Source organism: Melitaea cinxia, chromosome 5 (assembly GCF_905220565.1).
Source record: "Melitaea cinxia chromosome 5, ilMelCinx1.1, whole genome shotgun sequence".
NCBI lineage: Eukaryota > Metazoa > Arthropoda > Insecta > Lepidoptera > Nymphalidae > Melitaea > Melitaea cinxia.
In genome coordinates this window covers 3,196,258-3,484,615 of record NC_059398.1, presented here as the reverse complement: position 1 = coordinate 3,484,615, position 288,358 = coordinate 3,196,258, and the positions used below count along the sequence as shown (strand labels likewise).

Sequence of the window (288,358 nt, the reverse complement as noted above, 5' to 3'; positions counted from 1 at the left end):
CAGCCACACCAGTGACCCTTCCTTGAAGCCGCTCGTGTTCGATTTCCGGTCGTATCTGGTTTTCATGTTCTCGCTTGAATGTAACCCATTTTCCCGAACCAAGGCGTGTATATAGCGCATTTTTTCCCTTAAATCGCTGACATAGTCTTGTACGGTATTTGGTCCCTCCGGTGCCCCTCCAGTCAATAGGTCTACTGGTATTCGTAATTCTCTACCGTAATTGACATACGCCGGGGTAGCTTTTATGCTCTCATGCTCGGCGGTTCGGTACGACAGAAGGAAGAGTGGTATATACTTGTCCCAATCTTTTTGTTTGTCGTCTCGTTAATAGTCCCCTGAATCGCAAGACTATTCCCGCTGCATGCCTGGGAGATAACAGTTATTGGGGCTTCCTCCGCGTCAGCCAGCACTCGCCCTTCATTCGTTTCCCTGCTCCCGTCCAAGGGACGAAGCCCCTTGTTTCTTCAGCTCCTCTATTTGTTCCTCGATCCTTTTCATCCTTGCTATCTGGGTTTCCTTCTGCGGGCAGTTGAGCTGAAGATGACCCCTTTCGCCGCACTTGTAGCACATAACTCCAGAACTTTTCTTCGTAGGAGCCTTAACCTCCTTGACTTCCTCAGAGACCTCACGGATCTTATGGGTCTGCCGTATGTCATGGCGAACAGCCTCAACCTCCAAAGCATGCGCCAATGCTTCCTTTAACGATGTATGGTGACGAAGCCTCACTGCAGCTCTGACCTCCAGGTCTTTGTTTCCGTCGACAAATGCTTGAACAATATTCGTGTCTACCATCTTGGTGTCTGCTCCTGGGTGTGCTTTCCTGACGAGTTTCTCAATTTCCAACGCCCATTGTTGTAGTCCTTCTCCTGAGCGTTGGACTCTGTCACGCAGTTGGGCACGGAACACGTATTCCAGGTGTCGCTCTCCGTATCGGGATTCAAGTGCCTCCATCAAGCCGTGGAACCCGTTTCCTGTCTGTGGCAGTGCTTCCAGAACCGACAAAGCTTGCCCTCTGAGCGCAACAGTGAGAGCGGTCAGGCATTGCTCTTCCGTCCATCCGTTGGCAGTAGCAACCGTCTGGAATTGTTGACGATAAGCGTTCCACGGAGTAGTACCGTCGTATGGAGGCACTTTCACTCTTGGTCCTTGCGCCACTCCGGTACTTCCACTAGACATCGCGGCTCCCGTGGTTTCAAGACGCACTACTTTCTTCTGTAATTCAGTGAGGCCGGTTTTCACATTTTCAACATCCAATCCTAACCCGGTAACTCGTTCTTCCACCACGTCGACATCTTTTCGAAGCTTAGTCACCGCGTCACTAACATCTTTTACAGCCCAAAGCGTTTTTTCTTGGAGCTCTTTTTGTTGCTCTTGTAATTCTTGCAAAGCACCACGAATTTCAGCCTTTTGTTGCTCTTGTGATTCTTGCAATTTGAAACTTGTTTGCTCTTGTGATTCTTGCAAAGCACGAATTTCAGCCCTTTGCAGCTCCATTAATTTAATTAAACTTCCTAATTGAAGAGCCACTTGAGAGTCTGTAGAAGTTACGGTATCACTGGTGGGCGCGGTAAGGTGGACGGGTCCGGTGGGCGGGGCCTGATACAAAGTGGGCGGGGCCTGTGTCCGAGTGGGCGGGGCCTGAGCCTGAGTGGGCGGGGTCTGAGCCTGAGTGGGCGGGGCCTGAGCCTGAGTGGGCGGGGCCTGAGCCTGAGTGGGCGGGGCCTGAGCCTGAGTGGGCGGGGCCTGAGCCCGAGTGGGCGGGGCCTGAGTCCGGGTGGGCGGGGCCTGGTGGGCGTGGTCAGTGGGCGGGGCATGATAGGCGGGGTCAGTGGGCGGGGCTTGGTCCACGGTGGGCGGAGCGTGGTCCCCAGTAGGTGTGGCCTCCGCAGCTCGTTGCGCCCTTGTCCTGACGCCCTTGACGTCCTTAAAGTCTTCTCTCGGAGTCAATGGCATCTCCAAATCCCACTTCTGACACCAGTTGTTACGTGTTAGGGTTCGAAGGATTTGGAGAGAAAGACCTGCTGACTCTTTTCAAGACTTTATTCACTAGCACTAGGTCCAACACAAAGCACTAGGTTTAAACACTAAGCACTCACGATGTCCTCAGTCGTAGCCAATGTCGTAGGTTTCGCTGGTACCACTCTTGATCACTAGTTTTCACTCTTGAAGTCGCCTCGAAGATCGCTCAAACTGAACTGTACTCGCTCGCCTACCTGCGGCTATTTATATCGGCCGACGCGAGGCCCAGACCATTCTGGAAAGTTCGCGCATGTACCCGGTTTTCGAGACTATACTTCTATATAGTTCCACAGTAGTACCTCTAACGCCATCTAGTATTGAGTAGAGAGTTTCATGCGGTCTCTGTATTTGCGTGGTTTCAATGGTTGCCGCTAGATGGCGCTAGTTTCTTTGTGTGTCCTTAACAATATATTATGTAGCCTTTTTCAACACACAGTATGCTTAAGCCGCAATCATTTTTTACATCACTCTAAGTCCCCAGATGATACAAACAAAAAAATCCGTAAATAGCTATGTAGATATAAATTAAATCAAGATGTCACTTTACCTTCACAATTTCGTTTTATATTTACGGCGTGGGAACAATTTCCTTAACGCGTGGCTCTGAGAATTATTAGGAGTCGCTTAATTGTCGAATGGTTCGGATTTCAAGCCGTCTACAATACCAATTACTCGTACATATCCTTAGCAGTACGATACGGAACAGATATTATTAATTATCTATAATATTTTTAACCTAAAACATATAATTATACAAATATTTTACTAAATTCAGTTTGTATACAATAAAAAATATTGTACATACGTATAGTTTTTTTGTTATATTTAACAGATAAATTACATTAAATTAAAAAAAACTCCTTAAGTATATTATATATACATAATATAATAACTAAAAAATATTATTAAAAGGAGTTCCTTTAGGCAAGGTTCCGAAGATACTGGCAGCGTTCCCCCTTTGAATAGCTAGACTAATTCTTTGTCCGAAGTAGCTGCCAGCTCTTCGGTCTCCTGTGACGTCGACTAACCTTTTTGCTATTTCCTTAAATAGTGTTATAGCACTAGGACCCCACGGACCAAGGGTCTCGACACCGAATGGGACAAAATCATATTCGGAGCCTAGACCCCTGTATTTGTCTGCTTTTGTTTTTTCAGCCGCTTCACAAGCCGCACCAGCTCTGTTGTTTGTTCCATGTAGATGGGAAGGGGCTAACGTGTCTGAACAGGTTGCATCCCATACCAGCACCCGGCCCATCTTCCATGGAATCAAACTCATACCGTCCGGTCTCTTGCCATCGTCTCTTGCAATACCAGTCGGCTCAAGTAGACTTGGCACGTTGACGGTGGCAAGGGACCGGCGTATGATATCGTTAAGTGCGGCATGTCTCGAGAAGCGGCCTGCACTTTTTAGGCATGACAGACTGTGATGTCCTAGCTTATCGACATCACTGCCACAGGGACATTTATGAGGAGCGCAGACCGGAACCCCAAACCGTAGACAGGTTGCGATTCGGAGCGTGTCAGGCTCAAGAAATGTTCCTGTATTTGTTGAAGGGTACGCGTGAAGCCAGTAGCCGGCCTCGTGCGTACCCACGGCCAAAAGCCTAGCACGCGCCGAGCCTGTACTACAGCTTAAAAGATTGTCATAAGTCAATTTGCAATTTATGTCGTCCCAGCTCCTCTATGAATTTGGAGAAACTGGAAAATTTTGACCTGGGCATGCAATTAAGAAAGCGTTTCTAGCTTCTTCCAAACCAGCAATCTCAAAGTTTGAAGGGGATGCCTTTAAAATTTTACTTATGAGATTTGCTGAACTATGGACAGAAGATAGGAAGGCTGGTAAAGCGACACTGGAAATTTTGCGAATCCCTTAACCACCATAACGGATAGGTGGGGATGCTTGGGTCCAAGATTGCTCGTTCAGTTGCATATTAAGAATCGATTCCAAGCTAATTTTGATTAAGTCGTCTATTTGTGTTAAAAGATCTGGGTGATTCCAAAAGGAGCAGCAACGGAGCGCATACGTAAATTTAGGGACAAAAAGACAATATTTTAAGATGCAAAGTGCATAATGTGGACTAATTTCAAGGAGACTGTCAACTGAATTTTTAAATTTAGTGATTGAATTATTAATATATTCAGAAATAGATTCATCAAAAATTGGAGAACCTAAAAGGTAAAGGGAATCACTGTTAATTATTTTAATATTTGGAGCCAAAATATTAAATTTTTGTTTTACGTCATTTAAATTTAAGTCGCAGTTATTTATAAAAAGTTCGCATTTGCTAAAATTAAGTTCCAAACCAATGGCTTCAAATTTATTTTTGATTAAAAAAAGGTCCGATAACACAGTATCCACATCACCTCCTAGGGTTCCGTCGTCCAAATACCAGACGTTGAATTTAGAATTTAGATTTTTAATTATCGGATTTATAGCTAAACTAAAAATTGCAGGCCCAAGGGGATCACCCTGTTAACAACCTACTTCCGAGGACAGTTCATTAGAACGATATAATAATTTTGTTGGGTCAGCGTAACTGAGAAGAAGATAATTGTATACTTCTGGTATATGTTGTTTTATTTCTGTCAGCAGGGTATCCTTACTTACCGAATTGAAAGCATTTTTGACGTCAATTTTGAGCAACACGTCAGGCTGGCCGTAAGTTAGGAAAGAGCGTAGGGCATGGACGGCTGCCTCACAGCCTCCTTTTACACCGAAGCCTAACTGTACGGGTTCAAATTCCGAATTTAATTTTGGTAAAATATGCCGAACAGCAATTTTGGAGGCCAGACGTCGAAGTGTTGATCCAACAGCAATTGGTCTCACCCCTCCGTCCTTTTTGGTGAGGGCGATGTTTTTTTGTTTATGACTTAATAGTCAATAAGCAATGATAATTTTTAATGGGCCTGAAAAGCGATCTATCTGTTATATGAAAATAAGTCCATCAGTTACTTTCAACTTTGAGAAAAATAGTAATAGATAAGGATAATAACCAGGTTGACATTTTGTATAAACTTATAAACATCTAACACATAATTGCGCCTAGTATGAGACACAGTCTAACGGTACCGAATTCGAAATTCCAAGAACCGATATCCATATTCCAACAAACACCTAGGTGTGACACAAAATTGCCCAACAAAATTACCGACTTCTATTCTATCAGTATATTTTCTAAGCCCTAAGAAAATCTAAGTATTCCGTTTCTAAGAAAAGTGACGCACGTATTGTCATTAGGACATGACATTTATTCATTTTTTTTTTTTAGTTGTATTTGTATTATAAGAACTAAAGAAAGTCAAATTGTTTTATGGGTCAAATTGTTACCTGAAATAAAGAATTATTATTATTATTATTATAGCATTTGATACAATCCTCATAAAATATTCGTTCCAGAGAAGTCCAGTAACAATTAAACCCAGTTCTTTATCAAGTTTAATACAACATAAATGTTTTAAAACGACCGACTTAAGGATAGCTAATCGCATCAGATCCAAAAACAAACAAAATTTTTATCACTCTCCTCATACGATTTTTGTATACGATAAAATTATCGTATCGTTCACGTCAATGTAAAACTAGTTTATCCGTAGGGAGATTATGTCACGCCCTCGTGTCGAATCGGTATGTACAAATTGCTGTTTAATAATTGTTATACACTAAGTTGAAATTCTACGAATATGATTTCCACTTCAGTGTAAACGTTTGTTAAATTTGTATTTTACGATGTAAATTATGAAGACAAATAATTAATTATCAATTGTCGTTAAGGTGTCTTGAGAGTTTTGTTGTAGATATCGAAGTAGCACTTGTATAATATATATATATATATATATATATATATATATATATATATATATATAATTCGTAAAATGACGATTCAAAAATGTTTGAAGCCTACTTGAATAAAGCAATTTTTGGTTGATTGACTGGTTGATACACTAATATTATGAAGATACAAGGTTTGATTTTTGAAGTTATAGTTCTTTCGGCGCGTTTGGGAGAAATGATAAGACTAAATTTTATGATGCGTGCGCACACCGTCACAAGAAACTGACACCCTGAAGTTAGCTTGTCAACGAAAAAGAAGTTAGCAACGTGAAGTTAGCTAGCCAATGAAGTATAACTTCTTACTTACGTGGATAAGTACACACACTTTTTTTTTGCTTGCTAGTAATGAATAAGCTCAAAAACAAGATGAACGATTCGAAAACCTTTTTCACAAATAGTTTACGTTATTACTGAGTGAAAACAAAACTGAAAAAACGTAAATCCATGCGAGCAAAGCCGCGTGTAGAGAATAAGTTTTGAATACAGAGAACTTTAATTTTAAATCATCATCATCATCATCATTACAGCCTACACAGTCCACTGCTGGACATAGGCCTCCACAAGTTCACGCCAAAAATAACGTGAACTCATGTGTTTTGCCCATAGTCACCACGCTGGGCAGGCGGGTTGGTGACCGCAGTACGGGCTTTGTCGCACCGAAGACGCTGCTGCCCGTCTTCGGCCTGTGTATTTCAAAGCCAGCAGTTGGATGGTTATCCCGCCATCGGTCGGCTTCTTAAGTTCCAAGGTAGTTGTGGAACCTTGTTATCCCTTAGTCGCCTCTTACGACACCCACGGGAAGAGAGAGGGTGGCTAAATTCTTTAGTGCCGTAGCCACACAGCAATTAGTGTAAGTAAAGTAATTTTAAATGGTGAAGGAATTTTGAATAATGTAGTATTTTCTATTCGATGCATTAAAGGTTATAAAAATTATGTTCCATCATAGATTTAGAGTCAATTATAGTTATTTTGGTTTCAGTGCCACATCTTCGTTGCATAAGGTTATGCTTAAACTTAACCTTTCTTAAATTTCTCTATCTGTCTATAAAAAAAAAGAACTGAATCTTAAAATTGAAAAAATTACAGAAATCATTAAATATTCACTGGACACTCTTCCACATAATATTAAATCAGTTTTATAACTGAAAATAATGCTCTAACTGTAATTTAAAAAACAAGTGCTAGATATCTATCTATATTATAATAATTTTTAAATTTTACTCGCCTGGCCTCTCTTGCGTTTGTATAGCGCCTATAATTTGTATGTTATTATAATATGTAAAACTACAACCGCAATCCTTACAGTTGCATTATCATGTTTAGAACCTTTATTATCAATATTGGGCCAAACCCAAGTATCCTGGGATCGAGTTTAAATTCCCTGGATTTTAGGAAAAAGAAATCTTTGATTATTCGGGTAACTGGAAGTTTTCCTGATCCCGAAATTCTTTATTAAAACGGGGTCGAGTCCATAAAAACGCAATATTACAAAACTTGTGTAACATTTTAACATTAAAATTAAATATTCCATTTGACGGAGCAACAATTAGATTGATAAATTAGTTAAATCACTTTAGCATTTATTGCAATACTCGGTAATCGCGCTGATCAAAATAACCGCAGTGTATTAATTAATACGTCAATATTGTACTATTGTTTTATTAAAAGTTGAACTTCAATTACGCTCAATCATCATTTATATTTAATTACAATTCTACTAAAATTATAAATTTTCTCTCTTGATTCTACTTGATTTACTACGATTGTTATTTGATACTCCCGATGTATCGACGACAATATTTTTGTTATACTGGGTATTAAGAAACATGACTTTCGTGCCATGTTGTGACTTCAGTGTGCCAAATTATGAACTGTATAGTTATTTATTGATCCGAATGAATCATCTTATACCTGATAATTCAACCAAAACTTGGAGAATGTAGATATATTTATAAAGACCAGCATAAACCAATCTCATCGCTCAAAGACAAAGCTTGATTCAATTTGACCCGCGTTTGATGTCTGTCTTTGTGGTGAGATCCTTACCTTGTAAGTTATCTTGCATGGAAATCTTAACAAACTAGTGAATTATTCATTAACATAGAACAGTACATAAGACAGAGAAAATAAATTTAAGTAATCAAAGCATCTTACGTGTATTGAGATATTGTGACCATTTTTTGTTATTGGCAAAGTGAAATTTATATCGAAAAAGTGGCGTAAGTTGAACATGTTGCTTAGAAATCTTCGTTTACAATATACTGATGCTATAAGCGCAAAGATCTTATAAATGTTTGCTGGAATTAGAATCATTTATTTAACTACACAAGTGTAATTACCTAATACATAAAACTCTCATATTAGCAGTCTGAAAATTTTGTTCAATGGTGTCTTTTTCACTATAAACATTTACAAAAGAGGTATAATAATTACCATTAACCATACCTTTTATTCGTATGATTCTAACTACAATTATATACAAATTCTAATAACAACAACATTTACGTAGCAAATTTAAAAGTTAATAGACGTGATAATAATTAGAAATTATTAATAATGTACGTATATGTATATCTTCGATTACGGTTACTGTACGGTTATCAGATATTTGTAATCTGATAATAATCATAATCTGAATCTGTGCTTTTGTTTTATATTTTATATATATATTAATATTTTATTTTGTAAATAAATATTTACTTTTAACAGATCAAAATTAAGATTTGCTAAACGTGGTCAACTGCAGTAGCCTTAAATTAAACAAAAATAAAATATATTTAACATTATTGTTGTTGGAACATTTTCTAAATAAAATGTTCCATCGACATTGTCAACATCTGTTGTCTGTCGTGCGTGATTCGATCGCGAACGAGGCTTTTATAAAGATTTTTGTAAGTCTAGTAATATTCTAAATATAAATACTGTGCTTAGGTAAAAGGCAGTCAAGTATAAATATCGAAATCTAGGAAAAGTTAGTTAAAAGATATAGGTTTGTTTGAACCAAATTGATTCAATTAACCAAAAATAATAATAAAATGAAATTAAAATTTTGCTCAGAAACGAATAACAATAAATTTGGTACTTTGATGGAATTAAGGCTAGTTTAATAATGCTTAATCTATACAAATAAATAAAATTGCAGTGGCTGTTTGTAATATTAAAATAACCGCTTTTTATTAAATGCATATGGATTTACACATACACACGTGCATATACCAAAATAACATTTTTTACAATTTTTATTTCTCTGCCTGTCTGTCTATCTGTTTGTTCCGGCTAATCTCTGAAACAGAATTTTACTGGCAGATAGCTGATGTAGTAAATAGTAACTTAGGCTACTTTTTTTTTGAAATTTATTTATTTTACAACTCTGCGAACAGAACAATAACTTTTTTGTTAAATTCCACGCGGACGAGGTCGCGAGCACAGCTAGTTAATGAATAAAACTCCGACATTGCTGTAATGACATCGCTCTGGTGTAGAAGTGCGTCTGCGTAAACTGAACGTGTCCCGGCGTTTTATTATGTTTTTAAACTTTTTAGATTACTCGTATTATGTTTTTAAAGACACTGTTTTGAATAATTAGTACGCACAATTACTTATCCAAGCGAGTCTTAACTATGTAGTATTGGCGACCTTACTGCTTACTAGGAATAGGTGCAAGACAAATCGTAGTCGAAGTTTAAGGCATCATAATTCATAAGATATTTGACCGAGAATCTAGCAATTATGAAATGAATAAACATGTACAACAGAAAGTTCTAAGCTTAACGTTGTGACAGATGAGTACTACTAAGAAAGAAACTAAACTAACATTTCAAAATAGAATAAAGCCTCGAACATAGTCCGCAACAGATAAACGAAACAAAACGAATCATAAAAAGGGTACGAAGTTTTGCTTCAAGCCTAATAGATGAGGGTCAGTGTTGTAAAAACCGTCACGTCACCCGTGACTGGACAACATTTGAGGCTAATAGCAGAGAACAAAGGACCGAAGATTATTCTTACAGAAGGAAGGATAAACTATAAAGCGTAGTTAAATTTATCACACGAATTACACGCATTGCATCTTATTTCTTGGTTACCTCAACGCTTATTTTTTATCTGTTACAAAATAAATACATTTGTATAATATATTGTATTTTAAAACTGTTAATGTGTCGTATCCCCATGACATGGGATAAGACACATTATACATCATACATATTATCCTTCAAGAGTCATTTTTCTATAAACCCAAACCTAAACTTAACTATATTTTGCCCATTAGTATTTGACACGTTCCCTATACAATTCGTTTTAAAACATATAAACCACAGAGCACTTTTTTATTCAGTTTTGATTTTTTTTTTTTATTTAATCTAATTTTTTTAGGACTAAAATGATTTATTCTTATTTCGACGATTATTCTATTTGGGCTTAAAATATAAATGAATAATTTAATTTATTCAAAATATTAACTGTTGCACATATAACAAAGTAAGTGCAAACTCCTTACATAATGTCCTCCGTTGAAGTATCCCTTGGGACTTATTTTACTTAATGGTGTTTACAGAACTTCATTTGAACTTCTTATCATATTCCTCTACTTTTGAAACTAAGCAGATCCTCTAGACTTGTGTGAAATAAGATAAATATTGTATGAATTAATGTATAATAAAAAAATATATTTTAAGAAACGCTTGATCTTGAGGTGATGTTGAATATTTTTTTTTTATTCATTACGCTATATGATAATATCAACAAAAGTATATTTACATTGAACAATAATACTACTATTTTCTTTACACTTAAAAAGAATTTAATTTTTATGGTGTGACTATGATGCGAAAAGTATCCCCATATAATCTATCATAGAGTAAGAAAACAAGCTAGGCTCTGCAACGGATTAAGCTCAGCGCTAATACTCCGAATATTTGTCAAATGCGGTGTATGTGTCAAACTAGCAAATAAACTACTGCATCTTACTGTCTTGGATCTCCTCCTATGAATACTATATTGTTTAAAAAGTATTGAACAATGAGCAAGTAATCTATGTGAACTATCGCCAGGATTAGTAAGGATCAAGCTGAAATAAAACTTAATGATGATGAATTTCATCAAAAATCAAAAAGTCATCCTTATAAAAAATTTGCAACATCGCAAAATTTGTAAGAAACAGATTAATTTATTTCTAAGCCAATATAAGAATTTTCGGTGAGTTTTTTTTACGAGATGGAATCTTTTAACATCGTTTTAGTCTGAACTTAATATAAACATCATGAAGTTCGATGTATAAACTCTGCTCGTTGCCTGTTCATAGATTTCCTCTCCATCTAGCGTTTCGCATTTTTCCTTATTAAGATCCTTATTACGTTTCGATTGATGGTCTCGTTTGTACCCATCATCATGCTTCAGTGCCTTTTGGATTGTTTGCCTCAGATGAGTAGCTTTATTCATTCCATTTCTTGGGTCGCTAGTATTTCCTATTTGTTTTATTGTCAGGAGAGATACGGTTGAAGACGGTTATTAAAATAAACGAATCGAATTCGATACACTTATGTTTTATATATATTTATCCTTCATTTAACATTACGGTGCTTCTTTTGAATGTTTCGTAAATATTTATGATAAAATTTCGTCATAACTGCCCACCCCCGCTTAGTGACGCCCTAAATTTGATGCAAGTATCCATAGTCGTATTCTATGAAAGGCAGAACTAGCTAAGGGAATCCCCTCTGGGCTTATTTCTTAGTTGGTAGGTTAAGTAGGTACTTGTACGCATTCGCATGGTGAATAAACAGTAATGATTGACCCGCAGAAAAAGAAAAACTTTCAGGAGGACAATGCTCATAGCAAAAACGAGAAAAAAAGGTACAAAAAGAAAAGTTGGCGGGTTCTTCAATTAAGTTTTTGACAAACCTGAAAGTAAGGAAACTGAATATCAAGAAAGTGTTGACGTAGCTTAAACAAGCACAGCCTTAAATCAGGAAGCTATGGACGTTTTTTAGAAAGAGAGTCCAGTAAAACAAGAGAAGGTACTTCTGAAGAACTTGTAACTAATTTGTCGTCACCAAAAATATGTAGCAATTTACATTGTGATGATGATCGCGATTTGGGCCCTGCCAGTATGACTACAACTTTCCTAGTTGCAGTTTACAGGCAATTATTTAGTATAGATATCTACCCAATGGAAAAAATTAGATTCAGTCTAATGTTTTTATTGTTAAATATTTGGTAATTCTGTTTTTCTGATAGTCAGCATTTATAATAATTAATGCTGTCAGAAAAACCGTACATAGCAGATAAACCTTGAAAAGTCATGAAACCAGCACTTCCCACAGTAAATAAATAAATATATAAATATCTTATAACATACACACACGGTCGTCTGTTCCTATGGCAAGCAACTTTATGCTTGTATTACAGGTAACAGCCGACTTTTATAACTATTTTTTTTTATAAATATACATAGAAATAATACATATATAAATATTACACCCAGAATCAGGCGGGAATCGAACCCGCAACCCGCGGCACAGAAAGCAGGGCCACTACAAACTGCACCAACGGGCTAGTCACAGTAAAAATATGAAATCGTTGGTACAATTGAACAATATGTCAAATAATAAAACTACTGTAAATCGAATGCAACTGAGACTATTAGAATTGGAAAATAAAACAATGCTTGATGTATTAGAAATAATCATAGATTTTTTTTTTTTTTTATAATTAGATAGACGCGTTTAATTTAATCAGGAACTATCCTCTAATTTAATTCTTTTCTTGAAAATTTTAATAAATTTGGCAAAACGTATATCATGAACTTCAACAATGCTTTAATTTCAAAACATTAATAAATTACAATTTTATGTGTATATCAGAATATAGGTGGTATCGAAATAATCGAATATAGGTGCTGTGTGGCTACGGCACTAAAGAATTTAGCCACCCTCTCTCTTCCCGTGGGTGTCGTAAGAGGCGACTAAGGGATAACAAGGTTCCACAACCACCTTGGAACTTAAGAAGCCGACCGATGGCGGGATAACCATCCAACTGCTGGCTTTGAAATACACAGGCCGAAGACGGGCAGCAGCGTCTTCGGTGCGACAAAGCCCGTACTGCGGTCACCAACCCGCCTGCCCAGCGTGGTGACTATGGGCAAAACACATGAGTTCACGTTATTTTTGGCGTGAACTTGTGGAGGCCTATGTCCAGCAGTGGACTGTATAGGCTGTAATGATGATCGAAATAAATTGGAATATTTAGAATTTGAGGTGATAAAATGGAACGTAATTACAACCGCACACAATACTGTATTTCAATTAAAACAAATTGCTTTGTTGAATATTCATTTTGGCTCCAATTTGCCCAATGTGTATTGACATTACTTTGTTTCTATACAACTTGTTTTGTTAATTTTTTATTGATTTCTTATGGTAAATTTTAATCTAATTTGAACACCTAATATATAAACTCCTCCGAAATGGCTTGACCGATTTTCATGAAATTTTGTGTGCATATTGGGTGGGTCTGAGAATCGAACAACATCTATTTTTTATCCCCCTAAATGTTAAGGGTAGTCCACACATATTTTTTTTTTAATTTTTAGATAAATTATTTATTTTTTATTTTATTATGATTTGGCGTTGAAAAATACATACAACCCTAAATTTTCACCCTTCTACCACCAACCCCTATGTTTAAATAGCGTTTAGCGGCAAGACAACGTTTATCGAATCAGCTAGTAATTACATAAAATACACTATTTCTTGATATTTAATTATCAACACCGAGCTACGTCATGAGAAATAATGATGTACCCTATTGACAAGACAAAGCCGTAAAAAAAATTTATTTACTAATAAGTACATGTTTTGATATTTATCACTACCCCCATGGCAACCGACCTAATTTCGAGATAAATAAATAATAAATAAATAAATATTTACACAATAACACACGGTCGTCTGTTCCTAAAGTAAGCAACTTAATGCTTGTGTTATAGGTAACAGCCGACTGGTATACAGCTACATTTTTTTTTTTCGATAAACATACTTATAAATAATACATATATAAATATATAAATAAATATTTATATTACACCCAGACTCGGGGTGGGAATCGAACGCACAACCCTCGGAGCAGAAAGCAGGGTCACTACAAACTGCGCCAACGGGCTAGTCGATAAAAAGTACCTAAAGTCCTAGAACTTTCTCATCGCCTAACTTATCGTCGCACTAACTCAAATCTTCCTCAGCTTTATTTGAAGCCATTCAGGAGTTTTAGCATGACACAAGACTAAAGATACAAATAGACAGACGGACTTTAGTATCGATTATAGAGAGCCCAAATTGTTTTCAAATATCTTTACTATACAAGTACAAATAATTGAACCTGTTATAATCTTATTCTAGTGAGTAGTATGGATATAGTTCCTTTAAAAACGTTATACAAGAAAATGTTGTAATATATCTCACGAGTTATTGTAGAAGATTCAGGGAAAAAAATATGGGTATTTCTTTGTTGGTCCGTCTTTGTAAAGATGTCAAGGATGGACCGAATAAATCCAGGCCAAATGCGGTTATCCAACCTATGAAAACCTGTAATAATAAATTTTATAATTAACTTAACTGTGCCCGCGACTTCGTCTGCGTAGAATTATAAAAAAGTTTCTTTTCAGTTCGCAAAGTTATAAAATAAATAAATTTCAAAAATAATACTGGCCTAAGTTACTCCTTATTGCGTTAGCTATCTGCCAGCGAAAGTCCCGTCAAAATCTGTCCAGCCATTTCAGAGATTAGCTGGAATAAACAAACAAATAGACAGTCAAAGAAATATTGTAAAAAATGTTGTTTTGATATATGTACCGTGTATAAATCCATATGCGGTAGTAAGCGGTTATTTTATTATTACAAACAGACAATCCAATTTTATTTATTTGTATAGACGTATATGGATGGCAATTTTTTTTTATTTCAATTTACTAAAAACGAGCTGTCTTTTGCAGTTTCAGTTAAATAATGGTTTTATACTTATTCATAATGAAGTTTATAAATTAGAGAACTGAGAATTAGAGAAGTAAAAACTGGTTATTTTAAAATTACGAACAGACACTCCAATTTTATTTATTTTTATAGATACTAACGGCAATATCAATATCAAATGCGTGTAATTTTGAAACGGTAATTTTTTCTAAAGTTTTTTATTTGAAATAATATTCCTTTTTTCTTTTTCAGTTATCTTTATATTTATTTTATTATTTTCTCCACTGCGGTCTGATGAATATATTCCCTACTAAGCAGTGGCGGATCCACAATGAATGGATAGCTAAAAAAAGGTCAGCCGAGATATATTCGGGATATTTTCCTTGACTCGATTATTTTGTGGAATTATGGAATGGTCGGCCTAAAAAAAGGTCAGTCATAATCGATTATTTATTAACACATCCCTAATACATACGCTGCTTTTACCTTTTTCCATTAATTTATGGGGTGGTAAATTAAAATGGCCGCGGGCGCTGAATCTTAAAATACGCCACTGCCCACAAACCTAATGTATTTATAACAGGAATTGGCTCAAAATTTAATCGAAACTAAATTCCCATCCGCCAACCCGCATTGGAGCAGCGTGGTGGATTAAGCTCTGATCCTTCTCCTACATGGGGAAAGAAGCCTAAACCCATTAATAGGATATTACAAACTGAAGCGTAAAGTTTTTTATACGTCATGATTGTTCATGAACGAGTTCATACTCCGACTAACACTTGACCGATTTTCGGGTGGCTGTGACCACAACCTTTTTGAAGGCAACCAGCTACTATGAGTAACGATCGCTATCAGATGTCTATGATAAAAACCGGGACAGACCGGAGCATGGTAGGACCGGGAGTGGGGAGACCCACAAGGACATACATATATCCAGACCTGAAAGAAATATTTGTACAAATTCAAATATCCATCCCGTGCGAACATCGAACCCGCAACCACCAGTGTTAGATGCAAACGCGGTACACGCGCCACTACACCAGAGGGATGTCAATAATATTATACGATTACTATATTTCGAAATATAGTAAACATTATGTAACGTTCAAACTATAGATAAGGAAAGAATCATAAAACTATACAAAATCATCGGTGATAAAAAGCAAAATAGTAAATTATTTTCACCTTACACCGATGAGCTTTTAAGCTTTTAAAGCGCGTGTATTTTTATAACGCGATTTTGAAAACGATGCTGAGTATGTACATAACAGAACAGACACTAGAAATGGCACAGATACGTTCGAAAATTATATTATTTTCTATGTTATCTTTAACCCGTACACAAATATTGCAATGGTGAAGTTTTTACTTAAGTAAGATTATAGAACAACCGACCTCAGGTTTAAAACTTTATGGATGCCCGAACTGGGCATATAAGATATATTGAATGACTCAAAATGTTTGTTTACTTGTGGGTGGACATTAAATGGATCTCCTTGTTTTACCTCAGAAACACATTAAACTATCAGTTCCGGTACTTAAACACCTGTAGATGAAAAAATCATCATATTATAAACTCAAAGTGGTTCACAAAAGGATTTACGAACTTAAAGCCTGTAGAACGCCTCTTAGTTCTCTTAGATAGAGCGAAAACCTACCCCCAAGGTGGTGTTGGTATATTTACATGTCAATAGTCTGAATCAGTCAGTCAAGGTTAGTTTTCATGTTTGAAATTTGTCTATAGAAGTTTCAAAAAACTACTACTCTGTGTTTTATGGTGTAATATATCACGTAGTTTACTTTAAACGTCCTTAAAACATTCCAGGTTCTACAAAAGCCGTGATACTCGTATATTGTGAACAGCGTTTTTATTTATGTAAATTTTTATTTCTTACACATTATATGACCGTTACATTTTACTATAAAAATAATTTGCATATAGGTTATAAACTAACTAAAATGTAACTCGTAAATGTAAACGTACAGAATTGTTTTTAAAGTTTAAGTAAAAAATGATAATAATTCTGTGGTATTAGTTTCAATTATAACTAAAATCATTTGTGCCACGACTCGACATCGTACTGGGCCAAGAAAAGAAGTTCGTAAGTTTTTGATAATGAATTACAAAGCTGTAAATAAACTATATCTTGCATTTCAACGGCCTTTATATTTAGAAGATTTTTAACGTTACTTTTGCAAAAGCTATGATGATTGATGATATAAACGCCAGATAAACGGTCCTATAAAGAAGAAGGGTTATAACTCATATCCGCCCAATTCCATATGAATTTTTCAACCAATAATTTAAAAAATCAATTATGGCAATAAAATATACAATCCTTATAATATTCTATGCATTGAACAAAGCACTAATAAAGGCATACTTATAACATCGACATTTTAAACTTAAGTATATCAAACGCAATGCAAGGAAATAAGGAAAATGTTGAAAATAAATAATAATAAATATTCAGGAAATCACAAGACACATTTTATGTTTGGCGACAGGTCGCCTCTGAGGTTATTTGTCTTGTTAATGTCTTTCATTTGTTATTTCTGGATCCGATTTCCTGGATGACGTTCTGCTTACTAATGGTACGTCTCAGCTGTCTGATTGTTACGCTGATAGCAATGTAAGGGAAAAAAGAAACACTGTTCGGATTCATTTTAAACTGTACCTATTATACTAATCGTTAATAGAATAAAAAAGTGTCTAAATTACCGATTGTTAAAGATCTACGTATATACTTTACAAAAAATTTGCATAGGTATGGTTATACTAATTTATATACTTATTAGACTGCTTGTCATTTTTATAAAAAAAAAGAGTGTTTTAGACCACACGGCTGAAGTTAAACTTCGTAAAAACGTAACTCTCTCTTTTTATCTTTACTAACTTATATATCCGTCACATCTTCCGCTTGCTTCGCCTGGTCACACTTTTCGTAACGCTCTCGTCACGCATTCACCAGCTTCCTCCCCAAGTTAAGTGTGCGTAAAGAATTTGTACTTCAAAAATAAATGTTTAAAAATAGAATGTTACAATAAATATATATTGAAAATGCTGTCAGAGCAAAATAGAACATTAAAGTATTATATTTAAAAGTTTGAGTTTCGTATTATTTTATAAAACGTCCAGTTCAACCACGCCACAGAGTAAAAAAGGGACCAGCATCAGAGCACCTTAAGATCAATTTAGGATCCATTTGATTGCAATATCTCAATACATATTCTAAGAGTAACAACAGACCTACTCCTAGAATGACGACTACCTCTGTAAGAACTATTTAAAAATTGTTTTCGCGAAAAAAAAATTAAAAACAAAATTTTAATAAAAAATGTTTAGAATTTTTTTTTTTTTTAATTTTTTTTTTTCTAAAGTGTATATCGAACCATTTTAAGATCAAACTTACGCTCTAACAAATTTCAAAAACTTTTTTTAATAGTCTTTACATAAAAATACTGTTTAATTATAGTACTACTACATAGATTAAAATTCTACAACTCATCCTTCACCCGTCACCATGTATTCTGTTGACAGCAAGGGCTGCTCGGCAAGTCGCTTGTGATTCTCCTGGTGTTGCATGCGTACATAAGCTACGGTAACCGCTTACCATCAGGCGATCTGTACTTTTTGCTATCATAATTGTGTATAAGAATTATTCCACAAATATTAAATTTGTAACTCCAAGCTAATGAGATTAAAACAATTATGTACAAAACAGAGAACGTTTATTATTGACGAAATAACTACCAAAAATATTTTCTTTATGTATTTCATGAATATTTTATACGTAGAACATTTCATATTTTGTATGTAGTACATTTTCATATTTTGTCCTCAGTAAACCTTAATCATTGTGATAAAAAGTGAGACGCTCGCGTAATGGGCTATTCGAAAGTACCTTTGCCATTAAGGCTAGTAAAGGTTACCCTATAGAAAATATCTCCTAAACCGCATTCAAACATGGTCAAATGCATACCGCATTCTCATGTATCTCTTAGCCTCTTATAACTCGTATGAAAATTTGGTGTGTTTCGCTTCATATAATTGAGGTCTGAGTCTGCAATTTAAACTTTTACTAAACATAAAAAAGCGAAATAAGAATTAAGAAATAAACAATTATGTCATTTATAATATTGTTTATAAATTGATATTTATGTTCGTTTGTCAATTTTTATAAAATCTACTAATTTAAAGTTTATTTTTAATATTTAATTACATATAAAACGGTTGCCTCTTGATAGTTGCTTACTCCAATTGGTGCCATTTTCTACCAATGTACAATATATTTGTTGAGTAAAAGCAGCTATAGTCAGCATGTCAGTATGTCAAGGCATGTCTGTGGTAACTGGGAAGATTTAACTGCTGCAATTTGTAGCCAAAACGGTGATCTATACAATATTGGAGACAAGCACGTATTTAGCACATTTCCTTTGTTTTAAAAATGCAGTTTCACAGTGTACGTTTGCAGCATCATCGTCGTCGTCAAGCCTTTGTAAATAAAATTGGTAAATATAAAAGCTTGACGATATTTAAATCGTATTGCAAAGAAATCTTTATGAGCAGTTAAGGGTAGATATATTTAATTTTTTACGTGACTATATGCTGAAGATTATACATACAAAAGCAACTATCGCGATAAATAAAAGGGACAGCCGATATACAAACAAAACGGACTCTACCGATTGGTAATCGTTTCTTGAATTTGTTAAGTAAAAATGACTTACAAAATTCAGATCGTATGGCATTTAAGTTAAGTTACATTAAAACAGTTAACAAATAATTGTGATCATTATTTCATCAGGTCTTATTTAAATACAAAGAAGTCGATTCAGTATAATAACACAAAAGACATTGAATATCACTTGACTCAAGATTTAGCAATCCGAATTTTACTTATAAAATCTTTCGCGATTAGCACAGTATAATGTATACATAACATTATACGTACGTTTGTGCTGTGTGGCTACGGCACTAAAGAATTTAGCCACCCCCTCTCTTCCCGTGGGTGTCGTAAGAGGCGACTAAGGGATAACAAGGTTCCACAACCACCTTGGAACTTATGAAGCCGACCGATGGCGGGATAACCATCCAACTGCTGGCTTTGAAATACACAGGCCGAAGACGGGCAGCAGCGTCTTCGGTGCGACAAAGCCAGTACTGCGGTCACCAACCCGCCTGCCCAGCGTGGTGACTATGGGCAAAACACACGAGTTCACGTTATTTTTGGCGTAAACTTGTGGAGGCCTATGTCCAGCAGTGGACTGTATAGGCTGTAATGATGAACATTATACGTAAAATTCATCAAACTTGACTGCCCAATTTTTTATTTAAAGATGAAAGTGAAAAATATACTTATTAGAAAATTGACAATGTACAAGCGAGTGCAGAATCCATTAGTAATTTTAATAGATCAGTCTCGTGATTTCTGGCGGAGGGCATAATTATGTCATGTAATAATCGTTTTTCTTCTGAAAATATATCAATAGATTACCTATTTTACTTCAAAAATCATTCATAGTCACCAATTAGTATTAATAAATATAAAATTGGTAAAACAATAAATGTTTACAAACATTTTTACTCGAAGCTTAATTTCTTCTCGACAAAAATCCTGCACTTCTGTAAACATTAATATTAATTTTGTTTCGGCTTCCAAATTATAAATAAAATAAATAGTCCCCAACAGTCCACTACATCCGAATCTTGTTTCTAACCCTTTTTATCAATTTGTTATTTTTACTACGAACATTTTTCAGATTATACATATTGTGTAAATCCTACAAAAGTACTGACACACGCTACTTAATTTACAATTAACAAGTACGTAGTTACTAAATATTTAATATGTGACTACTTTGAATTAAATAAATAGGTTTTGTTTGGAATATAAAAATTAATAATACATATTTTCTTTCAAATGTTGATTATTTTATCTATATTAACATAACATTTTTATCATGATAGGAGAATATTTTTAATTAAGAAAAAAAATTTTTTTGTCTATAATACGTTGCTGTACGTAGCTGTTTTCAATGCACTGGTTATTAACAAACAGCATTCCATTTTTATATTTACATGTTTGCAGTACATATTGTAATATATCGTCATTAAAGCCTATACAGTATACTGCTGGACATAGGCGTCTACAAGTTTACGCCAAAAATAACGTGAACTCATGTGATTTGCCCATAGTCACCACGCTGGGCAGGCGGGTTGGTGACAGCAGGGCTGGCTTTGTCGCACCGAAGACGCTGCTGCCCGTCATCGGCCTCTGTATTTCAAAGCCACCAGTTGGATGGTTATCCCGCCACCGGTCTGCTTTTTAAGTTCCAAGGTGGTAGTGGAACTGTGTTATCCCTTAGTCGCCTCTTACGACACCCACGGGAAGAGAGGGGGTGGCTATATTCTTTAGTACCGTAGCCGCACAGTACATATTGTAATATATAAATTTTACAAAAAAATATCAGAATAAAATATTCGAAAGAAAGATATTGCAGTACATTTTGAAGAAAATATAAAAGTAAGATAATTAATATTTGTAAAAAAAATTGTCATTGGTTGTATTCTCTGAAGTATGCTCCGTTTCACTACGAGCTCGTAAGACGACAGCGTAATAAAGCCGCGTACCAAGATAAATGTAAGATTAAGCGCGATTTAACGCTACGTGAAACTATATTTTAGTGGTGGTTTAGTTTTATGGCTGAGTTAGTTTTTAATGGGCCTATTCCATTGGAATGAGATAAAAAAATCTCGACTTTTTAATGTACTGAACTAATTTATTACATTTATTAGACATATCCCAAAGCTTCACCTATATTTCGGTTTTATTTAGTGATAGTATTATGTTACCGTAGGTTGCAACGTAATTGGCGGCGAGGAGATCCCTCCGTGGGAGGAGCTCGCACGCATGCAGAGGCTGGCGCAGGACACCCTGTTGCGGCGGTGGACGGAGGACTTGGCTTCGCCAGTCCCCGGGCAGTGGACGGTGGACGCAGTGAAGCCGGTCCTCCGGAAGTGGGTGAGGCGGCGGTTCGGGCCGTTGACCTTCCGTCTGGTGCAGGTGATTTCCGGAAATGGGTTCTTCGGTAAGTACCTGCACCAAATCGCGAGACGGAAGGCGACTCCAGCCTGCCACGAATGCGGAGCGCCAGAAGATACGGCGCTCCACACGCTGGAGGCGTGCGCCACTTGGGAACCGCAGCGGCGCACGCTTTCAGCGGTTCTCGGACGGGATCTCTCGCTGCCGAGTGTCGTAAAGGCCATGCTTGACAGCGAGAGATCGTGGCAGGCGGTGGTCTCCTTCTGCGAAGAGGTAATGACGCAGAAGGAGACCGCGGAGCGGACCAGAGAGGAAGACGCCTCTGCTGGCCCACTCCGGCGTTGACGTACGGGGGCAAGGAGAAGGCGGTTTGCCCACCTCCTCCTCCCCTCGTAATAGTGGGGTCGGCGGCCGATAGTCGGGGGACTTCGGCCGGCTGGACGACACGATCCAATACGTCTGAGGGGTGGCCTTGTTGTGAGCGAGGCCACCCCACCATCATGCCGGGGCCCGGAAGCTTTGTCCGGGCCTACAGCTGAGGCGAGGTGGCGAATACTAGCGCGACCCCTCTCGCCCCACCCAGGCGGATGACTGCTAACACGTGGTGGTTTTTAGTCAGTAGGAGTCTGACATAATCTTCTGGCGCCCCCGCGCTGGAGGGTTTCCATGATGGATTTTCCCCACGTAAAAAAAAAAGGTTGCAACGTAATTTTCTAACGTCACTTCTGGTAAGTATAGACCCATTAGTTAGTACAAAAAGTTGAATTTAAACCAAAAATTTGTTCTAAAATGTGCCACAGTTAACATTCAGACCCCAGAGAATCGTTAAATAAAAGTTTTCTATGAACATTCTAATCGTCAAATCCGAAATTTAAAACACTATTAAAAAATTGACATAAAATAATAATTCATTGACGCCGCGTTGGAGTAACGGTCACAGCTATGGGTTGTGCCTGTTGCGCTGGCGGTTGAGAGTTCGATCCCCGCACATGACAAACATTTGTATTGGCCATACAGGTATTTGCCGTGGTCTGGGTGTTTGTGCAGTCCTTGTGGGTCTCCCCACCGTGCCTCGGAGATCACGTTAAGCCGTCGGTCCCGGTTGTTATCATGTGCATCTGATAGCGATCGTTACTCATCGTCATCATATATATGAAATCATCAAAATTACAAACAATAAACATACTGGGTGGCGTAAAATTACATATGGATAAAAAGTTTTTAAATTATATAATATTACGCCGCCGCCAAACCGCATTAGAGCAGCGTGGTGGATTAAGCTCTGATCTTTCTCCTACATGGGGAAAGAGGCCTATACCCAGTAGTGGGATATTACAGGCTGAAACGTAAAGCGTAAAATAATTCGTTATTAAACATAACAGTAGTTGTGAGATCAGGTTCCGTGAATGCCATAAATCTATGTGGCAGGTTCGCAAGCCTAAATCGCAAAAAGTCGTAAAAATCTATTGAGATTTTTATCGGAATCTTGACAACCCTAAAAATTGCATTAAATAATACAGCGTAATAGTAGTTTCTTATTTATGTAAATGCATCCTAAGTCTAGCAGATATGGCACACAACAGCACTAAGCTGACAAGTTGCATGCTAGCTACATATTTAAGCCCGCGCACTCGCCGCCAGAACAAAGCCTTGCCTCTGTGTACTTTGACATCATTAACGTTGTAACTAGGATTATTTGGAGCTAGGTGCAGTTAGATATTGTATAAATATTATTTAAGTGTTCATATATTATATAAATGTTATGTGTGATATAAACATTACAAGCAAATTAGTTTCGTTTATTTCATGGGGTTTTTCTATCTTTTTTAGTATATTAGCGAAATTAAATTCGATAAAGTATTTTTTTATTAATTACTATCAACTACTCCTTCTCATTATTAAATCATAAATATTGTCAAGTAAAAAATGTTTATGTACTTTTATAATAAAAAAAAAAAACAGTTGTCATCCTCCCTCACCCAAGAGCCAGAAAGACAACGTTCCATCACGACAGAAACCTTATAAATAAAAAGAGTATCTTTTTCAAGTAACAATGTACGAATAGACATCTACCCAAAACGTAACAGCAAACCGTTGACTAGCCCGACTTAGCCTTTAAAAAAACAGCAAAGATTAAGAAATTCCTTTAGCTACTGAAACATGGCCTTGGTCCCCTGTGGTAATCAATGGTGATAAACTAAATTATCTAACGTAAAGAAATGACAGGATATATACCTACATCCTACACGTACTACAGAACTTACTAGCTCTATCGCAAATATCTGACAAATATCGTGTTCATTTTAAGCGCCTTTTATTTCAGATACAGAAAAAAATTTTTATTAGACTCAAGCAATTTAATCATGTTTGAGATACACATTAAAAAATAATTCCATGAATATATAAACGTGATTCAGAACGAAACCATTTAATACAAATAAGATGAAATGCGATCACGAGTAAATTGGATTCATTTAATATGATAATGTGGATGTGACCACCATTCCGATAACGTAATCCTATTCGTTTCAACTGATTGAACTGCTTGAAATTTAAAGTATTTTGATGTTAACAGTATTTTGATGTTACTGACGTGTATTCTGTTTAAAAAATATATATATTAATCTAAAATTAAGTTCATAAAAAATTATTTGCTTAATCTTTCGCAACCCATTTGGGGAAGTACGTCACAAAAGCTATACAAATACAGAAGATCACAGTCAAATCATACTACTCTCATGTATTCTTGTGTTCCTGTGATTAATTAAGTAACCAGAGCTCCTAGGCACAGAGTTTCTGTTCGATTATTCCCAGTATACATTCCGGATCCAATAGGTAATGAAATGCCTAAATGTGATAATAAATAAACCTACTCAAATAAAACAACACACACAGGATATATTGTACACTTAGGCGAGCTTAACTTGCGCCCGGGGCACAATACCACCTTTTTAGCGCATCCTCCCCCCTCGCGAAAACCATATAATAAGTCCACCTATTTTTTGTTTTGCCCTTTGTAAGTAGTGCCCAGGGCATGATGCCCTCCCCTCGCTACGCCACTGTAGTTAAAACAATCTTCTTTCGCTTCTTGTTGTCAAGTGCTTATATACTATACAACGCTGTATGATGGACCTTGTATGATGCGTGATATCATGATGATCGGCCTTAATGAACAAAAATAGTTAAAATAGTGTGTGTTTGTGTATGTGTGTTTGTATCTATTCGAAATCATACAAGTGTTTTTATTTATACACTCATAACATAACAATAGGATTATGAAATGAAATATGATTAAATGAAAATTAAAAGTATTACTTAAATAATAACCATAAGATGATAAAATATATACCTTCTTATATTTTTACTGTAATGCTACATTATGATTGAACAAGAAACGTTGTTTCCTGTCCTGTATATATATATTTATGTTGATCGTTAAATTCATATCAACTGTCACATTTATGTCTATGAAGGACGTGTTACCATTGACAACGCGTTTCTCGAAAAAAAATATCTAATTTTTCTACTGGCTTTATACTGTGAAAGTTCTATACTAAAATACTTACATATAACATCTAACTTGTCCCAACTAACTGACTTACTCTTTTGTAGTGATGCCGCCGAGCTTAATTTATTAAATATACAAAATTGGACTAATAAAACCTGCAAGGTAAAAGTCTAGTTAGCTTTTTCGACAATAGGGAATGAAAATTGTTTCTAATACTAGAAGTATAGTACTTTAATTTTTGAAGTAAAATTTCTTTACGCACGCTTGACATGGGAAGTAAGCTGGTGAATGCGTGACGAGAGCGTTACGAAAAGTGTCATCGAGCAAGGCGAACGGAACAAGAAAGAGAAGTGCCAGCACACATTTTGTTTCCCTTTTTCTCTCAAAGCCAGTTACATTTCATGTATCTAAGACACAGTTCAAGCCTATTGTGCAGGCCTATTGCTAATGAAGTTTTACTTCAGTCGTGTGGTCTAAGGCACACTCGTTTTTATTGGGGCTTTTGATTTATAACTCATAATTATGAGTTTCAGCGTTTTAAAACTAACTTTAGTGGACAGAATTGGACTTACGTAAGTAGTTGTAATGTTTAGGAATAATTCCTTATATTAAGTTATAAATTGAATTAAAAATGGTTTGCCAATATACACAATTGAAGGTACACATTTTTGGAGTTTGTTGGAGTTTACTCCTTAAAAATCGATTTTCATATAAGGCCCAAGTTTGAAAAAAAATATGAGTAGTAAAATCTACTGAACGAATGACCTCGTCACATTTCTCGTAACGCCATCTATCGGAACCAAATAGGATTCCGATATATGGCGAAACGACGTATTGTAATTCCGATAGATGGCGTTATTTGATTCGTTTTTTTTTTTGATATAGTATTAAAGTTTTTCTTAGATTAGTAAGCATTTTTTGTGCCTATAGACAGACGATCTGAAGGGATAAACTCCAGTCGTGCGTCGGAGCTGACACACACATTTTTTTTTAATTTTAACTCTGTGAGGGAGAATATATAGTACCTATTTTATAGCTTTAGTTAGTTTTAATGAATATATGTATGTCCTACTTTACACAATTAAAGAAGAGGGTAACATGCAGTGTTATAAATAGATCTCACCTTTATATTGATTTAATTGAAAATTAACGAGTATCTTTTGTTAAAATATTTGAAGCTAAAACAATGAAAACATTTGCTAATATCCCATCTCATTTCCGCAGCTTTGTTCGCAAAATATTTAGCAATATAACCCTTGTACCATTGATATAGGTATTACATTTGGATACGCAATGAAAAAAGGAATAATGGGTTGTCACTTGTTCCTAATTCAATGCGAGGCATTGGGGCGTGAATGCGATAGTCTAAAATCATCCCTCGACCCTTTATTAAATGACGCTTAGAAGTAATGAGCGTTTAAATTAAGTAACTTTGTTAAGGTATAAAATGAGTAGATTATTAAATCAAGTGGTAATGATAGAATATGTTTTGGTAAAGAATAAATTATAAAATTTTACCTAGGTTTTCTTTCATGTAAAGAATAACAATCTTTTGGATATATTCCATGTTATAAATGAAAAGTAAGTAACGAGTTAGTAAGTTAGTAACTTTTATTTTTATTAGTAGATATCTTGAAAAGTAATATGTACATATATCAAAATAACAAACAAGTCTTTATTTATTATTTTACAGTTACTGAATTATAGCCTATAGGAACATGGAAAACTGATATAGGTACCTAAAAGCATATTTACACAAAATCATGGCCTACATCGAATCCTCTTTAAGGGAGGTAAAGTTCCTAAAATACTGGCAGCGATAACGCATTGTATGGCCAAACTTACTCGTTGGCCGTAGTTTACCTGTTTTGAGTCTCTCCTGGACGGAATCAGCTTATTGAATTATTTGAAATCTAAGTGGTGACCGGACTATAGTCCCCGCAGTTCAAGTGTTGTCTCACTGGACAGTGTAAATAGAAATGCCTTCCTGAAGCCTTCAAATTTACCCTGCTTCAATTACTCTGCACAAACAACTCCGTTCCCCTTATTGATACTATCAACTAAATATAAGATGAAATAGTATATGGGACACAATATTCACCTAAAAGAATAATGATAATTTAGAAATTATCAAATTTAGAAATTTAATTAAATAAAGAAAGACTAGCAATACCTATGCGAATAATTCGCACTGAATAAGCATAATAATTTACACTTTAAAAATTACAATTTATGTTAAACAAAAGCAATAACAAATTTTTTAGTTGTTGTCGCCGGTAGAGCAAGCATTTATCTATAAAATTATATATAATTTATGTTCAATAATTGTGAGGCTATTTCTAAAAAGGGAGGCAAACATCTTAAACCTTAGCCTATTAATATATATGATAATTTAGACACTAAGAGCCAACAAAGAAGTGAATACAAGCGTCACCGTGTCATAAGAAATGTCAATGTCATGAATAAGATCTTATAAGCTTTTCTTTCTATACAATTTACTTGAATTGTAATTGGAATTTATTCCATGGAAATATTACGTACTTAAAATAACTTTTACGCTTCTTAATTTAAGACAGTAATTTCGAATTGAAGCTTGATAAAAACTTAGTTACCAGACTGAAATGTCTATCACCTAATAAGTCAACATTTAAGAATTTAATAATTTTTTATTAGTTTCAGTAGTAAAAATTTAACAAATGCGAGCTTCCTTTGTACACTTTTATCGTCGAAACCTAAAAAACAAACATATTCCAAAACAAAAGAAAGTTACAAAAAAAATACTGCTGAAACAACGCTCCTAAGAGTCGAAATTACTGCTATAGCATTATTTTTATTAAAAAGTTTAACAGTAAAAAAAAATATTTACAGTGATTTCACGGGTTCCTTGTTAACTTTTCAGAGAAGATTCATTTGACTTTCAGACAATTCGTAGAAATCAACGGAGCCCTTTCTACATGACAGCAGCAAATCAAACAATATTAACAAATTAAATTTATCTTTACATCAGGAAAACTTTATTAAAGGCAGAGGGGTGTTTCGAATTATGCCGTCTCCAAGGTTTCGAAGGAAAATTTTCGGACAAACGTCATCTTATAATTAATACGTTTATTTCAGACCAGAAGTCCAGAAAAATCAACTCTATTTTACAGTAAAAATACTACAACATCATAATAGTGGTAAGCAAAGAAAAATAAAAACATATATATTTAAACCTTAAATTAAATCATATAATGTCAATATAAAGAGATGTCAATTCAATCAATTTAAAAAAAAAACTTACAATTACCTAAATCTTGGTTTTATTGAACGCTACCAAAATATTAGTTCGATATGGAAGCCAATTTACTAAAAGCGTGCTATAATCATTTCGTTACATCTATTTAATAGAAAATCATGTAACAACAACAAAAAAGAGATATCACATTGCAAATGGATTTCAACAAAGTGTCATAAAGTACAAAGGGCGGCCTTATCGTTGAAAAGCGATCTCTCCAGGCAACCTAGGGACAGCGGGATGGTATTGTGTCGGTGTAAATCTACTAATTGATTACATTTAAAGTGAGGGAAAACATTAACGTATAAAATAAAATAAAATAAAAAACCCTTTTAGTTCCTGCATCACCATCATTATCATCATTTCAGCCTATCACAGTCCACAACTGGACATAGGCCTCAAAAAGTTCCAAGTCGCAAAAAATGGCGTATACTCATGTGTTTTACCCAGTCACCACGCTAGGCAGGCGGTTTGGTGACCGCAGGGCTAGCTTTGTCGCACCGAAGACGCTGCTGCTCGTCATAATTTATTTAAACACTTTTAAGATGTATTTTAAAAGTTTTTTAATAAATTATGTGAATATTCTAAATTGAATTTTGGGTGTAAATGTACAAATGCAAGAAGCCCTCTCAACGAAGAGTAAAGGCTTCCTCAAGATATGACCAGTGTTCTCTATCCTCTACTACTCGCATCCAGTGGGTACCTGCTATTCTTGTAACACCGACTACCTAGCGTGCAATTGGTCTATCCCTTTTTGTTTGGCCCGGTGATCCCAACCATAATATAGTCTTTTTGGTCCAGCGACTGTCAGTAAGTCTGGCTACATGTCCACGTGTCCAACGTGTAATAATAAACAATTCAAATAGGAAATCCATTTCGAACGTCGGCAATTTCGCCTGAAGTATCCGATGATATAAAACCATCTCAGTGATTTGTGTATGTTTTATCACACACCAGTTTCCGCAGTTAATCACTTGAACGATAGTATTTCAACACAATAAATAATACTGCCATTCTTTATCATATACGAGCGTACTGAGTTTAATTATTATTAATTATTATATATATTAGTATTGTTTCAATGTTTTAAAGTTATAAGATTACTACGGAATTATTAATAGACCAGTAAAACAGCTGACGAATTTGCTAATTATCCCCGCAAATAAACATATGTAGCTCCAGATTAGCAACAAACTTACTGACTAAAGGGATTAATGAAGTAGGCAGGAGATAAAGCGACTTCTGTTTATACGAAACGTATAAAAAATTAGCTGTCGCTAATTTTCCATAAAAATATTTAAAAAAAAATATTTATATAATTTTTGGTACAATTTATCTCTGAGGCCTCCCAGTAAGTTGTCAAAGACACTTACTTATGGTGGAAACGACCTTAATATAGCCTAAAATATTTTTCTAAAGCAAAGTAATCTTCTAAAATTATTATTTATGATAAGAAATAAAAGTCAAAGCTGCCTTTACAATCAGTACTGTGCTACTGATACCACAGCAATGCCGTATTGACATTGTGTTTGTGTATTTGTGTGTGTGTGTGTCTGTGTGTGTGTACGTGTGTGTGTGTAATGCATAGTAAAAGTATGTTATATAGTTATAAAATAATGGCTATCCTCTGTACAGGTAAAGTCAGAAGTAAATTATAGTTTACTGAATATGTCGTAATATACCTATTACACTTAAATAATAATTAAATTTCCGCGTGCAGCAAGAACATAATGAGCTAAATTAATTTTTCTACAACTTATTCCATTTCATATCTTTACTATTTATTTGACCCTTGACCTTTTACCTTGACCACAAAAGATGCGTTCTTTAAAAATACTCAAGCGTACAAAGACGTATGCTCTTGTGATTATGCTGTTAAATAAGACCTTCGCAAGAAATTCCTTTGTAAATATAATTAATAGATTACAAAAGTAGCTTAGCTTTTAGTGATAAACTTAAAGATTGAAAGATTATCTCTAAACGTGTTTACTAGACATACTAAAAAAAAAATAAGTAATAGAAAATATTTTTGTCCCTCCAAAGGACCCCGCACAATTTGTATGGAAAATGGCTCTCGGCTAAATTGGCTGAAATTTTGTATAGGGGTAGCTTTCAACATGCTGATCGAAAGTCTCAAGGGCACAAACCCCCAAGTTCAACGCACGACCCTCTACAACCCCCCCAAACCCCCAAAATGCACTTTACAATAATCGACTGCAGTTTTGCGAAGAAATAGGCACCAACATGCTTAACATAATTCTAAACTATACCCCCTCAAAATAGACCCCCGACCACCTACAGATCAACCCTCCACTCCCACCAACCCTTATTTTAATTCGCTTAAGTTTTTAAAAGAGATGAATATCAACATGTTGGTCGAAATTCTCAATCGACACCCCCCCTTAAAATCAACCCCGACCCCACACAAACCCCCAACCACACTAAAATTGAGTAAAGACTCGTGAATGTAGTAGATGATGAAAATATTCAGAATCAAGAAAAAGATGATGATGAAGAAGTCATTCTGGGCTATTATTGCACCTGCCAGAGTGGAGCACGTACGCTAGGTACTTGCGCGCATGTTGCTAGCGTCTTATGGTATTTAGGATACGCCCGACACCAACAACATATTAAATATCCAGATGAATCTTTACTTCATACTACTCTAGATGCTGCACATCGTGAAGTACAAAATCTTAATATCGAAATAATTAACGAATTAGAAGGGGTGGGCGGATTGTAGAGGGTTAGGTATTGGGGGTATGAGATGGAACCGTGGGGGTCTGTGCACGATTTGCAGTGGGTTTATTCACTGAGATTTTTGACTGGCATTTTGATAACCATCTCTTTCAAAAACTTAAGCTAATTAAAATAAGGGTTGGTGGGAGTGGGAGGTTGAGCTGTAGGTAGTCGGGGGTCTATTTTAAGGGGGTATAGTTTAGAATTATGTTAAGCATATTAGTGCCTATCTCTTCGCAAAACTTCAGTCGATTATTGTAAAGTGCATTTTGGGGGTTTGGGGGGTTGTAGAGGGTCGTGGGTTGAACTTGGGGGTTTGTGCCCCTTGAGACTTTCGATCAGCATGTTGAAAGCTACCCCTATGCAAAATTTCAGCCAATTTAGCCGAGAGCCATTTTCCATACAAATTGTGCGGGGTCCTTTGACATTGGTCAAGAAGAATACATACAACAGTCGAACTATAAGATTACATACACCCTGCCGACATGTATTTTGACATGTACATAAAAAAGGCGTAACATATCCGTAACTCCTCGAATGTTATAAATATGCTTAGTGACATTAGTCATTTAACATCAGATGGTATGTCTGTTGTTTGCCTTATATTTGTAAAAATAAAGAAATACAATTTATTTCTTTTATTTAACTATTTTTTTATACGTACAAAACTAAATATACACACTCTAATAAAATAGTTACAATATACACTTATATTACACGTTATAATATACACACAAAAATAAAATGGTTTTTTAACCCTCTGCGAGTAGTCAGTTAACAGTTAAAATAACCATTTGGACAAAAATGAAGGTACAACTAAAATACTATCCTTTATTGTACGCCTCATCGTAAACTTGTTTTATATCACGGGGCATCTGTTTTATTATTAAAAACTGACTTGCCCGTTGGCGCAGTTTGTAGTGGCCCTGCTATTTGTTCCGCGGGTTGCAGGTTCGATTCCCCCTGTGTCTGAATGTAATATTTGTATTTAGATGTTTATATGTCTATTATTTCTATGTATATTTATCAAAAAATATTTAGCTATAACAGTCGACTGTTACCTATGACACAAATATTAGGTTGCTTACTATATGTGTGTGTCTGTGTGTGTATGTTTAAAAAGATGCACATACAATTATATTCCGGGCAGTCGAAAAAAAAAACAAACTACAAATGACTATTTCTGATGATGATTCGTTGATAAAGTGTACTAAATATTACTACGTACGTACGTAACAAAAATCATGATAATAATAAGCAAAAAAGAGTCTGATGATGATGTAATATATTTGAGTGTAAGGTTGAGATACTTAGCCAATCAAGCTGGTCCAAATTTTGAGCATCACATTTTCTCATGTACCCTACCTTAATACTGTTTTTTATAATTTATTTAACAAAAAACGTTAACAACTTACGCGTACATAGTTTATTTCACATAAAACATTGTCCCACATTGGGCGCCAAGTTACATTTTATCCTTATTATTTACTACATTCCCGCTGTCATGTAAATATTAAACGCATGACACTTTCATACCCGACCATAAGATATTCCAACCCTTATAAAAACAAAATATCATATTTTTCCGCAAGTGTCGCACAAAATCCTTGTCCCGGGTTCGACCAAGCGAGAAATCGCTACTCTCATTATGTCAATGTAGTGGTTACTACGCAGCTCCATCGTGAGTAAATTGCTCATCATATGGACGCTATGTGGGGACGAGAGAGATAAATTTTCCGCTTCGCATCTTTTGTAGTCTATAACAAAAATTACGAGGTCCTTTTAGGCTTATTTTTGTCTTAACTTCGTCTTAATATTTTTGTGACTTTATATCGCCTTTATTTCAGAATAAATTTCGTTTAACTACTAGATTATCTTTTGAAGAAAAATTCAGATACAATTCTCACTCTTTATTCTACCACAGAATATATCAATTCTAACGTTAATGTAAATTACGTACATACGAGTATATTAAATGACATTAAGTAAATTTTTACTTGTCTTTTGACCTATCAGTTTTCGCCACGCAAGTATGAGGAACAATTTCCTTATCTTATACTTAATAATAATTAAGCCGACAATATGACTACTTTTCCTTTTAATTAATTACGTTAATGGCCGAAAACTGTTGCTTGATTAACGATCACGAGCAGTGTTACAATAAAAATACCTTTAGTTCGTTAACTCAGAACTTGCCGTCGTAACTTTTATTTTTATTTTATTATATAACAAACGCGAATAATAAAGTTTTGTTTACGACTGATTTTATTGAAGTCACCAATTGTATGTTTACAATAAGAAATAGTATGTAAAGTTGGTAGAAAAAGACAGAAATCAGAAACAATATTATAAAAAGGAGAAGTTTGGTTGCTTTAGCAATTTAAAAAAAACACTAATATTAAGCTACGCTATAAATTGAGGACATAGACTTTATTTAACGATAGAAAAATAACCAACCGAACTAGTGTCACGCCGGCGAAACAGCTGGCTGAAAGCTAGTCGTGTATATTTTGTGTTGTTGAAACTTTTTTTTCATTTTTCTACATCATACATACAAGTTGTCTATTCCTACGGTAAGCAATTTAATACTTGTTGTTGTAGGTAACAGCCGACTGGTATAGCTACATATTTATTTATTTTATAAAACAAGTTCTCTATGTTTTTTTTTTTTTTTTATCAAATATCTTTTTTCAAATTTCTTTGAACTAGATAAAAAATTGGACTAACTTGAGAATCACTAAAGTATATTATATAGAAAATCAGCGTACTTGCGTTTTATACATGCTTCAATCATATTGAACCATCTATCTACATAAGTGTCTTATCCACTTTATCAGTATTAGCTCTAACATCATGAAATAAATCTTACTCTTAAACATGCTTTATTTTTTAGGTAAACCAACAGAAAAGCAAATACAGAAATATATTTTTACAAATTTAACTAAAATTCCTATACATTATATATTACAGCTTGTAACATCCCACTGCTAAGCGTATTCCTCTTTTTCCATGTAGGAGAAGGGTTGGAGCTTACTCCACCACGCTGCTCCTTTGCGGATAGGTTCCCTACTATGAGTGATAATCGAGGCACGGTGGGGAGACACCAAGGACAGACGGACACCAGAGCGGTTGTTATATAAAATACAATAAACGTTACATTACCGGGATTAAAAGCGGAGACGCGAAAATTTGTTTGAATAAGTCACATATAAAATATGCAACGAATTTTCACATTTCCCCGGAGCCTAAACCTTGTTTTATGCAATCATGATGTATGATGATAATTTGAAACTCGTATGAATGAATATGAATGTGATTCGACAAGACTGCACCTTTCAATGAAAGTACATTACAAAAATGTGTAATAAACATTATGATACCATTATATGTCTTCTATATCTTTTTCTCGTTTTTTGTGTGTTATTACTGAAATTAAATTTGGCATCTTTATGATGGAGATACGCACCAGTATAAAAATTCAAGTTGCATATTTCAACGTCACCTGAGAATCAAGTAATAATTACAAAAGCGTTACTTTTAGAAGATTTTTTTTATATATTTAATTTGTTTTTTTTTATATCACTAGGTCGGCAAACAAGTATACGACTCACCTGTAAGAGATTATCGTAGCTTATAGACGCCTGCAAACCCCAGAAGCATCGCAAGCGCGTTGCTGACCCAATCCCCCCCCCCTCCCCCCATCCAGGAGCTTTGGTCACCTTACTCACCAACAGGAACACAATACTGCTTGAAAAGAGTATTATTTAGCTGTGATCTTCTGTAAGGTCGAGGTACTACCCCAGTCGGACAGTTTTACAAACGACTATGTCAATAATAAATAAGTATTACTATACACGATCGAATCTGAAGAACGTTTATCGTGATCAGGCATCAAACACACGATCGCAAAGAAAACAACTACTTTCATCCAGTGCACCAATATACGTTTTGGCACAGAAGTGTTAAACCGATTTTTTTACATTATAAAAGATAAAAATTAAAAATTTAGTAACCGAAAAATGTGCAACACAAACATTAAAATCCAAAGAACATAATATTATCCACCAACCAGCATTGGAGCAGCGTGGTGGATTAAGCTCTGATCCTTCTCCTACATGGAAAAAGAGGCCTATGCTTACTTGTAGGAAAATGAATTTGCATATCTTTCTGCTTACAGGATTAGACCACTATGGCAACTTAACTACAACAAGGAAATGACATTGTATTCGCCCTGAAGCCTTTAAGCGATTTTATTATAGATATTATAATCCTTTTGGATTGGAACGGAATTGGCATAAATATTAACACTTAATACATCTCTCTCCTCAGTTTGTCGATAACACAGACAAATTGGAATTTCCCTAATCAAATAAGAAAACTAATATGCACGTTTGCGACTTATTTGTTAATTTATATGTGGAATACTATATAGAATAGGATGCTAAAAACTTTAGTAACATTTCACTCAATACAACTACCTATCTAGTACCTACCCATTAGTATGTACCATTGAAATCTACTTCCCACTACTTTTTACTACTTTTTTACTACTTTTTATTACCATAAATATGAAACGTGTCTGAAATGTCTAACTGAGATAGGTACAGCATGAAATTTCCTACTCAAAATATGGAGCAGCCCGACTGGGGTAATATCTCAATCTTAGAGAAGATCACAGCTAAATAATACTGCTTTCAAACAAGGTAATAATAATACTGCTTTCAAAGGGATTGGGTAGGCAACGCACTTGCGTTGCTTCTGATGTTGCAGACGTGTATAAGCTGCGGTAAACGCTTACCATCAGGTTTGCCATACGCTTATTTGCCTAGTTGTATATAAAAAAAAAGAGAGGTGATACTAAAACTCATAAAACAGAGTTAAAATCAGGAAAATCCATTAGCCCTTCAACAATGTATTGTACGAGTATTACGCGCGTCGTTACATTTACACTGTGGCTCACGCTTAAGAAGGTTAACTTCAAGACAATCATAATCATAGAGCCATGTGTCCACCAGAATTCAAAGGCCCGTGCTAAAAATTGGCAAGCACTTGCAGTTATCATTATATTGGCACATGTGTGTGACTGAAATGATAACAATATGGTAAAAGATGTTGCCAATTCATATTGCTCGTGCTGAGTTGTTTTTTATAAATCGTAAAAGTATTCTAGGAAGTATAATAAAACCTTGTCTAAGCTGACTACAATGCAATGTTCTGAAGTTTTGTTTCAGTTACAACTTTAAAGGAAAGAAAAGTCTTCAACATTACTGTTATTAGTCTAATCCACATTTTTTTTTAAACTAAGCAATACAGCTTACCATATTGTTTTGCACTATAAGACTATCACATCTTAGAGTCGCATCGTGCATAGCTCATTTTTTGTTTCCATTAAATGCCCACATATTTTAATCAACTAATTGCAAGCAAATATATGTTAGCGCCTCACTTACACGGCATATTTGTAGCCCCATACAAAGCTATAAACGTAACATTACCGTTAAGGCGTAAACGTTTCCAAAAACCTCATTTGTTCATTTGTTTTAATAGCCTTCTATGGTGCCAAAAGAGCAAACGCGAATAACAAAAACCTTTTGTTGATCATATTTGGTACTGACAGTTTCCTCGAAGGGGAGGAAACTAAAGACAAATAATTAAATGTGAAGTACAAAATTAATATGCACTAAACACGACAAAAAAATATTATGTATGCAATCGTTTTTAACTGTAGTATTAAACAAAATAAAGTATGATAAAATTTACAGCATAGTATGAAAAAAGTAATTTGTCGGTACACTTAATATAAAATTAATTATCACATTCATAAAGTATTTTAAATTTGGGGAAGAAAAGTTTTTAAGGTTTATATCAATGTATATATTTGTTTGTTTATCTAAGCATAGAAATCAGGAAACAAAATAATGGCAATATTCTAGCTTGAACTTGTTGTTGGACAAATTTTTCAAAGAACACAGTACATTTTTCTAATATCAGAAATGAAATTGTTTTTATCATGGCCATGTCTCATTTTGTCACATGAAAATAACTGAGTCGTCGCCAACTTGCGCTGTCTTATCTGAAAAGTCAATCATCGAGGGTACGACACAATAAATATAAGATTTCAGCAATTTCCTGTCTGTATTCCCAGTGTTTTTGCCCTTCGTAACTATGTCATTATTACTGAATATTGTATTTGATTTGATATCTTTGAAATATTAATGAATTCTGTACCTGAGTACTGAGTAAATAAAATGAAAGATGAAGAAAAGAGTTCCATTCTTTTTTTTTTTTTATAATTATGTTATATATCCACAGGCTTATTATGCCCGTGCTTTTGTTATTCCATATATTTTTTTTTTTTTTTAACATGCATCGGTACTTCACCGCAACTTTAGAATCCTAGAAGCCTTAATAACTAGTCTTAAAATTTCTAAAAGTCGACGCGAGTCCACTGATCAAGACTATTCTACATATTTCTTTTTTATATTTTTATATAGTAATTATTTTTATTATATTTACACTTATTTGCTAACTACGATATATGTACACTTATTTTCTAACTACAATATATGTACACTTATTTGCTACTTACAATGTACACTTAACCTATGTTATTGTTAGTAGTTAGGTACTTTTTTTGTGTGCTTAGAAATCGTTTTATCCATTTAAATTTCTTTTTTTTTTAATTTTTATTAATATATTATATGACTAATCCTATCTTATTAAGTAAATATATAAAGCCTTATTACATTATCCGCTCTTATTTTGAAATAATGTACAAAATATGTATATATTTTTGGCCTATTTTAGATGTAAAGTGTCCCAAGGACACTAATTAAAGTTTCATCAGTTAATTCAGGCCCGGAACGGCGTCGAAACTATCTTTCGGTAGAATAAATATGCTACGTATAATCACGTTGCTCGTTGTGGAGCTCACTAATGACCTAGGAAATTGTTTGTCTTAAACGTGTAACCCAAGAATCAACTAATATATTTTATTTAAAATCTTTCAATATTCTGAGGGTATTATTAAAAAGATTAGGAAATCCAGTGGACCAAGCGAGGTTCGAAACACGGTAATCAAGCAAAATCAACACAATGACCACCGATATGACACGACCTTATGAATTATAACCAATATTCGATTATTAAAAACTCCAACGTTTATAATAGGAGAAGACGGTATTCCTCAATAAAGGTCATCAGCTGATATATTACGTTACGGAAAGTTATCGACACCACCAAAACGTCAATAACGCTTACACAAGTATAATACATGGCTACTTCTTCCCCACGGACTATATTGAACTGTTATTTATCATTCCTCACGAAATTCGTTCCGACATAAACGCATCGAGCTACACCGACCGACATTGTGCACTCATGTTATACTAAAGTACACATTTCGAAGTGACGAAGTTCGATAAATGCTCCATTACCGGGATTAATAGTTGAGACTCGAACAATATTTGTCCGAGTCCATCACAAATGAAATATGCAGCGCTTTCATGTATCCCATAAGTCCATGTCTTTTCATAGGCATTATCTGCTTTGGTTTTTATCGAATACAGTCCAGCGTAGAGTCATACTGTGCTTATTTTTGGAAATTTAAGATCAATATATTCTGAAAAAGCTTATATAGACTAGTTATACTTAAGTAACTAATCCATATAAGCATGCACTAACTACTGTGCCTGAATAATCATAATTATCTAACAACGGCTCTGGTAGTGATGCGATCAGTCGCCTAAAACACCGAGGGTTTGCGGGTTCGATTCCCTTTCGGGTGGATATTTGTATCTGTACAAATATTTGCTTCTGGTTACGATGTCTTTCCCTGTGGTTCCAAAAACGAGCCTCGCATTGTGCCTCGGAAAGCACGCTAAGCCGTAGCGATTGTTACTCATAGTAGGCAACATATCCGCCAATCCGTCACTCTGGGTGACGAGTTGGTGGACCAGTGGTCCTCCACTGACCAGCGTGGTGGATTAACCTCCAATCCTTCTCCTATATGGAGAAAGAGGCCTATTCCCAGCAGTGGGATGTTACAGGCTGAATTCAATGCGATGCGATATTCTGACAAAACATCATGTCTAGATTGATGCTTGAAAAACGTTACTAAATTGTCCAGAATACCTCTGAGAAAATCAGTCATGAATTAGTGTAGCTTTATACCTTATAGATGACTCCGTAATTTTTATCCACCAAAAGAAAACAAACGTTAAAACAAGACGAACTACTGAAAATAATATATCCGCTGTAAGCGAAAAAAGTTGGAAATGATTTAAATTTATCAATTCATCATCTGTCATATAATCTACCTCAACCATAATCACGATCGATGATTTTTTCTAATTGTTTTTTGAAATTTGAATTATTACTTTTCATCTCGATGTATATATTTTTTAACCGAAACGTTTGAGACCTTAAGAGCCATTTCACAAAAATCGGAACAATTCGCGAAATTGTAATATTTTGACGTCGTTAATCTCAGTGTTGGTAGCAATAATGTAATTTATATTCTTGAAATATAATAGAGCAACCTTTGTTGTAGTCGATAGTCAGATCAGAATTTTGATTTATATTATGTGTATAACATTATGAACCTTTTCATCAGCCTCCTCCCTGGGTAAACGGTCGCAATGTATACTTTGAAGTCCTACTTTTCAAAAACCTCTACGTTGAAACCATTTTTAAAAAAATACGTAATATGTGGAATATAATTTTGTTGAATAATAGAACAGAGTTTTATTCCATTTGTATCTCTATTAATCGATAAAAAAAAATTAAAGTTACGAATATTTTCCAAATAAGTATAATTTTAAAAGCGATATTTTTCTTAGAAAACTAAGAAATTTTAACGAACTATCTTCATCAAAGTAAACTTACATCATTAAAGAATACAAAAAAAAAATAATTAAAAAATGTAATCATTTTTAATACATTTTATATTAAATAATAAAAAGATAGTATATATTACCACGCATCAAGCCCAGTAAATCAGTCGAGCGCTAGCGCTCTTAGAGGTAAGGTCCACGCCAAATTCTGCGCAGCCGTCTCTTTCGCTCACACGCGCCAAGCGCCTGTTGTTATAGCGGATAAACCGCATTTGATACTTTCATAATAAAATATAAATAAAATAAACATATTACGAAAATAAACTCCACGTTCCAAGTTTAATAAAAAAGTTATTTTTCAGTTCGCACTTATAAAATAAAAAAGTAGTGTAAGTTACTCTACTACTTATTATATTAGCCATCTGCCAGTAAAAGTCCCGTCAAAATCAGTCCAGCCGTTTCAGAGATTAGCCGGAACAAACAGACAGACAGATAGACAAAAATTGTAAAAAATATTATTTTGGTGTATGAACCTTGTATACCATATACATTTAGTGATAAGCGGTTATTTTAATATTACAAACTGACACTTCAATTTTATTTTTTGTATAGATTATTACTGACTAATGGGTATGTCTCCTAAATATATAGTATTCCCAAATATCAGATAAATTTTATTATTTGAATAGATATTATTATTATAGTGACATAAATAAACTACTATCGATTATAAGGCAAAGCGCAAGTATTTAAGGGTACGCTATTACTTTTATATTATACCCGCGTTTCTTTTTTGTTTTAATTTTTCACACACCCATATGTTACATCTAATATCAAACAAATATATGTTAACGCATCACGTACTTATTTATATTCCAACCACATAAGGATGGACGTGCTACAAAAAATACCCTCACAAAACACTAATCAAAGTTCTGCACATCGACGGAATATTGACAAAATTATGATAGTATTTAGTTTGACTGAGATTTAAGGATAAGAATAAGAGAATATATATATTATACACTAAAATATTTATTTATTTATATGTTTTTTTTTTCTTTAATAATTATATAAGTCTATCATATCGTAGTTTTTATCTATTTATTATTGATTTTTCTCCTTAATTTGTGCACACTTCTAACCGCTGCTACTGTATATCGTGTCTAGTACCCAAAGGTTATCTGGAAGAAATCGCTATTTAGCGATAAGATCGCCTTTGTACATCTTGTATTGTATCTTTCTTTGTATGTGTCTGTATTTTGGTGGACATTAAGAATAAATAAATAAAAATAAATAAAAATAAAATATTTTATATATGAAACCATCAAAATCAAAATTACAAACAATAAACATACTGGGTGACGTAAAATTACATATGGATAAAAAGATTGAAAAATAATAATTTGTGGATATTATTAAGTAGTTCTAGTAATCATATAATAATAATATATTTTAAGTTATTTCGACTACCTGTTGTCTACTTACATTATAATTATAACACACATTTTTAAATTATATAATATTACGCCGCCGCCAACCCGCATTGAAACAGCGTGGTGGATTAAGCTCTGATCCTTCTCCTACATGGGGAATGAAGTCTATGCCCAGCAGTGGGATATTACAGGCTAAAGCGATAATATTATTTTGAAATCAAACTAGCTAATTCGACTGGCAAATATATTCGTATAATAAATATTTTATAAACTACAAGCTGTGCCCGCGGCTTTGCCCGCATTGAAATCAGTATTACAAAATTTTCCCGGCAAACTTCCAGTGAAACTCTTATTTTTATCATTTCTTTCACCCATTTTAAAATATCTAGATATTTTATTATTCAACATTACATTTAAATCTTACAATTTTCTTTAGATAAGTTACATTCAGTGACTGAAATAATGTCATACAAATTTAATCTAACACTAAAAAGAAACCAATGTTCGGTAAGGATATTTCCGTTAGATTAAAATTGTACTGTTCATATTATATCTTAATTTCAGCTTAACCCCTTTTCACAAAATACAAATGATCTCGATATTAAAGACCGATTGAAAATTCTTTTATTCTTAAGTAAAATACCCGAAAAAAATTACATTAAGCCAATTCCATTTTCATTTTAATGTTAACAGCGCTTTTCATACCGAACAATGAGTTTTTAGTAAAGGTCGTTCGACAACAGACGCTGACTATGCAGAATGCTATTGGTCTATTTTGTGATTTATTAAAAGCAATTGATTGTGTAGAAAACGAAACCCTTTTATATAAACTTTAATATCACAGAATTAATGGAAAAGCTATTGATCCCATTACTTTTTATCACACTAGCTTCGCACCCCGGCTTTTTTTCTATTTTTTTTAAATATGATATAGCCTATATAGCCTATATACGTCACCCGCGGATAATGTAGCTTCCCAACAGTGAAAGAATTTTTTAAATCGGTTCAGTAGTTTCGCAGCCTATTCAATGCAAACAAATAAACAAGTCTTTCCTCTTTAAAATATTAGGATAGACATATACGTACTATAAAATATACTATATACTATACTTTAAAACATTAGAATAGAATGTAGCACGTATGAGCACATAAAAAGAATAAAATAAAATCTTCTTCTGTTTTAAAAATGAATGAATGCAAAATAAAGACAATAACTTTGTCTAGCATTAATGTTGACAACTGGACGACGGCTAATAAAATAGTAACAAACTAACAACTCAAAGAAGTTAATGAGTTACCAATAAGCACAAATTTTGACTTCAATCTCTCTGACGACTCTCTCGCTGACTCTTAAGGGAATCGTGTAAATTTCAGAATAAAAAAACTAGCCTTTTTGAATTTGAAATACTTAATAACTAATTTATTAATAATTTTTAAATGTAATTGAACGTAATTTTTGTTTAATATACAAGGAAACAAAATTAAAAAATTCTATTTTTCAAAATCAAAATCAAAAACAGCTTTATTCAAATATGCCCCAAGAGCACTTTCGAATGGTCGAATTGGATCCGTATCGATTATTAAATGACATCTAATTGAAAATTTCGAAATGTCTTCACATCATCATCATCACTTCAGCCTATCGCAGACCACTGCCGGACGTAGGCCTCCAAAAGTTCGAGCCAAAAATAGCGTGGACGCATGTGTTGCCCATAGTCACGACGCTGGGCAGGCGGGTTGGTGACCGCGAGGCTGACTTTGTCGCATCGAAGACGCTGCTGCCCGTCTTCGGCCTGTGTATTTCAAAGCCAACAGTTGGGTGGTTATTCCGTCATCGGTCGGCTTTATAAGTTCCAAGATGATAGTGGAACTGTATTATCCCTTAGTCGCCTCTTACGAAACTCACGAAAAGAAAGAGGGTGGCTATATTCTTTACTGCCGTAGCCACACAACTTCGAAAAAAAATAACTTCATTGCTAATAATTGGTCATAAAACCTATTTAATCTACATAAAGATCTCAAGAAAAAGAATGATCTACAATAAATAATAAATTGGCAACGCAAACAATTTAACACGGGTATATACAGAAATGTACTGTCTAGATCCATTCATCACAGGTTTAAAAGGAATAAGATTCGGAAAAATGAGATAAAAAATTCATCATCAGCTAGCTTTAACGATTCATTTTTTCGATTTGTGTAATTTAAAAATTTCAATAATTCTACCGTCAGCCACAAATTAGTTTTCCTCCATATTGGGTAGCATGTAGATGTATTGTTTCTTATTATGTCAATAAAATTGGTTGCGTATTCATAGCTCTTAAGCCCATGTATTTTGTTTGATGAGAACTCAATTTCACGCTGTGGACGTGTATAGCTTCCGTACGCATGTAAAGCTATTTCACGTTCAATCCTACTATAACTAGTACAGTAACAAAGTTCTGTTCACTTATAATGTTTACGTAGTATGAAAGTGTTTTTCTTTTTTTAATTAAGTAGATGTCATACATACTAAGTACAGTGAATACCAGTAATTATTATTTAACGCTTTAGTTATCGCTTTATACTTATCTCTTTTAGACAATTATATGTAGAGTTAAGATTTTGCTGGTGGAAATACTTTCCTACCTCCTGCCCATACTTTCTATCAGACATACTGACCTTTTCGCTCCTTTTGTAATTTTTCTTTTAAAGTGCGCAAGTTTTCATATAAAGATTATGGCTAAGTTTAAGTAAAAATTGTGGTCAGACATCAGTTTACAAATAAGTTCAAGGACTAAATTTAGACATCCGGATCCGGTCATCCGGATCTAGAGGACATCAAGAAGATCAAAGAGCTTGCAACATATTCAAAAGCAAACTCGCCATTGTTGAAATCTAGAAATCGGTTATGCATACAGCGCCTTATAAGCCAGCGTGAACTTAGTACCTGACATGAGAATTTGTTCTTTAATTTTCTTTTTTTAGATTAGTGACGTTAATTTTATTAGTATTACTTTGTCCTTATTTAATATAAAAGTTTAAAGGGAAATAAATAAAAAAGGGAATAAATTTAAAGCAAAGACAATAACTTTAATATGTTTTATTTCTCTAGTATTAATATCAAAAATAAAATCAATAAAAATGGCTTCGGACTACTTTTGTACGAATTAATTTGTTCTCCTGATTCAGTTTTTCAATGAAAAATTTGTTTATAAAATCTTTCACATCATATTCCTTCATCTCTATCTTCTATGTCCAGAAGGAGAACACTTAACGGCTACAATATGGTATCAATTCAAATCAAGACAAATCTTCGTCGATTTGTGAGTATTTCCCAAATCGAGGACCCAGCCCTCGTAAATAATTTAGACAAACCGCCGAATAAAATCCAACAGAATCAGAAGTTATGTAAACAAGTATTTTAATATAGCACGGATTGAGTTTATATTCCGACCCATATCATTGTGTATAAATGTCTGCCTGTCAGCTGATAGCATACGCACGAGCGTACTGTATCACTATAAATATTGGATTTTATTTTACAGCGACTATTTGCGGATTTAAAATATGGAGTAAATATTGCATGACTATAAACTTGTTTTTGTGCTATCGATAACGATCAAGTTTACTTTCTTTTTTCAATAATTTTGCTATTATTTTAAAGTATAAAAAGATTAAAAACTAACTTTTATATATAAATCTTATCTTATTTAATACTAGTGTGCCTTACGGATTCATTCTAAACATTATCATTCTAATGTCTTCTTTACCATCTAGAATTCTTATTTAAAACTACATTTTTATTTTATTTAAAACTACATTTTTTTTCTAAATTTGTGTTAAAATCTTCCGTGGACCTTAAGGATCATACTAAAAAAATAAATTAGCCGAATCGGGCGAGCCATTTTAGAGTTATGGGCTTAGCAACATTCATTTTTATTTATATATATAGATGAAATAGATAGATAGATGACGGTATTTATGTCATTTGATCAAAAATAAATACAATTTCATGTACTAAATTTTTATACTTATTTCACTGATTCAAATTTCCATAATCCCTTTGTCAATATGGGTATATCCTTAATGTGGGTGTACGTTAAGAGGACACCGTTGGCTAAATTTTATGTGCTTGGCTTCAATAGTTTACGCTCAGTATATAAGTCAGTAAATAATAATACTACATTATATAATACGTAGAAATTAGTATGTTAAGAAATTTTACGAAAAATATAACATGTTTTTCAAAACTCAGTTATGCTCAACGCTTTCGCAAAACATGCACGATTGCAAATATCTCGAGTAAAAATATCAGCAAAAAAAATTAGAACGTCCCTTTTAAATTAAAATCGGTATACCTTTTCAAACATTATTCTGATTAAAATTAAGGCATGAGTTAAATAAGTTAGTGGATACGCATGAATATAGCTACTATCTACCAAAAATAGAAAGCATCTTCACTTTTAAATTTCGGTTGGTAAATCAAATCATCAATTCAAAAAAACATATCGTTTTTGAAGTAGAACGGTTCGTGATCAAAACGAATGGTTACTTAAATATAGAAACCTAGGTTGTCAGTTAAATGGATTCACTCTTGAAAGTTAAAAAAACTTTGTAAACAAATTACTTTCATTTAAATTAATGCTGTATTGGATTGTTCTATTTTACTTTAGCTCTGTTTATTCTGAACCTACTAAATTTCTTCGTATAAATATACAAATGTTATTATGTAATTTCTTGACATAATTATCTCAAAAGCGAATAAGATTGTTTTGGACCTTTCTCCCGACATGAAAAAAATATTAGGAGTATAATCTACTCAACGAAAGACCTCGTTACGTTTCTCGTAACGCCATCTATCGGTACCCAATGTGGTTCCGTTAGTTGGCGTTATTTAATTCGTTTATTTACCATTTGATATGGTATTAATCTTTTTCTTAGACTATATATTATTATAATATATATATTTAGCCTTTTCTTAGACTATATATATTTAACCATTTTGTGCCTATTTAGACAGTCGATCTTAAGAAGTAAACTCCAATCGTGCGGTGGAGCTGACACACACACACTTTTTAATCTTAATATTGGATTTTTGTCAATTTGATAGTAGATTTGATAGTAGAAGATCCGAACCTAAGTGGATCTTCACCGAGCAGATAATAGAATGTAACATACTTTATAATAAATTTGCAACCTTTGTTGTAGTAAGATAGTCAGATCAGAATTTTGATTTATATTATGTGTATAAAATTATTAACCTTTTCATCAGCCTCCTCCTGGTCGCAATGTATACTTTAAAGTCCTACTTTTCAATAACCTCTACGTTTAAATTAAAAAATATATCGTAATGTGGAATATAATTTTTGTTGAATACTAGAACAGATTTTTATTCCATTTGTATCGATCTATTATTCGATTAAAAAAAATTAAAGTTACGAATATTTTCCAAATAATTACAATTTTAAATGCGATATTTTTCTTAGAAAACTATGAAAATTTAACGAACTATCTTCATCAAAGTAAACTTACGTCATTAAGGAATAAAAAAAATTAAAATATGTAATTATTTTTAATACATTTTGTGATAAATAATAAAAAGATAGTATATATTACCACGCATCAAGCCACATAGAGGTAAGGTCAAATTCTGCGCAGCCGTCTCTTTCGCTCACAAGCGCCAAGCGCCTATTGTTATAGTGTGATAAACCGCATTTGATACTTTCATAAAAATAAAAACATATGACGAAAACGACTGTAAATAATATAATGATAATTTCTGTAAACAAATGTATTTTTTTTTCTCACATTATCAATACAAATAAGCATTTCAATCTGTTTGTCTTGTTGTTTGTTAATTAATATGTTTGTCAGTGTCATTGGGTTTATAAAAAAATTGAAAACGGCAAAATTTGATGGTCTACTTTCATCCAAAACTATGCAACTCACATTCACACACAGATTTTCTGGGGCATAATAAAATGCCATTTTATTCATATTGTAAATATTAGATACATTCATAAAATCAAAAAAACTAAATCAATTTAAAAATAATCGTTTCATAAAATAGATTTTTAATTTTTATTTTAAATTTATTGACTGTTGTTATATAACAAAATTTTTAACAAATTATGTAAAAAACGTTTTATACCATAGTTATTAATTTTTATTATACATTAGAAAATGATCAAGATGGTATTTTGGTTGTCACATTATACTAACTAGCACAAAGATCGCGCGGCTCGTACGACTCGCGCGATGCGACCAAATTTACCTAAACTTGCAGAGCGAAAAATTGTGAAATGGCTCTTAAAGAGTTTTAGGAGGTGTCTAAATATAAAAGCATATGGTGCCAAATCATCATCATCAAAATTAAAACGAATCAATTGAAACACACAAATATACATGCATGGTATTTTATTACACTGTACAATAAATATTGGGCTGTATACAAAATATAGAGGAATTCCAAAAGATATTGTCAACACTCTAGCATAAGTTAACATGAGTGTATACGACATAACATACCTTTTTAAACATTCGTAAAAATACCACTAACTACGATAACCAGTTACTCAGCCTCGTGAGCTATCTCTATTCCTATCGAAACACATACCATTATTTTTGTTAAATAAACATTTATTATTGGAAAAATCAAGCAATATAAGTATTGGCACCCACGGCGTTTACAACTAATACAATTGTGTTTTATATTCACTACAACTGGTTGAGTTACATTAGTAAAACAATTAAACTGTAAAAAAATAATTACATCAAAGTAATAATTAGGTTAAGGGCCTGTTTCAACGGTTTTGGATAAAATTAATCATGAAAATATGTTACGAATAGACTTTAACAGCAGGTGGTAGAAATGACTATTATGACCAATTTCTTCTCAATTAATAAAGTACAATTTTTATGTTCACAATTGCGAATAGAACTTTCTCATAAACGTTGTAGAATTCAATGATAAAAAAGAATAATAACGTTGGATCCCGTCATCCGTCAATAGTGTGATCCACAACAGTGAAAGAGACCCTTAAAATTTATAAAATAATAACAAATATCTGGCTCATAGACAATAACTGCTTTTTAAATAACTGACACAGAAATCACGAACAAAAATATTTATCGTTGACGTCGATACTTTATAGCGTCGTAATGGATAAATCCATTACGACATTGCGATCTACAATTGAAGTGAATATTAATCACAGTTTACATGAATCAGCCTATCACATTGCCTCGACTTAGTCGCTACTTTGAGACCCATTTTCCGAACTTACTATATACCTTTACCACCCTACATGTTTTCTATTACAAATTAAATTTAATAAAATTATAAATATATATGAATATGCTTATTTATTTGTACAAAAATAAACACCACACACGAGATTCAAAATTAATTTAAATCATTTTACATATATAAATAACTGCATTAACTTTGAAACTCGCCCATGGCAAACCTAAGCGTTTCAATTATATAATTTTTATAAAAGTATAAAAAATGTGCATTTAACTAAAAAATAACAATAAGCAGATCGAAGATTTTACGGGAAATATTATACAAATAGAACAACTTTACAATACGCTGAATAATATATTATAACTATTTTATTATGAGATTTATTTTTCACAGATAAAACATATAAGTTAGAATAACCATAAGCTCAGGTGACAAACTGATTAATTTTTTTAAGCATTTTGAAATGAATTTAACCATCATACATACACAAATACATTACAAAACGTAAATTAACTATCACCAATATAATATTTTAATCACGCATCTTTCACTTACAATATGATACACGCTAACGTAAGTCACAGATATTATGTACATTTTCATTAATAAGGTACAAATAACACAATAACAATAATTAAATTATACATTTATATTTTAATTAAAATTAATTTCAATCGTGTATTGCTTACATTTCATTGCATAGTATTTTTTTTAATTATATTAAGACATCACAAAACGACCTATGAAATATATCAAATAATGAAAATCAACGAAATAGGTTTATTTATTACAGCATATACCTTTGCTACAACTGTAAATACAGTATAAAAGATGATATCATATTAATAGTGAGCACTGAAGCTTCAGTGAAGTCTTACGAATTTTATTATTGAGCACTGACTTTTAAGCGAAGTGTTTTCGACGGTTACGATTTTGAAATTTAAAAAATAAATGTGACATATTTAAACCAAATTTTCTTTCAATTATAGATAAGACGAATGGTACTTTTAGAGAACCCAGAATAATATCACTTTATTGTAAATATAATTTAATACGGATAGAGAGAATAGAGAAGAAACGAATGAGATAAATCGGTGCGGTCGAGAATATAACGTCAATATAATTTTGAACTCCATAAAAATATTTTAATTTCATGATTAAGGCAGACATCAGTGCATTTTTTTTTTATAAATGAATATGTCAAAACAAACACATTTTTATCTTTATTCCGGATACGTGATAAATACTGTTGTATAATTGCATTATTGCATTAGAACTTGCATTTTTATAGTCTATGGCTAATTGTAAATAAATTATTCCTTCTCTTTGGTAGGTACAATATTATTTTGTCATACGCAATGTACAAATTGCTTACAATACTAATATAATCTTGACCTTTATATTCGAAACATACTTTAAAAAACTTCGATCAGTATAAATTTGAAACCGAAACAAAACATTTTGAAGATTTTCGTAAAGTAATTTAAATAGTGTTAAAATGAAAAATATGCATTGATTATTTATTTTCAATAAATTACGGTTTCACTGTAACACAAATTTATTATTAAAATAATTTTCTCTATAGCTCAAGATTATTCAATTCAGCAATTCAATTCATTGTTAAATGGCTACTAGTTGTTTCTATTCAATCAAACCTTTGCGTAACAATTAATATAATTGGAAAATTTATTTTATTTCAATGATTTTTAATTTAATTTCAATATTAACACCACATTAACAAATTGATTAAAATTAAATGCAAACATATCACTTAGGAAATCGAAAAATCAAATGGTCATCGAAAAAATAATCAACTAAGCCATTTCAAGATACACTACAATACAAGTATTTACATATTATAAAGCCTCAAAAAACCTTTCATATAGTATCAAAAAGAAATTTACAACAGAATAAATAAATGATTCAATCTTAAAATATCTAAAATTACAATAATTCATAATAAATAAACTAAAGCTTACGACATTTTAACTAACTAAATTGAGTATAATTTTATTGTAATAGAAAATTATGCGCTAATAATAGTTAAAATACGAACGATATTCAATCAAATGTATTTTAATTTGTGCCCACTTAATATCGTAATATTTTTGACAGGGTTGTAGGTTTGAAAAGGTGCGTCAAGGACGGATCTTTGTAAGACCAAGACAGTGAAGAAATTTGTATAGAAGTTAGAAGAGGAAAACTGCATTTAGTCACTGAAACTTAGAACTTTAGAAATAGGATAGCTCAAATTTTAAAAGAGAATATTATTGAAATTTAAATAAATTACTTAAAAATTGTACGTCACATTTTAGAATTCTAAAATCGAATTATTTATTAATCGCGGATCGGACAGTCGAATTTTATATAGTCGTCGAAATGAAAGTATAAATTATAGAAAAACTAGTATATATTTTCGAAAAAACATCTAAACGTGCCCTAACGTGTATATTGAGCGGCAATTTTGAGACGATTAATATTCCATTATTATTATACTTTTCTCTAACGTGCTCGTGACACTTCGTTGCTGTTTACAGCCTACAAAAGTTTATAATCACAGTTCCTATGTACATTTTACTCCCTAAAGGGAATCGAATAAGTCTTGATAGTCGATTGTGCCTATGTTATTACGATTGTACTTGCTTCATGCGTGCTTCCACCTCACTACATATATTTGTGGACTCAGCTTATAAGTGATAACAATTTAAAATAGGGTTGATAAATTAATGCTGTGTAGCTACGGCACTAAAGAATTTAGCCACCCCCTCTCTTCCCGTGGGTGTCGTAAGAGGCGACTAAGGGATAACAAGGTTCCACAACCACCTTGAAACTTAAGAAGCAGACCGATGGCGGGATAACCATCCAACTGCTGGCTTTGAAATACACAGGCCGAAGACGGGCAGCAGCGTATTCGGTGCGACAAAGCCAGCCCTGCGGTCACCAACCCGCCGGCTCAGCGTGGTGACTATGGGCAAAACACATGAGTTCACGTTATTTTTGGCGTAAACTTGTGGAGGCCTATGTCCAGCAGTGGACTGTATAGGCTGTAATGATGATAATGATGATAAATTAATAGATATATTTTAAATAATAAATGTTCCAATTTTCTTAGCACAAGTATTTTAGTCACGTAGGTCAATTAGACGTCATCATCTTTTAACGTTCGCGGGACGTCAGAATATTTTAAAAGAAATTGTTCTACTATGTGTATTTAGTTTCACGTTAGAACTTTACTAAAAGCGTTACATCGCATGATGAACCTTGCGTTAACTAACGGTCTCCTTTTTGCGTGTTTTAACTAATCTTCGTTAAGATTCATTATTACCACAGAAAAAAGTTTTATAAAAAAAAGATTTTTCGAATTTTTTGAAGTATATTCATAATGAAAAAAAAAATTACACATTGGTGATTTTTTTATTATTGTTGAATTTTGATATAAGCTTTTGTTTAAGAAAATTTCAACCCTATTTCAAATTGCCACTCGGTATTAACCTATTCAATTAAACAATTCGAGTTCTTCCATTAAAGCCGCGACCTCGAAAACCGTTTAATGGCAGTAAACGTTACATTGATATTAGTGAAAATTTTATTATATATTTTTTTAATTCCAATACTGAAACTATTCCGTTATCAAAGACTAGGGATATAATATATAAAAAAAAAAAAAGTGTCTAATTCTAGTAAAAAACGTCAAGTAGCACTAGAAATCTTTAAGTGAACACAATCACGAAGCGTTGGATACATAAAAGTTATCAAAAATTGTTCGTAAGTGCAAAATCTACATTTTTCGGTCATAAATAAACTGATATACAAATTTATCATTAGAATATGATAGACTATATATGTGTAACCGAATGTACTCGGTGTGCGTTACAAACTACGAGAAAGTAGGCCGTTTCGAGGCCTAATAAATAAAAAAAAAATCACGATTTTTGTCTTTTAAATGATTTTTGTGCTTAACGCAGAAAAGGAAATGAGATACAGCTAGAAGAGCCGGGGTAAGGGGTACATTATTGCCCAAATTTTATCACAATCAAAAAAAAATATTAGTGTCCTTCCGTCACTGAAGCATGAGAGATTCGAGATTCCGGTTTAATATCGTATCCTTGACTGAATTGAACACGACTTCTATATTGTGCGTGTCTATGGCTGTTGTGAAATGGTGGTAAAGGGTTGTCTTTGGTTCCCTCCGAACATTCGCGAACATATTTAACAGGAACATCTGAACATCCCTTAAATTATGAGGGTCGCCTGTAAACTGGGGGTAGTACCAGCGTATGTCCGTCTCCTTGCTGGCGACCTTCTTCGCTAGCAAATCGGATTTATTTAGGAATAGTATTATTGAGATTCCTTTGAAATTGACGTTGTTCACGATCGTGTCGAAAATGTTTAGCGCTTCTTCTAGACGATTCGTTTTCCTGTAACGTGAAAAAAAAAAAATTAACACCAGTTATATCATACATACTTAATATTTTAAATAAAGTTGCATTTCGCGTTTACTGTTGGATTTTTTTTACTAAAAACAAGTCGTGTTCAAAAAAAAAATTCGAATTTAAGAATCGAGCAAATCGATTTTCAAGATTACATTATTTTTTTAGTAAATTTTGTATGGAAAACTTGAACAAAAAATTCACATTTTAATTAGGAAAAACAGCAAATTTTCCAAGCGTACTACTACAAACAGACTAGAAAATACTTTCTTAAACGAAGAATAACACGAAAACGCACAGAAAACAAAATTTCTCATAAAGGTCACCGAAAACAAAGTTTACTAAACAATTAGTCAAACGTACGTAATGGAAGGCACATCGCAACCAAAAACTATGACATATTTCGACACGACTAAACGGCGAAGAATTCGAGGTAAAATAACGCTCTGAGATGACCTTGGTCGAATCCCGGATGTTGTTTTTCTAAACCTGTGTTTACGTGTTATTATTAATACACTGCACTGGATTAAGACGTGAGTTTGCGTCTTACATTTGACGAAGGGCGAAAAGCGAGAGATAGTTAAAAAAGGCTCAGTATGTTTATAGCGGCGAGACAGCATTTCGGAGTTGACAAATGCTGGACGCGTGATGGAGTTATTCATGTTATTGCTCCGGATGGATCACGACATAAGATCGAAAGAATGTCGGATCTCGACAACATTATCGTGTCATCGAATACAAAATCGCCAGTTCAAAGTGTTGCAGCCACCAGTAAGACGTCGGACAGTAAGGCCCCACCTCTAAGATCTAAAAGAGTAGCTAAAAAGTAGTTGTTCACTTTTAATTTGAGTAAATTTTAATTTAATACATATTCATAATTTGGGTATTTTCAGAGCTCACACTTTATTAGATACTACTAGGGTTGCCAACCATACTTTATAATAAAGTATTTTACTTTATTTTTGGTAAATATACTTTATACTTTTGCATACAAATAAAGTATATGAAAATACTTTATTTTCAATCTTTACTGTGATGCGTGAAACAAGATACTCATTATGGGTACTTAACTATTTAACGGTACACATAAGGTAAAACGGATGATGGAAAGGATTTAAAATTACTGAACGAAATGTTAGATGACAGATGTGGTGTTTTGAATGTGACAGGACAGGTGACAATCTGACATTTGTCACAGATGTCACTACTCACTATCAACGATATTGTAGAAAAATTGACCGTTGGCTTTGTTTATATGCAGTTAAGGAATCAATGGTTGGAAAAATTGTTTGACCTTAGCGAAGATAACTGGCTTTCAATACTCCCTAACGTGTCCTTAAAAAATGCGGTTAAATTTGAAAATTTTGAAATGATAATTATAAAAACTAAATTACAAGACGGATTAAATGTTAAGATGCAGGATATATATTCCGAATGTATAAGACAAAAAAAAATCACTAATGATGATAAAAAAATTTCAGTGAAAAGTACAGTTGAAAAATGGCAATATATACTTAAAAATGCACCTGATAGCTTACCAAATATAAAAAAAAATTCTTACTTACTTTCTGTTCCCACTACTTAAGCTTTTACTGAAAGGGTTTTTTTAGTAATGAATCTAAAGTAGCGAGAAGAGAGAAATATAGCGTCAATAAATTTAATTAGAAACGAATTTTTATTTATATAAATTTAAATAATGATTTTTAAACAAGTTTGAAACATTTAAATATAACAAAAAATTGTTAGCATGTGCTAAAGGCACACAAAAATACGTTTTTAAAGCAATAAAAACATAAAATTTGAAAAATACTTTTTTTTTCTTCCAAATACTTTATTTTTTCCTATCCAAACCATTTTATACGTTTTTTTTTGTCAAAAAAAGTTGGCAACCCTAGATACTACATATAGCTTTAAATGTGTTGATAGTTTTTTATATTCACTTTACATTTTATACAAATAAACAAATCCAGTTGTAGTTACTTTATAACTTTACTTTTATATTTTTTTTATGTATTATTGTTGTTCTTTTTGTCCCTGTTTCAATGTTTAAGCGAATAACAAAACATTTTTTACCACAGACTATCGTAACATATAGATAATAATAAACTATGTTGTAACAAATTGTTGATGTGAACGTAAGGCTTTTAAGACTTTGTATAATATTAATTTTAATCATAATTCGTTTTCGTAGGCTTAGAAGTAAAATCTTTTTTTGCCTATTTGTATTTATTAATTGTTTAATTATAATTATTTAATTCTTGTTAAAAGATAAAAAGTAACTAAAATTATTTCATTTTGCAAATGTTCTCTTGTCTGCTATTATTGTTTTGAATTTTTGTCTTTTATTTTTACCTTTTTTTTTCTTTCTTTTTACTGTTGCTTATCTTCTGTTCCATTGTAAGCCTTAGATGCCGTAACATCTCTTCTTGTAGCTGGAGAGTATGTGAATTGAGCTTAATAGTATTTGTATTTTTTTTTAATACATAGTATTTTTGTTGTTATAAATATTTTTTTTATTATATATATATTATATATATAAATATATTCATATATATATATATCGTAACTATATCTATTATCTTATTATATATATATTTTATTTATTTTATAATATCTTTAGATGACTATGATTCATAACAAGGACGATCCATCTGACACCTTTTATTCTATTTCGTCTTCTAATGAAACAGATAGCGATGACAGTTTTCTCAGTCTACCTTCACTCAGTGATGACTTAGATGCACATTTTTGTGACGCGTCAAGGCATTTTAACCTGGTTCACATCAATGCCCAGAGTATACCCGCTCATTTTCCTGACATGTTGGCCTCCTTTCAAAATAAGAACTTACATGCTGTTTTAGTCTCAGAATCCTGGTTGAAACCATGTCTCCCTTCGTCATCATTCTGCTTACCAGGTTTTCACTTGATTCGAAATGACCGTTTGGGACGACCTGGCGGAGGTGTTGCCATTTACTTACGATCTCATATTCCTTTTACTGTTATAGACTTTTCGCAACAACATAATAGTCATGGAGCAGAATACCTTTTTATCGAAGTCCTATTCTTCAACACTAAGCTCCTCCTTGGTGTTTATTATAATCCTAGCCTCACCATTGACTATTTTATGTCTTTTGAAGATCTTCTTGAAAAGTTTTCTCCTTTGTTTCCACACACAATTATTATGGGTGACTTTAATACTTGCCTTCTTAAAAATGACTCTCGAACTTCACGCTTTACATCTATAGTTCAGGCAGCTAATTTGAATATATTGCCATTATCTGCGACTCACGCATTTCCTAACTGCTCACCTTCTCTTCTTGATTTAATTCTTGTCTCTTCTACTACTCATGTCGAAAAATTTGGTCAATGTGTAGCTACTGCCTTTTCCTATCATGACCTTCTCTTCTTATCTTATAAACGAAGACCTCCTAAAGCTAAACGAAATATTCTTATGAGGCGCAATTTTAGTGGAATTGACTTTGATAGTCTAGCCGAGGATGTATCAAAGATTGACTGGTCCGGAGTGCTAAATGCTTCTTCAATTGATGAGAAGTTAAATTATTTTAATTCCCTTATAACACAACTTTTTGACAAGCATGCCCCTATTCGACCAGTGCGATTAAAACATCTACCGGCCCCATGGTTGACTGACGAAGTTAAGCGCCTACAAAAGATAAGGAATATAGCCAAAGCTAAATACAGAGTCGATCCCAACGAAACAAATCGTGAGAAGTACAGGAGAGCTCGGAATCGCTGTAACAGGCTGTGTAGGGATGAACATCGACGCTACATCTTTAAGTCTGTCATAGAGGAAGATGACTCAGCCCGAGTTTGGAATTTCCTCAAATCACTGGGAGTTGGCAAGCAGCAACGAGATATTAATTCCCAAAACATAAATTTAAATTCACTTAATCAGCATTTCTCGTCTTCTGTTACATTTGATAACATAACTAAATTAAATACAATTTCCCAAATTTCAGCTTTTCCAACTCGTGATACTCCCTTTTTTCAATTTAGTCAATTCACGAATAGTGATGTTAAGAAGAATATTTTAGCGGTATCATCTAACAGTGTTGGTTCTGATTGCATTAGTCGTCAAATGGTAATTCCTATTATAGATTATTTAGTTCCTATAATTACAAATATTTTCAATTTTTCCATTAGTAGCGGTACATTTCCATCTTATTGGAAAGATGCTATAATCATCCCATTGCCTAAAAAACCCAATTCTACCTCTTTCTCCGATCTTCGCCCTATTTCTATCCTACCGTTCCTTTCTAAAGTTCTCGAGCGTCTTACTTATAATCAATTTAACCTTTTCCTCTGCAGATACAACCTTTTAAACCCATTTCAATCAGGATTCCGCGCAGGCCACAGTACGACTACTGCATTAGTTAAAATCACTGATGATATTCGCATGGCAAAAGATAACCGAAAGCTCACTGTTTTGACATTGCTTGATTTTAGTAATGCTTTCAATAGTGTAGACTTCGACGTTTTGCTTGCCATATTGAATTCTCTTAACATATCTCCTATAGCGATTGACTGGTTTCACTCTTACTTGCATGGGCGCCGGCAACGTGTGCGACTTAACGACACTTTTTCTGACTGGGCTAAGATCAATGCCGGTGTACCGCAAGGTGGCGTGATGTCTCCACTCCTGTTTTCAATCTTCATTAATACTATTACTCAATATATTTTTTCTCCCTACCACCTGTATGCTGACGATCTCCAAATTTACTTGCACACAAGCTTAACAGACCTACCTAATACGATTAACGCTTTAAATCAGGAACTCGAACGTATCAATAGCTGGAGCAAAGACTTTGGTCTGAAGGTTAACCCATCAAAATCGCAGGCTATAATTATCGGAAGCCAACAGCTTATTTCACGAATTGATTGGCCGAATTTGACACAAATAACTTTTGCCGGTGTGGTAATTCCTTTCAGTGAAAAAGTAAAAAACCTGGGTAAAATGTTTGACAAATTTTTGTCGTGGGATCCACAGATTTGCGAAGTTAGCAAAAAAATGTTTGCGTCTGTCGGTTCATTAAGAAGGTTGCGTAATTTTCTTCCTACTCCTACTAAAATTGCTCTTGTCCAATCTCTTCTTCATCCTATCCTTGACTACGCTGACACTTGCTATCTAGACCTAAGGGAGGATCAACTAAATAAACTTGAGCGACTCCAAAACCTCTGTATTCGGTTCATATTTGGTCTTCGCAAGTATGACCGCGTCTCTGAGTTCCGTGCGAAGCTCAAATGGCTTCCTATACGTTTGCGCAGGAATACTCATATATTATCTCTCCTATATTCTGTATTATTTAATCCCTTCCTTCCTTCTTATTTGAAAGAACGCTTTGAATTTCTCTGTGACTCACACAATAGATCACTTCGTTCTAGTGAAAATCTAACTTTGAAGATCTGTAATCACTCTACTGCCTTCTACAGCAAGTCTTTTAGCATTGAGGCTGCACGACTATGGAATGCTTTACCATTAGACATTAGACGTGCAACATCACTGGATTCTTTTAAAAAGTTGGTTAAAAAACACTACTTATGACTTTGAAATTACTGTCGTCCAGTTCGTCATTAGTCACTGATATTTGTATATATTTATATATTCTTTTTTATTCTACGACTGTTGCTTAATAATACTTAGTTATGTATAATATTATGTATGTATGTGTGTATATATATGCTTATGTTGACATGTATTTATATGCGTAGTGTGTGTACATATTATTATGTAATGTGTTCTTTAATTTTTTTTGTATAGTTAACATATTTTTAATATGTATATGTATGTATATATATGCATGTATTTGGTTTTCTTCCTGTTCTCTTAATTTTAATTCTGTACACCCTTTCCGCTTTTTTCACATTATCTCCTCCAAGCTGGTTGTCTGGAAGAGATCGCTGTTTAGCGATAAGACCGCCTGTTGTACATTTCTTTTTGTAAATCGTTTTGTAAATTGTAAACTTTTTTTTTGTGTACAATAAAGAGTAAATTAAATTAAATTAAATTATGTCGATGTGAGTGTTTTAAAACATTTAGCAAGTGTTAGGTTCGCCTTAAACTTAAATAGTACGATGCACTAACGCCTCAGATTAGACTATTTCGTTCAGGGTTTCTGGTTTCCTAAAACCTACTATCCCGGTACACAGGTCATACTCAGAAGCTTTGGCTATCTCACTTATCAATGAATACAACACTGCTTAAAAGCAGTGTTATATGGCTATGGTCGTCTGTAAAGTTGATGTACTTTCACGGTTCACGGTTCGGTTTCACAATTCGCTCTAAATCAGGAAGAAAGACATTTTCTGTTATACCCTATTTCGTAAATTCGACACTATTTAGCTTCTCTATTGGGAATTTATGAGATCAATCGGACAAGTATGAACAAATTTGAAGACAAAATCTAAAATGGCTACCAAAAACCTTTATTGGGTAATTTATGACATGTCCAAAACTTGGATTAGTGCGAGAAACGTCTTTGTATGGCTCGTCAAATTAAAAATGACTAATATAATAATTTAAAATAAGTTACAAAATAGCAAAAAAAAAATTATTAATTAATTAAACTATAGCTTTATTTTTGATTCGTACAGGCTTTTGCAATTTTTTTTTAAATTGGGGCACAAAAATTATTAAAAAAACCTACATAATTTTCATAGCCACTAATGGCAATTGTAGAAAATTTTAGAAAAATCTATATTTAACTTTTTTATGTATATTCTATCAAATACTTTATTATTGTTGACGCATATCGTATATCGTTTGAATGTAACTCGATCAACATACTGTATTTTTTTTTACTGTAATTTTTTTCAAATAGTTAATAGCCCGTCACTACCTTCCGTAGCAGTGAGGCAGGTGCTGAATATACATACTGAATATACACAGGAATCGACTGCGTCACCGATAGCACGGAGAATTCCAACGATGAAAGTCTTGACCCTTTTACTACAATTAGGATTAATTGAGCTATTTGATTTACTAGGAAGATTGATAACCAAATTTTTCAACTTTTAATCATCATACTGCATTTCGATAATTTAGCAAATATTAAAAATTTGTGTAGCATTTCCTTTATGACAGTAAGTAGCAGTAGAAGTTATTACTATATAAATACTCTCTGTATGTCCCAAACGTTACATTTACATTTTACGGAAATTTATGTCGAGGTTCGATCGAATACTTCTGATATTACAAACGCCTATAGGCTACGGTCACCTTTGCCACCAAATGGACCGTGTACACTTGTTTGCCACTATCTATATACCTATATAAAAATTTATATTTGTCTGTATGTCCTTTATAGAATCGTAAACTTTGCATTTGATAATGTCGTGATCTTCCGCAGTGCTGTCCATGAGCCCACAAAGGTTTCTGAGTTGGTACGACCGAAAAAAAGCGTAGCTACGCGCGCATGTTACAGCTGGTAGTACATAAAAACATCATTATAAATTTGGACTCTTGACTAAAAGCCAATAACATTAGAAATCACACATTAGGAAAACAAGATCAAAAGAAATGCTAAATATCTCGAGACGTTCTTAATCTTTTAGAAAAACGACAAATGATTTATATTTATTGAGATGGTTTTACGTATCCTAATATAAAATAAATGGTATGCAGTTTTTTGTCACTTTTGACCTTAATTATAGTTCTTAGTACAAATGTGTATGTATTTATTGTAGAACCAGTGCAATGCAAGGGGAGTAGTTGTCGTGATAAAAACACGTTGATGTCATTAGAAATATAAATTTGGTAGACTTCATCAGCATCGTCATAACTTCAGCCTAATACACTGCTGGACATAGAGGTCTCCAAAAGATTTCGCGCCAAAAACAGCGTGACCTCGTGTGTTTTGCCCATAGTAACCACACAGGGCAGGCGGGTTGGTGACCGCAAAGCTGGCTTTTTCGCGCCGAAGACGCTGCTGCTCGTCTTTGCCCGTGTATTTCAAAGCCAGCAGTTGGATGGTTATCCCGCCATCGGTCGGCTATATTCTTACTACCGTAACCACCCAGCAACACTTAGTGCAATAAAAATACTGGTGCGAATCATACCTGCATTAAAAGCCTTCCATACATCCATATAAAATAAACCATTACATAGAGTCATCCAATCGAAAAAAATCCTAATATTAACAAAAATAAAAAAGTGTAGCAGTCTTTGAAAATTTTCATTAGTACTATGGTTCTTAAAATACAACTGAAAACTGACTGACAGACGGAAAGACTTAAGTCTTAGTAATAGAACTTCATTACCATTCTTTAGGAAGAAAACTTCAAAATATTATTTCAAAACATCGATTCATACGACTACTTAACAAAAAAAAAAACTAAATAATGAGACAACAAGTTCGTTTAAATCGAATACAATTTAAAATACAAATCGATACGATTACAATAAAGCTCGATCAAACTACTTAATCCATTCGTAAATCATACCACCCGGTCCACATTTGAATATTTCCCGATTAGTCACAGATAAATCTGTGACACCGCGAGGCTTTCGTAATCGAAACAACTTGCTCACAAGGCTAAACGTATACTGAGACAGGTGATAACTACCTTGATCACAGCTTAAATCGAACAGTCGCAAAATCGTTCAAGTAAACTATAAATCCTTAAAACAGTTACTAATTTATTCATTGGTTTATAATCTTTAAATCAATCAATCATTAATTCATTCATTCATTCATCATTCATTCATTCATTCATTCGTTCATTCGTTCATTCATTCATTCATTCAATGATACATCCTTACATTCATTCATTCGTTTATTATTTGCATTGAATATGAAGAAATCACCAAGGAGATCAATCGGTGCGGTAGAGATAAATACGTACGTCACTTTAGAATAATTTAACTTTTTTTTTGGCGTTTTAATTTGACAATTGTCATTTGTCATTAGCTGTCACGTTGTATAGTGAAATTAAACAGACTTGTTTATAAAGTAAATTTTGTGTTAAATATATAATTTAACTTTTTAAAGTCAAAGGATTATTAACATCCAAAAAATGAATATTTCATTTTTTGTTAATATTTAATCGAAAAGTAATTATCGTATCGAATCGTTTTTAAAAAAACCGAATGTGCTTTAGACCACACGACTGAAGTAAAACTTATGAAACGTAACACTCTCTCTCTCTCTCTCTCTCTCTCTCTCTCTCTCTCTCTCTCTCTCTCTCTCTCTCTCTCTCTCTCTCTCTTTCTATATTTACTAACTTATATCTCCCTCTAAACTTCCGTTCACCTCGCCCGATCACACTTTTTGTAACGCCCTCATCACGCATTCACCACCTTACTCACCAAGTCAAGCGTGCGTAAAAAAATTTAACTTCAAATAAAAGCCGCTAACACCCAAGTAAATATCGTAAACACACAACGAAATATCAATGCCACAAACCTATTCAGCTATACTAAGCATACGTCAAGCCTTAATCTCACTCCACATACCTGCCTATATTTAAAATATAACGTAACTTAAGCATTCGGTCTCGAACAGGCCCATGGTATCACTTTGATGACGGGACTTTTTATATTCTATTTACGACGCCATCACTGAAAATATATTTACGCGCCAATAAAAATATTAATGGCAACCGTTAGAATAACAGTCGAAACGAAATTAATACGATAATTATATTTATTTTAGTTACTTCACATTCATAAATTTTTACGGTCGGTTCCTGTTGTTTATCTATCTCTCCTTACCGATGATAGAATTTAGACACAAATTTCCAAACGAATTGTGTCAGCATTCAATCGCTGGTACGACTATTCATCGAGACTATAATTTCGCCTAGCATTATGCTACACAATTTGTAACCATTTTTAAGCTACTTAAATAATCTATTTGTGGTGTAACAAATAGAGCCCTAAACAGTTAGGACATTGCAATTCACTTACAAGGCAGATCAAACGATGAACTGTATAGCAGAATAGTAACACCTTATAAAAATGTTAATTTTATTGTTACCGCATATGAATTCTATGAATAAGAAATTTAAACGTCGTATCTTAAGAGATAAACAGACGTGATTAAAGACAGATGGTTAATTAGTATGTCCGACACTGCAGTACAATTGGCTACAGTACTAGCACGACCAGTTGCACAGCGCGGATGTAGATTTGCAATTCATAATCGCTTTGATTGTGAATACAAATAATTATGATACATAACATTATTTTAAATAGTTAAAATTATAAATCTAATCATGAAACCGTGATTTAAGCAAACTAGAGCAATTTGAAGCGAAGACCTTTTTGTTGACCCAATACAAAAAATATTGGTGATTAATTTAGCTTAAGCACTGATCTTGAATCTTAAAAAATAGTTGTGATCAAAATAGTTAAGTAAACGGAACAACAAAATGGTGACTAGGAACTACAGATTCTAGATTCAAAGATCTAGACAATCAAATATTTGTTTTAAATACTCGTGTTTACCTAACATGCATAAAGACGGTGCAGGAAAACATTAAATAACCAGTATTTGCCTAGAATTTCTGTAACAACTTATCATTTGTTTGTACAGTGAATAAAATACCTTGAAACAATAAACACATGACGAAAGAGAAAAAATCAGAAATAAATTTACAACCAATGGTGGTGGTTTGGTTGAAAAACTTCGATAGGGAGATATCTTTAAAAGAAATATGTTGCATGGTATATAGTTAATCAAATTAAAAACAAATTTACCTGTCTTCGGACAGAACCTGGTCGAATTCCGACGACGATACTAAAAACAGTATTGACGTGACGGAATCGAAGCACTGCGTCCATTTCTGCCGTTGTGTCCTCTGACCCCCGACGTCCACGAATACAAATGGCACGTTGTTTATGTTGATGGTACACTCCGTGATGCCCTTCGTGGCTTTCCGGCAGTGTAAGATGTCCTGGTGGGAGGGCACGTAGTCCGGCCGCGCTATACGCTCTAACTCCCCGAAGAAATAGCTCACCGAATCACTCTGAAAATGCAAAATATATCATTTAACTTCATATACACAAGAATAATTGCTGACAAGATTGTTTTAGCAAGCCTTTTTGAGATATCTTAAGAACATCGTCAGGTCGTTTCTACCAATAGTGAAAACCTTAGCTGATTACATGCCTAATTTATTTGACATTTACTGGAAATAAATTTAAAAAAAACTGTTAAAATATTCTTTAACACCCAGTGATCATTTTAATTTATACTAAATACTAGCTGCCAGACAGACTTCGTTCTGTCAAGGTAATAGATATTTATTTATATAGATTTTTTTTTATTTTACTATTAACACCTTACGTGGGCCTTAAAGAAAATACAAAAAAATAGATAAACCGAATTGGTCTAGCCATTCTCGAGTTATGCGCTTTGCAACATTCATTTTTATTTATATAGATAACCAAAGAAAGTAACCCTAGTCTAGTATATCATATCCTCAATAAAATATCGTGCCAAGTACGCGAAATCTCGGTTATCCAATAGCTATAAAACACTACGGCAGCCCGTTTGTCCTAAAACGTCTGGCACGCAACCAGCAACGTTCAGGAAAATCAATACCAAATCCAGTCCAAGACTGAAGTTTCCAAAATGAACGACTTACTTTTCATACACGCGAAACTAAGGGCACCTCGTTTATAGGTGAACGAGATTCAAGTGACATTACGTGCAAAAGAATTTTTCATTTGCGACATTCAACAAATTGCAGGACAACATTAACCTTAAGCTACCAAAAAAAATAATGGCTTTTAAGATTGAAATAATAAAACATTCGACACCTTTTCCGTGAGTAATTTTTGACATATCAAGTAATGTATGCGTGTCAGTGACGGAACGAGTATTTAGGATAAGAATGATATAAATCTCTTTAAAAATGTTTTGTATATTAAATAACATCGTACACAAGTACTACGAGTATTTTATTAATATTTTCTTTCCAGACCTTACGCTGAAAAAAATACATCACATACAATCATCTATATTTACCCTGAACTTCAAGTACACATGCAACGAATTTCGTTATTATTAATTACTAGCTGACCCGACGAACTTCGTATCGCCTAACAGTCGATTCTTTAATTTTATTAATTTTTTTTTTAGAATTTTTCTCTCCGTAAGAACCATCCTCGTACTTCAAGGAATATTTTAAAAAAAGAATTAGCGAAATCGGTCCAACCGTTCTCGAGTTTTGCGCTTAGCAACACATTCAGCGACTCATTTTTATACTATAGACTAGCTGACCCGGCGAACTTCGTATCGCCTAACAGTGACTTTTAAGTATTATCACAAATCTTTTGATTTAAATTTTTTTTTTTTTAGAATTTTCTCTCCGTAAGAACAATCCTCGTACTTCAAGGAATATTTAAAAAAAAGAATTAGCGAAATCGGTCCAACCGTTCTCGAGTTTTGCGCTTAGCAACACATTCAGCGACTCATTTTTATATTATAGATTATTTCCTAAATCTATGATCAAGCTTACACTAACATATCAAACGCACAATAAAGAGCATACGGTTAAAATTCTAGTGCAAGACTATTAGCCTAAATGAGCAAAAATAAATTGAATGAACTCGAAACTGTTTAAACTTACAACGCATTTCATTGAATACAATCTTATTCAGCCTTCAATTCATTCGGATTCATCTCGGCGTACGACATACCCTATTTATCTAACGTATCTCTGTTGTCTAAATATATTTATACAAAGTAAACGTTGAGTTAAAACACATTTCTCGATATTTATTGAAGTAAAACCGAAATGGTGGAAAAGAACAAATATTTGCATTATGGATTTCCTTGAGAGCGAAAGACAAAGAAAATTATAGAATAATTTAAGATGTTGTTAAGTATTAAAGTAAGCGTTTAAGGCAATAAAGGATGTCATGCTGATGAGGTCACACCTACAGCCCGAGTTGGATCAACGATCACAATGAAAACTGACGGTCCAAACACGGACCAAAGCTACCAGTCATCGATCTAGTGCGTCACTAACATCGGATATCAAATGTTAATAATTTTATACTGCATTGTTCCGCTAAGCATATAAACTTTTTTGTTTAATATACAAAAATAAAACGCAAATTTCTTCATATCATTTTTACAATGATATCAATTAAAACTGTGTGGCTACGGCATTAAAGAATATAGCCACCCCCTCTCTTCCCGTGGGTGTCGTAAGAGGCGACTAAGAAATGACACAGTTCCACTACCACCTTGGAACTTATAAAGCCGACCGATGGCGGGATAACCATCCAACTGCTGGCTTTGAAATACACGGGCCAAAGACGGGCAGCAGCGTCTTTGGCGCGACAAAGCCAGCTCTGCGGTCACCAACCTGCCTGCCCAGCGTGGTGACTATGGGCAACACAAATGAGTTCAAGCCATTTTTGGCCGCAAACTTGTGGAGGCCTACGTCCAGTTGTGGACTGCAATAGGCTGAAATGATCAATTAAAGTTAAACATAATAATAATCTATATTTTTGACAAGATTTCTCTAAAATAATGCGAATGAATGACTTAAAATATTACTTAGATATTAAGAACATAATATTGTTTGCTGGCAAACGAAAAAAAACCGACTTCAATTACATCGACAAGTAATACAACGTAGGTAGACGAAAAAATAGTCAAGTAAATACGCATTATCAAAGATTACTCCGAAAGTTGTTATCAGATCTCGATGAAATTTAAATGTGACCACATGATAAACATTGGCTTTCGACTAAATTAAAAATCATTAAAATCGGTACACCCAGTAAAAAGTTATGCGGATTTTCGAGAGTTTTCCTCGATTTCTCTGGGATACCATCCTCAGATCCTGGTTTCCTTATCATGGTACCAAACTAGGGATATCTCCTTTCCAAAAAAAAAAGAATTATCAAAATCGGTTCATAAACGATAATAATACACACACATATATATATATATACATATATACACATACAACATATATATATATATATATGGGCGATTCTCTGTAATCTTGTAATCGGCTGTCCCGACCGTTTTTTTTCAAAAAGTAATTTAATTATTTTAAAAAAAATCACTCCTAATGAAACTTTAGTCTCGAAACTTTACGACTCCATTGTTTTTAGAACCATAACTATTTTAATTTTTTTTCTAGACGTGATAGAAGCTCTAAAAATACAGTCCCCAGGCTGTCCCCATCACTGTATTTCCGCCTAGAAACGAGATTTACGAAAAAGTTATTGAAACTACGTACATTTGGCAGTTAATATGATAAGAAAAATAACAAAATTAATATTATTTTCTTAAAACAAGGTCTCGTTACGAATTTTATTATATTAGTAAACACCTGTAAACTTTGTCCCCAGAATTTTTAAACAGTCCCCTGCCAAAAATTTAAATCCATAATTAAAAAATCAATATTTACAAACATTTTTTAGAGATAAACGAAAGGCAATTATTGTTAAGTTGGACGCCTTGCCGAATGCGGCGACAAAACCTCATTTTGTTTAGTGTCAGTGGCATTTGTGGTGTGAACTCGCGTTTGATCCGCTACCACACACAGTCCTCTGGTAAGTAATATGATTTGTATGTTAATTACTTTAATTATTGCTTTATCGTTCATTGTTTTATTATCTATGTCTAAATTGATCAGTAGATTCTTAGAAAACTATTTTACATCAGTTTTGTAAATATTGTCAAATCTAACCTTAATACACAGTCCCCTGGCAACAGTCCTCTGTCTGAAGATGCAGCAGGGGACTTTTTACACAACAGGGGACTGTGTATTTTGCGTATTGGTTATTATTTCTATGTATTGTTTGTGTTAAATTATCCACTAGTATATTTTTTTAATGTGAGAATCATCAAAGTATCATTGCTTCGCATTATTTTCCTTTATAAAGTTATATTATTTTACACAGGTCTATCGAAAACACATACACTATGGTTTCTAAAAAGAAAAAGTTATCCCGAGAGGAATTACTACAGAAAAAGAGATAAGCAGAGCGACTACGATACGAAATAAAAAAAATACCCTGAAAAGAGAGAACAAATGAGAAAAAAGGAGAAGTTGAAGTAGCAAAAGAAGGAAGAAAAAGGGTTGCGAAAATTAGTAAAGGACATAACACCTCGTGACCACAGAGCTGCCTTAAAGAAGTGGAAAAAACATTGTACTGTATACCGAGCCAAAAGACTAAGACTGAAAAGCGTCACTAATAACTTTATACGAGAAAAAACGCCGATCCTGAAGCAGATACTCTTCTACAACACCAGATACTCTTCTACAAGACCAGCTACTCCAGTTCAAGATCAAATATCTCCAGCTCAGAGCCCAGTAGTCTCCAGTACTAGTTTAAATCAAAGAAAAAAAGTATTTACAAAGCGACGAATGAAGTTTAACAGAGAAAGAAATGAAAATATCGCACGCTTAGAGAAAAAACTTGAGAAGTACAAAAGAAGATTAGCGATTATTGAAAATGTTAGAGGAGCGTGATCAAAGAAAAGAAGTAGTCAAGAAAGCATTGTTGGCGACGTCATTAGTAAGCAGTTGAAAGAAAATTATTCCACATTGAAACGTACAAAAGAGAGACAAATTTTTAAGAAAGTTGTTACTGGCTTGTGAAGAAGTAAAGTCACTCGATACCTAAAGAAATGAAGTTGATGTCTAGACCTGGAAAAAATCTAATCTCAATGGTTTAGATGTACCTGTAGCTAAACGATGTAAAATACCTCATAGTCATAAAAGGATTCGGAATTTATGTAACAATACTGGATATTACGCCCTTGTAAAATATCCAGCTAAAAATGTAGAATATCGTTATGCTGCCGTAATTAATGAGATTAATGACGATGAAGTACGTAGTTACGTGTTACTTTCCTCAAGATTTGTAACCAAAAAGTGCAGATCTATAGAATCAATGATAATCCTAACTTGATTTTGAAGGGAAATAGAATATTTTATCAGTTTCCTACTCAAATAAACGTTTTCGAGCGCTAACTTTTTTAAATGTTAAGTTCATTTTGATTAAACTTTTTATGTGCCATATTTGATTTCGAAAAATCCTTAGGATTTGATTGGAGGTATCAGTTGAAATATCATATATTTGAGAGAAAAGACTTTTCTAATCATTATATTAATAATAGTATGTATTTTGATGAATATTGCATAAAGCATTTAATGATTGATATTATTAAGACTTTGTTGATCTCAGTGGATGAATGTTTAAATTTAAATAATTACATTAATAATAGTAAATATTTCATTTAATAAATAGTATTATAATAATAAGACTTTATATTGATCTCAGTGAGCACAAAATGTTTCTAGTACTTAGGGCTAAATTTTTGATATAAATGTTTAAAGAAAGTTATATTTTGTATTATTTTATTATAAAAAAACTTTTTTGATTATTGATGCGAAAATATGTCATACAAACAATAAATATTTGACTAATAGTAAATGATTTTTTTAAGTACGACAATCCTCTCTCACTTAACAGCCCCTTTTCACATTCAAAACAGTACCCTGATGCCTCAAACAGTCCCCTGTCATGATTTTTTGGAAAATTGCTAATTTCTCGGAAAATACGTATAAATTCAGTGGGCCTCCTTATCTAACTAAAATAATAGTTAATTTTCTTCGAAATGTGACACGGTTTTTTATCAAATAGCAAAAAAAATTGCCAGGACAGCATTTGTATGGGAGCTGTACGAGCTTACAGAGAAATGCCCATATATATATATATATATATATATATATATATATATATATATATATATATATATATATATATATATATATATATATACGGTCGAATTGAGTAACCTCCTCCTTTTTTTGAAGTTGGTTAAAAAAAGTAAAGAAAATCAATAAAGACAAAGAAGAAAAATGATAAGGGCAAAAGAAAAAAAGACGTATTAGAAAAAAATAAATAAATAGCTAATTGTAAACCACTAAAGCTTACCCTGGCTTCGCGAAGGTTCCTTTAATATTATTAAAAAAATACAGTCTAATTGAACTTCCTACTTTTTTTAAGTCGCTTAAAAATAAAGTTTTCATTGTTATTGAGAAGAGAAAAAAAAATTCTTTATTGTGATTGACATTCAAATAAAATTTTCAAAAATTCCGTTTATATTACATTATCCTCTAAACAGTTAATTACTCAGTTAACAAAATTATTGAAATATTTATGAGTATTATAACTTGTTGCATTGTATTTTATTGTATAGATTTTTCATGTGTATAATTATGTTAGACACCTTATTATGTTATAAAACTTACATCGGCAGTTGTTGAAAACAGGAAATCGTTGAAACAGTTGATAAGATTGTTTTACCTGTATTTTATCATAACTACTTGTCGCAAATGAAGTCTTTGTGTTTACCTGAACCGTGTCACTTTTGCAATTAAGTTATATCTACACATGTACTTATACAGATAACTAACTGTACCCGCGACTGCGTCCGCGTGAAATTAAAAGAATATTGTTCAGTTCGCAGAGTTACAAAATAAATAAATTTCTAAAACAAAAGTAGCCAACGTTACTCCTTATTACATCAGCTATCATCAGCATAAAAGTCTCGTCAAAGTCGGTCCAGCCGTTTCAAAGATTAGCCGGAATAAACGGACAGACAGACAAAAATTGTAAAAAAAATGTTATTTTTTAATATGGACCGCGTATAGATCTATATGCATTTAGTAAAAATCGGTTATTTTAATATTACAAACAGACACTCCAATTTTATTTGTATAGATTGCAAGACAGCTGGAAATTCATCAATCGTTTCTGACATTGAAATAATAATTTTAGCTTTTTTAGTCTGAATGATGCAGATTCAAAAAAAAACCGTAACGTACTCACGATTTCTTAAATAGAGGAAAAATATATGAGGATTTTTTGAATAGACTAAACCACGTTTATATATTTAACAAACGTGAATGGACTAAATTAGGACTTACGTAAAGATTGTTTACATCAAACTACTGGTTTTTTTTAACTCAAAAATGAGAAGATCAATCTGGAACATCATTGTTACTTACCATATGCAAATTTACTACTCGGTCGGCACAATTGAATTATTTATTCTTTAATGGGCATGGGCCTATGGGGTGTTCTCAATCACTCAACTCAAGTTATTTTGTTTAGATTATTATACCTTTGTGTAGATATTGTTCCATATGAGGAATTATTATTTATACCCCTTCAGCCTGTAATATCCCACTACTGGGCATAGGCCTCTTTCCCCATGTAGGAGAAGCGCAATGCGGGTTGGCGGATATATTCCCTACTATGAGTAACGATCGCTATCAGGTGTTCATGATAACAACCATGACCGACGGCTTAACGTGCTCTACGAGGCACGGTGGGGAGACCCACAAGGACTGCACAAACACCCAGACCACGGCAAACACCTGTATGGCCAATACAAATGTTTGTCATGTGCGGGGATCGAACCCGCAACCGCCAGCAGATACAATCCATGGCTGTAACCGTTGCGCCAACGTGGCGTCTATACAAATAAATAAAATATTGGGATACAAATAAATAAAATATTGAAATACAAATAAATAAAATATTGGCGGTATCTATACAAATAAATAAAATATTGGAGTGTCTGTTTGCAAGACTAAAATAACCGATTTTAAAGCATATAGATCTATACACGGTCCATATTACAAAATAACATATATTTTTTTTACAATTTTTGTCAGTTTGTCTGTCTGTTTCGGCTAATCTCAGAAACGGCTGGACCAATTTTGACGGGACTTTCACTGGCAGATAGCTGATGTAAGAAGGAGTAACTTAGGCTACTTTTATTTGAAAAATGTATTTAATTTATAACTCTGCGAACTGAAAAATTGCTTTTTTGTTAAATTTCACGCGGACGAAGTTGCGGACACAGCTATAGTTGTATTATATAATAGCTACACCAATAGAATACAAATGCATCGCCGACTAAGAGTCACCCCATTACCTCTGGCGACTGGTCCAAATTTTGAGCTGATTTCCTGCTGTGCCCGCCTTAACCAAATTATATGAGGCAGATTAAAACATTACTATAATTAGTTCCATTTAATGTAATCAAAACATTACCTACAATAAATATATTGAAAATGCTTTAATTACAATATTAGTATCGTTAGCATACAGTATATAAGTATAACTAAAGGGTTAATAGCTATTCAATGTCGTTGCCATGAAATCAGAGCATTCTTTGTTCCAGAATCATAGGTTCTGCTAATTGTCATAATTGTGCCCTAATAACCTCTTCTATCTTCTATATATGCAATATGCATAAAAATGTTAAAGGCCAAAATATTTAGGCAAAATGAATAGCAGTTTATTTTTGACAGCAGACGCTAAAATTTGGTGTTTTTAGATTTTTTTCTCTGTCTATGTTTTTCTATGTTTGTGATTGTGAAGACCAAAAATCTTTACATATTTGTAGTCCTGGAGGTCTAACTTCAAATCGAATGCACGTTTCATCTTGACACACCATCTAGATATGGTGATATTATTCTAAAACAATAAAGTTACAGCAAAACCGTTACGCAGTTTTAACATCTTTAGTCAATAATAAGTTAAAAACAATATGTTCATGTCGACGAAAAAAAATATCTAATCTCAATATCTAGTAATCATAGATATAGTATTAGCAAATAAGATACTACGTGATGATTCATTAATTACGAAACAAAGAGACATTTCACTCGGAAGGTGCAGATATGGACGCGCACGAAGTAGTTTGTCATCGTTTAAATATTATTTTTCATACACAACTTTCTAGTATTTTAGTCGTTTTCGTCAATTGACAGTTGTCTATAAGAAATCACTATGAATGATAAAAGCGCCTTTTCATTTTGCTAAGTTACAATTTTATTACTTTTTGTAATAAAATTCTAAATGTACATTTTATTATTTTTACTAAACTGATAAAATATTATTGGTCTTACAAAGTGTACATTATAAACTAAATAACTTTACTATTTAGTACCTTACATTATTAAAAAAGAGAAATATTATTAGAATACATTTTTTTATGTTACATAATTGCTAACAATTATAGAAAATACTTTAACGTGGATCCATTATTTTATTTTATTGATATTTTAAGTATACATACATCGATTTAATATCAGTAATATCGATAGGCCGGAAACTTTAAGAACAATTATTAAAAACGGTTTTAATTAGAAAACCGCCAACTAAAGTTACCAAATAGGTTATAACGTTATACGAATTATAAAATCTTATATTTATTAAATAAATCGACCTGTTTCGTTTGAAGGAAAGAGATCCTTTGTTCTTCGTTTAAACGACCTCTTTCCTGTCTTAATAATTGGTGTAATTCAAATTCAGCGTGTCCAAAATCGAACTGGTTTTGACGCATCTCCACGATTCATTAATGATAGCAAAATTACAGCAAAAATTCATTTCACAAGTAAACTACTAAAATAACCTGAATAATATTTATGAAAATAATTTTTTTTAGGTTTCAAGATTGTTTTAGTAATAGTTTTGATTTTATTTTTCTATACAACTAGTACGGCAAACAAACGTACAGCCCACGTGATGGTAAGCCGAGACGCCTACAACACCAGAGTGAGAGCAGGCGCAGTGCAGACCCTACCCCCCATGTGCACCCGATTCTCCCCAAAAGCTCTAGCCACTTTACTCACCGCAACATGTGTTATGTTCAAGAGCAGTGTTATTTAATTTAATAAACATTAACTTGTCAAGAAGACAAGTGGACAATTATTAACAATAGGACTTTTTGTCTAACTAAACTAAGAGCGGTCGTATGAAGCCTCAAACAACGAAAATATATAACCATGTTACAAACATATGCTAATATAAAAACAGATAGTAACATCGACACTTATGTCATTAATAGAAAATTGATACGTAAATTAGTAAAAAGTTTAATGACTCGATCGATCTTGTGTCATTATGTATTTGGATCAGGCGAAATAGATACCAAACCGGTTTATTAACATCATGTTACTTCATCAATTCCAACTGTTATGCATACAAAATAAATAAATTCCATTCAACGTGAATCATTTTTTAACAAATAGAAAATTATTATAAAATGACAAGCTATGAAATCATACGGACGGGTCATTATCTATGTATACTGTATACTCCCGTATAATATACACGTACGTAATGACAGAGTACGAGATTAATGTAACACTGTCGTATTAAAAATTACGCATGTTCTTGCAATAATCATACAAATAATGACTTCTGTTCTTGGTTCGATTATCGTCTTCATGGTCACGATTTAACATATTTCTTTTTTATTTACCTTATAATATGGCATTATCTGCTACAATTTTATTTCTAGCAGTACGGTTTATTTTCGAGTCTTACTATGTTTCCAAGAATATCCGTCGAATTTTTGCCGAAGAGACGTGTTCTTTTTATTAGATTTACTATAATAAAAACATTGTACTTTAATCAACACATTTATAATTTACGGGACGATAGGTTTTTAATACTCAAATGAATCGATAATTATTAGAATAATATCAGTTGGTATCGTGAAGCATACAAACAACCATGGTCGCCTAAATTGTACACCTTGTCGTGTTTGCGTGTATCCAAGTTGTTTAAAATTATGCGTATTCTTGTTCCTTTCAACATTCGTATGTATATCGAATGAATGTTTTGCAAAGTCATCAAAAAACTTCTAAAGAATTTTGTTGTTTCGATCTTAACGAACAGTTTCTTGAAATATTAGTTTTATACCACGTCCATTATTTTGAAAACAGACAAGGAATTTTTAAGTACATTAATCAAACTGTTGAGAAGGCGTATTTGAAGATACAGGGAAATTTTAGACTTGAAATAAGATCATCAATAATAATCCGATTACAATTTGCGCAATATTTTGAGAAAGTGCATTCTGCATATTATGAGGCATATTTTTAAATATTTAGTGCAGATAATATCATAGTTCAGGTTAGCGAGATTCCAAGAAATCGTACGAATTACAAAGCCCATATTTTCGTCTTCTACTAACCACCGGAATAAATTAGGCGTTTCTTAGAATTCATGGCTAAAAATGAAGGGGAAAGAACAGTCTATATTAGATGTGCTACATTTTTTAGTTTGATTACAAAAAGGCTACAATCTCGAGAATATTTAGTGTGTTTAGTCTTTCCACAATGTTTAAAAGGAATCCTTATAGGATTATGAATCTACGTCACCAATTCACTCGGATTGCTTAGAAATACAATAACAAACAACATAAAGTATGTGTGACATTTGAACTTGTTGAATTAAATGATTTTTCAATATGCCACACACTTTTGGTAGTCAAATCAGAATAAAATAATTTTCCTATCATACCTTGGAGCCATAACGAAATAAAGGGAGGGCTTCTTGTCAGGGTATCAATTAGGGTTTCTGGATTCTTGAAACGAGAATTAATAGCAACTGTGGCCTTGGTCGAGGAAAAAAAGAATACATTCTTAATACTGTTTTGAACATTCGAGAATTCAGCACAGGCAAAACCCTAAATTTTTATTGAAAAACATATTTTAAGACTTTTTACTAAGATCATAAAAGTACGCTTTTTTAATATAAGGTATATCGTGGTACGAAAATCTTCGTATGCAATTTCGATCCGAATATAAAGCTAGTGATATTTTATACAATAAATATTCCCACTAATATGGCTTTCATAACGCACTTTAAGAATTAATTATTCAAAATTCGAATATATTATATGTAGATCAAATATTTGTATTGCATAGTTTTTTATATAATAATAATTTTTATTTTAAAATACACAATTTATAATATAATATGAAACAGTGTTCGATACACAAATGTCTAAGTAGTTTAATATTCCGATCGATAGCTATGTTAAACTTTTAACGAATGCAGTTTCGATTTTGCGAGCGCTACTGCATTGCGCCTAAACGTATTTTACCGTCTTCGGTCACTAATATTTTAATCTTTCTACCAAAAATAAATATTCCTAAAATAAATATTATATATTATGTATCTATTTCCCTTTATATAGACTTTCAACAAAATATTTAATGGTTTACAATTCTGTTCACAACCAACGCAAATCGTAAATAATATTTGCACGTGACATATATAAAACATTAAAAAAAACTTAAGATATTTAATAATAATTTGTACATAACATACTACAATTATAATAATTAAAAAAAATGTTTAAAAGTGCTCCTTTATAAATTGATTTAATTATGCTACCATGAATTATTGTATCGTTTGAAAAAAAAAATTCTTTCGTTAAGTGTGTATAATCATTATATGGGAAAACTTTTTTCTTTTTATCGTTATTCTTTACACCACCTAAAACAGTTCGACGACATTATATTCAAACCAGCTATCCTTATTGTAACAATGTACGTTTAACGTGCCAAGTGTTGATAGCGAACCAAAATCGACCGATATATCACGTCACTATATACGACCGCTGCAGTTTTCCATTACTACGCCATCGTGTAGTGGAGCCATTAAACTTCACCTAATCATTTAACGCGATCTACTTTTACAACTGGCACGCTAGTTTATGACAGTGGTTTTAAGAAAGATGTGTATTCACACATATACGAACTTTGAATGAAGTAAAACTTTTTTATGCTTGTCTTGGGGAGTAAGCTGGTGAATGCGTGACGAGAGCGTTACGAAAAATGTGATCGGGAGAGGCGAGCGGAGCAAGAGAGTGAGGTTCCAGGACACATTCTTTCCCTCTTTCTCTCATAGCCAGTTACGTTTCAGATACTAAGACAGTGTAGGCCTATTGTGAAGAAATTTTACTTCAGTAGTGTGGTCTAAAGCACACTTGTTTTTTATATTAAGATAATATTAAACCTCATTTCATATTTTGATACTTTTACAAAAAGGATTTTTTTTATCAATAATTTAAATTTTATATTTTATTCATTCCATTTTAAATATGTAATACATAATATACATTATATTTCATTTTATATCTTATCCATATAATACATTACTTTTCATTTTATTATCCTTTAATAAAAAGTTATTGGAAATCTCAAAATTATTATCACATCTGTGTGTCAATTTCCGGATGAAATTTATTTTATATTTTAGTATATATACCGCGAAACGGTTGTTTAAAAATTTCTGGCCAGGCTATACTAATTCAAAGTAGAAAAAAATATTTGTATTTAAAATGTAGCTGTTTCAGTCGCGTTAATTTGAGGAAAAAAATAGCTTTCAGCTTATGGGTTATCATCATAACATCAACATTTACTATTCAATAATATGTTTTCAAATCACGTTTTTTTACCAATCTTTTATTTAAAACTTCATCATATGAACAAAAAGACATGTAACACAAGTAAAAGTAAAATCAAACTTTTAAAATAATAAATCTGTATGTTAGTGGCAATTGTACGCGCATTACGGCTAAACTAGTGGACTGAATTTTAATTATTCTTCTCAATTTTATATATTAGTAACTCGGTTATCTAAGAAAGGGAAAAACATATCTTCATTTATTGTAAAACTTTTAATAGTTAGGAGTTTAAAAAATGAGGAGCAATAGATTAGCGTGGTATGGTCGTGTAATGAGGAGGGATGAACGCTATGTTGGTAAAAGAATGTTAGGGATGAATGTCGAAAGACGAAGAGCGATCGGCAGACCAAATAAGCGATGGATGAATTGTGTAACTGAGGATATGAGAAAGAAAGGAGTAAGCGCTGAAGTGACGAATAATAGAGAGGAATGGAAGATGAAAACATGTTGTGCCGACGATGATGATTGTAAGACTTTTAATTTAAGAAACAACGAATTTTGTAAACGCCACGTGATTTGAAAATGAAATCATATTTTTATTATTATTATTATAAGCAACGAAAATTAATACGCAGGATCAGCTATAGTTTTAAAAACAACAATTATTTCAATAAGTAACCGTCATCTTACGCAATTATATCTTCAAATCAGCTGCTTTATTTACGTTTAACGAAATGCAGGTAGCCGAGCAAGTTACAAATAGCCAATAGCACATATTTCTCACAATGTTTTTTTATCCTTGAGAACACGCTCATTCCTCTTACTGAAAGAACCTTTGATCTCGAAAATTGAATTATCAAGTAACATTTTGTTTTTTAATTAATTTATCAATTTAATATTACTACAACACATAATAATTCTAATAGATAAGTCAATTAAGAATACATTACACAATGTTACATTAGAAGATGGTAACTTTATTGTCAGTACCTGGGTGACCAAGCTTAGCTCGATATTTTTTTTAGGGTTCCTTACCTCAAAACGAAAAAACGGAACCCTTATAGGATCACTTTGTTATCCGTCTGTCTGTAAAGACCCTTTTTCTCAAGAACGCCTGGAGGTATCAGCTGAAATTCATATCAAATATACTGTCCTTTAGAGCAGTGATAAATCAAACTTCTAAGCCAACGCAATCAAAAGATACAGCCGTTTATGCTGCAATTTTCGACTCTCGCAAGGGAATCAAAACCTATCGGATACTCCCCGTGAACTCAGACTCTTATAGCATAGATAAAGGAAAAATTGCGAAAAGCATAAAAATTTTTTCGTTACATCAAAATAAATATTTTTAATAATTTTTGTACGAAATCCTCGGTGAGCGAATCCGATTTGAAATTGGCCGGTATTTTTTTTTAGTAAGTCATGTTTCTATGTTCTAAAAAGGGAAAAAATAATTGATTTGGAGACATGTGGGCATGAACCGGTGTATTCTCGTTTCCAACCTGAGCTATTATAACTTTGTAATTAATGACGAATAACAAGGTTCCACAACCACCTTGGAACTTAAGAAGCCGACCGATGGCGGGATAACCATCCAACTGCTGGCTTTGAAATACACAGGCTGAAGACGGGCAGCAGCGTCTTCGGTGCGACAAAGCCAGTACTGCGGTCACCAACCCGCCTGCCCAGCGTGGTGACTATGGGCAAAACACATGAGTTCACGTTATTTTTGGCGTAAACTTGTGGAGGCCTATGTCCAGCAGTGGACTGTATAGGCTGTAATGATTGATTGATTGATTGATTGAATTAATGACGAAATTTACATTCGTATTCTAATAATATTGTAGCAGTTTTTCACTGGCCGAAAACACGGACAAAATGAAATTTTATAAAAATGAATCCTAGCTAGATCGGTTTATTGCCCCCGAAACCGCCGTACCCGCCGTAAAGGTACAAGAATTGAATTCAAAGGTAACATTAGTAGAACTGTAGCAATTATTAGAGCAGTAGATTAAGTGCAACATTGAGAAATGTATAATAAATAGTGTTAGAAACGGAAAAAACAACTTTCCTTTTTTGCTGTCCTGTCACTTGCTTTTTCAACAGATAAAATGTGTTCATATTCATGCAGTACATACACTTTGAAGAGTATAAAGTACTTTGAAGGGAGTTTCAGCTCTGTAATCGAGAAAAACACCAAAACATAAGGTGAAACCTCATAATTTAATTTCATTCTTGTCAATTAAAATATGATATGAAAGCGAAAGTCTGTCTTGAAGTAATAAAACTAACGTCGATTTACTCTTGTTCTTACCGTTTTAGATACTGACTTTAATTCTATCTAATATAAGCGTCTCTATATATTATACTGCCAGCTCTTTTATAGTTTTCAAAACAAAATCGGGTTTCTCTTATCAACTGCGCTCGCATTCTAGAAGACTGGCTGTATAGATTCACTATTGACGGACACGTCAAGGAGGATATCTGTGACGTCTCTATATACTTCTCTTACGAATTAGCTCGTAGTGACGTTAGCGCTACCATTGCACAACTAAATAATTATTATAGCCTGACCTTCCCCAATCGTATTATTTAATAAATAGGCCAAGTATAAATAAAAATCTCACATCGGTTTGTCTCGACTGAGATATGAGCTCATAATCATTTTTTCTTGTAGTTTTTTATAATAGATAAGATTTATAAATGGACGACGATAATTCACATAACGTATTGTATTTAATTCAACCCAACTACCGACCGGAGACACTTTTGGCACGTACATTCCACACTTGATTGCGAACACCATTGTGTACGAACGATGAGTCTATTTAATTGTACATTTTTATCGTACGTACAAAACCGTGGAAATTCGCATTGAAATTACGTTTAATGTTCCGTAACGATGTTACGTGGTTAAAGGTTATATTATACATCTACTTATTAAATAATAAAAGTCCCTCATGGGCACCACGTTTAGGTTACACATGTAGGTTAATTTTAGACGTATTTAACTGAAATATGTGTTACTGCTCCTATGAATCATTGTGTCTAGAATGGAGTATGATTCGAGTGTGACATTTTATAGCCTAGTCTTTCAATTTAAAAAATATATTTTAGCGCTTTATTATATTGGCAAAGAAAGATTGGAAACGCTAAGCGCGCTATCGCGGTCGTATCAAGTCATCCAATGCGGGATTTTTTTTTATCATTAAAAAACGTGTTATTTATAGAATATTAATATTAGCATCTCAGCTAATTTTACGACAATATTTAAATAACTATGGTTCACTTAATATATAATAATGGTGACTTGACGCAGTGATTCAACATCTGGCTGTACATACGTTTGCTGGTTTGAACCCTGTTTATAAAAAATGCTTTTTAATGGACACAGATGTTTGTTGCATTTTTTTTTTTTTTGCGTAATTTATTTCAGAAACCGTGATTATTAAGTGACACGAAATTCAGAGCTCATTCACTCGGTATAACGTTTATTTATTTGAAATTTTGTTATACGTATAATAAAATTCTCTGAAACTTACAAACTAATACAAATTAGAATAAAGAACATTCGAAGCGCCTATTCGAAGATTAAAAAGTTTGCGATTGAGTATGCCTTTGAACAACATTTAAAAAAAGATCCAATATTTATAATAACATCTCTAAAAATTTTAAATTGAGAATTTGTTTCGTTAATTCACAATAAGAAAATTCTCGAATAATTCCGAGTTATAATTTCGAGTATAGAACAAGACTGTATAATGTTACATTCCCGGCCTAAAATCGAAGAGTTCAGGTATTGCTTACAGGCATCATGTGTTCGAAACCTTGCAAGCGTAACGCATGACGCAACGCCTGTGACTAATCCGACGAGATAAGAAACGCAATTACAATAATTTCATTTATATATGATGACGTTATAAACATAATCCGTTTTTGCAATAGAAAGAAATCTATAACTTGAGTTTTATATGAATATTTGTTATGGCAACACAGAGAATATTAACGGTTTGTTTTTAAAATAGTATTCTGATCCTTTACTTTAGATAAGACTATATATGTCGTACTAAGATTAGAGTAATAACTGCCTATCACGATTTCGTTAAATGCTTGTTGACAGGAGAATATGATAGAGTGTATACAAAACTCATCCGATTTTATCATATAGCGTAAGATCCCAGGCTGCCAGACCTTTCTTATTTTCTGATGGACAAAATATATACAAATAAAAAAAATAGTAATCTGATAACGAAACCCTAATATTATATATGTTCATGACATTTATAAAAAATTAGAGCTATAAAAGCTTATATTCTCTCTTAAGAAATAAACTAACACAAAACAATTGTGCTATTTAATCTGATTGATGTGACTAATATTATTTCATAATATTAATGAGTGAAAACGAAACAAACAAAATATGTAAACAATATGTACTAACATATAGTAATATTGTGTTTTAGTGTACCATGGACATTATGTCATCCAAAATTTTTTTACTGCAATTTTTTCTCCTTGATTAATACCCTTTTTTGTGACCATCAGCTAGCCAAAACAAGCTTACATGTGTTACAAAACACGTTTTTTTTTTTTTTTATCAGGCTGATAAAACTAAAATTATTTACAATTTAAATTATCATTATAGATTTGTAGGTAACAGGTAGGTGATAGAATATTTTGCATATTAGTAATTATAATGTGATTAAAATTCTTTGCATGGCTTATGTTGCCAATATGCTACCTTCTATTGTCTATAATTTATTACTCTCCACACATAAATATTAATTGATAACTGATTTATAATTACATTAATATTCTTGTGATTATTACAATTTAAGCAAGCAGTCGTATTGAAAAAGTATAGTCATTTAGAAAAATTTGTAACCTTTCACCATCTATACTACCTAATATTATAACGCTGAAAAGATTGTTTTTTGGTTTGTGTCAACCATAGATAAAGTAAAAAAAAAATAGATAACGCACCTAGAACAGAAAAGTGAAGCCACTTTTTTAAAGATGTGTGAGTGAGTGAAGTGTTGACACTTTTTAAAAAAAGTCCCTAAAATTTTTATTAAACAATTAATTTAATATAGGTACAATGGGTATGTGGAAATAAAAACCTGTTTATAGTTTTAAATATATTTACTCCTTTTTTCGATTCAAATTGTTACATAAATCTATTGTAGCCGTGTTTTGATTTATTTAATTATATAAATCTGTGTCAATGAAAACTTGCGTTTTTAAGTAATTGATGATTCCTCTGAGGGGCAAGTTCCTGCTTTAAAGACGTCTAACTCTTTGCTGTAATAAATTGATTTTATTTTTACATTTTTTTTTAAATTAAGTTCCTGTTTTTTTTTTAACTTTTCTCTTAGTTTATGTTTTCTAGGTGTATCAAAGATTGAATCTTGGTTAACGACTGATTTAGACTCATCCGGTAGGTCCTAGAACAAAAAATATAACATTAAAATACGTAGTAGTAAGTAGCAGTATGTACTTGATGGTACTCTGCGAAGTCCACGTTTTGTACCGTACATGTCAGCTTTATCAAAATGGTTTGAACAAACCAACTAGATGAGGGTGGCTGTTGTTGTAGTTCATTTCGGCTCAGTCGTAAAGCAGCTACCCATTCATCTCCTATTAAAATATTCGTTGGAAACCTAAAACCATGATATTTAGTAGTAAAATATGAGTAGTTAATTCACAAATTTAAACTGAAACAAAGGAGTTAAAAAATTCATATTTAACTTTACTTCAATTTAGGAAAAACATAAAAATCACACGATAAAAAAAAATGTTGTCCACTTTCTACTTAATTATTTTTCTATGATTGCCTACAATTTACTTACCCGCATTTTGGGCTAATGAAAATAAAAATTACTGGTAACATTCCCTCGGTACGTCATTTCGGGACATCGAAATTAAAAGTTCCGAATAACCTCAATATTATTTTGGAATAACAAGAAATATAAAGTTTTGTGTGTACTTACGTATGAAACGATATTTCTTCAGACTTTTTATTCACTTTGGTATTGTTTTTGCACCATTTAATTACATAAGAACGGCATTTTGTAGGCAAAGTTACTGTACGAGGCCCCGTGAGATACTAACGAAAATGAGCGTAGTTTGATGCATATGTGTGCGTGAGCGCGTGTGTTTACTTGAAGGAGCCGAGTTTTGTGGCTTCACTAACAACAAAGGCCGTGCATTATCTACCTTTTTTTACTTGATCTATGGTGTCAACACACAAATTTTAGGAACTACTGGTTCCAACGGAAAAATTATTTTTGTTTTGGTTATCCCATTTACCAAAGAAGGCTATAGACTATTTTATTCCTCAAATTAATGTGTATGAAACTGCAGGGCACAGCTAGTTTCTAGTACAGTGAGTTATATGTAATATGGGATACATACCAGGTTTAATGTTGCAATTCTGAATGTCCGTGACCAGAACTCAAAATGATAAACAACCCATATACTATATATCCAGTTTTCTATATAAATCATATTAGACATTTATACCATAGCTTATTAAATCAAATGAATATGTAAAAACATATATGGGCCTTTCTCTACTAACAGGAAAATCATTGTCCAAGCACTTTTTTTTACTTTGACTATATTAATGCATAGTTTTTATTTATGAAAACACATAATATACAACCTGTTATTTATGGAGCCAAGCTTAATCTTTAGTTTATAATCATAATCATTTCATAAATTCGCTCTAAAAGCCACTAAAAACAGTCCTCTGTTATGTCCTAATTCCGGATCGAGTATTATTCGGTTCGGTTTTTATTAGTTGTATTTAAAAATGTAAAATCTTATAACTCTATAAACATAAAGAATATTGAATGCATGTGAACAAAAAAACAATTATAATTTCAGAGAATTTTTTAGTACTAAAAACTAGTGTTCGAATTTTGTCCCAAACATTTTTGAACAGTCCTCTGTCACAATTTGAATATCGCGCCACAAAAATATTAAACACTATTGTGGTTACATTTCGCGTGAAACAGAACGTTAACAGTGTGAAGTTTTCTTGGTCGTCATGCTAAAGAAGTCGCCGCCATTTAGCGCAGTGACAACTCCGCGTCTCTGTGAGAGCCACGTCTCTGCAATGTTGAGTAAACATTCCTCTGGTAAGTCTATTTTACGGTGTTTTATGTGTTATAATTATATTTATTTAACTAAAAAATTGCTGAGTGTGATAATTTATAGCTGTCTCTGTATTATGAAGTAATATTTAAACTGATACGTGGTATGACATTTTTTACGTAAAAATAACAGTCCTCTGGGCAACAGTCCTCTGGAAATTTATAACACAGAGGAATGTTCAATGTGACAGAGGACTGTTTTATTTGATGTCCGTGTATTTTATGAATATTTTTTATAGTCTAAACTAACCTATTGCTTGCCGATAGCCTCTTTCTTTCTTACAGTAGCCTGTTACGGTAATTCAGGTATTTTGTTTTCTACTATTATGGATTTTGGAATATATAATAATACGTACCTAGTAACTACCTGTTTTTAAACCCTTACTTTTTTTTAAATATTGAAAGTATGTTTGATTGTTTTAGTATTGCCGCAATGCCCCCAAAGAAGAAACCTAAAACTAAGAAGAAATAAAAGAGCACAACAAAATTGCAGAAAGATTAAGATATCAACGGCTAAAAAATTACCCTGTAAAAAGAGAGCAATTGAAAGAAAAAGAACGACGAAAGTACGAAAGAAAGAAGGGAAAAGGTACAAGAAAACCAATTAAGGATATGAGTCGACGTGAACACAAAGCTGTGACTAAAGAACGGAGAAAGCACTGTGCTACCTATCGTGCAAAAAAAAAAAAGCTTGGAAAGAAATTACAAACAATTTTGTACGACAAAATACGCCTGAATCCGAGGGTTCTTCTTCTTCCGAGGTCTTGTGTACAAGTTATGGTGAAGCAAAGATAGTTTTATATCTTAAAAAACGATTCAGAAATCAGCGCGTCAAGCAGTTTTAGTACTCAAGCTTCGGACTCGTAAAGACGAAATTTCATGTGATTGCATAAACACTGTACGAACCTTCTATGAAAATGATGACTACAGCAGACTTGGCGCAGGAAAACGAGAATGCCTAGCCAGAAAAGGGATTAAAAACAGAAAAGATATCTATCGGATAGTATCGCAAATTTATACAAGAGGTTTCAAGTTCATTTTAAAATAAGCTACACAACGTTTTGTCGTCTACGTCCTTTCTAGGTCATAACACTAAATGTAAATGTTCCTGACACGTGCCTGTGCATAAAGCACGCGAACATCGATTTGAAACTGTCAGCATTGCACAGGCGAAGAATTTTGACTTACAATAGTCACACTGCTCTGCTTTAAAAGACATGTAATCGCTATGACGAGCTAAGTTTGTCACGAACCTGCCAACGCTGTATTGACAATAATCCTGACTACAGGGAGTTTGATGACAGCAAGCCTATTGAATTTAAAAAATGGATATCCGAGAAACAAACTTGTAACGACCCCAAGACCAGGAATGCTCGAACAGTTACCAAATACCGAAAGAAAACGTTCACGGTTCGCCCTCGAGAACTAATAGAAGAGCTGCGTGAGGATTTGGAAGCCTATTATTAACACGAGAAAAACATTACCCGTCAATAAAATTCTATCAAGAAATACAAACAAAACCTTACCGACAAAGACGCTATCATACATATGGATTTTTCAGAAAATTGTTGTTCCAAATACGGTCGTGATTACATCTTGGTTAAATTTCTATTAAGAAACACTAAAGGTTATCTGGAAAAAAATCGCTATTTAGCGATAAGATCACCTTTGTACATCTTGTATTGTATCTTTCTTTATATGTGTCTGTATTTCGGTGTACATTAAGAATAAATAAATTAAAAAATAAAAACAAACACTGAATATTGTTATGTTGCAGTAATCAATAAGATAAACACAGAAGAGGGCGAACTAACACTAACCTCAGAGTCGATGAAAATGATGTTTCTGATGTGTCCTTTGACCAAGTATTAAAGAAGTTGCCAAACCCAAATATTGCCCTAAAAGGAAAACGAATATTTTTTAATTTAAAATACCTACCTGTACCTGTTTTTGAGGAATAAGTCTGCATTGATAAGTAAACAAGGTTGATTCTTAGTACCTTAGTTACCTTAGAGAGCTAAGCTCGCAATTTGTTCCTGATAAATATAAGTATTTAAATTCTGTATGTACAGTATTTAATAAAGAAGAGAATTTATTTGATTACATTTAATAATTAATATTATTGTGTTTTTCTTCATTATAAACATTGACATAACAGTCCTCTGTCGCATTTTTTTACAAAATTGCCAATAATTCGAAAAATAAGGGTATATTACAATTGTTTTTTGTTTATATGTATTTATATTATAACTATCTATCGACTTAGCACATTATATTTTTAATTTTCTAGAAAAAAGGTTTCGGACAACTGTCAATAGACAAGTTTCCAGTTAGTAGAGAAAGGCCCATATATTAAGAAAAAATAGTAACAATGCTAATAGCATATCGACCTTAGTCAATGAAGAGAAGTTTATAAGAAATAACTATATACAAGTATTGTCCCATAATAATAAAAAGAATGATTAGGCAGATAATAAAAAGAATGTCAGATGTCAGAAAGTTAATGCAATAGATATTATCTTAACAAGAATCATCTAATAAGCTTACTATACGATAAACTATACGCAAAATAGGCACATGAAGACGTCGAGTTGTGGAAAACAGCCCGTGCCTATATATACAATAAACTATATTACAAAATACATAAATCAAATTGACTAAGAATCACATCATGAAAAGTCGCATTAAATAAATATAAATCTAGGTTCATTGAACAGGAATAATAAGTGTGTGGTTTATGAATCAAATCGAGTGTCAATTGTTTTAACCTCAATATTATTTTTAAATCATTCATACCTATAATAGAATTATTTAATGATACATAAATGTATGGTATTGTTTATAAAGTCATGGATAAATAGATGACTTGTTTTTTTTTTATTAGCTATTGGTAATATATTTTATTATTATGAAATAGTAATTAGTTATTTGTAAATAGCATTCATACTTAATTTACCTTATCTAATTAATTTTTTCAATTCATTAATAGTCCTGTATGTGTAGCCTAAATAGTAATAGTGAGTTAGTGCAGAGTAAAACTAAGTTTGGTTATGAGGCACTACATATGAAAACTTACAAGTGTGATTTAATTAATTTTTTTGTTATATCTATATTGCAAAACAAAATTACTTGAGTAACATTAAAGGTGAAAGCTACTGTTTATTTATAATGTATATCATTTACAAATTTTAAACTAATATGTATATATATATAGGTACCAAAAGTAAATAACAAATAAATAATTCCCTCAATGTTATCAAAGTATGTGTTTAAGCCTCTCAAACAACAAAACAATGACCACACAAATCTAATGGAATAATAACTTAATCACTGTTGAAAAAGAAAGCTAAAAGGATAACACAAAGGAAGGTATTACATGACTTTTGTTTACATGGCAAACACTGGGTACTCACCAATTGGAATTCTCTCCGCCTGTCATAGGCCCTCTTTATGGCTCTGTCTAACCACAGCGAGTGTATATGCGGTGCATAATGCATGAACAGTCGGCTGTCCAACGAAGCCGTACTGTTGAAATGCAATGCCTGCTGACCAATGTCCAAATTTCTCGGGTTTTCCCAAGGTATCGCGAGCTTGTCCCGCGCGTCCACTAACACTTGTATGCCCTTCACAATGTTCTGATATATCACATGCTGGTATTCACGCACTAGTTCCGGCTCGAACTTCACTTTGTGTATTATCCTCATCTGTTTCAGGAATGTTGATTTTCCGCTTTCACCCGCACCAAGTAGCAATAATTTAACCTGCCGCCGCAGTGTCTGTTTATCTTTCTCAAGTATTCTGTCGATCTCTTTGCTTCTGTACCTCTGCTCGATCTCCTCGGGCGATAGCTTTAGACGCAACCAGCAAGTCAGAGCCTCGGTACAACAGGTACATGACCACAGATCGTTGGCCATTTTGCATGGTTATCGACACTTACACAAAAGACAAATACTAAACAAGCATTCATTAACACTCAAAAGGACGTCTATTATGGACACATTTTTAATATTACACTTTATACGAACTGACAATAATAAAATAAACTTTATATCCGGAATAGGACGTACACACGCATTCTACCCCTCCCAAACTCATTGAGAAAAATAAAATGAGAAATTGAGAGAGTCGACAGATTCACATAAAAATGTTGCTACTACCAAATATTCGATTAAATTGATAGACTATTTTTTTATTTGCTAGTACAGCTATCCCTTTTTAACATTTGAGAACAAACGTTAATCTCTATGAAAATAAGTGACAGTACTCCTGACTAGGTTTCTTTGTCTAAGTCCTGACAGCATGTTGCACAAATTATGATAGATTATATTTCATGTCCATAAGTTGCGCGCATTATAAAGTGGTGCACCTAGTAGTAGCAAGTTAGCAACCTATTAAAAAACCTCATTAGTACTAAATGTAGTGATAATATGTCCTTACCGCCCAACGTTGTCAAATCACTTCCTGAATATTACTAATCCCTAAAATGGCCCACTCGGCTTCCTTCAATGGAATTGTAAGAGTATCCGCTAAAAAAACATGAAATCCTGAACTCCGTTTTTTTCTCTTGCTAGCTCTATTTATGGCCTATGGATAGCCTTTTCATGGGAGATTTTAACTCTCGTCACACTTCCTGGGGATCCCATCTTACTAATGGGTTTGTTCTCTAATTGTTGGACATCTTTGTCGAATTCAATTTCTGCATTCTCAATGATAGTTCACCAACTCAGAGAGTTTATCCTAATCAGAACCCCAAATCTGCTGTAAACCTTTCCTTAGCCTTCCCTTCTCTAGCTTCTATGTTGTCTTGGAAAGGCTATTAATCCTAACGTTATACTTATTTAAATTTAAAACTACTATCTCTATTTTGCATGTTTTCAAAATTAAATTGAGACTGTTATCTCGTCTGCACCGACCACTCTCCTTCGTGTGTTCTCCCCCCTACGTGACATTGACATAAGCATTCATGCCCCACTGACACAACAAATAAAAAAAAGAAGTGGTGCACGTGTTCTATTTTTGTTTTTCTTAAATATCTGATTTTATTAATTCTTAGTTGAATTTAACTTTTTCTCTTATTGAATTACAAACAATAATTAGATTTAAAGTTATAATTTGTTTTTCAAAATGTGAATAATATGGTGTAATGCAATGTCCAAAGAAGGTTATAGTTCCGAAAAAAAAGAAGGAGATAGTAAAATTGTTTTAGAAAAGTTGCAGTCGTATTTAAAAGATAAGAGGAGTGTAGAAACCGCAGAACTAGCTGTTAGTTACAGCAAACCCAGTACGAGTTTCGAGACAAACCCGCATACAAGTCTCGGCGAGGACAACAGCAACGTTTTACGAGAAGTGCTGAACCACAAAAAGGCGGAACTTCTACGTCAACCTGAAATAGTCGCCTTTTTGAAGACATTATCGTCTGATCTCAAGAAATAATGGCGGTCGCATCGCATAAGACTGTGGCATCTCTGATGCGCAAAACAATCGACAGACAAGCCTCTGTGAAACGTATGAAGATTAGTTTTAAGAAAAATCAAATTGAGCAGATTCTACTGAGCTACATAAATGATGGAAACTGTGGACCTTATAATGAATTGATAAAAGTTTTAAAAGAGTCTCCATTGAATGATGATAATTTTAGAATTTTGTTTGAAGACTGTTTATCTTTAGTTGTATTACTGGGTAGAGATTCGAAGCCATTTCTTGATGCCCTGTATTGTGTTGAGTGGGCAAGTAGGGATGAGAGCTTAGTGGAGATTTTCAGCAGATTTGTTTTAAGCCTGGTTACTGCTCATACCTACCACTGCCCTAAACTTATGTCTTCATTAATTAAATTATTTAAAAGTAAGAATATTTTAATTTTTTATAATCAATAATCATAGTCAAAATGACATCACAAGCTTGCTTTAAATTTAGAATTGAAATATTGTGCAATTTGTTATTTAGATAAGACTGTTTAACATTGTGTAATATTTTTTGTTAAGTATTTTGTATCTGTGTGGTTAAGGCAGTAAAGAATATAGCCACCCCTCTCTTCCCATGGGTGTCGTGAGGTGCGACTAAGGGACAGTTCCACTACACACTCAGACTACAGTTCCACTACCACCTTGGAACTTAAAAAGCTGACCGATGGTGGGATAGCCATCCAACTGCTGACTTTGAAATACAAAGACCAAAGACGGGCAGTAGACTCTTCAGTGCGACAAATCCAGCCCTACGGTTACCAACTCGCCTGCCCATCTTGGTGACTGGGAAACACACATGAGTTTACGCCTTTTTTGGCGCGAACTTGTGGAGGCCTATGTGCAGTGGAATGCGATAGGCTGAAGTGATGATGATAATTTTGTAATTCTGTTTTACTGTATTTACTATTGTTTTAGATGATGGTGAAAATTGGGATGGCGAACCGTCTTCAGAGTTGATGTCACAATGGTCAAACATTCATACAATAATCGCACAAATTGTTGCTGTAATGCCAATGTAAGTCACTATATATTGTGAAGTGTGATTTTACAAACAATATTAATAAACATGACAAAATTCTTCTATGAATTTTTTTTTTTTTTTTTTTGATAATTTAATGTGTGCCATAAAATTGAATTTTTAATATTAAATGCTCCAAATTAATTTTATCGGAATCCTTTTTTGTTAAGTTATTTATTATTTTTTAAGAAAATAGGACAAAAATGTATGTATATATACAACACATTAAAATATAATTAATATATATTTATCGTAAGGCTATGTTTTAAGGTGATTCTGTAATTTATACATTAATTCGTGTTTATTTTATTTATTATTTACATAAAATTAATCAGTATGGATTTACCACTTACACTAATAAACATTTCAAATAAGTCACATTAATTAACATTTTATCATATTATAACGCTTATTTATATTTTTTTGAAATGTTAATTAATGTAACACATTCATTAACATTTCAAAAAAAAAAAGAATGTTAATGTCTTTATTGAGCTTATAGATAGAAGTTTTATTATTTTATTTACTAATTTTATCATTTCAGGACTAGCAGTCTTCTCATGAAAACAGTTATTGAACAGTTTCCCTACTACAAAGTTGGCTGCTTTGCAAACAGAGCCTACGTTCACAACTTAATATGGATGACCAAATACATACCTTCGCTTAAAGAACAGATCATAACGGCTATTGTTACCAAGTAAGTGCATGTTTGTTTATGCAAAAATTATCTACATTTTACTAATTGATATCCGAAAGTTAAAACTAGACAGGAAGAAAAAAATTACTACAAGGTGTAATTTCACATTATATTTCTGGTATTTTTAAATAAGTTTAGTAAACTAGCTTAGAGCCTTTACATACTTGAAAGACTTGTGACATATGTACGTGTGTCATTAGAAATTATAAGTATTCTCAATTTCTTTATAGGTAAATAAAATTTCATAAAAACAAGTATACTTTACCACTACTTCATATCAGTAGCTGGTGAAGCTTTTAAGTGCAAAATTATAAATCTATAAGTGGTAAATTTTGCACAGCCATAGTATAAACACATAAAAAATAAATAAAGCAAAATTATTAATTGTATACCTTTTAAACAAGGTCAACGGTGTTTGAAGGTGTGACGCTAAGCAACGCAATGTTGTTTCTATGACTGACACAGGCTACTCCAACGTCACATATATACAGTCACTTCAAAATAAAAGCCTGAAAAGGCTAGTAACATATCTATATAAAATCCTGTCAAATTAGAAACTCAAAGTGGCTAAATAATATTGGGCTTACCAAATTTTTCGAGAGAATCGCTGAGACGCATGAGTATTTTATACCAATGATCAATAACATAATTTATATGTAAAACAGGATGTTTACCAATGGGGCTGACATAGTCGCTAAGCGACCATAGCATCTTACATTATACAAATAAAGATTTTAAAAAAAAGGATGTTTACCATATTTGTTGTTGATTATTTTAAGTTCCTGAAAGGCTTTGATCATTATGAGTGCACTCGTAACCACGGTGCTAGCAGTATTGCCACAATATTAGAAACTTAAAATGACAAACAATGCACATGGTAAATACCCATTTTCTCTATCTATCTATGGCCTTTACATTTATTGCAGACGTTTTAAGCAGTGTAAAATTGCTTTACCTGGGTTTGAATTTAGGAAGTGCAGGTTTTCCCACTGCCTACACCACCCTCTCGACCTTGCCAGCGGGACCCACAGGAACGACAAGTTACTACATGTGGAGCTGGTTCGGTTGCAGAACCCGACTAATGTCTTACGGGGATCCGCTCCGAATACCTTAGTCGCCTTTTACGATACCTGGCACTTGAGGCACTATTCTATTCTGCCGATGCCCCATGACTATACCCATTTTACATAATTATAAATCAAAAGCAGTAATATACGCCATCTCTTTGACGGACTCCATTAAATCCTGTGCTAAATTAGTATTGGCGACTAGAAGGGTCACATAACAACTAGGTAATACTGAGTATGTGATCGCATCTTTCAGTCAACTTCTTAAAAATAAGACTAGTCTGTCTTAATACTATCGAAGTGGCTGCCAACAAATTTAGTTTCATAAGCACAATTAAAAGGTAAAATCAAGTACAAGACTGGTTACTTTGTACGAATTTATTATTATTTACACACCACAAAGTGATGACACCAGTTTATGCTATATATCCTTGCTCAAACGTTCATCGTCTGCTAGAGTCATGAAAGTTTCATAATGTTCCCAGACCTCAAAAGGAAACATATGGGAGCAAACACGCCTGAAAAGCATCCTAGTAAGATAGCCAAAAGACTATCGACAGTTGGATAAAGTGGAAATAGTCTCTTAACCTATTCAAGTAATGATCTAAGGCCAAGGTGAAGTGAATGCGATTTGCAGGGTTAATGTCGTTAGATGATCATAATTTATTGACAATTGTTAACGCCACACACGAGAAGACAAATGCAGAAATAATCTCACACTGTGTCAAAATCCATGGACATTCATGGATCCAATCGTCGCATACATTATTTTGTGAGTAAAATTCAATACACCATTTACCAATAAGCGATCATCTTTATAAGATTTACCTTACTTTGGAAAAAGTGATACTTTCTAAAATATCGCTTGAACACATTATTAAACACTACTCTCATTTAAAGTAGCGTTTAAGACTGAATTTGTATGAATTTTATCTGCACTGCATATTTTTATGCAATATATATCATACACTACATACCGGATACAACCACATAACAGATGTACAACAGTAGCTCAGTGGCGTAGCGAGGAGGGGGCATGGGGGGCTCATGCCCCGGGCGCTCCTCACAAAAGGGCGCCAAATAGTCCGCAAAACAAAAAATTGCTGGACATATTGTACGGTTTTCGAATGGGGGGCACTAAAAAGGTATTGTGCCTAGGGCGGGAGTTAAGCTCGCTACGTTACTGCAGTAGCCTTGGCACAGACCTATGTACAACAGAAGCCCCATATGGGTTAGTACTGTCCATAAATCTGTTGTGTCTCTGTGTCATCTTGTAAAGTTATTACAGATAAGTGTGGTTGACCATCGTCCTACTTTTTAAGAAAAATTGCAAGACTAGTTTATGCTGTAATAAAAATATTATTGTTGTTATAATTACTTGATAGAAATCATGCTGTACTAAACCGTCTCGACAGATTGTATATTTAACTTATAAATAACTGACTAATAATAATAATGAAGCGTGTCTCTGTTTTTAGTTATTGTTGAGATTGTTGTCTGGTTAATGGATGATTATGCTCCAATCTTATGAGTCTCATGGTGACTATCATGACAGGATATTTTAAATAAGATCTTCTCACTAATATATTCAGAAAGAAATAAATTTTTCAACTGTAGTTACATTACTTCTAGAAAACATTCGCGGTTTAACACGTGGTTCAATAAGTCCCGAGACTAAGTACTAAAAAAGGTCTTTTTTATAAAATTAATTTTTATTCATCAACATAGTCTCCTCCAAGAGCGATACAGTCCCTCCAACGCTTTTCTAACTTTTCTATCCCATGTGTGTAGAACGATTTGTCTTTGGCTTCAAAATAAGCCTCCGTTGCTGCGATAACTTCACTATTTGAGTCAAATTTCTTACCCTGAAGCATTTTTTTGAGGTCTGCAAACAGCCAGTAATCGCTGGGGGCCAAGTCTAGCGAATAAGGGGGATGAGGAAGCAATTCGAAGCCCAATTCGTTAATTTTGGCCATCGTTCTCACGGACTTGTGACAAGGCGCGTTGTCCTGGTGAAACACCACTTTCTTTTTGTTCATGTGAGGCCGTTTATCCGCAATTTCGTACTTCAATCGCTCCAATAAGCACATGTAATAGTCACTATTTATATTTTGCCCCTTTTCAAGGTAGTCGATGAAAAGTATTCCATGCGCATCCCAAAATATAGACGCCATAACCTTACCGGCTGATTTCTGAGTCTTTGGACGCTTCGGGCGGCTTTCACCAGCCGCTCTCCACTCCGCTGCCTGCCGATTGGATTCCGGAGTCAAATGGTATATCCAGGATTCATCCATTGTTACATACCGATGTAAAAAATCCTTTTTGTTATGATTCATCAGCGCCAAACATCGCTCTGAATCATTGATACGTTGTTCCTTTTGATTAGTTGTAAGCAAACGCGGCACCCACTTAGAAAAAAGCTTTTTCATTGCCAAATTTTTATGTAAAATAGTGAAAACACTACCAGCTGAAATCTTCACTATCTCGGCTATCTCTCGCACTTTTACCTTCCGATCTACCAATACGATTTTGAGGACTTGGTTAATATTTTGTTGAGTCACTGCTTCATTTGGACGACCTGAGCGTTCCCCATCATTGGTGTCCATGCGACCGCGTTTGAAGTTGGCATACCACCGACAAATGGTTGCTTTAGAGGGAGCTGATCCTGCATAACATTTTATAAGCCATTGCTGTGCTTCAACGGTATTTTTTCCCATTAAAAAACAATGTTTTATCAACACGCAAAACTCGTTTTTTTCCATTGTATCGAAATTACAACCATAGCGTCACTTAAATGTTTCAAAATCAATAATTTTATTGTTCCATTTTTAAAAATTTGACACATATTCTTGTATTGATAGCCAGTACTTTTTAAAAATCAAAAGAGTTTTTAGTATATGCGCCATTTCCAGGTTAGTCTCGGGACTTATTGAACGATCTAGTAAAGGTGTTCAAGTTTTTACATACCTAATGGAAATGATTTTTGGCAAATTCAAAATACAGAAAATGTGCTGTAATAATTTAAGTCTACCTGTGACGACATTTTGAGCTTAGATTAAAAAAAATGGGTTTCCTTAGTGCGCATCTAAGTCACTGTCCGAACCAGCAACCCTGCAGTAACCAACTGTCTGAATTTCGTATTCTATCTTTAGTACTTTCAATAAAACAATGATATAATGAAGTATATTTCGCGTTGTGTATAAATGTTTATTTATAATCTTTTAGGATGGTAGATATGGATGCCAACAGTGTTGATCGAGAAAAGAATAAAATTCAAGATGCAATCTTTGATATGGATGTTGACGAGAAAGATGAAGTTAGTGAAACACTCGACTATTGTATGTTAGAAATATTAAACTGGCTGGAGGATGAACGAGACCCAGCACTTAACATTATGTGCAATGTGTTTGAAAGAGTTATTTTACCAACTCATGGTATAAGGTGAATTTTTTATTTATATGAAATTGGAATAAGTTAAATTTTAGTATTTTTCGTTTCTTTTTTTTTATTTTATTTATATTAACTTTGTTTTTGGTGTAAAATTTATGATCACTAAAAGCAACAGATCATTAACAATTTAAACCATAAATTACGTTATAATTTGAGTCTTAAAAATGAAAAAAAAAAAAAACAAGTGTGCTTTAGACCACACGACTAAAGTAAAACTTCTGCATAATAGGCCTGCACTGTAGTCTTAGATATACGAAACGTAACTGGCTATGAGAGAAAGAGAAAGAAAATGTGTACTCGCCGCTGTACCTCTCTCTCTTGCTCCTTTGGCCTCGCCGGCACACTTTTCGTATCGCTCTCGTCATACATTCACCAGCTTACTCTCCAAGTCAAGCGTGCGTAAAGAAGTTGTGCTTCAAAAAACAAAATTATAAAAACATTTCTTTTCCACATGGAAATGTGATTATTGTGTATTAAAGTGAAAATGTTATATAAATTATTTATTTTATTTCTTACAGACATGTTCAATTCCTCCTACTATACACAATATCTATAAACCAACAATGTGCCGATCGTGTATTCACAAATTTGTGGGTAGTGGCTGCTGGCTTACATGGACTCGGACCTGGGGCTTTGGCAACACGGAGAACAGCAGCCAGTCACTTGGCAGGATTGTTAGCAAGATGTGTCCGAGTCCCAAACTCTAGATTAATACATTATTTAAAAACCATGGCAGAATGGTGCCATTCATACATAACGGCAACACAGGAATCTACTGTGGCTGACAACACTAAGGTGCATGGGGCATTCCATGCGATATGCCATGCTATCTTTTATTTAGTTGCGTTTAAAAATCATTACCTGTTTATGAGTAAAGAAAGTGAGTACAATTTTATTTATTGTTTTATTAAGTTTTATTAGTGAATTCATAATATTATACTTCTTAAGTAAGCTTTTACATTAGTGAATATTATTAATTTATACTTTCTTAATCAATATAATGTAATATATAAAATTCTAATGTCGCGGTGTTTGTAGTTAAACTCCTCCAAAACGGCTTGACCGATTGTCATGACATTTTGTGTGCATATTGGGTAGGTCTGAGAATCGAACAACATCTATTTTTCATCCCCCTAAATATTAACGGTAGTCCACCCCTAAATATATATTTTTTTAATTTTTAGAAAATTATTTATTTTTTATTTTATTATGATTTGGCGTTGAAAAATACACACAACCCTAAATTTTCACCCTTCTACCACCAACCTCTATTTTTAAATAGTGTTTAACGGCAAGACAACGTTTGCCGAGTCAGCTAGTATGATTATATTTTTCTTTGCAATATGAAAAGTTTGCAGTTGACTTGAGTTGTAAATTACTGAGCAAACATAGCTATTAACTAGAAGCATATTTCAAGCTTATGTTTCTTAGTGAAAAAAAAAGAATGCAAATTCTACACAATACATCAACCCTATCAATAATAAAAATAAAATTAATTATTTACTTCCAGGTTTAAATTTTGTCGAATCATTAAACCTACCACGTCTAGTAACTTGCACACTAAATCCTCTAAAAACATGTCCCCCTCAAGTGACCAGAGCGTTTTCATCAGTAACAAGATCTCACCAAGTTGTCTACTGTCAAGCGATCATAGAGAAAAATTCAAGGTTAACTCTACAGAATACGGTTCAGAAATATGATGAGTGGTTTCCATATGATCCATATACATTGCCTGTGTAAGTATTTTTTATAATATATAAATGACAGTATTTTTTCATATCTCTATGGTGGCAAACAAATGTATGGTCCAGTAATAAGTGGTAAGTGGTTACTGTAGCTTATAGACTCCTGCAACACCTGAATCACAGCTAGTGTGTTGCCCACCCTACTCCCCATTTTCTTTTATATAATTTCTAGTTGTATTTTGTTTTGTTTCTAGTTTATGAAATAAATTTAAGTAGAAAGTTTTTTATTGATAATAACATATTTTGCAATGTGTTGTTCCGTGCATTAGATATACATGATAAGTAATAAACTAATTAATACTTTGTTACAGGTCTGGTAAAATAATTTGGCCATTGTGTATGGAATACAAGGATGTCTTTAAAAACGGGGACGATGAGAATCAATATACAAGTTTAAAGAGAAAATTAGAAGCTGAGGACGATGACTATTTAATACCAAGCCCCTCTCAAAGAGTGCATTCTTTGTCGAATTGTATATCACCAGGATTTAAAACAAGTGAAAGTATATTATTGATGTAGAACTTATATTAAGTAAATGTGAAATAATTAATCATAATAACAAGAGACATAATTGCTAGCACCTAGAAATACAAATGCTGCATTTGAGCTAATCTAATTTTTGATATATTTATTTGTGTAAATGGCTTTTTTGAGACTATCTTTTTGATAAATTTGGCAAATAATTGTCATGTAATACTTTGTATTATCTGCTACTTACGACCCGCCCCAGCTTTGCACGGCTGCAAAAACTATTAGTGTTCCTCTACTATATTATACATGCATTACATCTAAACCTTCCTCTGGAATCACACTTTTTTCTTAAAGAAACCGCATCAAAATCCGTTGCGTAGTTTTAATCTCTAAGCATACAGACAGCGGGAAGCGACTTTGTTTTATACTATGTAGTGGAATGTATAGGTGTATATAAAAAAGTAGTCAGGGTGGTCAGTGCTCGTCCTATTTTAATTTAGTCTAAAGCCTACCCTAGATGTTATGTTAACAAATCAAAATTCTTACACTGAAGAACTCTGTCATAGCTGTTTCTTTTCATGGATATAATAATATCAATGGCTGATAATGTAACTGACAGTTTTTTTTTTTTTTTTTTTTGTTTATTTAATTTAAAAAGCCACGTGGACATTGATATAATATTGTCTTTGTTATTTTGTTATATAAAATTCTGTATGGAATGTGTAAAGCTGATTAAATATTTTCCTTTTTTCAATGTTTAATTTTTTTATATTTATGAATAGGCTTATGACCAAAATGTGTATGACGTGGGATTTCAAAGATGATTTACCTATCTATATATAAAATACATTTTTCTTTCAGATATAATCTAAATGATAAGCTTTTTTTATTATTTAGTCCTTATAAATGTACAATGATGATAATTAATACCATCCGCCTGTATGTGTTATTTTGTTGTACCTCTAGGCAAATTTCATTTTTCATTTCCGTTGCCTAATTATGAATAATTTTATACTGTTGCGAATTATAGTAGCATATTACTTGTTTTTTAATATGTAAAATTTAATGTTAGCATAAGTGTTGTGATAAGATGAAGGAAATATGATACTGTAAAAACCTTGTTACTTTAATAAAATTATTTATTCCAACTTTTATTTTATTTACATTTCATCGTTTTCCCTTAATATTATAATTATAAATTATAGCCACAAAATACTTTATTAAACACCATAAAATATCTAGCTAATGAACACCAAGGGTATTATTCTTAATTTCAGAATTAATTCTATGGTCTGCTACACACTTAGAGGGGTTGACAAGTTCATAACAGTGGTGTTGTTAAACATAATTATTTGAGCCTGAATTGACTCAATCAACTTTGGCTCTTGCGTGCGTTATCGTCTCTATCTTTTAAATGTTTTGGTTTTAAACAGCAAATCACATAGAATATTCAGTCATTGTAAACAATTTGAACCATAAATAACAATGTTTCTGAAACTAGCAAAGTGTCTGAATATTGCCTAGATTTCACTCTTGTACTTTTAGTAACTATAAAACCCTAACAGGAATTAAAAAATTACCTTGCAGCAAAAATTGCTAAGCTAAGGCAGAATTTTAACCACATCCTGTAATTGCTGCGAGAAATAAATACATTTATTTAATTTCAACATACCTGATAAGCATCAATGAATGTCGACCCCTAGCTGTCTGTAGCGCGTCTAATGAGAATAAATATTAATTGAATACTGTTAACATCACAAGTCACTAATAACCATAGCAGACTACAAACTTTCTAAAGTCAATTTATATTAAAAAATATTGTTACTTCAATTAATAATAAAAAATAAGTAAATTTGGAAATGTTAAGTAAATATACTGAAATTTCTGTAAAAGCCAAGTTAAGGTTACATAAATAAGACTACCGCCTAGATGACACGAACAAGGTTAACATCATATATATTAATATGCTAAGGTTAAGATATTTGCCTTCCTTTTTAGAAAAAAAAAAACCTCACAATTACTCCACATAAAGAATATATCATTTTATAGATACTTGCTTGCTCTACCGACATCCACACCTAAAAAATTATTATTGCTTTAATTTTTGTAAATTAATTAAATATTATTAAAATTATATATACGACGGCTTTAATTTTGAAACAATGTCAACATGATTGACGGTCGGTAAATTTTTTACTCATTTGGTGCGAATTATTTGCACAGGTATTGACAGTATTATAAAATTCGTTTAACATAACACTATCAATAGAATATAAAAGCAGATTAAAACTGACAAACAGATATAGTAGTCTGCTAGGCTCTAAAAGGAGCTAAAATAAAGCGCATAAACATTCCTTATTAAGTTTTAAACATGCTGCATAGCTCTTGTAAATACATCATTAAAACATCTACCTTTCAACACTTTTAATTAAAATATACAGAAAACCTTGCATTTCTATAAAAACCTGAATGCCAAATCTTAAAACTACTGAGTAATCGTTTGAAATACAAAATTTCGCAGTAAGCGTACGTTATCATGTAAAATTGTCCCAATTAAGCTAGATTCGAGAACAAGTAAGTAAACATTTCTAAAATAAGCTATAGATAGCTAATAAGTTATCTTTTTTTATGATAAGGATGTCGTCGTTTAAAGGAAGTGATTGTTTTGTTCGGTGGCTGATGTTGTTTTGTTTGATATTGAGCTATTATTGGTGTTTCATTAGCTGCTAATTTGTTTATAACAAAATCATCTCCAGCTTTCATGTTTTCCATCATCTTGAGTTTAGCCTCGATCGACTGAATTGCTGTTTTCTTGCTAAGTTTTAGCTCAGTCTTAACTCCAGTTAGAGCTGCTATCCCAAGTTCAGGTTTTGGTTTATCTTGATCCTCCTGCAATTAAAAAAACCTCATTAATGTAATGTTGTTTATTAATAATAAAAAATAGGCTTATTAAATTCATGGTTGTGGTATTCAAATTTTTTTTTTTGCTAAATAAAATATTAAGATGAAAACTATTTAACTATAATAAATATTCTAATAAAATAATATTCTACTCAATAAGGTAAGTACGTTTTGTTATTTACATAAGTAGAAAAAATTATTCATCACACTTTTAACTATAGCCGTTTGTCTTAATTGTGCAATATCATAATTGTTATTATAATAATTTATTCAATCCTAACAAACTTATACAAGTAGTATAAACTTACAGAGGTATTTTTAGCAAATTTCACTGAGATCCTCTTATTTCCCAGCAGCTGACCGTTCAACGAATTCATTGCATTTATAGCATCCTGTTTCAGCTTATATGTGACAAAAGCAAACCCTCTCGGTTGCCCAGCATTGGGCCCGCTGCGATGAAACAGCATATCAAACTTCTCAATGTTACCATACACGCGGACCATTTTCAGTAGTTGATACCGGTAATGAAAAAAGGTATAGTTTAATCAATTGATCATAATAGCCTAACTTATTTCTAAAAAGAATTCATTCAGTAAATATATTTTTAATTGTAAAGATTTTTTGGCCGTAAAATAATTCAGTGTAAACAAAACTGTGTTTCCCTAAAATTTTATATTTGATTCACTTCAGCCTATCACAGTTTACTGCTGGACATAGACCTCCACAAGACGCCCGACATTATGGCGACAAATCATGTGTTTTGCCCAAAGTCACCAAGCTGGGCAGGCGGGTTGGTGACTACAGGGCTGGCTATGTCGCCTCTTACGACACCCACCGGAGGGGGAGGTGGCTATATTCCTTACTGCCGTAACCACACAGTATATTTGATAGCTTGATAATATTATATTTAAGTCTATTTTAAAAAGTAATAACAAAAATCGAATTTGACTTTTCAATGCCACTATTATGCCATGGTATTATGAGAAAAATTTGTAATATAAATGAAGAATATATGGTGTGGTCTGGGTGGTTTAGAAGAACACAGTGACAGATCTACTGCACTCCTCGGATTCTGTAGGGGGGGGGACACGTCGGGTAGGAGAACCGTTATTAAGTATTACTAGGTTATTGCGATCTATGAGATCCAATAGTAGTGGGGACATATTGTCATTAAAAATGATCCCCATGAGGTGTGGTGAATATTGAAACCACCTAATATTATAAGGGGAGCAGGGAGTGAAGATATAATAGATGAAAATTCAGATAAAGCTGAAGAAGAAGCACTAGGCACATATACTGATACAAAAGTAATATTAGAAGAGTGGATGGCCACGAAATTTATATGTTCACTATGTACAGGTACATGACAATATATACATTTACTGGAGACGAATAAAGCAGCTCCACCATGGCCATCATTTGTGTCATCCCGGAAACATGCATAACCGGGAACTCTGAAGCGAGAGCCAGGTCTTAACCATGTTTCCTGGATAGCTAGAATTGATGGGTTGAAATGATTAATCAAGTGAATAAGGTCATGTTTTTTATTTCTGATACTACGGCTATTCCACTGGACCAGCTTCCTTTCCATTATTGGACAATAGAGTAGTTAGCTGAGTCAAGCTGGTGAGAGTTTTGTTTGGTAGTCAGGTGTCACTAAACCGGAAGATAATATTAATAAGAATGAAGATGAAGAAATGAATTGAGTAAAATTCGCGTAAACATTAGAAAACAATATTAATAAGAATGTCGGCGAGCTGTTCTATGAGGTTATCATTTGGAGATAAAGTTTCCTGTGTCAAGGCACATCCATTAAGAATCTGTGAGTCAGGTTCCCTCACAATATCTCGATGAGCTACATGGTCATATCCTAGAATAGCAATGGGGATTGGCCAGCGAGCGGAGAATGTTGATTTTTTGTAAGATATGCTTTTAGGATGATTACAATTGGGAGATGTTGACATAATATTGTTGTTGGGAGAGGATCTAACAGTGTCAGCAAACGGGCGTCTTACTTGGGGAAATCTGGCTGAAGCTTCTAAATATGAAATACTCTCTTGAGACATTACTAATTTAATCTTCTTTTGGCGGGAATGCTACGGGCAAGATGTATTGTTTGCATTGTGAGTATCAGAGCAAAATAGACAGGTTGGTGTTTCTACCGTAAAAATTTCTCCTTCATGCATCTGAGCACATTTGAAACATCTTGGACTTGACCTGCACTGTGCTTTAACGTGCCCAAATCTACAACATTTGTTACATTGGATAGTGGGTAACACATAGGTTTCTACAGGCAAAGAGGTAAAATAACAATAAACATGGGGAGGGAGTTTCTGTCCAGTAAATGTGAGGACTACAGACTTTGTTGGTCCATCCATACAGGAGAATTATGTTCATTAATGGATTTTCGACTTAGTCTTCGGGCGTTGACAACTCCCCAGAGGCAACTTGTAAATTCGTTACTAATTCTTCCATGGTCCATTCAACAGGTACTGCACGGATGATGCCCATGCGAGATACGCTGTAACTGGGAATAGATGCAGTATACCCAGAGCTAGTAAGAACTGTTAAATCTAAAAAGGAATTGGCCTGCTGTGACGTTTTGAATTCTATCACAATTGTATTGATCACAATATTAGTTACTTTATTTTTGTGTAAGAACTGTCCGAATTGAATAGGCCGCAGAATAGCTCCACTATCGGGATTAGTTTCCATTTTGGAAACATGGATAATGAAAGGTCGAGTATAACCTCTTTTCATTTTGAAATTCCGCCAACAATAATTCAATTGAATGGATGGTGTTTTAATGAAGATTATTAGTGGGTCTTTGAGATTGGGATAAATTAGGATCGCTCTTATTTCTTTTTCTATTATTAGTTTCATTTATTCCATTGTTTGGGAGAAATTATAAGAACCTCCACCAGGGTCAGGGGGTTTGGAATACATAATTAATTACTTAAATATACATGACAAAACCAAACAAATAAGACTATACACACAATAAAACTATACACCAAAACTAGAAAAATAAGCAAAACTTTATGCAACAACAAAAACAGTTGTAATTGTCACTCGACCAAAGAGCTAGAGTCAAGACACACTTAAAATATAAAATGTGGATGTGACACTGGTCCCACATCGAGCACGTCAAAAACAATTCAAACCAACCCACTGATATAATTATGGCCCTGTGGCAACAGATTGCAGTGTAATGGGAGACAAAGAAATAAAAAATATTAAAAGACAGTCACATAGTATTATGGTATGTAAAAATAGATGGATTTTATAAAATAACATACTCATTAACTCGAAGGTCCAAATTTCCTATCCAGAGCCTTTTGTCACACGCCTCCCTTTGGAGAACTGGCTCCAAATGCAGAGGTACCTAAAACAAATTTAATGCAATCATTAATCAATCATCTACAGCTATATAACCTTCTATCATATTAATTTATATAAATACATACAGTTTCGTCTCCCATGGTTATTTTTTTGTGCAAGTATTGTGTTTAATAACTATAGCTTGTTTTTAAGAAACGTCAAAAACACATTCTAAAAGCTTCACACTTCGATTTTTTTTTCCAAACTGTATGTAAAATCTAAATTTCTCTCTCTAAATTCGTATTTTTAGCAAGTTATATTATAAATAGGCTTCTGTGCTATTAATATGAACGAAAAATTGGCTATAGCTAGCGATCGAAATGATTCTGTGAGTTTGACATTTCTGTAAGTATTACTAATTTACTATACTCTGTGGTTTGACACAAAAACTGACATAATGTTGTTTTAAAATTTATCCCCAATAGGGGAAGGCAAAGGGGTATAATCCATACAGTCTAGAAAACTGATTGACATCAATTATCAATAGGGACGAACTTTGTACAACAGCCAACAATACTAAATTACCTTAAAATATCGATACAAATTACAAAATCTGTATCAAATTGTTAATTTATTACAATGTACATTAATAAAAAATACCGTAATCATTATGCCTCCATTTTACGCGAATTATTTTAACTATGTTAAAAACAATAAATAATTAAGAATAGATTCGAACTTGTATAAAATTGTCAATTGATAACAAAATAACCCATCTCTAGCTAAAGATTCTTTACGATTTCTCTATGATATAAATTTAAGTTTTTTTTTTTTGTATTCGCTGAAATGAAGGAATACTTTCTTGTATATTTTTAACATTTTGAGCAGTTCCTCTTCTATATAAAAATTTTTTTTTTATTACTCTCCTTATCAACTTTTTCAACTTTACTTCATTGTAAATTATGGCTCAATCAGTTTCTCGTCTCTGCAATAAGAAGCCGAATAATGGATTGTCAAACTGTTAATTTCGCAGTTGTCACTCAAATGAGAATTTTTTGTTGTCTGGAACAGTAACGTTAACATCAAAACATAATTCTTTTTGCTTTGTAATTAATAATTGAACTAAAGAGAAAATGATATAAAGTGATATAAGTATAACATCTAGTTTAGTAATCCCTGTAACATGACCGTAATTCAAACAATGAAAAAGTTTAACAACAAAATTCCAGGCACTTTGCCGCCACCTAAGACTGAAATTGACGGAAAACTAGAAAATTTATCGTCAAAAACTATACCCGAATTACTAGAACTTCGAGATAGACAGTTAAAGCTACTGAATAACAAACCTTTTATTAGTAAACTTGCTGACAAGGGAGAGAAGATTCGTATCTTATTTGATAAGATAGAAATCGAGTTAAAGAATAAACAGGAGGAAGAACAAACCTGCCGCCTATTCGGTGACATGAAAATCAATAATATCGACAAAGAATCAGTAGCAAATGTTGAATGGGAAGGTAAAATACAGAAAAATCATAATACATATCTAGATTCCGATGATGACAGTGACCCAGAGGATGTTTTACACATATTAAGTCAAACCACATCTCAAGAAAAGAAGGTTAAGGTTTTACAGCCTGACAAACCATTAATAACGCCTGAAGATCTTATTAGTATAGGAGAAATACCAGTAGTAAAAAAGATTATAGAAAAAACTGAGATTAACATTAAGCCCAAAAAGACTAGCCAGTTTAAACCATACAAAACAACAGTATCCGATGTTCATAATCCTGAAAAAGAAATGCTTAGAAAGAAAAATAAATTTTGGGAAGTGACAGCGGCTACACCGCCTCCAATAGTCCACGGACCTGCAAAAACATTAAGTTTAGAAGAGTCATTGAAACTGCAACAGAAACACAATAGACATCTCAAAGAAATTGAAGTACAACATGCTGCTGAGAAACTCTTGGCTCGAACAAGTATAAAAATGGCAGAACTTCCAGAAGATATTTCCAAATTTGGGACTTATAGAGATAGCGATGATACAAAATCTGATGAATCTGATCCTGAGGGTAGTGATAAAGAGGTGTTAGATGAAGAACCAGAAAGAGGAGGAGTTGTGTTTACAGTTATGAAATAAATGTAAAAAATAATAAAATTTGTTTTCAAAATAAATCAATACAGTTGTTTTAAATTAATGTATCTTTTCCTCAAATTTCTTTCTATAGAAAATGCTAATAATTTGTGTGTTGCAGTATGTAAAATAAGTTAGTACTAAATTTAAAGAAAACCAATAATTTAAATTTTTTTACACATATTTTGAAATAAATAATACACAAAAAAGTCTGTATATATATATATATATATATATATATATATATATATATATATATATATATACAGACACACATTACACACACTAGCTGACACCGCAAACGTTGCTTTGCCATAACACAAAATCTCAATATTTTTCTCAATTTGATCGCAGCACCAATTGTCGGGTCAAACTGAAATTAAAATAGAATAATATTTGATGCTGGGATGGTAGCGCAGTCTACCGGATCCAATGTAAAACATTCCAAAATTAACAACTACTTATAAATGAGAAATTAGTTAAATAAACATTTTCCAGTGGACCAAATTGTGAATTTAAACCATCCGAGAATCCCCTTGAACTCACACAAAAAATTTCATCAAAATTGGTCCAGTCGTCTAGGAGGAGTTCAGTGACATACACACGCACACAAGAAATATATATATAAAGATATATAGGGATAGACAGTACCAGAGGGTAGACAGTGGCAGAAATAATTGTACATGGGATTCAACTGTGAAATCAGTGCATTCATCATATTGTAGGTAATGAAACTCAAATAATACTACAGTATTATTTGAGTACTTACTCTTTAGGTATATTGTATCTGATATAAAAATAAGTCCCAATATACAGTATGTAAAATATTAATAATTACATAGGTATGTATTATATTAATCAATTATTATTTTATATATATTATTATGAATAAATCAAACAAAAAATAGTAGGCTAGACGAGAGCAAAAGAAAACATAAAAAAAAACGAAAACAAAAAAAAATCCACTTATTCATATGACCCCATGTGTACCTATGTTAGTTAACCTATTCGGATAGGTTTTACTATTAACAAAATAGTTTTTTATTTATTTATTTAGAACCAAACGGAGCGCGGCTGAAACCAGATACAGTAGGTACACAATTTTCGGTGCTATACTGCGCAAGTGCTCATGCCAAAAGATTTGTACGAGAAATCGCGAGCACTAAACCGCGACACGTCGATTGTTTATAAAACCAAAAACTCTCACTATATAGCTGGTTCTCGTATCATGTCGCATTTCTATCGCAGTGAGACAGCGAAATACGAATGAAACATTATAATCGTATCTCTAAACTAGTCTGTGGAAACATTGCTGACACAGTACTGCGAGTCTCCGATAGGTACATAATTTTATTGAGTGTAGGTTTAGCGCGCGCGGAAGTCACACGTACGTTCGTTTGTAAAATATTTTAGTGTTTTGTGACGTAAAATCTAATTTCAAGTGAAATGGCTCCCGTTTCTAATACAGTCGTCGGCATTGACGACGATCAACGTTTTGCTTTAATGAAGGTTTGTTTTTATTATTATCGTATTTTAATAAATAAAGGTACCCAAATATCAAACGTTCTTGTGTTACATATCCGTGTTTTATGAAATGTAACAACTTTTTCGGATTTTATCGCTGTTTATTAGGTTTTTTACCGAAAAAGTTATTTCATAATAATGAGTGAAATTCGCATAATCATTAGAAAAGAATTTATGATAATGGTTAAATGCGTAAATTAATTAAATAAAACATTAAGCGTGTTACCATTTTTAATTAAGTAATTCTTTTATTATAAAATATTACCGCAGGTACATTACTGTCATAACCTTAAAAAAAAGAAACTAACAATATTGATAATATCAATAAACATGTAAGTACTTAGGAGCTTCAAGTAATATATATATATATAAATGGAAACATGTACCTACAGCGGAGTCTCATTGTTACTAGTAAGCATTCTTGGTTTTCTGTGATACCAAAAAATCTAAAAAAGGCTGGTGACCATCGTAGGCGGAGACCTCTCGCTGTCGAGCGTCGTCAAATCCATGCTCGGCAACGAGAGGTCCGGGTCAGCCGTGGTCTCCTTCTGCGAGGAGGTCATGGCTCTAAAGGAAGCTGCGGAGTGGCAGCGTGAAGCCGACATCCACCCTGCAGACATGACCCGTTTCACAGGAGACGACCAGGGGGAAGGAGACCCCGATATGTGCTCCTTCTCTAGATATGGCTTTGGTTAGCCATTAATATACTCAAATATTACGAAAAAGTTATTTTATTAGGATGGAAACGGATGCACACATGCCACGGTCGCTTAAAACCGAATATAAAATCATCATATCAAAAATTTCGATCTAGTGGGTACATCGTTCCATAGCTTAATTGGCTAGAGCACCGACACGGTCAGTTGGAGATGCAGGTTCGATCTCCGCTGGAACGGTCGATTTTTAATATGATATTAAAAAATGTTTAGGATGCATTTTTTTGGCGAAAAACTTGTAAGAACTTAAAACTTGTGGAGATCTTAATAACCGTAATATTCTTAAAGGAGGTTGTAGTAGTAATTATTTGTGATTTTTGACATATCACATAGGTATAACGGTTCTTGCTGTAGATTTTATTTTTAAATCGAGACAAATTATGTATATTATTTATAGGGTAGATTTTAAAGCCTAAAATAGATTAGATTTTTAAGATAAAATACGTAAAGTATCGCTCAGCTACCTTTTATAATATATTTAAGCACTAATATAAAATAATATAATTATTTGTTAGAGAATAAAAAAAAACTATAATTACTGTATTAATAAGGATAACTTAAAAACTACTGGCTAGCCTTAAATCTAATTTAAATGAGACAACACGAAAAATAACAGATTACGAATTAAAAAATCGATAGACCCAGTAAAAAGTTAAGACGACATTTGTTAAGACACATAAAAATGGAGTCTAATCGAGAACCTCCCCCTTTTTTGAAGTAGGTTAACAAGTAGATATAAAATATTTGCAGTCTAAAAACAAACGTAGGCATGTGTGTCAAAAAAAAAATTCGTAGGAAAAAGAGGCGATAGAACTACATGCCAAACCCATTACTTATTTTCTGTTTATAGTTTTTATCCTTGACATCACATTTTACATGACATTTAAAACAACGTCGCTTAACTTGTTCATTTATATTCATAAATAGCACGCCATTATTTCTAAAAATAAAACAGTAAAATTGTAAAAATGTCCTCATCAATAATTGAAAAATATTTATCAATATTAAAAATATAGAAAAATATTTTATTTATATTAGGACCAACCCGATGTGAACATTGCTAATAACTAAATATTTGTTTATTTAATAGGAACCACCAGCATAATTACATGTTTAAAAAAAAAAACAATGAGTAAAAATTTTGAAAAGAGTAAAAAAAAATAATAAAGGTAAGGTGCAGCGGAAAATAGTTTGCTAAAAATCCCAATTAAACTTGCAGAAAATCACAGTTAAATATTGCTATCGAGTAGTGTTGTATTTTGTGGTAAGTGAGGCAATCTATGCTCCCGGAGAGTTTTAGCAGTAAGGTCGGAAATGGTCCAACTAATGTTGCAGGATTTGCAAGCGTCCAACTCCAACCGCCTTAATATAGGCTACGGTAACGGCTAAAAGTCAGACAGGCCGTACGGTTTATTTGGTATATAAAACCTGTAAAAATACAATATTTTGAACCTTTCTGGCTTAGGACATTAATAGATTTTATGAGTTACAATCAATAAGTTTTTACCGTAACATAATTATATGTATACTGATATTGGTATACCCGCGGCGCTTCGATCACTTTTATTATTCCTGTTTTATTTTAATGCGTCGTTCCTTGATGTTGTAACTTCCCCACTCGAGTTTAACCCTTTCACGCACATAAGGTTTAGAGAAATTAAATAAAAATATTTACTAGTCATAGCGGTTTATTAGGAGCTAAATAAATATAAAACAATGAAAAAAATAATAGTTTATTGTTTTTCATGTGTTTTTCAGGCTGGGACATATGTGTCCCAATGTGCGTCAACGGTTGCAAAATGTACCGATTTCACGCAAGTTTTTCATATCGTTATTTCGCAAAAAAATCACCAATATGGTATAAATTAACGTTTTTATTATATCAACTGAAAATTATAATCTAAAAGAAAAAAATGTTTAGTGGTATTCTGCAAAACAATTTCTTTTAAAAGTAAAATATAAATGTACATTACACGTTGAACATGTATTGTTTATTCGATTCTCAATATGAAATTTGGCACATTAGACACATCTCTGCCTTATATTTGCCTTCACCATAAAGTGAGAAGGCTATTCTCGTTTTGGAGTATGACTTATCCGCTTATTTGTGGTTACTGACGGTGGAAAACTTCTTCGACGAGACGAAAAATCAACAATTAGGGAACGACTTACAGCTTGGCGACATTCTAGGCATGAAAGCAGTGTACCTTCAATTTTCTTTATATAAATATGATATATAAGTATGATATCCCATACGTAGTTCATTCCGAGATAAACCTTGGCCTCAACACTAGAGAGAGTACAAGACCTTCCATTTTGCAATGCGTATCCGTTCCGATTTAGGTACAATAATGTCGTCTATTAATTGATCGAAATTTGTAACAGCATTGAAAATATTTATAGGAGAGAAATTTGAACTAGTAAGACTATCCAAAATATTAACTTCGCCATATTTCTAGCCTTCTTGATCATGAAATTGATGCGGTATGTAGGAGTTTTTTCTCCAGTTTAAAGAGGGTACAGCTTCTGTGCTTTTTGTGGAATTTCTTGTTGCAATTGGCTATCTTCTTTATTCTGTATATTTTCGCTAACACCCGAAGGAATGCTTGGTTCAATCTCAATGTTGGAAAGACCTTCATCAATGTATTGCGCCAGAAATTGTTGATTTTCTTCGTCCAAAAGAAGTCTATCCTCGGCGCCGCTATTATCAGCTACTAAATATTCCAAAATCTCACTGCCCGTTAACGCAAACTCCCTTATCCTTCTCGTAGAAATGTTTTCGAACTACTAAATGAAAATTTGCATTGACTTACAAGAATAATGACTTAAATATAGTAGATTTAGAGGGTAGTCAAACATATGACAAATGGCTCCGTTGACGCACACTGGGACACCCGTGTCCCTTTTCGATTTTTCGTAAAAAAGACCATATTTACTAATGAAAACATTAGAAAAACAGATGAAACTTGCAAAATACTAACCAAAAAATAGAATTATTAAAAAATAGCAACATAAAACTGAAGAAATATTATAAAAATTAAAATCTAAAACACAACTTCAGCCGACGAAAAACTCACAACTTCGCGCCTATTTATTTCATTTCTAATCCGTCCTGCTCAGTGATCTCAGCTAAAATATCATTATACGTACTTTTAAATTTATAAAATACAAGCTTTTAAATTGATTTAAAGTAATACGTATCGCAGGAAACTGAAAAAACGTACGGGGACAAATGTGTCCCATATGCGTTAAAGGGTTAAACGGGTTCTAGGACCATACTTTTGTTTTAAGCTGAATAGTACATTCTGGTAATAACACGTTCAAACAAGTTAACTCTATTCTCCATATGTATTTAAAGCAAAGATTTAAAGTTAATATCTTTAGTTATAAAAAGTTTACATATTTTTTTTTAAGGTTTAAGGTTCTCACTAATACCACGTAGTACGTATTTACTGTATTACAGAAGTAATTTATAATGATAATAACAAAGATAAGAATCTAAATAATTTAACGTACTTATCTATAATTTCATAAATATAATATTATAATATATTATCTTAGCTACTTAGCTTACACATAGAAATATTTTTAAAAGATTAATTGTCACGTGTCATTCATACGCTAATAAAATAAAATATTAAATTAGAAAAAAATATTTTTTAGAACTATGTAGGTCCTTTTCGCATAAATGCACAACGCCAACCAACACCAGAAACTTTTCGTTACATTCATGTTATAAAGTAATTTATTGAATTAAATAAATAAATATCAATGCTATTAATATTTATCAAAATTAAGTGCCCAACCAAATTTAGAAATCAATCAATATTAGTTACAATACTTATATTAATAGAATGCAAAATGCATATAGAATGCAAAATGCCAAAAACAACTAATAAACCCAATAACCTGCCATGAAGGTCAGAAGAAGCTTCCTAGATCGATTTTGATAAAAATTAGCTGCTAAATATGGCAATAACTTATGCTGTAAATAAATGATTTATAGATATAAAATAACATATCCTGATTCACTAAACCGAAGTGACTACTGTTTTATTAAAGTTTGACCTAGATTTTTTTTTTTTTTTTGTAATACTGGAAGACACCCACTAGGCATGCATATTTAAAAATTCTAGGGAGTGAAATCGGGCTTGAAAGTTTCTATGAAAGTCCGTATAATTTTTGATGTTAGAAACATGAAATTATATTTTATGAGTTACTAATTAAAAATAATAAAATTTCGGTGTCAGCTTTCATTCAAATTCTGCAGCTAAGTGAGTAAAATAAGGGTTGAATGTTTGTATGAAAGTCAGTTTCAGTCCGAAACAACCGCTCTGGTGTATTGGTGCGAGTAGTCGCCTAAAACACCGACGGTTTGCGGGTTCGATTTCCACTCGGGATGGATACAATACAATACAAATACTCTTTATTGTACACTATGAGAGAGATATATATATATATATATATATATATGATTGGATATTTGTATTTGTACAAATATTTCTTTCCGGTTTGGATGTTTGTCCTTGTGGGTCTCCCCACCGTGCCTCGAAGAGCACGTTCGCAAGCTGTCGGTCCCGATTAATATCATAAATACCTGATAGCAATCGTTACTCATAGTAGGGAACATATCCGCCAACCTGCAGTTAAGCAGCGAATTAAGCGAGCTAATTGTGAATTAAGCTCCAATTCTTCTTCTAAATGGAGAAAGAGGCCTATACCCAGAATTGGGATGTTAGAGACTGAATGAATGAAAAAAAATAATAAAAAAAGACGAAAAAAAAGAAAAGAATTTTAAAAGCTATAAACAAAAAACTTAACTACGGATAAAAAATACATACATAGTCCGACATTTTTGGACATGTATCCCGTTAGAAGATTAAGGTATGGAATTAATTCAAACCTAAGACAAAATACTTCTTTTTTCTATTCGTATGCATTTGTGTATCCTCATACATAGGTACGTTTGATACTACTAAACAAAGTCGTTCCTTTATAATTACATCTCATCAAAAATCCATTAATACAAATTGGAATTTTTTGAATATTGTTTTACGGAAAATTCTTATATTAAACTATTAATAATAATTTTAAATTATTTAATTTAAATGTCATATCTATTTTTTTTTTTTTTATACAACTATCTAGGCAAACAGGCGTACGTTTCACCTGATGGTAAGCAATTACCATCAGGTGGTACCATCAGGATGGTAAGTAGTATATAGACGCCTAAAACATCAGAAGCATCACAAGCGCATACCCAACCCTAATCCCAATCCAGGAGCTCTGGTCACCCTACTTGACACCACTGCTTGAAAGCAGTATTATTTAGCTGTGATCTTCTTCAAGGTCGAGGTACTTTCCCAGTCAGGCTGCTCCAGATTTTGATCAGGGTATTTCCTGCTGTGCCCTACCTCAGTTATCTTCAAATATTTAATAAAATTCTATCATCACATTTATAAATGTATGTAATGTATATTTCTTTGCGTGACGAAATTATTATTGTGTCAAGTAATTCATATTTTGTTTCACTTCACACATAGCTATGCCGTCGCTTGCAGCTTGGAAGCAGATCTAATTTCGTTCAAAAACCCTCAGGGTGTAATTTGAAAAATCATTCCTTATCATCATCATCATCATCATTACAGCCTATACAGTCCACTGCTGGACATAGGCTTCCACAAGTTTACGCCAAAAATAACGTGAACTCATGTTTTTTGCCCATAGTCACCACGCTGGGCAGGCGGGTTGGTGACCTTCCTTCCTTAAATATCATAATCATATTTTAAATACCTTAATATAATATAATCATTCCTTAATGGGTATGAAAATAACTTAAGTCAAATTTCATATTTCATCTTACTAAGAATTAATCAAAGTATATACTTTTTGTTCTACAATTTAGTATATGTTTTTATTCGTATAGATTACACTATATATAAATATTTGTCTCAATATATCTATCTTTTCATACTTCATTCAAATTTATGCACAAATATTAAATCTGAAAAATTTCATAACAATTATTACGTTCTATTGTTTATAAAAAAATAACGCTTTGTAAAACTTTATGTAGGTACATTAGATGCTCATTGTTTTAGGTAAATTAATTAATAAGCTCAGTTGGTTTTTGCGTATACAATCAAAAATGGGCTAAAATGCGAATAACAAGATTCAAACTTATTTTTATACGTCTTATATTTCTTATTCTAGTCCGGTCAGATTAGACAGAAATAGTGATCAAATAAGAAAAACTGATCGCACTGAAATCAGTAAAAATAAAGTGCCAAAAGGCCCCATCGATCCCGTGTGTGCTTAAAGTTATTCAAGATAAAAGTCAAAATATTCGACTTATTGGATTTTTCTCGAAAACGGTTAGCGTTATCAAAAATACAGTACAGACAAAAATTGTAGATCATAAAATTATCTACGAAAACGGTCCTAATATATTTTTCCAACAATCACGATTCCTAAGATATCGCGAGTCTAAAAGTTAAAGGTGTTACATTCTGTGAGCAAAAATCCATAATAATTTTATAATATAACTGCTATATAATACAACTTTAGGAGGCCTATCTCCATAGGCCTCCCCAAGTTCGAGCCAAACATCTCGGTTTTTCGCAATCGTCATTCATCCTCCACTGACAATCTTATGTAACCGGGAATAGTAGGCCTGCCGGGAACTGATTCCCGAAATTCTTGCCGCGAACTCATGGGTTTTGTCCATAGTCTCCACGCTGGGCAGGTAGGTTGGTGACCGCAGGGCTGGCTTTATCGCGCCGAAGACGCTGCTGCCCTTCTTCGGTCTGTGTATTTGAAAACCAGCAGTTGGATGGTTATCCCACCATCGGTCGGTCCAGAGTCCCAGGCTGATATAGTAACTTTCTTATCCCTTATTCGCCTCTTATGACACCCACGGAAAGAGAGGGGGTGGCTATATTCTGTACTTCCGTAGCCTTACAGCATAGGCTATATTTTAAGGGGAGAAGAAGGTAAAGTCAAAACGTCTAATCCACTTGGGCGAATATATGAATATGAGTGTCTGGTCCAGCTGATGGTAAGCAGTTACCGTAGCTTATAAACGCCTGCAAAACCAGAGGCCATCTTAAGCGCGTTGCCGACCCTACCCAGAAGTAGTTACAATGTAAGCATAAAAAATGTTTTTATCTAGAGACAAAGTACTTCGACAGATAATATACCTCGAATATCCTACAATGCTCAAATTACTTCGCGGGTACCGGTACTGCGATCATTGAGCATTAAAATTTAAATAAAGTAATTAATAATAAATAGATTTCTAACACTATATAGACACTTAATTCTTCACTTCAATTCATCAACCAGTCAGACCATGACTATAAAATAGATAAAATTATAATAAAACCATGGTCTCTACGATTATTATCAACATTTTCTTAGGCACCATAGATTTTATGGCCTATGCCTATCTGTGTAGTACGTTGAGACGCATAAATAAGCTTACATGTTATATGACATCAGCGGATGGAAAATTAAGAAACATAAAACCAGTTATGCTTTAATATGCGTATGGTCTCAATATAATCTTGTATGGTAGACCGTCTGATTGTTGATCTTCAATATAATGTCTAATATTTATGGAAAGAATAATTCGTTTCATGTTCGATTTTTCGTTCTAAGTCTGTAATCGGTCTGATGAGATTATCTCATACCCTGGAGCGACTATCAATGTTTTACCGACTGGAAACTGAAAGGGGTTATATAGACTTAAAATCAAATGATAATTTTTTTAAGCATTCTAATTTATGAGATATACCTACTACTGTGGGTTTAGTTTTATGGCAATACCCACGTTTAAAGTACAGGTTGAATCTTAAATAGGGTACTCGGTAAATTTTGCCATATAAATAAAATTATATTATATTTTTACTGTAATTCAAAGTACCTATGTATTTTAACCGACTTCCAAAAAAGGAGGTTTTCAATTCGACTGTATTTTTTATGTATGTAAACTCAGAAGTTTTGACTGGGTGGAGCTATTTTGATGATTTTTTTTAATCGATAGGTGGTGCGTGGTTATCCCTAATAATATTAAAAATGTGAATTGATTGTTTGTTACGCTTTTACGCGCAAACTACTTAACCGATCATCATGAAACTTTGTACACATATTCTTGGAGGTATTATAAGTAACATAGCATACTTTTTATTAAAAAAAAATCAATGCGTGCGAAAACGCGGGTAAAAGCTAGCATCTAATAATGCGTATTTATTTGACCATTTTTTCGTAGACCTACGTTTTATTATACCACATAACTTTTCACTGGATATACCGGTTTTGATTATTCTAATTTTAATAGAAAGCTGATACTTGCCTTGTAATCCCATTCACATTTGATCGAGATCTGAAGACTAATTTTTTAGTAATCTTTGATAATGCGTATTTACTTGACTATTTTTCTATTCTTTGTCTACTTTACGTTGTATTGTGGATGTAATTGAAGTCGGTCGCTTGCGAGCAAACCCAATTATATATTATAGTCATAATTATTTTACTATTACTCAGTTTAAGAGGGCCGTTGGGTTTTTTTCTCTGGCGTTGTTATTTACACGAACAATTTGTCGATTTTTTTGTTTAAGTTTACTTGAAGACTGAAACGTTTAAAAATGACTACTCTCTGTAAACTATGTAGAGACCTTTCTTAGTCGAAGGTTTATTTTATTTTTAGGTTAGACAAATATTTTAAGCAATTAACAAAACGCTGTTTAAACTTAATAGGATGTGTATGTCGTACAAATATTGCCCCTAATTTTCCATCCTCTTTAAATTTTGTCGTCTAAAAAACCAAGGTAAATTGCACTAAACATGTGACCCGTAGAAGGGTTAGGTACATTGTTCTAAGCCGATAAGTGTTGGTTGCGTCAAGGCAACGTGATTACAAATGATTATGAATAATCACACGAATTATGTTATTGTAGCACTGAATAAAAATACTAAATATTAATTTGGAATGTACGAAATATTCGATTAAAGAAGAAAAAAATATTTACTAAATAAGAGATTTTACATAAGAATTAAAAGATGTACCAAAAACATATGACAAACATTTGTTTTTTTTTATGTCACTAGGTCGGCAAACAAGCGTACGGCTCACCTGATGGTAAGCGATTACCGTAGCTTATAGACGCCTGCAACACCAGAAGCATCGCAAGCGCGTTGCCGACCCAATCCCCAATCCCCCCAGGAGCTCTGGTCACCTTACTCGCCAACAGGAACACAATTCTGTTTGAAAACAGTATTATTTTGCTGTGATCTTCTGTAAGGTCGAGGTACTACCCCAGTCGGGCTGCTCCATATTTTGAGCAGGAAATTTCTGCTGTGCCCTACCTCAGTTTAAATTAATTAATTTGTATAAGTTATATAAGAAATAAGAGATTTTAATAATTTGTGAATCATACCATATAAACATAAGAATTGAAAGATGTACCAAAAACATATGACAAACATTTGTGTAAGTTATATAGAGCCATACATCTGTTTTCGTCTGGGTGTTTAGATTTTGTGTGCGACGTGCCACACTTTAAGCGCCGATCTTTATTACTTTCACTTCTCTACATACATATTTATTATTCCTTTATATATAAAATAAATCATAATTTCTAGTCTGAAAGAAAATTAATAACAATTTAAAATGAATATTTAATTAAGTAATCAATTATCGATATTGTTATCTAACTTTATCTAAACGATTCCATAATTGAAAATAGTTTTGCGATTATACAACGTCGGATTAAATGAAAATCGTCACTTTCGAATGCTCTAGAAATCTCCTTTTAAGATATAAGCACTCGATATTAGTTATACCTAGGTACGTTCATTCCTATGCATGTTCTACTGCTGAGATAAAGACAGTTAAGGTCAGCAATGCACTCGGAACTCATATTTATTATTGTTCATGTTTTCTATTTATTGTAAAATCAAACAACTCGTCATTGACGACTGACTTTATTTTTATAAAACTTGCCTGACATAATAAAAATAATCATCAATATATCAATTCACTAGCTGACCTGGCAAACTTCGTATCGCCTTATTTTTTTTTTCTTAATTATTATATAATTACATATATCAAAATAAAATATAGCCTATCTTTCAAGTTGGATCAAACTGCATACCGTGTGCAAATTTGATTAAAATCAGTTAAGTAGTTTAAGAGTTCATCGCGGACAAACATTGTGACACGAGATTTATATATATGTATTACTAGCTGACCTGGTGAACTTCGTATCACCTTATTTTTTTCTGAAATATAATAATAACATAATATATCAAAATAAATTATAGCCTATCTTTTAAGCTGGATCAAACTGCACACGGTGTGCAAATTTGACTAAAATCGGTTAAGTAGTTTAGGAGTCCATTGAGGACAAACATTGTGACACGAGATTTATATATATTAAGATAAGATATAATAAAAATGTAACGAGTCACTGTCTGTACATTTGAGATATATGAGAAAAAATATTTTCGAGACCTCTACCAACGCAGATATTAGCGCCATAGTTTTTGTTTCATGTCAATCGGTTCATAAATAAAAAAGTTATGCCAATTTAAAGAATCGCGTTGAACGTATAAAGTCACTATTGACACAGCTAGTAATAAATAACTTTATTGCACATAGTAACATATAATAATTACATAAGAATAAAGCTTAATGAAAAAAAATACTACAATTACTTTACCGTAATTAAAATAATTTGGCGAGGTCGAATAGTTTTTATTTAAATACAAAAAATGCTACAAAAATATTGAGAAACTCTTTTTAACCTACTTCAAAAAAGGAGGAGGTTACTCAATTCGACCGTAAGTATATATATATTTTTATGTATGTTCGGGGATAACTTTGTTGTTTATGAACCGATTTTGATAATTCTGTTGTTGATTTTTGTTGGAAAGGACATATCCCTGGTGTGGTACCATGATAAGGAAACCATGATCTGATGATGGGATCCCAGAGAAATCGAGGGAAACTCGAAAATTCGCATAACTTTTTACTGGGTGTACCGATTTTAATGATTTTTAATTTAATCGAAAGCCGATGCTTATGATGTGGTCATGTTTAAATTTCATCGAGGTCTGATTAAAACTTTTGGAGTAATCTTTGATAATGTGTATTTACTTGACTATTTTTTCGTCTACCTACGTTGTATTACTTGTCGATATAACTGAAGTCGGTTTATTTTTCAACTGGCCTGCAAACACAATTATTAGAACAAAAATTTACATAACATATAGAAAATGAAACATAACTTGAATAAATCTGCCTCACTCAAGTCTAATGTGTATATTACTAAAAATAAGAGTTGCCAACTGCTTTGAAAAGTAGGATAGGTATTATGAATATTTGAAAGAAATAATAGATATTAGCGACCCGCCCCTATTTCGCATCGGTAGTACCTGATGTCTTAGCAACAAGAGGAGGAGTGCAGGGAAGGTTATGACAGAAGACACGCGATTAAATTAATGTATGTCTTTTTTTATTTACAACGCGTGTTCTTTTAACTTCCAAGATGAACGAAGAACAATGTGAACAATGTGAACGAAATCCTTAAAGTAACCAACATAATGTTTAAGATGTTACGGATTATACTGTGTCATACTGAATAGTTTTTCAATTACGACAAACGTGGGATGGACTTAGGTAATTTTAATATATGCACCTCCCTTTATCTAATCAATATATCTACTTACCCTTATCCAAAAGAGTAAACTGTAAGTCTTAAAAGACGTTTGACACTGACGATATTATATTAAACAATAATATTGATTTTTTTATCTGTTATCCATCTTCTTGAAACATTTATCAAATTAAAAATGAAAAACTTTTAAAAATATGTAATATTGTATTTTGACAGCGGTCCGTTTTTTTTTTCTTTCAGTAGTGTCATGATACGGTTATTAAAGAAAAGGTTTTGCTGAGGTGGTTACGAATAATTGTGTTTGCTCGCAAACGAAAAAAAAACCGACTTCAATTACATCGACGAGTAATACAACGTATATCGACGAAAAAATAGTCAAGTAACTACGCGTTATCAAAGATTACTCAAAAAATAGTTATCAGATCTCAATAAAATTTATATGTGACCACATGATAAACATCAGCTTTCGATTAAATTAAAAATTATTAAAATCGGTACACCCGGTAAAAAGTTATTGCGGATTTTCAAGAAGTTCCCTCGATTTCTCTAGGATCCCATCATCAGATCCTGGTTTTCTTATCATGGTACTAAACTAGGGATATCTTTTTTCCAACAAAAAAAGAATTATCAAAATCGGTACACCCAGTAAAACGTTATTCCGGATTTTCGAGAGTTTCCTTCGATTTCTCTAGGATCCCATCATCAGATCCTGGTTTCCTTATCATGGTACTAAACTAGGGATATCTTCTTTCCAACAAAAAAAGAATTATCAAAATCGGTACATCCAGTAGAAAGTTATGCGGTATAATACAACGTAGGTCGACGAAAAAAGCGTCAAGTAAAAACGCATTATTAGATATAACTCGAAAAGTAGTAGTTAGATCTCAAATAAATTTAAATCGGACCAATCGGCACACACCACCTTTCGATTAAAACAAAATTTGTCGAAATCGGTCTACCCGGTCAAAAGTTCTGATGTAACATACATAAAATAAAAATAAAAAAAATACAGTCGAATTGAGATCCTCCTCCTTTTTTGGAAGTCGGTTAAAAAATATGACAAACAATTTAAAAAATTTATTAAGTATATTGTGTAATGTTGTGTCAACATTATTTTTGAACTCCAAATACAAAAGTCAAGTGAGAGTTCACAGTTGCAACAGATGGGATAAGTGACCTTTTCGCTAAAGTATCTCATCCATGCAATCTTTGATTATATGTCCAATTTTGAAACATTTAAATAAAAATTCACGGTAACTTTAACATTATGCAAATACCTGCACAGCTAAGTATTTATACAGTTGTAAGTGGAATACATACACATGTATATATTTATATTTAGAACAAATAAAGGTTTATTTATTACTTACAAAACAAACGAAGATAGCTACACAATTGAGATACTATGGCACAGCTATCAGTGCTTAAGGAATGTCTAGACTATTTAAAGTTATAGTTACACAAAAATAAATACCTACATAGAAATAAGCTTATAATAATAAGTCTGTGATTACTAAAGCTAAGAATGTGTGTATGTGTGTTGGTTTGAATGGGGTAATGATGACTTTATCGCTTTATAGTTGAAAAACTTTACGTAAATTTTAATAACTTAGATTCTAGTAAATTCTAGATGAATTATGTACGTTTTATTACTCTTAGATTAAATTAAACGTTTCAAAACTTTAGAAAATTATTGATATAAAGTTATAGTTACACTGATGGTGTGTAATTTTTATAATTTGCTTCGTAACTGGTAACTATCATTTTACGAGTATGTATAAATACTTATACGTTTAAATGAAGGGAATCTATAAAAGTTAGCTAAGGTCAGTAACTAATAGAGCTGTCTGTTAGAATAATTATAAGATAATAGGAAAAAGAAGCGTAATTCACATGAAATAAAAAGGGATGCAGGGGAGAACTGGGTAATGGGAGCCTCCTAAGGTAAATGGCCTTACCTTGACCCCTTATTTTTAAACAAAGATTTTCAATTTTATTTTTAAGTAGTTTTAGCTTTTTGGGCAGACCTAGAACTGCTGACCTGTAATAAAATTTGTAACGCACGTAGCGCACGTAGGACTAATTTTCCAAAAAAAAAAAAAAGTGAGTGATGTAAAAAGAGGGCGGGCAATTAAATACTTGTGTACCTTGTTATTTAATATATCTATGAAACAAATTATAAATATGTGTTTATTTATTAAAAAGAAATAAACAAATAAGTGAATACGACTGATAACTAAAATTGAAAACAGTTACATCTTTTAAACTTGCTAACTAATTTTTACGGGTGTCTATAGTGACACAGATGTCGTTTGAAGAGTCATTGACATAACATAGAATGATACCGTTTTATACATATAAATAAACTGGGCTGTTAGGCAAACGAGTTTGTATTTAGAACACAACTTGCTTGCTGACTTGTTTGCTGACAACTCAAAGGGTTGAATACGATTGTATAAGATATATTGTAGAATTGTAGATACGCTAAGTCTAATAGTACGGGGCTACTTTTTCCACGGAAAATATACGGCTTCCGCGGTATAGATTTCCGAACTTTATTGATTTATTATATAAATCTAAAACTTTTATTAAACATCAATCTAATGTATCTAAAAGTTTAAATAAAAAAACAATAACTTCTGGTTAAAAATAACTGACTATCATTAGGTTAACTACCAAGGAAAATAAAGATAAAACCTAGTGTCAAATAAAAGTATTCTAAGAAGTCTTTAAAATTACATTATTAGCACGCTAGCTGCGTACTACTGACGAGGTGTACTATCTTGGTATCATTCGACTTGATGCCACGCCTTAAATGGAATACACTGCTGCGAACAATCCAGCATATTAATAGACTATTATTATTCAGACTACTTTGTGTGTTTGTGTGTGTATAGAATTTACGCAATTGATTTAATTAATAAAGCTCAAAGATCATTTGATTATGACATAATATACCAATATTTTTTTTCCTTAATTTATGATAACTAGGTACTTATCTACTACGTCTCGTGTTGATAATAAATGCCTTTCCGCAATAAAAAAGATTTTTACGCATTTTTTTTTTATACTTACCATACTCAACGACCTAAACTTAGTAAGTGCGAACGCACAGGTTGAATTTGTTTGTTTTAACAAACATACAAATTTTATTTCTATTATTAATATAATAGAGGGGAATTGCTAAATACAATATATATACATAGCAAGAGTACATAGAATTAAAGAATCTGTATTTGTGTTCAATTCAGGCTCAGTAGAAAACGTTAAACAAATGATTGTTTTTGCCAAGAAAACGGAAAAAATACTAAATGCAGAACGAGTTAGATACTAAGTTAGATACTAATTATGACATTATTTTGTTTTATCTGTATAATTTAAATACATTGCATTTCTTGAATAAAAGGATGTATTTGAATATTATTAATTATAGTAAATACTTTTACTATAATTAATAATATAATCATCTGAAAATAACAATCTCATGTCGATAAAACTCTACTCTGAACTAAACTCTATTCTGATAATTCCACAAGAAACGAAAAAGAAAATTAAAACCTTTAATTTAATACAATAACAATTAATAAATAATCAAAATACTTATATATATATACACGAAAATATCTTACGTAATCTTATAAACAAAAGAAACAATTTTAATTTACGAATGTTCATTTTGTCTTATTCTGCGTAACCTTCATAATTATATCGTTTGTTATAAAAATAGAATGCCCCAAATTGTGCAATCATTACGAGAGAAGGATTTGCAACAGGCACCGCGCACACGTAACTTTCTATTTTCTTGCAATATTTCCGTCATTATCTATCTCTAAAAGTGCCATAGTTTGTAGCAACGCTATGCACTTACATTGCCTGGCTGGATTGCTATCTCATTCTTACAAAAATTATAGTGTAATTTATCAAAAAAAAAACACTTGATAACATATAAAATTATCATTGAAATCAATACTTAACCAGAAATTAATAAATTTAATTTGATTAAAAAAAATTATTTAAATTTCGACGAATCGAAAAATTTCCACTTTTATATATTTATTTAATATAATTTTTGCATTTTTAACTCCAAATCATTTTATTTGCATGAAATACATTTTTAAAAAATTTACCTGAAAAATTATTCCAAAATTTCTTTGTTGCCCCAAAGCCTCAAGAAGCTAAAACCGGCCCTGCTTGGCCCAAAAAAGTAAGCTATAAACAATCAACATATATAAACACGAGTCTTAAACGCTTTACCTTGATGCTCAACAAAGAAGAAAAATGTCATGAGAAAACTTACATGTAACAATTATAGTCAGATTTGTCTATTGCCACATCTGAAGGATCAGCTTCACGGATTAAGATAAAAATCCTCTTATTTTATTAACTTTTTAGATTCCCGACGTTTCGGATACTTTACAGCAACCATGGTCACGGGAGGACTGAGGTGTCAGACGTCCTAACGTTACAAAGTTATTCGAAACTACCCGATGTACATCAATATTTTATTTAGTCCTATCTACGCAGAATGTCCTAATTGAGTCTTTAATCTGTGGTATCTATATTATGCTTGGTTTTTGATTTAATTATATTAATAATGGGATCCCAAGCAGGTGGTAATAGCCAACCATCTTCTCTATTGAAATTTGGATGTTTTTTAATTTCTATAGCCTCACGGATCATCCTTGATTGGAATCGGTGTTCCTTGCGAGGATGAGGTTTGATCTGATTACAACTTTTGGAGTAATTTTTGATAATGCGTATGTACTTGCCCATTTTTTCGTCTACCTACCTTAATATTACTTGTCGATATAATTTTATTGGAGTCGTTTTTTTCGTTTGCCTGCAAACACAATTATTAATAAATATACAAAATCTATGGTCTCAAAATGACCCGTGATTTTGAACATCATGCATTATAATGCTTATCTTACAGGCGATTAGTTATCTAAATAAATTCAAATCGGCAGTCCTGCGATTGACTAGTTACGCTAGGACCGGTCCGGCACTGACGGTGTTTATGATATTATGTTACATTTTTCATAATAAGAGAAGAGACTTTGGTTAAGTTTGGCACATTTACAGTAATATGAATTTAGAGTCATGTTGCTACGGTTTTATGTTTATTATAAAATTTAACATGTGAGTGACAAGATCACAATAATGCGGTTGAAACAGTAAGCAAGTTTGAGACATCTTAATTTAACTTGATAATCATCTTAATGATATGTTATATATTGTACATCTATACAAATAAATAAAATTGGAGTGCAGTTTGTAATATTAAAAAAACCGCTTTTTATTAACTGCATATGGATTTATACTCGGTACATATACCAAAATAACATTTTTTACAATTTTTGTCTGTCTATCTGCTTGTCTGTCTGTCTGTCTGTTTATTCCGGCTAATCTCTGAAACGACTGGATCGATTTTGACGGGATTTTCACTGGCAGATAGCTAATGTATTAGGAGTAACTTACGCTTTTATTTTAGAAATTTATTTATTTTCTAACTCTGCCAACTAAAAAATATTTTTTTTTAATTCCACGTGGACGAAGTCGCGGGCACAGCTAGTATATAAATATATATGAATGTGTTTTTATATAGATATCACATTGTTAGTTACTGCGAATCTGTATGACTTCGAAATTATCCATAATGATTAAATAAGTAAATAATAACGTGTTCAGACATATCATAATCTTTTACAAAGCAATAATTTGCATTTGTATCCTGGATTCATTTGACATCATCATTTATAGTATTGATAAGAGCTAAGGTTTACGTAAGTCGATCTATTAATATGTAATTAATAAATACATTAATATTATTATCTATTGATGTGGGTTAATAACCAATAATGAAATTTAAACTTCTTAAATTGAAACATTGAAAACATTTACAAATTTTAATTGAGATTGGATTCTCGACCGCATCACATGACATCGGTGAAATCATTTTTCAAATGGAACTAAAAGCCGTACGACAATTAATTGATTTGAGGAAAATAATTGCATTAAAATTACATTAAAATATTAAGTAATAATTATTTAATAATAATATTAGTATATTAGCATCTTGTCGAAAAAAAATTTATTAACATTCGATAACATAATAATAATTTGTTATTTGTCGACTACTACTATTAATAACAAGATGAAGTGATATGTCTTGTTATTGAAGAAATATCCATTTATTTACATTTCAACAAACGCTGTATTCTGCTACAACCTTTGTGCTTACTTTGTATAAAAATAACGATAAAACTTTATCGCGCCAATGAATTTTAAATTTATTCAGAATGATCTGAATGGAATATTTAATTTACTTTAATAGTGAAGATAATATAAAGGTTATATTATCCATTATTATTATACCAAATAAATATACGTTCTTTTTAATAGTACGACTTTAAGTTTTTAATTTTTATCGAGGTTGGCAACATTGATCATAGTGACATATTAATTATTACTTTTTAATCGACTTCCAAAAAAGGAGGAGGTTCTCAATTCGACTGTATTTTTTTTATGTATGTTACTTCAGAACTTTTGACTGGGTGGAGCGATTTCGACGTGCGTGCGTGTGTCATTTGGTCCCATTTAAATTTATTTGATATCTAACTACTACTTTTCGAGTTATATCTAATAATGCGTTTTTACTTGACGCTTTTTTCGTCGTCCTACGTTGTATTATACCGCATAACTTTCTACTGGATGTACCGATTTTGATAATTCTTTTTTTTTTGGAAAGGGGATATCCCTAGTTTGGTACCATGATAAGGAAACCAGGATCTGATGATGGAATCCCAGAGAAATCGAGGGAAACTCTCAAAAATCCGCAATAACTTTTTACTGGGTATACCGATTTTGATAATTTTTAATTTAATCGAAAGCTGATGTTTAATCATGTGGTTATATATAAATTTTATCGAAATCTGATAAGTACTTTTTGAGTAATCTTAGAAAACGCGTTACTTGACTATTTTTTCTTCGTTCTACGTTGTATTACTCGTCGATGTAATTGAAGTCGGTTTTTTTTTTTCGTTTGCGAGCAAACACAATTATTAATAAAAAAGAGAAATACCGAACTGTATGTAGTTATGTACGCACACAACTGCATCAATTTTGATAGCTAATTCTGTTTTTTTTTTGTTCGTTATTGTCAATTGAAAAAAGCTTTTTGTCTGTTACTGTCCGGACAAGGTTCGTGTAAAAAAATCGCCGGTTCAGTTAGTTCACGTGATATATATATTAAGTATCACTTTAGCCTATCGCAGTTCACTGCTGGACATAAGCCTCCACAAATTCGCGCCATAAATGGCGTCAACAGCAGGGCTGGCTTTGTCGCGGCGAAAACGCTGCTGCCCGTCTTCGGCCTGTGTATTTCAAAGCCAGTAGTTGGATGGTTATCCCGCGATCGGTCGGCTTTATAACTTCCAAGGTGGTAGTGGAACTGTGTTATCCCTTATTCGCCTCTTACGACACCCACGGAAAGAGAGGGGGTGGCTATATTCTTTATTGCCGTAGACACACAGTCATACTTATTTTACGCGACCTTCAAACTGTCATTAGTACAGGATTTGGTAACATTGTTAAATTTTGTCAGGCTATAGAAAGCTATTTGCATGCAACGCATGGAATGTTGCAAAATCGTGCGGTTCTTGACAATATTGTTATTTGTCAATTATACGCTGTATAGTCAAGTAACGCGCTGTGTAACAGGTCTCTTATTTCGGCATCTGGTAACAATATAACAACGACTTAGTAACTTTTTTGACTTCTAATTTACTAAGGGCCTGTTTCATCAGTTGTGGATAATGCTATTTGACGGGTGACGGTATCCGACAATAAAAAGTTTTAGTTTCATTATTCTTTTTTACCGTCGAATTCAACTATATTTTTGAGATATTTCTATTCGTATATATTAATCTTAAAGTTACAGTTTATTATTGAGGAGAAACAAGTACTACTGCCTTATTCTAACCCCCCCCCCCCCCCGTGTTAAAGTCTATTTGTATGCCCTAAAGCAGTTTAATAACATAGTAATTTAAATGCTATTCAAGATTGCTACTAGTTATTACTTTGCAACACTACCGTGTACTTAAAACGATTATAAACTGATTTCCAACAATAATTGTGTTTGCTCTCAAATAAGAAAAAAAAACCCGACTTCAATTTACATCGACGAGTATAGTACAATACACATTATTCAAACAAACATCATCAAAATCGGTAGTTGGTACCCAGTAAAAAGTTATAAGGACACATATATTTTATATACACATAAAAAATTGAGAAACTTCTACTTTTTCTTCGTTGCCTATTAAAAATATAAAATTCAGTAAAATTTTATTATTTTATTTATTTTTGTTCGGGCAATATTTTGAAAATTTACATATAGTATAACATATGATGACAGTTTTGTAATACAATTTGTCTTATTTTTTTTTTTTTTGGTAATTAATTATCTAATTAAGAGCCTAATTTACTTCAAACATTACAAGTACAAGTATTTGTACTATTTTAAGTATTTTTTTAAACCATTAATATAAAGAAATGCATTTTTGCACAAATTAAATAAAATTTTCAAGACAAGTCAAAAGCTAAAAAAATATTTGTAAAACAAAAAGTTAACAAAGTAGTGTTAATAAAATACAAAGTAGTGTTAATAAAATACAATGCAGCTAAGATAAACATTTTTTCGAACACCAACGTGTTTATTTTGGAATTTTCCAACATATGTATTAGAATCAAGAATCAACGTACAAGACTACTTTAATTATTCCTCTTCGACGCCGTATGTCAACATAAAAAATATAATAACATAATTTTAATAAAGCAACAGTTTCGAGTCCCGCCAGCCCAGCGTTGTGACTATAGGCAAAACACACGAGTTCACGCCATTTTTGGCGTGAACTTGTGGAGGTCTATGTCCAATAGTGGACTGCGAAAGGCTGCTGTGATGAACAGTTTCGAGCAGTCAGTCGTATTTGCTAGCTACGGAAACAAACCAGGGTTGCCAGATAGTCGGGATTTAGCGGGATTTTCCTTAATTTTTGTATACCCTCCCGACTCCCGACGAAATAAAAAATCACCCGAAAAACAAATTCAGTTTAGAAAACAATAATTTTAAGTTGCGAATTTCCGTCAAAAGAAACTTTGCCGCTCAGCGCTTCGGCAGTATTGATATGTTGTTATGCAATTGAGGTAGAAGCACAGCAGGAAATATCTTCTCAAAATCTGGAGCAGTAATAGTGGAGCAGTAGCTGGTTACGTGTTTCGAGCTGTCCATTTTAGTAAGCAATGCTTATTGTGGAATACTGTTTAGTTTACTAAACAATCTTTGAACAAAAGAAAGTAACTGAATGTACATGGATTTAATAAAAGCAAATGAATAATTTGACTCAATTTTGAGGTGTTTGAATTTCAAGTTAAATAGTGAAAAAGCACAGAAAATGGTAAAATCTATGAAAAGTAGCACAAAATACACGTGTCAAGCAAAAATAAATTCCTTTAAATTAGTTAAAATTTTCTGTCGTTTTTTTTTTGTATTTATTTATGGAGACATTTGTATCGGCAGCGAATGATGTAACAATAACGTTAAATGCTATTGTTTTTAATATATCAACATTAATTTTATATTATTTTTGTTTCTATCCCGACCAAAGTCCAAAAATCCACAAGATTGTTTTTTTTTTCTCCCGATAATAGTCATTCGATCTGGCAACCCTAAAACAAATTAAAATTTATGATATACACGCGCCTGTATAACCTGTGCGAATCAAACATGCTCCCGCTCCCTGGCTAACACCTGTAATCAAAAGAAAAATGGCAAAGCGTGACACGGCTAAAACAAAAAACAAACAAAATCCAACCCAAGAAAACTTAAACATATATAAAAAGCTACGTAACATCTGCAATAGAATGTTTAGGGATGCTAAGCGCCGTTAAATCCACTCGTCAATTCAGGGTCTTTGCCAGTCCCAAGTTTGAAGATTCCTAAGATCGTTAGGGGTGGACAAATCCACGGTAACCTGTCAAAGTTCCGTGAATCTAAATTCTTGTGGATTCTAATACTAGGGATGCAACGCTTTCTTTTTTATCTTCTCTTGTCTCACCTGACCTACCTAGTTTTTCGTTTGAAACAGTCTCGCAAGAGGATATTAAGAGGCATGTACGTTCTATATCAACTAAAGCAATTGGTAACGATAGCCTCAGCCTCGACATAATTCTTCCGGTGTTGGAGGACATTGCACCTGTAATTACTCACATAGTAAATTTTTCACTTACATGCAATGTCTTTCCATCACTATGGAAGAAAGCTCTTGTCATACCCTTACCAAAAACCTCTAATCCTACTCTCCATCCTAAATTTCGACCTATATCCATTCTTCCTATACTCTCCAACGTCCTAGAATCCATTGTACATACTCAAATTTATACTCATCTCTCCTCTTACAACTTTATATGTCCTTATCAATCCGGTTTCCGTCCCTCCCACAGCACTGTTGGAGCACTGCTAAATGTGGCGGAGGATGTGCGGTGTGCAATAGATCAAACCAATCAACGATCAACCTCACTGCCATGATCCTACTAGACTTTAGCAGTGCTTTTAACTCAGTTGATAACGACATTCTTCTTGGTACTCTTCGCGCGGTTAACATTTCACCTGCAGTTATTAACTGGTTTCATTCCTATCTTTCTGGACGTCAGCAGCGCGTTACTTTTAACGGCAACACATCAGATTGGATGGAACTTACTGCTGGTGTTCCACAAGGTGGCGTATTGTCTCCATTGCTATTTTCTGTGTTCATTAACATGTTTCTCGTGTTATCACTTCTCCCTTCCATTTGTATGCAGATGACTTACAAATATATAGGCACTTCGAGTTGACTGAGTTGCATAAGGCTGTTGAAAATTTAAATAGTTGCTGCAGTTCAGGACTGGGCTAGGTCTTTTGGTCTGATGGTCAATCCTGCTAAATCTCAAGCTATCATTATTGGAAGTATTCGATTGAGAAGCAGACTTGACTGGATAGAATAGAGATAAGTCCACCTTTGCCATAAACCTTATTATTATGTTATATTATAAACAAACATGCAAAAGATACCTGCAAAAACTCAAGCCAGATTATAAACCGTTTGTGAGTATAATTAGTCGTTTTTTTTTTTAAATATAGGTACGACCTTAAATGATTATTCCAATTTCTGGTACTTTTATCAAGACCTCATATTTTATTTTATTTTTTTAGATAAACAATTAACACTTGTTTAATCGTTATTAAAACATACCACATCCAAATATAAACAATCTTTCACTATATGAAGTAGTCTAATATGTAATATAATATAAGTACTAAGCTACAGGATATGAAAATATGTACTGTATTAATATTCTATATAATAAATGATATTTCAATACCTTATCGCAAAGTTCAATACCCTCTCCACGTGCACAACTGACATACATATTCTTAACTGTTAGTAATATCTGTAATAATTAATAAGTAATTAAAATCATAAATAAGTCTGGTCCATACGTTTATAACACGTTAATTTCAATAATAATCAAGTAACAAAATATTTTTTTGAACATAAATGCTATATATAATACTTAAACTAAATTTAACCAAAAGAGAAGCTTACATATAAAAATTTATGTAATAGAAAAAGAAAAATGTTTTATTCAATAAAATCTAATTTCACATTTTATAGATTTTAGCCGACCGCTTTACGACGTGTTGGCGCAACAGTCAGAGCACTGGCTGTTGCGCTGGCGGTCGCGGGTTCGATCCCGCTCACGACAGACGAGATTTGTATTGGCCATATAGATATAGATGTTTTTCGTGGTCTGGGCGTTTGTGCTTGTGTATTGTGTGTTTCCGGACGCCCGCTGTAAAGCGTTTTTTTTTTTTTTAAATCATATTTATTTATGGCGATAACATGTTGTACCTAATAAGATCTATACTTATGACATTATGTATATTTTAACCGGCCGATGTCTGTACATGAATGACATTTAAACAACCGATACGATCAATATATAGATAGCCTGTCCGCTTGTGTCTGTTTGTTCCGTCACCAATTTCACAGTTATGATCCTGGAGGTCTTAAAATTTTCCTTAGTTCTCGATACATCGAAGAAAAGACATTACAAGTAAAGTAATTATTCTATAAACTATTGTAGTCTCAGCGTAAAGTTACTTTGTCTAAACCTTTAACGCAAGTGAAATTGCGACACAGAGCTAGTTTATGATACATATTACATACAGAAAAAATATTATTATAGGACTCGTGATATTAATATTAAAAAGTATTGTCTTAAATTACACAACTTTTAGATTTTTGACCTTCGTTTTTATGTACATTGCAATATACAAAGAATAATTACCGAATACTTACATAAAATGTTATTATGGATAATGTTCTTTACAGCCATTTGTTAATATTTTTTGCTCAAGATAGATGTAAAAAAAATATTTCAAATTATTTATTTTTATCTATCTTATAATAATAATAAATATTTTTTATAGTACACCACAAAGAAAAATTACAAAAAAAAGTAATTCATGCAGAGAAAGATGTACAAAGCGGTCTTATCGCTAAGAGCAATTTCTTCCAGACAACCTTTGGGCACATGACATAGCGTAGAAAAAAAGAAGCGGTAGGGAAGTGTACAAACAGTTGATAAAAAATTGGCATATATATAGTTAACAAGCAATATGATATTAAAGGAAGTACATATACATACATATACACATACATATATACACAATATACATACACATACATATATACAAATAAATATAAATATATATACTACATAAACAAAATACCACATAATATTTTATGGAGATACTAATGATATTTATGAGATATTTAGTGACAAAAAATGCATGCATCTTATCTTTGTCAATTACATTTTTTCTTTGTAATTTTTCGTAAATTTTTACCTACACTTTAATTTATTACTCATAGTATTTAAACAAACTCAAATTATGTATTTTTATCTGTCTCTTGTCAAATTTTTTGCTTCTGTTTATTAATTGAATAATTTTTTTTTCATTAGCCATTGTATAATTTATTTTAATAGGTTTATTGATTATTCCCATGTATTTTTATTATTATATATTTTAAAATTTTAAGTAAATATATAAAACATCTCAAATATTTAAAATAATCAAATCTATGTATTATAAATCTTCTGTAACCAGTTTAACAATATAACTAACTGCCTAATCTGTAAATATATACCGTAACATTCGAGACATTTCTGTGAATATAAACTTACGAAATCGTCATTCGGTTTTTGGGTTTAAAGTTAAAGTTACACTTTATATAAAAATATATACAGAGTTAGTGAGTATATCGCATTCAGCCTGTAACATCCCACCGTTGGGCATAGGCCTCTTTCTCCTTGTAGAAGAAGGATTAGAGCTTAACCCACTACGCTACTCCACTGCGGGTTTTGCGGACATGTACCTTACTATGACGATCGCTATCATGCTATTTATGATAACAACCGAGACCGGAGGGTTAATGTGTTCTCAAACGCTCGGTGGGGAGATCCACAAGGACACCGATATCAAAACTGGAAAGAAATATTTGTACAAATACAAATATCTACACCGAGTAGGAATCGAACCCGCAAACCGTCAGTATTCTAGGCGACTACTCGCACCACTACACCAGAGTGGTTGTTAATACATATATGTATATCTTATTTAAATTTTCAAACGCTAATAAAATTCTTTTTGTATATCCACTAAAGTTCAAATACATTCTACATAACACTTGATGTTATGTACAGATTTCTAAATGTTAATTTATTAATCAAATTTAATTTATTACTTTGGTATTATATGGAAGAAAAAAATATAATATTTATAATAATTTACATATAAATAGAATTAACTTTCATTTTTCATACTGTTTTGCTATAGTATTAATTTTAACGAAAAAAAAACAAACAAAAGTATGTACGAGATTCGTGGTAATGTAGGCCAAGTGCACATGGATGTAGACGAATTTTAGGCCTACCAGCCTGTCACGGCCTACTACACATCGTACTGCATATATGTAATTACGTATTTACGAGAACATACCATATATACAGACGTAAAAAAGCTTTATTATTATTCGCATTCAATTAATTACAATTGTAGCTTTAAATAAACGTGTTTTTATGTTAATATATTAAAATAAATTATTTATATTTTTTTGCTGTCATATAATTATGTAATTTTCTGTCTATTCCATTAGTCATCAGTATTTTAATTTTTATGAAAAAGGAAATTAATTACTCTTTTTGTTTGGGTTGCCATATAAAATTAAGTAAGAGGAAAATACAGAGAGACTAATGTCTCTGACAGAGGGATTGATTTTTAAATGATTACAACCAATAAACGAAGAATTGATTAATTATGCGATTGTGTTAAGCCGTCAATAACGAGTTTTTTTATTATTATTAATGCATATAGCATTTTTAAACACCGGTTTTTTAATGGCTAACTAACAGTTTGATATTTATTTGCAGTCTGTATCGTATCTTATAAAATTAAAAAAAAATTAACTCTTAAATGTAAATAGTATTTATTCATATGAGGTTTGATAGCAGGACATTGAATCTATATATTAATAGGTGAAGCAAAAACTTTGTACCCGTTTTTACGATTAATTGTGCGGGCGGTGGAGTATGAAATTTCGTACACGAAATTCGTACACAAAATTATGCATAAAATATATTAAATCAATTAAAAAAAAATGAAAAATAAAAAAAGGTTCTTTATTTTCATAGTCTTTTGGTTTTCTTTAATTTAAATTTTTAATTATGGTCGAATTTCCACCTCTGGGCGACCACTAGTAAAAATAATTATCCAATAATATACACTTGTTTCATTACTAGTTAATTGATGCTCATTACAAGACTATTTCAATTCAAGTTTGTATCAGCTTTAGAAAAACTTTAAATACATTAAATTTTTAATCTGGGGAAAGAAATTGTTGTAAATTTCCTAGATCAGAAAAAAAATCGAAGTGGTTTACGGAATTTATGGATTGAGAACCTCTGCTTTACGTATATCGTAAGTCCGTAATATAAAGTAAGTAGGTATTTGTAAGTAATTTTTATTCACGTTTTCTTCGCTCATATGTAGTATATTTTTTTTTTATATATCTCATTTTATTTCGCCTCTCTGGATATTTCAATTAGAGGTGGGTATAATCTATTAGAACTCTTTCTACAGATAAGTGCCTTGTAGCTTTGTGCAGAACTTCTGGAGATGCGTTGAGTTGACAACGGGGGTTATGTCAGCATTGTGCTTGTAATGCTCTAGGCGACCATAGGCTGCGGTAACCGCCAACCATCTGGCGAACAGTAAGCTTCTTTTCGACCAAAAGCACTTTTAGTGTTTTTACATTTGGCTATTACTGCGTAAAACTACACTATGTTGTGTATTGTGCGTTTTAAGACCACAATTCATATTTGCTTATAGTCGGAATAATAAGTTTACATTTCCAGTAATTTTATTTTATTTTTATGTACTTTATGTACTGTCTCCCTTATTATTCTCTGTATTTATTAATAATATCTCTCGTGCTATTTCTTCTCCCTACCACCTGTATTCAGATGATTTGCAAATATATCGTCATTTTGAGCTGACCGAACTGCATGAGTCTATTAAAACTCTAAACGAAGACCTTTTAGCTATTGACCTGTGGGCTAAATCGTTCGGTCTTCTTATTAATCCAGCTAAATCACAAGCAATAATTGTCGGTAGCAGTCGCTTAAGAAACCGAATCGATTGGAGTGCTATTCCTCCCATTTTGTACCGTGGCACACCTATCCCTTACTGTGAAAAAGTTAGGAACTTGGGCTTGGTTATAGACAAAAACTTATCTTGGATAGCTCATGTCAGCGAGTTCAGCAGAAAAATGCACCATACCTTTCACTCTCTGAAGCGTCTCCAAGTCTTTTTACCATTTAAAACCAAAATTTTGCTTGCGCAATCCCTTCTTTTACCCATTCTCGACTATGCAGATGTGTGCTATTTAGATGTGACACAGGAGCTACTTGGTAAATTGGAGCGTCTACAAAATCTTGCTATACGCTTTATTTTTGGTTTACGCAAATATGATCGTATCTCCCACTTTCGTACTAAACTTAAGTGGCTCCCTATCCACCTTCGCCGTGATATGCACATCCTTTTTTTCCTTTATAACATACTCCATGATCAAAAATCTCCTCCTTACCTTCGATCCCGTTTCAAATTGCTTCCTACCCCCACCCGCTCTAGACGTTCTTGCATAACAACAATGCTTGAAGTTGCTAGGCATAACACCAACTTCCGATTAAATTCATTTTCCGTATACGCCGCTAAACTTTGGAATAATCTCCCAAAATTCATCCAAGAAAGCTCATCGCTGTCCACTTTTAAAAACAATCTTAAGAACTATCTGCTTTCCAAAATCACTACAGATGTATGAGATGTATATATGTATTATATTTATGTTTTATGTATATATGTATGTAGATGTATGTATGTATATATGTATGTATGTATGTATGTATGTATGTATGTATGTATGTATGTATGTATGTATGTATGTATGTATGTATGTATGTATGAATTTAGATCTGTGTATGTTTATATATGTTTATGTATGTGTGGTGTATGCATTTTATATGTTTTATTATTATTATTATTATTACTCTATTCCTGCACTACTTTGCCCCGCGTTTCACATTATAACTCACTGCCATGGGTTGACTGGAAGAGATCTCTTTTAGAGATAAGTTCGCCCTTGCCAACTTCCTTTATTATTATGACTATTGTAAAATTTACTTAGTGCAATAAAGAATATATATATATATATACTTTACCGGTTTAATGGTAGATATTGCTAAATAAGCTGAGCAAGGTTAAGGAGTTGTGTGCGCGATCTCTGCGCTTGCGCAAGTCAAACAATCGTACGTTGTAATTTAAATCATACTTAAAAACAACAAATAACCGCTAATCTTCTAGATCTTTACTACAGTTTTGTAATTTTGCTTATATTTTTACCGAGGTTAATAAAAAGGAGGAGGTTCTCATTCGACTGTATTTTTTATTAGTCTCACCTCATAACATCGTGAGCTAGTGTTACCTATAATCATCATCTGTGGTCCCATTTAAATTTAATCGAGATCTGACAAGTACTTTTTGAGTTATCTGTAATAACACATATTAAATTGATTATATGTTCGACTATCGATGAAGTCGTTTTTTTTTTCGTTTGGTAACAAACACAATTATTACTCGTTGTTTCAAATACACATGTTCTTAATAGTTATTTCTAATCTATCGTAATCGTTGTGAAACTCGAGATTATTATATTAATAATTTTGTAATACATATCGGATGTTATCGTACGTATGACACGTTTTATTACTTTCCTTGAAATCAATGTTATGAATTTCTCTTACTTTTAATTAAAATTAACAACGTGTTGTTGTGAAATAGGACGCCTACATTTCGCCAAGGATTAAATTTCTTAAGTTTTTATATTAAAAAATTATGTGGTTTCATGGGACACTAGGTAGGAACGAAGTTCCTTCGGATAGTAAGTATAGAAGCAACACAATTGGAAAAAAAATATTGAATTTTACATAATTATATGTATTTTCTAGTTCTTGATTTTTTTTTGTTGGTTGGTTTTTAATTAAGTACATAATAGTATTTAGGAAATTTAGTATTTCAGAAAATAACAAATACCTTAAAATAAAATAAATCAAACAAAATAATAATTCAAACTATTAAGTAAAATAAAAAAAAACATATGTCTTTATTTATTTTTGTCGACAGTATAAAATTACATAAATAATTAAAAAAAAGTTTACTTGTAATATTTTAGTTTTACAAAAGTCATATTATACAGTCGTGTGACTGATATTACGTCTTTTCCATTATATATTTTTCTTAGGGTTTTAGTATTACATTTTTTTCAATTCGCTCGCCCAGCTAAATGTCAGGCCTGCCGTAAGGAACTGCGTTCCAATATTAAATTATACTAACATTTTTTATCATTTTTAATTTATTAAATCAATTTTAGTAATAAAGACATCTTATTTATCTATATTTTTCTACTTTTGAACGAACAACAGATTAACATATATAGCATTTCCAAATTTACATAACAGTTTTAAGTGAAAGCATATTACATTATATAGTATGACAAATAATTTATTGTTTCAATTTAATCTTTTCCGTCGCTAGCGCCAGTTTTCGTATGTTACACAAGCATCCGGCCGATGCTTCTTGGAGTATGGGGTCTTTAGAGCCGATCGTCTCCAGCAAGAATTGAACCACACCAGCCTATAAAAAATATAAAAATAAAATTGTAATTTTATACTTAATAGTCCAGTTACTATATTAAAAAACGACACGTATTGTTCACACTTATCATGTTCGAGAGATTGAACGGTTCGTGAATATAACGAATCGTTTTTCTAATAAAAACCTCGAATTTATTATATAACGAGCACATAATTAATTTATAAACTTAATACATTATTTATGATTAAAACTGTGGTATTATATTGTTGATGTTACATAATATATTTTCTAATCTGATCATACCAACAACATTTTTACGTTCTAATTTACGGACAGTAATCTCACCAATTTCTTAGTTTTAATATTTTCCTATGATCGTAAAGAAGGTAAACTTGAGTTATATTTTTTATTTGCATTGTATTTATTAATGAATTTGAATGGTTGATTTATTAAGCTTGTAGCATCCCACATCTGGACAAAAGTCTGTTATTCCATACAGGAGAAGAGTTACCATGAATTATAAAATGATTACTATTACTATATCATTATACAGCGTAAGTATTATTACTTTCAATGCGCCAGTCTTAGGGTTATCCAGAATAAAACTTATTATTCAAGGTATAGGTATACGAGTATACAAGGGCTAGAAAACATAACGGTATGTATGTCTCAAAGAAAAAAAAAGCAATATCTAATTATTTATAAATTATATTATTATGTTTGATATATATATCAGACTATGGAAGTCCACTGCTGAACATAGGCCTAAGTTCGCACCATGCATCCCGGTTTTCCGCAATTCTCATCCAGCCACCACTGGCAATCTTATGTAAATTTATATAGATTTTTTTACGGATGGTGTCAACAAAATTGATCACTCATTCAATCAACTCATTTATTTTAACAATGAATAATATATTAATATAATTTTAGAAATTTCGCATGACGGTGCAAATCACAAGTTCCGCGATGACACCTCATATGAAAGTCCTAATGTCTACCCTTGAAGCCATTACCAATATTTAAGAACGATTAACAGCAGGTCTTGAATCAATATTTTACGCAAAGTAAACTATGTCAAGTAACTGCAGTGGTAGGTAATAATTGTTTGTAGCCTTCAACCTTGTCAATAAACAACTAAATATTAACCTTTATATCCCCAAAGATTTTGTGTGTAGTGTTCCTGTGGTGAATAAGGAGGCCAGAGCTCCAGGGGAAGGTCAGGGGAGGGTCGGCAACTCACTTGCAACGCTTCTGGTGTTGAAGGCGTCTATAGGCTACGGTGACCGATTACCACGGCTAGTTGTATTAATAAAAAATTGGGTTTGACTCCATCTGGATGACCTAAACAAATATTTGTTATATCAGAGTATGAAACGCGCGGTAGCCAACACAATAAAAATGTTTGTAATCGCACATGTATTAAAATTATGTGGATTATTTGCTGATGCTATAGATACTCTTAAAAAAGAAAAATGTATAAACACATCCAGATCACATTACCATAATTCAAATGAATGTGACTATAATAATGATTACAGTTGCGTGATTAGGGTTACATTATTTCACAGACAAAGAACTACTGAAATATGTCATCACCGTTTTATAATAGATCGAAGGTCAGAACACGTCAAAAATAAATTACATTGATTCCAGATTATTTACACCTTCAGACAGGAGAGACAGAGGAGAGGAGGAGGAGAGAATATTTCAAGCGTTTACCTAGTGCTGATTTTAATATCGGACAAAAAGCGGCAAAAAATCTCTTGTGTTGTAACTTGTATGAGAGCAACCCCCTTTCTTAAATATTTTTTTAATTATAATTTTATTATTTATTATTAAAGTAAATATACAATTAAGTATTTTGTGAATATTTCAAGCGCCTACCTGTTACCATTTATTGATATCGAGCAAAAAATAGCGTTTGTTGTATGGGAGCCCCCTTAATTTTTAATTTAAATTTGTTTTTAGTATTTGTTGTTGTGTAGCGGCAACAGAAATACATAATTTGAAAAAAATTCAACTGATTAGCTATCGCGGTTTTTGAGATACCGCCTGGTGACAGACAGACAGACGCACAGACTGCGAAGTCTTAGTAATAGGGTCCCGTTTTTACCCTTTGGGTACGGAACCCTAAAAACAACTAGAGAGAGGTAAGAGACCCTCAGAATATTCAAAGTATAAAAATAAAACTTGAATTATTGTTGCTTAAAACGATAACAATTTAAATAAATAAAAAATCAATACACATAAAAATTAATTGTTAATAAGCAAATTTTATTTGTCAATCTGACCTTAAACAGAAATAAATGTGTTTTAACTTAGAAAAAATAAACCGAGTTAAATTTTCATCGACTGATCACTGATGAGAATATCGAATTATTATTATTGTCAAAGTCAAATAAATGTTCATTACTAGAGGCAACCAGTGATCCCAAACGTACGATAATTATCGTACATGTACAATAATTTCATGCCTACGTACGATATACGATCGTACCCTAGGATCGTACGCGATTTGTACAATAATTCTGTCTGTTTTACCGAAATACTGAAACGCAACAAATTCTCCACATTTATTGTATAAATTAAAAGCAACAACTTTTTTTTTTGGCGGACTGAAATTTTAAAACAGTTTTTATGGTTGTACGTTAATTTAAAGCAACGACCTTTTTTTTGCCGACTGAAATTTGAAACCAGTACGATAATTTGAATCAACGACCTTTTTTTAGCCAGCTGAAATTTGAAAGCAGTTGTTCAGTAAATTTACTTAAAATGTTAAATTTTAATATATATATATATATTTTTTTTGATATACGATAATTTCACGGCACTATGTCGATCACACGGGCAAAACACGGGGGGTTTCTGAGAACATTGGAGACAACTTCAAAACAAGTCAATCATATCTCGCTCAGATTTAAATAGGATCGCATAAAATCAAAATTGGTACACAGGTAAAAAGTTATCATGTAACATTAAAAAAAATATATTGTTGAATTGAGACTTTCCTTATTTTTAAAAAAAAAAGTGTTAGCTTTCTTTCTCTAGCAATTCCTTATATTCTGAGATACATGATGACACTTACAAAAATTTTTTTCACCGACGAGCACTTTTACAAGAATTTGTCTACTACTACTGACTTCAAAATTTTATGCGGTTTTACAGATTTATATTATTGACCTTAAGTGTCTTTTTGTATATCTACTCGATAATCTTTCATTTTGCAATTGAATGCTTAATACATACAACATTACTTAATATTAGGAAACGCTAGAAAGGTCACTCAATCTGTCATTACTTCACCATTTTGTAACAACCCTAAGTGCTAATGATACACAAGTTACACCACGTAAGAAAAAAAAAAACAAAATGTAAGTACTAATCCATGATGCCAGCTACGTATTATTTGCCATTAGTTGTGCAACATCATTATTATTAGGCAAAATTGTGTAAGCATCATATGATTGTATAAAATTAAAAAAAACAGTCCATCAAACAATTTTAGAAAGGAAAAGATTTTAGTTTTAATTATTATTTTAAATTGTCTGTTATTTTGATTTATGTATATTCATAATAAAATTTAAAATTGAATGACTTATAGAAAGTAGAAAAAGATTAGAGCAGTATTATCTTTGGTACGCTTTGAAAATACGCTTATATTATTATTGTTAGGTACCCAAAATAATTGTGTTTACTAGCAAACGAAAAAAAACCGACTTCAATTACATCGACAAGTAATACAACGTAGGTAGACGAAAAAATAGTCAAGTAAATACGCATTATCAAAGATTACTCCACAAGTTGTAATTAGATCTCGATGAAATTTAAATGTGACCACATGATAAACATCGGCTATTGATCAACTTAAAAATTATCAAAATCGGTACACCCAGTAAAAAGTTATGCGGATTTTCGAGGGTTTCCCTCGATTTCTCTGGGATTTCATCATCAGATCCTGGTTTCCTTATCATCACACCTGGGATATCTCCTTTCCAACAAAAAAAGAATTATCAAAATCGGTTCATTAACGACGAAGTTATTCCCGAACATACATTATATATATATATACGGTACGGTACGTACCTATATGGATATACGGTCGAATTGAGTAACCTCCGCCTTTTTGAAGTCGGTTAAAAAATAGTAACGAAAATTGTAATTTATTGAATAGTAGGAAGAAATAAAGACTCCAAATCAATGAGTGCTAATTACGAAAAATAACAAAACCACGCGTAAGTAACACCAGTATAAAATGAAACTTAGTATTATATTAAATTAAAAATTGTTATTGCTCGCAAACGAAAAAAAAACCGACTTCAATTACATCGACCAGTAATACAACGTAGGTAGACGAAAAAATTGTCAAGTAAATGCGTATTATTAGAGATAATTCAAAAAGTACTCATCAGATCGCAATCAAATTTAAATGACGTCCACGTGACGATCGGTCCAGACGCACCATCTTCCGATAAAAAAAATCATCTAAATCAATCCACCCAGTCATAAGTTCTGAGGTAACATACATAAAATAAAAAAATACAGTCGAATTAAGAACCTCATCCTTTTTTTTAACCCGGTTAAAAAATGTTTTGCTGAACGATATGGAGAAATAGAAAGTTGCACAGCGGTGGGATGTAACAGGCTAAAATAAACAATCAAATAAATCACAATGTTAACACTCGTTCATAAAGTAAAGTTTTTAATCAACAAGTATGGTATTGTACTTGCTGCTCCAAGCGCAGTTCTGAATCTAGTCGCAATAAAATTCTATTGCACCAAGGATGAACCCCAAGGTGATATTATAACTAAATCAAAGTATCTTACCGCATGCATCGTTACGCAGTTGATTGAATAGAAGGATAGATGGTACAAAGCCAAAGCGGTTGCTCTGTGCACATTCGGGTCCCGCGACGTCATGTAGTTAACGAGGGGCGTGATAGCGCCTCGCTTGCCGAACTCCTGACGATTCTGAGCCCAATCGCAACAATACGCAATCGCGACTCCAAGATTTGCCCGGAGATGATCGTCTGTTGTACTCACTGTTGACAACAAACATTTACAAATCTCATCATCGTCTTGTTTGCATTAAATTATCCAAGTGCAAAATAAACTCCCGCCCTAAATGTTTTTTATAAATATATTTAATTATTTCATCGCTTCAGCTTGTAATATCCCACTACTGGGCAAAGGCCTCTTTCCCCATGTAGTTTTTCCCAATGCGGGTTTCGCGGATATATTTTCTACTGAGAGTAACGATCGCTATCGTACATGATAACAACCGGGACCGACGGCTTAACGTGCTCTCCGAGGCACGGTGGGGAGACCCACAAGGACTGTACAAACACCCAGACCACGGCAAACACCTGTATGTATGGCCAATATAAATGTTTGTTATGTGTGGGTATCGAATCCGCAACCGCCAGCGCAACAGATACAATCCATGCCTGTGACCGCTGCGCCAACGCGGCGTCAGATTTAATTATCGTTAGCATATTTAATTATTTACCTATCGTATATTTATTATATTCTAGAAAAACTTTCAATTCTACTCTATAACATACAGTTCAGACATTAGTAATAAAATCGTGGCTATACGTGAAATATACTCATTGCATCCTAGGGGCACGGTTCAGTACTCTAGAATCAGCTTATCTGTTTTGTTACATCACACCAGATAATAAATTACGTTACTGTATCGTACTTGAATGTGTTGTTCCAGACTGTCAAGATGTAAATATTCCACTACCTACTGGACGAAATCGTTTATTCCTATTGCGTGGATCAAATCTTTTTCGATCCAAAAATTTTCAGATTAAGCGCTTATTTTATTTTTCAAATTCATTACTTAAGTTTATTTTTGTTTATCCGGTTTCGTTAATAAAACGCAAGCACTATCTAATCTAATTACATCTAATAGGCACTTTCACAATTTTCATAACGTCAATTTCATACCAATTACCAACAATTTCACACTTACCAAGTTTCGAAAGTTTTGCTACAACGCCGTGATCAGAGATTACAGCCAAGTTTTCGTGATCGCGTGCGATTGTGGCTATGGCTGCACAAACCGCAGATAGTACGTTATGGTCATCAGAGTCTAATAGGTCCACTGTTAGCTCCAAAGCTCCAACGAAAGATCTGACCATTTCACCTGAATCCGCTGCGTTTTGTACACATGGGCTCAATGCTAATGCTGCGTTGGTTTGCACTTTCTTTGAGTCATTTTTCAGGAGTGACCATATAAGCCGTACACCGTCCAATTCGTCAATTTCCGTCATACAACTTTGCTCTTTAGCGCACTCCATCAACACCAGTGGAACGTTTTCTAGTAATGGCTTATGAGTATTGTTCAAATGATGTACTGTAACAACGCCGGCAAAAATTACACATTTGTATTTAATGATATTCGACGATTAAATAAGGGTTTTCTACTTACTAAGCATAGGGATCCCACCGGCACTTCTAATCTTGTCACGATTAGGCGGGTATTTAGCGCATTCAGCTAGAGCTCCCGCTACATTAGTAAGTACTCCATCGTTTTCATCATCTAATAGCCTTACCAGAATTGGAACTGCTCCTAAATGGTCTAATTTCTTTACGCTAGCGTCACTGTTTGCACATTTCCAAAGTGCACCAGTAACTGCGGCCATTAACGGCTTATTAGCTCTATTTGTGGAATCTTGAGCAGCTTCTACTAATAATTCAAGTCCTCCTGCTTCGCGTATCATATCTCTTGTTATAGCATCACTTGCGCATTTGTAAATAGCTAGACTGCAGTATGTCTGCAATAATACATGAAAATGTAAATTGTTCTTCTCCTTTTTTAATGTTATCATTTCTATGATAGTTAAAATATATACTTAAAACTTTTAAACTACTATTTTGAATAACAATAATTTTAAAATGCTATTAAAAGGTAAATTATGTAAGAACATAAAAAGTAACTAAACATGAATTAAGTAGTTGGGCAATGTCAGAGCCATTACTGTTTTACGATACCTTCAAGTCCTTGTCCTCATTTGCTAAGTGTTTTATCAAATCACCGACCATCTTCTCGGTCTGTATAGCAAGTTGAAAGGAACTTTCATTAGCGCATAGTTGTAAGAGACCAACCGCCGGGACTGCAACGTCCAAATGAATAGTCTTGAGTATACGCGCGATGAGAGGAATCATACCATATTTTCTCATTGCTTCACGATTCCTTTGGGAAGAAGACATCGACCATAGTGCCTTGGCGCCAGCACGTGCTATGTCTAGAAACTGTAGCTCATCTTGATTTAACTCTTCTTTTGATGTTACGAGGTACCTGTAAATAAATAATAAAAATTATAATATCTTGATTTTCTATTATACTTCTTTAGAATGTGTATTGGTAGTTTAACATCAAATTTTTTATATTAATATGACGACTTGGATGTAAAGCTTACACGAACACGTAATATTATAATTAATTTGTCGTTTCACTAACCTTTCTTTGATATCTAATAAGTCAATTAATTTCGGTATTCCACCAAATTTTCTGCAAAACTTTCTGCTTTTACGAATTCTACCCAAATTGGCAATTGTCTCTGCGGCTAAAATTTGAACATCTCTTGCAGGATCTGACAACAGACCTACCAGTAAAGGGATTGCTCCTAGATCAGTTACTTTTTTACGAATTTCAATATTTGGTGTTATATCTTTAAGCACTGCTAAACCTCCTAAGATACAGCATAAATCTCTGGTTTCAAGTAGATTTACTAAAAGTTCCAAGCCGCCGATCTCCTGTATTGCTCTTTGATTAACCTCTACAGTAAGATCGTGGTCTTTAAGGCAAGATAAAGCAACCATTGTAGCAGTTTGGTTGCCAGCCTTCATATACTTAACTAGTTTCTGAATATGCCAATATTCCGGAGGTATTTCTGAGGATTTGATCAGATCAGCCCAGTTGTCCTCAGATGATGAGGTAGACGAAGCAGAAGAAGCCGACGTATCTGATCCTTCAGTGACCATCACAATACGAGGCAGACCAACGGTGTCTTGACCACCATCAACACTAAACGTGGAAATATTGTCAGCCTCCGCCATTTTTGTAAATAAATGATAAAATGATATAATATTATATAAATAATAAAAACTAATTTCCAAAGTACAAGCTAGTGAAATGATCACTGAAATATGAACAATGTTAACACTCGGTTTGTCAATAAAAATGCTTAGCAACGTCCTGTTTGACTTGTATTAAATATAAAATAACCTTTTTAATGAAATTAGTTACTACTTGTATTCAACAATTAAAAAATTCATATCAAATAAAATTGTGCTACCTAATTTAATGGATATAATAATTGTATAATTAACATATTTAATATATGTTTTTCCTTGTTGCAGTTTCGTAGGAGCGTTAAAGACATCTTAAAACCAGAGCACGGTGATCACTTTTTACTACGTTGGCTGAGAGGTAATATCAATATAAATATATTGCTTATATGTATATTGCTTAACTCATTTTAAGGCTTATATATTACTTATACATCTTCATTTATTTCTGCGTAAAATACACCAGATGTGATATGCAAAGTTCTTTATAGCAACACCGTACATATTTGACATTCAAGACACGAATCATATAAAATCTTCACAAACTTTTAAGTAGAAGTAGCGTGTATTCTCCATTCCACGTGACAATGGTGACATCATCTATCCCATTCCGCCTTGGCACTATTGAAAGCCCCATTATACCAAAGAAATGAATTAATGAATTAGGAAATCATGTTCTGGAACAAGGGCTTGGATTATACCTTCTAAAATTATTATTTATATACAATTACCTTCTAAAATTATTATTTATATACAATCTGAAACAATAAAAAATATCGTTGTAAATTGACTTATAAATACAACCCACGACGAAGGTATTTCCAACAATTCCATTGTTCTCTTTATTATGTATAATTATGTGTAGGTTCTGATATGTAGGTAATAAATTTCGAAATTGTTTTGGTAGGTAATGATTTTTATTATGTACCTTATTATGAACTGTTTGTTTCCATAAAATAAATTAATAAATATAATCAATACACAAGTTGCTACATCTATACAAATAAATAAAATTGGAGTGTCTGTTTTAGTCCATTGAAATGTTACATGAGCCTTGCATTTTTCACAGGACGCAATTTTATTTTTGGGATATGTGTTTGAGGGGTCAATAGAAGCTTAACCTCAAGTTTGTGGGGTCGGCACCCTCGTCCCCCGGGCGCCATCTTGGAAAAAGGAGTGAAAACACTTTTTTTTGCGATATCTCGGAAACTATGCGTCTTACAAAAAAATCGTGAACACATAATTTGTAGCAAATTGTTTTGCCTAAAAATATGTTTATATAACTTTTTGCCCTAAATTAAAAATTAAAGAAGTTATAAGCAAAAAAAATGAGATTTTGTTTATAAAATTTTTCTTTTTTTGCTTCTATAACTTTTTTTATACATTTTACGAAAAACTCACCTTAGACCAATCTTGTAGATGATCTTTTGAGGAAGAATTTTCCCTGTATTTTTTTATTTCATTTATTTAAAACGCTGTTACAGCGCTCCAACGTTGACCGAGTTCATCAATGCTCATGAGTATCCGGTCAAAACGAAATCTTTAATTTATTTTTGTTTTTTTTTTTATTGTAAATATATTCTTAATTTTTTTTTTTTTTTTTGTTAATTAATTGTAAATTTGTACAACTTAACTTATTCATTCCTAACTGTTTTTCTTACCATAGAACTTACCAAATTTATCTTACCGAACATTAAGCAGGTAGAAAAGGTCTGAGAGACACATGTCCCAAAAATAAAATTGCGTCCTCTAAAAAATGCAATATTCGGTCTTTAAATTGTAACATTTCAATGAACTATTTGTAATATTAAAATAGCCGCTTTTTATTAAATACATGTGGATGTATAATACACGGTACATATACCAAAATAACACTTTATAAAAATTTTGTCTGTCTGTCTGCTGGTTCCGGCTAATCTCTGATTTTGACGGGGCTTTCGCTGGCAGATAGCTGATGTAGTAAGGAGTAATTTAGGCTACTTTATTTTAGAAATTTATTTATTTTCTAACTCTGCGAACTGAAAAATAAATTTTTTGTTAAATTCCACGCGGACGAAGTCGCGACCACAGGTATTTAATTATATAATGCAACACAAGACTTATGACTTAGTTATTTAAGACCAGTAACTAAGGTGAATTTTTTTTAAGTCGATTGGTATTAATGTTAAACACAAAAGTGCCGTCAAATTTGAATACTTATACAGCATGGCCCGTTTACAGTAGTCTAAAAAATTTTTTCAACTTGAGAGCATCATGAGTGATCATTTAAAACAAACTTTAGTTAAGCGAAAACTTATGGTTTAGAAATTATGATATTGTTTTTGAAGATGTTACAATCGAAGGACAACTAGGATTTTTTGTTTAAAGAATAACCCTATGTTAAGGTACTTTTTAGCAGTACCAGCAAAACATTGGCGGATATTTTGCCGAAAAGTAAAAAAAAAACTATAGAAAAAGTGAAATAAAAAAATGCAGTCTAATTATTTACACTACATGGGCCTATAGTGCGATAGGTAGGTTATTACGCTATAACTATACCAAATTTCATTCAATTCCGTCTAGTAGTTTTCATAACAGAGTGGTTTTGTGTCCAAAATATTGAAACTTCGATTTATTTAAAAAAAAAAAATCATAATTTCTAAACCATAAGTTTTCGCTTAACTAATGTTTGTTTTAGATGATCACTTATGATGCTCTCAAGCTGGAAAAAAATTTTGGACCACTGTAAACGGGCCACTCTGTATATACATGAATAATTGAATATTCATTATTCAGTACGTTTAACGAGCGTCGCCAGAAGTCAGATTTGATCATTCAAATGAAGTTAGGTCAAGGCCGCACAACAAAAAATTTTTGCGCACTACGATATTAAAATTTAAATATGTCTTCTGCTATAAAAATTTGAAAAATACCATTTGATACTTTTCCGGTTATTATTGGACGTTAAAATAAATATTTTTGTTCTTTTGAAATATTTTATTAATTTAACTTTTTTCTACTATGTTTTTTTGCCTTGGTTTTTTTAGAATAACCATGGCATGGCATGGCATCCATAGAAGACTGTTTGATAACAGAGCCTCTATGTTTTTTTAGTAAATAATGATATTTTATTCATCGTTATTGTATTCTTATCTAGTAGAAATTAGAAGTGCCTATTGATTCATTGCAAGATAATGGGCAGTTTCCTAGAGATACCGGTAAATAAGGAACGCCGGTTAAAAGTTTTCATCTTAGGTACTAGTATGATAAAGATTCTGAGAATTGATGAATTAATATTTGTTACTCTTGCACGCATAATCGACTAAATGGATTTTAATGAAATACTAAATGGATTTAAATGAATACACGGATAGCTGGAGATCCAAGAAATTACATAAGTATTTTTTTCATCCCGACATTCCAGGGTCTGAAATGACAAAAGTAAAATCGCGCTGCGCAACTTCAGGTATTAATCATACCTAGTTTGATTGTTTATTGTTCATTGTTCAAGTTCATTCAATGTAGCATTGAATATGAATTGAATTTGAGAATTGAAATTAGTTATGTGTTCAATTTTTATGTGAACCAGTATTAGCGATATATTATAAAAAAAGTTTGTGAAGGCTTATAAATGTATGATATTATTACTCTTGCATACAATGAATATTGAATCGATTGTACTTGAATTTTGTACGCAGCTTGAATCGAATCTAAATCTATCTATCTATAAATCTCGAAATTTAGAATAACATACAAGGTACAAGTAGTTATAACTTTTTACGCGATCTAGAATTGTTTAACTGCGAGCCATGTATATGTATTTGTAGGTATATACCTATTATATTTTTTTACGTAATGTTTTTCTTTTACACATACGCACATAATTCAGACTAATAACTATAGTATAGTACATATAGTAACTCTGTCTGTTGAAGGAGTTGAAGTAGAAGATTAAAGTTTCTATGAAAGTTGTTTATCATTGAAGGAAATACTACGAAATTTTTATTTAAAAACTAGATAAGAAGTGTGAAGTGTTTTATTTGTAAAATAATTAACATAAAAAATTAAAATGCCACGCGGATGAAGTCGCGGACGAAAACCAGTTTTATATAAGTGTACAAAAAATCAGATCTAACGAGTACTGTATGTCAATAAAAACATGCGTTCGAGTAAATGAGGTTAAGTAAATTCAACATTGGCATTGAAATGCATTCAAGCATTTACCGGCGCTGTTTTATGAGCATAAATACCTATTTCGTGTTTTTTTTTTATTATTAACTCGTAACGCATATTAATCACTCGCATTAATAATATGATAGCCTATTAAATTTAATATAAAAATTAATATAAATACACAGATATATCATATTAATAATGACATAAACTATTTGTCACATAAAAGGTTATGAGGATATCTTATTATAAACGATTTTATTTTTGTGTTACCCACACATTAGGAATTCTAAACATTTATGAATATCATATCAAAAATTGACCGGTCCAGCGAGGATCGAACCTGCGTCTCGGACGGAATCTGATATTCATCAATGTTTAGAATTCCTAATGTATGGGTAACACAAAAATATAATCGTACATATTTAAAATAACGTTTTGTCGTCTCCTGTCAAAGATTTTCATTGTAATATGAAACTTCGAATAGTTACGGGTTCCTGTAAAGAACTCACTATAGACGGCGCCACGGTTCGCTTAAACCAAAAATAAAATCATCATATCAAAAATTTCGATCTAACGGGTACATTGTTCCATAGCTTAATTGACTAGAGCGCCGACACGGTCAGTCGGAGACGCGGGTTTGATCCCCGCTGCAACGGTCAATTTTTGATATGATATTCATAAATGTTTATTTATTTCGAATGTAAAGGACGTAGACAAGCTTCCGCCCGCGGCTTCAATCGCTTTTTTTTTAGAAAATCATACAAACAACACATTTATAAAATTCTTTTGTTCTTCCGTCAGTTGCAAAGCTACATATTTATTTAAAAACTTCTTTCTGGCTCCACAAAGTCTATGTGATAAACAATTTTTTGAAACAAATACGATAATAACGTTAAGCGGGATTTTTTTTTATAATCTTAAATCCGTTGTTATGCTATTATGCTGTGTATCTAAACAGAACCTATCATTAGGTGATCACATCATTATACTCATGGTCAGTAAAATAATTTTCTCATGGATGTTATTATTATTGAATCATCTTCACTTAGTGACAATATTTTTATTTTAAACGTTGTTATGTTTTTTTTTTTTCAGCAAGACAATGGAACCCGGAAGCTGCAGAAAAAATGCTCAGAGATGTAAGTTTATACTTTCTTTTATCATATTTATAAGAAACTAGCTGACCCGGTGAACTTCGTATCGCCTAACACAAACTTTATCGTATGGTATTAAAGTTCAAATTGATTTTTAAGTATTATCACAAATCTTTTGTATGGGAGTATAGAAACGTGTTGTTTTTAGACTTTTTCAGGAAGTTTAAAATTATTTTTTTTTTTTAGAATTTTTCTCTCCGTAAGAACCATCCTCGTACTTCAAGGAATATTTTAAAAAAAGAATTAGCGAAATCGGTCCACCCGTTCTCGAGTTTTGCGCTTAGCAACACATTTTGCGATTCATTTTTATATTATAGATAATTAAGTACTTTTATTTCAACATAAAAAGGATTTAAAATTCCTTTTTTTCCTTTTTTTTTTTAAATTTCATTCATACTGTAGCGTATTTTAAATGTCGATAACTGGACTACAGTCTGCCGATAAAAATACTTACCGTTTTTACGATGTGTGAAACGTGATATAAAAATGCAACTTGTACTAAAAAATTTTTATGTAAGTGCCAATTTTTTTTTAAATTTAAACAACGAATTATGTAAATATCAACAGTCATTCATTTTTTTTAGATATAAAGTAGTTGTAGTAATGCACAAGACTGATATCAAGAGTCACGTAATTCTGCAATAAATACCATTATTTCTTACCATTATTGAAGTTATCAAGTTTAACAAGTATACAGCCTCGAAACATTGTTTATAATTTTCTTTACTGATTTCTACTATTTCCTAGCAGTTTTATTAGAAACCAATAAGACGAGGTGCTTGTATAGAGAATGAATAAATTGTAATCAGGTCTCTTCTTTTTAGGATCTACAAGGATAAAAAGCTTAAAATTATTATATAAGCCATTTGGGACTTGAATCGAGCTTGCTCGGAGCTGAGCTGGTTCTACTTTAGATATTTTTAACGGTTTTATATTAGAGTTAACCGAATAGAATAGATAATCAATATATCAATATAAATATTCTTTAAAATATTTTTACATACCTACTACAAATATATATCTAAAAATATGTACATAACTATAATTATTTATATTAAGCGTACGTACCGATATACCTACTTTTTTATATTCAAAATTATTTTGTCTCAATGTCGCCTATCAACAATTTTTGTTTTTCCAGTCAATGAAGTGGCGCGAAAAATGGGGAGTCGATACAACACTTGCATCATGGCAGGCACCGGAAGTTTTGGAAACTCACTTTCCAAGCGGCAGTACTGGTTTTGACAAAGAAGGGTCACCAGGTGAGTCTATTTGACTGTAACCGTAATATTTATAATAAAACTAACGGTTTGATTAAATTTTGTAAATATTTATCGTTATAGAAGGTTAAAATTATCTTGAACCTACTTAAAAAGAGGCTTTTATGGTCTCGAGTTATATATTTTTATGTGTAATTCCGTTTAATAAATAAATGTGTTACATGGATGATACTTTGTTAGTTAAAAATATATATAGTTACTACGCAAAAAATATTACGATGATGAGCACCCCAAATATAAGTAGACCTTCGTAATGTTTGCTATAATATTTATTTACAAAAAAAAAAAATAAACGCTGCTAGTCTGTCTTTTTAGAAACTTTTATTTAACTTGCAATGTATGTATGTTTGTTCGGGTAAAATCTTGCAACTCAATTTTGAACCAGATATCTTCAACCAATTGACCTGAAATTTTGTATACAAGTTCGATTTAGATGAGAATTCATGGTTAACTTTGTGACGTCATTCTAAATCTAATATGGCGGCATATCCAAGATGGCGAACTAGATATTTTTAATACACTCCTACAATATGGGTATCAAATGAAAGGGCTTGCTAAGAATAATTCGATTAAGTGACGTCAGTCTAAATCCACTATGGTGGACTTAATATTTTAGTTCAGCCACAATAACAGTTTTTGTTTAAATAATTTAATTCAAATACGGGTGAAATCGAATGATGGCAATATTGGTACCTATCAAAATCAAAATCCTTATCTACTGAAATGACATAACATAACATAACAATACACTTTATTGTACACCAAAACAGAAATAATACATATTATGAACTTAAACAGAGTATCATCAGGCACAAAGGGCGGCCTTATCGCTAAAAAGCGATCTCTTCCAGGCAACCTAGGGGCAGAGGAGATGGTATTGTGTCAGTGTAGGTGTACAAATTGAGACATAAACGTTTGAATATATTTACTTATTTACATACATACATAAACATATACGTAAATACATACATACGTACATACATACATACATACATACACATATACATACATATATACATAAACATATACATACACAAACACATACATACAAACATACATACATATGTATATATATATATATAATTTTATTCACGTTGAATATCAAGATAATGCTTCTTGACAGCCTTTTTAAAAATAGAAAGCGATTGTACACAGAAGAAGAAGGGTAAAGAATTCCAAAGTCGAGAAGCTTGAACAGTGAAAGATTTAGAATAAAAGGAAGAGGAGTGAGGGGGAATTTCAAGAAGTAAGGTATTCTCAGAACGAAGACTGCGTTCATGGATATCACTAAGAAATTTAAATCGTTGCTTTAGATAAGCAGGTGCAACAGGGTTAAATAGAATAGAGTAAAGTAAGTTAAGAATATGCGTATTCCTGCGAAAGCGAATAGGGAGCCACTTAAGTTTTTGACGGAATTCAGAGATATGATCAATGATTGGATCAATGATTTGGTAATTTAGGCTAATTATGTTATGTAGTTATTTTACTTATATGGCCTTCATGATTTCATCATTTCAGCTTGTCGCAGTCCACTGCTGGACATAGTCCTCCATAAGTTAGTGCCAAAAATGGCGTGAACTCATGTGTTTTGCCCATAGTCACCACACTGGGCAGGTGGGTTGGTGACCGCAGGGCTGGCTTTATCGCACCGAAGACGTTATGGCCTTAAGTAGGGTAAAATCATTAGAAGGTCTTCTTATCGGAGAACTAGATTTTTCTAAATTAACCGGGAAACAACCTTGCAACAATAATGCGTTTAATAATAATAATAATAACAACGCGCCACGTTGTTTGTCCGGGATGGACTCGCTAAACGACGTAACCGATTTTAATCAAATTTGCACACCGTGTGTAGTTTGATCCAACTTGAAAGATAGGCTATTGTATTTCGATATAAATAATTATTATATTCACAAAAAAATTGTGCCTAATTTTTTTTTTCGTAGTTCGCCAGGACAGTAATTTGTATGATATAAAAGCTTGTCGCGAGATTACTTGTCTAGATAAAAAAGTAAATTAAATAACTTGATGGGATTTATTTTAACTATTAAAATTTTCAAACTAAGGAAATACCGAAATACGAATATCTACCTACTGAAATCTCGCGATAAGTTTTATATCATATAAATCACTAGCTGTGCCCGCGACTTCGTCCGCGTGGAATTTAACAAAAAGCCATTGCTCAGTATACAGAGATATAAAATAAACAAATTTCTAAAATAAAAGTAACCTAAGTTACTCCTTATTACATCAGCTATCTGCCAGTGCTAGACACTGCCGTTTCAGAAATTAGCTGGAACAAACAGACAGACAGACAGACAGACAAAAATTGTAAAAAATGTTATATTGGTGTATGTACCGTGTAGACATTCATATGAATTTAGTAAAATGCGGTTATTTTAATATTACGAACAGACACTCCAATTATATTTATTTGTATAGATGTATACATAGTAAAAGTTTTTGTGTTAAAATTTATCTTTTTCGTTTTAGTGCATTCAAATAAAAGCTTGTTTTTTACTTTTAATTAATTATAAAGTGCATTTGGATAACAAACTTTTATGAAATTCTTTAGAAGTTTTTGTATATTATATTATTTCTGTTTATTTTTCTATAAATACTGGTCTCAATCTGAATTTTCATGATTTTTTTATTGCTTTTTGTTTTTGTCTCATTTTATTTTTTATTGGAATACCAATCACATTGTTACAAATTATTTTAGTCGTTTGTACACTTAAAACATGTTAAAACATGGTTTATGTTTTTCAAAGGCGAGATTAGTATTATTTATTCATTTTGTAATTTTATCTATATTAAATACACATTTAATAAGTATTCGTGTATTCTTCATTCTACGTGACATTGGCGAAATCAGCTGTTCTTATTTGGCACTATTGAAAGCCATTTTAACCTGAAGAAGAAGAGAACAAGTATTGTGTTTGCTTGGAAACGAAAAAAACCAACTTCAATTTACAATCACAAGTAATACAACGTGTTAGGTCTAAAAATTGCCAATTAAATACGCAGTAATAGAGATAGCACAAAAAACGCTTGTCAGATCTTAAACAAAGTTAAATGGGACTACGTAATGGGATAAATACATGCTTTAGATTTTTAAAAAAATCATCATAATGATGTACAAGATGGTACCCAGTAAAAAGTTATGAGATAACATACAAATAATGCGGTCGAATTGAGAACCTCTTTATTTTATTTCATAAAAAGAAGAATAAAATTGTACGCAATGTAAATTTGCATTGTATTGTAAGTCGTTTGCTTTCTGCTCCGGGGGTTGTGGATTTGATTCCCACCCCGAGTCTGGATGTAATATATTTATTTATTTATATATGTATTATTTATATGTATGTTTATCGAAAATATATATGTAGCTATACCAGTAGGCTGTTACCTATAACACAAGCAATAAGTTGCTTACTTTAGGAACAGACGACCGTGCGTGTATTGTGTAGAAATTTATTTCTTATTTATTGTACTTTTATATTAAAAACTTGATTTTGTTTTAGTGATAATAGTCCCGTTCATCGGTCTGGATATATGGGGGTTGCTGCATTCTGTTTCGCGATCAGATCTTATACGTATGATTATACGTCACTTAGAAAACTACCTCGCTATCGCACGGAAGCAGACGATCACTCACGGACCAAATGCTTCAAAGGTAAGAACATTATAGAACATGTTAAAGTCCCAATATTGGATAAACTAATCTCCTGTTAAAATGTTAAAATGTAACTTAACCCCTTGGATATTGTATTACGGTTTTCATGTAGAAAAATGCTTTTGCTATATGTACATGCAGTAGGTAACATGTGTTCAATCCACGCTCATGATAAATGTTTGTATGGGTCAGTGAGATTTAACTAGTGGTACTTAGAATAACTCCAGATTTTACCTTAAAAAATAGGTAGTGATCCGTTGCCAAACATAAAGTTTGACAAATGGTCTCTCATCACTAAAAGGTTAAGAACCACTGGTATCGGCCATACAGATGTTGATATGTAGCCATAAATATACCTTATTTTGCTGAAGTATTTTATTGTTTATTTCTTTAGAAACGTTTAATTTTTTGTTACAATTTTTGTTCCTTTGCTAATTAACGTGTGATTCCTAATCACCCCACTACTTGCAACAATGGCAATTGTTATGACATCGTGACTATAGGATCCTATAATACTTTTATTAAGTCGTTATTGAGGTAGGAGACAGCAGGAAATATCTTGCTCAAAATTTAGGAGTAGCTGGACTGGGTAAGAATATCAACCTTACAAAAGATCACAGCCAAATAATACTGCTCCCAAGAAGTGTTGTGTTCCTATAGTGAGTAAGGTGTCCAGACCTCCTAGGGAGCGTCGGGAATAGGGCCGACAATGCGCTGGCAATGTTCCTGTTTTGCAAACATCTATTAAGGTATTCGTTTACCGTCACGCGGACTTAACGCTTGTTTCTAACTTAGTGGTCTAAATGGTCAATATCATTTATCTTTAAATATTCTCGTCCGGGTTCTCGTTCGTTGCTCGTTCGTCGAATTCTCATTCGTGTGAGAGGTTAATAGACAACTTTACATATCAGTCGCAGTTCACTGCTGGACATAGACCTCCATAAGTTTGGCGCCAAAAATGGCGTGAACTCATGTGTTTTGCCCATACTCACCTCACTGGGCAGGCGGGTTAGTGACCGCCGGGCTGGTTTTGTCGTACCAAAGAAGCTGCTGCCCGTCTTCGATCTGTGTATTTCAAAGCCAGATGTTAGGTGGTTATCCCGCTATATAGGTCGGATTTTTAAGTTCCAAGGTGATAGTGGAACTGTATTATCCCTTAGTCGCCTCTTACGACACCCACGGGTAGAGAGGGGTTGGCTATATTCTTTGCTGCCGTAACCACACAGCCTAGGACAACGACACACAACGACAACGACAACGACAGGTAACTTTAACAAACCTTTTTTTTTAAAACGAGGTACAATATTCTGTAGTGTACAATTTTAATGCTATCCCAAAGAAACTGTGAGTCAAATTAGGCAACAAAAAATATTGTAACAACCTTTCGTTTTTAAAGCCAATGCAGTTGTCAAAGATCATTTACGAAGCTTTAAAAATAAGAATTTTAATATGTCTACACAAGTAAACATCGACGAATTGAATTGGTTCTCTAATTAACACTGAATGTTAAATTATTAAATTTCCTACACGTGAATAAAAATGCAGACTTACAAAAACTTTATTGCAGTATTGTCTTTGGAGACTTAGGTGCCTAACATCGGCACCTAAGTCACCTAAGTCACACGTGAATAAAAATGCAGACTTACAAAAACTTTATTGCAGTATTGTCTTTGGAGACTTAGGTGCCTAACATCGGCACCTAAGTCACCTAAGTCACACGTGAATAAAAATGCAGACTTACAAAAACTTTATTGCAGTGTTGTCTTTGGAGACTTAGGTGCCTAACATCGGCACCTAAGTCACCTAAGTCACACGTGAATAAAAATGCAGACTTACAAAAACTTTATTGCAGTGTTGTCTTTGGAGACTTAGGTGCCTAACATCGGCACCTAAGTCACACGTGAATAAAAATGCAGATGCAGAATGCAGGCACCTAAGTCAACACTGACTTTTAAGATTTTTAAATTGTTACAAAAATAATACGTCATATATATATATATATATACCAAAATTATCTACTAAATAATATTTTTAGTAACAACAAATCTTAATGTGAAAAAAATAACTTTTTAAGCTTTAACGATTTTATCATATCATGACTATTGTTACCTATTATTACTATTGAGATGTAAAATATTACATACCTATAATTATACCAATATTTTATATTATTTTATAATGTTTTAGTTAGATCTACTTTAGAATATTCTTCTTCTGTGTAAAATCCTCAGTATAAGAATCACATCTCTAGAATAGAACGTATTCATAATCGTTTTGTCAGAGCCCTTAAATCAACAAGTTTTAACCTGAACAATTTTGTTACAATGATGACGGCTGCTGATCGACGTGTTGAACGAGATCAAGTATTACTGTATAAAATCATAAAAAGTCGTGTTGATTCGCCTTATCTGCTCTCGAGATTGTTTTTCCATTGTCTGCGAACTAGTACCTAAAGAGACATTCTGCGTTCCTGCAACCAAAGCTAATTTCGCACGAAATTCGTTTTGGTTGCAGGGTAATATTTTAATAGATGTTTTTATAAGTTATGTATAATAAGTTGTTTCTAGACTGTGACATGTTTGATTGATTCATTAACTGATTGATTAATTGATTTTATTAACCAAGTTTAATTGTCATATTAAAAATATTTTATCAAGCGGTAATAAGGTAAAGTAGACAGACAAAACTGTAAAAAATGTTAATATTACAAACAGACACTCGATTTTTTTTAATTTGTATAGATAATAATATATATTTGAATTTTAAAATGTCACTTCCTCAACAGCAGGAATGTCGACACGACGTCTTGACGTTTGAATTCAATTATAGCTTATTAAATCAAAAGATAAAATGACTTAGTAAAACCAAAAAATATGATCATGACAACACCTGATTTTACCTAATTTATCTTATTTACTTTTTGTTAAGCGTTAATTGTATTTAATTTAATCTCCTGCGTGGCTATGGCAGCCTAGAATATAGCCGTACCTTCTCTTCCCGTTGGTGTAGTAAGAGGCTACTGAGGGATAACAAAGTTTCATTACCATCTTGAAACTTGTGAAGCTGACCGATGGCGGGATAACCATCCAACTTTTGACTTTCAAATACACAGCCGAAGATGGGCACAAACCTGCCCAACATGGTGACTACGAGCAAAACTCGTGAGTAGGCGCCGAAAATTTGGCCCTTAGTTCTCGGCAGCCCGGCAGCAGATTGCGATGAAGCTGAGGCAAAAAATCAGTCTAAATAGGTCTTATATATAGCAAAATTCATTTGAAGTAATGTGGTTCGTTGTTTTGCAGCTACCATCGTTTTACCAGAAGTTATCTATTGAAGTAAATAATAAACGTTAAGTCTCAAAGTTTCTAGAAAAGATTTTTTTTCTATTTTCTTCTGAGCAGAATTTAGCCGCATATGTACTCACTTATTACAGAAACAAGTAGACTATGATAATACTAAGTACACTTTCTAAAGAATTGTTTGTCATATGTTTCAGATGACTGTAATCTTCGATCTGGAGGGGTTCAACATACGTCAGTACGCTTGGAAACCCGCAGCTGAATTGGTATTTACATTATTGCAGATATATGAGGCAAACTATCCCGAAATATTAAAAATTTGTTTCATCGTTAACGGTGAGTTTTTAATAAACGTAACTTTTAGGAGCATGGATAAAAATAAAATAGATATAAATAAAATAGAATATTTTTACTGAATGGTATACCTACCTATCAACTAAATATTCTAAAATCTCTTCCTCTTGGATTCTATTAATTATTAAATAAATATTAACAATAAATAAGACTGTAAATATAATACTATACATATTTCTAAAACCAATATAGAAATGTTTTAAATTAATAATTTAATTTCAGCTCCAAAAGTCTTCTCACTAGCATTTTCCGTTGTCAAGAAGTTCATGCACGAATACACAATATCGAAGATTCGTATTTTCGGAAGCGACGCTAAGAAATGGCAGGAGCAAATTTTAACAGTGATTGATAAAGATCAGCTGCCGGTACACTTCGGAGGCACCATGGTGGATGAAAACGGTGACCCGAGGTGTAGTACTCTTGTGAGTATGGTGTATATTTTGTTAGACAATTATGAGTCAAGGATACCGGTCCAGTGTATGCGTGTGCCGTATGTGCCCCCTAAACACTTACGATTGTGTCCGGGATGGATATTTTTATTTACGCAAATATTTGTTTCCGATTTGCGTGTCTATCCTTATCGGTCTCCCTATCGTACCTCGGAGAGTTAAGCTGTCGGTTCCAGTTGTTGTCTTAGATACCTGATAGCTATTATTACTGATAGTACGAAATATATCCGCGAATCCCGCGAATCTAAGTAGAGACAATCATAGACTATAGATAAATATAGAGGATATCAAGTGCAGTTGTAATTTTTTTATCTGACAATCTATTATTTTTTTTATCTTAGATATCTGTCAATAGACTAAAATGTATTCTCGCTTTTTATTTTTTGTAAATACTCAATTACTAGGTGAAACTCGTTTGGTAGAAAAATAATTTTTAGATACTTTATTGATTTTCTTCGGGCGTACACTATAATTTTCTTACGATACTTACCTCCTAATAAGTGTTAGGAGATTTAAAAGACCCACGACCATCGACTAAAACTTGTATCATCAGTTAATTACGTATTCTGTTTATAAAATTTAACTAAAATAACTTGGATAAAATATAATAATAGTTGTATGTACTAAGCTAATGATATTTTTTAATTCCAGGTAAAACCAGGCGGAAAAGTGCCCAAAAAATATTATGCGCGGAATGTAGCAGCCGAAAGTACAAAGGAATATACCAAAGTAACTGTTAAAACAGGAGAGAAACACATTGTTGATTTATTGTGTTCGGAAGATGACAGCGTTTTAAAGTAAGGTTTATCCTAACCATAGAGAATTATTATATTTTTCATGCTGGCTATTTTATACAAATACGAAATCGGTTAATGAATTTTAATTATTCTTTCACCACAAGAAAGATTAGTTTTACAAATGTTATTACATTTGTAAAACTGATCTTTCTTGCCTATAGAAATACGCTGTAAATCTAGTGATATCTGATCCATTTATTAAAATCTTATATACGTGTTAGTCTGATATATAATAAGTATATAATACAAATCTTATCTTGTCTCATCAAATCTTAGGTCATAAAATAATGCCAAAAAACCTGTCATGGGTCTAAAATGTTCCCATTTGGTTTTGTACTTATATAGCTTAGAAATGGTATGTACTTAGTATTTTCATGTGTATTTATATATGTTTAGTTTATTGCATCTCATTTGTATCCGCCTGTATAACTTTTTCTTAGTACATCACGCTTCAGCCTGTACTATCCCACTGCTGGGCATAAGTCTCTTTCCCCATGTAGGAGAAGGATCAGAGCTTAATCCACCACGTTGCTCCAACCTGCAAGTTGGCGGATATATTACCTACAATGAATAACGATCGCTATCACGTGTACACCGGACCGGTAACTACCGGGACCGCCGGCTTAACGTGCTCTTCGAAGCATGGTGGGGAGACCCATAAGACCTGCATAAACACCCAGACTACGACAAACATCTGTATGGCCAATACAAATGTTTGTCATGTGCGGGGATCGAACCCGCAACCGCAATCGCAACAGCCACAAACTAGAGCTATGACCTTTGTGACAACGCGTCATCTTAGTACATAATAGCATAGTTAAATCAAAGAATATTTTGTGAATCCATAACCAGTAGATAGCAAAATTTTAGCATTTAATTAATATTTGTCAATTTAATAAGTTTTGTATTATAGGTGGGAGTTTGGTGTAGACAGTCACGACATAAAATTCTCGATATTGAAGAAAGATGAGGACGGTAACGAGAGTATTGTGCATGGACCGAGGAAAGTGTCGGAGGGCCCTGTCGATGTAGGAGTGTTGCCAGTCAGTGGACCCGCGACCTGTAAGAATATTCTAGAATTATATACTTTATACGTACCTAATACTTTACCACGCACTTATTATAGAGCGTTTTTTTAAGTTCATAAGAAATCTTCATTATTTTATTTGTTTTTATAATAAAAATAAGAGGCTATTTATGTCAAACTTCAGAGAATGTATCAATACAGTATCACATTCCTTTGATACTGAGTTCAGCTTTGAGTAAACAGAAAAACTATAATAACTAATATTTAATATTATAATTTTTTTACAGATTCTGTGGTATTCGACAACAAAAGTTCATTCCTACGAAACAAAAAGATCTACTATGATATATTGATAACGATACCTACAAGAGATCTTAATATAAACGACAGTCCCGAAGAAATTAAAACTGATGAGGCTTAAAGCAATAGAACAAGGACAAAAAAAATTTAAAAATATATTTTATTGTCTATGATAATGACAGTTATAGTATATAGATTTTAAAAAATGTATTGATGAGTAGTACAACTATTTACTGGGTAGAATAAATATTTTTTGCTATTCTTTTGTTCTAAGCGATGTAAATTGTTAAAACATCACAAAGTTTTTAGCCTTCCATAATATAATGGTAAAAAAGGACCTGGAAGGAATTAAAAAACAAATCCACCGTTGGGTAGAGCAAAAAGGTCCCTTCAATTTTTGTATGTTGATAAAATGATGAAGTTTTAGCTGTATGTATATCGCAAATATTATGTATACGATTCCCTCGATGCGCGAGTCTGACTTGCGCTTAAATTTAAATATGTAGTTAAGTACACCACGTACAAAATAATGGCCTTTATTGGGTATGATTGTTTGAATATTATTAAAAAAAAAAATTATGCTTGACTACGCAAACTTCAATACAACCGTATTTTAGTAGGAATTCATCAATGTCAATCTTTATCTTTACAAAGATTAAACATAGTCAACTAATATTTTTTTTAGTTACCTATTATGAAAAAAAAAAAAACGATTCACTTTAGACCACACAACTGAAGTAAAACTTCTTTAGTTGCCCCTACAGTAATACCTATACGAAACGTAACTCTTTCTTTCTATCTTCACAAACTTATATATCTCTCTCAACTTCCGTTCGCCTCGCCCGTTCATACTTTTCGTGCAAAGAAGTTTTACTTCAAAAATGTGTTACTTTTTAAGCCTTTAAAGATGTATAAATCCAATTCATTCATTTTATTACGGAAGTTGTTTATATGCATACAAAATAAATTTAAATATCACAGGCACACTGCAAATTATTATGTACGAAATTTGCTATTTTTAATCCAAAGTACCAAATTTCGGTCGACTGTAACTATAGTTTGCAGCTTAGCGTGAATAGTTAGTATTTGCTCAATATTTTGCTACTTTATTTTTAGTATAATAAGATTGACTTGTATTCTGTGATAGTTAGGAGGGTATGGTTTTTTGAAATTTAATTTAGTTGGCATAAAGATAAACTGCAATTTTATAATAATTTTTTATTTCTTTTTTTTTTTACTTTTTGTTTAACCCGGAAACATAACGTTTCCTACCTATTATTACTCCTCAAATCCGACTCGTTTCCAAGTAGAAAATACTGGTACTAAATAAACTATTATGTGTACATAGACTATGAATATTTGGGTCATTAAGAGAGATTAGTTGAACATGACTTATTTAGTACAATTTTATAATATAAAAAATATATTATGAAAATCGGAAAATTATATTATTATTATATATGTGTTTCAAATTATTATGTGTACCTATTGTAATGAATAAAATACTAATATACCTATAATTTTTTAACTTTGTTTAAAGCTCTTATTTCAAATAATAATAACACTAAGCAGACCATGAATTGAAAAAAAAAATACGACTTTTAAAAACAAGTTCAATCAAATATTATCCTTATCACTTTAACTCATAATTATTGCGCTGGGGTGCAGATGGAGAAGAAGCATTAAATAGACTGAAGTGTTTCTGATGTTCAATTTTTTTTCTTTTTTTTTTTTACAATTCTTCGTTATATAGGACCTTTTTTAAAATATGTTAAAGCTTGGAAGTATTTGATTGAGTATGAAATGTTACTGTTATTGAAATTATAAATATAATCTTAGTTTTTTATTTGCTGTTAAGGTTTCTACTGAAATTTATTACAAATGATTATATCCTATATAATGTGTTTTTATTTTTTCATTAATACTCATATATTATGCTGAAATAAAAATATTTTACCTTTTTGTAACAAACATATTTCAAGTGGACATAGCAAACTGATATGTGAGAATATAATTGTGATACACCAAACTAAAACGTAATAATATAACGTAACAAACTAAACGTAAATAATATAATTGTTTTTATAATGAAAAAACTTTTTCGGATTTTTGTTTGCCAGCGCATATGCAGGTACGCTTTTATGCGTGTCGAGCGCTATGCGAGCACTACTTATTTATCAATCATTGACAAAACTTTAGAAACATGATCAGTGTCATGTCCTCATTTGCAATTTAGCCAACAAATTTATTTTTACCTTTAAATGGAAATAAAAATTTGTTGGGAACTATAAACAGTTTACTCAAATGATGTATAACTCACGAATTTACTGTATTTGTGGTATCTATATCATCATCATCATCATTTCTGCCCGTCGCAGTCCACTGCTGGACATAGGCCTTAACAAGTTCACGCCAAAAATGACGAGAACTCATGTGTGTTGCCCATTATCACCACGCTGGGCAGGCGGGTTGGTGACCGCAGGGCTGGCTTTGTCGCACCGAAGACGCTGCTGCCGGTCTTCGGCCTGTGTATTTCAAAGCCAGAATTAGATGGTTGTCCTGCCATCCGTCGGCTTCTTAAGTCCCAAGGTGCTAGTGGAACTGTGTTATCCCTTAGTCCTCTCTTACGACACCCACGAGAAGAGAGGGGGTGGCTATATTTTATCCATAGCCACACAGTCTATATAATATAACACTGTATATTTATTTTGAATTAAAGTAAAATCAATATTTTATGAAATATCTTTATTAAATAATATATTCTTACATTTACATATTAATGTTTTCATATTTACATCAGAATATATGACGCTTCACAAACATATTAAATATGCATATACTGTTTTCATGGGTAATAAAGCAAATAAAGTTCACTCGTCATCTTCAAATAACATTTGCAATAAGTCTCGCTGTCCACACTGCGAGCCTTCTAATCTTTGTACACTGCCCCATTTAATCAATGTAGGTATTACCATCAACTTCGAACGGCTATCAGTCCTGAATGGGCAGGCTCTGTCTTTCCAGCTGAAATTTTATTTTCTTATAAATTTTATTTCATTAAATTAAGTTTCAAATGCAAAATATAATATTGTACCACTACAGGAACAAAATACTACTATGATTTACTATAAGGTACTTAGTATAGAGATACTTCCTGCATCAGCTTGCTATTCAGCTTGCTTCCCTACTGCACCCTACCTCAAAGTGGTTGAGCAAAATGTTTTGTTCTCTAACCTACCTCCATAAGTAACGAAAATATTTCCAATTATGTATATAATACCTTGTTACAAGACTAAACATCCAAAAACATTATACTCAAATGTCAATGCAAAGAGGCTGTTATAAAAATAAATAGCCATGCGCTGTAAATTCATTATGTTCATCATTTGATGAACATAATGAATTTACAGACCATAATATATACAAGAACACTTGAAATTCTACAATTACTAACTATTAATATACTCACTATTCTCTTTCACCAACATCCACATATACAAATATGATATTCTTGTTGAGTTCACTTAAATAGGCCTTGACGATTGGTTCAGCTGGAATAATAAGCAATGATATTATTAATTAGCTGTTGTAACAGATGCCTTGTCTTGTTAACAGGTAAATGTGTGAAGTAGAAATAATCTCAAAATTTTCTACAAATTACCTATGCAGTTTTCTAAAATTTTCATTCCAGACGCTTCTACATAGTAGTTATATTGGTTGAATTAAAGAGAATAATCTTTACTGACATAAATAATTTTTCAAACTGTTTGAATTATCAGGATATATGAGAACAGCAAGATAAGATTACTTCCTATTTATATAAAAAAACCTGCTATGACTAATATTTACAAAAACTACAATTATTTACATTTACAGATATAAATAATGGAATGGTATTAGTTTGTGTAAACACACTTATATTAAGAGTTTACACAGGTTCAATTTTAATAATGTTATTTGAGTTGTTTAATGTTGGAGCCTATAGATGCCTGCAACACCATTCCTAAATACCCCCAGGAGCTCTGGTCACCTTACTCACCACAGGAACACAAAACTGCTTCAAAGCAGTATTATTTATCTGAGATCTTCAGTAAGGTCGGCACATCTAATACAAAATAACAATCACATTTAGTTACAACAGTTACATGTCAACATATAGTAATAAAGCTGACACTTTCTCCACAAATGAAATACCTAATTGACAGTAAATACACCAACTCCTCCCATTTTCTTTTTTACTGCCACTAAATAGGAAATAAATATTTCTTTTCTTCGTTTTTATATTTTCAACGAATTGAACAAACTCCTCATAGTTATTTAATGTGTGAAATGTTACCTTGTTTCTTGGCATTTTATGCATTTTTTATCTAATGTCAAGAATTTGCTGACAAAAAAGTTTATATAAACATTCACAAATAGTTTTCCAATAAAGAGTTTTATTCAACAAATTTTGGGTTAGGAACATTCATCATCATCATTATCACCATTATCATCATCATCATCATCATCATTTCAGCCTATTACAGTCCACTGCTGGACATAGGCTTCCACAAGTTTTACACCAAAAATAACATGAACTCATGTGTTTTGCCCATAGTCACCACGCTGGGCAGGCGGGGTTGGTGACCGCAGGGCTGGTTTTGTCACGCGGAAGACGCTGCTGCCCGGCTTCGGCCTGTGTATTTCAAAGCCAGCAGTTGGATGGTTATCCCGCCATCGGTCGGCTTTCAGGTGTTAGTGGAACTGCGTTATCCCTAAGTCGCCTCTTATGACACCCACGGGAAGAGATGGGGTGGCTATATTCTTTACTGCCGTAGCCACACAACAGGGAACATTCGTAAGTTCAAAAATAAAAAACAAAATAAATGATCTGTACCTCTCTCAATTGCTAGAAGAATTATAAATATTGTCCTATTCATTAAATTAAAAACTTACCTTCGACACAATCAGGGCACCAACTATTACCATCGGGTAATTTCGAACCGCTAAAGTAAAATACTACAGGCGGACCATTCCTGTCAATAGTATCTGTGTATTTTACAAAATCTTCGAATCCTTTTATATTTATTTGAGTAACCATTTTGTAAAAAGAGAAAAACTAAAAATGACAAAATAGAACGTATTAACAGAAAACACAATTTTCAACTAAATCCTGTTATCACTACTATAAAAGTTTGATAACTTCACCGAGTGCAAGTCACTGTCAAATTGTCAATTTGTATGAATCGTCAACGTCAAAACGTCAACGACCGATTGATAGCAGCATCACAGATTAGTAACTTAAGTAAGGGGAAACCGGGAAACTTTGTTAAAATAAAGATTGTACAGTAAATATAAGTTGAATATGTTAATAATTTCTATCAAACTCAAAGTATTTAAATATAAAAATCAGTTCCCTTCCTACTTTCCTACTCAATAAAATAGATAATGTTATACAGTTGTAAAACAGCGTAGGTACAACGTACAAGGTAAAACTCAACGGTCATTATTGGGTCATAATGACAGTTGCTTCAAATGTTTAATTTGAAAAGTTTTGTTTGTAATCAATGTGATTTACTCTTTATTCCGTTTAGATAGCTATAAATAGCAAAAAATGGATTCCGAAGTGAAAAATAAGCCGATTAATCAGCCAAAGACGATGGCAGAACTGTTACCTGGAATTTGTGGTGAGTAAAGATACGTTTTAAATCGTGATCAATAGTTCTTCAATTACTCTTCTTATGTATATTCCATAAAGTATGTAAGTAATACGTGTATATATTTCAAACATAACATAACTACGTTATATATTGTAATAATGATATAAATACTAAATAATTGTGTTTGATTTTACAAGGTATACTATCTGAGGAGGCAGTGCAAACTCTAACTTCTAAAAAGCAACCACGGTCCACAATGGTTCAGTCGAGGACTGCTGAGAAAGTCATTAAACCAATGACTATTGCTGAAATGAGGGCTGATATATTGTGTAAGATTATAAATTTTCATTTAGTCTTTCTTGACTAATAACATTTATACTGATATTGTAAGAGTAATTGTGTGATAAAATTTGCAGTGCTTTGACAAGGTTCTTGTTTGAATTTAAACACTATTATGTTATATATTGTATAAGTTCTTTGTACGCAACAATAATAGTTAATAAATAAATTTAATTATATTAAGTTTCATTTTTTATTTGTTTTTTCAGCATTAAGGGTACAATCACCTAGAAAATTTGCACAACCTACTGCTTCCATGAAGAAAAGAAATTGGAATTCCTCTGTAAAAGTGGAAAACAAAAGCAAAAGTCACACAGCGGATGGACAAATGAAATACAATTCTGTTAGAAAAGTCCTTAATTTTCAGCCCAAAGCTAAAGTAAAGATTTTTTTTATCATTTTTTAAAATCTAGAAGGAATTAATTTGTCAAAAAGTATAAAATGAATATAAATGTGATTGTTAAAATAGCGTGCAGCTGTTGTACATTATTAAATTTTTAATAATATTATTATAAGATAGAAGAGTTTTTATCCAATGTTGTTGTTGCAAAAATTGTATTTTTTTTTTTTGCTAGAACTGTTGCTTAAGAAAAGGGCTTTAGCTAAAAAAAATATTATATTAAGATGCATAAACATAAAGCATAAAATTAGTAATAAAAAAAGAAAAACAATGTAGACGAGTACCCACATTTCTTATTGAGTCGTTTATAGTGTAACTTTAGCTGAATTGTAGTTAAAATTTCATCATAAATCATATAGTTTGCAGTATAAAATTCTCAGCTTTGTTTTGTTTTTTTCAGCCACCGAGCACCAGAGCCACAATGTTGACATCTGAGACACCTAAATTTCCAAAACCTGAACCAAGAGCCAAGAAATCACTTCATATTCAAAGTAAATAGCCTTCAATTTTTTTTTTTTTTTTTTACTTAACATTTTTTATTTTATTGTATAACATGAAATATAATTTTAATTTATGTAATATAATTTGTATTTTATAGGTAAAACCAACGTAAGAATCAGTGGAATATGTAATATACCACAAACACCTATAACATTAAATAAAACTAATACAAATCGTTACACTATGCTGCAACATGCCAACAATCAAAAAAACAAGGAGAACATTTCTAACATTGCCAACATAAACAAGAAGATAGCTGTACCAAAGCCTTATAATCACAAAAAACTTGTTACTCTCAAACCTGAGACTCCCATTTCAAATATATCATTTAAATCTAACAGTGACGCTAGTTTCCTGGAAAGAGAGAAAGAAATAAATGAAGAAGAAGAGAAAACAAAAGCTATAACAGAAGAATCCACTTTGGAAAATATAGCAGAAGTCTCCCCACCAGTTTCAACACCTTTCAAAGAATACAGAAGTGTTCAAGAATTTTTCAATTATACTGCAGAGTCTGATAATTCTGGTGTTTGTAATGAAACAGTCACATGTTTTGAAAAAATCTCTATGAGCAACGAATGCAAGAGAGAAGAAAGTGTAATAGTATCTCTTTGTGATATGTTAAACAAAGCAACAGTCAACACCTCCGATAAAGTTAGTACAGAACTTGATGATTTATTAGAAGTGGAAAAGCAAACAGAAAAGAATATCAAAATGCTTGAAAATGGTATCAAAACGTTGAATAGCATCAAAGAATCACAAATAAAGTCATTACAATCTGTGAGAAAATTGATAAATGAAAAGAAAATGCGAAAAGTTTCAGAAAGTGAAAAGGATATAACAATGGTCCAAATAAAAACTGAGCGTAAGAGTGAACCTAGCCCGGTAAACAGCCCAGAGTTAAATAGACCTTCAGTTATAAAGATAAAATCACCGTCATACAAAATACCTAAGAAGAACTTATGTCTGAGAAAAAAAGTATTTCATAAGTCAATGCCAAATGTATCGGATGGAATGCAAACTCCGAAGAGGGATACTAACAAAGCTTTAAGTATGTATATGCAAATGAAAGAGAACATGAATTTTCTTACCACACCATTAGTAAAACACCATAGTGTGGAACCTCCAGACACACCTGCTCTGACATCACATAACTTACAAAGGCAATTGGACAAGCTGTTTAATGGAAGCTAAAAATTAATAGCACACTTCATAAATACTGGAGTGTGCTTATAAACAATAATTTATTATATATTTAACATTACATTAACATACAGTACTACGCTACATTTTTGACATAATGTATTTTAATAATTAACTTTAAAAACAAAGAAAATTTGGATGTATGTCTATGATATAATAAATCTATTCTCACCTCAATGATGTATGTATATGGAAACAATTTTACTAATATATTGATAAATGTTATTTTACTTTTTTAAACCAAATATTATGCTACTGGCTAGCTTATTAATCTGAAAGGAATATTATTTTCTTGATTGCATCGTAGTTAAGACGATTTTTGCTTGCATTTGTTGTAATATAATGTTAGAAAAATTTTGTACATAATAAGTTTTTATGAATAAATAAATTAAGAAGTAACGATTCTCTTTTAATTTCATTTCTAATTATATGTAAAACGAATTCTTGATTTTGATTGAAGCAATAATAGATTCATTTTAATTCAATATTATTAAAAAGAAAATTATTTTTATACCGCTATGGTCGCAAATAAGTGTACGGTTTTGAAGACTGCGGTTCCAGTCGACTATAGGCAAGTACTACTTTGGGACTTAGGAGAATTTTATTATAAGCGCATTGCCGCTCTTACTTTCGACTCTCGCTAAGAATTGTGGGAGCCAGGGGGGTATTTAATGGTAACGAAAAAATTTAAAAACCTTATTCAATGAATTAAGATTTATAATTAGTAGTGCGTTGCTAGAATTGCATTGCAGCGTAATAATTAATATCTTAAAACATTTTTCAATATTGTATGTACCTATACCAAAAATAATTTTTAAAATCGGTCTAGTCGAACATGAGATTAAAGTTATCAAACAAACAAATATTTCCATCTGTTCTATTTAGCAGTAATTATATTATGTACTTAAAAGGAGTAGTTAAATATTATACTGAAAACTGAATACGGATTGAGGAAAATATGTTTCAAAAACGCGGTAAATATATTTTTTTTTAATCGGTAACAATTTTTAGAAATTAAAGCTGCCATATACAATCTTAATTAGTATGAAATTAGATTTATTCTATTATTCTATGTTCTTTATGTAGTGCTATAAATAATATATTAAAATTAAAACTGACAAAATAATATTAAACAAAAACAAATGTAGTGTTGTCTGTAGACGTAGCGATTGTATATTGTAATAATGAATAGTATGTCATAGTGTTATCTTTACATTCCAGTGTTTTAATTCGAATTATTTTTTTGACAAATAATTTTCTGCCAGTAGCTGATAAGTGATAACGTTATCGATTTGAACTTTGAGTAACTTTAAGAGCCCATTAAACGAAAAGACATATGTCTTATTTTTTATAAGAAATACTAACTGTGATATATTCTAACAAGAAAAGTTATTAATTACTTGAAACAATGTCTTTATCGAAACCAATTATTAACCTTGTAGCATCGTATTTACAGAATTTGTATATACACCCAATTAAAACTAAGGCGATAACAAGGTAAATTTCAAAAGTTAAATTTATAAATTTTCATTTAAATGTACAAGACATTTTGCTTCAGTGAAAGTTCAAAGTTCATTTATTAAAGTAGTCTACTCCTGAATTTTTAAAGTTGCGTTGTCGGCTCTGCTGGAAGCATCGCATCACAAATGGTGTCTGGTGAAAAAATAAGACTTGACCCCGTCTTAGCATTCGGTTTGTACGGGTAAGATAGTACATTATTAAACTAAATAATTTTAATAATGTTTCTTTTTTCATAAATATAAAATTAAAATTTTGAATCTTACTATCAATAATCTTACATGCTCATATACGCTTTGGAAAAAGTAGAATAGGGTAAAACATATTAATAAGTAATTAAACACAAGGTACCATAATTGTATTTCAATGTAATACCTTAATGTCATTGTGTTCATTGAATTGGATGTATATTTTAAAGACTGCACAGTTTATTTTGGTATTAAGTTAGTAACTAATATGTCAACTTATTATAAATATTTTAATCTTCAGGTTAATATTCGGTGGAACAGTCCCTCACTACTTCTATGAGTTCATAGAAAGAATATTTCCTCAAGAAACTTCAGCGTTTCCATTAGCCAAGAAACTATTGTTTGAGAGACTTATTTTTACTCCACTTATGCAAGCATTTTCATTGTACACACTGGCTAGATTCGAAGGCAAAAATCATAAAGCGGCATTAAAGCAAGTAAATGCTCTGTACTTCACTGTGTTAGAAGCCAATTGGAAATGGCTGACTCTGTTCCAAGTTATTAACATAGCATTTATACCACCCATGGTAAGTTCTTTTGATTTTTCAGAAATATTTCTTCAAATGAGTTCTTATTCTCTAATCTGTACATTTTGTAATTTTACGTACTGTGAAACCCCAGTTTGTAAACAACTATTGATTTGTTTCCTCAATCATATTGCTACTTATTACTTATACTTAATAACAATTCGAGGTCATATTAAAATATTATGTTCTGACTTTAAAATATCAGAAATATATTTAACATACTTACTTAACAACTGAGGTAGGGCACAGCAGGAATTTCCTGCTCAAAATATGGAGCAGCCCGGCTAGGGTAGTACCTCGACCTTACAGAAGATTACAGCTAAATAATATTGTTTTCAAGCAGTATTGTGTTCCTGTTGGTGAGTAAGGTGACCAGAGCTCTTGGGGGATTGGGGATTGGGTCGACAATGCGCTTGCGATGCTTCTGGTGTTGCAGGCGTCTATAAGCTACGGTAATCTTACCATCAGGTGAGCCGTACGCTTGTTTGTTGACCTAGTGATATAAATATATATATATATATATATATATATATACACATAAGGTTGTCTATTGTTAAGGTAGACGATGTAATGCTTGTTTTAGGTCGAACAACCAACTGGTATATTCATATTTGTTTTAATATTTATAATGCATATAGGCATATTTAGTACATACTGGGGTAGAAATCGAACCCTAATTTTGAATGGACAGTTTTGGTCTCTGACATTTGTGCCAATAAAAAAAGGCCCATCAAGTGTTAGTATAAAAAGTGTGATATTTTAAAAGTTATTTACATGTATTTCATTGCAAACATTTAATAACTGTTATCTAAGGCATGACGTTAATTATGACATTCAACACATTTGTTTAACATACATTTTTTTTTTGTTTGTGACTAGAGATCAAACACGTTAAATTGCAATTTTTTTTTATGACGAGGAATTTTATATCTTTGGTATTACACCAAAACGTAAAATATATCATAATAATATAACAGAATAGAAATTATTTTTTAATAACCTATTGTGTTGAAATGGCTAGTGTGTAGTTTTTATTTTTAAATTTTTACTAAGGGAACAGACAGTAATAATTATTATTTTTAGTAAGCTATTAAAAAAGAATAATGAGATAAGATAACAATATATGCTAGTAACTCTATGTTAAACATTTAAGTACATTAGAATAAGTATTTTATCCCGTTTCCCTTTTCTTGTTTCAGCTGAGAGTCTTGTTCATGAATCTCGTGGGTTTCGGATGGGCGATGTTTATAGCGTCTAAGAGACGACAACAGAGTTCAAAGAAAGAATAAATATATTTTTTTAGATATATTTTTAATCAACATGGTGATGGATGATAAGCAAATTATATAATCGAGGTTTTATAGTATTTTTATCTCTGCTGTTATATTTGTCATACATTTATAAATTGTTCTTTTTTACACTTTTTTTCTATCGTGATATTAGGATATTATGAAATGTATGTATTTTTTGCAAATCTATAATGTTAATCGAAAAAAAAAAAAACAAAAAAACTGTTGTCACTGTAAAATTTATCCTTAAGAAAATAAATATTTTGAAGTTGAATCCATTTATATATAATAATTAACATTGTATGCTTAAGGGGAAGTAAATTCATAATTATACCTATGTTTATAATTTTAAATTAAAAAAAGGCACGTTTTATCAATAAGAAATTAATGGTTTTGTGGGTTGTGCTTTTACATTCCGTTTTTGTTGTTACAAGAAAAAGTAATAGAATAAAAAACCATTTTAATATTTATTGTTTTATTTGACAACAGCAAAAACCTATGAAAATTCGATATAGGTACTTGTTTGTATATTAAAATTTAATATTGGCCGAGGTCAAATCGACTGTTTAGTAGCATTAATAAATAAATCTTTGCCCTTTTTTTTTAGTTATTGATGATAATAAAATTACAATTATTGATTGTTCTTGAGTATTATCCTAATATCGTCCCGTTCCATTTATTGCTTTATAACTTGAAGTATCTTAATTACAATAAAATAAGTTAGCCTACATCTACGATTACACTATTACACCAAAAATTGTTTTTATATAAGATTATTACAAAGCAAAGATAAAAACAATTTCTAATATAACAAGGTCATTATTTTCATTTAAACAAAACAAAAGTATAAAACATAACTTTCATCCGAAATAAACAAAATAAATTAAAAATTACAATTCTTTCGATGAGTATTTCTTTTTCAGGAAATTAAATAGTGACTGGAAACCATAATAAATATTGTAAATATAATTTCATTAAATATATTGCACATTATTCTAATTTTTATATAATTATCCTCAATAAGAGACTAGAATAAATTATTGATTTTTTGTTCATAAAAACTTCCAATTTAAATAATAACAAAAAAGAAATAAATAATCTTATACTAAACAAGGACTAGATTTATTACTTTCACACCATCGATTACAATTTATAAGCAAAATCGCTTTTATAAATAGAAATAAATAATTATTTACAAAAAATTATATTACGAACTAATATTGATAAAAAATGACTAGCGATAGGAGATTATGAAATTTAACTACTTAGATTAATGATTTTTAATTTGTAAGAATATTTAACAGGTACTGGTTACCAACTTTTTTGACTATTTCATAGACTAGAAAATTTTATCGCAAAACGCAGAAACGAAATCAAATGTTTTCATTACATAATATCGACTTAACTGCAACATTCAATAAAATAATAGAATACAATTTACAGCAGCTACAATATCAGTTCTTAATAACGGTAACCAAAATTTTGCAGTCTAGAACAATTAATTACGAGCATATTTATGTTTTAAATTTGTTTCTCTCAAAATAGAAGTGGCATATCCCAAAAGTAGCAACAGTAATTTTTATATATATGGTGGCTATAGTGGCTATTATAAATAAATTTACAATTGCCACTAAAATTCAAACTAGCGTAAAAAAAAATAGACAATTGTAAATTTTCTATAAAATAACTTGTTTTTAATTTACGAAAAATTATTATTAATGTTAGCTGCCATATTGATCTTTTTTAATTTATTCTCGTTCTAGGTGAGGGGATCGTGACCAACTCTTTTGAGAAGACTTGCTGCTGATGTAGCTGCGACTCGACGGTGTTGAAGGTGTGGGCCGACGATATGGTATTGGGCGTTTTCGGGCACTGTTATTTTGTTAGTAAACAATATGTTAACGTATTAGCACATTTACCGTTTATTTGATGCATTCAGTTTAATATGCAAATATATGGTAATGAAATTAGATGCCACTAAAATATTTATTTTTACCTACTTTTTATAGTAAAGCAAGAGGACTAGGCATATGATAAAAGTTAATTTTGTTAAGTACAAGGAAAATTATACATAAACAAAACATTGAAAAAAGTAATACTAAATACAGCTGCTAAAATAAAACAAAATGGAAGCTTACCTTTGAATAGCAACGACACATGCTCAGCGTCTATTGATAAATGTGAATCAATGGTGAGACTACCATGCAAAAAAAAATAAAATAAAACAATAAAATAAATACAATAAACTTTAATGTGATAAAACAAAATAAAACATTAAACACACTTAAAATAATGTCCTTAAAAATAGCACTTCTACATCTGGCATCTTGAATTTTATTAAATATTGGTAAAGGACATTCATCTTCTTCGATACTTGTATTTCTTTGATGTGTACGTGAGATCTATAATGGGCGCGCTACGGAAAAAAAAACTTCATAACTAATTTATCCAGAATTTTTATATCTATAATGTTATTATCTTTTTACAAATTTAATTTTACAGATTACAATATCAAATTCTGTTAACTATTTTGGTTATTTAAAATGTTACAATTTATATTTTTTTCCACTAATAGAAAAATGTCAGGTAATGAAAAAGAGTAATTATTAAACCCTGGTTAGTATTCAGTCAAAAACTGCTGTTAATGTTGCCCAGTTGAAAAGTTTAAAGCATTTTATAACAACAAATCAACGCATATTTGTCCATTAATTTTATTATTTAATGTCGAGAAAAATGTTCGACAAGAATTTTGATGTGTGAGTTGTATGATGTACGAAATTACTTATGTTAATCATCTAGCACTGCACTAATCCGAACTACTACTTGTGTCTTCTGAACTCGTGCTAGATTTTCGTGACTTTTTTCTATAAAAAAAAAAAAAACAACACATATAACACGACTGCAAATAAAAAATACTGTAACCAAAAAAGGATGTGTTTGTGTTAATATGACATCAATTTTTTTGAATTAATAAATTAAAAAAATACTAGTTACTCATTTTAGTTAGAACACATCCTTGAGTGGTATTAAAGTAAAAAATAAGCTTACAAGCAACACACAAAACGTTTTAAAACAAATATCAAAACAGTATCGATGACGGTATTTATTAGATTCAGACTAATAAATGTCGTTTTCAATGCTTATATACACGCCCTAAAGAATAGTGCTTTCGATGTTTGTATTCGCTTATAACATTTTTCGGCCTAGTGTTGATAAAAAATAATTTATATCAGATATTAATTTAATACCAGATAATAATTTACATAAGATAGTCTAAACTACCAAGAAAATATTGCTTAAAAAAAGTAAAAAACGCATAAAAAGTATAAGCAGAAACCAATAGGAGCCCGAATTATTAATAAAGATGGAAAATGAAATACTTAGTAACAACTAACAATAAATAAATAAAAAGAACAAAACTAAAACTTTTTCGGTCGTTAACCATTTCATGACTGGCCGAATCGAATTGAGACGTTATTAAAAAAAAAAAAAAAAAAACATCGCCGCCATTTTGTTCAAACGTCAAAAGCACTGTCTGATACCTCGTGATGCGCCTCCTATCCAAGAAGCTCGGCGATCCGGCGCGCCGAGGTATCGATGGAGATCGCGATCGCGTCCCGCTCGATCTACGGTAATCGGCGTACACGCCCGTCATTGTTCTGTTCATACGTGTACGTATCGCATGCATCGTTTTATACGAAGTACGGAAAAAATCGAAACTTTACATTAATATCCACTGTTATGCATTGAAAAAATATATATATTACATCACCTAAAAGTTTTTTTGATCGTTTTAAATGTAAACAGAACACCAAGTTATGAATATATAATAACTTTTTCAACGATCTTATTTTCACGATCCACGTTCAGTTCAGGAGTTGTAAATAAATATTCTGTTCATATTTAGAACACTTAGGCCCTGTTTCACCGGTTTTGGATCAAGTATATCCCGCACATGAGTTAGAAATAGAGTTGCTGGACGTAGAAGAGGCATTGGGACCTGTTGCAGCTCAATTAAGAAACTACAGCTTTTAGATTCACAATTGCGGATAGAAATATCTCATAAATACAGTGGAATTTAATGGTAAAAGATAGTAAAATGTATTAAAAACTTTATCGGTTGCATACAGCCATCCGTCAAATAGCTTCATCCATAACTAGTGAAACAGGCCTTTGATGTAATTTTTACATTTATTTGACAACATACCGAGATGATCTTGTTGATCTCGATGAACTGCGAGATGATCTCGAAGAACTTCTGGTGCTGTATGAGCTGGAGCGACTTGAACGTGAACGCCTGGAATTTTTAAACACATATTTTATTTTATTCAAATATTTCTACAGCAGGCTTCACGCTTTTAGTATTTCACCATGAGATAGGTGAAGTAATAAGAAATCATTTGTGGGAAGTAATGTTGTATGCTAAATCTACAATATTGGTCCGCATTCGAAAATCGCATTCAGCCTGTAACATCCCACTGCTGGGCATAGGCCTCGTTCTCCACTGTAGCTCAATCCACCACGCTGCTCCACTGCGGGTTGGCGGATATGTCCCTACTATTAGTAACGATCGGTATCAGGTATTTATGATAGCAAACGGGACCGACAGCTTAACGTGCTCTCCGAGGCACTGTGGGGAGACCCACAAGGACAGACATCCAAACCGGAAAGAAATATTTGTATAAATATAAATATCCATCCCGAGCGGGAATTCATTTATTCTATGGTATAGTTCGCGTTCGTGTAAGAAGAGATTCGCGCGTTCATGTAAAAAGAACGCTGGCCTTGAAGCTGCGCAGAAGCGATTTATCGGTCTATTTGGTGGTATGAGGTAGGGGGCGGACGTGTTTATCACGTGACAGATTGAACTAATTTAATCACAAGAATTTCATACAATTCTTGCGATTAAATTAGTTTAATCACTACTTAAATTTTAATTTGTTTTCGTACAACTCGGCGCTAGTATTTTAGTAATTGTTTTTGTTTTTTTGTGTTATTTTAGTAGTAGAAGCCGCGAGTGAAAGCCTAGTTAAAAAATAAAACAGTAGCACTTTTGTGCGGCGAGTATACCCATGCGCAAACGCACCCCTTCCAGTTTCTTTCAGCGTTCTTTTTACATGACGCGAACTATACGTCTGGAACAAATATTTATTAACAAATTAAATACAAAAGTTTCTATTTCTTACCTTGAAGACCTGGAGTAAGACCGGGATCTCGAATGAGAAGACCGAGATGCAGACCGTGACCGGGATCGTGATCGCGATCTCGATCTCGACGACTTGCCTCGCGATCGCGTTTTTGATCGTGAACGCCGCGTCGAACGCGACCAACTACGTCGCGACTGACTCCTGTCCCTTTTCTTAACTTCCGGAGAACTTTCGAAATTTAGCGGACTATCTTTTTTAGGGGTATCAAGTTTTTCCGGCGTTTTAATGACTGTAGGACTTTCCTCTTTTGCATATACGAGTGGGCTTTCACGTATAGGTCTACGTTCTTCCGTCTCTTCCTCATGAGCAGCGTGCGATGTTGACGGACCGTTAGCTTCTTCGTTTCTTTTTCGTTCTATTGAAGCTTTAGCCATTTGAGCCAATTTTTCTTTCAATCTACTTAATTCTTTAAAATCCAATTCTTCTTGACGAGCTCTATCGTCTAAACTCAAATAATCCATCATCATCTCATCGTCAGATCTTATATCAGAATCATCATTTTCACTCGACGAACTTCTCATGCACACCGCCTTTGGTTTGTACTTATCAGTGACCTCTTTGATTTTATTTTTCTTCTTTTGAAGGACAGAAGGTGACTTTATGTATTTTCTTTTGTCTTTTTCTGGTAATTTTTCTATTATATCGAGATATCGCTCAGGACTGCGGCGTGCCGGTGAATAACTGAGACTAGATGTGCTACGACTGCGATCCTTTGAACGCGATTTAGACCGACTTCTATGAGATTCTTTGCGGACACTACGTTCCCTATCATTTTTCTCTTTTTGTTCTTGTCTTGGTGAACTACGTCGTTCTGATACTACTTTAGATTTTACGATTGGTGTATTACTCTTTTGTTTTTCTTTTCTTGAACTTCTTCGCTCTACTGAAGTCGACCTTGATCGGCTGTGTGAAATTCTACGTCTTGATTTTTCAGGTGTGGGCGATCTTTTCTTTGTTTTACTCTCTTCTCGGTTATTGTCATTAGATTTTGAGCTGGTCTTACTTTTATCTTCTTTTCTGTCGGCCCTTCGATCAGGGGTATCATCTCTGGCATGTTCTACCGAACGACTCCGTCTGCGTTTTTCTTTTATTGGGGATTCATTTCTTTCTTTATTATACCGGGACTTGTTACTAGAAACTTTGCTGTCTTTCTGTTTTTGAGGCGTTTCTTTTTCAGTATCAGAAGAAGATTGTTGACCCCTATTGTCCTTATAATACGTCTCCGGCCCTTTACGCGAATCTCTCTTCTTGTATTTACTTACAGATCGTTCTCGATGTTCCTTCGAAGATTCAGCTCTTTCCCTCGATGAGCTCCTGTTTCTTCTTCGCTTCGACGCATCACTACGACCTTCCTTATAATGTCTTTCGCTGTCAGTTTTGTTTCTATTGTCATAATCGTCATCCGGCCTTCTATAATCTTCATTTCGTCGATTCCTATAGTCTGGAGACTCACTTCTTTTCAACCTTTTTTCTTTATGCGGTCTAACATCCTCTCTTGATTTTTCTTTTCTGTTATACTGATTTTCTTCCCTTTTCCTGCTCGGTGATGGGCTCTTTCGTCGCCTTTTCTCTGGCGGTGGTGAATCGCTCGGTTGGCGGGGTAATTTTCTATCTCTCTTATCAGATTTTCTTAAAGGCGGTTCTTCAGTTTCCGATTCAGAAGGTGACCGTTGACGGTCGCGTTTAGATTGTTTTGAGATCCTCGTTCTCTCTGGCTCCTCTCTAGAAGATTCTCTTCTTCTGTCAACTTTTTCTACGAATGATTTCTGTTTGTAAACTGGTGATCGGCGTTCATCTCGTCTCCTGTATTCTGGTGAAGATCTTCGTTCCAGCGATCGACTTCTCTCATCTCTGCGTCTATTAGATTCCATATGTCGGGGGTTTCTGACTGAATCATCGTACCTCTGATGCCGATCTTCGCGGTCGCGATTCTTTTTACGATTGTTATCTTCTTGAAAATCATATGAGCGCTCCAACTGTTTCTCTTTGACTTGTTTTACTGGCGAGCTGTAATGTTAAATTAAGATTATTTTTACATCTAATTCTACTTAATTTCTATAAAAATAATTAATAAAAGAAGGAATTATATAAACATTGTTATCTATATTACCTTTCACGGCTCGAGGGCGCGCCACTGCCACGACGTCTGCTACTCGACTTTTTCTGTTCAAAAATCAATTACTACACGTGAATATCTGAGTTATATGAATACGCAATTAACACCAGTGCCAATACAAGAAGACTAGTGGTTATCGCAACTAAAAATGTATTTACTAAAACAAAAAGAAATCCTTCAGTTTACAAGAATATTGTCTCGTAGTTGAAGAAATTCTAAAAAAATAAAACAATTTAACACATGCACTTCTCTATAAAAAATAAATTTGAGGCATCAACTTAAAATTACCCTTATATAAAAGAAGCTAATCACGAAAGCAAGTATTGACAAACAAACTTAATGGACGAATTGTTAGTTCTTTTTGTTTCCATTTATTATAAAAATTATCCATAACACTCTCGAACATATTAGATATGTCTAAAAAAATTGTATCAAAACAAAACAAAAAAGGACTTGGCACTAGTGCATATATTCCTTTTTACACAATATTTTCTAAGTTTATCAACGCATTACAGTGTAAACATATTGTTTTTAAAGATACTTAAATACATATATACATGTATTACACAAAATCAATGTAATATAACTCTGAGACGTACCTTATTTAACAAACGGTGGTGGTAGTGTATACCATTTAAACATGTGGAGCATCCTTAATAAGTTTCGAGTCAATGAGAAGAGGGAGAATGTTATGGATTAGTTACATTGTTACAAAAAACAATCAGACTCGACATAAACATGTGCGATACAAAAACGTGCTTGTCCGGCACGAAGGACCATGTTTAGTGCACAGCACAGCAATTTACATCGAAGGTAAATCGAAGCTATAACTTTTATTATCGTTCTTTTAAAACCACGATAACATAAAGCACGTTTTTCTAATACACATAAAGGGCATAACGCGTTTTATATAGCGATACCACCATCTGTATTAAAGTACTACAAAACCATGCATTCGAAAACTGTGCACAATTAAGATCCTGACAATCGCCCATATTGTAATCTTAAATAAAGAAGTTAGTCACAAATTTACTTCAAAATGCAATACCAAATTTAACACGAATTTTAGTTTTCACCTAACAGTGTTGTAACGGAGTGTTATTGTTTTGTGATATACTTACAGTATACGTTATTTCTTCAGATAAAGATGGCTATCCTATGAAATGATGCACAGTTAAACAGATAATTTTTACTGTCTATTTCTTGTATTTACAGAAAAAATAAATAAATAAAAAAAAAAATGAAGTAAAAGGACAATAACCACAACAAGATACAAATTTTTTATTTATTTTTATGTCACCCACTATATAATTGAAAAGTGTATGAGTATATTTAGCAATAAAAGTTAGAAGCCAGGGGTATAAATATGGTAGAATGATGCAAAACAAAATATTGATTTCTACATAATAGTCACAGCTCACGATGAATGCATAAAACATAGGGATGTGTGGAGGAGAGTTGACTTAACAAAAAAATATTAAAATTCACATATGTAGGCAGAGGATTGTGCAATTCGTTTCAATCAGATCGATATCGTTTCTTAGATTGAAATTAAGAAAGCGGTGTGCTGTACTGGCTATTGATAGTAGATTCTAAGGCATCTGAGTAAGGTCTCGTGAAAGGTCAGTGTAGTTGTGATAGAGATACCCCAAAGAAACTAAAAGGTATTAAAAGTTAAACACTCATAAACCCTATATTCCCATCGCTAACCTTACAAATTACAAGACAGTAGTTACTATAAAATTTTACCTAGAATTCAAAGATTATGTCTTCGCATGGTGACATAAATAAACTAATTTTAATAAACAAAATTTTGAAAAAAAAGATCAGACGTAAATTTGAACAAATGCAGTTTATATTGAGCTAGAGAATGCTTGTGTTGACTTAGTTTCTCCGAATCACAAACAAACAAGACTATTTCGTATTAAAAATAAGCCCATCAAAGCGTTTGAAGAATCGTCGATATAAAACACAATCTTTGAATATCGCCATCCTACTGTCAAACTGCTAACTTCGGCTATTTGGTTAGGGATCAATATTTACCTTCTTTTTCTTTTGACGTTCATCCTCTGAGCTGAACTCGCTGTCACCCTCCGAGCTGCTAGAACTTTCTGTATTCGGTGACTTTGATCTCTTCTTCTTTTTCTTACTGGATTCTTGTCTGAGAAGACAGAAGAATGGAACTAAAATTTGGACTTTAAAGCTCTTTATGAAAGATGTTTGAGTAGAACTTGAACAAGACATTCACAGTTTCAGGCCTTCGAAGCATATATTTACTGTGCCATTATTTTGCCAGTTTATTCTAAATGACTGAGCAATTCACGTTTATAGTAAAATTATTGAGTAGTATACTAATTAAGAGGTTATTTATTTATCAACCGACAATTATAGCTCATTGAAGACTAATATTTGTACTGTATTATTAATTCAAACAATATTTTCCACCAAGAAAATGATTTGAGGTTTGCATGAAGAAACTTATATAGATGTTAAATGTAGCTAAAATTTACTTATGTAGAATATTATGTACTGTTATTAAAGACTATTAAACATACACTTTTATAAATACCGTACCTACTAATGTATTTCCACAACGTTTTCCTTTGACTGAAATTATTAAAATCAGAATATAGTTAAAATTTAACTGCAGCTAAAATATAAGCTGACAATATCATGATACTCGCCTTCTAGTCAATTGAAGTGTCACTTGGCTAATAAAAATAAATAAAAAATCTATGAAAAACTCAATAAAAAATTGTTTAATAAAGATAAAAGTAATTTTTTGTAAAATGATACTTACTTCTCCTTTTTGTTTTTCTTTGATTTTTTCTTCTTTGATTTTTTAGCTTCTGGTGATGCACTGGAAAAAGACATTTAATTTTTAGTATTTTAAAAAGCTGCTTCCTTTTTTGCTTGAAATAAATTGTTTTTTGGTTACGAATTCTGAGTCTACATTATGTAACATTATGTACTTTTTTTTTAAATATTTTTTCCTAATCCAGGAAAGTTTTTATTCACTTATGACAAGGTTCTATTATGTAACATTCACTTATTACTTGAGGTGAGATTTGTAGCTACCCCCTAATTACGTCTCATCGACACTAATTACTAGGATTAAATTTTAAAGTGCAACTGGATGCAATTATTTCCTCTATTTTGATCCATATTATCCATATTTAAAACTAGCAATTCATGGATGTATTATGGTGCTTTGGATTTTTTTTTCACCTAATTTTGTAATTATAATATAAAATGAATAACACAACAAAGCTCACCTTCTTTTCTTTTTCTTCTTAGCTACATGCGTATCGCGATCTTCTCTCTCGTGGCTCGGCGTCCTCACGAGAGGGTACTTTTGAGCCTCATCCCTCGCCCTCCGCTCGTGATCCAAACTGGTCCCCTCGACGAAACGGGGCGATATACCGAACGCGTCTCTAAGCCGAGCATTCTTCTCCTGTTGCGCCTCTGCCACTGCGTGAGTTTCGCGCACGCTGAAAACCATTTAAATTTCAAGATGGCCGACTAATATATTCTTTTCGGACTTTAAATCTAAGGGATACTTTTTTTACGTAAAAATTGTAATTTTTTTAATTTCTATTTCAAGTGATTACTTACATATTAAAAAGCGTAATTAGTTACGAAGCTTCAAACTAAATTAACAGATATTTACCTGATGAATAGCACCTAAGTGCGCTAAAAATAGGGAAATTTCAAATTAATTCGACATACTTTACTAGTTGTATGTAGTAAATTAAAACAAACGTAGATTAAACGTAAGTTAAGAAACGTAGAGCTATCAACGTTCATTGTTTATCGTAATCGTTTAACTCCAAGTGTGAAATCGTTTAAAATCCAATAATTTTATTTTCGTTTGCTTTAAGTAAATAGTCGGGTGTTAATTTTTTAGGTCTAGATTATAACCTAATTTTGAACGATAAAAATATATGCACACCTTATGACTGATCTCATGGATTTCCTCTCCTCCGCATTGGAGAGACAGACCTGCAAATTGTTGTTCACGTTGTTGCGAATTCTAGTGCAATTGCATCGACAACAGCAGCTCCTGAGCCCTTCGAGAATAGTTCGAAGGGCCGGTTCTAACGGGTCATGTATAGCCGAAGTACCCTGAATGGGTTCGACAGATAAGTCCGGGTTGGGGTCGTGGGAGGAGGCACGCGCCCTGCGTTGCGGGTCCGCTAAGACCGCTTGGAACGTGCCTCGCCATAACCTTTCGAATACCAAACGATTGTGTTCGCGTCGCGACGCTCGGCCACGTTGCATCTTAAATACTAACTTAACCTAGTGGAAGACTTGGTTTCTTAAATCTAAGACTATGCTAACGCGGTGAAACCGCTGGAAGACTCGCAAAGGCGTGGGGCGTGAGGTTACATGGTAGTCCGGCCGGCGGCGGCCCGGCGGCGCTACTGACGGAATAACAGGAAGCACGACGCGCGCACTCTGCGCAAACAACGGATCTCCGAGCGACGCTTCGTAGAACCACAAAGGCCAATTACGATTTAAATGAGGGAAGATTCCAACGTAGAAGGCTAAATCTAACCCTTAAGTTTTGAACGAACGAAATTAAAATGAACAATAATTGATTTGTTGGATTTATAATATCTATTTTTATTTATGTTATTTATTGAAGAGCGTTGATGCTACTTTGACGAATTGTCTACAAAAGTGCAATTAGCATTTAAAACATAAAATATGTGCGTAAAATAAAGTTTGATTACCCACACCATATAGTCTTAACGTAGTCCGCAGAAAACATCAAACCACGAATAGGTACTTGTACTACAAATCGTCAAAGTGCTTCTGCTTAAAAACATAATCAAGTCCATCAAGCATAACATATAAAGGCAAGTAGAAAAGTAGTAAATTATTTAAAGATTAAAACGTTGCTGTAGCTACGAAACTATCATTTAAAGATACCATAAAGCCATCTCTTACTGTAATTATCCTAAAACGTTTCAATAGTTCGTAATGGACCTCTTAATGCCTTTCTCTTGTTTTATAGACATAATAAAGACCTTTTTAAAATATGTTTAGAAATTTGACGCAGCACTGTTATCAGAGTCACTACACCATTGGCTATGATCAGGAGATATAGTGCAGATAGAACACATGTTTCGACATTAAATGGACGAAGCTTTAAATCCGTACTAGTAACAGGTTTTCACGAGCTAAATTTGTCTTCAAATTCACTCACCGGTGAATTAAATGGAATATTTTTATTTACTGGAAAAGTTCAGAATAAAGATGTTTCATAAACAAAATAACATCTAAAATTTTTGTGAACTTGTTTATCTTATATGGTTACGGTATGCAACAAACAATAATTCTTTAGTAACGGCGAAAGAAAAACAACTTTGATTAATCTAGACTAGGGATTTAGGTAAACTCCTATGCCCAACAGTGGACCTACAACTTATCAAAAAATATCAATAACAGTTTTCTAACCAATTTGCTGATTAGTAGTTAGAACAATTCTTTAATATTGGTTGTTAAAATATTGTTTGACTCATATTATGTTATACAGATTTAATTTAGACTATCTCACAATAGACTGGAGATCCATTCGACGTAACCTGTGCAAATTAACACAATGTTTACGGGATAGCATCAACGTTCCTACGAGCATCTCCGGCTCGCGGTTAGAGAATTTATTTTGGAATAAAGATTGATACGAACAGTTGCCAAACGCTAATGTGCAGTTTTCGTGTATGTGTCTACGTTTATCTATCTTTAGATGTATTCGAGATGTATGCGTATTCAAATACTTACTATCTACAAAAACTTTTGTTTTTAATAGTGGTTACACGTGTACGACTTATTTTTGATTCTTGTTTTCGTTTTTTCCTTCTTTATTGTGTTATAAGTGTTAGTTTTAATCTATTTACTGAATACAAAATTGGATGGCTAAAAGAGCGCATGTAATAATATGTTGAAAATTTTACACTGAATATTAATTACAGCTTTAGGAACTTTTTTGATTTTCTTTCTATCCATTTACAACTTAACTTTACCTTTTACTAAACCAGTTCCTTAGTTACTACTACACATTTTTTCCCATTATAGAGAAATAGATCAATCAAAAAATATAATACAATGTTGGTGTATAGACGCAGCCTTAGCTTGTTAGCCCGGCATTTGGCAAACAGGGTGTCGTTAATTAAATTGTAAATTTCATCTGTCAAATAAGATTATACGATTTCGTGTTGTCTCTAATTAATTACGACGAAATGTCTCCGAGAGCTGTCTTCAAGAATGTTAACGTCATTGATCTAAGGTGCTTATTACACATCACTGTTCTCGTTTTTTTTTTTTTTTTTTTTTATCATACATGTCTATATAAAATAATACACTATTAAAAATATAATAGTTTTTTAAATTACTAAAACGCGGCAACATCTATGCGTAATATGTTTTTTTCTCATCTGTGATGACTAATTAAAAACAGAGACCTGACATCAATAAGTAAACACAATTTACCCTCTATACCAAAATTTACCTGACAGATAAATCCGGAATAATACACGAAAGGCTAAACTGCTTAATAGGATAACTTTAGCTTTAATCATAATAATTAACGAAAAGTATTAAACAACCATTTTAAGCTCCTTTCTTCTACTTTTTAGAGATTAATTTGTCATTCAGTAAGAAACTACTTCAAAGATAGAAAACTTAAAAAAATACAAAGAAACGATAGTCATTTTGAAGTACATACTTATATTGTAGATTTATTTCAAATGAAACACGAATAATTTATTGCATACGAAGTTGAAATTTTCTGAACTTTACAGAGCTATATATGTAAATGTCAACAAGTATTCCCTGAGGTAGAATAAGGTATTTTCTTTAAAGTGAAGAAAGACTTGACCTTTTAGGCCGAGGGCTCTCTGAAATAGTGTTAACCTGAGTAGCAGAATGTCGCGACTTTAGTCAAGAATTTTTCTCAATGATTATCTTGATTTTTTCTTTCTGTTTTATTTTTGCTATGAATCACGAACAACGGCATCTATATCCGTTTTCTATAAACTATGTAAATGTGTAAATGTGTGAATGCCTAGAGACATAATTTTTTTTTAACAAATGATATCAAATTATATCGCAAGTACCAAACACGCGTGTCTGCCGTGGTATGGGCGTTTGTGCTTGTGTATTGTGTGTTTCCGGACCCCTGACACAAGAGTTAATCCTAGTGAAGACCGTTGAGTATGAGGCTTTTATTTTTTAAACTTCATTGACTTACATGCAAAAGTCTGTAACGATGGTCGCATAGATAGACAAATCTACGTTTTCAGTCTAAAATTAATAAGCAATTTGCGATATCCGCAATGCAGGCGTATAGGTAATGAGAACGGGTAAGTCTAGTAGTATTATAAAATGTTGGCCATTAATTACAAAACCGATAAGTGTGAAATTATTATTGCACATCATTAAGAACTTATGCCAATTATTAAGATTTACGTCTTGTTAACGTCTGTATAAAATATTTGATAAATCCATTTTGCAACATTATCTGAGGATATTTTGGGTAACAGTAACAACAAGACCTACTTTAATTGCAAAAGGGGTTTTCACGTTTTAAATAAATAGATACAGCAGAAAATCGTAATTATATAAAAATCTTAATATATTAGGATTTTAAGCTGTATTAATGGCCTATGTCATTGTTATGGATAACATTATTTGACTACTTATTTACGACTTTGACTATTTGACGGACGATGGTATCCAACAGATAAGTTTTTCATAATTTACTCTTTTTTACCATCTAAGTCTACCATATTTTTGAGAGTTTACTAATTGTGGTTACAGTAGTAAAGAATATATAGTCACCCCCTCTCTTCCCGTGGGTGTCGTAAGAGGCAACTAAGGGATAAGACAATTCACCTACCATCTTGGAACTTAAAAAGACGACAGATGGCAGGATAAACATCAAACTGCTGGCTTTGAAATACGCAGGCCGCAGACGGGCAGCAGCGTCTTCGGTGCGACAAAGCCAGCCCTGCGGTCACCAACCCGTCTGCCCAGCGTGGTGACTATGGGCTAAACACATAAGTTCACGCCAATTTTGGCGTGAACATGTGGAGGCCTATGTCCAACAGTCGACTGCTATAGGCTGATATGACTAATTGTAAATATGAATCTAAAAGTTGTACTTTATTATTTGAAAAGAAACGGGTCCTAATGGCCTCCTTGTACCTCCTGCTGTTAGTCTATTCGTAAGGCATTTGTAGAACATTTTTACGATAAATTTTAGTTACGGTAAATTTTAGTAGCGTATAATAAAATAAGTCTTTATATTAAGATTTAAAAGTTAAAATAGGTATAAATAAATAAAAAATGTTATACAGTATCACGTTAAAAATGAAAGCCATTTTTCATTTAAAAATAAAATAAAAGTAGACAAATAAAATGTTATTATAGGCGATGAAAAGGTGCGTTGAGGCATGGATTTTATATCGTGACAAAGCTTTTGAAGTTCGTTTGCTAAATGAGTGGCTTCTTTGCGTGGCGCAATTATTGTTAATGAATAAAACGAGGCCATTTTTATTTTTAATTACTTAACTAGAGATTTATATTTTTTAATTAGACTTTATATTTAATACTGGATCAAAGAGTTTATTATTATATTTTTATTTTATTTGCCATTGGGTACGTCAAACTTGATAACGATCTTTAGCGATTTTTTTTTTACTTTTTTTTGTACTTTATTTTGCATGAAAATTTTGAAAACAAGAAAATAAATTTTTCAACAGTTAAGCCATTTGATCCTGAGAAAAGAAACAAGATCATTGCAAAGTTTTCTTGTTCAGGATTTTATAAAATGATATTGTTTCCTCTCTATCGATTACTAGAAAAAGATATTGGGTAGGATATGTAAGGTATAACTCAACATTTGACGACAAAGAACCTTGTACTTGGATTTTAAGCACTATCGAAAATTTTAATATTTTATGGTTACGAATTTTTAGTGGCCGGTGTCTTCATCATAGAAAAAAATAATAGATATCATATTCATTTTTTTAAATGTTAATAAATGTAATTTAAAAATAAACAATTTTAGACTACTTTCAATATAATAAGTATAAATAGTAAAATTTTCAACTGAACGATCGTTTTACGATTATTTTATCGTGCTGCAACTTGTAACACGTAAAAAACTTATTGCTCAATAGAAACTTATTTTTGTAACTAGTACAAGTAACAATACATTTGAAAATATTAAATACCCTTAAAACTCACGTTTTTCCAAAATAACTTTTAATTCCTACCATGTACATCATGGAGGACATAATAATTATGAGATATTAAATGAAATAATATGTAGCTAAACTTGAGAAAGTCTGGACCGATTCGAAAATTGATGAGAAAATTGGTAAATTCCAGAAATTGCCCCGATTATTATTTTTAACTACCCGCGTTTGACGCATGACAGGACAATGTCTATCGAGTCAGATATAATACACCTAATAAATATTTTAAAAAAAAAAGTCGTGTCACAGCAGTGTTTGTTGTCGAACTCTTCCGAAACCACATGACCGAATTATATGTAATTTTTAGTGTATATTTGGTAGATCTAAGAATAGATCGTAGGCTATATATAGGTGATTATGCTGTCTTTATTCATATGACAGGAGCCATAACATCATTTACCACGTCAGCTAGTATAATAAAAAAAAAAACGTAATCAAGTAGTAAATAATAACAGAATAAAAATAGAATACAAAATCTACGTCACTTCATTGTTATGCATAGAGTACATTGTTTAAAGTAGCACTTAGCGGGCTGTGGGGGGAATGTAATGTTAAAATGCCTCGCAGGGCAACTGGGGTGTATGCGATCGATATGGGACCCCTTGGATTGCGTAGCGTCTGCAATGTATTACTTGACCCCATGATTTTTACTTTACTATCTCGTTTATTGTTACGTGCCACTGCACACCATTAAAGGACATGGTTTTAGTATTTGCTAATTATTAATTTAATTAAAACATGTTTATTAACTCGGTAAATTTCTATAAAATAAAATTTCATTTAAGAATTTTCAAATATCATCTATTGAAGGGAATTTAAGCTCATGTTATTTACAGTTTATATTTAATAACTCGCTGTGTCCGCGACTTCGTCCGCGTGGAATTTATAAAAAAAAAACATTGTTCAGCTCGCAGTCACAAAATAAAAATATTTCTAAAATAAAAGTAGCCGAAATTACTCCTTATTACATTAGCTATCTGCCAGTGAAAATCTCGTCAAAATCGGCCGTTCAGAGATTAGCCGGAACAAACAAACAGACAGACATACAAAAATTGTAAAAAATGTCATTTTGGTATTTGCACCGTGTTTACATCCATATGCATTTAGTAAAAAGCGGTTATTTTAATATTACAAACAGACACTCTAATTTTAATTTTTGTATAGAATTTTTATCACAGTTTTATAAACAGTTTTTTTTTTCATATATCCTTGAGAGAAAGCGAAGACAAAAATATAGTTTTTAGAATTTTTGTTTGTTTGTCTGTTTGTCTGTATGTATGTCCGGGATAAATTCAAAAAGTACTTCATGGATTTCCTTCAAATTTGGCACGAATATTATTAAGAAGTCGGGTGAACATATAGCCTACATATTATCACGCTATCACCTACGGGGAACGAGCAGTGAACCTTTATTTTTTCAACGCATTCTGTAACAACGTGTTATCTAACGACGCATATTTGAATGTTGTTGTTATTATGTTAATAACCAAGCTATAAGCTAGCTTTACACTATAAATAAAGACATTCTGTAGTATATTTAGTATCAGCATTGCACCCGTGCGAAGCCGGAGCGGGTCGCTAGTATCATATAAGGAAGAAAAAAATAAGACCTTTCCAAATTTTATACACATTATAATACTGTATTTTGATTGAGTCTGAGGCCAGTTGTGGATAACGCTATTTAACGAATGATAATATCTAACAGATAAATTTTGATGTATTATTATTATTTTTAACCTTCAAATTCCACTGTATTTATGAGATATTTCTATACGTAAAAATTAATCTAAAAGCTTTAGTTTATTAATTGAGGAGATAAAGGTCCTAACGTTATCCTGGTAAAACAGGCCCTCTACGTCTACCGAAATACATTACAAAACTAAACTAAAAAACTCTATGAGTGTAGTTTCAGATATAAGTGTAGAGAAGTACACCAACAATTTAAAGTAACATTATCTTTTTAATTTTTCCACGAAAAGGAAATATTAACAAAAGCTCTATCTTGGCAACGTTCTCGATACAAGAGCACTTTTGAAAATGGCTTACGAGCTCGTTCCGCTGTACATCTTATGCACCTACAGAAAACACGTTATTCTAGAATGTTCTATTTTGCTAACATTATAAAGTACTAAATTTGGAACTTATCTGTAAAAATAAACTCATTTTTTTAATTTTACCACTACAATGTTATCACTGAGTTACATATGCTCTATTTCAACGGAAGAAAACGGAAAAGTCAAATCGTGTAATCCACGCAAGCGAAACCGCGGGTGGAAATCTAGTAATTAGTCAAATAAATATGAAAATTTTACAAAATTTAATGATCGTTTCGATAGTAAACTAATTTGTTAAACTCGTGATTTCCTATCAATTCACTTACAATAAATATTAAAACTTGATTGAGCATAAGTTATTAAAGTATTCAATTATTAAAAAGAAAAAAAATGTCTAACGTTAGTAAAAATTTAATTGATATCTGATTCAATTTGCTCCGTATTTTAATTACAAAGTAAAGAAATATTTTGCAGTAAAATTCTTCTAATTACGTTTCCAATGAGCGAATAAATCGATTTTCCAATAATTGTTTCTTAGCTGTATAATTATTTTTACGCGTACTTAATATTTAATTAGAAATTTATTCCGAGACCATTTAATTATTTTTGTTCTTTCGATCTTTGTCACAATTCGTATCGAGTTATATTCGTTATATTCATCAGCATCATCATCATTTCAGCCTATTGCAGTCCACTGCTGGACATAGGCGTCCACAAGTTCACGCCAAAAATGGCGTCAACTCATGCGTTGCATCTCTGAACCCTGGCAGGCGGGTTGGTGACCACAGGGCTAGTTTTGTCGCACCGAAGACGCCGCTGCCCGTCTTCGGCCTGTCTATTTCAAAGCCACAATTGCCACATAGCCAATCGTTGTATTAAAAAAGTTTATTTTTAATTTTATAATCTAATTAGGTTTATTATACAAAGAAATATCAACATAATAAATATTTTAAAACGTAATTATTACTATACGTTTAGTTATTAAAGTCAGTTACGAAAACTAACAATTAATTATATAATTATTTTAAAATAATAAACAATATATAAATATAAAATATAAATAAAATAAATGACAGTCGTAGCCATACTAAATTGATTACGACAGTTATAAATTAATGGAATATTATTCTGACAAGCAATACTTATCAATTCGTGTATGATTTTTACACAATAGTGTATTTATTACTATTCCATAAATTAATCTTAACTTTATAATTTAAAAATAAATTATATCACTTTGTAAGCGAACACTTTTCGTATTTAAATTTATATCAGAAGACTTCCGTGATCATGGCGATTGAAACATTGCCGAAATATAGGGATCTCAACAAAACAATAAACGTGGAACGCACCCGAACAAATATAAATTTAAATATATTACTTCGGCTATTCTTCAGGATAATATTACCTAATAATGCTCTTACTGTTATTTAAGCTTCACGGTTCATTAGTAGCAATTACGATGACTATTAACACGTGTATATTTCATTGAGTCAATAATTTCGTAACAATTTCAATGACTGTAACATACTGTAACTGTTCAATTAATTTTAACGCTTAAGCTGTAAAACAGAAACAATAAAATTCCATTTTTAAACTAATTAAACGAAAACATACACCGATTCAACCTTCGTACGAGTCACTCAGATATAGATTTATACATTTTAATCTTAATCCAATTTAGTGATGTTATTTAATTTGAGATACCGAATCGATATCGACAGAACCGTGTTACATATGTATCGACATATTTTTTAATTAAAAAAAAAGAAAAAAACTTACGCAACTCTTCCGAATTCATCCCTTGGCACATCTTTATCCCCGCTCCCGGTTTCTGCTAGTTTCGCTCTGAAGGCAGCCACTCGAGCCGCTATCTCCTCCTTGGGCAACCTGCGCAACCAGACCAAAGAAACGCTCATTACTACTTAAAACCCACTACCGATGCGTCTGACAACCGACGTGAAACGATTGTAATTGAAATACTAGAAATAAAACGATATATAAGTAAACCTACCAGTGCATGCTACGGTGTTGTAATCACGGAATTAGTTTTCGAAAACAATAAAAAAACGGAGCGATAAGACGCCTAACGCGTACGACTGCAAACTGAACAAGTAACTGTACTTCTGAAATGGTATTGTACTCAGTTTTTTCGAAGGGTGCATGTTAAAGGGAGTTATTGATTGTACTCGTGCGCAAGGGCATTAGCCCTTGTAGAGAGGGTGGATATTACGATTGATACGATAGGGTATTGAATAGGGAAAAAAATTACATAATGAAAAATTGCAATTTTTTTACGATCGATAATAACACGTGATTACGCACATGTTAGCTTAAAATATGTCAAGTGTGAGCTCGATTAACAAGTTGATTTTTGTTTTTTTACCTATACAAATAAATTAAATTAGAGTCTGTCTGTAATATTAAAATAATCGCTTTTTACTAAATGCATATGGATGTATACACGGTACATATACCAAAATAACATTTTTACAATTTTTGTCTGTCTATCTGGTTGTTCCGGCTAATCTCTTTGAAACGGCTGGACCGATTTTGACGGGACTTAGGGATAGCTGATGTAATAAGGAGTAACTTAGGCTACTTTTATTTTAGAAATTTATTTATTTTATAACTCTGCAAACTGAACAATAACTTTTTCGTTAAATCCCACGCGGACGAAGTCGCGGGCACAGCTAATATTATATACAATATAAGTGGGTAAGGGGTGTAGGGCAGGGAGTGAGTAGGCTTAAGGGTGCGGCGATAAGCTGGCTTGCCCCTGTCAAGTCTGTCATACGCGTCCACGTCGCCCTCAGCTCGCCGACGTACGGGCTTGGGGGCGAACCCATTCCTGGGGCGTCAGCTCCTCTGGAGTGGGTCGCACACCCTGGAAATGCAGCAGTCATAACGGGCGCCGCAATTACCATCTACCCCGGACTGCTGTAGCCAAGTATGACAGGCCATCTGCCGGGTATAGTAGGTGACCCGGTAGATCAACTACAATTGCCTACCTGCGTGTGTCCTGCGCAGTTGATCGCCGTACGCAGGGATGAAGGAGTCCTGGGGGGCTGAGTCGAACGGGGTCTGGGTTAGTTACCGCGGGAGACAACACGCCCTCTTTGGTCCGGATTTCAGGCTAAACGGTAGCCCCGTAGCTAGCCACTGCGGGGAAATGGACATGCGTAACTGCACGGATGAGCCGGGTGCTTTACGCTGGCGAGATGGGGTGGGGTCCTCTGGGAGGACGCGGAGACCGGCCATGCTGACGGGGCAAGGGTGTTCGGAACCACTGGGGGCCGTGGGATCGCGGTCACCAGCCGGGCATCTGTAGCTCCCGATGTCGCGTTTGGAATCCAACCTACCACATCTATATCTACTGCGTAGCCCCGGTGTCGATACGGCATCCCCAACGTTGCGGGCTCCATGGAGGGTAGGGAGCGCAGTAGATGAAATTTCTTTCTTATCAAACATGGACAACAATAGATCCAAACCCACACAGGGACCTGAAGGGAAACCGGATGGTACCTTACTGGTGGCGGGTACCGCGAATGCGGGGCCGTCTACCAAACACCCATTACGGGTACAACAAACACAACAGGGGTGCGGCACCATGAAGTTGGGACAGCCCTCTTTCACTAGCGGAGGCAAGGCAGCGAAGTCGACCTTGACCTCAGCAAACACACACACACGCGGGGGTGGTGCCGCCAAGGCGGCGCCACCACACACAAAGCGCATGTCCGTGGGTGGCCGAGGGGAAACCGGGAAACCGGAGGAACCGAGGCCGTCCACGTCGACGGCGCCTTCAACAGGCGCTATCCTCGACGCCGACAGGGCACTGGGGCAACCCGGAGCCCGGTCGGCAGGAGAGGTGGCTGCCCTAAAACGCTTTGACGAGGCGTGGACCCTGGTCGACCGCCGACAAGCCAAGGGGAAACCCGGCAAGTCGGCGGGACGCGCAGGGGGTAAAGGGTCCTCCCAACCAGGGAGTGAACCTAAGCCCCGGCGCATGAACAGGAAGCTACGCCAACGTCAGAGGAGGCGTGCATCGGAGGCGGGAGCCCCCAAGCGCGATACAACAACCCAAGCCGAGGAACCCAAAACCGAGGGGTCCGTCAAGTTCGCGAAGGGGGCGGCAGGTGGCCAGGGTAACCAGGCAACCGGTCGCGCCCAACGCGGCAAGGCGCAGGCGAAGGGTAAAGCGGGCAATGGAGATGCATCCCAGGTACCGGCTAAAAGGGCTCGCCTCGACGACTCTCAGTCGCCGAGGGGTGGTCCCAAAAAGCCGAGGCTGGCTGATGGTACCCATGTCCCCTACTCAGCGGCAGTGCAGTCGGACTTACTGGTTGCGGTGACAACTGTGACCGGAGAGCACCTGACTGCACAGGCCGCACAGGAAGTACAGGTCCTTCTACAAGAGCGCCTTCTAAAGGATCTTGTAGAAGCGACCGATGATGAACCGGTGAACCCTGTTTTTCAGGGTAAACCGATATACGCCGATGGAGCTCTGAAGCTGTGGTGTGAGAACCGCGAAACCGTGGGGTACCTCACACGTATAGTTTCGGAGCTCGCCCTGCCCACGGGCACCAAATTAATGGTCAAACGGCAGTGCGACCTTGTCAGGCTGGTCCGCTGCGGGGTCCTCCTTCCGGGTGAACAACCGGACATCTGGAAGGTGGGACGCGCGCTGCGGCTCCAGAATGTGTGGGCCAAGGTAGACAGCTGGATCCTCCATAAGGTTGACAGACAGGAAGGTAATACGTTCCTGATCTTCAGCGCTCCCGAGGACGTGGTGCAGACCCTGGTGGAACGAGAGCGCCGACTCTGCTATTTGCTGGGGTCGGTGTACGTGAAGTTCCAGGGTCCGAAAGGTAAATTTACCGAGCACCTGCCAACGGAGCATGACGACCCCATGGAGGATCAAAACAACGGAGAACAGGCGAAGGGGGAAGGGTCGGGAGCAATCCCGGCTATCCCCGAGCCACCCCCTGTGAGGCAGTCGAGCCCCAAACCCCAGACCGAAGAGGCAGTGGTCGTGGAGGAGCTGCTTCTGGAGTCGGAGGAGGGGGCTTGCCTGGCAAGCCTGGACAACCTGGCCATAGGGGAGACAGTGATGGAGGAGGCAGGGATGCTGTCTGACGATGGCTTACCCAGCTCACCCATCCTGTAAAGTCCTCCAAGCAAACCTCCACCATAGCATGACAGCAACGGCTCAAATGCGTAAATGGTTGGAGGTTAACACAACAGCCATTGCACTGATCCAGGAGCCGTGGGTCAGGAATGGCACTGTATGCGGACTCCGGAACTCTGGAGGTAAGCTAATTACACATACAGGCTCGGAAAACAGCAGGGCCTGTATTTACATCACCAACAATATACAGGCGCAAACATTAACGAGATTCTGTTCTAGAGATGTGTGCGCCATACAGCTGCATAGTACGCAAGACCACAGCCTGCCGGAGATGGTGATCGCGTCGGCCTACATGCCGGAGGCTGATGCGCCACCGCCGCACGACATGGCACGGCTGATAACATACTGCGAAGAGGCCAGGCTGCAACTAATTATAGGCACTGACTCCAACGCACATCACACCCTATGGGGAATGAAAACAACAAACGAAAGAGGTAAGCTCTTAGTTGAATATCTGATGACGACAAACCTACAGATCATGAATGTGGGCTCTGAGCCCACTTTCGTGAACAGACGTAGCAGGACAATCATCGACCTAACTCTTGCCACAGAAGCGGCCTCCGAGACCATCTCCAACTGGCACGTATCCGATGAGGCATCGTGCTCAGATCACAGATGGATACGCTTCGATGTGCAGGTAAATACAGTTCCAACAACCCCTAGGCGTAACCCACGCAAAACTGACCGCGTGCACTACGCTGAGAGACTGGAGCAGCTGCTCAGTGAGCAGGCATGCCCAGACCGGCTTGTGGGAACAGAACATATAGAACAGCAGGTAGATACTTTGACTAGCAACATTATAGACTCCTACCAAACTGCATGTCCCTTATCATTGCCACCGGAGAACAAAGTAACCTGGTGGGGGCCTGAACTGGAAAGACTCAGGAAAAAGGTGAGGCGACTTTTAAACAGAGCAATGAATACATGCGCCGATCTGGACTGGGACAGGTATAAGAAAGCCAAGTCCAGATACAAGAAACGACTAAGGTACAGAAGCACCGACTCGTGGCGCAAATTCTGCAGCAGCGTGGAAACCTGCGAACAGGCCAATAGGGTAAGGAAGGTCTTAGCAAACCAATCCTGCCAGCTGAAGGGCTCCCTAAGAAAGCCTGACAACACCTTCACGAGCACGCCGGAAGAAGCAGAGTGCATCCTGGTTGAGACACATTTCCCAGGGTGCCACATCATGCAGTCGGTGGACTGGCCCGAGGAGGACGTAGCCCCAACAGAGGAGCATTGGGAATATGCACTCAAGGTAGTAAGCCCATCAAAAGTCAGATGGGCTATCAACAGCTTTGACTCCTTCAAATCCCCAGGGTTGGACGGGGTCTTCCCGGCACTTCTAAAGTGGGGAAGTAACCGACTGATCCAGAGGCTTACCACTGTTTTGGCGGCCTGTTTAGCTCACAGCTACGTGCCGAGGCAGTGGAGGGAGGTAAAGGTAATCTTCATCCCCAAACCGGGAAAAAGTGACTACTCTGAACCCAAATCCCACAGACCTATAAGTCTTACATCTTTTCTACTGAAGACTCTGGAAAGGCTGTGCGAACGGGATCTGAGAGAAAACGCCCTAGCTACAGTACGCCTACATCCAAACCAACACGCGTACAGCCAAGGTAAATCAACAGAGTCAGCTCTACATGCAGTGGTCAGTAAAATAGAAGAGGCCATTGAAAACAAGGCTATGTGTCTTGGCACCTTCATCGACATAGAAGGAGCCTTTGACAAGACTAACTTCAACAGCATCTCGTCGGCCCTAGTTAAGCACGGGGTACACCCGATGATGATCGACTGGATAGGTAACATGCTCAGAAAAAGAGTCATCAAACTTACATCAACTGAGGCACAACATGCACTGGTAGCCAGAGGATGTCCACAAGGAGGGGTGCTTTCCCCACTACTGTGGAACCTAGTGGTAAACGACCTTATAACCAGACTGAACCAGCACAACTACTTCACGATCGGGTACGCTGATGATATCGCCATCCTAATCAGCGGCAGAGTCAGCAGTACCGTGTGCAGTGTCACACAGCAGGCGCTACGAATTGTGGAGAGATGGTGCATAGATAACGAACTCACCGTCAATCCTGGAAAGACGGAACAGGTAATGTTCACTAACAAACGGCAATTGGGGAGCTACAAACCCCCTAGACTGTTCGGTACGGAGCTACAGTTCAGCTCGGAGGTAAAGTATCTAGGAATTATTCTAGATAGCAAACTGAACTGGAGCAAGCATCTCAACAGCAAAATTGACAAGGCTACAATAGCCTTCTGGCAGTGCCGCAGAATGATAGGTAAGAAATGGGGTCTATCCCCAAAAGTCACTCTGTGGCTGTACCAGTCCGTCATCAGGCCAATTATCAGCTACGGTGCTGTGGTTTGGTGGCCGAGAACCAGACTAATCACCGGAGAAGCAAAACTACAACGACTTCAAAGGCTAGCTTGCATGGCGACTACGGGCTGCATGAGGACTACTCCGACAGCCGCCCTGGAAACCCTACTGAACCTGCCGCCGCTGCACCTGTTTATCCAACAGGAGGCGGGAGCGGCTGCGGTAAGACTCAGGAAGCTAAACCTTTGGAGGAACGTAAAGGTAGCACATACAGGAATACTTGGCGAACTGGCAAACAGGGAACCGCTCGTCGAAGCGGTTACCGACAGGATACCCAAACAGTACGTATTCGACAAAAGATACAGAATACAATTACACGAAGACCCAGGTGAAGGCCTCAACCCTAGGGAGTTAAGAATCTTCACAGACGGGTCGAAAACATCAACAGGTACAGGTTCTGGGGTCTACTCAGAAGACCTGAATATCCACATCTCATCGCCATTAGGAATCCACAACACCGTCTTCCAGGCGGAATGTATGGGAATCATAATGGCAGCAACAGCGATCAAGTCTAGAGAGGTACAGGGTTTTCCAATCCGTATACTTTCCGACAGCAGATCGGTCCTGCAAGCCCTACAGAGCGACATTATGACATCAGGGCTAATATACGAGTGCCATCGAGCTCTGACGAAGGTAAGTGAAACAAACACCATTACCCTTCAATGGATAAAGGGACACAGTGGATCGCGAGGCAATGACGCGGCCGACCGACTGGCGAGGAATGGATCGGAGATGAGGGTCCACGGACCCGAACCCATTCTGCCTCTGCCATTCGGATGGCTGCGCAGCCAGCTGCGACACAACACCAAGGTAATGCACCAAGAATATTGGACAAACCTAACTACCTGCAGGCAGACCAAGGAAGCTCTTCCGACGATCAACCCAGGATTGTCCCGCAAACTTCGCGGTTATGGAAGAGCCCAGCTCCGACTACTGGTCGGGGCGCTTACGGGACATGCCTTGCTTAACAAGCACTTACACAATCTAGGTGTTACAGACAGCCCCCTGTGCAGAGCGTGCCTGGAGGCAGAGGAAACGGCCTCACATATCCTGCTGGAATGCGGTGGTGTGGCGAACTACAGGGCACTACACCTTGGGACACCGAGGTTGCTCCAGGAAGTCGTCGGCAACGTGAAGGGTCTGCTAGGCTTCCTCAAGGAGCTTGGCTGGCACGAATAGTGCCCACCAGCCGATCACGCAAAAAAGGCGCATCAAGACGTCGAGTTGCGGAAAATAGCCCGTGTACAACAACAACAACAACAACAAGTGGGTAAAACAAGAAATTTCTAATGGCTTTTTAGTACATTTTGATTGTATATAGTTGAATTATCGATTTTATCTAGATACCGAGTTTTATCTGTACTAATATTACAAACAATAAGAGTTTATTTGTCCATTCTCTCATTCTCTGTTTATTTGTCCAAGTCTTAACTTTGAATAGCCGTAACTAATATAATTTAAATATATAAAATGACATTTCTGAAGTGCTTTTGAAACTAATTTGAAGACAATAGTTTTTGATTTTGATTTATAAGTCCTTTTTTAATATGTAATAATCAAGAAAACATGCTGATGATAAACACGTGTGAAATAGGGCAGGTTATCTAGCAATTAATACAAAAATAAAATTTATATAAACCCAACTCTAGTTTTAGCAAAATTGAATTAAAACACAATTTATGGTATGGCTTATCAGTAATTAATTTACCATGTACCATGTTTTGAATGACCCATTTCCAATCATAGTTCTATGCATTCATAGGTTTATAAATGGTTTTTATATATAGATGGCTGTCATTTGCGTGTACACAAATGTTAAGTGTATTTGACACTATTGTCGAGTTTTTAGAACTATTAACCACTTACCGTTAAAAAATAGTTATAAAAACTCATAAATATTTTTTAACGGTTGCCAGTTGTCGTAACTAATGAATCTTTTTCAAAAAGTGTTTTGGTCACTATTTCTGTAATAATATAAGCTACAGTAGGATGTTTGAGAGTATACATATTTAAAAAAATATATTTATATCATAACATGCCAAAACTCTGGAGTTAAGTTGCCTATCTTAGAAACAGACTATATGAGAATGCTATTTTTTTTTAATATTACAGGCTTTAATTGATTGACTGATTAAGCTTGTAACATCACACTACGCGGTATAGCCCTCTATCTCCTGATGTAAGGAGAAGGATTGTAGCTTAAGCGATCATACTGCTAAATTGTGAGTAGGCAGATATATTCTCTACAAGTAGTAACAAATGCTATTAGGTGTTTATGATAACAATTGGCACTGACAGCTTGATATGTTCTCCGACGCATGTTGGGAAGACCCACAAGGACAGACACCCAGGCCAGAATAAAACATTTGTAGTAATATCAATCCTGAGTGGGAGTCTAAGCCGCAGCTGCCGGTGTTTTAGGCACCAACATGGCATGGATCACTTCCCATACCAGAGCAAACCATGAGACTTTATTAATTACAAAAAAATGTTATTTGATTTTATTTACATTACAATAAAACATGAAACAGGTTAAATTTTCATATTTTAGATGTTGTTATACAAGAGAATGACTGCCATTACTTTACTTTTAACTTTTACAACTATTCAAAACATTATAACAACATTTGACATTGTTGTGTAATGTGTTCAGATACCATTCTATATTTACGGCTTTTTTTCATAAACTATACCAAAGGTAATGAAAATGTATATAATTTAGAATAACTATATTTTGTAGGTTAGGATATGTTAAATGTTTACACAATTGTATCAGCACAACCTCACTTACCCCTGTTCTTCTAGAGTGTCTTCTAACTCCGCACATTTCACTTCTATCTTTCTTTTCCTCTCGTGATCGAGTATTTCGCGGTTGGGTTGTTTATTAGACGCACAATCTAGTTTAGCGATATCCTCTTCAGTACGATAGTTAACCGAATCTTTGGTTTTACGCACTGAAGCCCAGTTTCTCTGAACGTAACCATTTGTTCCCGAACCTCTTGGCGTTGTAAGACCGATGCCATTATACATTTTTGCCGCTTGTTTTAGTCTAAAAAGAAAAAACCCCAGTTAAGTGAATTATTGTCAGCATCTACGTTTCAAATCCAATACGTAGGCAAAATTAGCATTCAAATATCCACCACACTTTTTCCATAAATTCGTTAGCCTATATATACTATAAAATGTAGGTCAAGCTTAAAATATCTCACCAATAAGTAACGAATAGATTAGCAATTTCAGCACTTTAACTACACGTCCATCTTGGCTGAAAGGTTTTGATGTTGTTGTTTTAAAATTTATCCCCAATAGGGAAAGGCAAAGGACTATAATCCATACAGCCTAGTCTGAATTTGTAAGTTTCGTTCTGATATATCAAAAGGCCGGAGCCAAGTCTGAAGTAACTTTATTGTTCTTCTGATTCGATGACTGGTAGAGTAAGGCCGAAACCAAGTCTGAAATTTCATATTTTCGTCTACTCTTCTTTGTCTATAAGTGATAGGCGAGGTCGAAACCAAGTCTGTAATAGGCCGAAGCCTGAAATATCAAAATAAAATTTCACATCCGATGAATGAAGGTCCTGATCCTGTTTCAAATATCATTGATAGTATTGCAAATAAATTCAAATATACTAGTATAGTTATCCAAATTAGTCAATAAATCTTGTGTATTGCGCGGGACATTTTTTGGTCCAGAAGTTGATAACAAGTTGGCTATAAATAAGAGGCGTTCCAGATTAAAAGCGGAGCATTCAAAAAATATGTGATCTAAAGACTGTGTAGAGTTGTTGGTGCAATGTGGGCAAACGGGCGATGAGATGATACGCATACGATTCAAATGTGCATTAAATCTGCAATGTCCAAATCTCAAGCGGCATAGTATTGTATAATATTTTCTGCTTCTATGTTGATGCGATTTAGTAAACCAAGGACTTTTTCCAATATCTTGATTTATCTGAGCATACCAAGATCCTTTTCTTAACAAGGTTTGTCGCCAAAGATCACGCCAATCAGATAGGATTTTTGATTTAATAGCAACTAATAGATCAGTGTATGGTACGGCAACATTCTCATCAACAGGGCTGCCGCTGTCACTGTCAACAATTGAACGTGCCAGAAAGTCCACATGTTCATTTCCCCTTACTCCTATATGTGAAGGTGTCCACAATAATTTGATGTTGTAGTTTCTTCTGGATAGTTGATAAAGGAGATGTCTTATTTCTAAAATGATGAAGTTTGTATTAGCACTGAATTGATAATTATCTAAAGCCTTTAGAACGCTCATACTGTCAGTAATGATCAGCCAATATTGATTAGTTTGTTTTTTAATGAATTCTAGGGCAGCAGTAATTGCTAGAGCTTCAGCTGTAAATATTGATATCTCCTTTTTCAATCTGACGCCTTGGCCAAACTTCAGATGAGGTACATAATAGGCCATGGAAACATTTATATCATTTTTTGATCCATCTGTGTAAACTTGTTTGAACTTATCAGAGTATTGTGCTATGAGGTTGTAAACTTCCTGGCGCTCTTTTAGCTTATGGTCAATAATAATATCGATTTGATTAATAAGACAGTCAAACTCCTTTTCGTAACACATCCAATTGCTAGAACTGTGTATTTTGTGTTGGTTATTTAGATTTAACATGAATGAATATTCGAAGAGAATAAATGGGTTATTAGAAGTTAATGGAGCATTTACAGGATATTTACTATGTAAGTAATTAAGCTTTTTAATTAGAGGATGATTACTAATGGAAAACAGTTTTAGCAAAAAACAGTATTTCAAATATTTAAATCTAAGGTGTAAAGGGGAAATGTTGCACTCGACCTGTAACGAATTAATTGGGGTTGTTTTCATGGCGCCAGTGATAAGTCTCAGGCTGTGATTTTGAATAATATTTAATTTGTTAACCAACTTGTCATTAGTAGAAAAACATAGAAATCCATATTCAAAATGACTGCATACAAGAGATTTATATAGGGTAAGAAGGATTTTTGGATCAGAACCCCAATATGTTTTTGCAAGAGACTTTAAAATATTAAGAGCCTTAAGAGCTCTATCAACTATGTGGTCTACATATTTGTTCCATGATAAGTTATTCATGAATATAACACCTAAAAATTTAACTTCATTTGTGATAAGAAGAGATATATTATTATAGTTTATTTTAATTCTTTCAGACCCTACTTTATTAAAAACTATGACTTTAGACTTTTCAAAGCTAATGTCCAATGCAAGATAATTAAAATAAGAATTTAATTTAACTAAAGCTTCGTTTAACTTAAGATTTAGGGTAGTTATATTATTACTAGAACAATAGACTACCAAATCATCAGCAAACTGTAAATTGTATATATGAGAGCCTAGAATTAAGTTTAATCTATGTATATAAAGTGTGAAAATCAATGGACTCAAAATGCTACCTTGACATGTACCTTTATGAGAAAGCCTTGGACCAATAAGTTTATTATTATACTTAACAAATACCTTCCTACTGTGCAAAAAATTAAAAATCCATTGTATAACTTTTACAGGTAAACCAATCGCAGCTAATTCCGTGGATAGAATATGATGGTTAACATTATTAAAGGCTCCAACTACATCGAAGAAAACTCCAGCGAGAGCTTGCTTTGATTGTATAGCATTATAAATATCAAGATGTAAGTGAGCAATGCTCTCCCTTGAAGACCTGCCTCTTCTAAAACCAAACTGATTAGAAGGTAAAATATGATTAGACTCTATGAAATGTTCCAATCTTTGTTTTAAAAGTTGTTCAAATATTTTTCCCATGCAAGAAGTCAATGCTATAGGTCTATATGAATCAAAGTTAAACTTGTCCTTGTTGGGTTTTAAGATAGGTACTAAACAATCAACCTTCCAATCCATAGGAATAAGATTATGCTCCCAAAGAAGATTCAGGATATTTAATAAAATTAGTTTAGATTGAGAAGACAGGTGTTTAAGCATTTTATATGAAATGTAGTCAAGGCCAGGTGTAGAGTCTTTTCTGGATGAAATAGCAGAATTTAATTCGACAATGGTAAAAGATTTTATAATAAAATTTTGATTAGGAAGAATATGGCAGAAAGAATTAAGATTAAAGGCTGGCTCTACAGTATCTGGAGTATATTTTTTGAGAAAATCAAAGATCCAAGAATAGTCAGAGTTGTTATGGGAAGGTGGAGAATAGCTTTTGTTAAATTTTCGCATATACGTCCAAATGACTGATATAGGAGTCGATCTGTTAAATTGTTCACAAAGTTTTATCCAACTGTTTCTTCTCTCATTTCTGATAATATATTTTTTGTTGGCTTGTAGTCTTTTAAAATTAATGTAATTAGCCTCAGTGGGATCAGATTTAAAAGTCAAATAAGCGTTTTTGCTATTTAATACGGCTTTGGTGCAATTGAAATTCCACCAAGGAAAAAGTTTTTTTTTTTTATTTAAGTTAGAAGGAGAGCATGAAGATAAAGCTGTATTAACCAAAGAGTGCTTAGAAATAGAAGATGATTTCCACAGTGCTGAGTGTAAAATATCTGTAAATTTTGTGTAGTTATGAAGGGGGTCTTGTGTATCAAGAGAAAATTCAGTGAGCAATAGTTGGACATTTAAATTATAAATGTTCCAATCAACGTTGTTCAGGTTAGGGAAGCAGGGTAGTGAGCTACTATTGGGAATAGGAGTGGCATTGTAATGATTGTTATTAAGTAAAATTTTTGTGATTACAGGAAAGTGGTAGCTGCCTAAGGGATCGTCATGTACTGACCAGTCACACTCTAGAGCCAATGAAGGTGATACTATGGTTAAGTCAAGAGCATTCTGTCTCCATATGTGCGAACCAACAGTGGTCATACTTCCGTCATTAAGTATAACCAAATTATTGTTATTGATAGACTCTAAAATGTCTTTGCCTCGACAATTAGAAGTAGAACAGCCCCAGGCTGAGTTTAGGCCATTAAAATCTCCTGCTAGGAAGATTGGTTCTGGTAAACTTTTAATTAACCTGTCTAGTTTAGATTTAGAAAAAGCAGGATTGCAATTAGTTGGACTGTAAAAGCTTATGATAGTAAGTTCTTTGTTGCTAGAGTATTTTATACGAACAACAACATTTTGAATGGAGTCATCATAAAAAGTATCAATTTTAGAATAAGAAATAGAGCTATGTATTAATATGGCTACGCCATTGTGGGTGTTTCCTGAATCAAGACGAATTACATTGTAATGACGTATCTTAAATTTTTGACAAGGCTTTAACCAAGTCTCACAAATTAACGCAATGTGAATATTTTTGTCCAAAAGGAAATAATTAAAAATATGTTGATTGTGTAGAATACTCTGAGCATTCCATTGCACAATATTTAAAGTATCCATAAAGTACAAATTATTTATTAGTAACCTTTTTTAATGTATCTTGCAGGACATTTTTAATATTTTGGGAAGAGATAGGTATTTCATTATTTTTGTTTAGTGTTATAAGTTTTACTAAAGCTTCTGTAATAGATTTGAGTATTATTTCGGAATTTAAAAGAGATAAGAACTGATCAGTTTTGTTTAATGATGGAAAGTGAGAGCTGTTTAAAACATCAACAAAGCTTTTTTTCTGAAATTTATCTCTGTTAAGCTGGATTTTTTCTTTTTTAACAGGGCATGCAGGGGATATGGCAATGTGATTGCCAGAGCAGTGACAGCAACTGGCTGCAGTATAAGGAGTCTGACAATCTTTAAAATTGTGACCTTCGCCACAAATGCTGCATCTTTGTGAATTTTTACAGAATTTTGCAATATGACCATATCTTAAACACTTTAGACACTGCTTTACTGGCGGGATGTACTGCCGTACTTCGAACCGCCAGCTGTTGAGGTCCACACTATCTGGTAAATTGGGACAGGAAAAGGTTATAGAAATTGTTTTTGTGGGGATTAATTTTATTTCTCCATTTTCTCTTACACGTCGCATAAATCTACGTATAGATATAATATTTTTCGTGCTAGTTAGAGCTGAATATATTTCTTTATTGGATAATTCTATAGGCACATGAGAAATTACCCCAGTGACCTCTGTAGCGGCAGCCGGAAGGGAAGCTTTAAGTTTGTACCCATCAAGATATTTTTTGTTGCCTAAGACCGCGTTAGCAAAAGCAGGTCTATCAAAGATAACTCCAACTTTACTTTTATTAATGCGTTTTAGTTGTTTCACGCCTTTATTATATTTTTTTATGCTATTAGCGAGTGTCATCATGTCTCTTGTTCCGATTGGCTTGTCAGCCTCTGTACTCTCCAGGAATACAATATAGTCAAAATTACCCCCGTTCTCAGGGTAGTGCCGCACGTAATCGGCTACCCGAAACGGGGCATACCTTTCGGCGTCTGTTAGCTCAACAGATTTTATGGACTCGGAGTCGGAGCTCAACGAGTCGTCCTCAGCGTTACCTTCCTCCTTCTTTTTCCTTTTCTTACTTCTCCCCATCTCTTGATTAATTTATAAGTATTTATTTATAAAAAACTCCAGTGAATGAATTATAAAATTAATAAAATATTTTTGAAAAAAAAAAAGACCGCCTTTTCACTTCAAAGTTCCCGCGCTTTTTTTTTGAAAGGTTTTGATTTTTTGCGTCCGTCTTTAACTTTTATTGTTTATGGATAATTTTGTCTATTAATTTATTAGAATTTTGCGTTTAGGAATCTATAAAATGTCAAAAAATACAGGAACAAGTAATCAATAATAACTACCTACTCTAAAATATTTTGGGTTTTTTATAAACAAAATAACTACTTTTATATACTCTTCGAAAATAACGACTTTTTAATACCCTAGCATTCGTTTACTAACATATAACATATATTTTTGCTCATTTCATTTTTAAATCCACTATAATAATATGTAAGATAAGTAAGCTTAGTTGCCTTAATTATAATCCATTTTGATCTATTTAATGAACTTAAATAACATAGGTACTTCAACTGTATTAATTAATTAGTAATTGTATGATTTTGTTTTATATGAACTGTTATATATGTAATAAATCCTTTTAACAGTTTATTTTTTGTCTTTTACATGACTTTAAATTTTAAGAGTTGGAGTATTTTTTTCCTTTGCTTTATTTTATTAATTGTAATATTTAGTAAATCCGAGAAGGAATATAATTGAAAGATTATGTCTACCGAGACATTAGGATTTTGTATGAATTAAATATTGTGACAAAATTATAGGTTTGCTGTTTCGATGTTATTTTGTTTGATTGATTGATGTTAATTGCAGTTTGCTATAACCTTATTTTACTTTAACATTCTTTTTGTTTTTATTTGTGAATATACATATAAGATAAGGTTCTACATACGAAGTTACCTAATAGCGAAATAAATATTTACATTTCATTTGATTTTATTTCATTACAACAGAATTTTATATAATTTAAAAGTTTTAAACTGAATTTTACATTTTCTATTTTGCAACACTGTTGATAATGTCAAAATGAAATACAAACATTACAAATACTGGTAGAGGTGAGGTTATGTTAATATGTTTGTGACTTTGTGTTTGTGAACTGAAATAGTGAAATTAAGTCGTCAAATAGTATTTGGAGAATTTATCGATTACTTTTTACATAAACTACAATCTAAAAATGTTGAATAAAATTTTATATAACACAGTACTTTGCCAAACTTTTTCACCGTGTGGTAGATATTTAGTTGCCGGTAATATTTACGGCCAAATAGCGGTTTTCGAGTAAGTTTATTTTTTTATACAAATAAATTGTAAGTTTATTCTTTAATGATAATATCATTAAACTAATATAATACATTTCTATCTCTACAGTTTGGATAATATATTTAATCCTGTGGTTGAACAATTGACAACAGATTTTAACAAACCAAAATACACGCATTTGCTAGACCCTGACAATCAGATATGTAGCCTTGTGACCACAGATAAGTTTTTAATAGTTGGAACAGTCAATGAAATATCAGGTTGGAATTGGAAAGTCATTCTTAATTCTAAATTAACAAAACCTTCATGGACTATTAAAGTGCAGTCTAAGTCACTTATTGAGAAATGTGATATAAATTGTCTGTGGTATAAGGAAGAAGAAGGAAAATTATATGCAGGATGTGGAGATAGTAAAGTATATGCATATAACTTGGAAGATGGTAGATTAGTGTCAACATACGAAGGGCACTCGGATTTCATTCACGGTATTCACAGCCAGTAGGTATTTTTATTCTGTAAAATATTTTATATTTATTTTTACAAGTTGATGTTTAAAAATTATTACCTCCATTTACAATATCCATACTTTCGTGACTCTAAATGGGTTTTAAACTTGTAGATTATTTTTTGTGCTATTTTTGTTGTTATCAGACTTATTGTACATGTTTATCCCAAATTTTTCTTCACAATATATTAAAATAATTATTGAATAACACATTGACAATAGATACAGATAGTTCAGTATTTTAAGATTTTTTTTCACAGAATTTCACTGCAATATCATTCCTTATAAAATTTTAATACTTTTAGGGGTCAGCAGTTGATCTCGGCCGGTGAAGATGGTTTAGTGTTACTATGGGACCTGCGAGTAAAGAATTCTCATAATAAAATTGTCCCACATAATAACAGTAAAGCTTCTAGACCCGACATAGGCAAGTGGGTTGGTGCGGCCGCATTAAGTGATGATTGGATTGTGAGTATTCATTGGTACATATTAGAAAGTTTTATACCAACCAGTTTGTATGAAATCAGTTCTATTTTTAGTTGTATAAAGACAAAGAACAATTAAAACTTATATTTGAACATATGTTATAAAGTTATGAAAAAAAGTTATAGTAAATATTTATAAAGTTAATAAAAGAGCGTCTATATAATTGTGTTTGCAAGCAAACGAAGAAAAACTGACTTCAATTATATCGACAAGTAATACAACGTAGGTAGACGAAAAATAGTCAAGTAAATACGCATTATCAAAGATTACTCCAAAAGTTGTAATCAGATCTTGATGAAATTTAAATGTGACCACATGATAAACATCGGCTTTCGATTAAATTAAAAATCATTAAAATCGGTACACCCAGTAAAAAGTTATGCGGATTTTCAAGGGTTTCCCTTGATTTCTCTGGGATCCCATCAGATCATGGTTTCCTTATCAGGGTACCACACTTAGGATACCTCCATCCCAACAAAAAAAGAATTATCAAAATTGGTTTATAAACGACGAAGCTATCTCCGAACATACATAAAAAATATATATATGTTATATACAGTCGAATTGAGTAACCTCCTCCTTTTTTTTTGAAGTGGGTTAAAAAATATATGCTTAATAGTGAGGTTGACAGATGTAACTATTTATGTATAAGCGACTGATTGACTGAAATAATTCGAAAAACTAGTTTTAGTATTATTGGGCTTGGGCAAGAATTATATTGCTCAAAATTCAAAGGTGTCTAACTGGGAACTCTCTCTACCCTACAACTCAACTTAAATATTCAAGTTGTGTTGTGTTCCTGTGGTGAGCTAAGTAACCAGTGCCAATTGTGATTGTGAATCTATCTTGTGACGCAATTACTTTTTCTGTCTCATCTAATGATTTTTGGAGTAAAATTTCTTTACGCACGCTTGACTTGGGAAGTAAGCTGGTGAATGCGTAATAAGAGCGTTTCGAAAAGTGTGATCGGGCGAGGCGAACGGAAGTTGAGAGGGTTGATAAGTTAGTGAAGATAGAAAAAGAGAAATACGTTTCGTAAGTTTTACTTCAGTCGTGTGGACTAAAGCACACTCGTTTCGTTTCGTTAATAACTTAGAAATAATATGTACTGTAGTAAATAATATGTGGTATATTTAAATTACTCTTAGTAGTATATACTATATATTCAGAATGAATATTTTTAAATAAAACTTCTTTACGCATGCTTGACTTAGGGAGTAAGCTGCTGAATGCGTGACGAGAGCGTTACGAAAAGTGTGATCGGGCGAGGCAATCAGACCAAGAGAGAGAGAGGTGTGAGCACACATTTTGTTTCTCTCTTTCTCTCATAGCCAGTTACGTTTCGTGTAGCTAAGACGCAGACCTATTACTAAAGAAGTTTTACTTCAGTCGTGTGGTCTAAAGCACACTCTTTTTTTATAGGTATGCGGAGGAGGTCCAAGGCTCTCCCTTTGGCATTTACGTTCCCTGGACGCTGTTACAGTATTTGATATACCAGACCGTGGTATTCATGTGTCATTTTTCCAAGATGACTGTGTCTTTGCTGGTGGTGCTGCCAAACATTTGTACCAGTTAAGTTATTCCGGAGAAGTGAGAGTTGAGCTACCAGTGTCAGCAACCACGGTATATTCAGCCGTGCTCAGAACAAGCCCTAATAAAGTTTTGACTATCGCCGGTTCCAGTCCTGAGATAGATCTATGCACGTCCTTCAATTATAGAGACCAAGTTTTACATTTTCGATAACTAATTATTATACAATATTTTTTTTTTTTTTTCGAAATACCATGTTTTATTTAAAAAAGTGTGTGTCAGCTTCAACCCGCGACTGACATTTACTCCATAATAACGATTATCGTGATCAGGGGTGTGAAACTCGCCTTCATTATCGTAATTCAGAAATAGTCATACGAACTAACGCCATCTCTTGGACGGGGAGGGTGAGTTCGGGGTGATATATTAATGTGTCGAAAATAAATGGCAGTAGCAGCAGTAGAGTCGAGAAATTTTGCAAATATAATTAATTTAAATAATCATTCAAACATGTTTTGTATGATTCATAGGTATAAAAAGATATACTATAAAATATAAATATTTTTTATCTCCAATATTTTTCGCCGTGGCTATATTATTGAGGCCCATCGTTCGTTAGTCGGCCATATTTGAATTTTGAATTACTCCTCGTTTTTCTGTTCAGGCCCCTGACCACAGATTAAGTATTAGTTACTACTAGACATGCCACGAATAGTAATTTGGCCGAATACCGAATATCGAATGTTCGGCGAGGCTCTTGGCCGAAGCGTCGAACATTCGGCAGCCGAATATTCGGCCACACTTGGTACTTTTCGCGGGCGACAAGACACAACTCGTCACCGCACGAGTTTAAACTTGCATCGCTGAAGTACCTAATACCGTGTCACAACCTATTTTATTTGTTGATCGTTGGTGCATCGTACATACTGTATTCTAAAATATAACATTTAATGTGATTGATTATCATAAGAAATAACACAGTTTGTTCGAGAAAAGCAAAATGAATCAATTTAAAAAGAAATCGCCTTTTTGGAACTATTATGAAATTTATAGTGAAGACAATAAACTGGCAGTTTGTTTGTTGCGTTTGTTTCTTACCACTGGTAGATTTTAAATATTAATTTGTTAGTTATTTTTTGGTTAAATAAATATCTTTGTGAGGAATATTTTGACTTTTTTCATAATTTAATTGAATCCTTACTGTATACTATCATAAATAAGGAAGTAAATCTGTTTATCAAGATTTCACGCCCAAACTGCTGAACCGATTTAAATGAAATTTAGTACACAGATACTCTAGAGCCTTAGAAATGACATGGGCTATAATTTACGCAAAGTCGCGGAAAAACAGTAAGTAATAAAAAAATTGCTATTCGGTATTCGGCCAAATGGTTAACCATATTTGGCCGAATAGAAAGATTGGCTTGCAAATATAGTATTCTTACTCTTATAATAACATAAATTTCTTTTAGTTGAAATAAGCATGCTTTCATCTCGATTTTTTAATATACTACGCAGTTTCCGGTCAAGTAAAATAATAAACTCTACATCTGAATCGCATTTCTTAAGTACTTCTGCAATTTTAGGTTGATCAGTCCTATAATCACTGGAAGTAGAAGAATTACTAATCTTGCTCTCATTATTTCTCGCTTACTACTTACTCGCTACTTACCCACTTCCAATAACGTCTTAACTGTTACCTATGCAGATGACACGGCAGTACTATCTTGCTATAGGGATCCCTGCATAGCATCGGAAATCCTCCAAAGGCACCTAGAAAAGTTTGGATCATGGTTGAGGAAATGGAGAATTAAAGCAAGTGCTGCAAAATCTACCCACCTTACTTTTACATGAAAAAGAGGTGACTGTCCAGTGACACTTGATCGAACTGTCCTACCTCAGAATACTACCGATAAATACCTAGGGATGCACCTTGACAAGAGGCTTACCTGGAAGGACCACATAAAGGCCAAAAGAGATCAGGCAAACTTTAAGCTACAAAACCTGTACTGGCTAATTGGAAGACAGTCCTCACTCAGTTTAGAAAACAAACTGTTGATCTATAAATGTATTATAAAACCAGTATGGATGTATGGAATTGAACTAGGATCGGCCAGCAACTCCAATATTGAGATTCTTCAACGGTTTCATAATAAAGCCTTAAAAACTTTAGGTAATGCTCCCTGGTTTACCCAAAATAAAGAAATATACAGATACTTGGAAATACCCACAGTCAAGGAGGAGATTGATATTTCCTGTAAAGCGTACAAATATAAATTAGACCGGCACGAAAACCAACTGGCTAGAACTCTAATAGATACTGATAATAGTATATTTCGACTTAAGAGATCAAGAATAGCTTCCATTTGAAGTTAAATTAATGAGGGATAGCACATCAACAAAAGTCCAAGAAAAAGTTCAACAGATTTAATTAAAGCTTTAGCTAGAAAAATTTAATGGGCTGATTGTAAATAGATGGAAGGTTAAAAAAAATCTGTGCTTTTAAAAAAGTATCTAATAAAAATGGCGTCGCAAGTGACATGGACACACGGACACGGGATTCGATAAATAAATTACTAACCTACTACTACCTGGGGCCGTGAAAATAACGATAGCGCTATTTATAACGATGCGCTATTTATAACGATGCGCTATTTATAACGATAGAGCTATTTATAACGATGCGCTTTTTATAACGATGCGCTATTTATAACGATAGCGCTATTTATAACGATGCGCTATTTATAACGATGCGCTATTTATAACGATGCGCTATTTATAACGATAGAGCTATTTATAACGATGCGCTTTTTATAACGATGCGCTATTTATAACGATGCGCTATTTATAACGATGCGCTATTTATAACGATAGAGCTATTTATAACGATGCGCTTTTTATAACGATGCGCTATTTATAACGATGCGCTATTTATAACAATGCGCTATTTATAACGATGCGCTATTTATAACGATGCGCTATTTATAACGATGCGCTATTTATAACGATGCACTATTTATAACGATAGCGCTATTTATAACGATGCGCTATTTATAACGATACCACTATTTATAACGAAAGCGCTATTTATAACGATGCGCTATTTATAACGATACCACTATTTATAACGAAAGCGCTATTTATAACGATAGAGCTATTTATAACGATGCGCTTTTTATAACGATGCGCTATTTATAACGATGCGTTATTTATAACGATGCACTATTTATAACGATGCACTATTTATAACGATAGCGCTATTTATAACGATGCGCTATTTATAACGATACCACTATTTATAACGAAAGCGCTATTTATAACGATGCGCTATTTATAACGATAGCGCTATTTATAACGATGCGCTATTTATAACGATAGCGCTATTTATAACGATAGCACTATTTATAACGATAGCGCTATTTATAACGATGAGCTATTTATAACGATAGCGCTATTTATAACGATGCGCTATTTATATATATCTTCTCCTTCTCCTTCTCGTCCTTCTTCTTCTTCTCGTGCTTCTCCTTCCTCTCCATGCTGCGCTCTATGCTGACGTAGAGACGCCGACACGGCGAGGCTTTCTCGAGCCTCGGAGCGAGCTGTGTAAATTGCGCACCTGTAATGTATTGTGGAAAATAATACTAATTACTCGATAACAATTGTTGATAATTTATTCAAGCCTCAAACCAATTCTATAATCACTTGAATCTAGATTCTCACTTATTATTAGCTTTCAGTTTCAAACCATTTTTATATACCCGATCAATAACTGTTTCCAATGTTTCTATATGTGCAACTCTATTTTTACCCCCCATTTTGACGTCATCTAGGAAAATTTCTACGTTAGGTTTCTACGGTATGTTGCCTAAAAGTGAACACATAATTCTTTGGAAAATGCCTGGACTCGATGCTAAGCCATAACTAATCTATTGTACTTGAATAACCCCCTATGTGTGCTTATAACTGTATACTCCTTCGATTCATCGAGCTCTACTTGATTATACGCCTGTGATAGGTCAATTTTTGAAAAATAACCGACCCGCTTAATCTAACTAAGACATCTTCAATTCTGGGTAAAGGAAAGCGATCGATCAGTAAATTCGAGTTAACCGTTGCCTCATAATCAGCGCGAATTCTCAATGAACATCAGCCTTGCTCACCGACACCAGTGGCGAGGCCCAGTCGGAGCAGTCGACGGGTTCGATGATGCCGCCCCGCAGCATCACGCTCAACTCGGCGTCCACGCGCGCGCTCATCGCTTACGGCAACGGCCGCGCGCGGTGGAACACCGGCACCGCGCCCGCGCGCAGTCGCATCGTCGCACGCCCGCCCGTGTACCGACCTAGCCCGCCGCCGAATTTTTCAACCGACTTCCAAAAAAGGAGGAGGTTCTCAATTCGACTGTATTTTTTTTTTTTTTTTTTTATGTATGTTACATCAGAACTTTTGACTGGGTGGAGCGATTTCGACAAATTTTCTTTTAATCGAAAGGTGGTGTGTGCCAATTGGTCCCATTTAAATTTATTTGAGATCTAACAACTACTTTTCGAGCTATATCTAATAATGCGTTTTTACTTGACGCTTTTTTCGTCGACCTACGTTGTATTATACCACATAACTTTCTACTGGATGTACCGATTTTGATAATTCTTTTTTTTGTTGGAAAGGAGATATCCCAAGTTTATTACCATGATAAGGAAACCAGGAGCTGATGATGGGATCCCAGAGAAATTGATGAAAATTCTTGAAAATCCGCAATAACTTTTTATTGGGTATACCGATTTTGATAATTCTTTTTTTGTTGTAAAGGGGATATCCCTAGTTTGGTACCATGATAAGGAAACCAGGATCTGATGATGGGATCCCAGAGAAATCGAGGGAACTTCTTGAAAATCCGCAATAACTTTTTACTGGGTTTACCGATTTTAATAATTTTTAATTTAGTCGAAAGCTGATGTTTATCATGTGGTCACATATAAATTTTATTGAGATCTGATAGCTACTTTTTGAGTAATCTTTGATAACGCGTAGTTACTTGACTATTTTTTCGTCGATCTACGTTGTACTACTTGTCGATGTAATTGAAGTCGGTTTTTTTTCGTTTGCGAGCAAACACAATTATTTCTTATACCTGTTTATCAAATTAGATATGTCCTCATTAAATGACACATTCTGTTGTGAATTCAGACTATAACAATTACTGAACCTCGGAATATCTATATTTAATTCGATCAACCACTGCCTATCTAAAAGCGATGTTGTGCCACATTCTATTACAAATAATTCCAAATTCTTACTGACATTTTAAAATTTAACAACTGCTTTTATGACACTTACGGGTTTAATTCTCACACCATTATAAAAATTTAAGACAACATTTGAGCATTCGAGTTTTAAATGTCTAAATTAATTTTTGTATGTAACACTACCTACTTATACACGAAACTGCCAAGCCAGTGTCTACTTCCATATTAATTACATGATTTTCAATGGAAATCGATGACTTAACCGCTCGATAATCCTTTAAGCAGAGATGATGGAAGTCCTCTTCCACATCTTGCTGTACTTCTTGAGCACCGTCCACCATCACCGCTGCCACTTTCGGGACCGTCGGTGCTGCCACTTCGCCCAAGTGTCGGGTTTGTATCATCCTGTCACCCCGGTCCATTTTGTACTGCTGCCTACGGAACCTGTTAACACTGTTCGTTAAACACACCCGTCTCAAATGTCTTGATTGTAGGTTAGCAATAAAAATCGATTGCGTTTTTTTTTCAAAATTAACAGTGTTCGTTAAAAGTGGGTGGAATGATTATAAAAATAAAGCTATATATATGACACTATCCCAATATTACTAAATAGGGATCCCTTTCTTTCGAATTTTTTTTTTGGTCTAATTTAATTACACAGTAAGGCATTTTTTGGCCTACTATTTCAGTAGGCATTATTATCTTTAAGACTTATACTACCAGCACAAAATTAAATTTTTACTTAGTCTCTTGAGTGCTTACCAAAATTTAAATTAACATAAGTCACTCATTGTTCTTTTGCCTTTCATGCTGGGAACACGGACGGCAAAAGATCGCGCGGTCGTTCACCAACGAGATGGGCAGACCAGGTCAAAAACTCATCTGCCACTAAGTTATACACGGTCGTAAGAGAGCCATGGACAGAGACCGGTGGAGGCAAATCATCCGCTCCAGATGCAACCCTGATGCTGACCACGATCCTCAGACATGAGGGACCGACAAGAGAGAGAGAGAGAGTCACTCATTGCTGCTTTTACATATATTTGGCTGTACAAAAAAAAAATACAAACTGAAAAATTGCAAACTGATTTAGAAATGTTTGCTGACTATATGTTGCTGCCCAACTACTAGCTAACCAATAATATTTTTTTGCTAACAAAGATACAAATACCTTGCAAACTGTTTAAATCACACCCTTAATAAAATAGACGTAATAATTAACTCTTTTTATTCCTTTAATTGCATTTAGAATTCATTTTTATGTGTCTTTAGTATCACTTTTATGTATAAAGCAATATTTTAAGAATATTAAAAAAAATTCAGAACCTTTACATCGCTTTCCCAAATGGGAATATCCTCATATAGGTGGTAGGGAGGTCGTGATACGGTCGTGAGTGGCGTATCCATGGCGTATCTATACCAGTATATAAGTATATAATCTATGATCTTGATAATTAAAAATATATTTATCTCTTTCTTGCGAAAGACGTTGCGCAATAAAGTGCCACTCTCAGAGCAGGTCAGTGTAATGACACTGGTTTCACAGATTTTATTCCTCATAATATTTCACACCACGGGCTTTTTATATTTGCATAAGGTGTAAACTTCGAAAGAAATTGCATGCAGAATATGGTTTAAAAAGTATATTAAAAAGAAAATAAGTTAACAAAGTTTACTTTATTGTAACAAAATAACCTTACACATTTAATAAATGCAACATTGTTTATACAAAATGCTAAATTATAATTATATTAAAAAAAAAAAAACATTTACAATTTTTTTTAACTATAATTTTTTTACTTAAATTAATTAATATATAAATATGTTCCGAAACGTAACTAAGCATAGTGATACCGAGCCTTGGTCGTCAATTGCGGCCCGCCACCTGTTTTTGTGCGGCCCGCAGCTCGACAAATAATTTAAACATGACAACTAACTATCTAAAGTTCTAAACCTATTTGAGGGGAAAACAAGAGTATGTTAAACTTTAGCAATATGTGCCAAACAATTATTATAATCATCACTTCAGCCTATGGCAGTCCACTGCTGGGCATAGGCCTCCCCAAGTTCACGCCAGACATCCCGGTCTTCCGCAATCCTCATCCAGCCGACACCGGCAATCTTACGTAGATCGTCGGTCCAACGGGCCGGAGGACGTCCCACACTGCGTTTGCCAAGAGGCGGTCTCCACTCCAGGACCCACCCGTCTACTCCAACGTAAACAATTATAAATTCCCAAAACAATTCGTAGTATTTGTTTTAACGGTAATCATTTGATATATAACGATAACGGTAGCGTTTGATTTCATTTGATTCGTATTCGTATTCGTATTTTTTTGTGTTATAAGTATTTATTAGTTGTGATTAATTGACGACCTACAAGTGGTAAAAAACGATTTATCCTTTCGCATCGCTTCAGTCTATCATAGTCAACAGTTGGACATAGACTTTTCCTCAAGTTCGTTCCAATAAGTGACCAGAGCTTAGAATCATCGTGTCCTGGATCTCTCTTCGGATTTCAGATACGTTCCAAGTTGGAAGTGGAACTTTGTTATACCTTAGTCCTCTCTTAGGACACCCATGGAAGGGTAACACATCTAACTTAAAATGCAGACCTTTCGGAGACTATAGAGATAATTTCGGGATCATCTGCGATTCTAGATATTCTTTTGCAAAAAATAATAAATTTATTTTTGAAAACAAAATATTGACAGATGACAAAAGTAATTTAAAAAAAAAAAACGATTTTGTTAAGATCTTTCGCTATTTGACTCACAATCTTCTGACTACGACCAAAAATTTGCTATTATAAATAGTCATATTGTTTCTGAATTGCACATTGTAAATACACAGCATCGGTGTGGAAGTGTGCATCTACTAAAAATATCCGCTAATTTTATTCGTAATATTTTAGACATCGTCCGAAGATTTTTAAAAATCCTTATCAAGCACTGGTGTTTATTTCGGAACAGAACTAAAGTAACCTAAATATAACCATGACCAACAACAGCAGCTGGTATGAAACCATGGCTACCATCCCGCTTCCTCACATAGAACCATTCCAAGTCCACATCAGTTTCCGAACCACTTTGCATCAAAACGACTACTTCACCTTTTTTAACAGAAACCGTTCTATTATAAACTTCCCCTTTAAAGTCACTGTTCACGACCACCAAAGTTTGTTTTTCGAATTTCCTTTTTATATCAAAATTTTCTTTATCTTGAATCTTGTCAAGATTAGAAGACACGGACTTAGATTTTAAATATAAGCTATCAAAGTCTTTTTCCGCGCACGATATTTTGTGTCGTCTGCTTCGAGGACGATATCTGCTTTCCGAACGAGTTCTGCTGCGGAGCTGTTCTTTCTCATTATCTGTGAGATTGCCACAGGGCCGCGGATATATGTCTGTACTGCTTTCCCAGCACGGCGTTTTCTTTTGAAGTGATGACCTGAATTAAGAAATATAAATGAGGGTTTTTGTTATTCTGCTTTTGTTAGATTTACAAAATTATAATTACACGTATTAAAAATTGAAAAGAAATTAATTTCCTCACTTATTAATTATTAATTTTAGCAGTCTAAAAGTACATACCTAAAAATATTCATACAATTGAATATTATTTTTTAAGAAAGTCTCAATTGTAAGTTGTACCATAACATAAAAATCTAAAGTAATTTTCTCTATCAATTATAAGGTAGGTACTTTTTAATCAATGTCAGAAAATGTACTATACCTAGTACAATCAAATAGTAAAAATACTAATTTCAATATATGGTAAATTCTTACCTATTAGGTAATATTCCCAACGGTAGACAAGAACTATACATCACATAGCCCTCGTCTCCGTGTGGCGTCTGTACATACAACCATTGTTGGTTCTTAAACACCGCGTTCACCACCGTACCTAGAGGTAGAGTAAGCTCGCGCTGTAGACCCTTTTGCGTTTGATACAGGGTAGTTGGAAATGCTATGACGACTGGAATGTTGCCTGGACGATCTATTGACGCCTGAAAATACAAATAATAGTGTAAATTACTTTCTGATAACAAATGGAGTAAATGAGATAAATTTAAAATACATTAAACATCAAAAATCATGAAACATCACGATTAAGCATTTTAGTTTGTATAAACTCAGTTTCATATATGAATAATTGTGTTTGCAGGCAAACGAAAAAAAACCGACTACAATTATATCGACAAGTAATACAACGTAGGTTGATGAAAAAATAGTCAAGTAAATACGCATTATCAAAGATTACTCCAAAAGTTGTAATCATAAACATGAGACCCCATGATAAACATCGGCTTTCGATTAAATTAAAAATCATTAAAATCAGTACACCCAGTAAAAAGTTATGCAGATTTTCGAGAGTTTTCTTCGATTTCTCTGGGATCCCTTCATCAGATCCTGGTTTCCTTATCATGGTACCACACCAGCGATAATTCCCTTCCAACAAAAAAGAATTATCAAAACCGGTTCATAAACGGCGAAGTTATCGCCGAACACACATAAAATATATATATATAGTCCACTTTACTCCGGAAGTATCCGGATCCGGTCCGGATGTTGTACGATACCAAAACTGTAATATTTTTATCTGTACTCAGTAAAGGTTGTATATATTTTTCTATTTATACTTTTAAAATTTATTTTCAAAACATAAAATTTGAATGAAATAATGTTATTTAAAAATACCAAAAAAAAAAACAGTTTTAGATAGTAGAAAACATTTAATAAACTATTACCGATAACTATGTCAAAACAAATCACACCATTTCTTAAATAATATTTTATATTTACATAAACTATTATACAACGTACATTAACAAATTAAAAGTTTCAAAAAATATATATATATATTTTATGTGTGTATATTTATATATATATATACGGTCGAATTGAGTAACCTCTTCCTTTTTTTGAAGTCGGTTAAAAAATAATACCAACAATAGACTTTGTATAATTTTTTCTTTTTTTTCATTAATGAGCTCAAATCTGTATTTTAATCTGTATTTAACTTAAATTATTTTTCTTTTACCTAAACTTAAATGATTTGAAACTACATAAAACGAAATGAACGATGAAAAGAAACAAACAAATATATCGGAGAGAATGAGATTGAATACATTGCACAGTATTTTGTATTTTCCGTGTGAAGGTAGTTAGGTACCTACTTCCTTGATCGAAATCTGTTGACCGACTTTGTAAAAGATAACTACTACTATAAATGGTATTATTTCACTATAGGATATTAGACGAGGTTTCTTTCAACTAAGTTTTATTTACTTTAGCCTGTAATATCCATCTGCTGGGCATAGGTATCTTTTCTCACGTAGGAGAAGAAGTTAATCCACCACTCTGCTCCAGTGCGGGTTGGCGGATATATTCCCTACTATGAGTAACGATCGCTATCCGGTGTACATGATAACAACCGGGACCGACGGTTTAACGTGCTCTCCGATGCACGGTGGGGAGACCCACAGGGACTAACAAACAGATCGGAATTGAATATTTTTATAAACACAAATATCCACTCCGAGCGCGAATCGAACCCGCGCGCGTCGTTGTTTTATCTGTCGCCGACACGCACCATTACACCAAAGCGGTCGTCTCTAGATAAATAGAGGACATACACAAATTAAATATAATATCACCCAGCCGTATCGTTCAAAAGCTCATCAGTACATGTAGGCCCCGTGAGTTGTGTTCATAATATGTTTGTAAAAATTTACAACAGTCGATATTCGACACCATTAACGCACAAATATTTTGATAATCTTTCATACATAAGAGTAAATCAAAATCAACTTACTTTCGATATCAATTGGTAGTTACGTACCTTTACACTATCTTTAACTTTTAAGCTTTAAGTACCAATTAAGTATGGCTTTAAGTCCCGTAAGCGATCAAATAACTAGATGTATAAGATCAGGTCATATTGCTTTGTCAATATAAAAATAAAAATTAAAAATATATATATTCGATATGAAATAAACAAAAGCGATTACAAAATTCAAACAAATAGGTAAGCAATTCAGCTAATTAATGATCAAAAGCAAAGGTCACACAAAAAACAACCTCAGTTTCCGTCTCTATACGGTTGATATATGATATGTATAATATCTATCATACTGCCTTACTCTGGCCATCACATAATCATTAAACCGTATATCATATATTGTAAAATATATCTTTGTTTAAATAAAACGCATTGATGAATGACTCCAGCCATTCAGACTTACGTCGAGAGCGGGTGTGCTAAAATAATCTTTATTTTAATACAATACCATATATAATCGTTTGTCAGGAAATTAAATTGCAATGGGATAATCATTAAACCTCAAAAATCCAAGCCCCGTATTATACCTTCGAAATTTCTTTGCAAATGATGTGCAATTTTTACCTCAAAAGATTTTTAGCCAATTTTGAGGCTTATTAATCTTTGTAACATAGAATATTCAAAATTACGTAATAAAAGAATGACCTTAAAAAATCCATTCAAAAGTGAATTAAGTCCTTAATATTTAATACTTCCCTTATAATAATTAAGATTCAGTAATGATTTCCATTTAATACTGTGATGTGACGGCTTCAAGCGTAAATTATAAACTTTTAATTAATACCTTTAAAACGAAATATCTTATTCGGAATTCTTTAATTTTAATTAATTAAAAATGCACTTGAATAATACGTTAATTCATATGAAATCTTGAAAATAGCTCAAAGATTTTAAGAGATACGGAACATAAGTTTATAAATTAAAATATGCAAACGTCCAGTTTGTTCTTTTTATGTTAACGTTATAATTATATCTATGTAATAAAATTTTATCTCCCATACAATAATTCGCCAATAAAAATTGATTTGCGGACTATTATTATAAATACTGCTGTTTTTATCTGAAAAACGCTTCTTTAAGGAAGTCACATGGAAGAACAAAAACCAACATTACTAAAAACATATTATCTACTAGACATTTAAAATGTTTATACCGTGAACGTATAATTACCTCACTCAGAAAAGTATCCAAGTCTCGTATATCATATCCAAACTTGTTTGTTTTCTTTCTTCTCTTATGCCTGTGTCTGTGTTTCTTTCTTACGTACTCGTCACTTCCAACACTCGTGTCTGAATATGACGCTTCACCGTTGAACTCATCACAGGCGCTTTTGAACCTCATATGGTGGTAATATTCGTTACGACCTACGATCCTTTCTTTAACATAATTTTTATCCTCAAGTTTCGTTCTGTTGTTACAACAATTTTTTTTAACATTATCGTCATTTTTCTTTTCTGTTTTCTTTATGTTATCTTTGAGAACCCACGTTAGGGATATTTTAGGCTTGTGTCGATATGCTAATGGCGTCGAATGCCACGTTCCCATTTCTTCTATTTCCGCGTATTCAACTTCGGATTGATCGTTGTCTTCGTTCGTTATATTGCAATTTGCTAGTAAGTCTACAACTTCGCATGTTGGCACGTTCTGAAATTAATTGCAGATACAATTTAAAGTTAATATGTATGTCTATAGGTGATAAATGTCTCTAAAATTCTTCACACTAAAAAAAATAGCACCATGTAGGAATCCTAAATTGATTTTAGTGAGACTACACTAAATGACAAACATTAGACTAAACTACAATTACAATTCGCGTAGGTACATCGCCATAACAAGCTCTTGCGAAAAAATCAAAGCTAAAGACTATGTAAATTAAAAAAAAAACCAGCCAAGTACGAGTCGGACTCGCGCACCGAGGGTTCCGTATAAAAAAACTGCTTAAAAACATTTTTATTATAATATGATGTAACGAAAAATTTATGCTTTTCGCAATTTTTCCTTTATCTGTACTATAAGACGTTATTTCGACTTGAAGTCGTGGGTGTCGTAAGAGGCGACTAAGGGATAACACAGTTCCACTACCACCTTGGAACTTAAAAAGCTGACCGATGGTGGGATAACCATCTAACTACTGGTTTGAAATACACAGGTCGAAGACGGGCCACAGCGTCTTCAGTGCTACCAACCCGCCTTCCCAGCGAGGTGACTACGGGCAAAACACCTGATTTCACGCCATTTTGGCTCGAACTTGTGGATACTATGTCCACTACTGGACTGCGATAGGCTAATGTGATGATGATGATGTTATGAAGACGTTACTTCGTACCAAATTTCAAGATTCTGAGTTCAAGGGTACAAGTACCCTGTAATTTTTGAGTCCCTTGCGAGTGTCGCAAATTTGCAGCATAAACGGCTGTATCTCTTGATAGCGTTAGCTTAGAAGTTTGATTTTTTCACAACTCCAAGGGACAGTAGACCCACCAAAGAAACCAGAGCCGTCAGATGTATAATCTTAATAATTATTAAATTTACAAAAACAATAAAAATAATAAACTTTATAGTTGTAAATGCCGGTAGAGCAAGCAATGATCTATAAAACGATACCTATATAATTTATGTGGAGTAATTGTGAGGTTTCTTCTAAAAAGAGAGACAAACATCTTAATCTTAGCGTATTAATATATATTATAATAAATAGCCAATTAAAGGTTATTAAGCAAGTGTCTTACTGCAGTCTGTAGATCATAATTCTCGGGACTAATAACTTCATCCTCATTTTCCTGATACGGCGGCGGCAAGTCTTTGAATGTAATCTCTGCAAAAATAAACACAGCACTTTACACTCCGGAAGTATCCGGATCCGGTCCGGATGTTGTACGATACCAAAACTGTAATATTTTTATCTGTACTCAGTAAAGGTTGTATATATTTTTCTATTTATACTTTTAAAATTTATTTTCAAAACATAAAATTTGAATGAAATAATGTTATTTAAAAATACCAAAAAAAACAGTTTTAGATAGTAGAAAACATTTAATAAACTATTACCGATAACTATGTCAAAACAAATCACACCATTTCTTAAATAATATTTTATATTTACATACACTTTTATACAACGTACATTAACAAATTAAAAGTTTCAAAAAGTATTTGTATTTCACGGTTTTCACGTAATAAGCAACGACGTTGCAATTACAAGTCCTGAACTAACGGTGACCGACCACCGTCGTTTCTCGCGTCTAACTGAACGATATTGGTGATGGTGAAATTAGTAACCCCACGCGTAAGCTACGGCACGTAGAGCCTTCGTGTAAAAGTAAAAGTAGCTCAAATTATATCAATGCAAGCAGCTAATAGCGTACCAATGATAACATTGAAATAAGTGCATTTTTTATTTTAAACTGATTGACTGATTGATTAAAAAATTAAACTTAGTTTTTGATATGTAATCTTAACTTGTTACAAGTTACATATTACTTGTACCTAATTATCAACACTTTTGACATTTTTGTGGCTAAAATTCTTTTTAATCGACAATCAACAATTCAACCGTATAATATATGTAATGTATGTTCGCAGATAACTTCGTCGTTTATGAACCGATTTTGATAATACCATGATAAGGAAACCAGGATCTGATGATGGCATCCCAGAGAAATCGAGGGGAACCTTCGAAAACCGTAGTGACGTCTAGTGCATTTGTTAATTTTTTTCGTCTACTTAAGTTGTATTACTTGTCGATGTAATTGAAGTTGTTTTTTTTTTCGTTTGCTAGCAAACACAAATTTATATTGGAATCAACAACATTTTCGCATTTTTTGTTATTATAATACGTTTCAAAAATTATCAAATATGTAAAAGCGATCAACAAAAATCCAAACTAACTAAAGGTACTGCACAGATTTCGTAACATATGAAACCTAACCCTTCCGTGGTTTCATACATCAAGCCTTAAAAATCTCGGCACATTCTCACGCCAGCGCAGGCGCATGCGAACAGCGAGTGCCTCAGGATACGCTCCCCGTAAAGCCGTCGGTCACGAACATTCATTATGATGGTACTCTTAATTTAGATGAACGACCATATCGCCGTTGTTATTTATCTACACTTATTATTATTGTTCATTAGGCCCGGTCAAAGTTATCTGGTTTGTGAATATGGGAAAAGCTATTATGAGTATTGACTAATGTGCTGGGCATTAGTTATAAAAAAGCTAGAATAAGAGGTGCTATAGTGAAGAACGGTCTTTACTCACCGCACACTTTTGATTAAAAACAAAAATTATTTTATTCAAGTACCTAGGCTTTAAGCACTTAAAGCACTTTTGCATCGTCATTGTACAAAATAAAATTATATTGTTTTCAATTAATTATGTATAGTTAAAGTGATAGATTGGCGGTGTGGCCTGGATGAGGATTGCGGAAAACTGGGATGTCTGACGTGAACTTGGGGTGACCTATCAGCAGCCTTGCAGTGGAATATAATAGGCTGAACTGACTCACTGACTGTCTGCCAACGATTTGGAATGTAGGTTCTGCAGATACTCTTAAAAACAAACTAATTAAGTTCAAAAGTCTCGATAATATAATACTGTCAACATTTATACATATAATACTGTCAACATTTATACATATAATACTGTCAACATTTATACATAATTTGGTAAATTCAAAAAAATGAAAATTAAAATACTTGTAAAGGTTATTGACTCTGATTTAAAGTTCATATTTTTGGTTTTTTTGACTTGACTAAAACATTTTATTTGCAAACAGAGTTTAACGGAAGTGACCATTTCGCCGAAACCATTATGATTTTTGGTTAGTTTTATTTACCTTAGGAATATTTTTTTTGTTGCGATGATTGCTACAAGTAGTTTTGGGTGTATTTTTAATTTTTTGTTGATGTCAGAGTGAAGAAGCACGGTGGGGAGAACCACAATAAAATAAAAAATAAAATAAAAAATAAAAAAGCCTTTATTCGGACATTAAATTTACAATTATGTTAAAATTATTCACACATATGACGTTTTTTAATTTTCTGTAAGTCCGTTTGCCAATCGACAAAGGCCTCCTTCAACCTATTCCATTCTAATCTCTCTCTGGCCACCCTACTCCATGTTGTACCTACAACCTGTCTGATATCATCATCCCACCTTTTTTGTTGTCTACCTCTTTTTCTTTTACCTTCCCTTGGGTACCATTGTGTAACTATTTTGCTCCACTTGTCCTTTCCTCTAATCGTGTGTCCCGACCACTTCCATTTTAGTCTTTTTATTTTTATGGCGACGTCCTGTATCCTGGTTTTTTTCCTAATCTCGATATTTCGCTTTCTTTCCCCCTTTTTTACTCCTATCATATTTCTCTCCATTGCTCGTTGGCAAACAGCAATTCTGTCCATTGTGTTTTTTGTTATGGCCCATGTTTGGCTTCCATACATTAAAATTGGTAAGATACAGGCATTAAAAAGTTTACTTTTTATTGTTATATCTACATTTTTGTCTTTCATGACTTCTTTTAGATCCCAATACCTTTTCCAACTGTTTGCTATCCTTCTTTCGATTTCTTTGTTTATATTATCATTAGGTGATATTAGCTGACCGAGGTATATATATTCGTCTACATAACTGATTTGTGACTCACCTACATTTATACCGCTTTTATATCCATTACTCATAACTTTTGTTTTCTCAGGATTCAATTTTAGTCCTACTTTTTCACTCTCATATGCTAATTCGTTTAACATTATTTGTAGGTCACCTGGCGTTTTTGCGAATAACACAATATCATCAGCAAATCTTAAGTTTGTTAGCGTGCGGCCATCGATGTTTAAGCCCAGATTTTCCCAGTCGAACTTTCTGAAAATCATTTCTAAAACAGCGGAGAAAAGTTTTGGAGAGAGAGGATCTCCTTGTCTTACTCCTTTTTTAATCTTAAATGAATCTCCTTTCTTTTCTAGCTGAATGCACGCTGAGCTATTTTGGTATACGTTTCTGATCAGTCTTATATATTTCTGTTCTATCCCTTGTTCTTTTAATGCCTCCCAGATGTTTGCATGTATCAACGAGTCAAATGCTTTACTGTAGTCGACAAATGCCAAATAGTATATAAGTTGATGTTCCGTGTATTTCTCAATTATTTGTCTAGCAACATGGATATGATCAAGTACTGAGTAGTCTTTCCTAAAACCTGCCTGTTCTATTGGCTGTTGTTCATCAAGTTTTCTTTCCATTCGTTTGAGTATGATCTTTGCAAATATTTTATATAGATTGGACATCAAACTTATGGGCCGATAATTTCCGATATCGTACTCATCGCCTTTTTTATACAGAAGGATTATATTAGATTTAGTCCATTGCTGTGGAATTATTTCCAAGTTGATGATCTCATTGAAAATTTCTCTAAGAATAGGTATTATTGTATGTTTTACTTGTTTTAATATTTCGTTGCTTATTCCGTCAGGTCCAGGAGCTTTATCATTTTTTTGGGTTTCCAAAGCAAATTCTATTTCTTCTTGCATGATACTGGGTACAGGTGAGATGTCCAACAGTTCTATTTCTTTTTCCTCTGCAGTACTTTGATATAGTTCCTTGTAGTATGATGTAGCGATTCCTAATATTCCTTGTCTTCGCTTCTCCTTTAATCCATTGTTATGTTTCATCTGTACGATCCAGTCCTTTTTGTTTGTTAACTCTTTATATGCCTTTTTTATTCCTCTTGTCTGTAAAATATGCCTTTCAATTGTTTCCATTCTACTCTGTATTCTGTCTTTTCTTATACTTGTTTTTATTTCTTTGCTCAATTTTGCTATTTGCTTTCGACTATCGTTAGTATTCTTTCCCTTGATTAAGTCAGCTCTTTGATTCAGAAGGTTCATAGTGTTTGTAGTCATCCACTTGTTAGATAGGTCTTTGCTACAAGTCCCTTGCTGAATAGATGTTTTGATTGTTCTTTCTAACCAGTTATATTTTTCTTGCAACTTCATATTTGTTGTGTCTTGTTCATAATTTGTAAGTTTTGATATTATATAATTGCCTATTTGGGCTGTTTGGTATTTATTAGGTTTTCTATTTATTGTATTATTTCTAGGTCTTGGGTTCTTTGGCGGGATTGTCATTAGCTCTGCTCGAATCATCCGATGGTTGGTATTGAAGTTAAAATTACTTATTACTGTAATATTTGAAAAGTATCTGCTTTTATTTGTCATTATGAAATCTATTTCATTTTTTGTTTTTCCGTCTGGCGATATCCAGGTCCACATTTTCTTTTTTTTCTTTTTGAACATTGTGTTTAAAACTTTCAAACAATTTTCCTGAGCAAAATATATAAGCTTTTCTCCGTTTTTACTTCTGGTCTTTTTTCGATATACAAAAGGTCCTAGAACTGTGTTTTCTTCTGGTTGTTGAACTCCAATTTGGCCGTTGAAGTCTCCCATTACAATAAGGTTCTTGTAAGTATGGTCTTGGATTGTTTTATTTAGTTCTAGGTAGAATGAATCTATTGATCCTGAATCGTATTGTTCTGTAGGCGAGTATACTTGTATAATGGACCATAGATCTTCGTATCCCGGTAGCTTAAGATTAATCAAACCTATGCGTTCTGATATTCCAATGAAGCTCTCCACGTAATTTAGTAGGTGTCTTTTGATGATAAATCCAACACCATGGTGACCTGGAGTCGTTCCTATATAATATAAGAGGAAGTCTGGGTAAGAAATAATTCTTTCTCCCGTTCGCCTTACTTCACTCAGGCCGATGATGTCCCATTTGATCTCTTTTAAAGCATGTATGAGTTCTACCAGATTTTCCTCGTTTTTCAATGTGAGTACATTAAGAGCCGCTATATAAAGTTTTGGAACTTTTGGTTTTCGACGCCTGTTTTTGCTATTCTTATCTTGTGTTGTTGGAGGGTTGTGGTCTTTTTCCCCCACGAGGACCAGTCGTCTTGGGGGAGAGATATTTGTTTCTTTATTGTCAATTACTTTGTTCTGTTTATTATTGGAGAACCACAAGGACTGCACAAACACCCAGACCACGGCAACCATCTGTATGTCATGTGCGAGGATCGAACCCGCAACCGCCAGCGCAACAGCCACAAACCAGTGCAGTGACCGTTGCGCCAACGCGTCGTCACCTAGTCCGCTACCTACCTACCTAGGTCGCTAGTTAATTATAATTTTTTAAGACCATTTTCATATTTGATAGTACGTGTTTTTTGATTACCATCATCGAACGGCCAAAAATTTAATACATATTAAAACAGTTTTCTCGTTCCCTTTACACTCAAGTTTCAATTTGTAGAAATACAGCTTCTGTGTATACAATGAATGTTCGTTACTTCACGCCCTCAAATTAGACCCTTGTGGCATTCCAACACTTCTGTTTGAATAACATTGTTTTGTTTTAAACCTTTATACCACGGAAAATATTATTACCCTGTACCTAATGTAAACTTAACTGAGAAAAAACATTAAATTATAATTTTTATTAGATTACACATAAATTTAGAGGTAGTTTTAGGTTAGAATAATTCCAATAATTTAAACTGGTTTTGATTAAATAAACATCGACAGTCTGTTAATTAATTTAAAATTTCGACTTTTCAAATGAAATGTCTGTTTATTATTGTTAGTGGAAACATTATTGATAAATGTGTTTTGTAAGAAATTTAATTGTATGTGATACTTATATTGTTTGTTTGCCAAATAAATAAATTAAAAAAAAGTATATCTGTTTAGTGCCAGTTGATAGAAGAATCCTTGACGTAACTTAAAATAGTTTGTTCTTTTTTTTTCAAAATTCATACAAATTTTTCAGCATATCTACACAAAAAGAAATAAATTGGCTATTTAGATATAAATATATAAAAAGCGTTTAAATCAAGATATTTTAGTGTACATGTATTAGCAAAAAATGAATAAACTCAAGAATGTAGCAACGTTAAAAAATCATTATCTAAACATTACATAAATTTTAATGATTGTGTTACACAAAATGTAAGTAAAATAGTGCGCAAAAACACTTTATGTTGTACGAAAAACATGCTTTATTATATACAGATTACTGACCGAGGGAAAGATTGACCACAATAATATCAGTAACGTTCCTTGAAATTGGAAAGTGAAACGGTCGGTTACCCACAATTTTCGGCCATTCTGGTGATAATCTCGTGCATTTCACCGGTTGTGTGGAAACAAAGCGACGAACCAATGAAAATTATGCAGTACAATGTTTATAACATATTTTATTTCTTTTAAATTCAACAATAGACCTACTCTGCCCCACGCAGTTTATAATAATTATACACTTTTAATTTCGATACTAGGTATGCCCGCAACTTCGTCCGCGTGGAATTTAACAAAAAAGTTATTTTTCAGTTCGCAGTTATAAAATAGGTACTTAAATAAATTTCTGAAACAAAAGTAACCTAAGCTACACCTTATTATATCAGCTATCTGCCAGCGAACGTCCCGTCAAAATCGGTCCAGCCGTTTCAGAGATTACCCGGAACAAACAAACAAGCAGACAGACAGATAAAAATTTAAAAAAATGCTATTTTGATATATGTACCTTGTATAGATCCATATGCATTAAGTAAAAAGCGGTTATTTTAATATTACAAACAGACACTCCAATTTTATTTATTTGTATACATTTGTCAGATTGGTTAACATTTAGGGTTACTGCTTATCTATTAGTCGTATCGTAATGTTTTATAGCCAATAATCCTCTTCATTAATAATCATGCCGTGTAACGTAAGAAACAAAAATACTCAAGTCAAATTTATAGATCTCCATATAAAATGGTTCTAACAACGAAACTCTGCTTTTTGTATTTATCATACATTACATATATCATACAGATATTTCATTATCATAAATCTACTATCAACTGTAGACAATGTAGTGAAAATATTTCTAGATACTTGTACTTTTCTCGTATACATCCTTTATTCGTTTACTTTTCCTGTTTAACATCGCTATATAAATGTTCATTTTTTTTGACATAGCGGCAGCATCAAATAATAATAAATGTTCATATTGTATTCTAAAACATCAAACATTGTGCATGTTAATTTTGAACACTATAGAGATTAAACGATGGGACAGGGCCCTACACACGAATGTCACGCCGACGCACGCACGTTTTCGGTAATCGTGAATCCTTAACATTCTCCGCGGACAGGACGGATTCCTGACATAGTGACACGCTCGTGCGCCTGCGCATTGTGTGTTATTTTCACGCCTTGTCAATAACAAAAGCTTTTAAGCTGTAAAAACTTACGCTGAAATTGGAGACATCTTTAGTTATTTACAACGCGATGTATGGAATGTGTAACGTTCGCATCTTATTAAAATATTTTATTTTACTTTTGTGGAACAGTCCATATAATTTAAATAATTTCATTAAAAGAATTATATTAATTAAATTGCATCAAGGCCGAATTTCTTTTCGGTTGGTGATAAATTTAGATATGTATCTGATATACTTTTTCTGCTTCATTATCAAACTCTGCTTTGTTTCAAATATTTCTATAGAAAAATCTGTTAAACTTAATCTTGTGATGACGGATAATAAGGAGGAATAAAGACCTATTTTATCTTGACTTGATATTACTAATTTTGTACTAAAACACAGTTCCTACTTGTTATTTACTACACATAATTTTCTATTTTGTCAAAAATTAATTAAATCATTGTATAATCTTGTGGCCTTTACCTGCAGAGGGGTTCTTACAGAATAATTTTATTAAAACAGTTACATACATACTATATCTATGATAATAACGTATCTAAATATTTTTATATTAAATTGTAATTACTAACCATTAAATATACAAAAAAAAGATAAATAAAGAAAAAAAATAATAGATATATAAATAACAAAAAAATAATAATAATAAACTTGTAAACTAGCATTTTCTGGAAGAAATAAAAGGCTTTTATTTTTACTATTTTTTTGAATTTATTTATGATCTTGTGCGATTCCAAACGAAATTGCTTAATTTTCATACACCCAATTGAAAATTTTCCTAAAAACTTGAATATTCACTCAAAAATCATAGCACGAAACCTTAAAATATTTTAACTATAATTCATATTCACTGTACCATAATGACCCAGCCCACGTTCCGTAAGATCATTATCAAAAAATTAAAAAGTTAAACCCATCGACTATTTGTTAGCAACGCCTTCACAAATTAGACGAACACATTATAATTACGCGATTTTTTTAAAAATGATTTTCCGATTCGATAAAATGTTCTATGGTATTGAAATTATATAATTATAATCTATCTTCTTGTTTAACTATTTATGATATGTTTAAAGTTTATAATCAATAATTATAATTTTAAGTCGTAAAAATAATACGTATTTATGGGTACCTGTAAGTATTTATGAATAGTTTATAAGAAAATTTTTAAAAAGATTTCTTAAAAATAATTTATTTTTTATGGATTTTATAATTAGAATGTTTTGCACAAACAGATCTTTTTCAAGAGTAATAACTACTAGCTCCATCTTGAGTTATATTTGATTAAGTGTCCATTAAGGAGTCCTGTAGAATATCTCCAGAATACATCATCAGAACATCTCCATAGTTCTATGGGACTTTTAATAAAAAAGGGTAGTCACTTTTAGTCAATAACACAGATATAAAGTGGTTTTGTACCTAAATGCAGTTTATTTAAAGATATTGTATAACTTTTAAAAAATATGCCTATGTTGAAAAAAAAATATAGGTATACCGAGACGGAGTTCATTGGTTTTCTAACAAAATTTAAAATCCACGCTTAATTCACTAAAAGCAAAGAACACAAGTTGACAATTATTATTTTCTTGCAAGATTTTTCAGTCGAAACAGCGTTTTAAACCAATGGTAGAGTCACTTAAAATTACATATTTTGTTAATGATGTTTGACAAGCGTTAACAGTCTTTAATCAATGTGTATTTTAAACTATTGAAGACATGCAACGAAAGCTTTCAATCACTGTGGAATAAATGAACTTAGGTAGATATTAGTAGGAGATCTGAACTGGAGGCGAACGTCAACTATCTGCTTAATGAATGAAAATTATTTTATATTTATTTTAGTACATTAGAAAAACACCGCGAACGGGTTAACTGAAAAATTTCTGGCCAGGCCATATTTAATTCAAAAATACAAAAAAAAAATTTTTATAATATTTAAAGCACTTTTTTTTTAAAAAAGCATTTACGAGTTTAAAGTTTAACGTTAGTATATAGTTTGTTTTTACTGGTACATATATGTTGTTTCATTTACTTTCACCCACATGCTTAAAGAGTCTAATTTGAATGGCGATAGCCAAATATAATACAGCCTGGCCATGAATTTTCTAGCCAACTATTTTACGGTTTATCTTTAACATACTAAATACAATTATTTAATTTTTCTCTAATTAATAAGATGGGTGAAGATCATATCTAGTTCGTATCTTAGACTATATGTAAATAAGTAATTAGTGAGAATATCCGCCACTTATTACTTGATATACATATGTTGTATAAATATATTTAACATGGTGACAAGGACAACACATGGATTAGCTTAATCAGAGTTTATTAAGAAGAAGTTTGGTCGTGGCAATGTGTTACATGCAAAAGGGCAATAATAAACTGGTACCATTATCGAAACATTAACGAACAATTACGTAATAGTGAGCGCGTTGTACCAGGTAGGCTACATGGATGAAATTAGGGGTAAGTGTAGGCAGCCAATAATTGCACCGTGAGAACGCGTTCAGGTTGCGCGTGCGCTGACAGCACGAAAATAATGCTGGGCCCGAGCTAAACATTCAGATGTTCTGGTCAGTGAAAGTAATAAAAGTTTAGAAATGTAACTATCATGAAATTTTGTAGAGTTGTTTAATTATATGTATGTATTTAGTTCACCTAAAATTGACAACTTTTTAACTTTTAGAAATGTCTTGACAGAATAGTGCCTTCATTCGTAGCCGATTTTACCGCATGACGTAAGCAAGTTACAAAGCTTGAAAGAATAGAGTTATATAGTAAAATATACTTTTAGAAAAATTGATATTCATAACACATTAATAAATAAACGTCTCACACTCAACGCCCCCTACTAGGATTTACTCCTGTATCTGGTCACAGTTAACTAGCACAAAGGCCCAGACAGCAAACGTCTGCATGAAAAATACAGACGTACCTAATATATGTGCGGGAAACGAACCCGCGAACGCCAGCGCAACAGCCTTAAGAGGAAAGGGTACCGAAGAGACTTTTCAAAAATAGGTATTTGAATAAAATGTTTCTGTCGCGCTGCATGCCGCTACCGCGCCCCGCGCCATCTCCGCCCCGTTTTTTCTATGTGTGACTGTCGTGTTGTTAGTGTGCGTGCGCCGGCTATTCAGCTATTAATTGTTGACGATATTTTAGTATTCGCATCTTTCGTTTGTGATTGACTACGAGTACATATAGCGCATAGTGCTATTTTTCTGAATTTGGCTTGTTTTATTGAATTTGTTCTGCATCGTATTGCTGTGACTCGGCTTACTATTATTGAATTTCGTAAACTACTTATTATTATGTTTTATTATTTTGACTTGGATACTCTTTGTGACTTGATACATGTCTATATTTTTGTGGGTAATTATCGAAATACTTAGGTACTTTATTTATGAATTAGGTATGTAATTACATGGTTGAGGTGTGTGTAAGAATGGGTAATGAAATACATACATAATTATAGTGTATACATGTAGTACATAGTATAAGTGTAAGTATAGTATATATATGTAATGTAGTACATACACAGTATAAAATGTTTGCCTTAGTACCTATATAATTTGTAATGTCTCATGTTTGTCGCAGTTATTAATACATAGGTATAGGTTATATATATTAATTAACATATAATTGCGGCGATATAACAATGGTTAAAAATAATATTATAATTAAAAAAAAAAACAAGAAAAGCCGCCTGCGTGAAGAACAACTATTAAAAAGTCAATTGAAAAAGCTGGAACAAGATAAAAATTCAATAATTACACAAATATAGCTAAATAAATCACACCAATTTCAAACATTATGTACTGTACACTTACAAAAATCATGAAGGCGACTTTTTCAATTATTATTTTATTTATGTTTTTTTAGTTAGGCAAATTACGTAATCGATTGAATTTTTTTAAAGAGTGGTTGATTAACATGACATAACATAACAATACACTTTATTGAACACCAACAGAAAATAATAATATGTATCAGATTGATTTTTAACCGACTTCCAAAAAAAGGAGGAGGTTCTTAATTCGACTGTATTTTTCTTTGTTTTTTGTATATATGTTACTTCAGAACTTTTGAGTGGGTGGACCGAGTTCGACTTGTACGCAAAGGAAAAAAAGCCGACTTCAATTACATCGACATGTAATACAACAAAGGTAGACGAAAATATAGTCAAGTAAATACGCGTTATTAAAGATTACTCAAAAATTTGTTATCAGATCTCGATGAAATTTAATTATGACTACACGATAAACATCAGCTTTCGATTAAATTAAAAATCATCAAAATCGGTACACCTAGTAAAAAGTTATGCGGTATAATACAACGTAGGTCGACGAAAATAGTCAAGTAAAAACGTATTATTTATATTACTCGAAAAGTTGTTGTTAGATCTCAAATAAACTCAAGTGAGACCAAATGACACACACCACCTTTCGATTAAAAAAAATTGTAGAATTCGGTCCACTCAGTCAAAAGTTCTGAAGTAACATACATAAAAAATACAGTTAAATTGAGAGCTTCCTCCTTTTTTGGAAGTCGGTTAAAAATAGAAACCGATTTTACACGTCTATAGAATTCCTAAGTCGACAAGCTTGAACAGTGAAAGATTTAGTATAAACGAAAGAGGAGTGAGAGGGAAATTCAAGAAGTAAGCTTTCCTCAGAACGAAAACTGCGTTCATTGGAATCACTAAGAAATTTAAATCGTCGTTTTAGATAAGCAGGTACAACAGGATTAAAAAGAATAGAGTAAAGTAAGTTGAGAATATACGTATTCCCGAAGTAGGGAATTGGGTGCCACTCAGGGCGTAACTACTGCCGTATCAGCCGTATCAATGATACGGGGCCCCCTATTTACAGGGCCCCTAAGGTGTGTAAGCAAAAATTAGTAAAATGTTATCCACAATGTCACTTAATCTTGTGCTTCCTGGAAAAAAGAATAAAAAAACTGTCATACATACCTATAGAGTTTTAACTTCAGAAATGACTGAAGTCTGAAAAGCAGTCCCCTTTTATCCGAGTCAAGCGTGCGCCCAATTGTTAATAACATTATGTATCGTTTATTTCGGGATTCAGTTCATCATTATGAACAATGAATTAATCTTTTTTATATAAGAATGGGGCCCACAAGCAGACGAAGCCATCTGATTTATAACGGCTACCGTCGCCCATGGCCTTTAGAGAAAAGATGTAGACACTAGACGCTTTAAAACCCCCAAATTTTAGCAAGGTCATTCCACACTTTGAATGTACGCGGAAACATTGCGCACGAAGCTCGCACATTGGTTGCAAACCACTGGTGGATACAATTAGCACCACTAGACTTCTTGACATCGAAAGAATGCAGAACACGACAAACGACACTGCTCATAGTGCACATTACGCATCGCGTGTTCGCACCGTGGAATGCTCGGTGGTGCTTTTCCCTCATCGTCAAGAGTTGAATTCGACGCAAAAAGAGTGCAAAGAATTTCGCTTACTTTTTCGCATAATATGCCAGAGAGCCTTCAGGTTCGCGCAATGATGGAAGTGTAGACTAAAAAAAGTTACCTTCGACAGCTTTTGTAAGAAACAAAAGGCATGGGTTCCATTTGGAAAGCCCAATAGTATCGCCAATTCTGCTGTGTTTGAACTTTGCCCTAGCGATTTACTACCTGTAAGACCTGGAGGCAGCGTTGAATCTCTTCTTCAAGTTATGCGCCTGTGAATCCCCCATATAGATGCGGAAGATTCATAGGAATTCACTAATAGTATTGGCCTCACAGGCTGAAGCGAACGATCCCCCGTATCTATTGCTGCAGGTCAAGGCTAATAACTCTCCAGCTTGGAACTACAAGCTCTTTAAATTAGCTTAAAATCCGAAATTCAAAACATTCATTCCATTAAAGAACTCATGGAATTATTACTGATAAAATTCAATAGCCTTGCATCCAATTTTCCGGAGGTATTAACTTGATGTTTTTCAAAACTAAAACTGATAAAAAATTACCTAAGGATTTCGATGGAACAGGAACAGCTACAGCACACTACACTCACTATTGTCTATTCTAGGAGGAAGTTATAACTTATAATCAATAAATATTTATTTTAATTCAATGCAAGCATTTTTTGTGAGAATCTTTACCCATCATTTGCCTGCCCCCCCCACTAATTTTGATAACAGGGCCCCAAGGTTCCCGGGGTTCCAAGGAATGCTACGCTAGTGGGGCCACTTGAGTTTTTTACTCAATTCAGAAATATGATTCTATTTGCGAAGTCCAAATACGAATCGCATAGGTACATAGATTCGACCAAATTTAATAATCTGCTCCTCAGTAATGTCAAGATAACAGCTAAGCAATTTTTTACCGATGAAAAAAAACAGAGGAGGTTCTAAAGTCGCTACGTACCTATATTTATTTATGTTTGACCATGCATAGCTTTTTACAGAGTATTCCGAAATTGATAAAAAATATATTGGAAAGAGTAAACCCCGAAGTTGTTTTTCGCCTAGGAGGCGAGGAAGAAGCGCGGCTCGCAGCTTGCTTGGCATAGGCATGGGAAAGAGCAGTCCTAATTTTTTAAACTTTCTTATTGTATTTTTTATTAGTATTACGGTAATAATAATCATAATATACTTTTTTGAAATCCTTGTATTGAGCCCTTTAATTTGCTACCAAAAACAAACAACACAGTTATTTACCATAATTATCATTGTTATTTGTTAGCGAAACCCTTCGTTAGCCCAGGTTTGCACAGTGTTACAATAAAAACCGCATATAATACGGTTTTATTGTAGTTATGAAAAGAGAAATTATTTAATTTTGTTAATACGAATTTTAGAAAATATCGACTAAAAATAACATCACTAGTGTATCGATATAATTGTCGACTATGAGGCATCACTTCGCTGGCGTATATACGTATTGCTTTGACCCTTCCCTCCCGCTAAGCAATTTTTTACCGATGAAAAAAAACAGAGGAGGTTCTAAAGTCGCTACGTACCTATATTTATTTATGTTTGACCATGCATAGCTTTTTACAGAGTATTCCGAAATTGATAAAAAATATATTGGAAAGAGTAAACCCCGAAGTTGTTTTTCGCCTAGGAGGCGAGGAAGAAGCGCGGCTCGCAGCTTGCTTGGCATAGGCATGGGAAAGAGCAGTCCTAATTTTTTAAACTTTCTTATTGTATTTTTTATTAGTATTACGGTAATAATAATCATAATATACTTTTTTGAAATCCTTGTATTGAGCCCTTTAATTTGCTACCAAAAACAAACAACACAGTTATTTACCATAATTATCATTGTTATTTGTTAGCGAAACCCTTCGTTAGCCCAGGTTTGCACAGTGTTACAATAAAAACCGCATATAATACGGTTTTATTGTAGTTATGAAAAGAGAAATTATTTAATTTTGTTAATACGAATTTTAGAAAATATCGACTAAAAATAACATCACTAGTGTATCGATATAATTGTCGACTATGAGGCATCACTTCGCTGGCGTATATACGTATTGCTTTGACCCTTCCCTCCCCCAGACCTATCCCCCAAAAAGCAAGAAAGGGACAACTGCAGCTCAGACCGTTTTAGGTATATAATTTTTGACCAAAACAGTGTTTCGTAGTCGACTGTTTTCTCCTCAAAACATGGCAATTTTTTTAAAAAATTTTTTTTAGAAAATAAAAGAAGACTTCGGCTATGCCCCTATGTTTTCATTTTTTTGAAAATATGCATATATTTTTTTTAATGAGTGTCTGAAAATGTACAAAAAATTATGCAATATTTCGAGTTTTTGAAGTCTCCTAATTCCTATGATAATAAGAATATGAAAAAAATCAAAACATAGGGGCATGGTCATGGCAGCAAAGAGTTCTATGTCACAAAAATATTTGATCTAGTGTCATTATCCAGGGAGAAAACAGTCGACTACGTTTGTATGGAGAAAGACCCGGTACCCTTTCCTCTTAAGCCAGTGCTGTGACAGTTGCGGTATCGTATCGTCATCATTAATATAAGAATAAACAACAGCTAACAACTTAGTGATATTAAAAGGACATGAATTCAAATCTAACTGTAGAACACGTCCAAAAACCACACCTACATTACGGGACTTACAAAGTAAATACACTGTTGTACGATGACTTTTATTGGGAAAAAAAAGCAAAACAATTTAATAAGGTAACCTATTCTTATATATAAAATTCTTGTCACAGGACACTATTCAGGACTTGCGCCGCCACTGACCGTGGTCAGCACGATTCAGCAATAACTCGCAGTATGTTACATGTATGTTATTATATTGAATTTTAATAAATTCTTTATTCTTATTATTTATATAAATACATTTATTATTTTAATTACTTTTATTACATAAATCATACTAAACATCAAAATATATTTGTTATATTTTGTTACAGTATTAAACACTGGCTAAGAAAAATATTTATTACTTAGACATGAAACGAAACGTTTTAAAAACCTTAGGCTTTGAAAGTACCACCCAATATCACTATATATGGTATATAACATTATATATTATTATCAGTGGATTATGTATAAATTTAGTGGCGGATATACTATGTTAAATGAATTTGCTTCGGTGCTTCTGTAGTCAATTTTTAAAAACTTTAATAATAGAAAGCGAAGTTAAGGTCAGTAGAACGTACGTGATGTCGAAACTCGCAAAACGCCTGAAACTGTGACGAATAAGAAATCGCTACATTTGCTACGGATAGCGACAACTGCTGTGAATACAACAGATATGTAAAGATTCTGCATTACTAGATGTACCTCCTATCGAGTTGTTTCTATACATTAATTCGGTTTGACAAATAACCGCATCTAATCTTATGAAATCTCTTTCATTGAAATGAATTTAAAAGAATAATCACTCATCACTTCAGCCTATCGCAGTCCACTGCTGGACATAGGCTTCCACAAGTTGTTGCACACGTGTGTTTGCCCATGGTCACCACGCTTGCCGGGCGGGTTAATTGGTGACCGTAGGACTGGCTTTGTGGCACCGAAGACGCTACTGCCCGTCTTCGGCCTGTGTATTTCCAAGCCAGAAGTTGGATGGTTATCCCGCCATCGGTCGGCTTTTTAAGTTCTAAGGTGTTAAGTTTCAAAGTGGTAGTGGAACTGAGTTATCCCTTAGTGTCCTCTTACAACACCCACGGGAAGAGAGGAGGTTGCTATATTCAAAACAATAATACCATTCTTACTTAATAAACAAGTATGTAAGTGTAGTAGTATGTAATGTAATTTAAAAAAAGTTTTATAATAGCTCGGCCTGATTTTTTTTATTAGTATTCGCTTATTAAAAAATAAAAATATAGTCGCTTACAAAATAAAAAATATATATATATCAACATTGTCAAAAGAATGAAATATTGCGCGCATTCGTTACATCTCGCTGAACGCGGTCATCGCAGAATCGTAGATTATATAATCTTGCATAGGTTATTACCGTGTCTTCGGAGGAATGCAATTTTAAAAGAATGCGACTCACATCGTGTACAATACGATTCGATCACGCTATTTGGAATACTTTGTGCTACTAAGTTTATAAAAGGTCTACGAAATAACTATAATTCTTCTTTCTTTATTTAAAATATTTTCTATGGTGATATAGAAAATATGCTCAGATCTTAATCTATATCTATATATAATAATATAATAATATAATAATATATATAAAAGCGAAAGGTCACTCACTCATCACGAAATCTCCGAAACTATAACACCCAAAAACTTGAAATTTGGCAGGTAGCTTCCTTATAAGACGTAGGCATCCGCTAAGAACGGATTTTATGAAACTCGACCCCTAAGGGGGTAAAACGGGGGTTGGAAGTTTGTATGAAAGTCCTATGTCTTTTAAGTAAGAGACTTGAAATTTAAAATGTAAGCTCTATAGATGGTGAAAAGGTGTTCAAATAATGTATCTTTAGAAATTAACTGCCTTTTGGGGCTAAAACGGGGGATGGTAGGCTGACTCACTCATCGCGAAATCTCAGAAACTATAATAGCTACAAACTTGTAATTTGGAAGGAAGGCTCCTTATAGAGCGTAGACATCCGCTAAGAACGGATTTTACAAAATTCGACCCTTAAAGGGGTTAAACGGGGGTTGAAAGTTTGTGTGAAAGTCCCATGTTTTTGAAGTAAGAGACTTGAAATTTAAAATCTATGCCTTATAGATGATGAGAAGGTGTCCAAATAACGTGGCTTTAGAAATCAAGTCCCTTTTGAGGTTAAAACGGGGGATGGTATGTTTACTCACTCATCACGAAATCTCCGAAACTATAACAGCTAAAAACTTGAAATTTGGCAGGTAGGTTCCTTATGGGGCGTAAACATCCGCTAAGAACTTATTTTATGAAATTCGACCCCTAAGGGGGTAAAAAGAGGGTTGGAAGTTTGTATGAAAGTCCTATGGTTTTGAAGTAAGAGACTTGAAATTTAAAATGTACGCTCTTTAGATAGTGAGAAGGTGTCCAAATAAAGTATCTTTAGAAGTCAACTCCTTTTTGGGGTTAAAACGGGGAATGGTAGGTTGACTCCCTCATTACGAAATATCCGAAACTATAACAGCTAAAAAGTTGAAATTTGGTAAGTAGGTTCCTTATAAGGCTTAAACATCCGCTAAGAGCTGATTTTATGAAACTCGACCCTTAAAGGGATAAAACGGTTGTTGGAAGTTTGTATGATGTTTTTGAAGTAAGAGACTTGAAATTTAAAATGTATGCTCTATAGATGGTAGAAAGGTGACCAAATAATGTATCTTTAGAAATCAACTCTCTTTTGGAGTTAAAACGGGGGATGGTAGGTTGACACACTCATCACGAAATCTCCGAAACTATAACAGCTACAAACTTGAAATTTGGCAGGTAGGTTCCTTATGGGGCGTAAACATCCGCTAAGAACTGATTTTACGAAAACCGACTCCTAAAGGGATAAAACGGGGGTCGGAAGTTTGTATGAAAGTCTTATGTTTTTGAAGTAAGAGAAAGTGAAATTTAAAATATATGCTTTATAGATGGTGAGGAGGTGTCCAAATAATGCATCGTAATCTATATATATAAAAGAGAAAGGTCACTGACTCACTCATCACGAGAACTCAAAAACCGCTGGATGTTCTATCCATCCAGGTTGGACAAAGATAAAGTTTGGCAGGGATGTAGATTATAGTTAGCAGACGTCCGCTAAGAACGGATTTTACGATATTCCAATCGCTAAAGGGGTTTAATTGGGGTTGATACTTTGTATGAAACATATACAGCCTGAAAATAAAACCAAAAATGTGGTATATAATATATATGGTTTTATAAAAATAACTATTAAATTATACTAAATTGTGCCTTTTAAAAAGTTACTCAGTTTGATAAGCATTTCAAGTGACTGAAATAAAAAAATAATTTGCGTTAAACATCTTAATAGTAATACATATCTTCATAACCACGAGGACGTAGTCGCGGGCAACAGTTAGTGTATTATAAACAAAGTCCCCAAAAGTGTATGTGATCGATTCGCTCAAAATTTACTGAACGGATTTTCATGCGGTTTTACCATTGTAGAGGGCTCCACCATTGGCATGAGGAAGGTTTACGGAACGGCTAAGCCGATTTTGATGAGAGTTTCACTGGAAGTTTGCCGGCAAAACTTTGTGACACACTAATTTCAACGCGGGCGAAGCCGCGGGCACAGCTAGTATAATATATAATTCTTCCCTACGCGTGTTTGTCACCTAAATTCTAGGATGGTCTAAAAACACAATTGGACCCGGTAGGTGGCGCTGGTGTCGGAATGTCAGCAATCGAATTTGGTATAAAATAATAAAAGGAACAACGTCTGTCGGATCCGCTAGTTAACTATCATCACATCACCATCACTTCAGCCTAATACAGTCCACTGCTGGACACAGGCCTCCACAAGTTCGCGCCAAAAATGCATGAATTCATGTGTGTAGCCCATAGTGACCGCGAGGCTGGCTTTGTTGCACCTAAGACGCTGCTGTTAAGACGAGTACTTGCTCCAAAATTTATTTTTGTGTTTTTGTGCATGTGGCTTCATAATATTTTGATCAACTGTGCATAAAACTTTCATTAAAATTTTCGGCCAAATAAAAGCAACTGGTTTAACTGTTGAAATAGGTTTATATACAACCCCATCCTCTTGGTGTACGGATTGATTTGACTTGTATTACCGTCATCGAATACCGTTCGGTAACATAGAGCAACTCCGTGTTGCTCTATGTTCAGTAACTATTAGTTTTAGTATGATTCAAGTCACCTTGATTGGATCACTTTTGTCTTTGATAATGTTACTGACGACGGAATTATAAGCGATTTATAAGGAAATTATAATCGACTATTTAAACAAAGTCAAATTTACAGCTATTAGCTAGGGATTTTTTTTCTACGCGGAATGTGATAATTATATTTTATCTACAGAACATTCCATTTGAAGGAACTCAGTTAGGGAAATGATTGTTATTTTAACGAAATTTAGAACAATACATAAGACTAGTAAATGATAGTGAAATTTATAACATTTGTAAAAAAGTATTTATTTGGTCTTGAGCTGTGTGGCTACGGCATTAAAGAATATAGCCACCCCCTCTCTTCCCGTGGGTGTCGTAAGAGGCGATAACATTGGAACTTAAAAAGCCGACCGATGGCGGGATCCAACTGCTGGTTTTGAAATAGACAGGCCGAAGACGGGCAGCAGCGTCTTCGGTGCGAAGTTGTACAGGCCTATGTGCAGCAGTGGACTGCAATAGGCTGAAGTAATGATGATGATGAGTGATGATTGGTGTTGAGAAAAAATTCTAAATCAATAGATAATTTTATACGTGTGTCTTAGTTTTTTGTAACAGTTTGTGAATGATACTTAATAATTTAATTTTGTAATTACAGCGTTATTTGTGAATTATTTTTATGATATTGAACGTATTTAATGTTATTCATTATAATTATTTCGTCTTTACGTTTACGAGGGTATCATTAACAATTCGACGTAGTGATGTTATCGTGAAAGCGGAATTATCGCGGAATTCCTTTTAAATTTAACAAAAAAAGTTGTACGAAAAAATTTAAGGTCAAGGCGGCGCGTGATCGCGCTGGATAGTGTGTGTAACGAGCCAGTTATGTGCGAATAGCCCTTCACCTAATGAGTTCTGCATGTTTTTTATTATTTTTATCTATACAAATAAATAAAATTGGAGTGTCTGTTTATAATATTAAAATAACCGCTTTTTACTAAATGCAGATGAATGTATACAAGGTACATATACCAAAATAATATTTTTTTCATTTTTTTTGTCTATGTGTATGTTTCGGCTAATTTCTTAAACGGCTAGGCTGGTTTTGACGGGCTTTCACTGGCAGATAGCTGATGTAATAAGGAGTCACTTAAGCTACTTCTATTTTAGATTTTTTTTTATTTTATAACTCTCGAACTAAACAATAACATTTTGTTAAATTCCACGCCGACAAAGTCGCGGGCACAGCTAGTTATACAATATAGTAGGGCATAGTAGGAAATATCTTGCTCACAATTGGGACCAGCACGACTGGAAAGTAATTTACGATATGAGACACAAAAGGTAATGTCTCATCATCATTATCATCATCATTACAGCCTATACAGTCCACTGCTGGACATAGGCCTCCACAAGTTTACGCAGGCGGGTTGGTGACCGCAGTATTGGCTTTGTCGCACCGAAGACGCTGCTACCCGTCTTCGGCCTGTGTATTTCAAAGCCAGCAGTTGGATGGCTATCCCGCCACCGGTCGGCTTTTTAAGTTCCAAGGTGGTAGCGGAACTGTGTTATCCCTTAGTCGCCTCTTACGACACCCACGGGAAGAGAGGGGGTGGCTATATTCTTGAGTACCGTAGCCACACAGTACAATGTCTCATAATCTAGATCAATAAGTACTGGGGAAATACCGCTCTCTAGTACTATTGTCTTCCTGCGGTAAGAAAGGTAGCCAGAGTTCCTGGGGAAGACCGGGGGTAGGGTTTGCGACGCGCTTGTGATGCTTCTGGTGTTGGAGCCGTAGAAAGGCCGCAAGGGTAACCGCTTATCATCAGGTGGAAATCTTACATCTCAAAAAAAAATTGGAAAATATATTTTTTTAATTGTTCCAAATTAAGACTAATGATTATAGTTTTTTTTTTTTTTTTTTTTTTTTAATATTAAATACGTCTTTGCCAAACTGAGAGACGTTTAGAAACCATTCACCAAACAGCTTTTGGATGAAAACATTAAAATTACCATGCTCCAATTATTTACAATAAAATTAACACACTTTTCAACAACAAAACACTTAATAAATAAATATGAAATAAAAGCTTACTTACCTAGTTAAAACGCTTAAATTATAATGATACAGATAATATTATAATATGGGTTAAATAATAATCATAAAATGACCTGATATGTATTTCCTGATTTTTGTGCTACTCTTACTGACACCACATTAGGTCCATACATGTCACAATTTATGGCTTGAGTCGCATTTTTTCTTTTTTAAAGCAACACATTATAATTCCTCGTTGGATTCACCCATTTTGGCGGACAGAAAAACATATGAAAAGTGGCGGGAAACTGTTTTTAATTTTTAACTTGCCAGTTACAAACAATATAACCAAAAATATTTTATTTCAAGTTTTTACTAGTAAATACGAAAATGATTTTTCCCCCACTTTTATTTTGACTTTTTCATGTATCGATTTGTTGATAATCAAGAACATCCTTGGCTTAACATTTCTGTTTACGGGCTTGATCTTGTTTTACGGAGCTCTAAAAATCATTTGCGTGGGGCGCAGCAATTAGGGAGGCGGGGCAAGTCTGCGCAGGCGACCCCGCGACCTCTCGCTTCGTGTCCAGTCGTCCTGCGCCTGCGCATGTCGCGTTCCCGCGCGTTGAAGGAGTTCCGAAATTCCACTGAGGCTGTGCCTTCCCGATCACGATTTCACCTACTTTATTTTATCGAATATATTTTATACAGCATTAAAGTACCGTTAACGCATGCGTACGAAATCTTAATTAATTTAGTGTTTTTTAAGATAAAACAATTGTAACTAGACAATTGTTTTACTAGCTTATATTGTTTTAACAGTATGTAATTTTCCCATTGCTAGGCAATGGCCTCTGTTATCGAGGTGATTAACAGTCCAATAAATTTAATCCAAGAAGTTGATTCACAACAAACGCTTATAAAATTTGTGATCTTATCATTTTTTAGTAGTTTAGTTACCCATATTTTAATATAGAATTACCAATAACCGTAAAATATAATTAGCAGTAAAGCTATCAAAATTTGATGCATTCACGTTTTGATGTTAAATGAGCCCAATATAAACCATAACGTAGTCATAACATAAGGCTTATTATTTTCAACCATTCTGTAAGAAGATGGTAATTACGATACATCGCTCTACACATGCGCATACAACGTTACGTAGGCGGCGCGCGGCGCGGAGCAAGCGCAGAAATTAACTCCTCTATAAGATACCATCTGACACAGGACACTCAACGCGCGTTTATTACGAGCTAGCCGTTGGACTGATAAACCCTGGGATGTATGACGTTGTAATATTCGTGGACAAATAAGGAGAGTTACGCAAAGATGAATGAATAGGTTTGACTTTTTGAGAGAGTACGCTTTTTGTAGTATCGTAGAGTAGATTGTGTGAACGACATTAATTTTTACTGTTAAGCTAGTACATTTGTAACTGATAATTTATTTTATTGTTATAAAAAGACGATTACACGCACAATCTGTATTATATCAGGAATACCACTCAACTAAATATTATATAAACGATTATTAAGGCAATAATCACACAGAGTGCAGAACGACAGAAAACATTTTTTCAACGCCGTATCTAGTGTTGCTGCTGTTTATTTTAAATAGACAAACAGTTTAGTAAAATTATGATGATCACCAGTGACGCAGCGTGGTTTTTTGCCGCCCGGGGCCCGCCGAAAATACGCCGCCCATACTAATTCATCTAATCATTTTTTACCAAATTAATTTAGCACATCCAATGCAAGCACAATTTTCATTATGTTCATTAACCAACCTCAATGAAGAAGTAGGTAAGCTCTCAAATTTACTGTATTTTTATATGTGTTACATCGCGAATGCGATTTAGAATAAGATTTTCTTTTGTCAATTGAAAAATTCGTGGTGATTTTGCGCGTTGTGTGCCGCTACGCCACTGATGATAAAACTGGATAGAGAAAAAGGTGCCCTACCTTGCCCAGCAGACAAACAATGTATCAAAATATTCAAACGTAATTAAAACTCGTTCTATTTTAGGGCCGAAATAAGGTGACCCCGGAAGCGAAGCCCCGGTGATGAAAGCCCGGGTAAAGAGGGCAACCTCGAGGCCCGTACCCGGACAGACCCTCGGGCCTGTCAGGAAGACCCACACACACATAAATTATTAGCTGGGGTAGAGTAGGGTAATGTACGGAATAGTACGGATGTTGCTTAGAATAATACTATTTTGGTTAAAAAAAGAATTTAGCCTTTAAAGTATTAAGTATTCAGAATCGGTAAAGGTTAATAATAGGCTTTGTAAATATTTTGTTGTATCCAATTACATTTATCTTTGAATAATTTGAACAGTGAACTGATTGCAAATTATTGAAATTCCTCCGTGCAAGCGTTTGTTTATGGTCATCACCTTTTTAATTACATATTACTAAGTTGCTGTTTTAATAAGTATAAATAAATTCTGTGATCGATATGATGCGAGCGTTACTTGCTATAAGTATATATCGGAGAAGTTATTTATTTATTGATTGTAGAATTTCTAAGACAGTTTTCAAAACTTTTAGCATATCTTTATTAATAGATATTATGTATTAATTGAAACTCATCCAAATAGTTACACAAAATATTAACTTTTCGTTTCAAAATAAACATACACAATATGTATTAAATTATAGGTATAGTTTCTTAATCCTCTATTTAAGTAATGCAATCAACTATTGTACCGCAGCAGTTGTAGGTATCTCGGCGTGGGATGGCATATAATACATTTAAAACAATACAGCTAACATTTTAACGGAAAAACCTACAGAAAAATCTAGACATTATATATTTTGTTGACACAGAATATTTTTTAAAATTGTGCGTTTTTAAATCTATAAAGTGCAGTATTACAAAATGAAACTTACTCTCGCTAAACTTCCTAAGTATCTTCTTCATGGCAACACCAGGTGTGAGCCGGCACGCGCGCGGTCTGCTAATGCACCTCGGTCACGTCACGCTCCGTCTCATGCGCCGGTACCGTCACGGGGTGTTTAAACTCGGACAAAGGGCGAATTACTCATTGCGAAATTACTCACTAATGATAATGTCGTAGAATCGAAAAAGGTCTTGTAATTAATATTGGGTCCGTTTCCATGTTTAGCGGCTGTTATTTTTTTTTTTGCATAAACATTTGGAATTATGTTCGGTATCGGTGGTTAGGTACCTATAGGTAAATACTAACTTGTTGTTTTAAGGATCGAGGAAAATTATTACCGTCGTTTATTATTACTTAATGTTTAATTATTTCCTACGGCTTCCAACCATTAAACTTCATGACAAAAAAGTCCGGACTAAATTTAAATTATACGTGACGCAGTTCTGATGGTAAAGTAAATTAAAAATATTCTAGGTATCCAAATAAGTAGAATAATATCTAAAATGTACCTAATTTACGAGTTATCATATCATGTCAAATCTTTTCTAAAAAGTAAGATGAAGATCGTCTAAAATTATGAGCCAGATTAGAGAGTAAGGCGTAGGTAGCTACATATATTTTTTATGTCAATGTATACAAAGTCTACGAGAAAAAAGTTGATTACAGTATATAATTTACAATGTGCAATGTAGATATAGTCTTACGTAGTTAACCATGGATCTGTCAAGGATAAATATAAAGTACAATATCTATTCACAAGTAAAGAACCGTTGAACTCTTGGAGGCGGAATCACGCTTCACAAAGCGAAACGACATCGTGTGCGATATGCTACACTTCTCACTGTCACGGCGTCTCGGTAACCTCGCATTATCTTGTTTTATTATAGACCACTCGGTAGATACACGTTATACCTGATTATATGTTCGGTCGGAGACTTAATACGCCTTTTAATGAGCTAATAAGCGTTTTACATGATCGAACCAGTGACTGATCGTGGGTATATAACAATATTTAATAGGATTGCAATATGTACGCATATAGATTATAATCTGCATCACCATGCGCATTATATTGTGCGCGCGTAATAATATAATTATGTTCAACCAGTTAGCCTAGGGTAGGCATACAGATTAACTTGCTTTGGTGTTAGTATGATTACTGATCCGCTACTGTAGGTAAGTAGCTTGTGGAATAGTGTTTGGTATCTTACAAATCTATTACGCTTTACCCTGTATATATATATGTAATATCCCACTGCTGGGCATAGGACACTTTTCACATGTGAGAGAAGAATCAGAGCTTAATCCACTTCGCTGCTCAACTACGGGTTGGCGGATATACCTACTCATAAGTAACGATCTTTTTCAGGTGTACATGATAACAACCGGAACCGACAGCTTAACGTGCTCTCCGAGGCACACGAGACCCACAAGGACTAACAACCAGACCAGAAACAAATATTTGTATAAACACAAATGTCTATTCCGAGCGAGAATCGAACCCACGACCGTCAGTGTTTAAGCGCCGCCGACACGGCACACGCACCATTACACCAGAGTGGTCGTCAAACAAATGTAGAACTATCATTAATAATCAGATGATTTTGCTATTAACAATTAACCGTCTCTAAAACCTAAACTGTACCAAATTGAAACGGGAAGAGTGGGAAATCATCAATCAATCATCTCATTAAACAAGCCCTAATATTTACTAAAAATATATATAAAAATATATAAAAGTGATGTATACAGCCTTACTAAAAAGCCTTACGAATATTTAATTTCTAAGACATATTATATATTTTGTAGACACATAGATACATATTTTACTTCGGCAAAGCAAAATTATTGGTAATGAATGTTCAATTTTTTTTTTTAAATCTTTTTAATTTTGTTTCTCGTACTTTTATACGTTTTATTTAATATTACCTACTTCACGTAAGTAAGATGAGATTATTTACTTACCAAAAAAGAGAAAAAAAAGCTTAATTTAAAAACCTCACACGTGATAAAAGAGCAAAACCCATATTATTTCCTTTAAAAATGTGGTCAAGACGGAGATGCAAAAAAGAAAACTAAAATATTACATAATTATATTTTATACAGTAAAAATGAAACATTTAGTTCCGCTGTAAATAAAAAATATATAATAAAAATAATTATTTTTATCTCTTTAAATTTACAAACGATTGATTGATATTAATTTGACACACATTAACCATATTGTAAACATTTTTGACAATTATGAAATGATTCAAACGGCAAATTGCATTTTCTATTCATCATTCTCTTCAGTTCTTTCTATTATTCGTCTTCTGCGATTTTCTTTGTGTAGGTATTAATTCTTAAAGATTATCTTTTTATTAAATAAAGTAATATATACAAGATGTCACACGAATCTTTAGATCAAGATTCCTATGCTACTACAGAACCTTCTAAGGCAAGTGTCTCTGATACAGCATCCAGAGTGAGTAAAGCTACCGCCAATTTTATGGAAAAGAGAGAAATCTATAGAATAGTGGTGGACGGTATCGATTGTACTCCTGATAATATAGTAGATCCAAATTATGTTACGATGGAAGAAACATTTACTCATGCTGCATTTGAAAGTAAGCCGAGAGCCCGTAGCGAAATAATTACTAAAGAAACGAAGGGAAAATCCAAATCCGCCGTTGATACGGGTATGAAAGTATACGCGACTACGATCTCCCTTGACGACATATATATCGATCACACATCGAACACGGAAGAAGGCTTTACATCCGACCGGCAAGATTTAGAAAAAGCACCGTCAGCTTTTTATTTGCCTAAAATACAACCTATTATGTCTTACCCTCCAGAAATCTTAATTGTTATGAAAGAAACGGAAACATGTTTTCTGTTCGAGCTACCAAGTTTTTCATATGAAAAAGGAACACCGGACGGTGCTGCGGTGGAGGAGGAAAATGAATTTTATCAATATATAACTGTTGGCAAAGGGAAGAATAGAAAAATGGTAACAGAAGAAACTCAAACAAAGGAATGTGTTACACAAACTAGACATACACTATCCGTAAGGCCACAAAAGAAAAATGCTATAACATTTGCATCAATGTGGGACATGCACGATACTTATATGCGTCTTGCGAGAGTAAAAGCGGAAGAAAAACCCGATGAAATGGTTCTGTACCAATCAGCCGCACCGACTTTACTGCGCAAAAAGAAAATATCATTAGATACATTAGACGAAAAGAAGGAGAAAACAATCGAACAAATACTAAGCACACCTCAATTTTTGGATGCGGTTCTCTTAACTGAACGTGTTTTAGCCTCCTTGGAATATTCAAATGCTCAAAAAAAATTCCGTGGTCTAATCAGGATAGATCCACGCGCTTTGGATTTAGTTTATGTCTATACTATGAAACCACTGTGGACATTAGAGTGCGATGAGACACAAAATAGACCGATCACAAGTATTTCATTCAATCCTAAAAATAAAAATATCCTAGCAGCTGCTCACGGTAAATTTACCTATGCCGAACACCACACAGGATTATTGTGCATTTGGTGTACGAAAAATCCCTGTAAGCCTGAAAGAATATATCATTTTGAAGATCCTCTAACGTCAGTGGCTTTTTCAGAAAAAAATCCAAATTGGTTGGCGTGTGGCTTTGCGAACGGCGATGTTTTAATTTTAGACATCACGTCTTACTCGATAAAGACAATCGCTACGAGTAAACGTGATACTAATCCTTGTTTTGAGCCAATATGGACTGCTAGTTGGCGTTCGATCGATAGGGACAACAATTTCGTTATAACAACATGTCAAGATGGAAGGATTAACAAATTTACTAGTACGAAAACCCATGATTTTATATGTACGCCACTGATGCGTATATCGACTGTTGAAGGTAAAATGAAGGGTTTAGAGGCACCTAGGCTTTGTATCAAGGAGGACGTACCTATTACAAGATATCCAGCAGCACTGTGTATGAAGTGGCATCCTAAAGTCGGACACGTATATTTAGTTGGTACTGACGAAGGTTGTATTCACAAATGCTCTACGCATTATTTAAATCAACATATGGATGTATTTCAGGCTCACGCAGGGCCTGTTTATAGCATACAGTTTTCTCCATTCATGGATACGTTATTAGCATCATGCGGTGCTGACAATGCGATTAGACTTTGGATGGAAGGGATAGACGACGTAATACTGACAATGATGTGCCCCGCCGCTGTATACGATATAGCCTTTTGTCCAATCAACTCGACTATTCTGATATCCGCTAGTGGTAACGTTCTTTCCATTTGGGATCTTCGTAGGAAAACACATATGCCTTGTGCAGAATACACTTTTCCCGGACAAATTGTCCTGACTTATATTAAATTTTCACCGTCCGGAGACAACGTGTTTGTTGGGGATACACTGGGACGTGTACATACATTCCATTTGGAAGATACGCCGATACCTCCGTTCTACCAAAAGAAATTGTTAGATGAAACAATCAGAAGGGCTATATGTACACGACCACAGCTGTTGAGACAGTTGGAAAAGTTAGAGAAATTTAGGGAAAAATTCGGTCAGTAAATGAAGCGATCTACAAATAGGAAATAGTAGAACACAGAACGATGGGTGATGTATAAAAATAAAAAAATGTATTTGTAACTTCAAATTTATTCTTGCATCTACAAGAGATAATAAGACTTAAAAATAATAATCATTAATAATTTAAATACAAAATGTGCTTATAATATATTATAAAATAAATTAAACTATATAATCATGTAATGGAAATGACTAGGACTTGTTTGATAGCTTTTGCAAGTGATATTCTTTCTTTAACTCCTTCAAGTTTGTTTCTAATATTTCCACCTGAAATAAAATATGTACTTTAACACAATATTGCCAATAAATATATATATATATATATATATATATATATATATATATATATATTTGATGATGAGACTTAGAAATGTTTGAGAAGCGTTTAGCTCATTAGCAAAAAAAAAAAAAAAACAATTAAGCAAAACAGTTTGTAATGTTACTTGTGATATGCCAATTTAACAAGCTGTCAAGCTACATTGGGATTGGAACTTATACGGTTAATAATTGGCAAATAGTAAACAAAAGTACAAGTCATAGTAATAAAAAGTTTCTTATAATTTTAAATTGAATTATTTATTGTATTTAATTGTTTGAGAATGTGTCTCCAACAAATCATAGGCACAAACTTTATAAATATACACTAATTATGTTTCTTTTTAGTTCCAGTCATTACGGAACTGGTTCAACTTCCAATACAAATTCAACATATCATAAAATTGGATCAATGGAGAGACCCATTCTATCAATTTTATCTCACTGTCTAATTCTTTTTAGTGCTTTTTAAAAAAAACACTGACTAGCATGAATACGTACTCCTAATTTAGCTGATGTAAGGAAAGGACAGGGGTGACCACTTACAATCCGACGACCCAGTTTCTTAAGTGTTTTCGTTTTTGTAAAAATATCTACACAAAGAAACAAAAAACACCGCTGTTGTTTTAATACAAACTTCTAAAAAATACTAGAAATATAAATTAATTAAAATGGTCATCCCGACTATTCTCAAACAGATGATTACTAATCTATACAAAGTATTTGCTCGGAAATGAAAAAAAAAACCGACTTCAATTGCATCGACATGTAACACGAAGTATGTAACATAGGCAAAACAGTCAATTAAACACGCATTATTAGGAATAATTCAAAAAGTACTCGCTTTTAGCGATAAGACCGCCTTTGTACATCTTTCTTTGCATGTATCCCTTTTTTTTGTAATGTTTCTTTGTGGTGTACAATAAAGAGTATTTATTATTATTTATTATTAAGTACTCGTCAGATCTCGGTCAAATTTAAATGGGACCATATGACAAGCTTTCGATTAAAAAAAGAATCATGAAAATTGGCACATCAAATAAAAAGTTATAAGGTATAGTTCGCGTCATGTAAAAAGAACGCTGAAAGAAACTGAAGGTGGTGCGTTTGCGCATGGGTATACTCGCGCACAAGTACTACTGTTTTATTTTTTAATTAGGCTTTCACTCGCGGCTTCGTATAATGGTTATTGGTAGGTACATTAAAAAATACTAGAAATACAAGAGCGAATAATTCGGACTAAATAAGTATAATAATTATCACTTTACAAAATCACAATTTTTTTTTAAACAAAAGCAATAACAAATTTTTTAGTTATTGAAATGTCGTATTCAAAAATATTATCTGTACTCTCGATATTCGTATCTTAATAGTTTTTATGTGTTTAAAATGATAAATTGATATTTGTTTTTTAGTGAAATAAATAGTAAATGGAGAATTTTGTAATTTAAAACTTTTGTGCGCGATAATATTTTGAGTCGACGTCAAACTGTCCAACCAATAGCACACCGGCAAGCATGCGACACGTGATAAACACTCCCGTCCCCTACCCCGTACCACCAAATAGACCGATAAATCGCTTCTGCGCAGCTTCAAGACCAGCGTTCTTTTTACATGACGCGAACTATAACAGTGGTAACACACATAAAACAAACAATTGAATTGAGAACCTCGTCTCATTTTTTTTTTGAAGTCAAAGAAAACAGTATCATAAATTACCTCCTCAAATCTCAGTTCTTTCCTTGCCTCTTTAATATAACCTCTTATTATGTTCATCTGTTCCAGTAGCGGGTTGTCATCGTCTTGGGAGGTATTATCCACCCAAGAGCCGCTAGGCTCCGCTCCCTCGTCCCGTCTCTCCCTCTCATTTCTCATTCTCTCTCTTTGTATTTGTCTCTGGGCACGTTCGTATCGCTGTCTTCTTACTTCTTCTATCTGTGCCTCTGTTGGTAACTTTCGCAGTGACAAAAGTTCTTCCTAAAAGAGTAACGTTTTTCACAGTTAGCTTTATACAATCTTTAGTGAATGATTTGGCCATTACATAAACAGGCCCTAAATTTATTATATTTAAAAATTACCTTAATATAATGTGAAGCTGCTTGTCTAATCGAATTCTGTAGTTTTGCTTGTCTAGTACCCGGTTCTGCAGGGAAAGCGACAATCTGTTTACTGAGTAGATCAATACCTTCCGCAAGTTTGCCGATGCGGCCACGGATCGCGTTTATATCTGAGAGATTATACGTTGTTTCTCCATCGAACAGGCTTTGGCACATCTAAAACGAATATTCCAAAAGTTACAAATGTGAAAGAAGATTTGTTATTCAAGTAACAAAAGTTGCACCTCGTTGTTTTACCTGCATTAATTCAGATGCCATGGATTTCCATGGGATTTACATTCAATGTACCATGTTTCATTACAAGTTTAGTATTTTTGCGTAAAAGAGTAACAACCCCTTTTATTAGATTAGTTTAGAAATATAAGTAAACCTATAGCCTTCCTTGGTAAGTGAATCAATCATACAACACAAAAAGAATATTTCAATTCGGACCAGTAGATCTTAAGATCAGTGTGTTCAAGCAAACAAAGTCGTCAGTTTTATAATATTAGTATGTAAGATTGCATTCTCAATCTCACCAAATAATCTTTTAGCTCCTACATTAAATTGGCAAAATTATTCATGTCTACCTGCTAAACGCCGTGAAAAAAAAAGATTATTAGTATAAATATAGACTCTACCTTTTCATACATGGCCACAGCAGGCTTTGCTTGGTCCATTAAGCTTCTCATTTGATCATAGGCCGTCACTAGAATAGTCTTAGCATTTCTATTCTCCTGTACTTGTTTCCGCAACTCTATTAGATTGTAACAGTGTTCACATAGACGCATGCCATTTTTCTCATTAACTTCCTCAGCTTGAGATGTTTGGGGTCTGGACGGATCAACTATTGATTCTGAAACAGTAATTATGGTATATGAGACTTCGCCCTTTTTTATGTTAGGAATATAAAGAGTAACACTGTAGTTCCTAATGTTTGATGCTGACAATTACAATTTTTTAAAAATGCTATGTAAGTATAATCTATAATATAAAAATGAGTCGCTGAATGTGTTGCTAAGCGCAAAACTCGAGAACGGTTGGACCGATTTCGCTAATTCTTTTTTTAAAATATTCCTTGAAGTACGAGGATGGTTCTTACGGAGAGAAAAATTCTAAGAAAAAAAAAAAATTTTTTTACTTTCCTGAAAAAGTCTAAAAACAACACTTTTCTATACTCCCATACAAAAGATTTGTGATAATACTTAAAAGTCAATTTGAACTTTAATACCATACGATAAAGTTTGTGTTAGGCGATACGAAGTTCGCCGGGTCAGCTAGTTTAGAATAATTATCACCATTAGAACTTTTTCTCCTCTGGCTTAGCATGAAGAAAATCATTAAATATTTTATTTAAATATATTATTATTATCTATGGATAAGATATAAATGACAGCAGGAGTAACTACAAATCCAGAAGTAATTTCCAAAACTAGTCTAACCCGCTTTTCAACAATTCTAACTATGAAAACCTTTAAAAGAATTTTGTTTAAAATAATGTGGAAAAAGGCCACTTAAAATTAAGTCCGATAATGAGACCCATTTTATATTTTTTTACTTACTGGCTATGTTTAAGTCTAGAAATACAGAGCAGTCATGACAGAGAATTGAGCCACACAATCTACAGTGATGTTTCCTTCTTGTCAAGTTAAATGCTTTAGCGCAGTTGGGGCAGAGCTTTACTGACGAACCATCTAACCATGGTACGATCTGAAAAGTAAATTACAATATTTAGATTTTTCTTGTACTTATAGTTAAAACAAGCATACAGCTCACCTGATGATGGTAAGCAGTTACAATAGGTAAGTAGGCCTACGGTAACCGGCAACACCAGAAGCATTGCAAGTGCGCAGACCCTATCTTTAACCCTTTCCGGGAGCTCTGGCTACCTTATTCACCACAGGTACACAACACTACTTAAAAGCATTATTATTATTATATTATATTTGATAAGGTAGATTAAGATTTTCAGCAGAAAAGTTTCTGCTATACCTCAATGATAAATAGGACGTTTATATTTTTTTAAACCTTCACCGTCATTAACAACTTATAACTCAAATAGGACATTTTTTGTATTTTGTTTTCGGTTGATTACACAAGAACAATGTACCCATAATCATCGCAAGAATTCAAAACGACAAACTAAAATAAGTTAAATATTATAATGACACATAAATCATAGAAATAGTATGCAAATTATATAATTGTAGTTGGTGAGTGTTAGTATTATTCAATAGTTAGCAAACTTTGGATTTTTTAAAATAATTTCTGTAAATGAAAATGTTTTTTTATAACCATAAATAATTTAATTTCACTTTATGAATATTATTTAATAATTTTGTGTAAAAATAAAAGTAATTAAAATAGACCAAGCTAGAAAGTGGAACTTTCACAGTTTTAAATTAGTATATTTAATGAAGATCTAGAAAGATATAAGAGAGAGAATATAGGAACATATTTAATAGAATAGAATATAGGTACATATTTTACATTTTAATATTCATTCAAATTAAAATAAATTGTTTGAAAAAATTAACAATTTATACTACTACATTCAAATTAAATTAATAATAATAGATATGAGATCTATTTAATTTTTATGTCCGAAAACCTAAAAGAGATTAATAAGGAGGTGTTACTCACTTCCTGTTCATATTGTTTTCTATGGTTGGGGTCGCTGGGCATGTTACACACTAATTTATCCAGTCTTATTAATAGTTTATTAGTCTCAATAGCATATCTCTCCAATCTTGATGAACGTACAGCCTTGAAATAATCAGTGGAACTTCTAGATACACCTACTGTCTGCTCCTCGAGGGGATAATAGTATTCTCGAGTATTTAACTTTAGGGCACGATCGAATGTTTCTTTTAAGTCCGAATCGTCTGTGTTGAGTATAATTTTCTTGGCTTTACCGAATATATCCTTTAGAGATTTCAGAACATCCTGCTCTTCTTGATGAAGGCTTTCAAAATGACTCGTAAGTTGGCTCGCCGATTTTAAATCAGCCTTACAAATTGGACAGAGGAAACCTTCTAGAACTTCTTCCTCGTTCGCGGTCGCCATTGTCGAACGATAATTATACGTTTACAATAGACTTTTCATTATAATTTAATTTATTATTGACGACTTTTTATTCACAATTCACATACTCCCAGTTTCAGTGACATTAAACGTCATAACCCGTTCTGTTGTTACTACATTTGATATTTCAAAATATTGTTAAAGGAAAATTATTAAATCAGCGTAACAATTAGATATTCGATTTTATTGTTTTAATTTTTTACTTTATTAGATTATAACTATAATTACACATTTCATAATTTGTAATTATTAGCTTATCAAGACAATGAAAAACGAAATGCCATGCAGAAGAGTTGCTAGTTACAAATAATGAACTACAAGAAAAAGATAATTAATTATTCTGTTATTTACACCATTTTTTTAACCTTCCCGGTAGACTTGTAAAAAAACGTAGAAATATTAGGTAGGTGAATAGAACTTGTTGGTTGGCTTCTATGAGGACAATACTTTGCTCTGGCAAATTTAAATGAATCTTTAAATGTTCAGTAGTAAATGCATTATAATTTATTCATTTAATTTTCTTGTTCATTTATTTTAAGAACTTGGTTGGTCGCTGTGAGGACAATACTTCGCTTTGGCAAATTTAAATGAAACTAAATGTTCAGCAGAAAATGTATTATAATTTTTTCATTTAATTTTCTTGTTCATTTATTTTAAAGATATGACAATGAAAATGAAAATGCAAAAAATATATTGTTTCCTAATTTATATTCATTTAATAAATTATAAATGTATTTATTTCAATTAAAAAATAAAACTAGTATTACATAACAGATTTCATATATTCTGTAACATTATTGAATAATTCTTTCAAAACTTTAAGTAATTGTTGGGTTTCAGGCCAATCTTGTTTCTCTACTGCTCTTATAACGGCCTGCCCAGTCAAGCGAGCTGATGATAATTGTTGATTGGCTTGAAGAATATCTTTATCTTCTGCTTCCTGCCTAGCTTTTAAACTGTAGTCTAATAGAAGTTCTGTTAGTTCCATCACTTTTAAACATGTTTCTGGATTGTTAGACCAGTTGCCACTCTGGAAAAAAAAAGTTATTAAAACAAATACATACATATATGACAAAAAAAAACTAATTAGTTTTCCTTTTTAATTAGGATTGCAAGTTTTTACCTGTGTGAATCCTTTATAAGCTTTCAATAATCTTTGCCCTTTCAACAAGTATGTTGGACTTATATCTGAGTACAGTTGCCATATTTCTGGCTTGTTCTGATGAACTGCTGTAATTCTTCCAAACATTTCTACAGCACGTTTTCTTAACCTGCACCAATTCATTAATGTAAAAAATTGCACGTTTTCAAAATTAAATATTATATTGTACATAATATAATAATTATAGTAAAATAATAAACGAAACGATTTCAAAAGGACACAAATTGCATATCACTAAAATTTATTCACAACATGATGCAATATATGAATAATAAACATGTTAAAAAAAATTTGTTTCGGTGGCAAAATATTCTAATTATTACTACACTGAGCTCTATTCTCTACAATATTGACAGTACTCTACATCTTAAGGGCCATCCGTAAATTACGTCACATGAATTTGACGATTTTTGGACCCCCCTTAACTTTTGATGTATTTTATGGAAGAAATGACTTCCTTCAAATATTGATAACAGGAAAAATTAAATTTTTAAACTTTACAGTCACTATGACCACTTTTGATTCTATGGAACTTAATGCGAGTATCATTTAAAAACAGGCTCCATGGTCACGGGTGACTAATCGCGGTAGTTCCCGTAGAATAATAATTAATGCAATTCTTTACGTTTTCTACATCAAATATCACATAGGTATTTGTAAGCTTCTGTTCGGAATATCTACGTGTGTACTTAGGTATGCCGTGTAAGCTCGTAAAGACTGGCAGTTTGCGGGTTCAATTACCGCTCGGGATGGATATTTCTATTAGTACTAATATTAGTTCCCAGTTTTGATACTTTTGAATAACATATCAAAAATTGACCGCTCCAGCGGGGATTGAACCTGCGTCTCCGACTGACCGTGTCGGCGCTCTAGCCAATTAAGCTATGGAACGATGTACCCGCTGGATCCCAGTTTGGATGTCAGTCCTTGTAGGTCTTCCCACCGTGCCTCCGAAGGCACTTAATAGCTAAAGCCATTATCGGTCCCGGTTGTTATCATGTACACTTGATAGCGATCGTTACTCATAACAGAGCAGCGTGGTAGATAAAACTCCAAACCGAGACATATAGAAAGAGGCCTATGCCCAGCAGTGGGATCTTACTGGTTGAATGGTTATTCGGAAGCTTAACAGTCGTTTAAGAAACGATAAATAAATCCACCACCACCGAATCAGAACATACGAAAATGCTACTAAAAATTATAATTATATAATATTTTATATTTTTATACCTGGCAGTACTGTTCCCATCAGCGTCCTTGCTGTCTTGAACGATCGCTTTCGCAAACAACGACAGTACTTCGACATCGTCAAACTTATTCTTGATATCAAGTAGCCTGTGAACACCTCTCATGACGTCCTCAAAATGACCTGTGTCTATACTTACTAGTATTACATTTTCCCAAAGCTATAAATAAAAATAAAAATTAAACGAATTTGAAGTTTTCTGTACAAATAATATAATTGCAAGAGTTGTGTTTCATTCAAAATGCTAAACTTTAAAAGCACGTAAACTTTCAAAATTTAATCTAGGTTGCTGCTGGGTTTGTTTTTTTTTATTCCATAATTTGAGAACAAAATAAGTATGAATTTTCATAATGGTAAACAATTTATTTTCACAGATTACTTGCTTAAAAAAATGTATTTTTTTTTGAAATTTTAATTAAGTAAGCAATTAATTGTAATTGTGTTATATGTACCTACGTTTTTGTTGATAAATCATTTTTAAACAAAAAATATTAATTTAATCGTACCTTCCAATTATCGTAATTAAATCTCAGAGCTTCCATTAGCGCTCTATACGCACGATTTTTATCGCCTTGTTTCACATAAACTTTCGCTAAATTGTTCCAGGCCTCAAATGTGTTTGGATGTAAATATGTATACATTCGGTATGCTTTAGCTGACAACTCCCATTTTTCTGTTTCCAATGCTGCAAAGCTGGAAAAAAGTAACCATATATATGTATTAAACATATATTTAATTTTGATTGTATACAACATTATTATTTTTGTTAGGCTGGATGAGGATTGCGGAAAATCGGGATGTCTGGCGCGAACTTGGGGAGGCCTATGTCCAGCAGTGGACTGCAACAGGCTGAGCTGACTGACTGACAAAATTATTAAAATTGACACATCCTATATCATAAGGGAGACAGGCAAGTGGGTAAAATACTAAGAATGAATGACAGAAAAGCAGGGACCGTAATAACTTCATTAACTCACATACACATCTAAGAGTTTCCTCTTGTATGTTTAATCCTTATGTATGTTTAATCTGTGACATTGTAATAAATTGAAATTTATTAATTAATTGAGTTTTTAATTTTATGTAATTAGTCCTAAAATGGGTACTCCTATCCGAAATTTAATTAAAAGAAACCTTACCCCAATCTCAGCCAGACACTTTCTTGAATAGAATTAATTTCTACTGATTTTTCAAAATGTGGAATGCACTCATCATATTTCTTGTGATCAAAGAGATAGTTGCCCCAGTGTCTTTGAGCTCTGCTACTTTTACAGTTCGAAAACTCCCAAGCCTTGGCGTAACAAGTTACATCATCTGTTGAGAAATCAATAATTTGTTAAAATATAATAATAATATATTTATTTATATTCATGCCAGATGTCTCCTTGACACTAACCTAACATGTCCAAATTGATTGGCTTACTAAATATAAATTTTATTTCAAATACTAGAATTCATAAAGTTTTATGTAAGATACATATAACTTTCTTTCGTTTTAAATTTTATACCAATAGTTTGAAAGCCGTATTACCTGTAGCATCTCCGAGGAGGCAGTATAGTTTCACTGTTGGTTTGATGTTGATCTGTTGTTGAATCACTTCAGCAGCCTATTATAGTGCAAAATATTACAATAACTTAAACAGCCATAACAAATACATAAAAGTAGTCCAATTATTAACAATTTATTAAAAGAGCAAAAACAATAACGGATTATTTAAACAACATTTTTTAATTATTAAATAAATAAATGTTTATTAGTCTAAATAAAAATCCATTCCAAAATTTTTTTTTTTTTAAGAACTATGATACAAAATTAGGCCAAAGCCTCTGTAATATACTGACTCAACTTAAAATGAATATGAGATTCAGTAAGTTAGTCACAAAATTCTTTTAAAGATGTTTTTGAAATAACTTAATCTGCAAGTCATTTTAAAATGTTTACTAAGTCTATATTAAGTAGTATATAGGTATATACACATAAGACTTTAGTAAATGCTTCCTAATTCATTAGAAATAATCTGAGTTTATTTTCATCTTTTTATAAAGATTATAATATCAAATATATAAAAAGATAATTTTTCTCCCATCTTAGCTTTATTAACAAGGAAGTAAAAAATATACCTTATGCCTTAGTTGCAATAAAGTGTAGCACACAATAACATCCTCCCATAATTGCAGAGCTTGATACTCATTTAGAGCGGCCTTCACGAGACCTAAACTCAAATATAAGTCTGCAAGTTGCTGTCTCCATGTCCATGATGGGGACAAACCAGTCGCCCATAGGTATGACAATCTGTCAAAAGATTTTTTGGTTTGAAATAATTTGTCAACATTTAAATACATTCTTCTAAGGTACAGTTTTTATTAGTTAGGAGGTACTATTTCTTTTTTTTTTTTTTTTGTAAAATTGTAAATTGGCATTTTTTTTAAAGGCATAATGTTTATGGAAATTGATGAAAGATTAAAAATGGTATTATTGTTACAATTTTGGACAAAATTAATATTTTTAATAGACCTATAGTTGATGGCTTATTAAAATACTATTCATTAATAATATCATTAATTTAATCTAATAAGCAATTTGCAATTACCTGCTTGTATTAGTGACTCCAGACTTATCATTGACAATTGTCTCACATTGCAACATGGCCCTTTCAACAGTTCTCTTGTGACTAGCCTCTAGTTTGCATCGTATCAACAAAGCGGCTACTCTGGTCGACCACGGCCCTTTCTTCTGAGATAACACAGCATCAATATATGGTTGTAACTCTTCATTCATTAGATCATCCTTCGGTTGGGATTTCTGTAGATATTGACTGAAATCATTATAAGGATTTTTATTTTACATTTTGGTACGGAATTCTTTGTTTGATTAACATTTTCGTACAAAGCATTCCCATTACATAATTATGTTTGCTTGGATTATGTTGTCGATCACAAACCCGCCTGCCCAGTGTGATGACTATGGGCAAAACTCATGAGTTCGCGCCCTTACTGGCGTGAGCTTGTGGAGGCTTATGTCCAGCAGTGGACTGCGTTAGGCTGAAGTGTGTGTGTGTGTGTGTGTAAGTGTGTTTGCTTGAAAAAATTACATGGACCAGTAGTACAACATAGGTAAACGAAATAATAGTCGAATAAATGTGCATTATTAGAGATAGCTCAAAAAGTGCTTGTCAGAGTTTCGACTAAAATTATGGCATCACATTTGACATCTTTCTACTAAAAAAAGAAACATCAAAATCGGTCCACACAGTAATAAGTTAAAAGATAAACCTCTTCGTTTTTTGAAGTCTGTTAAAAATAGAATTTATTATATATTATTAACCTTCTCCTTTTCTGAAGTCTGTTGAAAATAGAATTAATTGTATTATTTTAACAATACAACTAAACTGGGAATTTATGCAACATAACCCGTTTTCAGATGAACATGGATCCACCTGAATTGACCTATTACTACTTCTTTTTCACTCTCACTCTACATAACATTTTTATTTTTTATAAACTATAGATTTTTCTCAATTGTTAAAATACAAAGAGGGTTCCTTTATATTAATAAATATATCTATAGGAAATTAAATAATTAGATTTAAAAATTATCTACTTACACAGTCAACAAACAAAGAGTTTGTTCTAAGCTAGGCAGCTCAGCTTGCATTATATTCTCATTGAACTGAATCTTGCTTAACCTGAGGTCATCTTGTAGCTCTATATCCTGTGGGAGGTCTGACCCACCATGGCTCTGTTCGGCAGAAGGACGTTCAAAGTTTTCGTCCAGCTCACTAGATAATGCTAATTGTGCTAATGCTTCTTGTTGGAACTTTGTGCGCTTGCCTAGAACACCTAAAATAACAATTTATTATAAATTAAATTAGTCTAAAATTACATTACAAGGTATTAAATGTACTATAATATTATGTTGCATTTCAAATTTGCATTGTATGTAGGTTTATGTATCATTACTTGCACTACTAAAGTGTAGTAATTTAATTAATTTTAAAAACTATTTCTAGTACACCTTGCTAATAGTAAGAAGACTAATTTAATATTTAATGTTTTTATTAATTATCATTTAAATACCTGCAATGAAGTTTTTTTTTATTTAACCTTTCTCTATCTTCCTACTCATTTGTTTTTAATATAAAATTATGATAAATCTTACCAGTCAATTCTAATTTCAGTCCAGCCAATTCTCTAGCTTTTATCAAATATTCATCAACTTTTTGAACTCTACCATATAATAAGTAAGCTTGAGCTATTTCACAATACAGTAGGATTTTCAGCCTATTGTCGTCCAATGTTTGTGATTCATTGTATAACTTAGCTATTATAAGTTCAAGTTCATTAAAAAGAGTGGCGCTTGTATCTTCCAAAGTTCTTTGGTGTGTAACTTTACTTCGAAAATGCCACCACAGATTTACCTGAAAATATTTGAAAATACTAATTAATATAAAAAGCTTATATTTTATAAACATAAAAATATAACCGGAGATAAACTTTAAAACTGTGATTGCTAATGAAACTGTTATTTAATCTATACTAATATTATAAAGCTGAAGAGTTTGTTTGTTTGACTGTTTGAACACGCTAATCTCAGGAACTACTGGTCCGATTTATAATTTTTTTTCAGTGTTAGATAAGAGAGGAAGAGATTAGATAATTCAAGAAGGCTATAGGCTATATATCATCTCGCTAAGACCAATAGGAGTGGAGCACCAATGACCAATGTTTCAATATCGGCATTTTTTTTTTGTTTTGAGAGCTTTCGCTGCGTGCGCTACGTAAAATGTTAAAGTTTCGCAAATTATTAAAGTTAGTATTAGCTAAAAGTAACTATTTCATGCGGACGAAGTCGCGGCCAGAAGCTAGTGTTGTATAATTATAAAATCAAAGATTTTAATTATTGTATTTTAGATATTAATATCTATATTTTAAGCAGATAGTAAATTTTAATAATAATAAATACTTACTAAACTTGGCTCAAAAGAGGAGAGTGCAGAAAAAATTTGAGAAGACAAATATAAAAGCTCTGGGTACAAAATGTTAGCGTACATAGGTTCTGAGTCCCTTTGTAGTAGAGTAGATACATCTAAACTCTTAGGCCATTCAATGCCAAGATGTTTCTCTAAGTTAAATTCATCTGGATGAGGATTCCAATTTCTTTCACAAAATGTTAAGAGTGAACTAATTGCCATTTGCAACATTTTCTCAGACATTTTGTTGTCGTGGCCACCATCCTTAAGCCTATTTGTAATAGTGTCTGCTTCCACTCCCTCAGTTATGATTTGCTTGGATAAATTTACATCTTCTAATAACCAATAGCCAGACCACAAATTCTTTACAATTACAGAGTCTAAAATGGATTTTATTGAGTTAATAAAACAGTTACGGATTTGTGTTTTAATAAGGTATTTGAATGGAACCAAACATTACCTGTGTCATTTAATTGACCATCAAAATTGCATAAAAAGGGGACAGAATAAGAGTCTGAACTCATTTTAATGTTTATTAATTATTAAACAAAATTAAAAACGTTTTAAAAAGTTTTTTATTATTGTTCACAAATCACAATATATGTATAATTTTTTGTAGAACAAAATATTTTTGAACTTTTAGACAAACTTATTAGTGATAGAATCACAGGCAAAATCACAGGAATAGCGTATACTGTACGGTACATGTGTTTTTGACTTTGACGTAGTACCTAGTAGTCTTGATTTGCATTATCGTGAGAAATCATGGAGCATAGAGTGAGAAATTGAGAAACAGTGACTAACTGACTAATAAAGTAGACAGAAAAATATCTTATAAAAAAAAATATTCATTTGATTATTTAAATATTTTATTTCATAGTATTCAATTTAGAAATAATAATAAATAATACCAAAGAATGTAAATTGTTTTTAATCGTTTTTTGTAAGCAATTCTTACAAGAATATTGTTATATTGTTTATCTGTTGTGTTGTAGTGATGGTGGGTGGGTGTCGTGTATTTTTAGGTTAAGAAGTAAAGATATGATTTTATAAAATATATAACAAAACTTGACCAAAAATGAAATTTCCTTATGTAATGGAATACGCACTGATTACAATACCTGCAATTCTGTGTACATTATTACTGTTAAAACTTCTATATAATTTGCGGTAAGTCCTATTAGGTTATAATACTTTCCCGCCTGATAAAAAAACTTATAATACTAATATTTCTCGAATCAGGTCAACGCTGCCTTGGAGAGTGAATTGTTGGTTCTGCAATACAAATGCTTGGGTGAAGTTCAACCTAAGGAATAGTTGGACATGTCCAAAGTGCGATCAGTACAATGGCTTTACAAAGGTACACCTTTTTTATAAAGAAATACGAATGTCAAGGTTAACTTATTTTCAGCGGCGTTTAATAATTTCATTACGTATATTATAGGACGGTGGCTATAATAAAGTTTTGAGTCCTTCAAGTGAATATGTTTCCAAAAGTCCGAAATCGTTCAAAAGAAGCCCGCCTAAAAATGGCCTCTGCAAAATGTGTAATATTAACCAACAGCTCAAGGTGACACAACTTGCAAACTTTGTTCCTCTGAATGAAAATAGATATGATGAAGAAATTGATATTTACAGGTAAACATCTTTTTTTTTCATTCACTGACAAATGAGTGTATGTAAATTATTTCTGTTATCTATCTCATTACGATTTCATCTCGTTTGTACAAACATTTCATTTTACACTCTTAAGACAAACATAATTAACAATTTGATAATTATTTGTTGCCATGTAGATGAGAATGGTGATGCAAAAAATTTTATTTTATTATTACAGAAATCAACTAGATAAAGCCTACAAGCTATGTAGCCCATGCAAAAAAGTCCTGCAAATGAAATTACATAAGGAGAAAGAAACCTTATTGGGTTCTAAGCTATTGGAAATGAGGACACCAGAGAAAAATAAAAGCAGAACAGAAAAACGAAATCAATTAATTAAAACAACTATTAATACTACGTCTAGATTGATAGCAGCAATACTTATAGTCTTAGTAGCGATTGAATGCCATGAAAACGCTTCGAAACATAAGAATTTAGCTAGTACAGTTAATAACGTAAAAATTATATTTTACAGTCTGATAGACAGAATTATATCTATAGTTAAAATGAAGACACTACTCACATTCCCGTCATTAGAGAATCAATTTATTAAATTAAATAATTCTATAGATATAGACATATTTACAAGCTTTAACTCTGTACTAAATGATTTGACGCAGAAAGCTTTAGGGAGCTTTGTATGTTTTATACAGATTATAGGACATTTTTGGAATATTAACAAGACAGAATATAGCATTTTTATTGATCTGTTGTGGTCTATATTTGTTGTGACTTCAATAGGACATGTATATTTGAGTACAGATCCGATCATAATGAGCTTAATTAAAGTAAGTAAAATGTGTTATATTATATATAAAATGTGTTATATATAGTATTGAGGAATCTAAAATATATTATTAAAGTTTAAAAGGTAATTAATTGTTGAATTACATGTTTCAGCTATCGAGTGTATTGGCAGTGTCTCTTGTTTATAGAAGCATGAACAATAAGACTGTTAAAACAATTACAAGAAAAAATATCACACCAAAGAAACTGAAAAATTTAGCAAATAGAACACCAAAAAAAATGATTGACGATGAAGATAATATATCTTTGGATACAGACGATGATGTGTCTCTTTGTAAATTTGGCTTAAATAACTTCTCAGAATCTTCCAATGACACAACCAGCCCATTGAACAACAGTCTAATCAACGGGAGATCATTCACACCAAGAAATGACAGTATTTGGAGTAAACCAAAATTGAATTCAACATTTTGTGTCAATTCCGTGATGAGTAGCAGTCCGAATCCACTATCTGATTCTGTTTTCAGAAAACCTTCATTCAATAAGTACCAAAAGAACCTTAAGGATGAATCAGACTCCGATTTAGATGAAAGTATAAGTTCCTTGTGCATAAGTAGCCCTAAAAAGAAGAGTTCTAAAATGAATCCAGTATTTGCCTTACGTAAATTCACTGCATCACCTAGTTTCATAGCTCCGACTCCTTTGAATAGAGCTCGACCCCTTATATCTCCAAGTAAACTAGGTCATGGTACTTCATGGGTGGCAGGTGGATACTGGGGTACAGAAGGTGAACGGCAGATATTTAATGTGAATGGTAGTCGCTCGTCTAGTCAGAGTTCGGGGTTTGAATCCCAAACCTCGAGCATTAACCAGCGAAACATTTTCTCACAACCTCCATCTCGAGAAGAGTCAGTTTGTAGAGAACCGGAAAAGTCTACAATACTTGATCGTTTCCAAAACTGTAGAATGAACGGTTTCAGCTCCCATCATCCACCAAGTTTTACGCCAGTAAGTACTCCAGTATTTCCTCAAATGCAGTACAACAGTCATGTTCAAATACCTCAACCCAGATTTGCTCAGCAGACTTTTGTGTCTCAGAATGTCTTTGCCCAGCAGCAGTATATTCCAAACAGTATGTTCAAAGCCCCAGGTGGGTCCAGACTGATCAAATTGCCTCAAGACAATTCCTTCACGTCTCGCTAATGCTCAATCTGCTAGTCAGATTGACGTAGCTCGTACATTGACTAACGATTTTTTTCGTTTTCTTTTTATTCTTCGATCGTTTTTACTAAAATTTCATAAACTGCCATTATGTTAAGAAATCTTGTTAAGTTATATCACATACATTAGTTTTTAAGTGGTTATTAGTTGTAAAGATGAATGAGTGAATTTAGTTGTAAGTGCATTTGCTGATCTCGTGTTGGTGCCAGGTGACGGCGATATGAAAGCATTAAGAATTATTGTATTGTTACGATTTTTATATGGACGTCACTGTCCTATCTCGAACAAAATGTGATATTAAAAGACTAGTAATTTTTGCAAAAAGTGAAAAAATGATTCTTGATGTTATCATTGTTTTGATTTTGTCATCTTATAGAGAAAACTTTTTGTGAAGCTCCTGAAATAAAATATATATATATAACTATAATTATTTGTTTTATATTATAACTCGTCATAACACCCAGACATCTTAACACAAAGATATACTCATTTATTTTTACGATTTATGGAAAGAAACGCCGTCAAAGGCCAAGAATGTAATAAGCCTTGAATACAAATACTAAATTGACGATTTAAAAATTATATCAGTAAAATTAGTCTAATAATAATTTACTATACTAGTATTATAAAGCTGTAAGTTCGTTTTATTGAACACACTAATCTCATGAAGTACTGATTCGAATTGAAAAATTATTTTTGAGTTGGATAATCCATATGTCGGCATAGGCTATATATTCTTTTATTACGTTTTTCTCCAATGAATGCAGGTGGAACTGTGGTGCACAGCTAGTAATTTATATGGTCAAACCCAATGTTATTCTGCCTTTTAAATGATTAAGGAATAATAATTCCTATAAATGCTCCAACTGTAAAAAACAACAAATATATAACTTACGAATTTCGAGCCTTTCTCTCACAATGTTGTAAGTACTGATGAGGCATGGGAGGTACGTAGGTGTCTTCGTAAAGGGTTGATGAATAATCCGAGACATCGGTACAGGCCCACTCGTGCTCAAGCCCTTTTTTCAAGCCCCATTCGGTTACATTACCCTGGTCATTTTATTTCAAAAATTTGAATTTATTTATCATAATTACGGTTGCTCGCAAGCAATTAACTGAGGTAGGGCACAGCAGGAAATTTCCTACTCAAATTATGGAGCAGTCCGACTGGGGTAGTACCTCGACCTTACGTTAGATCACAGGTAAATAAGCAGTGTTGTGTTCCTGTTGGTGAGTAAGATGACCAAAGCTTCTGGAGGGGGGTTAAGGATAGGGTCGGCAACGCGCTTGCAATGCCTCTGGTATTGCATACGTCTATAAGCTACAGTAATCGCGACGGTAAAACGACTTCAATTTATATCGACAAGTACAGTAGCTGCAATGCACAATAATCGGGGATAACTCAAAAAGAATTCTCCAGATCTGGATCATATTCAAACGGGACTGCACGAAAAGCACAAGCTTTGGAATTAAAAAAATATCAAAATTTAGAAACTCCAAAAAAAAAGTTAGGTAATCTACAAAAAATACAATCGAATTGAGAACTTCCTTTTTTAATTCGTTTAAAAAGTGTGATCATTCTTCAAAATAAGACATTTTACAATAGCTAGCTATATTTTTCTACATTTGGTATCGTCATCATCATTAATATCATTATCACTTCAGCCTATCGTAGTCCACTCATAGTCCGAGACATAGGCAACCACAAGTTCGCGCCAAAAATGGCGTGAACTCGTGTGTTTTGCCCAAGTCACCACGCTGAGCAGGCGGGTTGGTGACCGCAGGGCTGGCTTTGTCGCACCGAATACGCTGCTGCCCGTCTTTGGCCTGTGTATTTCAAAGCCAGCAGTTGGTTGGTTATCCTGCCAACGGTCGGCTTATCAAGTTTCAAGGTGGTATTGGAACTGTGTTATCTGTTAGTCACCTCTTAGGGCACCCACGGGAAGAGACACACGGGTGGCTATATTCTTTACTGCCGTAACCACACACCTGTATATACATTTGGAATAGGCCATGAAAATATTTCTCTATTGTAAATACATACAAAACACTTCGTAAGATCCGGTTGAGGATAAAATTGGTGCGCACTTCTTTTGTAATAACGCATGATAGGTCCACAAAGCGGTTTTGGTAGAACATTATACACCAAGTCTGTTGTAGTCGCAAAATTTCCGCAAGTTTCGTGACTATCATGTTTGATTATTGAGTGCACATTACCCTGTGTACAAACAAGAATAAACCCAAGGAAAAATACAAAAAATCATTTAAAAATATATTAATAAAACGAGTTTGTTTGACTACCCTAACAATTCTTGATATTTGTGTATGTAGACTGTTATTCTGTTGAAAGGCATGTTTATGTAAGACCAGTATAGGCTATATAACGTCATGCTGCAATGTACCTATAGAAGCCAAGCATAAGCTAAGGTAACAGGCAGAGTACGACAATTAAGTCACCTTGAACCTTATGCATTGCTTAAACAGCTCTACAATCAGTTATCAAACTAGAGTTTTTTTATATATAGGTATTTTTTTTTTACCGTTACGTTTTATTCTAGTGAGTATATAATTTTTGAAAACACCAACACAAAATAACAAGTTCAAGAGATATTTTTAAGATTGTACTTTAGTCCGTAACGAAATTTCCTTGAGACTGGGCCAATTTTTTTGTTATCACAAAATAAATACGAAATACCTACGTTTCGAGTCGCGTATCTAGCTAAAATGCTTAAAAATTAACGGAAACAAGATTTTACTCTATCTATATGTACAACAAAAATTAGTGTAGGACTGTAGGTATCTAAAAAAATAATTAAAAACGATTTCTAAGGCTCCTAATAAAGCCAAATAATTGATAACAAATAAAATTGTCTGTCTGTCAGAACTTAATTTCAACAAGCAAAAAATAAGCGGTATAATTGCGTAAAGTTTTTCAAATATCCCTAAAAAGTATAATTTTAAACCTGGTACATATTTGATGTACGTCTTAAACGATATTGTGTAACATTACATAGTATAAAACATAGTCGCTTCACGCTGTCTGTCTGTCCCTATTTATGCTTAAATCTTTAAAGCTACGAAACGGATTTTGATGCGGGTTTTTAATAGATAGAGTGATTCAAGAGGAAGGTTTATATATAGAGGTTTCTAATGTGATGTCGTAAATATACACATTTTTTTGCGTTTACATTGCAAATGCTGGCTGAACCCTACGAGATATGTCATAATAATATACTAAAGTAGGTATTGTACATCTTAAAAAGGTCTACAAAAAAGTCCGTCTATATAAGTATCTCTATCTCTTAGATAACCCACAATAACCATTTTTTATCCTTTACTTTTTACGAGAAATAATGGCTTTTTTACGAAGCGACTAAGCAATACAACATTAATCTTTATCCAATTAAGTACCATTAATAAATTGTGCGTTTACTATAGATCAGTATGGCCCTTTAAATCATGTAATGTAAATGAATATTTTCGAAGATATTACAGATTTAAAATGCAGACAGATAACGGTTACGGCGGTACCGGAGGGAGGGTCGCGCGACAATTTTTTCTAAATTGTGTGTTCGTACTTTAGTCAGTATTAAGGTTAATTTTTAAAGCGCAGTTATAGTAAGTACATTAGGTTTGATAGGATTAGACTAAAACTACAATTTATCAATTCAAGAGTAACATCGAAAGATAACATGTTTGTATTTTCTAATGACAAAAAAAGCTGTGAACGTTGTATAGGCATTCTGTACTCTACAGTACATATATTTAGTATCAGCATTTCACCAGTGCGAATACGAGGCGGGTCGCTAGTAACAGAAACTACTGTAGACCTGATTTCAAATTAATACCTCATTTCTCACAGTAAATTATAACCAAAAGTTTTAATTAAACCTAAATACCTGTAAACTATTTAATTTGTTGAATCGAAAATCAGGTTGTCTTGATTCAGGTTTTAACTTATCGTAATCGATTTCTTCTGTAGGTGGAAAATAAAGTGTTCCTCCTCTGGGACACTCTATCCTATCTTCTACCCAATTCCCTGAGAAATATCAAAAACATCACATAATTCTTTGCACAATAATAAAGAAGACGAAATTTTTTTAGTACCAAATTTAAATTCTATTTTTTGTGCTTTAACATTTATCATAAATTATTATTATCAAATCAGTTTATTTTTCTTAAAACTATATTTATTACATCATACAATATATACTTATGCTATTTTATTGTAACATGTAGTAGTATTGTACATTAGTAATTTACCTAAAAGCACTCCAGTGTTGTAAATAGGTCCTGGTTTAAGAGCCATAGCTATGGCTTCAGTGCGAGTTGGGGACTTGGCTCTTGTACTAATAGTAGCCATTTGTTTTTACAAAATATAGCAATAACAACAAATATAATTTTTAGATTTCTTCTTACATTATAAATAATGTTCTCTTTACTGGAACAAAAATACCTAATAATGTTATTGACTTTTCATTTATGGCATGATTATTTTTTAATTCATGACATATTACTTACCATAGAGATGTCAACACCTATGTAATAAGTATATAAAAAAATAAAGTAAATCAGACACATAGTCAGAAGAAATCAACTTTATTGCATTTTGTAATATTTAAATAATAATATTAACTTACACAATAGCCTAATATAATATATAATAGCTTCAATAAAAGAAACCTAATGATATTGTTTACTTACAAAACTAAACTTCTTACATTACAATATAATAAAAAAATCACAAATAATGAGTTAACAATAACAGTTGATTGGTATATTTAAAAAATCTAAAATATACGAACATAATTACTTGAAATATATTTTTGAAGGTCTTGTAACAAAAGAGAGGTCTAAATGTTCACATTCTATAAATTAATTTTTTTACTCAGTCTCCATAGGCATGTTCAGGTTCTGTTTGGGCAGGGTTTGGAGCAATGCGGACAGTTGACTTTCTAATGGACCCGACTGCTGTACAATGTTCTTCATATTCTTTTCAACTTGTAATAAATCCTGGTTGATAATCTCCATATTCTGAAAATAATGGGGAAAAGGCTAAATAAACATTAGAAAGGCGAAAATAGCTTCCGAAATCGTAACTGCTTGCATAAAAGCTGTTAAATTTCCTTGAGTGAAATTATTTATTGATTAAGTAATTTTGATTAATTGCTTTTAATAAAGTCAAAAAGGACTAATATTTTCACCAACATAACGTCAAATGTAATGTTTTAATTGTATTTCTTATAATTACGATACATACCTCAATCATGGACGTATAAAGATGTTTGAAATCTTTATCACTATATCTTATAAATCCACTAACATTGGATTCTGAGTCTGAGGGCATGGAAGTCATCTCAATGATTGCTTAACGCGCTGAAATTAAGAAAAAGATATAGTTTGTGTTAATGTTAAGCGTCTAAGCAATTTTTAAATTTCAATTTTCTGTACTAAGGATAAGTCAAACCTAAATTGTCAAACGAACAATCTATTAGATATTTCAGTTCTTAAACTGTTTCAAAACATTTTTAGACTTAAGTAATATAGTTAAATGAGGACGAAATAAAAAAATATAGGCATTCTAAATCTTTGAATATAAAACATAAACAAAATACAAGAATAAGCCTTACAATTGCATTAACTCAAAACTACATATTATAATTTTTTTTTCTGAATCCTAAACGTACTTTATTGTGACATTGACGTTAGAAAATATAATGTCAAGTTCAATAGATTTGACTGTCATCCACGGAAAATTAGTAACCCGAGAGAATTTACGGCCAATCCGGATCTCCCTGCAGATTTTCTGTACTTTCTGATTGGTTGTAAAAACGTATCCTGTTTGTTCGACGTCAGTGGGAACAAGGACTGCAGTAGCAAATACGGAGATGAAGATTTTTAAAATACGATCATGAAAATGGAATAAAAGTGATATTAGTGAAAATTTAAAAGTATTTATTACGGAAATGTACGTGGTTATACAATATGGTTTTGGTGTTAGCTAAATGATTACGTATTATCTCATTTTTCTGGTGTTTTTCATCGGTGCAAGGTGTTGTTTTTATTTGGTTATCGACAAAATTATCGATTATAAGTTAAAAACTTTATTGACTTATACCAGATTTAGTAATATCGTTTAATATCTCAAGTTCAAGTCAGGTTTATTTTTAGCTATGCATATGGCTCTGCGTTTAGTTAATACTATATGAAAAGGCTGTTTAGATTTACTTTTGACTAACCAGCCTTTTTTCTGAATGTAAGCCTTTATTATTTTATTATTACTAGAAAAGAGCTTCAATAAATTTCTGTAGAAGCTCATCACATATAAAAATTTTAATTAGTATTTCTTGAAAATTTAATATTTTAATGAGAACTTAATATGCAACTAATATACAAGAATGAAATTTGGTAGTATAAAAACAGTAAAAATTTATATTTAAAAAATACTGTGGAGGTTTGACTCACTTGTATAATTGTATTGTATTTGATAAATAATTAAAAAAAAAAAATATATATATATATATTCAAGTAAATATTTAATAGCATATATTGTATTATTATTTATATATAATATTATTTTCTACGTAACAGACACTACGATGTCTCATTAGATATAAATACAAACAATGATTAGCTCAGTCTCACAGAATCCTATCTATAGTATTTTATTTTATATCTATAAATCTCTTATTTATTTTTATAATCTAATATTTTAAAATAATTGACTAACATAGTAAATGCTCAAAAACAACAGGAAAGTTTGAACACATTTAAAACTGATTACTAAGAATTTATTTGAACACTTTTTCCGTGGGAATATTTTAATTAATGTAATTGCTCGTCAAACAATGAGGACTGTGATAAATTATGAGAAAAAAAAAACAAAAATCTATTGTTACATTTTATTTTGAAGCAAATGTTAGTCCTTAAAATATCAAACTAATTATTAGTTTTTGCTTGCATTGTTTTTTTTTTCATATTTTGTGTAAAAAAATTCTCACATTATTATTCTTGATGACAAGTTGGGGATGATATTTAAGACAATGAAATAGCTTATAATTCAGATTGCACTTGGATAGCAAGTGTATAGACCGCATAAGGCGTCAGTAGGTTTACCGGCGCCGGCCGGGCTGGCGTCGCGACGTCGCTACCCACTCCACCCCCTGTCTCTCACATGATAAGACTTGTTTTTCTTAAAATAAATTCCATTAATTTGCTCTTACACGTTTTAACTTAATCATTACTTTATTAGATACTTAAGTAGTTGTATGGATGTTTTGTTTTCGGCAAATTCAATGCCTACCCGCTTTTCAGTTTTGTTATCACTTCGCAATCGACGATGCTAGATTGAGTGGTAAGTCATGTCAGAGGAACATGACGCGAATTATGCGCAAAGTGAACGAACCGATAGTACCGTGTGTACAGACCGGACTTGTGAGTGTGTGGTCGAAGACAGGGATGAAAACGAGGAAGCTTGTGCCAACGATAGTGCCAGTATCAAGAGCAGCGGGGAAAAGGAGGTTCAAGTTGGAAGAGATCGGAAGGGGTCGATCCTCTGGACGATAGAGGAGTCGAAACTCCGCGTGTCGTGGAACCTGACGGAAGGAACTGCTACTTCGAAGGACTATGTGGCGTTATGTTATACAGGTAAGTGATTCTCTTAATATTTGAGTACCGGTAATTTAACCTCACGTTCACGTATTTTTACGTACACAAAAAATATGTCTGTGAATTATTGGGTTGCAAAATATATAATTGGTCATAAAAAACCTATTTTAACATATTATCAATTAACTTTCATAACTTAAGTGAACTTGAACATGAATATAAATCGTCAGAATCAATAATATTGTATCTTTACGTACGACACAACAGCGTTCACTTAAGTCTCAAGAGTTATTCTGGCACGCGTGATTCTGGCTATGATTCTTGGCTAGAATTTCAGGATTCTTATATTTGTTTTCAAAATATTTCGCGCTTATGGCCATGAAAAACATACGATATTTTGTATTTTTCATATTTGTACTTGACATATTCAATATTTTTAAGACATCCACTGTTAATTCTAAGTTTCGTCTAGTAATCGAATATCGATCGAACACAGTTAAATTTTTTAAATGCTTTGTTTAAAAATTTATTTCGTTCTAGGCATTTAAATTGAAAGTACATTGTGATTTCCTTACAACATGTACACAATATAAAATTACGCGTCATTTTTTAATATCCGTCAATTCAAAGTAGAACAGTGTGATTGGATTAGGTTCCATTCCCTCTCAATTCCAATACCACCTTTGAACTTAAAAAGCCGACCGACGGTGGGAAAACCACCCAACTGCTGGCTTTGTATCATCACTGATAATATCTTAGACTAGTTCCATACAGGAATTGAGACCTTTCTATGATTGAATTAGTTGTAATCTCTTTAAAATAATGGTATTATAATATTGTTAAAAATATGTATTTTCAGCCTTGTGTATAGAAACACTTAAGTAAAACTTACATAATATTTGATATTCTAACTTTAACATTTTATATTGGTCCTGAAGATATTTTAAAAAATGTCAAAAGATATATATTTAAAAAATAATTACATAAGAACTTCTAACTTTTACATCAGCGTATACAAAATTCTTTAAAACAATTAAAAACTAATAAAAGTAACACTTACTTACTGGGTGTCGTAAGAGGCGACTAACGGATAACACAGTTCCACTACCACCTTGGAACTTAAAAATCCGGCCGATGGCGTAACCATCCAACTGCTGGCTTTGAAATACACAGGCCGAAGACGGACAGCAGCGTCTTCGGTGCGACAAAGCTAGCCCTGCGGTCACCAACCCGCCTGCCCAGCGTGGTGACCATGGGCAAAACACATGAGTTCATGCCATTTTTAACACGAACTTATGAAAGCCTATGTCCAGCAGTAGACTGCAATAGGCTGAAATGATGATGATGATGATGTACTAAACTTATTTAATTATTTATTATTATACTAGCTGACCTGGCGAACTTCGTATCACCTTATTTTTTTCTGAAATATAATAATAACATAATATATCAAAATAAAATATAGCCTATCTTTTAAGTTGGATCGAACTGCACATGGTGTGCGAATTTTATTATAATCGGTTAAGTGGTTTAGGAATCCATTGAGGACAAACATTGTGACACGAGATTTATATATATTAAGATTGTTTTATTGAGGTACGCTACACTTCAGCCTGTAATGTAATATCTGAGTAACGATTACTATCAGGTGTATATGATAGCAATCGGGACCGACAACCCATAGAACTCCCACCCACTAGGACTAACAACCAGACTAGAAATAAATATTTATATAAACACATATCCACTCCGAGCGGGAATCGAACCCGCGAACGTCGGTGTTTAGGCGCCGCCGACACGGCACACGCACCATTACAGCAAGAAATATCTTGCTCAAAACTTGGAGCAGCACAACTAGGAAAGTATTTCCTTAAAGCTGACACGTTATCACAATCATACACGTTGACTAAGGTAGCTAGAGCTCCGAAATAGGGTCAAGGAAACGTTGCCGAACGCGCTTGCAATGCTCTTGGACCTCCTGGTATTGCAGGCGTCCATAGGTTACGGTATCCATTTACCATCAGACGAACGGTACGCATGTTTGCCTTACTAACTTTATAGTAAAAAAAAGTTAATTATTAAAATGTGAGAGATTGGAAATTATGAGAATGTTAGCAATACCACTTATACTAATTGGATGAAAGCGTATATAATGTGTAGTGAATAAAGCACCGTAAGACCAATATTTGTGTCAATTATTTGATAACTTATTAATTTTTTGCGTACATAAAGTTTCATAAAAAATGAAAATTGTTTAAATACCGGAAAATATATTATTGAGATTCTGGAATGGTAATTAACCATTCCAAATTTATATCAGGAATTAAAATTTAATCTAAACCAGTTGAAAGCACGAGTGTTGTCTGATGTTCGCTCAGTAAATAAAAAGTTTTTTTGTTAAGAATATTCTAAAGATTTCCGCAAAAAACTCCCATAGTGCTGCTTGGAAGTTTTTTCTGAACATAGCGTTTCTTGGCCTCAAGCAAGTTGACTGTAACAGTACTATGCGAGCTTGTTGCATTAATTGAAAACAGGAAGTTCTCCCCACTCCTCTGATAACATCGCCTCACTTGCTTGAAATATCTTCGTGATGTGAATGAAACCGCATGTACAGAAGTTTATTCATTTAACAGAAAATACGTTGCAAATGTTCTGTAATTGTTCGAGTGTAAAAATTTACTTGCATATGCATGTTCCTACTTACGAAAGATAATTTTATTAATGATGATTATGTTGTTTCATAATTATCGTTCAGTTAAATTATAAATATCTTATTTAAAATCTTGACCAAATCAAAGAAATTCTGGGTTGACAGATTAAAAATAACAAAGCAACATAATGAACCATTTAAATTGATAAGGAGATTTTATTATTAAATCTGCTTCTTAAAAAGTATAACATAAGTAAAGCTTAATGTTTATTCGTTAATGGAGTCAACGATTGCTTTAAGTTCAAGAAAGTGCAATCTACGCCTACGTGTATTTAATTGTGCGCCTGCGCCGGCTCCCGCGTCGATCCACTGCAAATTGATAGCCTTTATTACTTGACACACTATTTTATTAGCAGTAAAATGGATCTGAATCAGATGGGGGTTTGCCCTTTTTTTGGCGATTTTAATGGTTTTTCATCGGCTTTTAAGTAAATAATAATGATTTTAAATTTAAGATTAATGATTTTTCATCGGCTTTTTTGTAAATAATAATGATTTTAAATTTAAGATTACCGTCAATACCTTCTAAAATAAAACGGATATTAATGCTTATAAGTAGATAATGATAATATCTTTACGAGTTATGTGAATTGTTTAAAAAATGAGTAATGAAACCTTACATGGATAAGGGTACCTTAATTGTTTTCAGAAAAGCAGTTAAGTTTTTATATCTCGTAAGTGATATTTTTTAAATAACGATGACTTCAAAGTATAATTAAAAGTCCAAGTAGTTATTAAATCATTAACATTGTTATATAGTAACTAAAAATAACGTCAATAATGTAACTAAACCACATTTACCTAATGTGCTTAACACAATTTTGATATTTTTAAGTTCTACTGATTCTGCTAATAGTAAGTACGAGAGTAACGTTTAGAAAAGAATTAATAATTGTGTTTTTGCAGGCAAACGAAAAAAAAACGACTTCAATTATATCGACAAGTGATACCACGTAGGTAGACGAAAAAATAGTCAAGTAAATACGCATTATCAAAGATTACTCCAAAAGTTGTTATCATTTCTCGATGAAATTTAAATGTGACCCACATGATAAACATCGGCTTTCGATTAAATTAAAAATCATCAAAATCGGTACACCCAGTAAAAAGTTATGCAGATTTTCGAGAGTTTCCCTCGATTTCTCTGGGATCCCATCATCAGACCCTGGTTTCCTTATCACGGTACCACATCAGGGATATCTCCTTTCTAACAAAAAAAGAATTATCAAAATCGGTTCATAAACGACGAAGTTATCCCCGAACATACATATATATATATATATATATATAAAATAATTTCGCTCTTAAGTAGTATTGTGTTTCTATTGTGAGTCTGGTAGCCAGAGTTCTGTGGAGGTCGAAGTTAGACCGAGCAACGCGCTTGCAATGCTCGTGTCTGCTGACGTCTATATGCTACGGTATCTCGATACACTTGCCATCAGGCGAAATGGTAAAATAAAATAAAATTAATGATGACAAGAAGTTTAAAAAGATCTCTTCCAATTTATCGATTTAAACTTTCGTTTGTCAGAACTCGTCGGAATACAATATTTGCTAACATCATTTTAAGCGCATTAAACGTCATATTTTCAATATCTTGATGAAACAAAAGACGAGGAGAGCAACGTTGGGCACGCGACTACCAGCCGATACCAGTCCGTTACATAAGCATTTTGTAAAGCCTTTCACCAGAAGCCGCTGCATCTGCTTCCTTGATTAGCCATTTTTTTTTTTAGTTTTAGACGTCTGTTATTTAGTTATGTCCAATTTATAGATGTACGATATTAAAGCAACAACTATTAGGAAGTACAATAATGTTCCTATCCTTCTACATCTAGTGAAGAGTCTTGCCTATCTCCAATAAATACCTACCCTCATAGTACAGTACAGTAGTTTTTAAACAAAAAGTCACTTGCTTAAAGTAGTGAATATAAGAAAAAAATTGAGTCAATCAAGAAAATTAATTTCTTGGTTGCATTTTGTGAAAACAGTCTTAATAATTTGACAATAATTAATTATTTCATTATGTTTTTCAATGCCATTGTTTTATTGTTTATGTATGTAAGTACTTCCGTTACATTAACAATACAACTCTCCAATTTCACCCGACTTTCGCCGATTCTGCATTCGTATTCATGTCACAACTGCGCCTTCACATTTCAAAAGAGCGTTGTTATTAAATCGATTGTTGGCAATTGTATTTTTTAAATTTTCGGTTCGGTTTTCTGCAAACCGGTGTGACAACAGAAAGTCGAGTTGCATGGTGCATGATTTCCAGTGCAGTGGATGATAGCGTCGCAGCGAGCAAAGTGCAGGTCACCACGCCTCAGTGGTCGCATGAATGAGCCTGGCAAGCCCCGCGCACCGCCCCCCACTCGATTGTGAATGAAGTCCCCACCGGCGCGTGCCTCGCCGCTCACGCTCAGTCGCAACGAGCACCGCATCGCCACGCGAGCGCATGTTCCTATTTTGAATTTTGACGGATCGAAATTCGAAAACGCGAGTATTTGTGTTGTAGTTTTTTTTTGCAATAAAGGAGAACATCAGCCAGTACGTTATCTTTGGTGTTTAGAGTGCGTACAGCAGATACGCACTAACCGGCTTTCTGGAAAGCCATCACTTGACTTATTAGGTGAGTAATTAAAAGCGAATTATCTGTCTATAGCGAATACTAGTCTATTATATCTAGTTTGGTGACACGTAGGCTACGTTCAATGAAAAATACGCCAGTGGGTTGTACAGTAGGTGGGTGCCCACGTAATTACGAATATGGTGCATGTAGTACGCCGTCAAGTCTTCTTCGATATCGGGCACGTTTTATTTGGATGATTATTGTAGGTGTCAGTAGGCAATACTTTCTAAAACATTTGTTAGGCCCGTACCATTACTTAATTCGTTCGTCTAACGATAAAACTCTATTTATATAGCTCCTATATGATCTCATGTGGTCCCAAAACAAGTTGCTTGCGGATTCTCGCATAATAGGCTAATTTACATCACGGGTTTGCTTGACGTTTTAATTAGAGTTTTATTGACGTTCGATAGAAGAATTTTTACACCTATTATTTTTGATAATTGTTAGATAATATAGTTTTGTGAAATGGAAAGATATATAACTTAGATAATTTAAGATTTTCATTTGGAGATGATTATAGAAATTTTAGTTAATCATAAAACGTGATTAAAAAATTAAAATTATATTGAACGAAATACAGACAAAGATATATAACGTAATAAAAAATAATAATAACCAGAATGAGTTATGATACCATGTCACTATAAAAATGTCTCTGTTTAAAAGGCGACGTATGAGAAACTTGTTGATCGTTCACAAACTTCTAAAACTGGACGGATGTTTTTCGGTTTATTTATTAAAAAAAAGTCTAAAAGAAGACTAGGCGCCGATACAATGGACCATTTAAAAGGCGCTAACGGACTACCTGGGAGCGTTTCGCAAGTTTTTCATGCAAACGATTGCCTTTAAAATTGATGATGCCAGTATTGTTTGCTTGCCGATATCGTTGTGGCGCGACACCCCATTGAACGCGGTTTGCCTAGTTATAGCCGTGGGTTTTATGTCAAACGAAACTCAATTTATATTGTACCGTACCGTAAAGCGGCACTGCTCTCGATCTTGTTCCGATAATTTTTGTTTAACTCGAAAACTGTGCTTGTTATGTGGTTCCATTTAAATGTAATCGAGAATTGACAAGTATTTTTTAATATATCCCGTATGCGTATCTAATTGATTATTTTTTCGACTACCCACATTGTTACTCGTCGATGTAAATTATAGTCAGTTGTTTTTTTTTTTTTTTTTTTCGTTTGCAAGCCAATTATTTGTTATAAGTATAGTTTATAAGAGAAGTTTTGTTTATGATATGATTGAGTTATTATTACTGTGTTCAGAAATTATGAAATTGTAGACTGACGACTAATCTATAATTATAAGTCGATTATAATAGTAAATGTATGATAGTGTAAACTTAACTTTATAGGTGCTTGTTACACAGATAGATAGAACACACTTTATTGCAACGCATTTTCGAAGGAAAATAATTTATATGTACAATATCGACTTTGTACATTAATGTCTATATTGTCGATATTATAATAAAGCTGACAATTTCTACTTAATGGTGAATTATTACATGTTCGCTCTGGCGGGTACATCGTTCCATAGCTTAATTGGCTAGAGCGCCGACACGGTCAGTCGAAGACGCGGGTTCGAATCCCGCTGGAGCGGTCAATTTTTGATATGATATTCAAAAAATGTTTAGAATCCCTAATGTGTGGGTAACACAAAAATAAAATCGTACATATTATTACATGTTGTAGTTATTTAGTAATGGCTCATTGGTTGGATTACGAAGAAAAAAAAATAATATTAATAAGTAGTTAAAAATTGAAATTCTAACTGTAGCGTTTATTTCAATAAACCTTTCGGGGTATTTCAATAACCCTTCAGGGTAACAAATGCTTTAACAGGTTTTTGTTTTTACATAAATGTAGATTACTTTT

The 288,358-nt window shown here is 33.3% G+C and overlaps 17 protein-coding genes and 1 long non-coding RNA gene across 23 annotated transcripts; 9 read left to right on the top strand and 9 right to left on the bottom strand.

Annotated features, from left to right (window-relative positions):
- Positions 1-52,280: 52,280 nt before the first annotated feature.
- On the bottom strand, positions 52,281-88,610 carry LOC123653411 (guanine nucleotide-binding protein subunit alpha homolog). The gene is made up of 3 exons (XM_045589403.1): positions 88,110-88,610; positions 64,033-64,301; positions 52,281-53,303 (listed from the first exon to the last, which is right to left on the bottom strand). The coding sequence occupies exons 1-3, from the start codon at positions 88,608-88,610 to the stop codon at positions 52,946-52,948; spliced, it is 1,128 nt and encodes a 375-aa protein (XP_045445359.1). The 3' UTR covers positions 52,281-52,945.
- Positions 84,529-85,231, top strand: LOC123653412. The gene is made up of 2 exons (XR_006743092.1): positions 84,529-84,681; positions 85,120-85,231. It is a non-coding gene; the product is annotated as an uncharacterized LOC123653412 (long non-coding RNA).
- A 1,518-nt stretch (positions 88,611-90,128) lies between the features above and the next one.
- Positions 90,129-98,933, top strand: LOC123653958 (RNA polymerase I-specific transcription initiation factor RRN3). Its single transcript, XM_045589929.1, has 7 exons — positions 90,129-90,537; positions 91,074-91,173; positions 91,721-91,873; positions 96,166-96,381; positions 96,909-97,270; positions 97,901-98,126; positions 98,447-98,933. Exons 1-7 carry the CDS (start codon positions 90,129-90,131, stop codon positions 98,652-98,654), a joined length of 1,674 nt encoding a protein of 557 aa, XP_045445885.1. The 3' UTR covers positions 98,655-98,933.
- A 2,072-nt stretch (positions 98,934-101,005) lies between these two features.
- LOC123653957 (probable RNA-binding protein 18) lies at positions 101,006-105,233 on the bottom strand. The gene is made up of 4 exons (XM_045589928.1): positions 104,975-105,233; positions 104,807-104,892; positions 101,816-102,026; positions 101,006-101,495 (listed from the first exon to the last, which is right to left on the bottom strand). Exons 1-4 carry the CDS (start codon positions 104,987-104,989, stop codon positions 101,223-101,225), a joined length of 585 nt encoding a protein of 194 aa, XP_045445884.1. The 5' UTR covers positions 104,990-105,233; the 3' UTR covers positions 101,006-101,222.
- Positions 105,234-105,807: 574 nt separating this feature from the next.
- LOC123653956 lies at positions 105,808-107,004 on the top strand. The gene has a single exon (XM_045589927.1). It carries the CDS (start codon positions 106,012-106,014, stop codon positions 106,963-106,965), a length of 954 nt encoding a protein of 317 aa, XP_045445883.1. The 5' UTR covers positions 105,808-106,011; the 3' UTR covers positions 106,966-107,004.
- A 1,256-nt stretch (positions 107,005-108,260) lies between these two features.
- LOC123653410 (SEC14-like protein 2) lies at positions 108,261-164,433 on the top strand. The gene is made up of 10 exons (XM_045589402.1): positions 108,261-108,468; positions 147,561-147,630; positions 152,520-152,563; positions 153,720-153,840; positions 157,383-157,534; positions 161,031-161,169; positions 161,410-161,609; positions 162,288-162,433; positions 163,347-163,495; positions 163,748-164,433. The coding sequence occupies exons 1-10, from the start codon at positions 108,406-108,408 to the stop codon at positions 163,879-163,881; spliced, it is 1,218 nt and encodes a 405-aa protein (XP_045445358.1). The 5' UTR covers positions 108,261-108,405; the 3' UTR covers positions 163,882-164,433.
- Positions 138,974-147,257, bottom strand: LOC123653409 (armadillo repeat-containing protein gudu). The gene is made up of 6 exons (XM_045589401.1): positions 146,659-147,257; positions 146,190-146,496; positions 145,627-145,972; positions 145,168-145,551; positions 144,015-144,229; positions 138,974-139,226 (listed from the first exon to the last, which is right to left on the bottom strand). Exons 1-6 carry the CDS (start codon positions 147,255-147,257, stop codon positions 139,095-139,097), a joined length of 1,983 nt encoding a protein of 660 aa, XP_045445357.1. The 3' UTR covers positions 138,974-139,094.
- Positions 164,434-166,490: 2,057 nt separating the features above from the next.
- LOC123653408 (thioredoxin domain-containing protein 17-like) lies at positions 166,491-168,999 on the bottom strand. Its single transcript, XM_045589400.1, has 3 exons — positions 168,696-168,999; positions 167,230-167,311; positions 166,491-166,784 (listed from the first exon to the last, which is right to left on the bottom strand). The coding sequence occupies exons 1-3, from the start codon at positions 168,838-168,840 to the stop codon at positions 166,631-166,633; spliced, it is 381 nt and encodes a 126-aa protein (XP_045445356.1). The 5' UTR covers positions 168,841-168,999; the 3' UTR covers positions 166,491-166,630.
- A 270-nt stretch (positions 169,000-169,269) lies between these two features.
- On the top strand, positions 169,270-172,238 carry LOC123653719. The gene is made up of 5 exons (XM_045589707.1): positions 169,270-169,426; positions 169,597-169,728; positions 169,948-170,117; positions 170,539-170,629; positions 170,737-172,238. The coding sequence occupies exons 1-5, from the start codon at positions 169,354-169,356 to the stop codon at positions 171,828-171,830; spliced, it is 1,560 nt and encodes a 519-aa protein (XP_045445663.1). The 5' UTR covers positions 169,270-169,353; the 3' UTR covers positions 171,831-172,238.
- A 688-nt stretch (positions 172,239-172,926) lies between these two features.
- LOC123653407 (peroxisomal membrane protein 2) lies at positions 172,927-175,433 on the top strand. The gene is made up of 4 exons (XM_045589399.1): positions 172,927-173,336; positions 173,449-173,541; positions 173,847-174,132; positions 175,332-175,433. Exons 1-4 carry the CDS (start codon positions 173,248-173,250, stop codon positions 175,419-175,421), a joined length of 558 nt encoding a protein of 185 aa, XP_045445355.1. The 5' UTR covers positions 172,927-173,247; the 3' UTR covers positions 175,422-175,433.
- A 2,221-nt stretch (positions 175,434-177,654) lies between these two features.
- LOC123653406 (serine/arginine repetitive matrix protein 2) lies at positions 177,655-204,930 on the bottom strand. 6 transcript variants are annotated; one of them, XM_045589394.1, is made up of 12 exons: positions 204,854-204,930; positions 204,436-204,693; positions 195,847-195,954; positions 186,020-186,235; positions 185,545-185,604; positions 184,788-184,905; positions 182,739-182,791; positions 180,608-182,635; positions 179,629-179,718; positions 178,964-179,080; positions 178,204-178,285; positions 177,655-177,837 (listed from the first exon to the last, which is right to left on the bottom strand). In XM_045589394.1, exons 2-11 carry the CDS (start codon positions 204,672-204,674, stop codon positions 178,228-178,230), a joined length of 3,087 nt encoding a protein of 1,028 aa, XP_045445350.1. In that variant the 5' UTR covers positions 204,675-204,693; positions 204,854-204,930; the 3' UTR covers positions 177,655-177,837; positions 178,204-178,227. The 6 variants fall into 6 exon arrangements, with proteins under 6 accessions (XP_045445350.1, XP_045445349.1, XP_045445352.1 ...); XM_045589393.1 differs by lacking the exon at positions 178,204-178,285; XM_045589396.1 differs by lacking the exon at positions 178,204-178,285 and having other exon boundaries at positions 178,964-179,047.
- A 6,205-nt stretch (positions 204,931-211,135) lies between these two features.
- On the top strand, positions 211,136-214,124 carry LOC123653955 (THO complex subunit 6). The gene is made up of 4 exons (XM_045589926.1): positions 211,136-211,371; positions 211,462-211,851; positions 212,164-212,326; positions 213,767-214,124. The coding sequence occupies exons 1-4, from the start codon at positions 211,268-211,270 to the stop codon at positions 214,085-214,087; spliced, it is 978 nt and encodes a 325-aa protein (XP_045445882.1). The 5' UTR covers positions 211,136-211,267; the 3' UTR covers positions 214,088-214,124.
- A 7,983-nt stretch (positions 214,125-222,107) lies between these two features.
- LOC123653954 lies at positions 222,108-252,556 on the bottom strand. The gene is made up of 5 exons (XM_045589925.1): positions 252,421-252,556; positions 227,697-227,782; positions 226,138-226,611; positions 222,912-223,132; positions 222,108-222,573 (listed from the first exon to the last, which is right to left on the bottom strand). Exons 1-5 carry the CDS (start codon positions 252,449-252,451, stop codon positions 222,108-222,110), a joined length of 1,278 nt encoding a protein of 425 aa, XP_045445881.1. The 5' UTR covers positions 252,452-252,556.
- Positions 252,557-254,817: 2,261 nt separating this feature from the next.
- On the top strand, positions 254,818-257,001 carry LOC123653706 (dynein axonemal intermediate chain 4). The gene has a single exon (XM_045589699.1). It carries the CDS (start codon positions 254,818-254,820, stop codon positions 256,999-257,001), a length of 2,184 nt encoding a protein of 727 aa, XP_045445655.1.
- Positions 257,002-257,072: 71 nt separating this feature from the next.
- Positions 257,073-262,496, bottom strand: LOC123653953 (rabenosyn-5). The gene is made up of 6 exons (XM_045589924.1): positions 262,074-262,496; positions 260,993-261,140; positions 260,072-260,286; positions 259,413-259,607; positions 259,054-259,311; positions 257,073-257,286 (listed from the first exon to the last, which is right to left on the bottom strand). Exons 1-6 carry the CDS (start codon positions 262,494-262,496, stop codon positions 257,212-257,214), a joined length of 1,314 nt encoding a protein of 437 aa, XP_045445880.1. The 3' UTR covers positions 257,073-257,211.
- A 707-nt stretch (positions 262,497-263,203) lies between these two features.
- LOC123653952 (tetratricopeptide repeat protein 27) lies at positions 263,204-270,416 on the bottom strand. The gene is made up of 12 exons (XM_045589923.1): positions 270,353-270,416; positions 269,890-270,272; positions 269,082-269,340; positions 268,528-268,762; positions 267,514-267,738; positions 267,044-267,215; positions 266,454-266,529; positions 266,062-266,236; positions 265,429-265,615; positions 264,907-265,082; positions 263,638-263,785; positions 263,204-263,544 (listed from the first exon to the last, which is right to left on the bottom strand). The coding sequence occupies exons 1-12, from the start codon at positions 270,414-270,416 to the stop codon at positions 263,278-263,280; spliced, it is 2,367 nt and encodes a 788-aa protein (XP_045445879.1). The 3' UTR covers positions 263,204-263,277.
- Positions 270,417-270,868: 452 nt separating this feature from the next.
- Positions 270,869-273,946, top strand: LOC123653951. Its single transcript, XM_045589922.1, has 5 exons — positions 270,869-271,062; positions 271,135-271,252; positions 271,337-271,530; positions 271,730-272,339; positions 272,452-273,946. The coding sequence occupies exons 1-5, from the start codon at positions 270,971-270,973 to the stop codon at positions 273,499-273,501; spliced, it is 2,064 nt and encodes a 687-aa protein (XP_045445878.1). The 5' UTR covers positions 270,869-270,970; the 3' UTR covers positions 273,502-273,946.
- On the bottom strand, positions 273,868-277,966 carry LOC123653703. Its single transcript, XM_045589696.1, has 5 exons — positions 277,783-277,966; positions 277,419-277,558; positions 275,564-275,737; positions 274,415-274,569; positions 273,868-273,916 (listed from the first exon to the last, which is right to left on the bottom strand). The coding sequence occupies exons 1-5, from the start codon at positions 277,880-277,882 to the stop codon at positions 273,868-273,870; spliced, it is 618 nt and encodes a 205-aa protein (XP_045445652.1). The 5' UTR covers positions 277,883-277,966.
- Between the last annotated feature and the right edge of the window lie 10,392 nt (positions 277,967-288,358).

Excerpts from the sequence above, each read along its gene's own strand:
- LOC123653411 (XM_045589403.1), bottom strand. The coding sequence starts at position 88,610 with ATGGCCAACGATCTGTGGTCATGTACCTGTTGTACCGAGGCTCTGACT. Across the intron at positions 64,302-88,109 it reads GGCGGAGAGAATTCCAATTG|AGTGATTCGGTGAGCTATTT; the intron begins GTGAGTACCCAG and ends TTGCATTTTCAG. Across the intron at positions 53,304-64,032 it reads CAGGTTCTGTCCGAAGACAG|GAAAACGAATCGTCTAGAAG; the intron begins GTAAATTTGTTT and ends TTCACGTTACAG.
- LOC123653958 (XM_045589929.1), top strand. The coding sequence starts at position 90,129 with ATGGCGGTCGCATCGCATAAGACTGTGGCATCTCTGATGCGCAAAACA. Across the intron at positions 96,382-96,908 it reads TTACCAACTCATGGTATAAG|ACATGTTCAATTCCTCCTAC; the intron begins GTGAATTTTTTA and ends TATTTCTTACAG. Across the intron at positions 98,127-98,446 it reads GATCCATATACATTGCCTGT|GTCTGGTAAAATAATTTGGC; the intron begins GTAAGTATTTTT and ends ACTTTGTTACAG.
- LOC123653957 (XM_045589928.1), bottom strand. Across the intron at positions 102,027-104,806 it reads TTGGACCTTCGAGTTAATGA|GTATCAACTACTGAAAATGG; the intron begins GTATGTTATTTT and ends TTTTCATTACCG. Across the intron at positions 101,496-101,815 it reads AATTTGCTAAAAATACCTCT|GAGGATCAAGATAAACCAAA; the intron begins GTAAGTTTATAC and ends TTTTAATTGCAG.
- LOC123653956 (XM_045589927.1), top strand. The coding sequence starts at position 106,012 with ATGACCGTAATTCAAACAATGAAAAAGTTTAACAACAAAATTCCAGGC.
- LOC123653410 (XM_045589402.1), top strand. The coding sequence starts at position 108,406 with ATGGCTCCCGTTTCTAATACAGTCGTCGGCATTGACGACGATCAACGT. Across the intron at positions 152,564-153,719 it reads CAGAAAAAATGCTCAGAGAT|TCAATGAAGTGGCGCGAAAA; the intron begins GTAAGTTTATAC and ends TTGTTTTTCCAG. Across the intron at positions 162,434-163,346 it reads GAAGATGACAGCGTTTTAAA|GTGGGAGTTTGGTGTAGACA; the intron begins GTAAGGTTTATC and ends TTTGTATTATAG.
- LOC123653409 (XM_045589401.1), bottom strand. The coding sequence starts at position 147,257 with ATGGCGGAGGCTGACAATATTTCCACGTTTAGTGTTGATGGTGGTCAA. Across the intron at positions 145,973-146,189 it reads ATGAGGACAAGGACTTGAAG|ACATACTGCAGTCTAGCTAT; the intron begins GTATCGTAAAAC and ends GTATTATTGCAG. Across the intron at positions 139,227-144,014 it reads ACTGCGTAACGATGCATGCG|GCTGGTGTGGTTCAATTCTT; the intron begins GTAAGATACTTT and ends TATTTTTTATAG.
- LOC123653408 (XM_045589400.1), bottom strand. The coding sequence starts at position 168,840 with ATGGTTACTCAAATAAATATAAAAGGATTCGAAGATTTTGTAAAATAC. Across the intron at positions 167,312-168,695 it reads GTGCCCTGATTGTGTCGAAG|CTGAACCAATCGTCAAGGCC; the intron begins GTAAGTTTTTAA and ends TTATTATTCCAG. Across the intron at positions 166,785-167,229 it reads GATGTTGGTGAAAGAGAATA|CTGGAAAGACAGAGCCTGCC; the intron begins GTGAGTATATTA and ends ATAAAATTTCAG.
- LOC123653719 (XM_045589707.1), top strand. The coding sequence starts at position 169,354 with ATGGATTCCGAAGTGAAAAATAAGCCGATTAATCAGCCAAAGACGATG. Across the intron at positions 169,427-169,596 it reads ACTGTTACCTGGAATTTGTG|GTATACTATCTGAGGAGGCA; the intron begins GTGAGTAAAGAT and ends TGATTTTACAAG. Across the intron at positions 170,118-170,538 it reads ATTTTCAGCCCAAAGCTAAA|CCACCGAGCACCAGAGCCAC; the intron begins GTAAAGATTTTT and ends TGTTTTTTTCAG.
- LOC123653407 (XM_045589399.1), top strand. The coding sequence starts at position 173,248 with ATGTCTTTATCGAAACCAATTATTAACCTTGTAGCATCGTATTTACAG. Across the intron at positions 173,542-173,846 it reads TTAGCATTCGGTTTGTACGG|GTTAATATTCGGTGGAACAG; the intron begins GTAAGATAGTAC and ends TTTAATCTTCAG. Across the intron at positions 174,133-175,331 it reads TAGCATTTATACCACCCATG|CTGAGAGTCTTGTTCATGAA; the intron begins GTAAGTTCTTTT and ends TTCTTGTTTCAG.
- LOC123653406 (XM_045589394.1), bottom strand. The coding sequence starts at position 204,674 with ATGTATAATGGCATCGGTCTTACAACGCCAAGAGGTTCGGGAACAAAT. Across the intron at positions 185,605-186,019 it reads AAGAAGAAAAAGAAAAGAAG|TGCATCACCAGAAGCTAAAA; the intron begins GTGAGCTTTGTT and ends GTCTTTTTCCAG. Across the intron at positions 179,719-180,607 it reads TCTTACTCCAGGTCTTCAAG|GCGTTCACGTTCAAGTCGCT; the intron begins GTAAGAAATAGA and ends TAAAAATTCCAG.
- LOC123653955 (XM_045589926.1), top strand. The coding sequence starts at position 211,268 with ATGTTGAATAAAATTTTATATAACACAGTACTTTGCCAAACTTTTTCA. Across the intron at positions 211,372-211,461 it reads GGCCAAATAGCGGTTTTCGA|TTTGGATAATATATTTAATC; the intron begins GTAAGTTTATTT and ends CTATCTCTACAG. Across the intron at positions 211,852-212,163 it reads ATTCACGGTATTCACAGCCA|GGGTCAGCAGTTGATCTCGG; the intron begins GTAGGTATTTTT and ends TAATACTTTTAG.
- LOC123653954 (XM_045589925.1), bottom strand. The coding sequence starts at position 252,451 with ATGAAGAAGATACTTAGGAAGTTTAGCGAGA. Across the intron at positions 227,783-252,420 it reads ACTTAGGAAGTTTAGCGAGA|AGATTACATTCAAAGACTTG; the intron begins GTAAGTTTCATT and ends TTATTTTTGCAG. Across the intron at positions 226,612-227,696 it reads ATTATGATCTACAGACTGCA|AACGTGCCAACATGCGAAGT; the intron begins GTAAGACACTTG and ends AATTAATTTCAG.
- LOC123653706 (XM_045589699.1), top strand. The coding sequence starts at position 254,818 with ATGTCACACGAATCTTTAGATCAAGATTCCTATGCTACTACAGAACCT.
- LOC123653953 (XM_045589924.1), bottom strand. The coding sequence starts at position 262,496 with ATGGCGACCGCGAACGAGGAAGAAGTTCTAGAAGGTTTCCTCTGTCCA. Across the intron at positions 261,141-262,073 it reads GAAAACAATATGAACAGGAA|ATCGTACCATGGTTAGATGG; the intron begins GTGAGTAACACC and ends TTTACTTTTCAG. Across the intron at positions 260,287-260,992 it reads TCTAGACTTAAACATAGCCA|AATCAATAGTTGATCCGTCC; the intron begins GTAAGTAAAAAA and ends TTACTGTTTCAG.
- LOC123653952 (XM_045589923.1), bottom strand. The coding sequence starts at position 270,416 with ATGAGTTCAGACTCTTATTCTGTCCCCTTTTTATGCAATTTTGATGGT. Across the intron at positions 265,616-266,061 it reads AGTGTCTGGCTGAGATTGGG|CTTTGCAGCATTGGAAACAG; the intron begins GTAAGGTTTCTT and ends ACTTTTTTCCAG. Across the intron at positions 263,786-264,906 it reads GATGGGAACAGTACTGCCAG|GTTAAGAAAACGTGCTGTAG; the intron begins GTATAAAAATAT and ends GAATTGGTGCAG.
- LOC123653951 (XM_045589922.1), top strand. The coding sequence starts at position 270,971 with ATGAAATTTCCTTATGTAATGGAATACGCACTGATTACAATACCTGCA. Across the intron at positions 271,253-271,336 it reads AGTACAATGGCTTTACAAAG|GACGGTGGCTATAATAAAGT; the intron begins GTACACCTTTTT and ends CGTATATTATAG. Across the intron at positions 272,340-272,451 it reads TCATAATGAGCTTAATTAAA|CTATCGAGTGTATTGGCAGT; the intron begins GTAAGTAAAATG and ends TACATGTTTCAG.
- LOC123653703 (XM_045589696.1), bottom strand. The coding sequence starts at position 277,882 with ATGGCTACTATTAGTACAAGAGCCAAGTCCCCAACTCGCACTGAAGCC. Across the intron at positions 277,559-277,782 it reads CAACACTGGAGTGCTTTTAG|GGAATTGGGTAGAAGATAGG; the intron begins GTAAATTACTAA and ends GATATTTCTCAG. Across the intron at positions 273,917-274,414 it reads GAGAGAAAGGCTCGAAATTC|GAGCTTCACAAAAAGTTTTC; the intron begins GTAAGTTATATA and ends ATTTTATTTCAG.